At 34.5% G+C, this 243,793-nt stretch overlaps 7 protein-coding genes across 9 annotated transcripts; 5 read left to right on the top strand and 2 right to left on the bottom strand.

The window, feature by feature from the left end:
- The first annotated feature begins 2,977 nt into the window (after window positions 1–2,977).
- LOC111044330 (tubulin alpha-1 chain) lies at window positions 2,978–10,260 on the top strand. Its single transcript, XM_022329443.2, has 5 exons — window positions 2,978–3,367; window positions 5,470–5,692; window positions 6,525–6,826; window positions 8,052–8,743; window positions 9,939–10,260. The coding sequence occupies exons 1-5, from the start codon at window positions 3,365–3,367 to the stop codon at window positions 10,069–10,071; spliced, it is 1,353 nt and encodes a 450-aa protein (XP_022185135.1). The 5' UTR covers window positions 2,978–3,364; the 3' UTR covers window positions 10,072–10,260.
- Window positions 10,261–11,723: 1,463 nt separating this feature from the next.
- LOC111044331 (transcriptional repressor CTCF) lies at window positions 11,724–56,609 on the top strand. The gene is made up of 17 exons (XM_039431367.1): window positions 11,724–11,975; window positions 12,994–13,056; window positions 14,277–14,405; window positions 15,779–15,895; window positions 19,492–19,571; window positions 20,914–21,231; window positions 23,965–24,077; window positions 27,183–27,352; window positions 28,766–28,902; window positions 40,685–40,928; window positions 41,803–41,852; window positions 42,154–42,294; window positions 43,346–43,585; window positions 45,714–45,851; window positions 48,485–48,623; window positions 51,149–51,346; window positions 54,855–56,609. The coding sequence occupies exons 2-16, from the start codon at window positions 13,032–13,034 to the stop codon at window positions 51,334–51,336; spliced, it is 2,229 nt and encodes a 742-aa protein (XP_039287301.1). The 5' UTR covers window positions 11,724–11,975; window positions 12,994–13,031; the 3' UTR covers window positions 51,337–51,346; window positions 54,855–56,609.
- Window positions 56,610–58,336: 1,727 nt separating this feature from the next.
- On the top strand, window positions 58,337–80,663 carry LOC111044333 (adiponectin receptor protein). Of its 2 annotated transcripts, none has more exons than XM_022329446.2 (8): window positions 58,337–58,559; window positions 66,345–66,480; window positions 69,624–69,728; window positions 70,992–71,262; window positions 72,544–72,724; window positions 74,002–74,189; window positions 74,930–75,123; window positions 78,140–80,663. In XM_022329446.2, the coding sequence occupies exons 2-8, from the start codon at window positions 66,346–66,348 to the stop codon at window positions 78,269–78,271; spliced, it is 1,206 nt and encodes a 401-aa protein (XP_022185138.2). In that variant the 5' UTR covers window positions 58,337–58,559; window position 66,345; the 3' UTR covers window positions 78,272–80,663. The 2 variants fall into 2 exon arrangements, with proteins under 2 accessions (XP_022185138.2, XP_022185137.2); XM_022329445.2 differs by lacking the exon at window positions 58,337–58,559 and adding an exon at window positions 64,497–64,622.
- A 32,416-nt stretch (window positions 80,664–113,079) lies between these two features.
- On the top strand, window positions 113,080–199,342 carry LOC111051386. The gene is made up of 8 exons (XM_022337897.2): window positions 113,080–113,265; window positions 162,871–162,984; window positions 181,730–181,840; window positions 183,927–184,028; window positions 184,570–184,793; window positions 188,339–188,510; window positions 190,321–190,442; window positions 191,007–199,342. Exons 1-8 carry the CDS (start codon window positions 113,217–113,219, stop codon window positions 192,771–192,773), a joined length of 2,661 nt encoding a protein of 886 aa, XP_022193589.2. The 5' UTR covers window positions 113,080–113,216; the 3' UTR covers window positions 192,774–199,342.
- Window positions 199,343–199,680: 338 nt separating this feature from the next.
- LOC111044334 (iron-sulfur cluster assembly 1 homolog, mitochondrial) lies at window positions 199,681–210,219 on the bottom strand. The gene is given in 5 exon segments (XM_039430259.1): window positions 199,681–200,079; window positions 203,180–203,285; window positions 204,521–204,552; window positions 209,022–209,040; window positions 209,635–210,219. Coding segments are annotated over 5 exon segments (390 nt in total). The 5' UTR covers window positions 209,719–210,219; the 3' UTR covers window positions 199,681–199,930.
- A 17-nt stretch (window positions 210,220–210,236) lies between these two features.
- Window positions 210,237–222,838, top strand: LOC111044335 (mediator of RNA polymerase II transcription subunit 26). Of its 2 annotated transcripts, none has more exons than XM_022329449.2 (3): window positions 210,237–210,522; window positions 212,113–212,187; window positions 215,661–222,838. In XM_022329449.2, the coding sequence occupies exons 1-3, from the start codon at window positions 210,388–210,390 to the stop codon at window positions 216,945–216,947; spliced, it is 1,497 nt and encodes a 498-aa protein (XP_022185141.2). In that variant the 5' UTR covers window positions 210,237–210,387; the 3' UTR covers window positions 216,948–222,838. The 2 variants fall into 2 exon arrangements, with proteins under 2 accessions (XP_022185141.2, XP_039286192.1); XM_039430258.1 differs by lacking the exon at window positions 210,237–210,522 and adding an exon at window positions 210,574–211,037.
- A 4,951-nt stretch (window positions 222,839–227,789) lies between these two features.
- On the bottom strand, window positions 227,790–242,780 carry LOC111044336 (cyclin-dependent kinase 9-like). The gene is made up of 8 exons (XM_022329450.2): window positions 242,392–242,780; window positions 241,184–241,268; window positions 239,340–239,430; window positions 238,778–238,944; window positions 237,926–238,044; window positions 233,147–233,417; window positions 230,738–230,823; window positions 227,790–228,912 (listed from the first exon to the last, which is right to left on the bottom strand). Exons 1-8 carry the CDS (start codon window positions 242,538–242,540, stop codon window positions 228,651–228,653), a joined length of 1,230 nt encoding a protein of 409 aa, XP_022185142.1. The 5' UTR covers window positions 242,541–242,780; the 3' UTR covers window positions 227,790–228,650.
- Window positions 242,781–243,793: the final 1,013 nt, after the last annotated feature.

A 243,793-nucleotide genomic window follows, 5' to 3' on the forward strand; every position in this document is an offset into this window, starting at 1 on the left:
TTCTCGTGAAATTAATCACAGTTAAAATTTAACCGGCTTTTGTGCCACCTGGCCATAGGCCTATAAATTGATACTTTAATTTTGCAATAGTAGGCTACTAGATATTTCCAATTAAAATAATTAAATTTATATGAGCGTTGATCATTGCAGCATTATTCTTCGATTTATTATCATTTATAAACTATCATGCTACAAAGTTTAATGTTACAAGTCACAAATTTGCTATCCTTGATTTCTCAAATTCTTGATGTACATTTTTTTAATTATAATTGTACATCATTATTAATGAAAAATTCATTTCAGAAACACAAATAATAATATATCATTCAAACAATTAGTTTACTGTACATCACTTTTTATTGATAGAAATTAATGATTTCACAAAATACACACTGTTTTTATTGATCAATTTATATATTTGCTCTATTTCTCAAATCTTATACTAATTAAATTTCGATAACCTTTTTAAGCACTAATTTGCGATAACTTTAACTTCTGAACAATCATCCTCATATGCAGGTTTGTGATAATTTTCTTGTGCATCACTTCCTTTATTGCAAATATGTCCATGAATTTTATTACCATTATTGTTTTCACTCTTATTAGCAGGTGATAAATCTTTCTCAACCAATTCTAAATTCACTTGACTAAAACAGTCTATTCTACAGCTGCAGTAAGAATCTTGACCATTGCGTTCTTCATATTTGACAACAGTTGATGAATAATTGTTACAATTTCTCTTGACTTGATTTTTCGACTCAGGTTTTGATATTGGAAAATTGATATGATACTTTGAGAAAAATCTGATATACATTTCATACAAACTTTCGGTAAGTCTAGTCAGAGAGAGACAGTATCCTATCATACATAATGCACAGTACAAGTTCCATAAAATTTCAAGCATAACATAGAAAACTATCCAGAAATCGGTTTGGAATAGGAAATTCAACATATTTCAGCTCTGGATGTTTTCTAATTTGAAAAGATACAATTTTTCAAAACATAACTCAAACTATAGAGAGTTGTGAATGATACATTAAAAACACTTATTTTGAGAGTAATAAGAAGAAATTGTAGGAAGAAGATATAATTTTTTCTGAAAGTGGGGTGACGATTTTATTATATTTACACTTCTATAGATTTGATCATCTTTGAACTTTTCTCAAACCACAATAACTTAAAATGACTTGGACATGATTATATAAAATAGCCTATTGTACTGTTTTTTTTTTTTGTTTTTTTTTTTAATAACATTGTAGTACAATGATGTTATTTTTAAAATAAAAATAAGTAGCCCTGAATACATGCATTTTAAGAATATATTGTACTGTTAATTTCATATGTTGTGTTGAATAAAATAAAAGTTTGCCTCATTATTTCTACAGCTTTTGTGCATCATAGCTTCAGCATATGATTGACACAGGATCCAAGCACTCATAACTTTTGACACAATGATCGAATCTCGTCATACTTACATCTCATTCTTCTCATTTGATCAAATTTCGATTAAGATTTTGATCAAAAATTGAAATCGCCACTTTTATTCAATCGGCTGTAATTTTTAAAGGTATTGAAATAGTTGAAAGTATTATTTATGGGAGTGGAAAGATAGAGGAGAACATTTTCTACAACCTCCACTCAATTTTAAATTATTAAACTGAAGTGTTTCGCAAGAAACGCAGCCTTGAATATGAAATTTAGTCATTTTTGAGTAGGCCTACCATGTTAATTAATATAAGTATAAGAATGAATTTTCCATTTATTGATCAAATTTCACTAATTATACATCATTTTGAACTGCTCTGACGATATGAGATGAATAAGCTATAGTACGAAAATGATCAATCATTGAGTAAAAAATTTGAGTGTTTGAAATCTTGATCCTTATGAGGTGTTCTTACAAGTGCCTACCCTCTGGGAGACTCTGGGAATTCAAATACGTTACATTTAACGGGTGATTCTGATAGAACATATGTATAAATCTTGCATAAATATATGACCCACCCAAAATATTGATTTTATTGGTTTAGGAAAGCCTTATTGAGAAGTTATTACAAAAAATGTATTCTGGCTGTATATAGGACATGAATTTCTATTTTTGCTAAGTATTACAGCTTCCCAAAAATACTTAATTTAAAAATTTCTACGGAATCTTGTTCAGAATATTGTACTTTCACATGATTCTTCATCATTACGTCTAATACTCTAATAAGTGCCGGTTATTGCACAAAAGCCGGTTAAATTTTAATCGTGATTAATCCTACGAGAACCAATCAGAGAAACCATCTTATCAAAAAGACTTACCCTGATTGGTTCACGTGAAATCAATCACGGTTAAAATTTAACTGGCTGTTTGAATAGAGTAGAGGTAGTGATTTTTCAGAATTGAAAGAAAACCTTGTAAAATACCCTTTTTTTAAATCTGTTGTTCCAAAACAAAAAATCGTAGAATCCTGCGCGACTACTTAATTTATTGGAAATTTTATACTGTCATTAATTTTGTAGAGAATGCTCTTTCTCAAGACCCGAGGTGTGATGTGACAGAAAATTCCAGACTAGAATTCAGCACCCCAAAATACATATAAAACCGTTGTGAAAAATTTTTTCGGGACTGTTATTAGACTATTATTTTGATTGTATGTATTATAGTATTAGTACTGACAAGTTACCTGTCAAATGGGATTATTCCCAAAATTGATGTAATATAATCATTATTAATAAATATAAACAACTTTCTCATTTTAGTTTCTTCCAAAATATTAGTTTTCAGTTTACAGTCGGGAAATAGTTCTATCATGTTTTCTATCTTGGAATGTGTTGTAAATACAGTATACAATTTTCTTAATAAAAAATTTCTCACTACATGAATCTAAATAAAATATGAATAATGAATCTAATTCCATAAAATATGTGTTTCGAATTGAAAGTAACACTGAAATGTTCCAATTTGAATTTGAATATTTTACCGCCAAACGGCTAGCAGCCTAAAACTTTACCGCCATTATTAGGTAGACGAAGCTTGAAGAGAAAAAAATCACTTCTTGGAACAAATTAATTGAAATTTTCTGTTTTTTAATATTTTTAAACTATTGAACAACTAAACGATAGAATATCAGTATAAAATTTCAAGTTGAAGAATTATGTTCAAGTTTCGCCCAATAGTGTAGCAGCTTTCATATTGATCGGTATAAAGTGACCAATAGCAGATCAGGAACTATAGCCCAGTTCGTCATAGCGCGGTTGACTCAGCAACTCAGCAAGTTCACACCTTCCCTCCTTCACTCACATCGAAGGACCAGTTGAAGTCGCATCTCCAACTTCTTTGGCTTTCTTGTTGACTGAAATCTATTAACTTTTACTCAATATGGTGAGTAGTTTGTCTTAGTTATGCTTTTCTCCTACCTTTATTGATATTAGAATCACAAATTCATCGTTTGAACTTGCTAAATATTCATTTATATTGAGTTTTAGAACTATCTTTCATACCTACTACCGTAACTGAAACTACCTGCATGCCACAAAGGCATTTTTATTGTTCTCAATTTTTAATCATACAATCAGTTTTCTTAATTTGTTCACTTTGATGCTCCACTTTTTATATTGAAAATTTCATTTTTTCAAATCCTTTATTCACGAAATACGATATTTTTCATTTTTATTAATCTATTGTAGGGTGTGGTTTGTGGGGTTCCGGTTTCAATCATTGATTGCATGCCATGATTAATTATCTATTAGGTATAAGAACTAGGATAATCGTTTGAATTGATCATTAATATCTACTGATAATGTATTTTGTTGGATTCAAAGATTCTATAACTTAGGTAGTTGATCTTGTGGAATACTATTCAGCAGTTCTTTGTTCATTTTTCAACGGTCAGATTCAAAATGGCGTCTCGTGGAAGTAGAACAGAGAATAGTTTTTTGAGTCTACTTTTTCATGTTCGTACAATTCAAGATTACAAGGCAACTTCTTTTAAATGAGGTGACAATAATGAAGAAATAATGGTAAAATGTACTTTTCAAGTTTGTTTTTGAGATCAAAGCAGGCTACATACTCAGCCTACTGCAAGGTAATATCGTAACGGTTTTTGCCTTTTGAAGTTGGTAGTTTTTTTCTCACCAGCAAGATTCAGGTCATCGATTGTGTACTTCTTTCCTACTTTTGATTAGTCACCAGTGACCTGTGTCGATGGTCACGACACAATTCAACCACCTTGAAATTATTGATTGCTGCGTCAACTGTACGGTATCTGTATGCTGTTATAGCCTACATCATGTTACAACCTGAAGCATTATGCGTCATGGAATTCTTATTAAATATTAACCTTTTTTACTTATTGCATATATGCTAGATTATCTGTCCCAATTAATTATTCATAGAATGGTTGTCACATATTCGTCTAAAATAAAATTAAATAAAAACTAGATCGCTAACAGATCGACAACTACCTACTATTGTCGCACTGTGCACACCCTAGCATGTTGAAAAAGGGATGCACCCGCATGAGAGTTGAGTTAGAAAATTCATTCAACTTTTTATTAGTCTGGATCTGTTCAACCTTCTCCAAGTCGATCAGTAGTCAAATTATTGAATATAAATTGTAGGGATGATATTAATAGTAGGTAATATAATAGTTACCGTAGGGATGTTCTACTGAGTGATAGAGCATCATTTTTGGGTAATAAACCGTGATTAGAATAAAGTTGTCCAATTATATGTAACGTGATGCGTCTCTGGAGAATTTAGTTGAACTAAATTGAGGAGATTGAGGATTGTCCTGAAATTCGAACCCATTACATTATTCGGTAAATAATTTAATCGGTAAATTAGCAATGAATCTTTCCGGATCCGAACAATGAAGGATATTACTGTATCACAATTTGTGAATCTCATTTGTTCATTTCAAGCAAGCTAAACTTTGAAATATATTCGAGGCAATTAATCATATTAGCCTAATATTTAATATATCATATAATTTAAAATCACCAATTCATAAGCAATAATCATCTCACATGTTATTATTATAGGTTTATTACAAACAATACATTCCATTCTACATTATTATTAACTTTATATCCATTTTCATGTGTAATAAGAATGTGTCATTGTCTTATCAAGAAAAATGGCACCTTGTTCTATCTACAGTAACTATATCACCCATTATCATAATATTACTATATTATTGGGTTAGATAGTTCTATCTTTGTGTATTTTTTCGAGGAAACTTCTTACCAGAGTATGAAGTGCAGAGTATTTCTGCCTCCACATAAATCCTTTATCCTCTGTCAAAGGCAAATGTTTTTCATTATTAATTTATCTCAAACAATACGTTTCACTTCTTTGCCAACTAATCATTTGAGGTCGTGAATAAATTGGATTGATTCACTTTGCTTTACTAATAACGATCCATGAGTTGAAAGAAAATTGAAATTTAGAGCATCACTAATAAGGTTTGTGTTTGTTTGCAGCGTGAGTGTATCTCAATCCACGTTGGCCAGGCCGGAGTCCAGATCGGTAATGCCTGCTGGGAGCTGTACTGTCTGGAGCATGGCATCCAGCCTGACGGACAGATGCCGTCAGACAAGACGGTGGGAGGCGGTGACGACAGTTTCAACACCTTCTTCAGTGAGACCGGTGCCGGAAAGCACGTGCCACGTGCCGTCTTCGTCGATCTCGAGCCTACTGTTGTCGGTCAGCTATTTATCCATTCGATAATTGAATAGTTTCTTTCATAAAGTTGCTATGTAGTAGATCTTGAATAAAATTATGTCTCTACCACTCAATTATAAATACATTCTTAAGAAAATTGTTCTGGTTGTTACACAATTATCAATCTTTAGTAAACTCTGTTTTACTCTAGTATACTGCAGGTTTATAAACTTACATTTGGTTTCTTTCAAAAATCTTTCTGTATATTGTAGTGAAGGCTATGTGGTAGATATCTATGTTGGATTTATAAAATGATTTATTTGTTGATTTCTCAATCATTCAATTATAAAACCATTATGAAAGTAGCTTCGATTGTTACACAATTATCAATCTTCAGTAAACTCAGTTTTACTCTAGTAGGCCTTTACTGGAGATTGGTGATAGTGTATAACAACCGAAACTATATTCTCAGAAATGTTCTAGTAAATAAGTGGGAGTCTTTTTAATAAACTATCACTTCACTCCAGAAACAGAATGCAAAATATATTATGTTAGTTTGAATAAATGAGTAATGAAGAAAATATTAGTGACTCAGATCGTCAAGTGAGACATTGGTATCAAATGTATAAATTTATTGAATTCATATGAACAGTGAACTTGATTGCAATACATTTTTCCTTTGCATCTTTTTCCAATTATTAAACTAATTTTTTTAACACCTTCCAACTTGAACACACTCATTTCATTTCCTGTTTTAATTTCCAATGGTTTGTTGCTCAGATGAGGTTGAATGTGAAACATCAAAAGATGTTCATTCTTAACCCAACCTAACAACCTCACAATATAATTTGGAACCGTTTCATTTGTTGTGCAGACGAGGTTCGAACCGGCACCTACCGCCAACTGTTCCACCCGGAACAGCTGATCACAGGCAAGGAGGACGCGGCCAACAACTATGCCAGGGGCCACTACACCATCGGCAAGGAGATCGTCGACATCGTACTAGACCGCATCAGGAAGCTGAGCGACCAGTGCACGGGCCTGCAGGGCTTCCTCATCTTCCACTCGTTCGGAGGAGGCACCGGCTCTGGGTTCACTTCGCTCCTCATGGAGCGTCTATCGGTCGACTATGGAAAGAAGTCCAAGCTCGAGTTCGCTATCTACCCCGCTCCTCAGGTACTAATAACACTTGTCATTAACTGGCCAATTTATAATGACATACCGTAACCTACATTTTGATTCGTACAGTATAGTATAAATTGGAAATAGGACAGTTTTTGGGCTTGAGCATGTTGTACCTTTCCTCATGTCAAGTATTTGTACAAAATATGATGGATATTGAATAATGAAGCGTAATCTGTTTGACAGTCACAATCCTTTGTAGACTATGTTATATGATTAATATAATGCCGGCCGGGTTTGTCTTGTAAGTGAGTTACAAACTTCGGTCTGCCAGCACCGCCTGCGAATCCCGCCTATGGCATGGACATCTTATCAAATCATCATCTCACTTTCCATTACCCACACACAAGCAACAAGCTTATGTGGGCATCATCCCCAATTATTATAAATAAAATTAAATAAATATAATGATTGTTTAAAAAAATAATAATAATTTATAACCTGTTCCACAGGTAGGTCTACATACATGGAGTTATTCATTTTGAAAAAAGTGTATTTGTATACACATAGGAGAGGTTGACACAAATTTAGCTTAAAGCAGGATTGTCACATATCAGTATCGGTGTACTGTCACTTTCTGGTATCTAAACTGAAAATATCATTCCGAAGAGTTTCGATGGGACTGTTAATTCTTGATAGGTCTGGCTGAGGGGAATAGCTCCATTATAACTTATGGGAGTAATATTTTCATTTTGTTGTTTGTGTTGGTCGTATTTTTGTTTTTGAGATGGGCGCTTGAAGTTGGAATTTCTGGAACTAATCATACCAAACTTGGTATCATGCAAAATGATGCCAATGTACATGCTTCAAAGTATTGTTTATCAATTGAAATACTAAATTTCTCAAATATCAACTGCTGGAAAATATGTACAACAATTGAATGTGGTTTTCAAAAAAAAATTTCATGACATTAATTTTCTGTAACCTGACGTCCACTCATCTCTACAATACCTTTATATAGATTTCCTCTTATGTACAGTATAGTTGATGAGATTATGACAGACTCTCGACTCTTATATTATGTTCCTCTTTCAATTTGAATGAAATAGAATTAGATAAATCCAATATAAAATTAATAGATTATATATTGGATTCTTCTGCATCCCTTGATATCATAACTGGATGATTGATCCACATCTAGTTCTCTTCCAATTTTTAAAATTGTATTATTGTAGTTGTAAATGCCTGGAAATCCTAATTTTATTCTTGTTTTTGACAGGTATCAACAGCCGTTGTGGAACCATACAACTCAATCCTGACCACCCACACCACCCTGGAACACTCTGACTGCGCCTTCATGGTTGACAACGAAGCCATCTACGACATCTGCCGTCGCAACCTGGACATTGAACGACCCACCTACACCAACCTCAACAGACTCATCGGCCAGATTGTGTCCTCGATCACTGCTTCGTTGAGATTCGATGGTGCTCTGAATGTCGATCTGACCGAGTTCCAGACTAACCTGGTGCCCTACCCCAGGATCCACTTCCCCTTGGTCACCTACGCACCGGTCATCTCGGCTGAGAAGGCCTACCACGAGCAGTTGTCTGTGATGGAGATCACCAACGCCTGCTTCGAGCCGGCCAACCAGATGGTCAAGTGTGACCCCCGTCACGGAAAGTACATGGCCTGCTGTATGTTGTACCGAGGTGACGTCGTGCCCAAGGATGTGAACGCAGCCATCGCCACCATCAAGACTAAGAGGACCATCCAGTTCGTCGACTGGTGTCCCACCGGATTCAAGGTTGGCATCAACTACCAGCCACCCACCGTGGTGCCCGGTGGTGACCTCGCCAAGGTGCAGCGAGCTGTGTGCATGTTGTCCAACACCACCGCCATTGCCGAGGCCTGGGCCAGGTTGGACCACAAGTTCGACCTCATGTACGCCAAGCGTGCTTTCGTGCACTGGTCAGTACATCAATTCAATTATTATACAAGTACTGTAACTATAATTATCGCTGCTCACAAAAGACCAATAGTAGAAATAATGTCTGCTCTTTTACGAATTAATTCAAACTCAGTTTATAATCTATAATGTTTTAATAACTCTATCTTAACCGGAGCTTGTGCTAGGGGGTTTCTTATTTTACTTGAAGGTATGTAAATTTAGGATAATCATTAACTATTCTCGGATTCTGGCTGATTCCGTACAGCGCAAAGGGCCGCTTGCTCTGTTTGTCACCGTTGTGGTGTTGGCTGCAAAGTTCTGTATAAATTAGTTATCAGAAAATCGAGAGATTGTCGTTGGTGAAATTTTTGTTGATAGACTGTTTTGCTAATAACTTACAGTATTTTTTCTAATGAATCTAAAACTTTTATAACTTTTTATACTTTTTAATGGGTATAAATAACCGCTAATATTATTTATTTTGCTAAAAACCGCTAGTAAGTCGGTTCAGTACAACGTTTACAGTTACTATCTTCTAGAGAATTTTATATCAGGATATATAAAAACTCAATAATGATTCATACTCAATATTTACATATTCACTTGAACTTTTTAAATATTACCTAACAACTTATTGCAATGTTATGGTCTTTGTCGGTGGAGATAACTAAGTATGATCGCCGTATTGTCGTAACCATATACCCTGATGATTTGGTACTTTTTTGAAATTACAATGAAACTATATTATTTGAACCTCTCTGTTTAAACATGTAATTAAATTGAAGATAATATAAATTTGAACATGGAAATAAATTGAACAGTTAAAGCTCTTCTCTACGTTTGTACTTCTTTAATTAGGTTGTATTCTTTAATCTTAATCTTTAAACTTATTCTTTTGTACTTCTTTAATCTTAACGCTGATCATAATGTATCATTCTAAATATTTTATTCTGTTACCCAAATTCCAATTAATAGTATATTGTATCGGAATTGCAAGATTTTGACTCTTATTTATAATAAAGTTTCTATTCAGCCTCTACAATATAAATTTTATTAATTAAGGCCTGTCTTGAAACTATTGTTTCCTTACAAACTTGAAATTGACCTAATAGCAATTAACAAACTTTAATTTCCTTTAAATTCTATTTAAAATAATAACAGCTTTTATTGTTTAATCTTTTATAAACTTTACTCATTGATTTTGTTTGGTTACAGGTATGTTGGAGAGGGTATGGAAGAAGGTGAATTCAGCGAGGCTCGTGAGGATTTGGCTGCCCTTGAAAAGGATTACGAAGAGGTCGGCATGGACTCAGTCGAAGGAGAAGGCGAAGGCGCAGAGGAATACTAAGCCAAAGAAAGCTTTTAAAAAATGAGACACGAATATAAATCGCGTTCTCAATTATTACAACAGTCATTCAAGCAGACGAGTCATTCATGGAATGTGTCGCCAGTATTTTGTATGCTATTTTTACTTTTTTTATTATTATATGTTTCATAATTTGAGCAAAGTATATAAATGAAAGTTGAGCAACCCTAACACTTGTTTCGGTTTATGAAAAATTCCCTTTCCAAAAAAAAACTAGAAGACTATGTTTTATTTTGAAAAATATATATTTCAATTCAAAGTAGGTTAGGCTTATAAATGATGAGCAAATTTTGGTAGAAATTTTAAGGGATGTGATGTAACTGTCACTGTTCATTGGACATGAACAGAAAGTTGAGTAATATTTTATCAATATTATGCATTTTAATCTCAACGAACAAGAAGCAGTTGATATTCCACGTGAATCACCCTGCTAGTTGCCTTACAATGCCTTAGTTTTTGTTCATCATCAATCGTTTAAAATCATTGATTAGAAATTGAACTAATTTCAAGTAAAGACAATTGAATTGTTTTGTTCGAACCGTAGTCAAAACTTGAATCATCAATAATAATGCATAAGGGCCAAGCCACAGACTCGTTTTTCAGACGAGTCTGCATGGCAGGAAGCTCTCCGATAGGCTGATTCCTGAACGCCGCCAATCCGGGAGCTTCCTACCTTGCCAGCTCGTCTGAACAACGCTTCGTGTTTTGTTTGGCCCTTAGACTTATAACAAATATTTACTTTAATCCAGATGTTGTATTGATCTATAGGCTTATTATTGTCAATAGATCGATTAGATTAATTTCCATCTATAACTTTACTACAGTACCGGTACCTATTGCCAATAGGAGGATTAGTTTAATTCTATCTAATTTCATTTCCAAAAATATTAATAAATTGAATTAGTTATTACTCATTTATAGTGAAAGTCCAAGATGCCAAAATTATACATAAAAGAATAAAACCATATTATTCAACTTACTTTTATGTCTTAAATTCTGTTTGCAACTGGTTACAATTTTTGAATGTCCCGCTTCTCCATTTTACAATTTTGAATTGTATTGCAATAACCATTTACATGAAACAATGTTTGTAGTTTTCAATCGTCAATCGACATATTTTTATGCAACAGTCGTCTATCGTAAAAAATGAAAAGCGCATGTAGACATTTTCGGTCGATTGGAGGTGAAAGTCTTTCTTTGGTGCGCAAACTCCGTTATTATTCAACGATATTCCTTGTTTGTGGCAGCCATTTTCTTTCTGTCGTCATCACTGCATTTCAAGTAGGCAGCCACCAACGCCCTCAAACGTCTTTTTCGGAGTTAAAGTAAGTAATTGTACTTATTTATGGTTATATTCTAAAATCCTTTTTGATCATTTCATAATTTTTTACTGTTTGAACAAGACTCATAGCCTTTTTGTAAGGTTTTGGGGGGCAAGCAGATGCTTGGCATCACATTTTACTCTTGGATTGAGCGATTTCCTTTGAAGGATTTGACGATGCGCCATCTTGCTGACAGCGCTAACTGTGCCTATCTCTAGAAATTTTCGCCTTTGATGCCCCCTGTATTCCAAAAGTGTAAGTTAAACATTGTATTTATTTCCGATAGATTGCGTATTATTTCTAGTATTTTGAATTTCTATTAGTTGGGGTCTGTGGTTGGATGAGGGTTGATGGTAGATATTAAACTTACTTATAGTGGACGAACTAGGTACTTATGTGTTTCACTTTCTGTAACAATGTTATTACCTTACCTAACATTCTCTTCAACCCAAAGTACGTCGATCAAAATCCAGCTATCATGTTACTATGTAATCCCCTAACATAATTTTTGCAATGATTATTTTTTGTTTGTTTACTGTTCAAATGCCTATCCCAGTTTCCTAGGTAAGTGTAATCTTATGACATAATTTCCTCCATTACATTTTGAGACACTTTATTTTTCAAGCTCTACCATTTTACGTACTACCTATTTAGTTCTAGAACAATATAATTTCTTTATTCTATGTAAAATCTTTTTCAATCTGCTTGACCAAAGCAGGTGAAGGTTAGTACGGTGTGAGGCCTATACAATATTGACTCAACACATTGCTTTTGGATACCGTGAAAAGTTCAAGAAGCTGGGAAATTTACTGTCTAGTGTCTAGCTCTAGGTAATTAGGCCTGTAGAAGACTTGGTTTTATGATATTGAATATGGTAATGAGAACTCCACGCTAAAAATATTAAGTTGATTTTGTTGGAAAACAGCTTCAGGCTAAACGTTATATTGTGTTTTTTCTTATAAGCTACCTGTGTAAGATCATCTTGTTACTTTAGCTTATGTAACCTACTCTTTCATCATATCAGAACATTATTACATTTGGATATAAGCGAGTCGTGGGCCAATAGTTCTTTTTTACCTCATTACACCAAGGACAATCATGGACCCCAGCCCGTACACTACTGTGTTACCATAGGTGTCTTACTACTAATCTTACGCTGACCATGGTTTCTTAATGTAGGTAAGGAATGTAAAAGGGGCTTCGTATTTGGTATTTTATTAATACATTATGTGATTATTAAAACCATACGGACAAGTAGAAATATAACCTTTACTTGAAGGGTGTTTTTTAAAGTGTCAATAATAATCAGTAGTGAGCGTCACTACAAAAGGTCATTATTCTTTATGGCCAACGTCAAGTCACGGCTTGGTTATAAAATATAACGCGTTTTGCGTTAGTTTTTTGCAAAGTAGATTTACGTTAATTTTGGATAGTAAGCTGTTATTCCCTTTAATAAATAGGCTTAATGGAAAATCCGATCAAATTACAGTATTTCACCATATTTGTATTGTTGAGTCATATCCCTAGAGATAATATATTATTGTTTTCATAAATATATTTAGTTGAAATATTGTTTTTCCAGGTGGTTGAGTAGCAGGTGGCCACCCAGGCTTCGTGAAAATGAGCCCTCCAGACAAGGTTCAAGGTAAATGTCTCAAATATATTACTTTTCTCAATTATTTTGCTTTCAACAAACTTGAAAAATACTTTAAGTACTTTAGGAATAACCTTAGTCAAGAATTATTATAATACTGCTATTACTGAACTTTATGTAGGATACTGTTTGTACCTCAATACCGCACCTTTTATAAGGTATAGGTATGTAGTCAATTGGTATCACGCTTGTTCAAGTTTACCAAAATATTGTCAAGGCAATTTTTCACAGATATCTTGACAAATACCCAGTCATCTTGTTCCAGATATTAACTATGAGACGTTCAATATGAATCTTATTGATTCCTTTGCGTGAATGGCTAACTTGAACTTTTGAGTCAACATTTGGAAATTCAAGTTTATAGTACGGTACTTTATTTTATATTATTTATAGTAAACGGTATCATATCTTCGAGTTACCGTACCTAATCCAACTCCCAGTTAAATGACAATGGGAAGGATATCACTGTATATTCATTGTTAAGAATGAATAATTGATGTGTCACTTGGCCGCTTTGTGGATGCACCACAATTTCAAATCTTCTCCACCATCAAATTGAGTCTTTTCAACTAGAAAGCTGGGTTATCTATAGAGAATGACTACCACGTACTTATACTCTCTATTTTTATTTTATTGTTCAACCCAGTAGAGGAACCAGAAATTCTTGGAAGTAGAGGCTCTATATGAAATTCTTAGAAGAAAAATTGCAAGACATCAAAATTAGTAATCAATAATTATATTATATTTTTTATTGATTCATTTATGTAATAAGTACATCATCAAAATGATAGGAAGAGAAAAAAATAAGGTAACCTTGAGCTATTCCTCCCCCAAATCTAGATAAGGTTACACATAGTCCGAAATAGGTTGTCTTGTAGTTGTACTTCATACAATGTCAGTCTTTAATTATTTTCAAAGAGTAGATTTTAATATATTTAAATAATTCTATTATATAAGTACAGAAGTGTATCTGACGAGAGTGACGCTCACTCAATCCGTCAATCTCAGAATATCAGTTAAAAAACATAGTAGTTTACTTGTTTAAAAGGTATATGCGCAGAAGTTTCAATGTACATTGGTCCACAAAAATGCTCTGTTACAAATAATAGTGTTCCATATTGAATGAATTGCTCATCTACTTGAACGAAAAGTAGTAGTGGACTTTTTTCAGCTTTCAATAATATTAATTATTGTCAAATTTTGTTTCGCAGTCCAAACGGAGATAAAGCTGGAAGATGGAGTAACAATAGTTCCGGAGAATGTTACTGACATACAAAACTACTTGGACACCTTCAATAAGGAGATCCAAGGCGGTGAACAGGTGGTTCAACAAGTTGGAGGTTAGTAAAAATATATATTGACGAGTAGTAAATAAGTTACATACAGAGTGTCCCATAAAAGGTGTAACGGCCAAAGATCATAGATTCTACATAAAATTCGCAACAAAAAATGTCCAGTAAAATTTTCCTATATCGACGTTAGATTTCGAGATTATAGATTTTTTGATATTTTAAAAAATCTCAATAACTAGAAAACTATCAGTCAAATTATAATTCTAAGGATAAGATTTGTCTATTTGGATAATTTGTATTAAAGCGTATTTTTTAATGAAAATGTATAGCCAAATACACCTTTCAAGCCTGGAGTACAAAATAATCTCCCCGCAGTTGAAATGGAATGGACCAGCTGTTGCTTTAAACTCTGATTGAGAACGCACTATAATAAATAAATATCGGGTACCGGCACCGAGCTTCGCTCTGGAGTACAAAAGCATAAAAAAATATTACGAAAGAAGAAATTATAATAATATTCATAGTTCATAAAGAAATATTCTATCTAATCATAGTGAATTGAGATCAATTCCCAGAGGAATGCAAAAATTTCCCTCAAAGGCCCGGTTGCCCAAAAGCCGGTTAAATTTTAATCCTGATTAATTTCATGTAAACCAAATCAGAGAAGACCATTTCAAAAAGATGATTCTACTGGAATTAATCAGGATTGAAAATAACCCGGATTTTTTGCAACCGGCATCAAGTACATGATTGAATGATTACAGAAGTTCAACAGCTGAGTCATAATTTTGACACAGTCCCACACACATGAACTCGCTCACTACCTTCCATCATCAATAGACGACGAAATAATTATTATCATCTGTTTTTCCAAGGATGAATTATAATTATCCTTTTAATGTCCTTCAGCGAGTTTTCCCAGGGATGAGACCTACTGCAATCGAATCTTCATATTATAAACCTACTATGTTCTGAATTTCGTGAGAATCGTTAGAGCCGTTTTCGAGATCCGGTGAAATACAAACATATAAACATCTAAGCATCTAAACATATAAACAGAAATTGCTCGTTTAATAGTATAGGATGTCTCTATTGATTTATTTATGGATTAGGTTGATATCTTTCAAATGGTACGGACCCTTATAGTCTTTAATTTTTTAGTAATAGGTATTAAAAGTGTTGAATTTTTAATATTGTTTGTTCTCGTTGTCAGTACATTGGATGGTTCAGTATTTGGGTGTTTACCCAAACTACACATTTACATTAATTCAACTATAACAGCTGTACTGTACAGTTATTCATTTTTCAACTACATTTCCACTATTATAACCACCATACTCTCATAAAATATTTCGATTTTCTGAACAGATTTCATTTCCATATTCTGCGTCAGTAAGCTAACTGTTGTTTGTGTTTTGCAGTAGTAGCAGCCGACGAAGGTGGATCCGAGGAAGGTACTTACTATGTGGACCAGGCCGGTCAGTACTATTACCAGTCGGCGTCCTGTGATGGCCAACAAGTTATGACTGTTGTCTCTGGTGAGTCACATTTCAGTCACTTTTAATTGCGTGATAGCAGTCAGCTATATTGAATCATGTCCCATAAGATCAATGTAATCTTTTGGAACACATAGCGCCCTAATTTGTCAATATAAATTCCCATATTTATTTATTGGATAGAGCAAACAATACGATAGTCAAAAATCTGGTGTGGTACACTCACACAACTTTCCTTGCTCATATTTGAAACTACGATCAGACTTCTGTATATGTGTATATATAATTGTTTTCAGAGTACTTTTTCCTTTGTGTAAATTGTGAAACTCGATGATTTGTTTAGTCCTCATTTTTTCAAAGTCGTCAAAACAGCTGTTCTACAGATGAAATATCTCGACTATGTATTCTTTTTATGAACTGCGCTACCTACCTCATGCACGAGAAGGAGGTTACTAAGTACATTAATCAAGGATGGGGTGGACCCCCCATTAGTTTCCCAGAAAGAAGACTCATGCCAGTTGATAGAGCTGATAGATGACTGACTATACAGGGTATGAATTTGAAAAAAATCGGTCAAGTTATTTTTGAGAAAATTGTGAAAAACATGGTTTTTTAGTAATTATCCGCCATTTTTCTCAAGAATATTACGGAGCTCCTGCAATTTTCTCAGAAATGAGACTCATGTCAGTTGATAGGGCTTATAAATAGCTATTCATGTTATAAATTTGAAGAAAATCGTTAGAGCCGTTTTCGAGAAAACCGTGAAAAACATGGTTTTTTAGTCATTATCCGCCATTTTTCTCAAGAATATTACGGAGCTCCTGGAATTTTCCCAGAAATAAGACTCATGTCAGTTTATAGGGCTTATAAATAGCTATCCATGGTATAAATTTGAAGAAAATCGTTAGAACCGTTTTCGAGAAAACCGTGAAAAACATGGTTTTTTAGTAATTATCCGCCATTTTTTCCGCCATCTTGAATTGAATTTTATTGAATTTCTTATTGTCGGATCCTTATGGTATAAGGAACTTGAGATTAAAATTTCAAGTCAATCGGTTAATTAGGAATGGAGTTATCGTGTTCACAGACATACACACTTACACACACACACACACCACACACACACACACACACACACACACACCACACACACACACACACACACACACACACACACACAGACCAACACCCAAAAATCATGTTTTTGGACTCAGGGGACCTTGAAACTTATAGAAAACTTGAAATTAGGGTACCTTAATTTTTTTTGGAAAGCAATACTTTCCTTACCTATGGTAATAGGGCAAGGAAAGTAAAAAAGGAAAAACAGGATATTGTCCAAAACCTCTTCTATTTTTTAATTTTATTTCAAATATATGTCATTGGAAAGGAAATTTAATTCTCAACGGCAATTTTTTTTTTTAATTTAAAAAGATGAATCATCAATAGAAACAAAAGTAAACTAATTCAAGGTTAAACATTTCAAAAGAATCCTTGGTTATCCGTATTGTTTATTGTTTTTGAAGGGACGGATTCAAGGATCCAAAGGTTCAAAAAAACCCCACACGTCAACCGAAGCTTATTGTATTCTCAAGTAGTATGTTAGTTAGGCAAACCAATACCTATGTCCTTGACAAGAACCAGGAGTTTTTCCCTATACTAACATTCCAGTCATCACCTGGTTGCAATCCTTGTCGCAATCCAGTGTGATATGCTTGGCATTCTCTTCAGACTGATTAGTCCTCGTGACCTACGTGAGTTCCACTCCTGGCCTTCTTTGTTGGTCCTTCCACTGAGGAAGGGGCGGCTAAGTTTCCTCTAGGTCGCCCGGCCACCCTTGAATCAGCCTCTTGACCCACATTTGTGCTTGGTTTTTCACCCATCACTGGTCACTTGGGTTTTTCTTTTTGCCCCTCCGAAACTTCGCAGGATCAAAAGCCTCACCTCTCCCAAGAAGTTTTGCCCAAATGGCCGCCCTTCTTTAAGCAGTGGTGAGTTTTGGCCTCTCCACCCACATACTCGTGACCTACGTGAGTTCCACTCCTGGCCTCTTTGTAGGTCCTTCCGCTGAGAGAGGGGACGCCAAACTGCCTCTAGGGCGCCCGGCCAGCCTCGATTCAGCCTCTTGACCTACATTTGTGCCTGGAGTTTCGCCCATCTCTGGTCTCTTGGGTTTTTCTTTTTGCCCCTCCGAAACTGCCCTGAAGGGGCAGATCCCGTGGGTTTGAAGGTAAGGCAACTTCTGGAGTTGCCTTGAGGTACATTTTAGTCGCCTCCTACGACAAGCATGTATACTAAGGGTGAATTCTGGTTTTGAACACATTCTTGAGTACGATGATCGACTCCAAGCTCCCCCAAGCCACAGGGGGCTTGGTTATCCTTGATTTGTTGTTTCAAAAAGAATGCAGGATTTGACGGTTTCTAATTGGATTTTATAGGACATCAATATTAATATGGCCAACTGCAACTGCGCGCTCTTGAAACTTCTTTTCATGACTCTATTATAAAATAGAATTATAATACCCTTTGAAATAAATAAAATAATAGAATAATACCAGGCGCACACCAACGCGAAAATTTTGTTGCGGTGCGAATTCAATTCGCAGAACTTGCCGTGCGGAAATTTAATACCATTGCGGTGTATGTGCTGGCGCAAACCAATGCGTTGCGAAATATCCCCTTGCGGATAATTCGCAGCTTTTGCTACATGTAGCATTTGCAGGGCTTTTTCGTGTTGCGAATTTTGTGGTGAGCTGGAACTACACTAGTTTCGTCTGCCTTGTAAACAACATAAGTCATCTCGAATTTTCCCGCGCTCCTCATTGCGATTATTTCGCTTCCTAGTGTGCGTGCCCCAATAATTAGCAACGAAAACTTCGTTTGGAAACCGCAGTCTGAATTCTTGAAAATTCAGCAACGAATTTGTACGCATCGGTGTGCGCATACCTTAAGAATACAATTTTTAACTCTATAATTTACTCTATTACTATTCACTTGATTTACATGACATTACAATTCTTGACTCTCTTATTCACATTATTTGATATATTATAATAATACTATGAGTTATTGATTCCCTATTGTCAATTATATTAAAAGTCCACCTTGAATAATCAGAAAATAGCTTATTCCAGAATCATAAAATTCTGGTGATTTCGATTAAAATTCGAGAAACATTAAAATGTAGCTTTCATCAAGTGATTATGAGTTTTTTCATTGCTTCGCCGCTTCTTTACTGGTGATATAATGATTGAGAAATAATTTGTACCATTCAGAGATTATCTTTTATTATCAATCAAATATGCATGTTATCTCTTAGGCTATGCTTATTATCACTGTATTTTTTCATTTATCTGTATAGGAACACTTGATGATAGTTCTTCTAATGGAATTAATATTAACCTTTATTCTTTTCTCAAACACACTAAAACCGTTAATACGTTAACCTTGATTATATTCAAACATTTTAAAGAATTAGAAATTTGTTTACTTCTCAGAAGTAGCTAATTCATTTTTTTACATTTGATGATGGTATAATTGGCTGAAACCGGTATTGATTCCGAAAAAATAATAAAGTTAACCTACTAATAATTTTATAAAAAAACAACTATCAATTATTAATGTTGGTAATATGCTTGCAGGTTTACCAGGAGCTAGTGGTGAGAGTGGGGAAAGCTTTGTAGCATTGCCAGCCAGTGCTGCCTCGTCTCAACGCGACAATGTAAGTGCCTTCTAGATCTCTTATCGAGACACAGTGAGATTCACTTGAAACTTGAGATAGTGAATAATCAAAAGTTGAAACTTGAATCTTGAAAGTGAGATACAGTAGTAAGATTCACTCGAAACTTGCAGCATTCCTTATAAACAACATTAATGCCTCTCATTTAGCAAATAATGCTGACAGTTTAAAGTAGATCTCACTATAGGCGTTGTTCAATATTAAGGTCTGCTTCCCAATGAACTTATTTTCTGATGTGTAGAAACAGAAATCATGAAAAAATGATTGGCTTTTACAATGGTATTCACACATTGGCTGTTTTGTGCTCTGGTTAGACAACTAATATTTGAACACTGCAATATAAAACAATGAGTTTATCTTGGTTTCTGTTCTGCTCAGTTGGTTCAAATTGGTTGGTTGGCAGATCTAATCAAAAAAATATTACAGTAGGTACTAGTTGTTTGAGTGTATTTGATACTAGGACTTGGAAAAAATTAGTTGATTGGCTCAAATTAAAGTAATTAATGATATTTGTATTCTACATAGTACAGTTCTTGTTGCTCTATTTGCTATCTCTTTGTAATTACTTTCGTAAATATTAATATTGTATGATTTTAAATCCAACTACTATAACATTGTAACTTCTCTATAAAATAATCAATCATAGCCAGGTTGTGTAACCAAGGTTTGGTTGTTTAGTAACCATTTAAAACGATTCCATTTGGTTATTGTTTGCTAGGCAACCAAGGCGTTAAAAGCTAAGTTTGTTCTAAAGCCTTCTAAACACAGGGGAAATAGTGGCGACTAAACTACACCTAGCTATTAGTGGCAGGTACTAAATTGTTGTCCATTGTAAGAGAGAGTTTACACGTTGCTAATGCCCCTGGTGTGATAGCGTTTTTCCACTAAAGTTAATTCAGGGCGCTGAATTGTTCATAAATAACGACCTTATCCCTGGTTTTCATGACTGGATAAAAAGTTTGTTCAATGATTATTCACAAATATCCATTTCGATTTTACTTCCAGTTTCTTTGTAGCTTATCAATATTTGGAATTTTGGAAATATGTAATGCAACAAAGAAGCCCTTACTATTTGCACCATTATTATCTCTAATCAGGAATGCAACAACAAAGTCTTTATTAATGTCAAAGCCCTATTCTACCCCATGTTACAAGCACAGTGCAAAACAAAGATATGTTTTTCAAAATTCCTATTCTTCCCTGTGTCAAAATCTTCCTTATTTCTTGAGCAAAAGTTCCGTCACGAGCGCTTCGGATGTTTTTGAAATTTCCCTTACCCGAGAGCTGACAGCGGATGGAGAATGATTATGGGTTGTTGTTTTAGGTTGGCGGCAGTGCGCCGCTGCTGATTCAGGCTGCGACGGGTGGCGGGGCGTCAGCTTCGGGGGGCGGGACCACAGTGGGCGGGGCAACGGTGGGAGGGGCATCGGCAGAGGGCGGGGGCGGAGCCACTTATCAGACAGTGACGATCGTGCCGTCCGAGACCAATCCGGGCGAACTGAGCTATCTGCTTATTGTGCAGCAGCCGGGCGATGAGGACGAAGGTGAAGATGGCCAGAAGGACAAGGATGAAGATGACGATCATGACCTCACTGTTTATGATTTCGATGATGCCGAGGATGTGGGCACTGTTAGTGGAATGGTATGTTCATTTGTCCTTGATATCAGTATCTGTTTTATATTGCTCTTCAACTTGTCTCCTTTATCCTTGGTTTACCGTGTTCCCTTTGCATTCTCTTATCTACGATGGTATTCTTCATTATGTTCCTCCTTGTCCTTTTCCTCTCTCCAACCCATACGATTTGTTTTTTTTTTGTTTCCGATTCAAAACCTCATTACTGATATATTTTCCTTGAAATCACTCCTGCATGGTTCCTGTTGTTTCATTCAGCATTATTCTCCTTCACCTACTGTTCAAAGTACTATTCCCTGAAACATAATACCAAAGTGTCACTTTTCCGCCCTCGGAACTAAAAAACTGAAAAACTCCCTAGGGAGTAACAGAAACTCCATTAACATGGGAAGCATCTCTATTTTAAAAACTTACATTGGAAATAGGTTGGAAGGACGAAGCTCAGATGAGTAAGCCGACGAAGACTCGGCTTCGCCTCGGACATCAAACTTTCCACTCAGGGAGAAAAAGCTGTATTTTTCACTCTAGATATACAAATAACTATTGCACATCCTGCATTATGTTTATATTTCTCCAGCTTGTTCCCTATTAATTGTATCCTTGTCATTAATTTATGTCTTCCATCTGTTTCCTTCATTTTCTCCTAGCTCTTTGTGCTCTAGTTATGAATCCTCTTATATATAGGATGATTATTTTCCCCTTGTTCTATTTCTTGAATCCATCATATTAGTATTTTTTCATAGTTATCATTTTTGTTTTATTTTGTCCTCAATTCAAATTCTCAAATTCCTAATAGCGCTATTTGTAAGTATTAATTTAATTTATTATTGTTTGTTCCCTATTGCCTCCCCTCATCCTTGTTTTCCTGTGCCCTTGCTTTGCATTCTCTTATCCAGTATGATATTCCTAATTTTGTTGTCTCTGATTTTCTTATATTCTTCTCCTTGTCTTCTTTCTTCAATCCATCCTATTTGTTTCCTTCCGTCCTTGGTGATTGGTAATTAACTTGCTTCCATATGTTATCGGTTACTTTTCCACCCTGTTTCCCTATTGAAAGTTTGAAGCTTTGAGCCCTCTTCCTTGATCTCTCCACAGTCCATTTTTATTATTTCACTCTTATAATTTGACTGGTTTTTATTTTATTTTTTGTATTTCAAATATATGCCTGATATCTTACATGGTTTGATTTTTGCTTTTTACAATTGAAAAAAAAACAATTACAAAATTGATGTCTATAGAGACATCTAAACTAATTTATCCAATATAACGTCTGATTTTACCATTGATTTTTAAAATAAGTTTCAAAACATTCAACTATACAGAATATAGTGAGCTTATTTATGAGTACCGGAGTAGTTGCCGCCATAAATGGGACCTCAAATAGTCTTAGCAAGATAGAAAAAGCAATGCAGTTGAGGATAGATGGAGGAAAGTTCCAAGTTACAGTTTATCGGCAATATTATTATCAATGAAAAAATTGAAGTATTATATAATATAATAAAGGAAAGAATTGGCTTTGGCCCAGTTGTACAAAAGCCGGTTAATTTTTAACCGTGAGTAATTCCATGAGAACCAATTAGAAAAGGCGGTTTTAAAAAGACGGCTTCTCTGATTGGTTCTCATGGAATTATTGATCACGGTTAAAATTCAATCGGCTTTTGTGCAACCGGCACTCAAACACGTACGGGATAGGATATTCACGAATGACGCATCATCACGTCTGAAGTACTGAACTGATTAACTTGAAGTTTTGCATAAAAACTCTTCATTTAACGAGAATGGTTTTAGGCCTATTTTAAATTCTTCAAGATTTCAGTAGGTCAAGTTTTTAATTAGACCCTTGCTGAGCACGGGTTACCTGCTAATCTATATAATAAGAGAGAGTAGGGTTGTGTTTGTTCGCATAAAAACATATCAACTTGTGGATTCATACATTACATTACATATTTTTTTCATACATTTTCAATAATATAACAATATTCAAGGTTTACAAAATGATACCTCACTATATAATATATGTATCGAGGTTATCATCAAATTAATACTAATTTATGCTACAACAGATAATACAAAAATTCCAAAAAATCTAAAACTATATCTATTACCCTAAGAAGCATCACCTAGTACAATCTGGATTGCATACCAGAAAAACGGGAATGATTCAGATCTCCAAATTTTGCACATAGATTCTAAAAATATTATCGTCGTGCACCTCGAAGCCCAAATTCCAATTTTCCTTCTAGATTCTTAGGAATCTTATTGTTCAATCTTATAATGTTCAAATTTCATTCATGGGACATGAATACATAGAACATGTTAATATAGAACTATAATCTAGAGAGACTACCTCTTTGAAGCAGATGGTTAAAATTGGCAACTAAATAACCAGTCCAATTTTGTCAGGTTGGCATTAAGTTGAGGAAGGTTTCTAAACAAGATTTGAGTTCTGTCACTTTATTAAATTTTACATAAATATTCTTAATTAACCGAGGATGGTTCTAGGCCCATTACAAACACTTCAAGATCCCACTAGGTCAAGTTTTCAGTTTGTCAAGCTTTAAAATAGACCCTTGCGGAGCACGGGTTACCTGCTAGTCTATAATAAAGTTGATGCTACTGTAGATCTTCGAAACTATATTTCGTCAAAATAGTATGATTTTCATTGTGTAGTTTACAATATTTAATTCTTTCTTCTCAATTGATTAAAATAGTACTTCAATTTGTATTTTTTTATTGAATTAGGAATCTGGCGATGAAGATGACAAATCGAAAATAGTGAAATTTATGCCAAAGAAGTCTCAGACTGTTACACAGGCGCACATGTGTAACTATTGCAACTACACAAGCCCCAAGCGGTAAGATCATTGTTTTACAATATTTTATTCAAAATTCTTTATTCAAAAAAAATAATTATACAATCAAATGCATTCCAAAAATCAAATACAATATTGTTTCCTAATTTCTAATATGTGTTCCCTATAGGCTACCCTGTGTGGGGACACTTGAATATATATAATAAAATATTTATATACAAATTTAAATATTATATCATGAAGAACATAATAATTGAATATGGTATTATATTGAAATAAATCAATATGTCAATATTTATAATCATTCTTGCACACATTCATACGCACACACATTCACATATGCGCACACATTCATACGCACACACATTCACACATGCGCACACACAAACACACACACACACACACACACACACACACACACACACACACACACTTACACAAAACTTGAAACTATGTACGGAGTGGTTGCTGTTTTTTTTTCATATTTAGTTCAATTTTATTCATAGTTAACGTTTCGTTTTTTTTCAAAGTGCTGATGTAATTATACCATAAATGAATGCGTTTTGAAGAAAGATACAGTGATTGAAATTTGATACTGTCTTACTGTTTACGCATACCGGACGGGATTTGTGAGTTCAATGATCTTTGATTGTTGCAGTGTTCATGTCGTGTAATGTGTAAATTATACTAAATTTAGACCTATATTAATTTAGTAAAAAAATCATTCGGGTTGTCTAGTTGTAAAATGAATTTCTTGATTTCTTTTCTAAATAACTGACGTGACCTTATTTTCCTTGTTGTTACTGGAAGTGAATTGAATATTTTTATAGCTATGTATTTGAAGTGTCGTCTGGAATGTTCTAATCTTGGTTTTGGGAGGTTATGTCCTGTGAATTCCTGAGGTTTATTCTTTCTCTCATCTGTTGAATATCGAAATTATTTTCAGCTAAATCCAGCAATGCTTTGAATAGAAAAGAATGTCTCACTGATAATATTGACAGTTCTCTGAAGAGCATCATTGAACTATATTGTTTAGGTTTATTACAAATTATTTTTAATATATGTTTCTGACCAGTAATCACAGGTTTAATATGAACATTGTATGCACTCCCATAGCATATTATTCCATAATTTATTCTAGAACCAATAATTGCATGGTATAATTGTAACAATACTTCTTTTGGACATAACTGTCTGAGGTAATAGAACTTCCTTATGTATACAAATAACTCATTTTTTATCTTCTGTACATGATCTGACCAAGTGAGCCTACTATCCAATATGAGGCCCAGATATTTAACTGTACGTGCTTGTTTTATAGTTTCACAGTTACACAATATATTATTCACCTGTTGCGCACAATCTAATTTATGGAAGTAAATACTAGTTAACTCCTGATCCGTGTTTTGAAGATTAAATTGTATTATATTAGATTTGTCTGTGTTGATAGTTAATTTATTTTCGCAAAACCACCACCTAAGGTGCTTAAGATCCATTTCTAATTTATTTTTAAGTTCTTGATTTGTTTTGGCCGAATAAAATATAACTGTATCGTCTGCAAAAGATGTAATCTTTCCCTGTAAGTCACCATCCGTCAAATCGTTAATAAAGACCAGGAATAAAGTACTTGATAACACTGATCCTTGAGGAATACCTATGGTAATGTCCCCGGGTTCACTCAACGTATCGTTAATTCTGACCCTTTGACTCCTATTAGATAGGTAGCATCTTAACCAATCATTGGCAATTCCTCTTACTCCTGATAAATCAAGTTTTTTTAGAAGCATGTTTTTATCAATTGCATCATATGCTTTAGATATATCAAGAAACAGAGCTGCACACTTATTATTAACACTAAAACTGTCATTTATTTTTGAAATGAGATTTTTAATTGCCGCTTCTGTACTTCTTCCTTCACGGAAACCATATTGGTTATCACTAAAAAAGTTATTATTTTTATAAAAGTTTTCAAGTCTAATCTTGAATATTTTTTCTAAAATCTTGGAAAAAACCGGTAAAAGTGAAATTGGGCGGAACTGATCTATGTTTTTACAATTTGGCTTTTTAGGAATAGGTATAACTACGCTGTGTTTGAACATGCTTGGGAATTTTCCTTTGGCAATACTTAGGTTAATTAGATCAGTTAATTTGTTCAAATAATTCATGTAAGTTTTTTTAATCATGCTTGTGCTTATCCCATCTACACCTGGCGAAGATTTATTTTTCAATTTTCTTATTGTACTTGCTACTTCCTCTTCCTACTTCCATTTTATAATGGAATCAATAAATACAATGTTCTAGATATCTAAATAATCTACTTTTTTAGAGAAAAAAATAGCTCCATAGTCTACAATGCATCCAATAATTCAAAATTTGGTTTTCAATTCATCCAAATACAACTTATTTATAAATTAAGTTACTTTGGTGTGCTATGACGAGTGATGGGGAATTCGGGCTTCACTTTTGATTGTTATCAGTTGATGTGAGAGAATACTGACCTAGATGATACTGAATGACTAATACTGGACTGATATTGATCATACTGAATACTAATCAACAGACTTGAGAGACAAAATCGTCAGCAATTGTAATCTACACTATATGGAAATTTTGTTTATTGTCATTAGCATGATAGTGTTGTATTCGAATAATTCCAAAAACAGGAGTGAAAGCAGCCGATGCATACAATGTATGCTTCACCTTAATCGTTTCAAATTTTATTTTACACTGTTATGTTTTTGCTGCAAGCATTATTGTACCCTGTTTAAAATATTACAATCATGTATAATGTTGACGAAATAAACTTAATTCAATTCAATTCGTTATGAAAATACTACAATGTCAGATTTATCACTCAATTCAATTATAAAGATTCACCTTCATAAAGATTCACTATACCTACTTGAAATTCCAACTCGAGTCTACGCACAAGCCACAGTGCCCATGAAGGCTCATTCCGTAATCTATAAAATGGAAACCTAATTAGAGAAATAATTATTTGTATGTTATATTTTATATTATTAATTATTTTTGACTTACTGTATTATGTAATAAAGAATATTCTTGATTGATATGTTTCTCTATGCTGTGTGTGCACTCAATTCATTGATTATTCGCTAATGTGTTGTGTTTGTATATGGTGCTCAGGTACCTGTTGTCGCGGCACATGAAGTCTCACTCGGAAGAGCGACCGCACAAATGCAGCGTGTGTGAACGCGGCTTCAAGACACTGGCCTCGCTACAGAACCATGTCAACACACACACCGGCACCAAGCCTCACCGCTGCAAGCACTGCGACAGTGCATTCACCACCTCTGGTAACTCACCCATCGAGCACCCTTCCATTATGTTTCAACTCATGACAGTCATTTTCTCACCCAAAACTGTAATTGATGTTATTTTTATTCTATTTCCCTTACTACATTCTATTAGTGCATTAAATGTTTCAACTCAAGTGAGTCATTTTCGAATGCAAAAGGGTGATTGATGTTATTTTATTTTATTTCAATATATTGGTAGCCCTATATAGAACAAATTTATAGGTACCCTTTCATAATAGTATCTTACATCAAATGGACGGGAAGGGGCCTTTTGCAGGGGAGAATGATTTATCTAGTCGAGGCGTTAGCCGAGACTAGAATTTCATTCGAGCACTGCAAACATTCACGTCCAAGTAACGTACACTATTTTTGTCATAATGATCTAAAGAAGAATAATTGAGAAATAGAAATCATTATCTGCTTGTGCTGAAGTTACTACATGCATTCCATAAACATAACCTAGTTTACAAATTCCGAATCAGGAATTTTGTGGAAGTTGACAAAACTTTTTCCTGGAGCGCTGAAGGTGGTTTTTTGTATCAGTTTTGCCGGTATCAGGTTTTTTGTATCAGGTTTCATTAAAGTAGAGTATGCTGTAATGAGAATCATATGTTTATTTGTTCTGCAAACAGCTGTTTACCGGCTTGATTTCATTCATGCATGGAAAACAGCTGAGATTGAATGACTATGACAAAAACACATTTACACTTGACGTATTCAAGACCCCATTTTAAAGTACAAGCAAACACGAAAAGCCAAAAAAAATTATCTAGTATTCATGAAGATCCTTCCGTGAAGTAAGAAAAAAGAGTATTGTGTGTTGGAAGTGTTGACGTTGGTAGATATGTTGACGACGTTAATGCAGTTGGAAATTACGCTGTTTCAACGCTAATGCAGTTGGGAAATGAGTAATTTACTAATTTTACTTGAATAAAGTTGATTTAATAGTGATGTCAATACATGATTCCTTGCAGATGTAAATGGCCTTTTACTTGTAATTCTAACATTGGTTGTTGAAAGTATAACAAAACCATTCTTTGTAGGGCTACAACTATAAGTATGACTAGAAGCTAAATTTGCAATCAAGCTAAAACATTGAAAGTCGTCGATATAATAGTGAGTGACTAAATGAGTGTGAGTATCTTTATGAGTGGCTTATTGTACGATACTTAAGAACCAGTTACTATTGAGTGATCATCTAAAATGCTATACTATAGAGTTACTATTAAACAATACTAATCTATAAATCTTCTTTACTATTCTGAAGAGGCATAACCTGTTTTTAAAGAATAATAATTTTATTAAGTGTCAATAAAAGCCACTTATTCCAGAAAATCCAATCGTGGAGTCGTAAAAATTGAGTTTTTTAAATTTGATAAGGTGATTTTGATTATGGACTTTTACTTGCAGGTGAATTGGTAAGACACGTGAGGTACAAGCACACACACGAGAAACCACACAAATGCACAATATGTGACTATGCCAGTGTCGAACTGAGTAAAATGAGGAATCATATGCGATGCCATACTGGAGAAAGGCCATATCAGGTAATTCACCATTTCTTTATCATTTTTCACATTATTTCTGTTTATTTCTTGATTTCATTTCACTATATTCATTTCATCCGGGATTGAATTATTTTTTGGAGTTTTTTAGTTTCTTTCTTAATCATCGTGGATTCATCATCCATAGATCTTTGTGATTTCGTTGTCAAGTTGTCCAGCTTCATAGCTTGATTGGAGTTATTTTTATTTTTTATAAAAAATCATCAAATGATTGTTGAAGCAATTCAAGGAACGATTAAAACTAGTCTGCTGAATATCGATGTTTGCATGACTCACTTTCTTCTGTTTTTCTTCGTTTTCGGCGTGTTGATGTGTGCATCTATTACCCAACTATGGTATGTTCACAGTTTAATCAGTAGCATGCAGTGTATTCTTATTGCATAGGTAGAGGTGCTTCTAGACTCGCTGGTAGGCTAAGATGGTTGGTTGGTTGTTGGTTTAAAAGATGAAACTACTCTGTGCCCAAATTCACAGCAGTCACATATAGATCCATCGATATATTGTTGTAGACCCTACTGAAATTGAGAAATTTAATAGCTGTAATGTGAGAAAAGGATATGTGTACTGTATTGTTTTAGGTTCAGCCTGATGAAATTCGGATCTACCAGAAGATAATTTTTGAAACGCTTGACTGGTGCCTGGTTTATAGTGTATGAGAAATCGGTATTTTGAATAAAATATGGAAAGAATGAAGTAATCTGAGGTGCTATTCGTATACCCTGAAATAGTTTCGGAAAACGAATGTCAGTCGCTGTAACCTAATCACTGGACCTAACCTGTCATCACTGGACCTAATTATATGCGGTTTGTAACGAAACAAATGCTGGTGGCTCTATAGACCTATGTGCAGCTATTTTTGTATAGGAAAAACCATTAATAGGGTCAATGTGTAAACATCCTCGTGGCTTTTTGTAACATAACTGCTTGGGCGTGAGTGATAGATAGAGTAGGTTAAGAAATTTGAACAGAGCAATCGGCGCTGAGCGCTGTGGGTTCTCGTTCGTTTAGATATAAAGTATAAACTCTAGAATTATGAGATAGTAATTCTAGGCGTATATTATTGTAGGTTGAGGTGGCGGCGGCGTCGTCAGCTAGAAGTAAGCGCTCGCTGGCCTGGGATTACTTCGCCGAAGTCGATGACAAGAGTGCCGTGTGCTTGCTGTGTAGTCGCGTCATTAGGCACCACAACGGCACCAGGAACTTGCTGGTGCATATCAGGCGGGTCCATGTTGCCGCCACCACTGGCAAACAAGCTGTAGACAGTGATTGTGACGACGATAGCACCCAACAAACATGTCATATTCCTGATCAAAATAGTGAAGAATTGCAACTTGATAGACAAGGAGTTGAAATTCCAGGACAACCTGAGTCGTCGGTTATCGAGTTAGAGGCTCCAAGTGTTGAACTAGGAATTAATGGTTCGGGAGTAGAATTTTTAGGAAATCCCGTTTCATCGATTGATGAATTTGCGCTTCAATCGAATACTGTAGGGTTGGTAGTTGGAAGTTCAGGAAACTCTTTGCCACCGGATATTGATTATGGAGTACAAACTATTTCTGAATTGTTGATTCCATCCCAATCTGAAGCTCCTGGTTATGAATCTGCAACTGGATTATCGAGTACAATTTCAAGAGGATCAGTTTCGCCGCACCCTGTTTCGTTACTTATCAATTATGACGTTCAAAACAATGTCGCATTAGAAATGAATGTTGCCATTTCTGAAGACATGTCTGGAGTTGAAATTTCGGAGCATTCTTTATCAAACGGCTGTGTAGTTCAAACAGCTGAGTTAGAAGATGGATCTGTAGATGAAAGTTTAGCGCACTCTGCTCCTTCCAATTATGAAACTGGAACCAGTGCTCACTTAGAAAGTGTTATTAATTCGTTCAATTCTGATAATCCAGGGTTCCCTTACGTAGCTACAACCAATCAACATCATATTGAATTAGAAGCTGTTTCAAAAGAGGTTGCTTCAGAACATGGTTTGAGAATAGATGGTGATCAGATTTCAACAAATCAAAACGGAAAGTGTGTTGTAAGAGAAACTATCTGTCAACCCAAGGGATCTTCAAACTTGCAGGCTAGCAATGAATTACAGTATGCTTCCAAGGCATCTTTTCCTCCACGCAGTAAATCAATGTTTCTTAATTGTGAATCTATAACTGATCAAACGAATTCTGATGTACAACCGATTGCACAAACATTATCTATTGCTGAATTGTTAGTTTCTGATCATGAAGTTCATAATACTCCTGAGATAGATACTGTTCCTGAAGCTACAATTACATCTGATCCTGGATCTAGTTATGGCATTATAAACCCTGAATTGGATACAGTTTCTACAGTGGCTGTGTCTCGAGAATTAGACATCGATGGTGGAGTTACTTGTACTGAATTACAAACCACTGATGTCGCAGCTCCGGCACATTCCGAGGAAGTTGCCGACCCCTTGAAACCCAGCACCAACGATTTGGCCAAAGAATTTCCTCTGCAAAAGCTGCAAATAGTTTTGTTGTTCTTCGAGAAAATAGATGCTGGTGGAGTGGTGTGTAGATTGTGTGGTGCAAGTGTCGCTCATGAAGGGTGCCTGAAGCCTGTGCTGCATCACTTGTTGCGAAGTCATCGCAGAGCCGCATCCGACGCCATGCTAGCTGGCAACCAGGCAAGCTGTGCTACCAAGTTGAATTCACTCTACGACAACTTACAGGAGGCTGTCACCGTTGTGCTCACAGTTTTCGAGAAAGATTCGGAGTTGTGGTCTTGTCAGTCCAAGTTCAAACAAGTTTGGAAGTACTTTTACAGGATAAATGAATTTGTGGCCATGTGTCTGTTGTGTTTTTGCGATTTCAAAGTTTCTAAAACGGTTGACAAGCTTGTGGAGCATTTGAAACGCTCTCATCCCAGTGCTTCGGTCGAGGATTTGGAAGATAGTAGTGGAGTGCAAGATGGCAATAAACGTAAATGTAAGGTGATTTGTGATGAGGTGGGTGGCGATGTTTGGGCTTATTTCGTTAAGAAGAATGATCTCATTGCGCTGTGTACGCTTTGTCCTACAAATTTGTTCTTTTTGAACAACAAAACTATATTATCAAACCATCTTAGAGTAAAACATGGAATAGTGTGTGATATTAGGTTAATTTTAGATGAGCATCCAAGTTCTAGATTGAGAAAAGATTCTGAGAACAATTGTGGAAAACTGTTAGTAAGTCCTAATAAAGTTTTAGTTGGAAGAAAATTTTTGAAAATATCTCGTAACATATGCAAGACGAAATTATTGAAGACTTCTAATAAACTTGCATTCGGAAAAAAATTAGTAGGAACTTCTGGTAAAGCTGAAGCTGGAAGAAGATGGTTAGAATCTTCTAATAAAAAAGCTGTTTGTAGAAATTTGGCAGAGCCTTCTGAGAAAGCTGCAGTTGGAGGAAAATCACTTGAAAATTCTTCTGGTATTTTTGAATCTTCTCCCAAAGTTATAATTGGGAAAAAATTTCTTGAAAGAACTTTAGAGGCAGGAGTAGAAGAAAATATTACCAATTCTTCTCAAGATGATGCAGTTGAAAAAATTTTGTCAGAAAACTCACCAGGGGTGATAGTTGAAAACTATGATTCAAGGAAATCGCTCAAAGTGACTCAGGTTTCAACTAATAAACGTCATTCCGTTGTTTGGCAATACTTCAAAAAAGTTGGTCCACGATTAGCTCAATGTTTTATGTGCGAGAAAGACGTAGAAAGTTTTGGAAGTACTGGTGCTCTTTTGAGACATCTTCGAAAGTTCCATGCAGATATGATCGGAGGTGTCTTGGATTTACACAAACCCAATCAAAAAACCCTGCGATCAGTCGTGTGGGATTTTTTTACAAAAATATGCAACAAATCATCGGTATGTGGTCTGTGTAAGCAGGTCGTTAGGGGTGAAAACACGGGAAATCTAATTGAACATCTGAAACGAAGACATAAGCAGGACTTGTCGGCTACCCCAAAAGGGTTGGGGCTGTTGAGTAGTGGTGGGGGTTGTAAGAAGAAGCAAAAATATGAGGAGGGAAAGGAGATGGAGAAAAAGAAAAAGAGACCTAAAAAACAGTCGATTGTTTGGTTGTACTTTATCGAGAAAGATGGTGTAACGGCTACTTGTTCAATGTGTAAACGTGATATAAAGCACTATAAGACGACTAAAAACCTGTTAGAGCATCTGAGGCGCATACATCCTCAGATATTGAAGAAAGATGGCGGCGATGATGATTATGTGATAGCCGGTTCGGAAATTGGCGAAGAACTGCCGTTCATTGAAACGGTGACTGACGCCGACTTTCAGCCGACTTCATGTGACGTGGCTCCTCAAAGGAATAGTGCTAACGTTGTCAGCCAGACTAGACGATCTTCAGCCACCAAGTGCTCAACGTTAGTCTCCAAGCATTTCATCAAGTTTCAGGACAACATTTACATGTGTAAAAGCTGCCAAAATACTATTGAGAACGTGAAAAACTTGAAAAAATTGTCGGATCATTTGAGAAGTTCTCACAAAGGAATGCTGGATGAGGGATGTGTTGCGGCCGCCATCGACAATTTGGACGATATTTCAAACTCTACTTGTGCGTCGTCAGCTGTTCTCAATTCCGAGTTGAATACTATTTTGGAAACACTGGAAAAAAGCGGAGATAAAGGCGAGGAGATAATGAGTGCTTTCCCTGATGTGAGAAAAGATTTCAATCAGTCGATTATTTTAAAGCTGTTCTCGCGCAAAGATGAAACGACTGTTACTTGTTTGTTTTGTAATGAGGATTTTGCTCGCTTTTGTGGCTTTGATAATTTGCTGAATCATTTAGAAAATAAGCATCCCGATTATCAGTTGGTTGACAGTTTGACAGTTCCGTTCGCTACCACTTCTGATACAACTGGTCATCTAGGTGAAATTGATGATGCCTTGTTGAAGAAATTCAATTCATTCGATAATTGCACAGAAGAAAATGATCAACAAATGGTATTATGTAAGGAAGATGAAATTTTCGTCAACAAAAATTTGAACTTACTTAATTGTAGCTCTGAGGCTACTGATCAGCAATTAAGTTTCGCTGAAAATGATGAAATGTTGGAGAAGAATTTGGGTTCTTTTAATTTCAATACAGATGCGAATGATGAACAGCTAGTTTTGAATAAAAATGTTGAAATGTTGCTGAAGAACAATTTGAATTCGTTGAATTGCAATACTGAGGGAAGTGACCAACAGTTGGTTTTGACTAAAGATGATGACATTTTTGTAGAGAAGAACTTGAAGTCGTTTAATTGTAGCACGGAGGTAACTGAACAAAATTTTCGTTTAAATAATGAAAATGAGAGTTTTATTGAGAAGGAAACTGGATATAGTGTTGCAATGGATAAAGTGATGAGTGGTAAACAAATGAATGCCAATACAGAAAGTTGTGCGTTTATTGAAAATCCCGATAATACTTTCGATACAAGTGGTAAACAAATAGGATTTAATGAAAGTAGTGAGTTGTTTATTAAGAAGAATGCCAATGCTTTTGGTAATGATGATTTAGTTTCTTGTGGTAAACAATTAGGAATAAATGAGAACGGTGAAATATTTATTGGTAAAAATCACAATTTTCTCATTCAAAATGGCGTAATCTCTTGTGGTAAAACAATTGATGGAAACGGTGAGCTAGTTTTGGGACAACATATTTTGAGTGAGAAGAATATTGCCTTTACTGGTAAACAGCTCGGAGTAAATGATAGAGCTGATGCATTTTTGGAGAAGTCAGGTAACACTTTCAATAGAAGTGATTTAGCTATTAGTGGTAAGCAGCTTAGTATCAATATAAATGGTGAAATTGTTTTTGAAAGCTCAAGTAATACTTTGAACTCAAACGGCGAGGTATTCAGTGGCAAACAATTGAGAGTTGATAAGATTGGCGAGTTTTCCATTGATAACCCCGTTAATCCTTTTGAAGCAAATCAGGTAGTAACAGCCAATAAGCAATTTGCGTTCAATGAAAGTAATACTGAGGAAAACAATCCATTTATTGGGGCTGATATGGGTATAGGCGGGAAACAGTTGAGAATCGATGACACTGCTGATGAGCGATTTGAAACAACTAGTGCAATAGGAATGCAAAAGTCGGATTTCAGTGAGTCCATTAATGAGCAACGAACCAATTCTTTTAGTGCAAACGATGTTAGTGGTAAACGTTTTGTGATAGATGAAAATGGTGAAATATATGTTGAAAAACTAGCTAGTTCTTTTGAACCGCATGATTTAAGTATCACAGGACAACATATAGAGTTCAATGAAAACAATGTGACTTATCTTGAAAATGAAACTGATTCTTACAATAAGAGTAACACCGGAATTACTGATGCTCTGCACACAAATGATATAATGGTTAGTGGGGAAAAAATTGTTAACGAGAATCGTGAACTATTCAATGAGGAACGGAGCAGTTCTTATAATGCAGGTGTCTCTGTTGCTGCATACAATATTGATGATGTGGTGATAGTGGGAGACGAACAATTGAATCTGAATGAAGGAAGTAGAATTTTTGTGGAGAAAGAAGCCAACTCTTTTAATGAAGGTAGTACTTTTGCTAATATTTCTCGTGATAGTAATGATGATCGGAAATTGCTCTTCAATGAAAATGGTGAGGCATTTACTGCAGACGAAACACATTCTTTTATGAATGTTGATGAAACATGTGATGTGATGGGTGTCGAAAATGAAGTCAACCAGTCTCTGATTTCGGATCAGCAATTGAATGTCAATGAAAAAGACGCGGCAATGTATGTAGGAGAGCGAAATATCGGTAATTTTAATACGGGTGTTAATGTTGGGATGGGTGAGTATTTGGTTAATGATTCACTTTCTGCTATTGACCCAGTACCTAATTTAGATGAAAACCAGTCGAATTTCAACGAGAATCTAGTTGATGGAGATGATTCTGAGCCTGATTTGGTTTCGGATCAGTTAGATTCTAATGTGAATCTAGTTAGCGAAGGTGATAATGAGCCTGATTCGGTTCAAAACCAGTTGAATTCCAACGAGAATTTTAATAATAAAGGTGATAATGATTTGAGTAGCATGTCCAATATGGATGTTGATGTGGATAGTGTCAATCAGATGGATTTGGAGGGAATAGATGATGATGATGATGATGATGATGATGATGATTTTTTAACGAATCCAGTAGTGCCAGGTCAAATTGAAATGTCTTTAGTAAGACATGAAACTGAAGAGGAGAACTCGAGTATGGTTGATGCTGCTGCAACATCGTTAACGTTCGATTATCAAACTAAAGATGATATTATATATGTGTGCAATTTGATTTGTAACTGTGACGTATGGAGCTGCAACAGTAGAGATATTGTCAGACATATGAGGGTGACGCATGGTGTGGTATTGAAACGTTTGTCTGAGAAGGTGACTGAATCGACCCAAAATGTAGTGGAGGAGGAAGTAACTGTGACTGAATCCACCCAAAAGCTAGTGGAGGAAGAAGTAACTGTGACTGAATCGATCCAAAAGGTAGTGGAGGAAGAAGTAATTGTAAAAAAGGAAAAAATAGTGAAAAAGGGGAAGAATGAATCGACGGAAAAGAAGAAAACTTACAAGAAGCGATCGGTGATTTGGGATCATTTTGTTGTGAAAGACGAGAAGACGGCTACTTGCTTGCGGTGTGGTTTTGACTTTTCTTCGTCGAGCTCCAGAAATTTGTTGGCGCATTTGAGGATAAAACATGCTGTCGTGAGTGAAAAGAACTCTACTAGCTCAAATATTTCTAGAAATTCAAAAGTTGGTGATGCTAATAATACAGTTGAAGGTAGTGGAAATTCTAGGGCTGTGAAAAGAGGTAGGGTGATAAAAAAATCATCAGTTGTTTGGAAATATTTTAAAAAGATTATCGGGGAAAGCAATGATAGTAGTTATGCGTGTGTATTATGTAACGAGGGTAACAATAATTGTACCACATTTTCAACAGTTTTAAGTATGCGTAACCATCTTAGGCAGGTGCATGGTATTGTTTTCAAGAAACGACCGAAACGTTTCTCCTATGTTTGGAAATATTTTCGTGTTAATAATGAGGATGATCAGATCGGTTCGTGTGTACTGTGTGGAAAAGAGGTGAAGAACTGCAGCGAAGTGAGGGGTTTGAAGAATCATTTGAAAAACAGTCATGAGGATGTGTTTAGTAGCATGACAGCTGAGAATAAAGAAGAGGGTATGGAAATAGTTGTGCTTGAAGAGGTTGTTCGTGAGTCATCAATGGCTGTCATTGTGGATTCAAATATCGAAGATGTTGTAGATCCTACGCTGGAGTTAGATTTTAAAAGGCACAAGCGTAAACGATCGAAAGTGTGGGACTATTTTACGGATTTGAACGAAAATTTATGTGTGTGCGCACTGTGCTTTGCGCACATCAAACACGCCAACGCGACTCCGAATCTGATCGAGCACATGCGCCGAATACATCCGGGTGTCTTGAGCGAGGATCAGTTGCAGAGACGCAGTAGAGATGCGTCGAAAAAATCGCCGATTTGGGACTTTTTTAGAAGTGATGATGAAAATCCCACCACAGAAGTCGTTTGTAGGTTCTGTGATGTGAAGATAAAACATAATCGTACCACTAAGAAGCTGGTCTGTCATATGCGGAAACTGCACTCTGAGATTTTTGTCGAAGAAGGTAGTGAGTATCAAACTGCGTCACCAGAGGATTCAAATAATTTAGAATCGCACTCTACATTGCTACCAAAAGAGAAAAGCAAGACTGTGACTAAGAAAGCTGTACAAACTAGAATATTAAAACGGAAAAAAGTTGAAGAATCACTGGCTACAATAAGTCTTGTAGGAGAAGATTGTGTGAAAGATATACAATCACATTTAACTACACCACCCACAAAGAAAGGGTTAATTATTGTCAAATTGAATAATAATTCCCCAAGTGACCGAAGAAAACTTGGAACTGGTGGAAATTTGACATATAGAAATTTGAGGAAAAGTAATGTGGTTAATAAGGTATCCAAGAGGATTGAAAGTAATTCTCTAAATAATATTGGGTCAGTAGACAATACTGAATGTGTGCAAATTGATGTTGATGATGGTATTCAAGTAGAATTGCCTGAAAAGCACGGGTTTGATCCGCAGTTGCTCAGGTATCCGTTGAAACGATGTTATGTTAGGTTGGAGAGATGCGATACGTAATTTTTGAAGTAGAAATATGCTCTTCAGAGTTGTAAATTACAATTCTCACCAATCGAAAGCAAATTTATCAGTAAACCAAATTGCTAGGTTGATTATACTGTCTCAGATATTAGTGAATAAAGGAATTTGTGCACCAATGAATTTTATTTGTATTCATCGATTCAGCAACGAATTCCTAGATTTCAAATAATTGACTCTAAAAAGTTAATTTTGGAATTGTGACTGTTTGAATAATTTATGAACTCATATTCTGTATTATCAACCAATGTACAGTATTATGAATCAATGTTTATTGTGAACGACTGAAGTAAATGTCTCCTTGATGACTTGTCATTTGTATTGAAAATCTATTGTACTTGTATAGATTGAATTTTGTCAAGCAATTTCTAGATAAACCTAATATTGTTATTCCCATTCAACTGTCTGTGATATAACAAAGAAAATGTCAGTAGGAATTTTATAAAATAATAACTAACATATTTTGATATTTTAACTTATTCATTTTCTAGTTAAAATGTTTACATTCCTTTTGTAACATTCCAATATCGGTCAATAAATTGACCAACACAAATAATGTTTATGTTATTTATGTTTCTTTTGTGTATATCTACAAACTTTGTGTACATCTGAATTTTATTTCAAATTTGATGAATAACTAACCAATTTAATAAGTTGTTGAATAGTCAATTTTTCTGTAAAACGCATTCATTACAAATATTTCAATATTCCTATGACATGATTAATGTTTTTGAATAAATATTATTCTATTTCCGTATAATCAATGATTCTTTCAATTCAGCCCTGTGTTCTCCTCAATGTTTTGAGCCAGTCTGTATTTTCGCCCTATCCAAACACAATTCCATTCCTGTTGGCAGTTTTTCATAAGGATGGTTTAGAACTTTGGAAACAGCGAGTTCATTGAAGAGCTTTATATCCTTTCATTATTCGTTGATGAAGCCAAAGAGGTTGTTTGATGTTTAGAATATGAAATTCAATTTATAAGAGTAAATGACTTCTGACATGTCGAAAAGGAGGTTCACTAATTATTTTTTCTCAAGATACATATGACACATGTCGTGACTTGAAAATTTTTTCGGATAACTTATGTATTTGGAAGTTCATCTACTAATGAAAAAGAGCCATTTTATTATTGAAGTACCTAGCAATCGTATTATTGAATTATTACATTTGAGAAATGAAAAACTGATGGAAGAGCAGATTTTTCAGAATTGGGCAAGGTTGTAACAGAAGACTGTGTCGATACTCCTCTTCTCACCCCTAACTAGTATTCATTTTTAACGTCGAACTCCTGACACTTAACGGAATATAATAACAGGTGTAAGCTGTTAAATTTTTTTCGTGGCAAACATCTACTGTATGTATTCTTTACATTATTATAGAGCACGCCTTCAATAATTTCTTGTATGGGCCTACAGCTATTTTATACTGGTATTTTATATTCGGAAAGGGGGTTGTGCTGTCTGATATCTCGAAATTCTAGAGAGAAATTTGATTGATGGGCGTTTATAGGCACGGGCTCTTTATTATAATATTATATCGACTTTGATGGTTCTTTTGTGGTTCCTGCCACTAGCAGGAGCTGTCGTGATCATTCATCAAAGAGCTTTGGCTGAACTACGAATTCACTGTTATTGCCTTCAAGTAGTTGCAATAAATCTAATTAATTACAAACTATTGTCATTACTGTATTTCTATACTGCTGCAATTCATTCGCATTGAAAAATAACTATTTGAAGGTAATTTTTCAAGCTTTGTAAAATCATTAGATTCATATTAAAAATCTGTTGCTGGCGCTGGTACAGCCATGTATTCTTTCGTTGCAAAACAATTACAAACGTAAGTTACTAAACGTACGGTATATCGCAGCAAGTTTGCATTGACACTGGAACTATGCATTGGAACTGAAGTTTGTTTACAGTCTATTCTGCCATGCTCCACTCAAATTTGAACTACCGGTTTGAATTTCACTTGTTCACCGGTTGGGAAATTTAAATAAAACTCGCTCAAAAGCTTGTTTAATTTTTATAAAGACTCGAAAACCTATCATAGATTTATTGAAAAGAAGGCTTCCTCTGATAGGTTCTCATGGCATTCAATCATGGTTGAAATTTAACAGGCTTTTGTGCAACCAAGCCACAAACACAAAGAACAAAATAAAAAACAAAATTACAAAGCAATACAAATAGCATAATGACAATAATAAATGTAGTGGCAAAAAGAGGATATTGTCATAAACCATAGATAATGTGTCAAAATGTTTTATTCCAGTTCTATTTCGATGATGTAGCTTATAGGCCTATAGTTCTTATATTTATAGTAGCTTATATAGCTGATATTGTTCAAATTTTGTATTTAATGGCATTTAGAATATCCTACACTTTTCTATTCTATTTAATTGATTTCGAAATTGTCACGGTTGAAGTTCACACCCACGGCTTCATTGAATTCATTAGCATTAATGTTTACTTTGATGTAAATGTCTGCTATGATGTCTTCGACCAAGTTTACTTTGTCTACTATGACTTGCTATTGAATGTGTCCTGATTGTTGCAGTGCCCGCATTGTACGTACGCCAGCCCGGACACGTTCAAGCTGAAGCGCCACCTGCGGATACACACGGGCGAGAAGCCCTACGAGTGCGACATCTGCCACGCCCGTTTCACACAGTCCAACAGCCTCAAGGCGCACAAACTCATTCACAGCGGTCAGTTACACACTTCTATTTCGCCTCCGTCATTGCTAGGTGTACTTACTGAAAATTCATTCAATGATTTTGAGGATTGGAATGATTTCCATTGCAAGTAGGAGATACATTGTCTAGGAGATACATTTTTAAAGGGGTGACAATCACCTCATCAATATTTAAGATCAATAATGACCATATCACACCCGTAGTATTATGCACATTTTATTTTTGCCTCCATCATTGCTAGGTGTACTCACTGAAAATTCATTCAATGATTTTGAGGATTGGAATGATTTCCATTGCAAGTAGGTTGTCTAGGAGATTGTACATAGATAGTACATAGTATATTAACAAATATTGTAGCAAACATAGTATATCATTCTAAATAGAATTCATAAATCTATTTGTAATTGATGATGCGTTTGTTTTTTGAAGTGTGAATAAATTGTTATTTTGATGAGTGATAGTAGCTTAACCTAGATTTTGATCTGGACTGTAGTATAAATTTGAAAAAGGACAGTTTTGGGCATAAGCCTGTTGTGCCTCCTCATATAACTGTAAAAATAATTGTACGACTGAGAAAATGAATAAATAAATATAAACTATAAATTCAATCTTTCGTTACAAATTTTCTATGCTTTTACACTCCAGAGCATAGCTCGGTCCCCCGATATTAATATAAATTACATATGGTCAATCACTGATCACGTATGATCAGTACGACAGATGACATAATAAATAGTGTCCATCTATGTTACTGTGGGAGCTATCATTGTTCCAGACTAGAATAATAGCGCATTGAAGTACATGGAGCTTTAGATCAAACCATCCAAATTCCAAATAAGGGAACTCGCATTACGACATGAATCATGCAAGAATACCTTCCAACTCTCACTGTGGGATCGACCAACTTATCTCCACTAGGAGATAACTTTTTAAAGGGGTAGAATTCACCTTATCAAGATCTCAATTGATTAAGAATCAGTCCGGGTAGACAACTTCAGTATGTCAGCTTTACAGTTCGCCAAGTTTTCAGTTAGTCAAGTTTTTAATCAGACCCTTGCGGAGCACGGGTTGTCTGCTAATTTCAAATGTTTGCAAGAGTAAACAAGGGAACCCTGACTATTTCTCTCCCGAATTCGAATAGATTACAAAGTCCGAAGTATTGTTTTACATCAAAAGGTTTTTAATACTCAAGGTTTTTGTAGTGTAATAAAATACAATGAAAAAGAGTATAGTCTATATCGTTTAAGTGTACTTATAGTATTAATTTAGATGGTACCAAGTTGAATGAATGAATTGTAGAATTGTGTGATTAATGTTTGTATGATTTCAGGTGCACAGTAAATCGCACGAGGGCGAAAAGTGCTGGCGCTGCGAATTGTGTCCGTACGCGTCGGTGTCGCAACGCCATCTTGAGTCGCACATGCTCATCCACACCGACCAGAAGCCCTATCAGTGTGACCAGTGTGATCAGGTACTACTGCAAATTATCAAGCAAGGCTGTGCTACAACAACTACTCAACTTATAAAATATAATATATATTCAATTATGAACTAAAGCAATGATATTTTTTCTTTTCTACTTGTATAGATTTACAAAAACTCCAATTTCAAGTATTCATAATTTTCAACTTGGATAAAAATACAAAAACTTGGATTTCAATGTTTATTGCATCATCACTTCTAACCCTTTCTATAAGTGAGGATGCTGCCTAAACATTTACATTTTATCTCGAGTTTTATTAGCTAAATAAAACTATCTAAGAAGAGAATACAACAAATTATTATTGTGTTTTACATTACAAGACAATTCTAAAACACCTCTGATAGATTTTTCAATTTGTAACAATAGCATTCTTAATTTTTCTCATCCATACGTGTATCTTTATAAGAATAATCCAAATATTTGACTTCATATTTGTGAATGAACCTTTCCAATGATACATGGTTAATCATTGTTGGAAAACCTAACAGTCCTCCCCTATTGGATCAGAATGTAATGAAAGCTTTCTACACAATTAAGGAATTTATAGATTCAGATATAAGTGAACTGAAATTTGCATTAATCTTTTAATGGGGCATAAATGTAGAGGGTATGAATTGTATTAGTTCTGACTGGATAGTAGTGAGTAGCAAGTGGTTCTTACTGTGGATTTGTCAGGTGATTAGGGTTCTATTATTCCACTCTCATTTTGTGTCGGCTGGGTGCTCGTTCTCAGATTCCATTTCATCATCTTCACGAACGGAAGCGTTTGTGTGGCATTGCCATTCATCCCCTCATCATTATCACCTGGGCTTAAACGTGAAGAGTTGCCCTTGAAAAATAAATAAATAAACGCGTGTTAAAATACACAATAGAAAACTAACATATAGAGTACTCTAGTTCATTTCAACACTTCTAGTTTCAACTATTCAAGAGCAATTTTCAACTACGTAAAATAAATAAACATAATTGAATTAATGCTAGTTTAAAGTAAGAGCCCAAAAAAGAAGAGTGTGAAACGTGTGTTGTGTTTGTTGTGCAGTCATTCAGACAGAAGCAGCTGCTGAGGCGGCACCAGAACCTGTACCACAACCCGAACTACGTGCCGCCGCCGCCGCGCGAAAAGACGCACGAGTGCCCCGAGTGCCAGCGCGCCTTCCGCCACAAGGGCAACCTCATCCGCCACCTCAGCGTCCACGATCCGGAAAGCTTGGCCCAAGAGAGGCAGATGCTGCTCAAGCAGGGCCGGCAGCGTAAGCTGCAGAACATTAACGGCCAACGGGTAAGTATGCTCTAATCAATACACCACAATACAACGAGTAGAGCTTTGTACAGAATCAGCTGACTGATACCGACTTGGCAGTGCCGTTGGGTAGTGGTTCGCGTGTCACACCTCATGGGATATGCACATAGCAGGTGCCCACTTGGAGGTGTGGCGTTAACGTGTGGTTCGCGGCCAGATCTATTCTAAAATGATGGAATGTGCGGCCAGATCAAATACTATAATGATGCATTGCTTAGGGCCGGTTTCCGAGCTCGGGATTTAGCTAAGTTATAGACTTTAAACAGCTGGAGTCAGAAAACTGGCTTTCCGAAACGGGGTGTAGTCGCAGTTTTTGTGATAATCTTTTATTTTCTCATTTCTCTAAGGCTAGCTCCACACGCGTTCGGTTCGATTCGTTTTCGGCTCGGTTCGTTACCGAAAACGAATGAGGCTTTCATACATGTCAGGTTTTAATTCGTACGGTTCTAATTAGGTATTTTCTTCTCAAACACAGATGTGTTTGGATTTTCACAGTTCATGCTGGTATATTTAAATATAACAACTGATGTTAAATTGTAAGATGTTATTTCTTGAACAACAAAATTTTAAAGTTAATTAAAAATTGTGAATTATTTGAATGGTTTCTTTTTGATTAGGTTAATTTTGGATGTTCAGAGAAATTATTTTTTAAATTGAAAATTTGTTCCAATTTTGACACAAGATAAATAACGTTCAACTTTTCTCTCCAGTAATGAAAACAAATTCCTTCAAAAAATAATTGATAATAATACGTTTCGAGGGAAAAATTAAGAACAAAAAATGGGAAGCATCGGGGGATTTGAACCGAGGTACCATCGCTCCGTAAGCAAGCTTCTTACCGCTGCGCTACTTAGACGTTGGTAAATGATAGTCTTATAACCTGCTGATAAAAATACACACTTTGGGCTATGGAACTTCAATTAGCCTACGGTAGCATAGATGAATTTGAACATTAATATTCTGAAAAATCTAGAAGGAAAATAGAAATTTGGGCTTCCAGGTGCACGAGATTGATATTTTTAGAATCTATGTTCAAAATTTGGAGATCTAAATCATTCCCGTTTTTCCGGTATGCAATCCACAAGTTGACATGTTTTGATGCGAACAAACACAACCCCACTCTCTCTTATTATATAGAAGAAGAAGATATCTTACCTCTATTTCATTCATCCAAATAAAATGATAGTATATTACTGCAGAATACTTTATTCAATTCTAGAAGCATAAACTGATTCTGTTTCATAAACTATTTGTTAAAACGTTCAGCACCATGGATATTGCCCAAGTAGTTCCAAAACTATCCACCAGGTTTTGCGATAAACGCAGTACTATGAGGTTTGAGGTTAGATTCTATTATACTCTGAAAATTGAATTTGAGTAGTTTATAATATCTTATTTGTATTTCATTCATCCAAATGAAATGATAGTATCTTATTGCAAAATACTTTATTCAATTCTAGAAGCATAAACTGATTCTGTTTCAAAAACTATTTTGTAAACCCGTTCATATCAAATCAGAATCAGCTGTTATTCAAGGTCATTTTACAGCCCTAGGGCCGTAAAGTTTTACCGGCCTGGTCGGAAAACAATCACTTTCGGCCACCATATGACGCACGTAAACCAGCTCATTACATCCAAGTGTGGCGAAAAAGACTTTGTTTTTATTTCCGGTTTCTTAGCAACGAATTCAAATATGATAAAACCTATTCGTGTCGAGGGGGCGTTCGGTGCTATGCGGTTGCTATTCGAAACCGAATTTAAACCGAATCACCGTTCCATACTTATCGGAATTTGCCGAAAACGAAACGAACCGAACCGGAAGTGTGTGAAAGTAGCCCTTTGCTAGAAACGAACCTGATGGAATTTATTAGTCAAGTGGCGTTCGGTTCTATGCGGTTTCTATTGGGTACCGAATTCAAACCGAATTACCGTTTCACAATCATCGAAATTTGCCGAAAACGAAACGAAACGCACCGAAACGAATGTGTGTAACTAGCCTTAGGATTTAAAACAGTTATGGGAGAATGCCTGTTGTTTCCCCCTGAATAATGTATATATTGTTAATGAATAGATGAATGAAGTGTTGTGTTTGGTGTTTTGGTGGCAGGTGGAGGTGATACCAGGCGACGAAGACGACGAGGATGAGGATGATGAGCTGAACGGGCAGGTGATGGCAGTGGAGGGGTCGGACGGCCAGCAGTACGTCGTGCTCGAAGTCATTCAGCTGCAGGACGACAATGGACAGGTGAGAGAGAACATCAATCGGTGTCGGTTTCCTCATCAACAAACATTTAAAAAAAACTTTTTATTATCCAAAAACACCTTATTAAAACTATTTTAGGTAAACCTCGTCTTTATCCAACTAAATATTTATTCAACGAGTTTAAAGTGTTAACTGTCCGTCAATTATATATTGAAAACCTCATAATTTTCATTAGAAATAATGAAGATATGTTTCTATTCCGTGAATCAAACCTTAATTTATGTCCTTCCAGAAATAGGTTTGAAATTGAGAGTGGATCTTAATGTTTGCCGGAGACAATACTTTTACTTAGCTTATAAATTGATCAATAAAATTCCATATTACCTCAAGGACCATATTAATCGAAATTCTGTTACATTGCTTAAAAAAAGAACTATTGAATGGATAATTACCAGTAAAATCGAGGACATACCTTTTGAGTGACTTTTATCTTTGTTTCAATAGTATGTTTGCCATCTCTCTTTCTTTCACCCTTATTCCACTTATTCCATCATCTTCTTTTATTAATATTATATTATATAATTTCTTATTCCATCTTTTGTAAAATGACTCATATTGAAATTGTATTAGCAACTCTCACCTGCGCACAGGATTTTCCTTGCAGGTGATTGGTTTCTTATACTTTTGGTGAAAGTTTTTTTTGTCATGAAGAACCAATTAGGAATTTTTAATTTGATTGATTTGATTATGTTCATTTAAAGTTTAGCTAGCATTCTTCTATCAAGTTTTCTTTATCATGCAACATTCATCCACTAATCTACTTACTTATCTTATATCAACTGCATTAATATTTTCCTTTTATTTAAGTTATATATAAAGTTTTTATATATTTTTTTCAAAATACTATAGTTTTCATAAAGTTATTGTGTATCAACTACTTGAATATGTATTTTATAATGCTGTTTTTGTGCAATAGGTCTATAGACAGAGACCTAGCACAATAAATAATAAAATAAATCATATTTAAGCTTTGAGGTTGTTTCCGTTGGCAACTATTGAATAGCACAAATCTTACCTACTAGTATCGTAATCACACATTATTAGGGTGTGTGCACACAGAAAGCGGTCAGACGCTCCGATTCCCGTGTTCTTGGATACTGAATACATGGAAAAGTAAAGTTAATTATTGAATTAGTACGAGAGATAGACACAACGGTATCTATTTTTGCTCTGCCAGAAATTAAGTGTTGTTGGCGGAGTGAGGCAATAGGAGCCCGCTCTTCCACTTGACCCGCAAGACGAGAGGCTCATCATATTATTAATTAAAGTTATACTGAAGCTACATATCAATGTAGTAGCTACTAGCTCTTTGAAGCTACCATAGTGAGGTCCATGTTATAATGGCAGTGGAGTAAGATAGGAAAACAGCGTTGCCGATTCTCTGCCTTGCCACTGCCTTCCATGGAAGATAACTGATACCGGTATATTTTATGTAATATTGACTGTATATTCTTGTTCAATGTAATCAATTAATATATTTAATTCGTCAAGAAAAAATATTGTTCAATTATTGAATAATACATTTTCATGGTTGAGATGACATATTTTGTTGATTAATTATATTTGTACATTGTTGAAACATTATCTGGCAACGTTGAAGAGCTAGAAAACGGTAGCGCTATCTCATTTCTCGAGTGATAGGAAGGATAGCAACACCACTATTAATCAGATACTGTTATTATAACAGTAACCTGCACTTCGCTATCTGATAGTTATATCTCGTTTTTCTGTAATTTATCTCCAATTATACCGGGTGATTCAAAATGGACTTTACAACTTTGAAAATTCATATAAATCTTATTAAATAAGGTCAGAGCTGATTTTGGTGTTGTTCTATGTGACTTCCGTTGGTTATCCTGCAGACATCCCATCGATAGTCGATTTCTTTCCAGACTCGCATTTGCAAAATGCAAACTAGCATTTCAGGTGTAACTTGCTCAACAGCAGCGCAAATCCTTGCTCTAAGTTCAGGTAGAGTGGCTGGCAAAGGAGGTACATACACCATATCTTTTATGAAACCACACAAGAAAAAATCCAGTGGTGTTAGGTCTGAGGAACGAGGTGGCCATTACGGTCAATCCACTGATTTGGAAAGCGGTCATTAAGAAAATCCCGGATGTCAGTCAGATAGTGTGGTGGTGCGCCATCTTGCATAAAGAAAACATTTCGTTCTCGGTCATCCTCATCGATCTGTGGTATCAAACATTTTTGAAACATATCAAGGCACACTATGCCGTTTTTCAAACCAAAACACACAGCTAGCACGCTCGGGTCCAGTGAAGGCAGCCATCTTCGACGTAACTGCCGCTAGCGCTTGTGCGGCGCGACCAGGCACTAGCGGACTATGCGAGTCAAAACTTGGAGTGTTTACCTTTAAAACAACACCAAAACCAGCTCTGTACCTTGTTTAATAAGATCTATATGAATTTTCAAAGTTGTAAAGCTCTTTTTGAATCACCCGGTATTATGATTCTAGTGTTCTGAACAATAAATAAATTGAAAACAAAAAAGAGAAATGCAACTAAAATGCTTGTGTTTGACGACCGCTATTTCTTATTATTTATAAAAGTGGGTTTTCAATTGATGCATTATTGATTTGTGTGTGGTCTGGTCAGGAGCAAGCGGTTGCGGTGATGGCGGCTGACGGCGGCTTGGAACAGGCGGTGGCCGCCCTCCACGGAGCAGGTGCCGAAGACGACGAGGAGGAATTGGACGAAGAAGATGAGGAGGAAGACGATGTCCACATAACACCTGGTTAGTACTCATTACCCTAACTAGTAATTATCGTTATTATCGTAACTCATTGTAGTAACTCGTTGCTATCGTAACTAGTTAGGCTCAACTCACACCTTCGCGACTCAGGTCGAGAAGAGACTCGACTCTAGTCGAGAGCATGTGTTTTCAAATAGAGACGTCGCGGGGAGACTCGAATCGACTTTATCTGACGATGTCAATGTATTTCTTGTAAATATTGATGACTAATAAAATTCTTATTCTATCGACTGGTCTGAGTGTCACCATTTGAAAACATGCTCTCGACTAGAGTCCAGTCTCTTCTCGACCTGAGTCGCGAAGGTGTGAGTTGGGCCTTACTCGTTATTATCGTAACTTGTTATTATCTTAACTATTATCATCGTACCTCGTAACTATGCAATAACACGGACTTTATAGGCCGGTTTTCGAGCTCGGGATTTAGCTAAGCTCTAGATTTTAAACAGCTGGAATCAGAAAATTGGCTTTCCGAAACGGGGCGTAGTCGCAGTTTTTATGATAATATTTATTCTCTCATTTCTATAATTGGAAACGTTTTTCCTTGACGAAATTAAACATTCCTAAATAATTCGAACTATTTTCAAGTTACTATCACACTATTTTCTCTTTATTTTATTTTGTGTTCAATTTTCTAGTTTTTTGAAAATTAATTTAAACGTGGACTACGACTACGCCCCGTAAACAAAGCCGTAGCGCATTCGTGTGACGTCAGCACAGGTAGGGCTCCTACACCAATACAAATTATTTGATTTCAGCTGATCTATATCAGCTAGTGTTTTCATTGGTGTAGGTGCCCTACCTGTGCTGACATCACACGAATGCACTACGGCTTTGTTTACGGATGTAGTGCTACGCCACATTTCGGAAAACCAATTTTCTAACTCCAGCTGTTTAAAGTCCAGAACTCTAAATTCCTAGCTCGGGATTTCTGACTACGACTACGCCCCGTTTCCAAAAGCAATTTTCTAACTCCAGCTGTTTAAAGCCTAGAACTTAGCCAAATCCCGAGCTCGGAAACCGGCCCTTAGTGTTTTTGTGAAGGTGATGTTGTGGTAGATATCATAATTGAATAAAATTGTCGATTGAATTCACTCAATCTGGCAACGCCGTTGTTAGTCGACTAGAAGCTCAAATCTAACTTGATTTATTCAGAGAAGGATCCTGTGCTTTCATTTTTCAACTGACTATAATTTATGAAATCACCACAATTATTGGGCATTCGTGAGCTGTATTTTGACGATTGAATTCACTCAATCTGCAATGCCGTTGTTAGTTGACTAGAAGCTCAAATCTTAACTAAATTTATTAAGAGAAGGATCCTTTGCTTTCATTTTTCAACTGAATATAGTTGTATGAAATCATCACAATATTTATCAAAAATTATTACCCCTAAATTTTTATACTACTGAAATATCATAAAAAATAAGCATTCGTAATAGACGATTGAATTCACTAACGCCGATGTTAGTCGACTAGAAGCTCAAATCTAACGAGAACCAATCAGAGAAACTATCTTTTCATAGAAATTTTCTCTGATTGGTTATCTTGGAAGTTGATCATGATTGAAATGTTAACAGGCTTCTTTGATACTGGGGTACCTTAGATTTAATTTATTCAGAGAAGGATCATGTGCTTTCATTTTTTTAACTGACTATAATTTTATGAAATCACCACAATTATTAAACATTGTAAACAATTATTAAGCATTCGTAACCCCTACAGTACTGTACTACTGAAAGTAGTCTTTCTTCTAAAGATTAGAAGAAAGGGAATTTTACAGGATACGTCATGGCAGACGGCTCGTTTAAGGCTTTTTGGTACACTTTTTTTATTTAAATTGGATATTTTTTTTCAATATAATTGTTAAGATCATTATAAGATTGAGAAAAAGTGTAAACTGAAATTTTTAAGTGGTCTAATGAAGCGAGTTATGGGTCGTTAAAGTGCTAACTCCGTTTTCTTTCCAGATCATAAACGGTTTCGACTATATTAACAGAACTTCTCTTAAAAATTCAAATAATGTATCTTTCCAAACTGAAACATTTTATTCTCCATATCGTTCATAAATAAAAAAGTAACATCCTTTGTGAATTCGATAACTTGTTTATTTTGGCATAAGTCGCGAAAAAACGCATATCAGAACAAAGCGAATTATATACCGAATGTAATAAAAAACTCCAATGGAAAATTCGAAACCGTTTATGATCTTGAAAGAAAACGGAGTTCAACACTTCAACAACCCATAACTCGCGTATTAGACCACTTAAAATTTTAGTTGACACTTTTTCTCACTCTTATAATGATCTTAACAATTATTATTGAAAAAGATTATCAAATTAATATAAAAAAAGTGTACCGAACAGTCTTAAAAAACATCAGTCATGTACAATCTAGTCTACAAATGATGTGAATCGTTGTTGAGAATGTATTCATTCAGAAAACATAAGACTTCCGTGTACAATGTGTTGAGTGGATAATTGTTGATAATGTATTGTGTTTTGTTGAAGATATGGTGGAGGATCATGAGATGATGAGCAGCCTGCGGCATCAGACGCGGCAGAAGACACAACATGACATGGCCAACTGCTTCGGGTTCGATGACGATGAGGAGGAAGAGGAAGAGGACGACATCGGCATCTCACTCAAGCAGTCCAACACCAAATCCATTCATCTCTTGCGTAGTGGCTTACAATGAACCAATTAAGGTGAATACAATTAATAGTAATTTGATTGTATGGTATGATATGTTGTGGTATTTCTCCATAATTGAAAGAATAAGACGTTGATGTTGTCAATACCACTTTAATTTATTCGAAAATTAATTCATAATACAGAACCAGGTTTCATGGTAATACCTACCACATCATCAGCTGAACTAATATGTTTGTTGTTGTTGAAGGAACTAGAAATTCAATTTTAGGTTATGTGTTGTAAAAGGGAAGGAGAATGAAAATTGTTAGTGGGAATAGATGGAATTAAACTATGCTAGTACTTGTAGAATGGAAAATTACATTGTAAATGAAATTCTAGTCATCTTAAAAAAATATATATATACATCAAATTTGGTTGGTAGCTTACTGGTGATTGTATAATCATTTATGGTTTTGAAATTTTGACTCAATATAAATGTTATAATAATTTATAAAATTATAAAAACAAGGGACATTATTATGAAAATAAACCATAATAATTATGATTAAAACATACTAGTTCAGAAAACATATTAGTTCAGCTGAAGATGGGGTAGGTATTACCATGAAACCTGGTTCTGTATTATGAATTAATTTTTGAATAAATAAAAGTTGTATTGACAATATCAACGTCTTATTCTTCCAACAATTGATAGTAGTTTATAGAACACTTTTATAATAAGGGTGGTAGCACGAGTTGGATGTAGATTCAAGACACAAGTGAACTAGCGTAGGGAGCGAACGCGTGTTTAAACATCTCATGAGTGCTTTAAAGATCTTATAAAACTGTTGTATACACTATTTTATTTAAAACCATTCAAGCAAAGTATTGCTGTACATGTTGTAAGGTTGGAAATCAACCAACTTGCCTATATAGTAGAAAGATTGTAATAACAATAGATGAAAAGCTACTCAGAGAGAGTAAACAGTAATCTTGAAATACTGAAACCCTGACTGATTCAAAAATTGACGGAATGAGAACTTGGCACAATGAGAAATTGGCATATTAAAAACCTGATAAACTTAGATCTTGACGAATTGAAAATTCAGTTTGAAAAAAGTTAAACTGATGTGAAAACTTAGTAACCTGCTGCCAGCATTAGAAACCGTGTATTAACGGTCAACTCGTTGCATTAAGTCCTCATTATAGTATAGTTTTGAAAATCCATCGCGAAAAGACCGTAAAAGAGCGTAATGCGTGACTATCGCTCCCGCAAAACAGTTATCACGCGACGCTAAGCGGAGCGTGATAATTTTGCAAGAGCGATAAAGAAGCTGTAAGCAATGGTATACCTTTTCCAAATATGTAAAGGTGGGAAAATGAAAAAACAGGAAAAATAGATCGTACAGGTTTTTGATATTTAAAATAAATTATTTATTACAAAATTAGAATTATAATTAGAAATTACGAAATAATAATAATCAGATTAATATTTCAGGGGCTACTCGCTTTGCTGATCTGTGGTCATTCAATTGATGATAATAATAACAATAAGAAACTAAAAAATTACTATTTAGAATTATAGATCTTACTTTACCTTAACAAAAGTCCCTTGGCCTGCTCTTTCAAAGGTCCAGTTAAAACACTCCCGAATTTAAAATTTAAAAAAATATATAAAAAAACTGCCAGTTGATGAATCAAAACACCAGCTTTCCCTACAAGATTCAAATCCTGAAAACACAATTATGTAGGTTTAAACTGCCCGGACTGTGACAGCCTATAATTGAATTCTCAAGACAGAATCCTTCAGGTAACCAATTTTTTCTACAACTGCACAAACCTGTTAAATTACTTTATCTGGCGGATTTAATAATAATTCGTCTTCACTGATATCCATTATGGGTGCAGAGCCGGTACACCGTACAATTAACGACTTTTTAGGTTAAGATCTGACCTTAGACCAGTTATAGAATAGACACGGCCCGTTGTATATTCATACTGAAAGTCGATGAAGCCAACATCTACTGCCATATCGCCCAATCATGACGTCAGCATCGGATAGAAAACTTCTGTAGAGTTTGTTTACATTGTTTTCTATTTCTATTTCAGCGAAAGTTCACCATTTTCATAAATAATAATTTACTTCCATCTGAAATTGACACAATCAGCTATGGAAAACAATGTAAACAAACTCTGCAGAAAAGTTTTCTATCCGATGCTGACGTCACGATAGAGCAATATGGCAGTAGATGTTGGCTTCAGAGGCTAGACTTCCCAGCGTGTCTATTCTATAACTGGTCTAAGGATCTGACCTACTTTTGGCGAGCTGCTTATCATCAGCTGATTAGCGAGTGTAAAGAAACTCTTCTGCGCATGCGCGAATGATTAGCGAGCGTAAAGTAAATCTACTGCGCATGCACAGATAGTTAGCGTGCGAAAAAGTAGATTCTCCTCAGAAATAAGCTGTTTTACGAGGAGAATTGAGTATGTAAATTCTTTATTCTACAACTGCGCGTAAAAAACCGCCAGATATGAGTAATTTAACAGGTTTGGGCAGTTGTAGAAAAAAATGTGTATGTAATTCGCGCGTAATGCTTCTTTATCGCTCTTGCAAAATTATCACGCTCCGCTTCGCGTCGCGTGATAACTGTTTTGCGCGAGCGATAAAGTCGCGCATTACGCTCTTAATACATAAATAGCTATTTTTACGCGCAGTTGTAGAAAAAACCATTTGAGCTATAAACCCTTTTTTATCTATTCTAAGTTCCAAGTTATAATGGCAGTAGAGAAAGATAGGAGATAGGAGACCAGCGTTGCCGATTTACTCCCTTCTTTAGAAGATAACCGTTATGAAATATCAACTTTTCATTATCGTTAAAAAAGATCTATTGTATCTTATTTGTCAAGAAAATATTTTTTTATGATTCAGTAATAAATTTTCTTAATCGAGATTGAATATTTTGTTTATTAATTACTGTATATTTCAATTGCTGATAGGGATGAGTGGAGGAGAGTGATAGAGAATGCCAAAGCCCACCCCGGGCTGTAGAGCAGACATCTCACATCTCAACTTATTTTATCCCGAGTATTGTCATATTCACGCCAAGTAGTGCAGTGTTGTGACAAATTTGTATGTATACATTGGTGTTTTGAAGCTCAAGCTTCTTGCTTTATGTTGAATGATTAGTCAATTCTATCTTCATCAAAAAAGATTTGATTTCATTTGTTGAGAATTTGGAAAACAAAATTTCTTCAGCTTGGAGTATTGGAACAACACATAATTTTATCTATATATTTTCTAAAAAATTACAGAGGTTTTGTACTCATTGTACATTGATCGAGAAAATATGCCGTCATGAATTGAAATATCAACTTCACATTAGTAATACTTGATTTTAAAGTTATACAGGTTTGCATATTATTGGAATCACACAATATCAATATCCATTTATTTGATGAAAGAGGTATTCAGGATCTTTTAATATACTACTCTAGTAATTTTATACAAATATTCATTGAGTTGATAATTTCTCATTTCTATAAAAATGAATGACTTGTTTTAATCAATTTATGTTTTTCCAGATTTCGCATTAATCACCATTGTAATCCTATCCACGCTGGAAGTGTACTCGATAAAAGCTGTTTAAACTTTATTGTTGGAGCACTTTCTTGTGATAGTCTCAGCGTAACGTCTTGTAACGTCTCAGCGTGAACGTTATTTGCAATCATTTTGAAAGCTGTTGCCAGTTATGTTTTGTGAACATAACATGAATCCTGAGTAAATTGAATTTGCCATTATTTGAAAGCAATTCTTTATCACAATGAGCATTATTGTATGCTTAATGGAGATATTAAATGCGTGTATTGTTACGTCACCACCTAACAACATTGAAGTTTATTAGTCATAGATCATACATGTCTTGTAACATGACTAACAAAACATTATGCGCGATTATAGTTGTGGAAAAATTCTTGTTGAACGAGTTGAATGTAAATAGTCAGTAAAATTAGTAAATTATTAAAAAATTGATATTTTCCTATTTATGAATGACAAGTTTTACGTTGTTGTATTCAGTGACTGCTTATGAACGTATGTGAATGTTGATTCCGTAGACTTAATACAGGGATTTTTTAATGTCAGATTGAACCTCGGGTATTCATTCCAAAATGGTTTCATGGTTTCTAGAGGGGACTGTCATACACATTTACCGTACTTCCAAATAAATAAAGTATTTATCTATTTATTCACTTGGGTATTGATTAAATTGAATTAGTCACTATTGTGACTACTACTATCGACTTGTTTTTTTATAATAGGTACTATAAATATTTCTCACTGTATTTATGAAATATTAAATTTATTATTGTTCAGTTATCACAGTAAATTGAAGTATCGTTAAGTTTTCAGAGAACAACGTTGATATATCTACTTGTATTCTGATGCAAATTTACCTGATACTATGTTTCTATCAGAATGAAAATGCATCCTATTTCTGTTACTATTTTAATGTTGGAAATATATATCTCTAAAATTCCTTCCTGGAAATAAGATTTACTATTGTAAAAATGCATGTTAGTCACAATTTGTAAAAATTGATAACTTGTTTAATAAAAAAAAAAACAAAGTATGGTACCAATTTTTTTACAAATTTTTCTACATAATAGGTGTAAAGTTTACTCACCGCCCCTATGGAAATTTTATAATTTTTCAACTTGAAATCTATATTGACTTCACGTTATAAGTTAAATCTATAGTGACTTGGCGTTACAATTTATTCACTCAGTTCACAACACCTGTTTTGAACATGAACAATTTCTTACTTTGTTTGTGTGTTGATCTTCTTCCTACGTTGCCACTTTCTAATAATTGAAAAGTAGTATACGATTTCTTCTGAACAATATAGAATGTGAATAAGTGCGTTATCAGTGAGCAGTGATAGTTGTCAAATAACGATAAATTAGTATTCAATAATAACTGGAATGCAGCGCCTTGTTATGATTTGTGAGCCACATTTTATTTCGATCAAAGTTACACAAGTAGCTATTTTATCAGGTAATATTGGGAATTGAACAAGTCAATATCGATAAACAGTAACAGCACTTCTGAACTTCCAAAATCATTCCAATGATATTGCAATACTTGAAAACATTTTTCATTGTACATAAAACTAAGGAGAATTGCTAACGTAAATGCAGATTCAATTTCTTGTTGTGGGATAGCTAGTGAAACAATTTAAGGTAAATTGATATTAGTTTCATGTTTGTATAATATTGTGTAAAATTTATATTTATTGGTAGTTTTCATTCTATTGAATAAAAATTAAATTTTGATAGTAAGAAAGATGTAAATTATTTTCTCCTGATAGCGGCTGGTTTATTTGTTGTTTACATTTTTTATAATGTAAATTGTTTCTCAAAAATCAATCTACTCCATCTTCCTATAAAATCTTGGTCTGCAACATCAGTCTACAAATAGGCTGTACCAAGGCTCCTAGAATACATGTATTCTAGGTACATTGGGCTGTACGTTATATATGAACAAATTTGTTGTCTGGTTTTACTCAGATCTTGCTGTACTTGGCTTCTTCATGAAATTTTTATGTACATTGAGGTTATAGCTACATGAAAGGATGAAACTATACAAAGTTCCTTGTTATAATGGCAGTATTTGATTAAAAGTCTTTGTTAAAAAGCGCTCTACTCCTTGTCCGAAGCGAATAGCGCTATACTTCTCTAGCTCTACAACGTTGCCAGTTGTAGAAATATAATCAATTTGCAAAATATATATTTTGACAGAAAGTTGATTATTTTTAACAAGAATGAAAAATTAATTATACCGGTATCAGCTACCTTCTATAGAAGGCACTGGCAAGGTGGAGAATCGGCAACGCTGTTCTCCTATCTTTCTCCGCCGTTATAACAACGACCTCAAGTATGAGCAAATACTGAACTTAATGCAGAATTATTGTACAATTTTCCTTTGCTTAATTTTGCAGATAGTGAGTTCTTTTTTTCTATCTACAAAATTCCACAAAATTGAAGTTACTCGTCACTCACCAAGCAAAGGATAAACCGTGTCAGTAGTGTGCTCATTTCATACTCCTGTTTGCCAGTTACATCTGGATTGCTCACTTTAATTGAACGAGCTTTAGCGAGTTCCACTTTTGACTCAAGCCCAAAATTTTTGATCGTCTGTTTGTACGTTCTACAATAATTTTCGAATGTTTTGATAAGTCAAATTAAAGTTTTCCACACATACATATTATTGGTACCATCATTATACGGTATACAGATCGAGTTCGCTGGCCAATGAAATTCACACACTCGATCCCTTTTTCTTTTTGAAGATGTGGCAGGATAACATTGAAAGTGCATAAGAAAAAATATTCATTACCAATCAGAAACCAGATGTCAGCTAGTTTATTTCTCTGCTTTCAATAGAACAGCCGAAAGGATATCAGCGGCATTTTGATCGTGCTCTCTAGCCAGAGGGACTCACCAGCTCAGTATTATTAAAAAATGACGTTAATCTAAATGGTGGGGTTAAAAGCTTATATGAGCTATATACCTAGTTAAAGCTAGGTATATTGTTGTATACCTCATAGTGCAGAATGGAGACTCCTTCAACCAGCAGTGCTTTTGATTCTTGTCCAGAAACGAAACTTATTGTATTCTCACTGTCAGCACAGAAAAGTGAACAGTTTTTTACTCCATGCTGTTAGGTACCGTTTTGTTGGAGTGTTTCCCTCAACTGAAGGAAATGAAGCACCCACCTAAGGTTACAGTTAAACACAGTACCTAGGCTAAAATCCATATTTTTGATAACTTTTAAACAGTAGCATGCACAACAAACCTCCCTTACTGAAATTTCAAATTTAGCTTTTCCTTGATTATTGGTTGCTTAATTATTTTAAAATAAGATGTAATGAGATTCAGTTTTCTTTTATAATAATTATTAAATTTTTGATTGTTATTCGATTTTGAATTATTGCCGCCAAACAATTAGTTATCTCAATAGAATGCGCTAGTGTACCAAGAATCAGACAGCAAAACAGCTGAATTTTAGTGCATGCGCACATTGGTCCAAGGATTTTGCCATCTTCCATATCCGTTCTGCTTTACTGCTTTTATGATCAGCTGTTATTCGTATTATAAATCGTTGATTTTGCGAGTTCTGTTTCTGACGTTTTTCATTTCTAATGTCCAGTGAAAACTAATTTATGTCTTAGTTTATTTATGAATAATCTTCCAAATTGCCTGTGGTAGTTTCGGCTGCTGAGTTGACAGGTAAGATAAGACCTCCTTCATTAACTTTTTTCTGACATTGCTAGAACAGCGTACAGGTTAGTGAGATTATTTTTTTGTTTGTTGAAAATTTTGTTGCATAATTTACTGCCACTCATAAATTTTTTCTACTAATTTCACGCACTACTGTGCTTCAGTTCTTGATCCGGCTTCATTTTCTGCATTATCTTGTTGAACTTTAAATCATAACATGCTTTGTTTGAAACGAATGGTCTGCAAGTTGTTGCAATGGTGATGTTGGTCCATTGTCTATGCATTTACCTTGAATTTGAAGATCAACCAAAAAACGTGTATTATTCTACCATAATAAATATAATTACATAATTTTAGTGATCTATGAAAACATAGTTACAATACCAATTTCTCGGTTAGTGCATACACTGTGGACTGTAGAGATTTTTACAGGTCTTATTATTGAATGGTGAGTATCTAAAGGTTAAAGTATTTCTATTATCGTTTAGAAGAGCTTCAAGTTTTATAAATTATAGAGTTTAAGCTGAGCTTTACTACAGTTTCATCATTTAAAAAAATTTATTCTACCTGTAGAACCTTTGTGAGAGCCTTTTGCTGCTGATATAACTTTGACTATCATGAATAGAAAAGTCTTGACATTTTCCTTTCAATAACAAGTTTAATTTTAGTATTGCTTTCAAATGTCAGCTAAGCTATTTTGCTTATTGGTCCAGATTCAAAAAAAAAACTATAATTTTTGTAAAATACGTCATTTATAAAAAGAATTCAAAAAGTTGCACATCTGTAACCTGTGAATTTAGGTACAAATCAGCGGCAAAAACTTGACTAAGTTATGATCAAATTGGATGCACGTTTGCAAAAGCCCGAAAGTCATACGTGCAGATGAGAAACAAAATCTAGAAAAATTCATAGAAACACGTTGTCTCTTGTCTGTTCCTGTCGCCGCATACAATGGATGCAAGTGTGCAAGAAAGCGTGCACACTTGTAATCAGTTTTTGCAACGACAGTAGTGTGCGTGGTCACGCGTGCACTTGTGCAAACGTACATCCAATGTACATCATCCCTACATGTACAGTATTGCACGTTGATTGTCTTTTATCCTTATTAGCATTTACTCATTAAGTTCAGTAATGAGTAGTTCAATCTTCGGAGTTGCTTAATTTGAATTACTTTAAGAAGAATACAACATATTTATTGTTCTTTTGATAGGCGGATTCCCACATATCAGTATTACAGATATTTTGATAATTGTTGAAATTTATGTATTTATTGTTGATGTAATCAATTGTGCTTCTGTGATAATTATTTTTTTCCAATGCTCTGTTTTGATAATAAATTGTTGAAATTTATGTATTTATTGTTGATGTTCGTGTGCAACTCTTTGTATAGGGCATGGCCCTCATGACAAATAAAGATTTGTATTCTAAATAAAATATCAGTATTACTGAACGTGTCCGGCACAATCAGTACATTATTCCCTTAAGCTCTAATGAGACTGTTCATACTTGCTCGGCGTGCTTAGTGGGAATAGTTCTAGTAAAACTCATGGAATTTATATATTTGCTGTGTCGGTCACTGACTCTGATACTGATATGTGGGAACCAGTCTTAATATTGTATCAAGCTCTCATACTCCATGAATGGCTAGCTCGTTATTTAGGCTACACTATATTTAATTGAAAACTTTATTATCTTCATATTTTTTGTGTATTAGCTTAATAATGTTTAATAGCTTTCAGTGTATAAATGCAGCTGTTTATAACTATTTATGATATATTGCAATAAAGCTATTCTATTCAATTTAATAGAAATATTTTGTTTTAAAAATTCTTAATCCTCTTATATGAAAAAATCAATGATTTCTGTTGTCATTCAACTCAAGGTGGGAGCTTTTTTGTTGGCACTATTTGTATAGAACGTATTGTAGCCGATAGAGCTTTAGTGTCGTTTCTAACAAAAAAATCCATTCAAGAGAAAATCAATCGAGAAGCACAATAAAATGATTCAAGGATTCTATGTTGGGGTTTCAGAATTATCAGTGTTGTAAGGTTTACATCTTTTATTCAGTATGTACATATGGCTAGAAATTATTATAGTCTAATCATCCAATAATAAGGGTTAAATAAATAATTTAAACCCAATCCAGTTATTAAATATTTATCTGGAGAGAACTCTTTTGAAATGAAAATTTAGTTAAATTGTTAGGAATGGGCTCTTGATCTTGAATAGAAATAATGTTTAAAAATGAAAATAGTACAGGTTGAGTATTTCAACATCTTTAAAAATACTTAAATGTCCTGTAAGTACTGTACTTCCGTTTCTTTCCAATTCAGAAAGAAAGGGAAGTATTGTGATGAGAAATTTACAGGACATTCAAGAACTCATAAAAATGTAATGTGAAGTGATAAGCTGTTCTTTCCATGTTTCCATACAAAATAGTTCTTCCTCCTACTATAACTCCTCCCTTTGTTCAAGTAATTAATTTTTTATTCTTAGTTGTAGATAACCATAGAAAAAAAGAGTGCTAAATCCATATTAGAAGTTAGAATTCAACCCAAGACAGGCGATTTAGGTAATTATTAAAAATGCGGTTTCATCAAAAATTGATAATTTAGTATATAATACATTCCACATTTTTCTTAGATTGAGGAAAATAAAGCCTAACATTTATTTGAACCAGGCTATGTGTTTGCTATATAAATTAAGATATTAGAAGATAATAGTTGGGACTGAATACCTATTGTGCCTTTTCGATCATTACATTTTTGTTTGGATTGATAAATAGTTGCATTTGACATCAATCTATATTGGAAAGTCGCAGCATTAGGCTTTCTAGGTTGAGAATTACGATTCTCTAGTGCGGCTACTGAATTGTAAATAGTGGGCATTTTCTGTTTACCGGGCTAATTGCCAATTTGCTTTCGTGCAAAATACAGTCCAACTTGTCAACCTTGACAAAAATAATTTCTTGTACCATGCAAAAGTTGATATTCAATATAAAATTTGTAAATTTCCAGCTTGGAAAAGTGCAGAGTTTTTAATTGAGTTTGCCCTCACATTAGCGGCGTATAAGAGTATTGTCTAATTTTTTAATCGTTAGTCTCTTATTTTTGACCCATAACTTAACTGTTACGTTTTGCTTTGGCCAATCATATTTTTATTCGATCTTATTAGCTTTGGGTGATGATCTTTGATTATTTAAAACTTAGTAATGGAATCTCGAAACTTTAACTAGTCATTAATTAAATAATGCACCTACATTACTTGTACATAACTGCATAACATAATGTTTTTAAATTTTAAGTTTTATTATCGTATTACCATCTCATACAGGTTTAGTACCTCGAAATTGACTCAGACTTTTTCTACAATATTGTAAAATACTGAAAGTTATAACAGATGCTCTTCTCGTAAACTTTTGTTATCTAAACATTTATCTCAGGGTCACGGGACACATAGATCACACTCAAATGTAGTTCCGTGCTTATTCTAGAGAAATGGAAGCTAATTGATAACAGAAATTGGATGATGAGCTAAAAGAGTCTTTACAAACAAGTTTTAGAAAAAAATAAAATCAATTTGACAATGTAATGACTACAGCCTTTATTTTTTATAACCATACTTTGAAGCCATATTTTTTTAAACAACATTTAAAAAATTAAAAAAAAAAATCAACAACGTAAGCTCGTCATGTAGATTTAGATCTACTGTAGGTATTAAACAGTTCCGTATATATTAATAATAAAATTTGACTAGTTCTTTGAGAAAAACATTGCTGTCATTAAAACAATACAAACGATAAACATCAACATCTACGGTATTACCAAATAAGTCCATGCTTCTTGTCGTTAAGATTGAAAGAGAAAAGTTCTTTGTTTTTGGAGACTTCCCAAACTTAGGAACTCACTGCCAGCCTATGTAGTGATTAGGCTGAACAATGTTTGATAACTTGTGACGTAGGTACTATTTAGCTGACCTGTCGTAAGACTTTTCGAACCAGAAGGAAACAGGTTTAACGAAACAGGATTTCGTTTTTAATCCTGCGAGGAGGATACGCGGAACTTTAATTATTTATTTGCGGTCTGGCAAACTCACAGATAAGTAGGCCTACATATACATTCATTCGCCGTATTTAGAGATGAATGTTGTGTAATATATATGTTGTAGACAGAAAAAATAAAAAGCAAAGTGGTGATAGGGTTTGGCCTTATTCATTTCATTTGACTAATAACTTTATTTTTGACAATTAAATGTCTACAGCCTTTATTGTTCATAACCATAATTTGAAGCCATATTTTTTCAAACAACATTTGTAAAAGATTAAAAAAAAATACAACAACGTAAGTTCGTCATGTCGATTCTGATCTACTGTAGGTATTGAACAGTTCTGCATACAGTCTCTTATTCTTATGTTTGCAAAAACTTAATTTTTTATATCTTGGTTTTATTGCAACTTTTGGCTATTTTGTTTTGAAATTCTCACTCTTTTTCAATGTTTCTTTATCATTAAAAAATACATTAGGTCATAACTATTTTTATGGTTATTTCACTGTAAATTCTGTCTAATTCTTTATAGTTTATAAATCTGTTCATATGTAAATTCGATTATTCTTTTATTATAGATTAATGCATTCTTGTATCTGTACTATGTGTGTACTAATCGATTCGCTACACTTTATAATTAACTTATGCTCTCTTGTCTGTTCTGCACTCTTTTAGTTCGATTCTCAGGTAGTGTGTTGGTATGTATGATAAAATAATTTACAAAATTATTAAACCCATTATGTAGGGTACCGTAATCAATTTGATGTGAGTGCATTCCATGGAAGTATACACTTTAATGAACCATGTTGATTGGACCTAAAATACCTTGAATATAAATAATAATTGTAGGTGCAAGATCGCTATTGCTCTTACAATTTATATCTACCATGAAAAAGTTATCACTATACAATGCTTCGTTGTAGGTGGCTCGTTTATACCATAATGTTGAAATCCCATTAAACATGAGTTATCAAAGTAATGCTGAACTCAATTAAAGTTTAATACTATTTATTAAAACAATTGAACTGTAGTAAACTATGCCAATTTGGTTCAGCTCTGATGAAGACTGTTATCAACATGATATTAGAATACTTTCATCTTTGAATGTTATTTCTTGACCTTTCAACAAAAAACTGTACTGTTTAACTTGTTTAAATTTTCTACTATTGATTTCGCGAAGGAAGATTTATCATGCTATACGTTTATAGTACAGAGTACCAAAGCGATATGTAGCCTGGTATAGCGTACTACTTTGAAGGTCATCCATTAAGGGGAATAATAATCAAATCTCAAACCAATCTCAAACCTCTTTATTTAAACCAAAGCATCACTGCTTTATTTGAGCAGTGAAACTGTATAAGAAACTGAAACTGAATAATATCTTATTCCAGTAACCACCTGATCCCCATGAATATGTGAAAAAACTATTTCTCATGAATATGGTATGTTTTTCTTCTGACACAAGGATTTTTTTATTTATATTACTGAATGGAGCTGTGAGATTGATGAATGGGTTAACGATTTCCTCTGATGGCGGACCCTCAATTTGATATACTGTACAGTATAGCCTGTAATAATCTGCCAAAATATGTTATGCCTCGCTCCGCCACTCTGTGGTTGCTAGCAAATTGAACACAGTATTTCAATAATAAATTATTATTCTCTTTCTCAGTCACACTTAATCAATGACTATCTTGAACTCTTCACGCTCTCTATCTTGAACGGTTGTCTTGATTGATGATAAATCTACAATTGATCTCATTAAAACGTTTGTTTTATTGATTTTTTCAACTATCGATCAACGTCATTAACTCTGTCAGTGTCTCTTTATACTTTGACCCTAGATTGTTGAATTATTGTACTGTTGGTAACATGAATTAATTTGAGTGATTTTTGTATGTTTGGAAAACAAAAGGTTAGTCTACATAATTCTGTCTCTATCTTGCACACGAAGAACATCTTTCTTCGTCTTCTCCTATAAGAGACTGAGTATCAAGTGAATTTACTTGAACTATACATGGATGAGAGGTGAGATTTATTGAAATTTGATGATTTCCGTGTAAATGGTGGATGCTTGTCAGTGGTGATTTTTTAATCCAAAAATTTTCGGGTGTTTGTGAATCATTTATGTTTAATTTCAGTGTTATTATTTGAAAATTCCAAGGAAAATTTTTCTCTTTCAAACTGAGATTCTTGTATATTATGCGTATCAATAACTAGTTAAATTTCATCATTCATATCAGAAATGAAAAATAGCAGTAATATTTTGTATTTGAAGTAAAATATGAACCCCTTTTTGAATATAATTATTTTAAAAATTATAAAAAATGAGGCTTAATTACTTTTCAGGTGTGTGTGGTTTTAATTTTTTGCTAGATCACTCTTTAATTTGATATACGTATATAAAAATCTTATAAAATAGTCAATTATGATGTCATTATATTTGAAAGAATATTATTCAAAACAGGCGCCCTAACTCCGCCTAATAAAGATTTTTTCATTATTCCAGTATAATTATTCTCAAGCAGTTTAAGCCAACTTACAGAATATTATTTTAGTGAAGCATTTTTACTGTTACATTCCAATTGTCTCAAGTCGTCTATCAGTGTCTCAAATACATGAAAATAAGTCTATATTTCAGTATGTTACACTTCTAGATCAATAATTGATTTTTATATAATAAATACTTTCTTCAAAGAGTGATTATGAGGATATTTTCTTATATTGAATGAGATGCCCACCTGAGCTTATTCTTGTGTGTGGGTAATGGGATAAGATGCCAAACGTTCATGCCTACCGGCGGGATTCGAACCCAAGACCAGGTAGCGCCAGCAGGCTGAAGGGTGCAATGTCATTCTCGTCTTGGCTAACCTGGCCGACAATCATATCCCGACCGGATATTATATCTATTTATCTCAATTAAACTTTAACTCCCTATAATAATCTACCGCCAATATTAATAGTTCAATTGATAAATTATTGCCATCATTGGCAATACTCATTGATAAACATTATAATATATTATTTCTCACTCCTATGAATGGCAAACTGAAGCGATAAATCTAGATAGTAAAGTTACTGTACGATATACGATTTTAATTTTCGGACTGTTTTGTTACTCGTCGCCAGCACACAAACCAATAAGGTTTTACTGGTAACGCAGATCAATTTTAAGAAATTTAATCATTATTTTTCATATTCTTTCAAGTGATTTTTTAAAAATATATTGTGTATAATTTTGAGGCAATAAAATGAATTTGAATTTGAGTTCACTTATATTGAGTCCCTCATTGAACCTTTTTAGGTAATTTAGAGAAAACATAGGTAAAATACTTTCTCTATTAATATTCTATGATATTAGTTACTTGATGATATCTTGATTAATTTCTATGTTATTTTTGAAGAAGTGTAGAAGGATATTATATCAATTAATCTTACATTTCTCTATCACTCAATAATATTAGTTAGATTGCGATTAATTATTGTTATGTTGTTGACTGTTTTGCAGAATCATTATGAGGATATTAAATATCCAAACAGATTATCTCAATAAGTTTTTCGTAACCTTCAGTAGGTTTGACGTCTAGTGAGACCGGACTCCCCAATATCTTTTAACAACTTTACAGTTGGAGAATAATAACTTTGTAAACCTGTAAAATATACCTCATATTGAGAGGCTTTTGTCCGAATTCAAATGTAGATAAAGCTTTATTATTATAGCATTGAATGATATAAGTTGTTTGTTTGCAGGATGAGTGACTATGAGGATGCGATCGAGGTGTACGACGACTCTGGCTCGGTTGGACTGCGCAGGCGCAAAGAGCCACTGTGGGATGCTGACCGGTCGTCGCTCGGGTCCGATGTGCCCGGATTGCATGAAGTCAAGGTAACCTATACTCACATTCACATTATTTATTTATTTGAAAGCATACATACAGGTTTGGAAACAACAGGTTTTAACAGCCCAAAACCGTTTCCGATTCAGAAACGCTGACTTCAATAAAGAAAAAATCATGTTTTTGGACTCAGGGGATCTTGAAACGTATTGAAAACTTGAAATTAGGGTACCTTAATTTTTTTGGAAAGAAATACTTTCCTTACCTATTATAATGAGGGAAAGGAAAGTAAAAATAGAACTACAATACATTGTAAGAATGAAATACAGTAGAATAGAATATGACATTTTAATATGAATTATTCTAAATTGTTATAAAAACAGCGCCTGACTTATTTCAATATGAATAATTTTAAATTGTTCGTTCGTTCGTGCGTGTCAGGTGATAGGTGATTAAATGCCTAAATTAAAATAAAAATCCACTGTTTTAACAGCTTCGTCATTAAATTCAAAGAGGTCTTGTCGAGTGCATGCTGGTGCAAGACAACATTTCAGGAGGTGGTCATCTGACTGGATATCGCCACAGTCGCAGTACGGGACCTCTATCTGCCTCCAAGTTGTGCGATTTTCTTTTGTGCAGGTACACTCTGCTCTGAGGCGTTTCAGAGTTTTCCATTTGCCATATGACAGCTCTGCTCCTGTTGGAAGTTGCTCCCTCAACACCAAGTCGAGGAGCCCAGCTCCTGTGTCTCTGTCAGAAAGCTGCGTCGGGACTTGCAGGTGATTTGCAGAGGTGTGGCCGAACATTGGGTGTCTGTTGTCGTTAACCTGTCGAGTACGCTCAGTCCTACCAACTATTCCACTTCGGATTGATGGAGGGGCTATCCCACTGAGTTGATACAGGTAGTGAGTTCTCGTTGGTTTCAGACAACCTGTCACAATTCTGCAGCTTTCATTGAGGGCTACATCTACCTTCTTAGAGTGGGCTGATCGGCTCCACACAGGACAGGCATATTCCGCAGTGGAGAAACTCCAATCCAGTCATTGTACAGTTGCTGGAGTTCGTTGGAGAATCCTGGAATATATTGTTGTCTACAGCCCCGTGGTATGCTGCTATAAGATGTAGTTTTTAGCAGATTCAAAAACTCTCCGTAGTCTGCTGGATGTGGCTGAAGATTTACTACTCCGGTTTCCATCTGGGTTGTAAAGGAGTTCCAATTTGCTTTTTAAAGTTGAATCTCCTTTTCAGAGGGATCTTTCTCACCCTGATTGATGGAACCACCTCCAGTATAAGAGGCCTGTGTTGGGAATAGTATCCAGGATATGCTTGTCACATGAAACTCTAAATTTCTCTGTAATGAAAATATTGTCTGGGTTAGTACCTGACTTCCACCTTTTGCTATTGAAGGATGCGCTCTGCTTAGGGTCAAACAGAAGGGAGAGACCATTATTCATTGCCCATTGTTCCACTCTTTCTCCATCTGGGTTTGTCGTAGGGTAACCCCATTTCTCACTGTGACTATTGAAATCGCCCACTACAATTTTGCACTCCTTCTTGTTGAAGTTTGGGGTGCTGCAGAAATCAAAGTCAACTCCTGGAGGTTTATAAACTGATGTGACTGTGCAGTTAGATAACTCAACCGTAATTATTTCAATGTTATTATTATTCATTGTATAAGAGGACATTACCTTCAGGTTATCTCTGACGAAGATGCAGCTGCCGTATTGCCTGTGGGGGATCTCCGAAACCAGTTCCATCCCATGTATTTTGGGTCTGCTTTGAGCATCAGTTCTATGTGTCTCTTGAATGCACAGCACATCACATCGACGTGTCTTGCAAATATTACCAAGTATTTCTTCCTTTATACTAGATAAGCCCTCAATATTAATTGAGATTGTCACGAGAGGAGGCCCTGAAAAGGGCCGTTTTGAGGCATTTCTATTTATATCACCTGTATTGGCTGCAATCTGTTCTCCAACTGCCAAGTTAAATCTTTGGTGAAACTCTTTGAGAGCGCAAAGAGTATTATCCATTTTCGAAATCGTTTGTATCGTTTGCAGTTGGTCCAGGGGCACCATATGGAGGAACAGCCTTACCCCCAAATTGTAATTGTTGTAAAGACAGCATCTGATCAAAAATCATTATTTTAGGAAAGCACCTTTTCTATAAAGAAAAGAAGATTGGTTTACTATGCTTGTATGTCATTGGACAAAGCAGATAGCTCTATATTTTTATCCTTCTCCAATTCTGCACCTTTGCCAAATTGTTATTGACAATTATGAAAACTTATAAAAATTGAGAAATTAATATTTAAAGTATATTGAAAAATACATCAATGACAAATGATTGGAGATGAAAAAACAGACTCAACCTATAATACTGTATTTCATTCCCAGAGTTTTGAATAAAAATTAGTCTAATGAAGGTTTATGTTTTGTCAGCACTTTCAAATACTTTTGATCATTATTAGCAAGAATCAACAATTAATACTAGATCAGATTCACCGGGATATTTTAAATCACAGCCATCTACTATCGAAGGTAATGGAAAAGGATAAGTGATAACAATGCCTTTCTATCACCTCCACTGGCTTCAACACGTGAATCTCAGTATAGGATTATCATTTTTGTTCGGCACCGTAACATTCAACCTTACCTTGTTAAGCCCAACGTTCACTTTTCTTACAAATACTTGATGTTAGGAGGCGTGCTTTGGAGATCATTTTTCTATTCTATTGTATTTCCAATCTTTCCATTCTATTTAATCCAGTATATGTTAAGAGTGACTCCAATGGATGAATCTCCAATCATTATCAAACTCTACATTGAAACATTTTAATTATTATAGAACATTCTTGTAATTTATCTTGAAAGAGTTATGATCATAGAAGTATTGCCAAATGCCTTTGTAGATCACACGCTAACAAGGCAAAACGGTTGTCTCTCATATTGTGAGTTTGAATATTTCCACTGCTAAGTTACAATTTGTGTTTGAACCAATTAGTAGAAATATGAGTGGCTCTTCAACACCATAGATTGTGAGTGTTTTCTACCCCATAATGTGAATTATCAACGACTTTTCAAAATAACTTTATTCTCACATTGAAGTTGAATGATATTAGTGCTCATTTTCAATTTCAGTTATCTGTTGAGTGATGATATTTGTGCTTAATTTCTACTTAATTTGTTTGAAGGAACTGCTGGAGAGAGATGACACAAGCGAAGTGGCCGAGGAGGAGACGAACACGGGAAGACCACTGCCCAGCACACCTGTCGATCCCAGTCTCATTGAAACTGAGGTTCGTTTTATTGTTCCTTCAGAAATAAATCTTCAGCTATTCTGTCTTCAAAATAAATCTTGTTATTTTGTCTTGATTTTTACTGAGAATGTTGCCTACATAAGCCTTGAGTGGGTAAGCCTTGAGATGGTACCCAATCATCGCTCTCATTGCCCACCGTAATGATGAGTGGACATACTGGTTTATGGTGTTTCCGAATCATCGGGAAGATGACATAACACTGTATGTTAGTAGAACTTGCCTCATGCAGACGGTTCCAACATGAGAACCAATAACGTGGAGTATATAAATCCGTGCGTTGACAATTTCTCAAGTTGAATAATTTATTCCATTAATCACTGTGGACCATGATATACTATCGATGTCAGCTTTGTGTTGATACGAGAAATTGAAGAAAATCACTATAATTGTTTTTCTGATACTGATCTACCGATGAATCTATTGAACACTTTAATCTTTGTTTTCATGACAACAGTAGAGAAAACAAATTATTCCAGGTATATTAACATTATTTGACTGTGTTTTTGTTTTGACAAGTTCTTTGTATCATGGCAGATTTATTGTAATTCACAATTGATCAGTTAAACAAGAACACTTCACCACCATGGTATCAAATCATATCAAAGCTATTTACCAAAAGGAACATTTTTTTAAATTCAATAAATGGATAATATAAAAAAGAGCATACAAGCTAATTCAATTACGCTCTTAATCCATTCATATTAAATGGTAAATAATGTTGTTTATAACAAATGGTAATCATTGCTCAATGATTCAATAATTGATTCTAACCAGAAAATATATAAAATACATTAGGCTGTGTCAGAAATGCTATTAGATAACAAATACAATCACTAATAGCAAAATAAATATAAAATGTTAATACGAAACATGCAATGCAACATCAAATTGAAGCAGACATAAATTCAAAACTTTTCTGGAAATAATGATAATACTGATTGTATGGCTAATGGGTACATGGCTAAACTGGTTGGTATTGATGTTGATACAGCATTACAACACCTTGCTCTGAAATAGCTACTTAGGACCCATTAGGCTATCAAATTTTCTATAAAAGATTTTTACCAGTTTTATAAAAGATTTCATTCACAATAAATTAAGACTATCAAATATTTTATAAAAGATAAAAATCTATTACACCATCAAATATAATTGATCAATGACATAATTTGATGATGTAATGGATGAATGTTGATCAATATTGGCATATAATAGATTGTCATTTGATAATGTAATGTGTAGGTAGCAGACGCGATCAAGTCGGGCGTGCTCGAGAACGAGTTGGACCTGGGCCACCTGGCGCACTCAGCGGCCGAACAGGCGGAGGAGTTTGTGCGCCGGGTGTGGGAGGCCTCGTGGAGCGTGTGCCACTTCCGCAACCTGCCACGCTGGCTGCAGGACAACGACTACCTGCACCAGGGCCATCGACCGCCGCTGCCCTCCTTCAGCGCCTGCTTCCGCAGCATTTTCCGCATACACTCAGAGACCGGCAACATATGGACGCATCTATTGGGTCAGCATCCATTCTTATTCAATTTTCAACTCTCAATTACTATGGGAGAAAAATATCATCACACACATCATGACAACACCAGATAACGAAGCCTTGTTATCATAGAGGTTGCTAAGAAGACACACCTTCTCACATTACACACATCTAAAAAACATAATTTCACTAACAATATCGGCGGACCGAGCTCCGCTCAGGAGTTGATAGGTATAGGAATGGAACATTTAAAAGGAAAAAAATTGAAAAATTTTCCTTAACAATTTAGTATTTGCTTGAGAATTACCGGTATGTACTATCCAATAACAACTGTCATATACAGATTGAATGCGAATGGATAGAGAATGGAGGAATAGATGATGAAGATGAATGTAATGAGGGAATATAGAAGTTCTTATGTTCAGTTTTGTCCTATTCCCTCATTACATTCATTTTCGCAATTGCGAATGAATAGATGATGAAGATGAATGTAATGATAATGGAGTGATCCGTGGTCTAGTGGATAGAGTGCTTGCGTAGCAGCATATAGATCCCGGGTTCGAACCCACTCACAACCAAAAGTTTTTTAACCAGTTTCACTCCCGTGTTATCGGATGGGCACGTTAAACTGTCGGTCCCGGCTGAAGTATGACAGTCGTAAGGCCCTTGACGGTTCAAATTATATTTTCAGGCGGTGGGACCTTCCCGCAAGGGACTCCCCACCAACAAAAGCCATACGAATTTATGAATGTAATGAGGTTTCTTCTTCTTCATCCTTTTCTTCTTTCTCTTCTTCTTTTTCTTCTTTATCCTTTTCTTCTTCTTGCTCTTCTCCTTCTCCTTCTTCTACTTCTTCTCCCTCTTCTCCTTCTCATTCTAAGCTGAGAATATTGTAACGTTTTACATGTGATCAGCTGATTGAAATAGATTGTATTTGCCGGGCCATACAGCTGAAATAATAACATCTCACTTTTATTAGTAGTTTTGCATCAGCTGTTCCTGGAAGGGTAGATTTCTCCTTTTCATGTCCTTCAGCGAGTTTTCCCAGGAATGAGACCTTGTGCAATCGAATTTTTATATCAAAAACCTCCTATATTGCAAATTTCTTCAAAATCGTTAGATCCGTTTCGTTTGGGCCTAACTATCGGATTGAGTTATCATTGAAAATTGGAAAACAAACACCCTATACCATGGTATATCTTATTATGCTATGTTTACTCGATGGTTATTGTTATTGATATTGATATTCAAACTATTTATCATCACTCTGTGTCGGTAAATATGTTTTGTTTGGTGTGTGATTGGCAGGGTGTGTGGCGTTCATCGGCGTGGCCATTTACTTCCTGTCGCGGCCTTCAGAGGAGGTGAAGCTGCAGGAGAAGCTGGTGTTTGCGGCCTACTTTGCCGGTGCCATTGTCTGCCTCGGCCTCTCCTTCGCCTTCCACACCGTGCACTGTCACTCCGAGAACGTCGGCAAAATATTCAGCAAGTTAGTGCTTCTCCATTCATTCCTCTATTGGCAACACGCATCTTATTGCCCATAACTGCTCTCAATTTAGTCGGCAAAATATTCATAAAGTCAGTGATTCTTCATTCATTGACAACATGCATCATATGGATTCAATCCATTTAAAAATGAAATTCCGTTCAAACTGGCATTGTGCAAAATGGCACTAAATGAATGAAACTTACTATTGATTTAATCCAGTTCAAGCTGAGATTCCGTTAAAACTGGCATTGTTCTAACGACCCTAAGAGTGGTAAATGCCAGTGTCTCTACGACAAATAGTTTTTGTATTGTTTCTTCTACTTTGTTTGGGCAAAAGAAAGGAGACGGGGCCGCGCTACCTGTGCATTGGGCTATTGTTCCAAAAAGGTGCATCCTCTAACTCTCGACTAGCATACTTTATTGTCCTCTGATTCCGCTTCATTACTCTCATTAGTGGCCCCGTGTGCTTTCTTGAAGGCAATTCTAGCTGGTAGCTGGTAGCACCAACTTAATTATTACTTTGCACCTTACATCTGTTACTTGTATTTTCTGCAATTATTGAATGTAAATCAGTGATCAAGTACTTGTAATTATTGTATTATTCCCAATTGTTCATTTGATGATATTCAACTTTCTCACAAGCTGTATATAGACTAACTTGTGTTTCATACAATTCAATACTCATTGAACGTACGATTTTTTGGCGTCCTTTCAAATTCTATTAGATTGAACACAACTTGGCAAACATAATATGATGTGTATCATGTGTTTGTCAAGTCCCATTCAATCTCGTAGAATTTATAAAGACGACTAACAAATGTACGTCCAAAAATCGATGTGGGCTTTACACAGCACGTACGTTCGACTAAATTTGTACTTGTTATCGATAGTAATGCGTGTATTAATCCAATCACTGTATGCTACCACTGGTTTACAGCTGAAAGTGACTTTAAGTAACCGCACTGGTCCTCCAATTTATTGCTCGGAGTGGACCTTAACAATAGACGACGAAAATGTCGAAATTCAATAACAGTAGGTGACCACTGAAGGGTCTGTAGAACTTCTACCTGTCCATCCATTGTTTTCGGCGGCCCCGTCTCATTTCTTTAACCCCTTTGTTTATTCACACAAAACTCAAGCGTAAATGCTCATGGCATCATAGTCAGTTGCAGGTTGAGTTAGAACTGTGTTGAGTTAGAACGTATTGTGGTTTTATTTATTATAAATATTAATTTTGCATTATTAGTGTATAAATTGAGCTTTTTTGTTGCCTGCAGATTGGACTACTGTGGCATAGCCCTGCTGATCACAGGTTCGTTTGTGCCGTGGCTGTACTACGGCTTCTACTGCCACTTCCAATCGAAGGTCATCTACCTGTCAGCTGTCATCACGCTAGGCATCTCGGCCATGGTTGTCTCGCTGTGGGACCGCTTTGCCGAACCCAGTCTTAGGCCTTTGAGGGCGGGTCAGTGTGCTCTCTTACAATATTTGAAAATATGAAATAATTAGCCTAAATATGTTTTAAATTTGTTTTATGTTTTCGAGTATCAACCTAACCAAATTTGAAATTGATATTTTTTCCGATTTGCAGATTTGAAATTTCCACCCACAGTGTAATGGCAAGGTGGAACAAATGATATGGTGTAAATATAAATGTGGACTATTCATGACCTAATTTAGAAAATGAGAGAAGTTTTGGGCGATTGCCTGTTTCTTTTCAAATATTGTATTTGTTTGCTTCACCCAATAAGTCAATTTGAACAAATATTCACATCTTGATGTAGATTCGTCCTCAATTTATTGACACCATGAAAGTGAAAACAGCACACAAGGACTGCCCTTTTTCAAAGGTGATCCACTCCAGTTTGTGAGAAATTAGGTTTCTCCAAGTAAAACTGCTAGATATGATCCAGTTTGTTTTTTAAACTATTTCATCAAGTTCACCTCTTCAAATTCTCATGTGGAGTTTGAAGTTTAGGGAAGTATAAGAGAGGGCCGGCTGCGCCCTAACTTCACTCAATTAAATTCCTGAATACCTAAATTCAATTCAATTCACAATTACCCCTAACTTGATTCTATTAATTCAATTCTATTTTTGAATCCTCTTGTAACCATTTCAATCTGACTTGATTCTGTTTACGTGTAGCTTTAATTTGATTGTATGCGACACATTTAGTGAGTGTTATGTTTGCGTTTGGGTTGCAGCGGTGTTTGCGGTGTTTGGACTGAGCGGGGTGGTGCCGGCGGTGCACTATGCGCTGACCGAAGGCTGGCTGAACGCCGTGACGCAGGCCTCACTCGGCTGGCTGGTGCTCATGGGCTGCCTCTACATCATTGGCGCCATCTTCTATGCACTCCGGGTGCCCGAGCGATTCTTTCCCGGAAAATGTGATATTTGGGTCAGTTACTATAGTACTAGATATTTTGTCATATATTTGGGTCAGTTTACTACTCTACTCTCTACTACTACTTACTCTTCTACATTTGTCTTGAATTTTCATTGATCCTATCTCCTATGTATGCATGTTCAATATATTATTAATGGTCGCTTTCTCCAAAAAGGTTAAAATAAAAAAATCTGGTGTGGCGCACTCACACAACTTTCCTTGCCGTTATGAAAATTGATCACCTGACGCTAGTGTTCCCGCGCATCTCAAGTCTACTATTCAAATATTTGAGCCAGCTGGTGACAGGGCAATAACGCTGGAGACACACATAAGGTCTGCTATCATCATAGTGAATGATTTAATAGAATCAACAATAATTTGCAATTGAATAATCACATTTTCTCGAATTTAAAGCTTATTTTCAATTTTAGGTGAAAATGTTACTGAACATTAATTGTAGAGATTTTCATGCTCAATCTACTCCACTTGATTTTTTTTTGTTTCAATTGTATCTGAAGCCTGATAATTGGGAATCTATCTGCATTGATGGGGCGGAGCTCCTGAAATTTTTACAGATATGAGACTTGTGGCAGTTGTGGCAGTTTTAGGTATGAATTTGATCAAAATCGTTGAAGCCGTTTCCTAGAAAATCACGAAAAACCCTGTTTTTGACAACATTTTCGCCATTTTAGCCGCCATCTTGAATTGCATTTGATCGAAATTGTTCGTGTCGGATCCTTATAGTGAAAGGACCTTAAGCTCCAAATTTCAAGTCATTCCGTTAATTGGGAGATGAGATATCGTGTACACAAACGCACATACACACACACACATACAGACCAATACCCAAAAACCAGTTTTTTGGACTCAGGGGACCTTGAAATGTATAGAAATTAAGAAGTTGGGGTACCTTAATTTTTTTCGGAAAGCAATACTTTCCTTACCTATGGTAATAGGGCAAGGAAAGTAACTAGTTTGAACGATCAGCTGACTCAATTGAAGCCGCATTATAGTAAATGCAACCATACATTGATTAAACGGGTTCAAGGCCGGTTGCAGACGAACCACTATCGCATGTGAGATGTGGCACCGACATACCACAGAACAATACGACTAACGCAGAGAGACTTTCATACTACATTTGAGAAAACGCATATTAGTGCAACAGTTTACAGATGTTTGTATCATACTCGGCTTTTTTATCAGATGTTTTTATCATACAGCTGTTTTCAAAGTCACAGCGACTGCGATTGTGGTACAAAAGCTAGGGGAAGCGTCGTGCTCAAACCAGTGGTACCACAATCGCAACGAAAATAATCGCATACTACAACGCGCAATGCCATTTGGAAGTATCTGTGCCACTGCCATGCCAGCCAATGTATTCCATATGAAAAATAATCACTCCCACATCGCACATGCGATAGTGGTTCGTCTGCAACCAACCGGCCTAATACTTGATCCAACTTTGGAAAAAAACGAGACTTAGGCCCAAATTAATTAAAAACGAAAACTAGGTTTGAGCGGCAATTGGTTCTAAGTAAGATGATTTTGAATTGGTTTTGTAATATAATTTTTTGTTTATTTATAATCAACTGGCGCTCAAACCTAGTTTTCGTTTTTGGTGAATTTGTGCCTAAATTTAATTACTAAGAATATTTAGTACCCTCACATTATTTTGTTTCAGACATGTCTAGTTTCGGGTATCTATCCCATTATGAAGCGTCAAAAGTACTTGAACGAAATATATTATTAAATATACAATCAAAACTGTTCCAACATTTTCCTTATTTAATATTCTTTCATTTGTTTCTAATGTTATTTATTTATTCAATAGATTCCCTAAATTCGTCCTGAACTAACGTACTTATCAACTAGAAATTTCGAACAAAGAATCTGATACACCATTTTATTATTATATAGTTATCATTCTTCTTCTTTTGGTTCCTTCTCCTATTGGATGTTGGAAATCATGACAGCGATTCTCACTTCATTAATATTGCAGCCCGGAAAAGTTCTATGAGTTGCAGCCATACCAATCCTTCAAATTACATAGCAGCCAGGACAGTCTTCTACGTCCTACACTTCTCTTTCCCATGATCTTCCCCGCATGATAAGCCTCAACAGTTCTTACTTCTCACCCCTCATGTCCTAAATATTCTAATAATTAGAATAAATTGAATTATATCTTTTTCTTGTTGAAATGACTTCACATTTCTTTTGTTATCAGTGAGAGTACATTTCTATTATTGTCACCTTTGCCGTCCATGTATTCTGCTTATCCTTCTGTAACACCACATTTCAAATGCCTCGATGCTTTTGAGGATTGACTTTTTGAAGTCTATGCTTCCTTGCCATAGAGTAACGTGGAGAAGACATAACACCGCAACATGCGTATTCTAAGTTAGTCAAGCAAGTCTATAATATAGACCGGTGTTATCTCGGCTACACAAAAAAATTATCATTTTAATGAACACCTGTCTTGCTATGTCCACTCGTCCTTTAATCTCTCTAGTTTGATCGTTCATTTCATCAATCCATGCTCAATTATTATTTATTAATTTACTCCAATCTGAATTGGAACTATATTCTTGATCATAAACAAGATCCTAGAACCTAGACTATGATAGAAGTGTCGTTTTCCTCAACAACTCATGTTAGCTGATAAAACACTGACTCCTGAATTGGAGGTTCTGGGTTTGGCAAGAGTTTTTCTTGTGAATATTCAAATTTAAAGAGGATTATTCATGTTATTTTTACAAAATAGTCTTTTTTCAATATGAATTGACAATTTGTAGATTTTAAACTAATTTTCAGCTACTTTATAATTTCTCGCCCACTAATCCTAAATATCTCAATGTAAATAGTTAATTTAAATAATCCTAAATATTTCAATGTAAATAGTTAATGTAATTCAGAATCACCCATCATGATGCTATCTACGTTTGTTTCTGGCAGACCGTTGCGGAGGATCGTATCTCACCTGCTCGATCATAGCAATTTAATTGAATTTGTTGTTGTTGTGTTGCAGTTCCAGAGCCACCAGATCTTCCACGTGCTGGTGATAGCGGCGGCGTTTGTGCACTATCACGGCATCACCGAAATGGCCATGTACCGCATGTCGGTCGGCGAGTGTCCGCCCCCCCAGGAGATTGTCCTCTGACATTCGCACATTGCGCATGCGCAGACCCACAACCGGCAGCAACTCGTCGATCAACTCGTTCTCTAGTTGGCTGTCGAGGGGGCACTCTAACCGCCCTCATTCATTTACTTTCCAACAGCCTCCAACATCTTGAGGACTCGAAACTTATTCTGTTGAGCAGCTAAAAATAAATTTAACCAGTTTTCAACCGGTAAATATCATTTTTGACCCAAATATTGTTGCCACTTTCGAAAAGTTTCCAACAACTGTCAACAATTTATTATTGAAATTGAGATCTTGTCGAATTATTCTGTAAGATTAATTCTCAAAACTAATATATCATTGATTTCTAGTGAATAATGTAAATGTAAATTTTAAACTTTATGAATTCGTTTATTTATTTGGATATTTTCAAGAGTATATTTTTTAAAAGTATCGTGGTTATTATTTTTTATAATTAAGTATCAATTATCTTACTAATCAAGTGTTACGGTAGGAATTTCGTTCATGTCCTGCGTTTAATATTACCGGTTTGTATTAATTATCTCTCAATATCCCAATCCACTGAATCACAGTAATTTGAAATTTCTCATTTATTCTAGAAAAATATATTTTTGAAAATGTAAATTAATACGATTATTGCTTCCATCTGGTGAAGTCTTCACTATAAACTATCAGAGTTATTTACATGAAAGCCCTATGTTTTTCCCTTTTATGCTCAAACTTTCGTATAAGTTTAGTTTACAGAACCGATGATTGGTGTTATTTCGTTTGAATACTTACTTAATTTCTAAGATGAAAATTCTGATTGCTTAAAAATCTCTAGTGTAGCTATTTTTAATTAGATATGCTTATATGAAAATTAATGAATAAAATTCAATTTGGTTATCAAACATATTTGATCAAGTTTTGTTGATTCAGTACTGTATAAAGTATGCTGAAATTTACTGAGTCATTAATTAGGAGTTTATGGGAATGCTTTATAAATATTTTGCAGTAGCAACATTTGTTTTATCATGTTATTAAATTATTTCGTTGTACCTTATTTAAGTTTACAATTTTAAAATAATAAACATATTTGTGATATCTATTTGAGTAATAAACGATCTGAAAATTGATGATCATCACATATTTCGTAAGAAATCAGGGTTAATCGTCATTATTTTAGAAATATATTGATCCTTAGGGAAAGTTTGATTTATACCATTCAAAAACACACAACTTTGAACTATTCATTAACATTTTTATAACTTTGAACTGTTAACTATAGAAGCTAATTTCCAGAATTAATATTCCTGATGTTAATTTTTGTGCAATAATTTCTTTCTTGAAAATATTCTTAACCTACCATCCCATACTTATCAGCTAGTTAATTTAAGCTTATATACCGTAATTGCTTTGTTATACGTTTCCTACATAGAGAAGTCCTTTGAAATATAATTAATTCAGATTGAAGCTATCAATCTATTCATTTCCAAAATATAAATATGCTTGCTAGTTTATACCCCAATTAGCTTTAATCACTTGATGATTTTTTTCATAACTTCGATTTAATGAAATGTGCACTATTAATCAATATAATTCTTTTTTGAAATTATAATATGTAATATATCACATGAATTCAATTTCATTTTAAATACTTCTTTGAGTTGAGATTTTTTATAATATCAATAATTGATTTGTTATGCATTTTTCATCTGGTTGTATTATTGGGAATTGAGTAGCGTTGCCTGCGATATTATTAAGGATAATTTGAAAATTATAGATTATATTAATGAATAATCAATTTTCTTTTTTCAATTACGGTCAACCAGTTGAAATTTGTATTTAAAAGACTTGAGAAGGACAGAAGCACACGACTGTCAATTTTGATTTTTACAAAAGGTTTTAGGATAGTGTATTATGTTTGCATTTTTTATAAGTAAGCGCTGATATTTGGATTGAGAATGTGAAGCAATAGAAATTGTTGAAAATAATTATTTCTTAGATAAAATGAGTTGATTCAATCAACCTAAAATTTGCAAATGTATAAGCTATGAAATTGTAAGTACTTTTCTATTCATCTATTTAATTATTTAGCATTACAGAACTTCCAGAAAAGAACAGTGGACAAAATTAATCTTTTACTGCCATTTGTTGGGTTAAAATTGCTGTGTTTTTAGTTGAAGCTTAAAAAATCATTCTGACCAGAGAAAAAACAGTTTACTAGTTCTTGCCTCTTTCTAATTCTACTTTGATATTCTATATAATCTTTGAGGAATGTTATTCAAATGGAAATCATGCCAAAGCTCTACTCTCATATCAGCTTTATCTGTTATTTCATTTTATAATTTTTAATTATGAATATAGCACATTATGATTACGGTTGCTCATTCTGTTTAATTACTTGAAGAGCATAAAAATTACTGTAAAATATATGCACTGTATTATAATATATTGTCTTGGATGAAAGTTTATGCATGGTTAAATGCATTAATTATTATCTAATGAGATATAACTCTTGAAGATGAAGATTAAGATTATAACCGTTATTATAACTCATCGCTGTCCTGTATATTAGTAATATGATATATGATATTGCGATTTTGTCATCATTAGCTTAAATCAGAATATTTACCTTTGAATTTTTCATCTCTTCTTTTATTGTTGCGAACGTACAAACGACCAGTCTTGTGCTTTTGTTTTACCCATTATAATTGTGATATTTAGATAGAAATTCCAAAGATGTTCACATCCTTATTTGTAAATTATCAAGTATCCCAGTATCCGTAATCTACTGTAAGGACCTGTGTACATTTAAATGGAAATAAATATGTATTAGTTTTTATGTAAGTGTTTTGCCCTGTGTCCCTCCCTCATATAGACCTTTTGAATATAGCTGAAATTGTTATCGATTTTGATGAAATATGGAACTTTTATTATGATTTAGCCTTGAAAGAATATCTGTTAACTTCGATCTGTTAGACTGCTGAAAAAAATATGAAAAAGTTTGATGAGATTTATTTAAAAAAAGAACTAGAAAATCTAGTTCTTTGGTGAGAATAAAGTATATTTTGAAACTTGCCGAAAGAAAGAGAGAGAGAGAATGAGTGAGAGAGGGGGGGGGTAATATCTGCAAATGCTGAGACAATCGGTAAGAATATTGTTATAATACACGAACTTATGTTGAAAATTATTTAAATGGCTTGTTGGATCTGGTCTACTTGTAACAAACGTGAACTTTAGTCTCAAAAATCTAAATTATTATATTTTTGGATCAAAATTCAATTTTTAAAAACTATTTCAAGTTCACCTCTCTCTATCTAAGACCTGAGTCTCCACAGTTCTCATCCAGTAAACAGCTAGTAGACAAAAATAAAGACAGATACTATAAAACTAAAACGAGAACTTAACGACAAAGAATTTACAACTACTACTGTATGTCTTGGAACGCAGTGTCTTCCCGTTTCCATTGACATAACTGCGTCTCAGACGCCTCTTGTCTCAAGATCTCTAGTTTATTCATTTTGAAAAATAGTTGGATTAATATTTATCTCACATTTTGCCAAAATGACGCTTAAGTTTTGCTGAAAAAATCTATTAGGTCCATTGTTAGAATCGTAATATGAAATATTTATTGTTTGATGCAAAAACTATACTATATTCAGTAGTCTACTGTTAAGTAAAACTATGATAGTTTAGATAGATGTAACATAACTACCGTATCTGAAACTATAATTGATTTATCTTGAAACCCCTCATTTATAAGGAAAACCTGAAAGTATGAGAGTTTGGAATATAATCAATTGAGTAAATCAGTACGGTAATTTTTTCCCCACCAATTCATGTAATAACAATTATGAAAATTAACTTTTCTAGAATATTTGGAACCAATAATCCAGACCCTTATCATTAAATGTGAACACATTGGCTACTTAAACCTTTCTTCCATAATGTTCACGTGTCACATAGTTTTGTGGTTTAATTCGAGTGATTTAACTTGTTCACCATTCCTCTAAAAAATTAAAACAGTTCATAGATCTTGGTTGAAGGCGAAGAGAGGTGAACTCATCATGTGCAACATGGGTAGGCTATATGGCGGGATAAAGCTACATGCTATCAACCACTCCCTCCCCAACCATAAAACCAAAAAATATTTCATAAAGGCTCTATTGGGAATTTCAACTTGAGGTTATAATTCTTCGACAACAAATTAGAACACTTTTTCTACATTTTGTTTCTTTATTTTACTCTCCAAGTCACACATTGTCAAACATATTTGTTTACAGAGCCCTCTTCCTCTACATGAGCATGATTAGACATACGTCTAGCTGTGAATAGACATCTTGTTAACTAATATTCGTTTTCTACTTTCTTTCTTTTCCTGTCTACCAGTTGGACTCTTCATTCCACTCTCATTTTCCTTACTTCCCTTCTCCACCTCCTCCTTGTTGATGATCTTTCTACTCTGTTCACCTCCTCCCCCCTTCTTCTCTTTCTCTTCCTACTCTTTCTCGAACCCTCTCCCTCTTCATCGTCTTTCTTCTCTCTGCTATCTTCTTCTTCTCATTATTCCTTGTCTTCTTCTTCTTCCTCCTCCTCCTGCACCTCCACCTCCTCTTCCTACTACTCCTCCTCCTCCACCTCCTCCCTCCTCACTCAATTCTCACGTGCTCTTTTTTCCGTCTTCTTCTTCGAATGTCCTCGTCTGCCGATATTCTACCCATCACTCATTATTCATTTTTTCAACTTTTTTCCGATGCCCAGGTTCTATTCTCAACATTTATCTGTCTTTCTTTATCTACATCTGTCTTGAAAAAATGAGCAAGATGACTAGTAGCAGCCATCTTCAACTGCTAACAGCTAGGCTGAGATCTAAATTAGTTAAGAAGCTCAAGAGAGATGGATGATGGATGATGTCCGTAAGAAAGAGAGAGATGGACGATGGATGAAACCCTTAAGAAAGAGAGAGATGGATGATGGATGTGAGCGATGTGTGTGAGTGGAGTTTGATGGACAGGAGAGCAGCATCAGTCTCATAGAACAAGAGGCACCTGTAGACAAAAATACACAACTGGAATAATAAAGGATGGTAGATTAGAAGATAAATGAGTGCGATGAAGATGAAAGTGGAGAAATAACCGCATCCAGACAGTGGTCTACTGTCTCTCCTACGCACACATGTGCTTGTCAAATGCCTCCTAGAAAAAATGCCATCTTTCAGCTTCTATTCTTCGCCTTTATTCCCTGATAGTTGATGTTGTAGACTCATATTAATTTGAAACCAATAGCCTAACCCTTTTCAACTTCACACTATTGACGTAGCGAAGGCCCTACGTAGTCACATAGCAATATTATATTAGGATGTATTCAGTAACCACCTCCCCGAAATGAGAAAAACATACGGTAGTTAATAGCAGTTGATACGTTAAGAATATTATATAAATGACAATTACTAATAATGGTAATTTAATTTCTATTCTTTTGTACAATATACAAAAAATATCTCTTCGAAAAATCGAGGTAGAATACAACTGCAAAGGGATAATCTGCGCAGCAGAATCATAAAAATGAGAGCTGTGTACTGTTATTGATATCAAATTAAATATGGAAATTCACTGAGTATGATAAGTTAAGGGTATAATATTGTATCATTAAATAATAATAATCAATTAATGGAAAAAGCTACTAGAAAAATGTATTTTACAAATAGTTTGGGCTGTTTACTCTGTTTTAGCAAAATGCCACATGCAAATAAAACAGTCTTCCACTATTCATTCTATTAATAAACTTTTACACTTTCACTGAGTAGACGAATTATTCGAATGCATCTTGGAACCTTGCGCCGAATTCTGAATAAAATTAGCTGTGAACAAGAGTTCACCGCGTTTTATCCTTTTTTCCCTTTCCGCCTCTGCCTTGTGACATGCTACATTGAACATCTCACTGTATAGGCTACTACATAATTATTAGACTTATCAAGTTCAACCGATGTACATTTCACTCCATCAACACCAACACCCTGCCATTTGACTGGTGTTTTTAGTCGTACACTTGAATTCCTATTTTATTTATAGATCTCTTCAACTTATTTATATAGTAGGAATATCATTCAATTTGTTCACAATAATCTAATAAGCAGGAGCCAAGAGATAACATCTAATCTGTTTCTCTTGAAAATTAAAACGAGCTGTCAAATTGTTAATATTATCAATTTCTCAAGTTATGGAGCTGATTAAAAAAACATATTGTTTAATTTAAAATGATATGCAATATAATTGTATTGAATTTCAATTGAATGTTCTTTATAAATGTTCATGATTAATTTTGTTAATTATAAATAGTATTAAAAAATTATCTTTTCATAACAGCTTGATGTTCTAGTCCCCAACATCGAGAAGAGAAGCCATTTGAGATCTTCTCGTGTTCAACAGATTTGATTGGATAGATAAAGCTCATACTTTCCTCTCAATAATGTTTTACCCATCATTTTTCATATAATTTATTAATTACCTCATTTATTCATTTACCTGATTTTATTCAAGTCTTCTTCATACATCCTAACATTCTCTCCAAATATGATTTTCTTCCAACTTCAGCTAAATCTTCAAAATCTTTATTTTTAGTTCATTCATTATATTCTTGATACAGTTTCATAGCTTTCTGGAGACATTCTAGATGTAGCTCTGTGAATCATAGTGACTGTCTCAGCCAGTGAGAACTTCAACTACAGTAGTAGTATCAAGTTATAAAACACGGCTCCAAGGAAGCGAAGACGAAAATAATACCCTAACACATTTTTATTTTAGTCAGACATTTTATAGCATTGTAAATATCAGCTTAATCTGCATGGGTATACTAAGCGGTTCCACATAAAATTTATTGATGTTTCCCTCTCGATAATGATATTATAGTTAGTGAGTTTTAGAACAGTTCTCTCTCTCTCTTTCTTCTACTAGGTAATTTCCTAAGATGTGGAATAATGTCCTCCTATTGTCAATCTCCTTCTCGTCTTCTCTCATTCATTTCCCCCTTTTGTATTTTTCTTCTGTTATCATACTCCTTACTAACATCACACGCATCTTCCTTAACCTCTCACTCTCTCTCTCTCACACACACACACTCTCTCTCTCTTGAATCAACGTTTTTCTTGAAAAATTGTCTCCATTTCAACCTCTAATTTAATTTCACTTCAATTACATTTTCATTCCACTATAACGTATACTCTCGTTTAATTTCCATTTTTCAATTTTAGTCTTTGTTTTTCTCATTCATAATGTACCACTTATTTTATTTCTCATATTTCTCTCTATCTTCTTCTAATTCTTACAATTTCCCTTTCTCACCTCTCTTGTTGAATTCATCAATATTCATTTTTTCTTCTCTGTTATTGTTACTTTTTCTCTTTCCCTTTTCTAATCCTCTTTTGTCTCTTTCCCACCTACTTCTTCTTTCCAATTCTGCTTGCTTTGCTTTCTCCCTTCCGGTCTGGTTACGGTACCAACTTATATCATATTTTGATTCATTCTCTTTTCAATTATCCGCAATACAATTATCAATCCCTTTTCCTACAATTATCTGTCCTCCTATCCCAGGAGTCAAGAGACTCATACCATGGATAAGTAAGCATAGCTTGGTTTATGCCATCTTTTCTCAATATTTCTTCTTTCCTCTTCTCTTTTTCTCATTTTCTCTTTTCCCTCTATCTTTTCTCATTTACAGAGATTGATCGTCTCTCATCGTTATTAATCATTCTTCTCATTTCACATTTTTCTTTACATTGACATTCGTAATTTTCTCTCATTTCATGCCATCATCCTATGGACCTAATCCTATCCGGTTCTTTTTCGCACTATTTTCTCTCTGCTCTCTATTATTCACAATCCCCAACCGCCATATTTTTCCATTCCTCTGTCACCGGGTGTGAAATGTTGCACATGCGATGCTAGGGGATGAACCTTTACTACACAAAAACATCATATTCGTGAGACTTGACATCTCCTAAAAATAGACCCCTGCACACTGTGCTGATTTTCTTGAATTGCCCACCGCACACTGTACAGCCGTTGTCCTATGATCAGGTTCAAGGTTTCTTTTAAAAGTGAAAGGTCAGTGTCCACTCGTGCGGGCACGCGGTCCTGTGACTGCGGGAGCTACACGTTCTATAACAGCTGTGTTGAACTGACGGAAATAATAAATTGAGGCTGAGATGAATTCAAAATTATCCCCCACAAATCACACCTATTTGACAAGAGCTGTGATCGTAAGAATAACATTATATTCGTGTCCACATTTATTGTTGAGAATTCATAATATTCAGAGACCTACAATGTAAAAAGAGTCCGAAAAGTGAATTGTCAAACTCAAGAAAGTTTTGTATTATTGGATGCTGCATAATATAAGAAACGAATTATGATGAAACAAATTTTTCGAGCCACGTTTGCATGTAGAGATTGCTTTGCAAACTTGAAATAAAAATTGTTATGTCATCATTCCAGGAGAAAATCATAATAATTCTTCTAAGATTAATATGAATATAGGATGACATTAGGAATTGTTTTTATAAAAAAAATGGTACCTATTCTAATAATTGGTTTAGATTATAATATTGATGCTACCCCAGTCAAGTAGCCTTAGTGGACCTCAAATTGATCGAATCCTCAATATTTTTCTATTGTTTAAAAATAAATTGATTTCCCAAGGTTGATATACGGTAAGTTAAGAAATACGCACTGCTGCAGCAAATATTCCAAGGCAAAATTAACAGCAAGCGAGGCCGAGGAAGAAGAAGAACCTCATGGCTGGCAAACCTGAGGCAGTGGTATGACAAATCATCTGCTGAGCTTTTTCGCATCGCTACCAACAGGGTCAAAATTGCATTGATGGTCGCCAACATCCGAACCGGATAGGCACCCTAAGAAGAAGAAGAAGTTAAGAAAAATGCACCTGCATTTCCCGTTGGACGGGTACGACTACTTGATGTGCTGACTCTGCTAATTAATATCATTTATGGGTTTAAAAATCAATACTATATCCCCTTACTTTTTATCCTCCTTCTTTTTATCTTCCCTGTACTGCCTCCTCACTAATGTTGTACTCCATAAACTATTACCACAGAATCTATCGATCCTCTTTGTACTAGCCCTCTCTCAAAACTAAATGAATCTGATTTATTTATTATTTTAATAAGAAAGCACTGATCGAGAGAGAAAAACTAAGGATAATCCTTGTACTATTTCTCTCCAAAATTAAGATAACATTTAAAATGTCGGAAGTAGGGTTATGATTTCTCTCTTCTAAAATTTAGTCCATTTTTACTCAAAAACTGAAAATTTTGAATTTTGACGGTTGAAAAACTGGATAAAAATACACAAACATTTCACACAATTAATAAGGAAATCTGAATATTACAATACCCGCAGAAGTATTGATTGATTTGAGAATCACATCTCTCACATCTCTTTTGAAGAGACTGAAAGCTACAGCTGCGAACATGAATGAGACCTCCTCAAAGTAGACAAAAAATTAGTGAACTCGATACTGCTGTCCTCCCCAGGCGAACGGACGTTGATATTATTATTTGTAGCATGTTTTAAAAAAACCATCGGATCTGTCACCATGCATTCATCTATCAACTTTTTTTGCGAGACTGGCATCATCATGACATCTCATTCATGGATTCCTTCCTCGTGTCACTACTGAAAAATATATCTCCATAATATTGGTTGCTCTAAACCACAAAAAAGAAAAACTACTTTCTTTACACCGTGCTCTAAACAAACTATAACTATATGAGGCTAAAATCTGCTACTATATGCTTAGTTTCTTATCCCTCTTAGATGTAGCAGAAAGAGGGAAGCCACTACACTTATTAGGCATGTATTTATCAGGAAGGTATGACCTACAGCAGTTTGAAGTTAACTTCAATTCTCGTATTCTGTTATCCTCCCTTATGTTAATGTTTCCCCTAGAAACATTAAATTATTATTGGTTCAATCTCTCATCTTCCCACATTTAATGTATTGTAATTCTGTTCTTAACGATATGCAAGTCACTCTGAATGATAAACTACAGCGTTGCCAAAATTATTGTCTACGTTTCGTCTACTCTCTCCAACGCCATGATCATATCACCCCAGCCCACATTGCTAGTTCAACATTAAAGCTTCCCTATCAAAGGCTTTTTCGAATAGTCAAGCTTGTTAGAGATATCTTGAAATACGGTAATCCGAACTATTTTAAAGATGATTTCAAATTTGTCTCTGAAGGTAGGAGGATAGATGCTTCACATACTAGAACCGGAGAAAGTACTTTAAGGATACCCAATCATCGAACTACTATTTTCACAGAATCCTTCTTAGTCAGTGCCTGTCGTGCATGGAATGTACTTCCTGTTTCTATCAGGTCCATCGAGAGCCGAGCGAGCTTTATCCTGACTTTAAAAAAACATCTTTTGGAACAAATGACTGAAACTGTCCGGCCCTAGAACGATCACATGACAACCATCCCCCACCCATCCCACAAATACAAACATTTAAACCTGTTATAGAATGAATTGTATATATATAAGCATATATATTATATAAAATCATGTTTTTTTAATTATCCACTGCATACTGCTGTATATTACTGAAAGTTGATTACCCTGATCTACTTTCAGCCTACTTCATTTTATTAATCAATAATTTGATCTTATCTACCTATATAATTATTTACTCTATCAATTTTCTGTTTTTTTCTCTTAAATATTTATATTAATTAAAACTTTTACAAAGTTTCCATTAATAAATAAATCCTTAGTTTAATTAATTAAATTAACGTTTTGGTAGAGAGTTAGTGGGGAGGATATTTTTAATATTCTTTCCGAAGAATGGACATTGATATGTCCAAAGCTCCGCCAATTTATGTAGATGCATAACAATATGCATAACAATATGTATCTAATCTACATATTGACTTATTGACATAACTATTCTACATTTGTATCTACAGTTATTATAGTAGAGATGAATTTACAGTAAAATGAGACTTGAATCAGTTTCATTGGGATGTATACTTTTAAATTTTAAATTTTCATGTTATAACATTTGAAACTCCGAATTTTCATTCAAATCCTTCCTTTCGCCTTTCCACTGCTCTCCCCAACTTCAAAATAAGTGGAGGAAGGAAAGTAATGAGTTGATTGTTGAATCGTAAGGAGACGACTTTAACCCTCAGACTAGGAGAGTTCATTCAATATAAACGTCTCTTTCGTCTAACTTGATGCTCAGTTGAGATGATTTCCCGTAGTTACTGTATCTTATTGTTCAACTACTTCAATTTCCCAGGTGTTGGGGAGAGAGAGTGGAAAATTATTGGAAGAGGTAGGGAATAAAGGAATAGAAGAAATTGAAGGAGAAGAAGAATAAGAAAAAAAGGAGAAGAAATTATTGGGAATCTCACTTTCTCAAGTCTACTGATACTACACAAAGGAGGATAATAGATTGACTACCGTATTGGACGTTGTTCAGAAAATTTATGTGCTAGCTATCCTGCACTCACATTCCATGGAAATACATCCTGAATTTATATTATCCACAAAGCCAAGTTGGAAGGAAGTGGAACTCATCGATGAATAATAAAGAAGAAAGATCGAAAGATAACATTCAAGATGATTGAATTCCAAGATGGAAAAATATAAAAAAATGTCATGATTTTTCAATAATTTTTTCTGAGAAAATCACAGTCTGAATATTGAATGAATTGAGTTCAGTCATGTCGGGAAAATCTTATTTAACTTTTCGATTTACCCCCGTTACTTGCCCCATTACTCCCCCATCAACCCTCCATTAAGCTCTCGACAATGCTGTCTAGCATGTCCATGACATAAATCAAATTAGCTGTAGCACTGCAGGAGCAAGAGCTACTTGAAGAAGACGGGAGAAGAAGAGAAAAAAGACGAAGAAGAAGACGACTCTCAAGTTACTTTGCTGAATGCGTGATAAGTGTTGTTTACATTGGTTGCCTAGCAACCAGTGTTGGCAAGTTGTTGACGGTTTCCGGTCTTCCTTTCCCCTTGGCACTAAATCTTAGGGGGATTCCTGCTTGCCATCCTGAGTACTGGAAATGGATACACGGAAGTCAATTGGGGGAAATATGAAGGGGAAAATTATATCTGAACAGCTTGCTCTGATCATAAAGTTAATGTGCTTAACTAGAAGGTTTACGAGCTTTCTGCCGGTACTAGTTTTTTCAAGAAACAAATTCACTGATCTAATAATGCTTGTTAGCTAAAATCCTTATCATGTAAACTCACTAATTCATAAGAGATCAGATGTAAGAATTTTGCTAAAAACTAACTGAATAGGTAATTCTGATCTCCGATTAAAATTGAATACTACCATAGAGAAACGATAGCATAAGTAGATATCCCATGGTATAGGGCGTTTATGTCGCAACTTTTACTGTTATCCCAAGCCGATAGTTCACGTAGTTCTTTCCTATGCAGCTGTGTGACGCTGGTAGTCTCTCAAATTTTGCCGTTCATACACTCTCACCCCAACAAAACAGTAAAAATTGACAATAATCGACAGTAATCAGCTTGAGATAACAGTAAAAGTTGCGACATAAATTCCCTATACCATGAGATATCTATTTACGCTATTGTTTCTCTTACCACTTCAATTATTACAGTATTCAAAACTGTAATTTCAAGCTTGAAAACTTTGGGCACCAAAACATTTTTTTATGTGTAGGCCTGTTCATGTATTGAAAGTGTCACAAGAGTAATTATAATAGTTTTATGAATGTCTCAATGATGTGTCAATATCTATATGACACATAATCTTCATTCTAATTTATTTGTATTGCAAAATAATTGTAAGTTCTACATTCTCTCAGGAGTCTAATCTTTGTCCATGAAATTAACTGAACAACTGAAAATCTGATACTAGGCCACTGGAGAATCCTGAATACATTCATTATTGATGTTTTATTGTTAGGAGTTATATTATCATTCTGAATGTGATATACTAGTTAACCTTAATAAAATTTCAGATTTTATTGGATTTTAGAATCTCAGTTACGGTCAATTGTCTAACCAATGGTCGCCAAACTTATGAGCATGTGAGCTAGAATAGCATTTATAAAACTTCTAGTGAGCTACCAAGGAATATTAGACTGAAGAAAGTATCTTTTATTGCCTAAAAAGATACATTTCTAGTATTGAAATCCACTTAACTCATAGTGTATAACAGAAGTTGAAATGTACATTTCAATGAGAGCAGTGGAACTCTTTCTGATCATCAAGTATTTTCTTGATGTTTGGAGTGTACTTTGTAGCCGCCATTCTGATGCAGTTGTCCAAATGTTCATCAGTCATTTTTCAAGTGTTCATCGATTTTTCATAAATTTCATACTTGAAAAAGATGCTTCACTCAAGTAAGTAAAGCTCAACATAGCTTTCACCCTCAATGCAACTTGAATAATATTTGGATATTTTTTTTGGAGGACTTGACGCCAAATATTTCCAGTTTTAGAAAGTGATCTGAGAGACAGATCAGTTTGAAAATCCACAAATTCCATTTCAACTGAAGCCTGATCTCCACCAAAATGTTGTACAACACAAGCTGCCAAATCTTCTGCATGGATCTCTACAAAAGAGAGTTGATGAATTGTACCATATTTGATATGCTTTTAAATTCTTGAAATCGTTGATCAAACTGTTGTCTCAAGTCTGAAAGAATTGTAACGTATTCTTGGTTATTGCTGCGGTGCTGTGGAGGATTTTTCTCGTCATTGATTTTCTTCAGACTGGGAAAGTGTTTATATTCAAACTGGATGACATTCTTTTGCACGAGCATTTCTGTGAGCTACCAAAAACTACCCCACGAGCTACCGGTAGCTCGCGATCGACTGTTTGGCGATCGTTAGACTCTAACGTTTACTTCTATTGAATTAGATATCCTTCTCCACCTTAAACAACAGGAAAGGAGAAATGGAGTTCATTAAAAGAAAAATAGTGGATCACTTCATTTGAATAAATAACTCTCTCAAGGGAGACTTTTCACAAATAGGATTCTGGCAAAGGCTCTTCTACATCATCATTATTGCAAAAGAATTGCGTTTTTCTACTTTCTCTCTGGAATCGTATCTTTGTTCTTGGAATTGAGGCTGCTACTGCTGGAGAATCTAGAATGTATTCATAAAAAGATTTCATGAGACTATATTCCTGCTGTAATTAATTTCTCCGTCTTTGAATTTTGTTTCTTGGAAGCAAACTTTAATAAAATGAACTTTCTGAATATCTCCTTCTGTCTGGATTGTAATAGTTCTAGTAGACGCAACGTGATATAAAAGTGTAAAAGATTTAAATTACTGTATCATTGTATTGTTAAGAGAAAAAGTCAATAGAAAGAAGGAAACATCAACACACTTATAGGAATTATTGACAAAAGAAGGGTGGAGTTTCAAAAAGGAATTGCGAACGCAAACCACCATCGATTGATAAAACGAGATTGTCAGGTCAGGTACGTAATAAATCTATTCTCCACCTCAATTTCCTCTCCAGCACCACTTCAACCTCTCACCTTGCTCTTGAATGTTGAGTTGGATTCCTTAAACTTTAGCCATATTTCTTCTTTCTTTTCATTGACAAAATGAGTCCGAGGATTGGAATTTGAAAGTCTTTTTAGCTATTCTTCCTCCTTCTCGGGATATTTCCTCATTCTTCTCCTTCCCATTTCTCTAATTATTCCTTAAACACAATACCATCTGACCTATTTCTTATCAGCTACTACTCCTTTTGCCTCCCTTTTAGCTTCCTTTCTTCTTCTTCTTCTCCTCCTTAGTTCATTCTCTCCTCTCTCTTTTTCATTACATTATCTTTATTATCTACTTATAATTATCTTAATTTATAATATCTAATTTAATTCTATTTAACTTTCAATAGTCAACTGTTTTTATTTGTAATACTTATACTGTATTTTGTTTATTTGAATACTATTGTATATTGTTTAAATTCTATCAATTATAAGAATTTAAACAATAGAAATTCTAAGCCGTATCATAGACAAAGAAATGTTAAAAACTGTATACTTAACATTAGTTGAATCTCTTTTAAGGTACGGTCTGTTAGTTTGGGGTGCAACTAACTTCAGTTTTATAGATCCATTATTTAAAACTCAAGAAAGCATTTTGAAAATAATGGGAATTAGGGTATATGAAAAAACATCAAAATAGGAACCATATCATAAATCATAGTCATAATACTAGAATAAGAGAACGTTACAACCAAGAAGACCAAGAATGAATACAGCATTTGGTCAAAGATCACTAAGGATATTTAGGGCCTACAATATCTAATAGAATACCATTAGAAATCAAAGGAGACGAAAATTTCAATAGCTTCAAAAGAAAAATTAGACATTGGTTATTCAGTATTGGGATACAAAGTAGTGAGGAACTAATAGTAAGTAGGATTTAGATTTAAGTAATATTCTTTTTAAATAAGGTAATTTATAGGTAGAAAATAGTACTTCGGTTTAGTATCATTGTACTAGATGATGCTTAAGGTAATAGATATCGTTTTAGATTTTTTGGAATTTTTGTATTATCTGTTGTAGCATAAATTTGTATTAATTTGATAATAACCCCGACACATATATTATATAGTGAGGAATCATTTTGTAAACTTGAATATTGTTGTTTATTTGTTTTTGTATTGTACCGTTGTTAGTGCAACGGGTCTATCGAGACCTAGCACGTCATAATAAAATCAATCAATCAATCAATCAATCAATCAATCTTCTTCTTCTTCTTCTTCTTTTCTTATTTTCCCCCACGTTCTCCTTTTGCCTATTTTGCTCCACCTTTTACATCTACCCTCTACTTTCTGCTCTTTCCCTCCTTCCTCTTTTTCTTCTTCTTCTTTCAATTTTTCTTGCTTCTAAGACTTATTTCCACCTCCTGCTATAATATTATTAATTGCAATTATTCTACATTCACTGCATCTTCCTACTTAATTTTCTGCTACCGGTATATGTATTTTCTTCCTCAATAATCTCCACCATTTTTCTCGTATTATTACTTCTGTCTATTTCCTCCCGAGAACATCTCTTTTCATTTTTGCCAGTAATCATCGCTATAAAAAATATTTCATTCTCTCTTCCCTTATCTATCCGTTACTCAGCCTTTGCTCTCTCTTCTATTCTCCATTACCCCATCTCCATTCTCTTTCGATCTCTACTTCTCATTCTTTGAACAGTTGAGTTTATTTTGGTGTGTGGACCATGCAATACTTTTCGATCAGTTCAACGGCCGACAATAGAATTTTTTCAGCAGTTCGGCCGGCTTTTTTCCAACAGCTTCTTATCACTCTCTGATTTCGGCCGATCGAAAATAGAAAAGCTCGTCAGCCGGTGCAGAATTGCAACATTGCAGCATTGCAGGAGTGTTGGCACTGGTCGAAGCCCATCTACTGTTACACTGGAATGCAAGTCTCCCGGATCGCATAGCTCAAAGTTGCAACCATGTTGCACTAACAGTGCATTATTCTTCCATTCCATTCTATGAGTACAGACAGCCTACTATTAAATGAACTAGACAGGGTTGTATCATAAATCAAATTGGTCAGTATTGATTGGGATTGGAAAGATAGATAGGTGTAGTAAATAGACAATTATTAAACATGGTTGTATCATTGATCAAATTGGCCAGTGGTTATTAGGATTGTATTGTATAAAAATATGAATTAATGGAAATGAAGTTGTACTAAAGATACATGGTTAATATTACAGCATTTTATTTGAATTTTCGTTCAATAATTTCGCCATAGGTTATTAGGATTGTAGTGTATAAAAATATGAATTAATGGAAATTAAGTTGTACTAAAGATAGATGGTCAATATTACAGCATTTTATTTGAATTTTCGTTCAATAATTTCGTTCATTAGCATTTAAATAAATGCAATATCTCAGTAATTTCCATCTAAAGATTCATCAAATCTTTAATGACATTTAATATAAATGAGCCTAACAATATACTCCATATTTGAATAATAAACACTTGAAATTCTCTTTAACACTACACAACTTTTTTATCCCAGAAAATCCTGTGTTTGAATTATGGTTGAAGCATGCAAACAAATAAATGAAAATGAAAATGAACTTTATTCTGCCTTTGAGTAATACGGTACAACATTTAAAAACAATAATAGTTTCAGAATTATACTAGCAGCAATTTTTTATAGACGCTGCCAGTTTACATTCATTCTATAATATAAATTTCATAATATAGAGGTAAGAGTTGCTAAATAAAATAAATAACAATTATTATCTGCGGCCATTGCGGTACAATGATAATAATTTTATAAGAAAAATACTGTTTACAGAGAACGAAACTTAGAGTCAAAATTTAGAGTTGAAAATTTAATGTCGAATAACAAAACTAAAAAATTCAGAAACACAGAAACAGTTCAAAATACAATTCAGAAAATTTATAAAGCACTAATATATTCATGAAGAGATTACAATGGGGTTAGAACTACAATCTGACATGTTAAGTAAACAGTCTAAATCATGTTGTTGAAACAACCAAGGTTTTATAATTTTCGTGAACTTTGTAAGAGAGGTTTTCCTCCTGCCATCATTAGGTAATCTTGAATTGAAAAGATTTGAAGTGGATCTATATAGAAAATTGCTGAGGGTGATGCCAATGAGACAGATTGTGATGAAATATGAAGCGTTAGCTAGGTACGGACCGATACAGACCACTGAAAAGCAATTTTTAGACTTATAGAAATTATATTCAGAAGAGTCGGCTCTACACGTGGTTACCCTTCCAAGGGAGTGGCAGGCTCATGAATCTTAACTTATCCAATCAATAGCTTATCAGCGCAACCAAAGAGACAAACTGTTTCCCTAAATTCCCAGATCTCCCAAGATTCCCAAGATTTCTTTTCTACATGATTCAATCCTAAAACAAAATTCTGATACAGGATTGTATAGAATAAATCAAGTTGTGAAGTGTTGAAGAGGATAGAAAAAAATTGTTAGCTCAATGATAAATATTATCTTATATTTTCCAGATTTATTTCTACAAGTTTCAACATATCTTTGATCTAAAATTCATTTCAACTTTTCAAGTAATTTCAAATGACTTGATGTTGGATTTCAAGTGATATTATAGGCTAAGTATATTATAGGCTGATTCACAATTAATATTATAGGTAATATACGGTATTTAATGTTTCTTCCAGTACAAAATATTTGAAAAATACATATTTTTTGAAATAAACTTATTTGAATGAAATATTTGAAAATTGTAATTGATACATCAATCAATATCAATCAAACAACAATACGTAATGAATATGTTATTACAGAGAAGAAAGAAATTGATAGTGCCGGTTGCACAAAAGCCAGTTAAATTTTAATCATGATTGATTCCACGAAACCCAATCAGAGACGCCATCTTATCAAAAAGGCCTTCTCTGATTGGTTCTCGTGAAATTAATCACGGTTAAAATTTAACCGGCTTTTGTGCAACCGGGCCTATGACAGAATAATGAGAAACTTTCCACCATTTATTTTAATTGGCAAAACACTTGAACATACAGTACTGTACTTTGTTGTTACATTGTAGGTGTGACATTAATAATTGACTCTCACAGACATTGAGTAATTAGTAGAGTACACTGCACACACCAATTTCTTATGTAACATCTCAAGATCCAACTACTACTAATGTCTCTAATTCAAATTAATTAGGAGTATGACCTGCCTCACTACTTGCGATAATAGTGTGCTTACACCCTAAATTGCCTATTAGTGAATACTTGTGGTTACCAGTCATCTGCTATATCTATTTATAGGAGCTTTATAATATTGGATGAAATTACTTTATATCTATGTATATTCACATTGTCCTGCAGACGAGATAGCTAAGCTCAAGTGTGCAGCTGTTGGTTGATGAGAGTTTTTGAAGGTATATATATTTTTAAATACACATAAATATAATTGGTGATACCTTGTGGTGGATGAAAGCATCAGCATTGGCTTAGTGCCCGGCAGATTGACGTATGAAGGTGCGTGTGAGAGAGAGAGAGAGAGAGTTGATTCAGTGGGAGAGGGTGATGAATGAGAGGAATAAAGAGAAAACAATGAGTTCTTTTTCTAACTAACCAGCGCGGCAAAAAGGTTTGGTGAAAAATTTCGCATTTTCACGAAACAGAGTAACGAAATTATTGTCACATTCCCTACATTCTTTGTCTAGCTTGAATGCTTGGAACCAACCCTCATCTCACTCAGGATTTTTTTTAGATAAGAGAACACTTACTTGCACTCGTCTCCATGATTTATTTTATTGGTTTTGAAAATTTGATAATACAAATTAGTATTAATAATTAATTATTAAATAGTTGTTACTAATAGTCAACAATTATTATAGAGGGAAATGTTTGGTACACAATTTTTGAGCCCGCAGCTCTTTTAGGGATATTAAGGGGGTAAACATATCAAAAGTTCTCACTCCTACCCGCTGTGTTAAGGGGGTGGGGGTGGTTTGAAAGTACCATATTTTGTTTTTTTTTTGCGTATATCTCGAACAATATGAGTCTTTCGGAAATTTTTGTGGAATACAAAATTAAAGCTTACAAATTAGCCTACAAGTTTTATCTGTAACATTTTTCCATTTCTCTCATAGTTTTCTAGGTATGAGCTCTCGAAGGTGTCATATTTTGAAGAAAAACCCTTCCAGCTCCGATTTTTTAATCTTTTCAGCATTATAATTTTTCAACGGTTGATATATTATTTTACCATTTTATGCTTTCCATCACTTGTTATAGCAACTTCAGTCTTCAGTGAAAACCACCAACAGCTTTAATGATGTTTCATGACGTAAAAGAAAATAATTATTTAATAGCCTGAATGGAACATTGGCAATATATGATCGCCGACTTTAGTTTATCGATTTTAAATTCAGCGAATTACGCCAGGCCCTCACAAACACAGGCTTAAGCCTACATGTGAGTCTCTCATAACGTAAGGGTATATATAAATGTACTGTAACTGTACTGTATTATTGTAAATTGTGAGAATAAAATTTGATTTGACTACAGAATTTACCCATTTGCGTTCTAAGGATATTTTATCAAATGATTTCATAAAACTGGAGCTGAAACATTCTACTAATCATGATTATCAAGTTAAAAATATTTTTGCGTTGTAGTTTAAACTGCTATTACTAAATTTATTGCGCGAATTTCTTATATCCAAAGAGGTTCTATGATCAACGACAAAACAAAAATAAAAATAATGAAATAAATTAAATTTTACAAAAAATATTAAACAGGAACGTGTGACCATTACAAAAAGCAGATGCTAGCCGAAAGACAAATTTAGTTTGGATGTTTTCAATTTTTTTCTCGTGTGGAACGGGTTGGGTTGTAGAGACATCAGTGGCAGACCCGACGCGACTTTTTAGTTTGAGTCAAAGGTTTTGTTTATATTTATGTGGAGGCGAGTTGTAAATCAAACGCCGCTTGGACACGGTACTCGGTCTTCACTATGAATAGTCTACTATAATAACTCATCTTTCCTATTTTTCAATGTTTTATTTGAAAAAGTGAGTAATTTTCTGTTGAATTTTGCATTTGAATAAAACATCATGTTCGATAAACGACTCACATCTATTCAAACAGTCAGACATGTCTGGTACTCTATTTTTCAGTTTTAATCCTTGCCTGATAATTTTGAAGCCTCTTTTGAACTTTTTGATCTGAGGGATTCTTCTCCACAGGTTCGTCACAGCCATCATCATCATAGTCAGTTCAAAGAATTGAAATGTGTGACAAAAGCAAGAATGGGAAAGTCCAGTCGTTCACCTGCCTGGTCCACAATAATGACATGCTCTTGGAATTAAATTTCCAGTAACTTGCATTCAATTTCCGACATGTGTTTCACCCTCTAATGACTGTCTTACACCCTATCTTCTTCCTATCTGAATTGCCATTATTTTTAGTCTATTGACCTTTCTGCTGAAACTAAATAATTACTTGAAAATAACCGTCTGCTTCCTATACACACTACACTTTGCATGTTGAAGTCAAGAGAAAACTTTGTTGTTGAGAGGTCCAAAATTCGTTAAATAGGGGTAAATAAGCAGCCAAAACTCTAAAATGTCATGGGACCAGGTAAAAATTCGTTGTGTAGAGAATTTCGTTAAGTGGAGGTTCGTTATAGAGAGGTTCGACTGTAATATCCATTTGAGCGATTTGTTGATTCTATTGTGAGATTCATTTGAAACCGTTAGCATTCCTCATATACATCATTGTTTCTCATTCAACATATGATAACAGTATGAAGTGAACCTCACTATGGTAAATGGTAAAGCAAATCTGTTTATCTTTGATAGGATTAATACAGTCCCAGATTACTTCAACATGTATCTCAAACATAGTGCAATTTGATAGGATTTTTCATTAATGGACATAATTAAAAAATAACATACAGGAGTAGGCCTACTTATCACTACCAACATAATTATAATCAAGCTACCAGGTTATTTAGAGCGTGATAATTTCATAGAATTCCTCAACTTGTTAATTTACTAGATATTAAAATAATAATAAATCATTATCACTTTGAATAACTGATATAGATGAAAACTCAACCACAGCTTGGAATCAGAGGGCAAGGACATTTTGGAATCTTGAAGTGATAACACTTTTTAAAAAGTAGATTAGCAATCGATTTCGCTCATTAATGAGACAAACTGACCTTTCTCACTGACGTATTTCTTGAACTAGATCACAATTCATGTTGTAAAAATTAATATCTATCCCTATGACTTAATATCCATTATACAGTTACCATTATAGTGAGAATTATAGTTTTACTATAGTTGCCACTACCAGAGTAAAAGCTCTTGGACTGTATTTACTAACAATTTTTTCTGATTCCTCGATAAAATTTAATACCGAGTTCAACAAACTACTTTTATTACTCCATAAATTATTTTTTACGTAGTTTACTGGATATTTTGGTTTGGGGCAAATTTAGTTCCTCATTAAGGATGAAATATAAGGAATCTGGGTAGAAAAAATGTTTCCTGGAAGATGAGGGTGGATACATTCTATACTTTCAAATGGATGGAAAGGCATTGAATGGAGACCTTCATGAATAATCGAACGTAATGCAAGACATTTCTATCAATAGGACACTTACGAGTCCATTTCCTGGGAAAATTCTATCAACATAACTACCATAACGGATACAGACTTCATTCCGATACGTCAATTTGTCTACATATTATCTGTTTTGTCTTCCTATACATTTCTATAGTGGATTGTGTAATAAGAAAATGAATTTCTTATAATACATTCCTTGATTGACAATGAGTTTTGAAAAGAAAGCTCTTTTCTGATGATACAGTTCTATTCATTTTCACATTCCATATTAAAAGTTTCCGACTTTTTCATAATTCGGATTCACAATTTTCATATCTTTGTTCGAGGCATTGTTTATATGCCTTTATTAATCTGTCATTATAAACATCAAATATTTATTTAGAGAAAAATCATAAAAAAATACAGATACTTGTCGTATTCACATTGAAATCACGAATAAGGTATATTGACTGCCAATAAGAAATCACGGGACACTGTGTACTAGAGATTTGGCAAAGCAAAGTTGTTTGAGTTGTTATATGAGTTGAAAAAGCGCTTAAAAATAAAAAATCACACTGGAAACAAATACAAGCACGGTATCTATACAAGCAACAACTACATCAACGCTTTTGCTGGCACTTGCTTGTTGAAAATTGAAGAAAGAGGAAAGAAGTAAAGAAAAAAGAGGACAGAAATGAAGAAAAAAGTGGAGAGAAAGTACCAAGTGATATGGTGTGCCAAGTCGAAATATCTTTCGGTCACTTTGCTCAACTTCAGAACGCATGAAAAAACGAATCAATTGGAAATGCAAAATTGAGGCCAAAACATTTAATCAAGGTCAAATAATAAAATTTTTGCAAGACGCAAGAGTGCAATAATTTAGGGCTGAAGTGAAGTAGGATAAGCTAGAGCCGATTGGTATTTGGATTATTGAAAATGTATTTGAATAATGAAATTCTGGTGATAATTTGTCGGTTACACTCACCTTATTGTGTCATTCAACCATGTGAAATTTTCTTGAAGTCCTCCCACCTGAGTTACATAATTTCAGTAACTCTGCCATTATAACAATGGACACTTTATTGCTTGTTTTGATTGAATTCAATCAAAAGTTTGAAAAATGTTCATGTTTTTTGAAATTAGATTAATAGTTCATCAGTTTCTGTTCCTAAGATCCTCATCAAATCATTACGACGAGTATCTACAAGAAAGCAAATTAGCTGGGAAAAGGAATAGCAAGCTTTGAGAATCTTGATGGATTGAAATGATATTCTATGGACAATCGAGCTCATGCACCATTGTGGAACACGGTCATTACACCATTGTGGAACACGGTCATTACACCATTGTGGAACACGGTCATTAGACAATTGTGGAACACGGTCATTACACCATTGTGGAACACGGTCATTACACCATTGTGGAACACGGTCATTACACCATTGTGGAACACGGTCATTACACCATTGTGGAACACGGTCATTACACCATTGTGGAACACGGTCATTACACCATTGTGGAACACGGTCATTACACCATTGTGGAACACGGTCATTACACCATTGTGGAACACGGTCATTACACCATTGTGGAACACGGTCATTACACCATTGTGGAACACGGTCATTACACATGAGAGTGACATTTTCATTCCAAATCTACATCGTAACAGAACATTAAATTTGTTGCGTTATGAAAATTCTGATGAATGAGCTGAATAATAACCGCTCCATCATTTTTTAGGTTTCTAAGTTGATGGATGCTGCATATTCATCACACAGTTGATATTCCTCTCCTAATTTCTGTTTTCTCAAGGAAGAAGTTGGTTCTTCACTGTTAGAGACGTTGAGACGGGAGCTCAACAGAAGAATGATGTGAGTATTTCTGTTAATGATGAAAACGTTTATAATTATGATAACTTGTCTCCACTAGTCAAAGTCTAAATTCATCATCATTTTCAAAAACGTGATGAGAGAAAATCCGCTTGTGAGCTTTAAAATTCGGGTTGAAACTATACATACATTCATTCATATCTTTTCATAAACTTATGTTCTTCTGATCAAACTCTAAACAACATTTCGTAGATTTTGGAAATATACAGTGTATGTATTCTGTTTATGTATTATGTAGGCCTTTGAGACTTAAATAATTAAATCTCATCATATCCTTTCTATAATAAGCCTTGGGTGTTAGGGTATCATGATCAGAAAGAAGGGAAGAAGAACGGATGATTCCCACTATGTTAGTGTTTCTACAAATTCACACAGATCATCTCAAGAGATAAAGAACACTTGAAGAGACTATTATCAAAACTTATAATGAAAATTGATGAATATAATTGACTTTTGATAAAACACTTGTGAGCTCTGATACATTCTGAGATACGGAACCTCCACTATCACTATTTTAGGTTATGTGTTGAACATTTTTTAATCGTTAACTAACGATAACTTAAAAAACTCTACATATCTCTCAATTCATGAATGGCCGAGAACTCAGAAATTCTTCTAGACTCATTGAGTAGTTTAGCTAAATTCCTCTGTAGACTTCAATCTAGAAAGATAAACAATCAGCCTATTTATCAATGATGATCATTGGCTTGCTTCCACGATGCGTTTTATTTTTTGACTGTGTAGGCTAGTAGCCTTATAGTGGCCATACATGAGATTTCTAGCAAGTGAGGCTAGCCAGCTATGGTGGGTATTTTCGTTCAAGCGCTGAGGCCCACAAAAAATAGAATGATGCTCAATGCGCGTTGTCCTTTTGTCAAAATACACACCAATCAGTACGGTAAACCTTTGGCATTTGTTCAAAACACGTCTTACTAGTGTTACTGCTTGCTAGTGTAGAAAAAGGTGGAGATACTGCTTTGAATTCATACTGAAAATAGTAATATTCAGAAGTATAAAGTCATAAAGTTTTATTTGTTATCAGTGGTTTGGGGCAAGATTTTATAATGGGGAGGCCAGATCAATTTTCAATTTATTGAATTCTTGGTTTGGTTCTTGTAATTAAATTAGCATTATCACATCATTTGTACTTCTCTCATCTCATTGGGATAAAAGGAATAAAAAAATCACCCCTTGCAACAATATTTTCTTTCAGGACTCCCCTCCCACAAAAATCAGAGAAATATTATTTACCTGTCATGGTATTAGCATTTTTTTTGCAAACTTATATAAGGGGTACATAAGGCATTACAGTATTATGTAAGCGGACAGCAGTTAATGAAGTTCCCAGCCAGAGTTTAAATCGCCTAGTTTCGCCCATTGGTGGATTGAGACGAGACCAAGAAATATCCAAGACATGAAAAATAGCCAAAGATATTGGAAATTATTGCAACAGTAATTATTTTATTTTCATCATCAGATCAAGAGAAGGTAGCATAGCCTGACAGTGACATGGCAATGGGAACCTCAGTAGTGACTTCGACTCCCAATCAAACTAGATCTGAAGAAGATGATTGGATGAATTCGAGTGATTTACCTATTCCTATAGGAAAAGCTGGATTCTCAATAAATTTGATTTATTATTCCTCCGTTTTGGAATTAGAGGAAAAGGAGAGAAAGAGTAGCCGTTTGTAATCCTGTAAGTTGCTTAACGTGTTCAACAAGCATGAAAATTGATCTTGTATGAACGGAAATTGAATTAGGCTACTGGTTTAGTCTTAATAATAATTGTATAAAAATACAGATTTTCCAATACGAATAAAACTTTGATAATCTACAGTTTGTTAAATATATGCTGTTAAGATAGCAGAATAATAATAATAAGGTGAAGGAACGATTGAAAATGATGACAAGAAAAAAGTAGGAAAAAATCGTTTAGAATATTTTAAAAAGAAAAGAGTTTATTCTAGTTGGAAAAAGACTTGTAGTATTTATTTGGCATAGTGTTACTGAATGGCTCGCTAAGTATTTGGCCGTCTTTAGCTTGTAGCGAGTGGACTCAGATGAAAATACGATCTCAGATCAGAGTAAACCAATGCGGCTGACATTTTGAAGGTTAGGAGAGGCGAAATTCTTTCATCAGGACGCCATCTGAGAGAGAAGTGACAGATTAAACGGGTCCAGGTCTGAAGAGAGCTCCGAAAATTGTAGTTCAATGTACCTGTACTGCAAATGAAAACGTTTTAAAAATGTTGGCTAGACAGAAAATGGAGATTATACATAAAATGGAGATTATACATAAAATGAAAGAAAAAATATAGATACTGTAGTAAGAAACTGTATAAAAATCATAAATGATAAAAGTCGTTAATCGTATTATTGAATTGTTTTTTTTTCTCCAATAATAAACAGCATTTTTGAATATTTCAAGTAGCTCGGCGCTTGATTTGCGATTCACAGCTCCCATTTCCCAACATAATGAGCTTCCAGCTGTAATTTAATTTTCTCCGCTGAATTGGCTCACATTTCCCCACTTGATCCTTCATTTCGTATTCCATTTTCCTTTTCTTCAATTCCAAGCACATTCCAACCAATTATCTTAGTTCTCACGTTCATTAACAACTTACTTATCCGTGAATCATATAATTTTGTGAATTTACTATTACAATTTACAAATTACCCACTTATTCAAAACATTCCATTCAATTAGCTGAGTATTTAAATCCACACATCGTTCGTGAATGAAATTAAATTATGATGTTCGTTGCAGCAGCAAACTTTCTACATTTCAAGTGAAATTCATTCCACTTATATTTCATTAACTCATTATGGATTACAATCCATAAAATGAATTACACAGTAATTCATTTTTATAGTAAAAGTAACTAACTAATCAGACTAGGCCCCTACAACATTGTAACTGGAATGATAATAATTCTCAAAACATCTTATTTTATTTCTGAGATTTATTTCGCAGCCAAGTCGAAAAGGTATGGGTATATAAAGGTTTAAAGGGATAGTCGAAAGCTAGTATGAGAAACTCTCAACTTGTTCATGACTCAAAATTAATTATAGTCATTATAGGAATTTTGTTGCATATTCTCTATAATGCAAAATACATTATGCATATACAAATGCATTGGACTAGATGTATAAGTTGACTTTAATGAAATGATGTCATCATCCATGATAATTATTTGCCAAATAGACTACACCTTATAACTGTACAACTAATGAGCTTAAATATCTTTTCTATTTCTAGTTGATCAAAGCAAACTGCATTCAAACAGATTTCACGATTTGAACCAAGCTGAATGTTTCCGGATTCCCTCAAAGACCGCAGCTGAAAATCAATCTGGAAACATAAATATTTTTATAATCTGGTTGCAAATTTTGCTGTCAAAATCCTGTATATTTAACTCAAAATGTAAATATCTCCGTTATCGTTTAGTGAGATTCACTATTTACTGTCACCATTGATTGAATGGGAAGCATTGATGTCATTAATAGGGAATGCTGACGAAAGTGAATCCAACTAAAGGAGAGTAAAAATAATTCCACTATAGACATTTTTGACAACATGTTGCTCGAGACCCCTTTTATAAGCTTAAAAGTAGATAGGTTATCCTCAGTTTTGACAATTTTCCGTAGAGTTTTGATACGATGGAAACGGGTCGATTCCCGCCACTAGAAATTCGCGAAACTTGGAAGACGGCCCGTGCGGTCACAAGGCAACAGCGAAAACACTCTCTTTTATTTCGATAGCAATAAAATTCGGTTTCCGAAATAATCCGCGAGCGCAAAAGTCACGAGAAATGTGGTGGCACGTGATCAGCGAGTGACGTCACACACTTCACGTGATGTAATTACACTCGGCGGAGCAGACAAACTGAAACTGTGCGCGACTTTTTGCGGTGCGCCGCCGATATTTTGGCTCCAACAATTTGCTCGTCCAGGTTAAAAATATTCGGCTCTAGCTGAGATAGATCACATTCTCACCTGTCGGCTTCAGAATCGCTTCTACTTCAGTCTCTTTAGTGAAGCTTCAAAACTAATGTTAGCATTCCTTATCAATGCTTTTTATTCAACCATTGCTGACAGTCAGAATTTTAATTTGTTAGCATTCGTTACATGAAAAATCGATGCTTACCATTTAAACAATGCTGACAGTGAAAAATGAAACTCACTAAGCAAGAACGGAAATATTTATGTTTTGAGTCAAATATATAGGATTTTGACAGCGAAATTTGCAACCCTTCACTCTGTAATATCGGGGCACCGAGCTTCGCTCGTTATTTTTATTTATTGATAAACAGAACACAATTCTCTAAAATGATCATGTTTATATTTTACAGCTGGCTATACGTCAGCTTATGAATTTCGGGGATGCGATATTTTGATTTTCCACAGAATCACTTGCTCACTTTTTACTATCCACAGACGACGAAAAAAGAACACAATTCTCTAAAATGATCGTGTTTATATTTCACAGCTGGCTATACGTCAGCTTATGAATTTCGGGGATGCGATATTTTCATTTTCCACAGAATCACTCGCTCACTTTTTACTATCCACAGACGACGATAAAATATAATAATTTTAATAATAATTTACATTAATCAATTTTCAGGTAAATTTTCTCGTGGTTTTTGATCGAGGGAAGCATTTTCAGAAAACAGTTATTCAATGTGCGGTGATAATTAAGTTTAATATTTGACTACAATTTGGTGTTTAAAATAAAAATTTCTAGCTCATATATATTTTTTTGATAAAAATTGAATTTGAACTTTTGAGCATAACCTCTTTTATTGGACATTTTATTCATTATTAAAATTTGGGAATAGAATAGTTTTGGGCCAAGCCTGTAGTTCGTTCCCGATCATATTTATATGATTTGTAATAATTGTATCCACAAATAAATAAATAATAATTATGGGCAATTCTTCTACATCGATGTTTCAGCCATGCTATTTCAAGATTGGTCGAATTCAAATTATTCAAGTATTTTTGATTCATGTACATAAAGTCATAAACATGTAGTACATGTTATACAAATCAATGCTACATATGAAGCAGAAATATTTTCATGCACACATATCATGGTATACCTGTATACAAACAGTCTAATCCATGTAGGATGTACAACAGTTAGCTTTGACATTAGTCATCATTGAAAAAAAATCATGTGGTGAAATCTTATTCAATCAAGAAAAACATCGATAAATTAAATTGAGGTACACTCAAATTTAAAAATAAAGAAATCGAATAGGTAATATTCTATGTGAACACTGATCCAACAGAGATGGAAGATATGACGAGAGCAATCTGATTGGTGAAGTTGAAATTTGTAAACGATTATCATCCAAATCTAAAAGCTAGGAACTGTAAGTAATGATCAAGAATAGTTATGATGGTAATAGATGATTGTAATAAACTGCAAGTTAAGGCAGTTGTGTTGTCGGTTAACCACCTGATTGCAAAATTTTCGGTCGGACCACCTCTTGACCCTTCCTGTCCCCGCCCCAAACGAAGGGGAACACAGACTTCTACCCCCTCCCACCCGTCCCCGTGGGGCCGTCCATGGGGCTTTATTCCATCCACGCTTGGCACTGGCACAGGCCAACCAAAACAGGGCTACATATTCTCCTCCTACATATACCATCCTTGAGTAATGATAGGCTTTGAAATTTCGAAATTGAAGTTTTGTCAGCTTTTTAAGATTCACTTTTTTATTATTTGGCCATTGTTCCAAAAATACTCACCTGACGAAAAATATACTGGAGTTATCTTGTTCAATCTGTCACCTACCAACTCCTAACAAGTCCTGTGCTCATGCAGTTAAATAAACAAGCAAGTATGAAATATGTGATAATTAGCATTCAGCGTTCTCTCTAATTAACATCCTACAGCTACAAGCACTCCTCATCCTATTAAGCTGTTGATTTTACTATTTAGTAATGAGAAAAACTTTGTATAATTATACAGGTTCCAAATATGACCTCTTTTGTATCCGCATAGAACCGATTTCCTGATATCCACAATAGATAAAATAGAATAAAATATCCTCTATAAAAAGAACCTTACTAGAAAAAAATATGACTTGTGGAGAACTATATGACTCTGTAATTTATCTCAATTGATTCATACTGATGGATTACTTTGTGACTTGGAGCCAAAATGCACATGATTATTGCTTCATGGATTATGAATTTGGGGTTTGGGTCTCTATTAGCAGTTAGAAAATTAATAATCAGTAAGCAGAAGCAGAACATTATTTTTTAAATTTATATTCAGGTATTGATTCCTACTCATTCTTCCTCCTCATCAGTTTCTCTCCATCGCTCATGTTTTTCATTACTCCTCTTTCACCCCTCTCTTTCCACCTTCTCCTTATTCACCACGTACATCCTTCACTTGAATGCAACTATATTACATTTATTAGATTTTTTTCATATTTAGATACTTTCTACTCATTTCTCATCTGATCAACTAGTTTATATTCCCTTTAACCACGAATATAGTATGTTCTTAATCAAGGTCAAGAACAAAAACTAAGTGTCTGTCGCGACTCCATGAGCAAAAGTCAGGTAACCGTCCATAAAATCCAATTACAGTTACAGAATCATAAATTTATAATTAATCAGTATTACTGCAAATTTGACTTTGCTTCTAGAATAATCAAATTCCTAATCAATCCCACTGACAAATGTCACGGTTGAAGTAACTTAATATGATGAAATCCCGATTGAATTGAAAGGCTTAGCTCATTCACTCCGCAAAGTATGGAATTTCTACTACTCAAACTCTATTCAGTTTCATCCAACAATAGAAACTTTCCTCTCACTCAGACTCTGTTCTATTCTCCCATTCTCTCTCTATACCCTCCTTTTCGACCGTATTCCTCTTCCTTCTCTAATTCAATCTCTCTTTTCTCTCTCGTCTCTTTGACGGATGCTGGCGCTGTGCAGTATTCGTCAGATGGGACAAATGTTGCATCAGCCGCTACTAGAAATTCGCGCAGATTTTCGAAGGGAAGAAATTTTAGTTCCGCTAGATTGGTGCCACTGATTGGTGAATTCCTTAGTGAGTTTAAATAGGGACGCAGCCGCATGCAGACTGCGGCTAATAACACGTGACGTGACGCGTACGAACTTCTGCGTTCTGACAGGGACAAATGATACAAGTAAACGATAATTTTACTCTACGGTTCTGACTTGACGCAGAAGTGACGTGACGTGACATAGGTCACTTCACATTGATATTGTTAACAATAATAGTAATGCAAAATTAACAAAATGTCATTATTCAATTCCCAACATTGATATTGAAACATGATAATCACATTGATCTACGGGTTGAATATCTTATTTTTATAGTTTCAATAAGATTGGGATTAACTATTATATCATGTTTTTGAAACTTTTATTGATCGAAATTCGGGAGAGAACAGCTTTGGGCTTAGCCTGGTGTCTTCTCCCACCCATTATGAATGATTTCTGCTTCTTTTATAGAAAAATGGAATAAAATAAATATGAAGTTTATTTGTTAATTTGAGAGATTTGACCTCCTCAAAAGATTCATTCAGCTTTTGTCATTGATGAGCAATTAGTTGTCTTCTGTATATCATATTACACTTGAGAGAAACATTTTCTCTGCAATTTAATGACCTCAGCTTCCTTTGGAGCTCAAAGCACGTTTCTCACGTTCAAATATTTTCGAACCTGAGAAAAATGTATTGAATTCAAGAGCAATTATTATTGTGAAGTAATAATTTGTTAGTAGAGTATTTACTGCTTACTTCAGTAGATCACTGCTGGTTTCCCGTACACAGACAATATATTTTGCGGATTCTGTCATTCATTGTATGGATTGTAATTGTATTGATTTTGAATGATACTCGATTAAGATTGTTTTGAATACTTCATGGGACGACTCTTGATTGTTTCGGCTTGTAAAACACGGTAGATGTAGTCGTTTCTATTTTCCATAAACTACTGTATAATACAAGATTTATTAGATAAAAATTCAGTTAAGTTTGTCCAAAACAGCGTTTAGAGTAGTTTCAAATCGATAGAGTAGGTAGTTTTACTTATGGAACGCATGTAGACACGAATGCAAACATCATGTCCAATTCATAGTTTTAAGGTTGTTGGTCAAGGCAGATAAATGTTTTCAAATACAAACCACCTCACAAATTAATCTCGATTTGAAAAATATTCCTGCAATCTAATTCATCCATGTGTTCCACAGCGCTTCAATTATAACGCCTCGAGTTCTTCTTTGAAGAAGCTACAACGTTGTTACATAACCGACAGCTACTATTTACAAAACACGCAATTCTGGCGGTGGAATTTTTGAACTGCGAATTTTTTGCAGCAATTATTTTCATAATACTAGCCAAAAGAATGCATGGTTGAGGAGAGGAACAGAGAGTTGCACCATGTTATGAGCCTGTAGATCCCTCAAAACGTAATAATATGCTGGCATTGACGTTGGAGAGTATGAGTCAATGTCAACTTGAACTTATATAACTGAAAAACTTGCTACGGTATTTTTCTATTCCAGGTTGTCACATATTATTGCTGTTTATGATGATTACAATCAAAAGTATGTACGGAAGCTTTGCATTGTTTTCCCATGAATTTATTTATTATTCATTGAGAGCAGTTTGTAATCTCACCAGCTTGACAGAATTGTGTTTTCAAATAAAAATTTTCATACAATTGATACAAAGTAATAAAAACCATACAATGTTTGATCATTAATATATGAATTCATATAAAAAAAATAATACATAGTAATGTAGAATAGTGGAAAAATTGTTGGTTCATCGAAGCTATCAGACAATCAACTCGCAGGAAGAAGCTTTATTGCACTGATTAGTAATTTGTTATACTCCTAATAATAGAAAGGTCATTAATTACATTTCTTTATCATTTTCGGATCATGGCCAAATTTTTCTAACAATTACCGTTCATCTCATATTGTGGGATATTACACATAAATTCAAATCTCCTAATAAATTGATCATATTTTATTGTGATATGAAATCAAAGAGTGAAATTATTTAAAAATCTGTTTTACAAGACATATTTGTTGAAACTTTTTCAAAAAGTCGTCTAAAGTGGATGAGATGGAGATATTCTTGGTTACAGAGACATGTAATTAGTTGGAAGTTCCTTAATGTCTTGATGTGAATTTTTTATTTTACCAAATTCTGTATACAGCTAATGTAAAATCAATACTTCCGATTGAAAAACATGGATGATTAGTATTACTGCCGTTGTATGATTGAATGAACTATCTATTGTCACATGCTTGTCTACAGGCAGGAAATGTATGATTCTGAATTGACGAGCGAGCACAGTACTCTACAATATTCACTAAACATTATTTTTGGCCACTGCGCTTAGTTAAACGGAAGAAGAAGAAGAAGAATATGTTTATAAGTTCAAGTCGTATATTGGATAATTTTGAATTTGTTTGTCGTATATTGGTAATAGTAATTGTTTAATATGATCGTATGATTCGTAGTTTTATCAGTCAAATAGAACCATCGATCACCTTATTGTGGAACAAAATTCAATTCAGATCTTGAAGTAGAAAATTGCACGAAATTTATAGCTGTATTGTTTCAAAATATAGGTGATAAATGACAGGATAATAATATTGCTGAATAGGGCTTTGAAGAATAACATGTTTGAATACGTCTACAGTATAAACTCCACAAAGCACTTGATTTTCGCTCATAAAATATTAATGGCTTTCCACTGATTATTCTACGAATATAGAACGGTTTATTCCCGACTCAAATTCCGGCCGATAGTGATGATTTTCCTTCAAGTTACATAAATGCGGTCGGACTTGGCCAGTTCACTATACAGTAGGTAGCTCGATACAGGTATTCTTGGGAATTATTATTTTTAGCACAGGCAATAATAATACAAGCTAGCACAGTACTCTACAATATTCACTAAACTTTATTTTTGGCCACGGCGCTTAGTTGAACGGAAGAAGGAGAGAAAGAATTATCATTTTCGAGGAGGGTGAGCGAGAAAGCAGGAGAGGATGGAGAAGAGAAAGGAAGAATTTAAAATGAACAGAAAGAGAGGTAGGCTAGTTATATAATAGGAAGATATAGGAATAGGAAGGAGAAAATAATTGATGATGAAGCAGAAGAACAACAGCTAGAAGAAATAGAATGTAATAGAAGGAAGCATGATGTTGGAGAAGAGAGAGAAGAATAAGGAGAAGAAATATCAAAAAGAGCTGGAAGAGAAGGAGGAGGAAGAGAGGAGAAGAAGGAGAAACAGAGGAGAAGGAAGAGAAGATTAAGGAAGAGGATAAGAAGAAAGAGAAAATCAATATAAATAGGAACATAGCAGGAGTTGGTGGAGGATCAGGGGAAAGGGTAATACAAACACGAGGAGGAGAACGTGAGCCGAAAGGAGAAGAAGAATAATGAAAAAAGAAGAAAAACTTTGAAAACGAACGATAAGCGAGGAGGAAAGCAGAAAATGTGGAAACCCCACACTGAATTTCCAAAAAGAAGAAAAATAGAAGAAGGAAGAAAATATTTGTAACGTGAGGGTTGAACAGAAAATGCCTAAGTTTCCCCTAAATTTCAAAGAAGAGGAAGTAGAAAATGCAGAAACCACCGAAATTTCCCCCTTGCACTGGGGGAAGTGGAGTGGTGATATTGGCGTTGGTCGCATCAGTAGCCGATGGGGGAAATCAGTGCTGCCACTGCAGCTGAGTGGGGGAAACCAGTGCTACCATCAGAAGAGGCCGAAATGTTCCCGGCCGCCGCTGAGGGCTGAGACAGCCTCAGTTGCGCGCATGGCCTCTTGTCGTTTGCAAGTGTGTTCGTTACCCTCTTACCTAGATACCAACCATTTCAATTTGGATGATGTGTGCTTGTTTTTGAGAAAAAAATCAGCGGGTTTTGGTGAAAATGGGCAAAAAGGGCCGGAAAACGCGATGGCGCCGGTTACCCATGACTGGTGAGTACTCACAAAAATTGACACTTTTTGACCCCCTGGGTGGTGGTGACGGTGCTTTAGTGCTCATGGGTTAGGACTAGCAATGAGTGTGTCATTTGTGCATTGTGTTTTATCCGTTAATTTTTCACCATCATCTATCATTTTCTCCACTTATTTAATCCATTAAAACAATAAAATAAAATTTGTATATATATATATTTTTTTAATATTGTAGGAATTCTGATTGATCACATTGGTCGTCATGTGGGTACTTCAAATAGTTGGTCATATTATACATTAGCCACTTTCACGAATATTATTTGTAACAGTTTCTATCTTGGGAATCTGTATTATGTATTATAGACAAACATTCTCTTCTTCATATTACTAGAACAAGTTAAAAATTGCTGTATTTCAATTTCTTCTAATCCAGTATATCCACAAAATACTGGAATATTCAGTTTGAAAGTTGGAAAATGTTTAGTGTTGAAATATTGGAAGTCCTTCTAGACTTGTATTTTCGGGCCATGTTCTCATGCCACCAGAGGTTTCAATATATTGGTATCAAAATACTAGCAATACTTATTCGGCTTATTCCCCTACACATTCATTTGAAAGAATGAGTAGCCAGCCTATTCCATTAAATAAAATGGTCCTTTGTGATCTATTCACTTGGCATCCTATTACCGGTATTTACTATACAATAGTAGTTATTTTTCTCGATTTTGAGTCATTACCAATTTTTCAAAATTCAATAATTATACACTAATACCGGGAAAACTAACAAAAACTTATCTGAATTACAAGAAATGAAAAGTAGATAACCGTTATATCTCTCTACCTGTAAACTCCTGACTGGTGATAACGAAAACGCCATAATATTATTAATGAAACTAGTTAGCTCAAGGTTTTCTTTCAGCTTATTCCTGGGTTTCTCATTTTTTAAATTGTGAAATTCTAAATCGTTCCTGATTTTTCAATATTAATCAATTTTTTTCGGATGCGAGTAAAAAATAACTTCAAAAGGTTCAAAAATATCATTATGATAAAATATCATTTCAACCTTTTAAAAGTTGATTCCTTACTGTGAAAAATACTGAAAATTAAGTACTGAGAAAAAATGAAGGTTTACTATTATTAGGATGCCTATGAATTTTGGATAGCATTAGAATGTATAGAATTTGGAAAGCACATTAATCTATATTTTTATTCATTTTTCATAAATTAATTGAACAAGTATGAACTATACAAAATTTTTGTTATTAACCTGTTTGGTCAAAACACATAAGTTGTAGAAATCATCAAGTTCACTGTTAGAAACAAACATCAAAGACATGAAACTTCACTTCTGTTTCTTATTCACTTTCAAATTCACTTCTCAGAGAGTTAAAGTTTCACTCTTAAGTTCAAATCTATGAATATTTATAGATCAGAAGATCGAAAATGATCATTATTGAATTCCAATCGGTAAATTAGTAACCCTCGGGTTGGAATTATTCAAAATTCGGTATATTGCAATGTTAATAAATATAGCTCCATATTAATCAAGCTAATTTCCATTTGAAATAAGCCTCGTGATTTTGACAGGATATAATGCAATCCAGCTATAATCCGTGCAAATCTCGCTTACCTTCACTATCATGAATCAATACAACATGCACTGTAAAATAGGGTAGTAATACATTATCCCTAAGGATTTGAGGGTTTGGGTTGTGGGCTCCTCGATCAATAAGCGCCCAATCATGAAACGATTTGTAGAAGCCTTGACATTTACGGTGAAGCTGCAGTTCCATGTCACACGCTTGTCATGACCAGACAGACCATCATATTTTTTCACCAGACCATCATAGCTACATTTTATTCTAATACTAACTAGATTATTATCATAACTGCAGACTCGATAATCTTTCAAATATTGAGTTCATCTAAGTTTTCTGAATTTGGATGCTAATATAGATTATGTTCACTAATTATGACGATCTACCTGACTGGAAATTTAGTGAGATATTTTCACATTAGTCCTTATTAGTATATTCAAATGGGGGGGGGGGTTAGTGGGCACTCTGGTAGGGGGGAGCGGATTCAGATATACACGCTACCTATGTTAAGAGACCACTCAGATTATGCGATGAAAGACTCCTTGTTTTTACTTTTCTTGCCCTATTACCATAGGTAAGGAAAGTATTTCTTTCCAAAAAAATTAAAGGTACCCTAATTTCATGTTTTCTATACGTTTCATTAGGCTACTTTCCTTGCCCTATTACCGTAGGTAAGGAAAGTATTGCTTTCCAAAAAATTTTAAGGTACCCTAATTTCATGTTTTCTATACGTTTCAAGGTCCCCTGAGTCCGAAAAAGTGGTTTTTGGGTATTGGTGTGTGTGTGTGTGTGTGTGTGTGTGTGTGTGTATGAGTGTATGTGCGTCTGTGTACACGATATCTCATCTCCCAGTTAACGGAATGACTTGAAATTTGGAACGTAAGGTCCTTACACTATAAGGATCCGACACGAACAATTTCGATCAAATGCAATCCAAGATGGCAGCTAAAATGGCGAAAATGTTGTCAAAAACAGGGTTTTTCGCGTTTTCTCGAAAACGTCTCCAACGATTTTGATCAAATTCATACCTGAAATAGTCATTGACAAGCTCTATCAACAAGTCCTATATCTGTAAAAATTTCAGGAACTCCGCCCCATCTATGCAAAGTTTGATTTGAGATTCTCAATTATCAGCCTTCATATACAATTTAAACAAGAAATTTCAAGTGGAAAAGATTGAGCATGAAAATCTCTGCATTTAATGTCCAGTAACATTTCCACCCAAAATTAAAAATAAGCTTGAAATTCGAGAAAATGTGATTATCAAATTGCAAACTGTTTGCAACTGTTGGTTCTATTAAATCATTCACTACGAAGAGATAGCAGATATCGTGTGTCTCCAGCGTTATTGACCTATTACCAGCTGTCTCATATCTTTGAATAGTAGACTTGAGATGCGCGAGAACACTAGCGTCAGGTGATCAATTTTCATAACGGCAAGGAAAGTTGTGTGAGTGCGCTACACCAGATTTTTGGTTGTTGGTGATTGAATTTGAAATAATTTTCTATTCCAAATAATGTTTGATTTTCCCTATGTTGGAATAAACTACTTGCTTCCCCATTAACATTACATACTGTATTATTATTTAAATTGATTGAACTTCAAATCTAACTTTTTCTCTCATCATATTCGTCTGATTCAATAAATTAACATTCGTCCACTATACTTCTTAAATATTCTCCGATTAAGTTTATTATTCGAGAATAGTTTATTATTGAAAGAGTAATTTACTATTTATTGGCTGTATATAGTTTGCTATTCATTTAGTCTAGACTTTCCTGTTTTCTGATTATCTGTCAATTCGGGTTACATGATGATTTATGTGATACGGACCGCTTCCATAGCATACTAGGCTTCTTCGCATACTTGATTCAAATGAATTCGATGGTTCATTTACTGGGTGCATGATATACAACTAATTTCTATCAGCCATTTCAGAAGTTGAATTCAAAGTTTCACCTAAAGCAGGAGGCTGCTTCAAAATTGAATATTGAAAGTGAAGTTAACTCTGTTGTCAGAATGGCAAACTTTGTTATTAGCATTGATTTTGGGGTCACTTTCCTGTCTATTATGATAATTCTGGGAAGAAGTAGATTGTTTACAAACCGACCTAATTGATGGTAGTGGAGTCTATGAAAATTGATGGAAGGGATAAATTTGTTATTCCTGCTGGTGCAGTTTGTAATAAACCTGAAGTAATAAACTTCTATGAATACTTGACAGCCTACTCCCTGAATTCGAATTCGCTACTTTCATGCTACTTATCTACTTATCTACTCTGATAAATTCAAACTTATTTCGGCAAGTCGGCCTGCTACTTCACTTTTCCTTGTGTCTACTCAATTTGTCTTCGTTCCTTCCAGATAAGTTGCGATAACAGCACTGTTTTAGTTTGGAGCCTAGCTCAGAAGGAAGTTGAATGAGTTCTAATTACCAATGCAAGTCTCTACAACTCAGCCGTTTGAAGCTAATAACTATTTTAATCAAACGTACTCATAGTTGCTTCTTCAGCCTTTCATCCATTTGTATCCGACATTAGTTTAAATGAAGATATGAGATTGGTTTCAAACTTGTTGACGATATTTGGTTTTGTTTGTACATTTCTATCAATTCACGGTTCAAAGTTGAACAATATTCTTCTTTTCAGTGTTAAACTTCTTCAATTAGTTAAAGTATTGAAGTATTAGTTAAAGTAATTAAAGAATTGATTAATTTCTTCAATTAGTTAGTCTTCTTCAACTAGTTAAACTCTGTCTTTCCAATATTTCAATGGGAAACTCTGTTTAGTTCTTCTATCGATAGAATCACGGAGCAAATTTTACTTACAGGCCAATTCCAAGTGAAAATTATTCCCAATTGGAGGGATTATGTGACTCAACTTTAGATTTGAACTGAAAATGTTCATGTGGATTACTTAAAACAACTCCCATAAATAATTATTCCCAAAACTTGAAAGCTTAGCCTAATTTTTCAATATAAGATGGCTATTGAGAACAAAACTTCTAACTTGCTAGCAAACTCTGAGCACTTGAAAAGAGAATATTGCACTTGAAAAAACAACCAAATTCTATTCAGATAACATAATGCAATCTAAAATATTAAGAACACCTTATCATTTTTGCAAAAATTGTTGTAGTAACATTGTATTAGAGTATAACAATACTACTTTTTCAACCACTTCAAAAGTTGAGTAGTCGAGTTATTCTGTTATGATAATAATTCATTCAGACTGAATTGTAATTGCGTGTTTTTATGGTGGGTTTGAACTGATTTCCTATAATCTTTCAGAAATTATGATTTGAATTGGATTAGAGTCAAATGTGGAGGTTTTATTGCTAGTTTCATAAAACCTGAGAATTTATGAGTTATTATTATCATCTATAGATTTTAGTTGGTGATGTGTGACAGTAGAGGTATATTGATTCTTTTGAAAGTGAAGTGTTGATGGTAATTTAGGCTACCTTTCATTCAATTCGTTTAAATCGTCTGTAAAACACTAAAAATTGTTCCCATTGAACTTCCATCTTTCAATGTTCTTTCGTTACATTTCAATCTGTTACTCAATTGGAAAAATGCTTTGAATTGGACTTTTGGGAAAGTCGATTATGGGTTACAAGGTGGCTGTCTCTTTCTTCACTATTGTGCATTGTGAGCTACATTATTACTGAGTAAAATACATTAATGAATCTATTAATGAGTGAATGAGTTTGATAGGAAATAATACGATGAGAGAGAGTTTTGTTTGGATGGAGTTTATCACTGAATAATATTCCAATACTGTTTATAATAATGAAATTGCTGTAATTAACCACTTGAATTTCATTCCATTCAATAGAGAATCCTAATCTAACAATTAGGTTGAAATTACTAGATTTTAGAATAATTGCTAACTTTTTATATTGGTTGGTTTATCTCCTAGTTGACTCGGAGGCGTAAAAACTTCTACGACCCATGTCGATCAAAATTTTATCAGTAATGATAATACCATCAATAATATCCGTAATTATTACAAAACTGTGTCCTATAATTACACACTAAATAATTAGGCCATACCACGTCGTTTCAAATTCACATAATTCATATCACTATTGTAGCAATATAACCGTATTCAATGGTTTTTCAGATTTTATAACTGTCACAGGAAACATTACAGTAATGTGTAAAATTATGTAAAAGGAATCTTGGCAGTTCAATTTTATTAACGGAAGCTATGTACTGGGACATGACATTTGAAAATACGAAACATAGATTCGTTGCTTTATCGATGTAGGTCACATAAAGTTTATCAATTAATAATGTTGATGATAATGATAGTGATAAATTATCATTATATAAAATGATAACGCTAATGTTGATATAATTATAATATATTGGGTGATAATAATTTTTTATAAAATAATGATATGATTCTGTCTGAAGCATTTATTGACGTTTTTGGAGCTATATCAAGTTATTGACGACGTGGTTTGAGAAAGAGGAGGAAATATCACATGGTACACGGTACCGTTCGAGAATTGAAAAAAGAGTTGTTGCTCCGAAAACTCTATTACTATTTCCTGGTACATAGAAACATAAATTGAAAGAATCAACTCAAATCAAAACAGAGTATAAATCCAGAATAATCTCAAGTTGATTAATTTGTCTTTGGTTGAAGTTGAATATCTAGTGAATCCAATAAAATCAGAACCTTAAAATATGGGTTTGATAGAATCACACAAATGAAAAAACAATTGAACAATGAAGCTACGTCAAATAGAAGAAAACCCTATCTTTTGTGGATACTATCCACAAAATATGGAATTCTCCTCCAAGATACGAAATGGATACAATAGAGACTATAACCTCTTGAGAGAAAGGTTATTGAGAGCAGGTGTATTTTTATTTGACGGTACGAAAGAACGACTGTCTTTTTGGTTTTGTCGATTCTCAACTTCACTCAACTAATGTCAAAAAGTAACATATAAGTCAAATATGTTAAAATTTAATTGTCTATAATGACAATATGATATGGCAAAATATGACTAGTATGACTATTAAATTTGACAAGATATGACTAATATGACAAAAAAGCCTATAATGTCAAAAAGTCAAATATGTCAAAAGTTACATTTTTTGATTACTCTTATAATCGGAGCAATAGATTTCCACGCACAATCCTACGTTATCTGCTTGAATTATTGAACGTTTTATCAAATGCTTTAAGATTGAAGCTCCAGGTTCCAGGTTTTAAACGGAGATCGAACTATGAATGACTACTCGTGAATACTGTGATGAAACATATGTTGCGTTACCGGTACTCGACTAGACTAAATGTTCACTCGTAGAACTAGTTTCAGAAACTTCTATTCTCCAGAATAGACAAGGAAGAATATTGTGGTGATTGCCTACTTCTTGACGATAGAAAAACTAGCCCAACTGCATAATAATTTGATGGGCTAATGAACTCCAAAATGAACATAGATGTTCGGTTACAGCAACCGGAATGTAATGCTACAGTTGCCACTACTGCAGACTTATTGAAGCTATGAGAAACTAGTTTTGGTTATCAATATGAATTGAGAAACAGTATGTTTGATAGATTTTATGAACATTAGTAGAGACAAAAGTCCTTCCTCATCCACCAGCGACCTGCGACAACATATTATATCACTTTTGTCACGAAGCTGTATTTCATAATAATTACAGCTACCAATACTAAGACAAGCTGGGCAATTTTGATTTTGGATATTGAGAAGAAATAACACTTTCTTATCCTGTAGATGCATTTTTTATTTCAGAAACTAATCTAGGAATATATTCACTTGAATGAATAGAATGTTCATATTTTGATCCATTCATTTATTGAATCATTGAATTTAATTAAAGCCTTAAGAGTATGTTAGCCTACAAACTCTCTGGTTATCTCTAACAAGCTTCTCCTAATATATTTTCATTAATTTATGTTACTGTTAGTTTCAGTCTGTAGAAAGTGATTCCTACTTTACTTGAAACATATCCCAAGTGAGTGGCTCTTCTAATTTCTTCTCCCACTTTATTACTTGTGGAAGTGCCTCAACATTTAAAGTCCACTTGAAATCATTTCGGTATAAATAAATCTATTTTAGTGAACTCGCTATTTTACTGCCAATTCTCTAGCTAATGATCTGAAGAATATGATTTTGAACTATGAAAATTTTAAATAGGAATATTAAATATTTTATGTACTGGACCATTATCTGTCACAAAAGGTACCTGACTGATGTAAAATAAATCAGGTTTATTCTGAGACTCAGCCAGATTCCCTTGCCTTGTTTTCATTTTATTCTCTACTCATTGGTTTCAACCCATCTTCCTTTGCTCACCTTCTCTAAAATATTCTCTCTGTTCGGTAGTTTGCACGATATTCGCGATGGCTGCAAGCCAAAAGCAGAGACAAGATGATGAATATGCGAGAGAATTCAAGAATAAGAGACTATCAGAAGGTGTGTGTGGAAATGGAGTGAGAATTATATGACTCACATGTGACACTTTAGGTTCCAACATTGACAGTGCTCCAATTGAAATGCTAAGCACATTATTAAAGACAATAATCACTTAAAAGTGAAATGCATGAAAATGGAAGTTTATAATGCTGGCCAAAAAGTGATCACCCATCAAACGAAGGCGTACCACTCATTTTATCCACGTGATGTTATTCGAAGATCTATTGTATTTCATACCTATTGTATTGATACCTGTATTTCATATATTTAGGTCGTTTTAATTTATATCTAGTACAAAATTGGTTGATTAGCAATACTTCTCTGTTCATAAATATTAAGAATAATGTAGGCTTAGACACCTTTAACAAGAGAATAATAATTATTAGTTATTCGTTTTCACTGATTGTTGTTGTTCCATATAATATTGTTATTCGACAGATAATGATTATTAAGATCGACTTGTAATGTAAATTTTTCTTCAATGTTTGACAATCTATATTTATGAGTTCCAATGCCTAAAAATATGACAAATTGCAAATACCGTACTCAATGAAAATGTAGAAACTAATAAAAAGAAATGCTGAAGCTGAAGGTTAATGCATAATCACAATGATTGCTTACATTGTGATAATCATAAATAATTGCAATTTGAAAACACAAGAATACCCCAGAAACAGTTTTTGTAATGGAGAAGGTAACTTAAGATGATTAGAAACAAGGCGTTTCTCCAGTATAGGGTGCCCACTACACAAAGTTCTAGTAGTAGCAGTCCCATACCTAGTAATGACCTGTTAGCAGCGTAATAAATGGCCAGACTTGGACAGTTTACAGCTCGCAGGCTAGGAGAAGAACGAAAGGGAGGTGTAGGGTGGAAGAAGGTGGGGTATTGTGAAGAAGAGGAAAGAGTAAAGGGCTTCAAAGCTTAGAGGAGGGGTTGTGGGAAACGAGGATTCTCACAAATGAGAAAGTCAATATCTTGCAACCAACATCCATAATAGTTCTATTATAATCTTTCCACCTAAAATGGTTCTTCCGAGGTTTTCTCTGATTAGCTTGAATCACTTTAGAATCTCTAGAATACTCTCAAATCGCTTGAATGACACATTTTAGATTTTATTGATTCAGTGATTCAGCTATACATTAAATCCGAAGTGTTTTCTCCTATCATTTCTGGAATTGAAGAACATTTCCACGCTTCCATCAATACTGGAAGAAAGATTTTAATTAAATCATAATTCACTGGGAGAATTACTATTATTAGTAATAAAATTATATACTGAAATTACTATTCATTAGCTTGAATCACTTTAGAATCTCTAGAATACTCTCAAATCACTTGAATGACAAATTTGAGATTTTATTGACTCAGTGATTCACTTATGAATTAAATCCGAAATGCAGCATTTTCTTCTATCATTTTTGGAATTGAAGAACATTTCCAAGTTTCCATCAACACTGGAAGAAAGATTTTAATTAAATCATAACTCACTGTGAGCTACAAAACAATAACGTTTTCAACTTACAAGAATCATTGCAATCATTCAATCTTTTGAACAAGGCACTTGAAGCCTCTGAGTAAACTAGTAAAAACCTCATTGTTCAAAATGATGCCTCATTAAAACGTTGGTTTCTTGAAGCCATTCAACTTCAATAGGAGCTGCTTTAAAATTTACTTTCGTAATCAATATTCAATGAGGTTGCAGGTAGACTAGCAATTTTAATAATTACCTCAATAGCAAGAACTCAGCAAAGGTTGCTGCTTTTCATATTGTATTAAAAGTGAAACCTCACTGTGGTGTTTTCAACTTTTTCCCATTCCAACACTTCTCGAGACTTAGCTGAGCCGAGGAAAAGTTTCATAAAGTTTGAACAAGAAAAGTGTGTGCTTAATAGAGCCAGGTGAGAAAAGAAGCCAACTCAAATAACACCGAAAGCTCACCTTCTGTTGGAATTATTTGCTTTTTAGCTGGGATGGGAGTGTTGCGTTACTTTTGCTAGAATTATAGAGCAGACGCACATATTCATGAGAAGAATTAACCCTCTTAAGTAAAACTGGTACGGAGATAACCTCAGTTATTTTAGAAATGAATTAATTTTTGAATAATACTTCTTCATAAGTACAAATTTCATACTTCAACAATGCGAATTAGTGATAAGTGGGGTTGTACCGTTCATAGACTTGTTAATACATTAAAAAGTCCGTTGCTATCTAATCTTGGTTTCACATTCCTTGTCAAAAGTATCACAAAGACTACACATGATAAAAAGGACAAACCAGTAATAATTGAAAACATTTTCCGGAAATTCTCAGTTGGAAGTAAGAACAATGTGATATGTAAACTCATACGGGCATTTCTTGTTTCAAAAACAAAAACCCAGAGAATAATACATTTTTATCAGTGTTTTTTCACTATAATGCACCATAAAAATTGAAGCTATTCATGAAAGAACTCATATAAACTCAATCATTGTCTCGATTCAATAGAATCGCTACATTTAGGCCTCTGTAATAACTTTAAAATTTACCTGTCAATAAGCATCAAAGGCGAGCATAACAACTTTCAGAAGCTTCCTTTCTTCTTCCACTTCTCAGTCATTCCGTGTTCTACAATGTATTGCCTGTCAAATTAGTGTTGACTGTCAAAGGAAAAATGCTAATAACCACTATATTCTTCTTCTTCATTTTTCACATTTCCCACCTGCCCGCTGCTCCTATTTCAATTACTCTTCTTTCCCTCTTCCGTGTTCTCTTAATCGCTCTTTCTCCATCTACTCTCCACTCGTTTCTGTACTTGTCTCTCTCTCTCCACCCATTTTCTTTTCTCTCCTACTCACGATTCATTCAGTCTTTCTCTAGTTAGCATTCTACTTTGTACTTCATGAAGGTCTACTAATTTTGTTGTGAACGTGTAAATTGGACTAGACGCAGTAGGCCTAACTAACTGCAAGTCGTCTACTCTTCTCATTATGTAACGCTTCTTCCTTCAACCTTTTTTTGCGGCAAGTTGATTCAACTGAAATTTTCATCATTAAAAAATTCATTCCAATTCTCTCTCAGTTGTCGATAATTTTAAGAATGATTGAAATTATTAGCAACCTGATTGGATTGTCCGATTGTATATGATCAGGAGCTTTGTGAAGAATTTGAACTGTGTTTCAAGAATCTTATCATACAAAGATATCATGAAACATAGTTCTTATGAAATACAATTATCAATTTTTCTATAAAATCTGATTGATGAGATTGTAATGATTTATACTCTTTTCAAAATAGCTCTTAAAAAATGTTTTTATAATTCTCATTGTATTAATCTATCCTTATTTTTCCTCCTGAAGTCTTGATGGAATAAAAACTAGAAATTAATAAGACATTCTTCCAACGAATGGACAAAGCTGTTTAATCAGTTAGTTGATCAAATTCTATAATTTTTCCTTCTACTTCTACTTCTATTTATTCTTCCTTCTTCGGCAATATCACTTTCTACGTATTTATGTTGACTACGTATTTACATGTGACTAGCAAACTAATAAATCTACCGAAAATGAGCCGTCATCATCACTAATATACTCTTCTTTCTTCACCTGTTCACATTACTGTTGATTGCTCAGCTTACATTCAAGAAGACCATATATTACTGTAAAAATAGTAAAATATATAGTATATTCTACCCTAGATAGGAGACACCATAGGCTAACGGTACGGATTTTCTCAGGTTTGTCAAAGTCACACGAGCTAGAAATAGACACACTTTGAAGCTTCTACAGAGCACTTAGGGCAAGTAACTATTCAATTCATTTAGTTTGGAATTGCTCAACAGACTCTAACTAGAAAAGAGGAGAATTGTGTGGCTCTCCTTCGTTGAATAAAGCGTTCCGAATTGTTAAGTGAAGTATGAAGTAATGTAGTAAAGTATGGCAAGCCTTATCAATGCTTTGAAAAAGTATCCATAACTAATGAACTTAGGGGGGCTTGGAAAGTATGAATTACATGCTTGATACTTGACGTGAGAAGCGTGAATAAATAACGATGTACTCGTGACTTGTAACAGAATGGATTAGGCCTACACTCGTGATGTTACCTACATCAATCCTATCACTCCCGTTACTACCACACTTCATTTACCTTATCATGATTCTTATTTCAATTTTTTACGACACATAAGAATGGACTGATTCAGAAGAGGCTTCTCCTCTCTAATCGAGGGTGCACCAAGTAAATATTATTGTGGTAGAAGTTTTGGATTCTCGTGAATCAGTTGTATGTTTTGAGCGTAAAAGTAGGAGATTCTGAATCGGCCATCTGCCAGAAAATTAAGTCCGGTGACTTGGACGGACTTAATAGCGCTTATTTGATAAATGGCAATTGTCCAGACTAAGTTTTCATTCCTTGCTTATCGGCTATTAAAATGCTATTCACGCAGGTATGCCATCAAACAAGGTGCTGTACTCAGGTCACTATTTACTCAGGGTCCTGTCTATCATCGTTCAACTTGAATACTGAAATTGAGCGAGATTTTCTCACTAAATGAATCTTGGAATCTTGAAATAGCTTTTATGGTGGAATTCTGAATGTTTTATTCAACCAATAACTTCTAAACTTATTTGGATATTGGGACTTTCATCTTCCAATCTGCATCAACAAAATAAAATATTCCTCTATAGATTCTACTGTATAATTACAATACTGTATTACAAATACTCAATTGATTGGAAGAATCTCTTGATTGGACCCACATCCCTTGTAATAATTCACTGTGCAGTTGATAGGAGTAAACAGTAATATTCATTTGCAGTAAAACGTATGAGATTCTAGAGTGTCACATTATTTCTTTCAGTCCTAAATACGTTGAGGTATTACAATGTCTCATAAAAAATATCGATATTCAATACAAGAAAAAACTATAGATTTCTCTTATAGTACTATCCCACTGAACTTTTAATTTTCTAAAACGTCTCAGAGACAAAGTTTGTATGTCAATGGGGCTCTTTTTCTCATACTCTTTTTGCTAACTATCACATACAGTGATAATTTATGAGTATGATTGTTATGAGTTTTTTCAAATAGAATGATTGTTTTGAGTTATAAATTATGGAATTAGTGAAAGATTCTTTTTGAGACTAGAATCTTCTCAATTTCGGGTTGATTTTTCTTATATTATCGCGTTCTATTAAAATTTCAGAGGTCGTGACTTCTTCAACAATCTGTAGATTCCATTAATTAATTGAAGAGAACATTGATTCTGATATTGGTTCATTAGAGAGATGCCATTGAATAGATGACAAAATTTATCGGTTTTTTATCTTTGTAATTTTTTCAAATGTTCCGATTCCAAAGACGTCAATATTATAATGCAGATTATTTCTTCCGAATAATATTTGAAGCGGTTCTTGAGAACATTCGTCTTTGCTCGGAACATTAACATTCAAAACTCAAGAGTTTCAAGTATGATTCGTTACTAGAAGGTTATCTACTGCATAGTCTTGACAATTCCCTCTCCTAATCTACTGATTGAAAACTTTCAATCATTCTCTAAATTTCGAAGTGAGAATGGAATCGGTTTTCATGAGAGTGGGCTAATCGCTGATTTTCTTATTAGTGAGAAGTTGATTGGCCGATAAACCTCTTCAAATTACAATGAATTGGGTTATCTTTCGTTATCACTTCTACTTCATGAGAAGAGAATGGAGACACTAATGTTGACAGTAGGATTTGAAAGTTGGTGATTATCAAACTCAATTGGGCCCACTTTGAAAAACTCAATTCTAGTAGAATTTTGACAGTATCAGCCCCTCAATACAAGCAATTGCTACTTGTTCAACAATTTGGCAGCCATGTTAGCCGTGACAACTTTGGCGTTGCTCCCAGTGAGTCAGAGTGTAACATTCATAATATAATAGCAACAGTATAGAATTTTACATTCTATACCTACTCACTGGTTGCACCCTTATAATTCAGTCTGCTATAACGCTACCTGGTCGTGGGTTCGAATCCCACCGATAGGTCATCTAATCAAATCACCCACGCACAAGATAAAAGCACAAGTGGGCATAATTCGCAAAAAAATGAAAAAATTAAATTAATCTAATTGAATAATTTAATCTATCGATAGATTGCTTGTTTGATTACATTTAAATAGAAATTAACTTCCATGAATCCTTTATATCTAATAAGCTTATATTATTTGTTTCCATTACAACAACAATCCAACATTACTCATTAACATCATTCCAGATTTTCTGTTCAATCAAAGTGTATACTATTTCTCGGAGAATAATCACACAAAATCGGGCGAATAGTCCAGTCAAGGAAAAGTTATAGAGGGAAAAGTTGAGAAGACAATTTTTGACCCCGCAGTACTGTTTGGGGTAGTAAAGAGGTAAACATATCAAAAGTCCCCTCCCCTACCCCATGTGCTAAGGGGATGGGGGTGGTCTAAAGGTACAATTCTTTGGTTACTCGCATAAAAACTCAAAAACTTTGTATCTTAAGGACTTGACTGTCATATAACAGATTGGAGCTTCCATAATTTCCTACAATATTCGTTTTACATTTTTTTTTATAATTATCCCCTCTAGTTTTCGAAATATCCACCCTTGAAAGTGTGACATTTTTGAAAAAAAACACGTTTGCTATCAATTTTTTTATATTTTTGCTCTTATAACTTTTAAAAATCGATGGGAAAAATCCATATTGATTATGAGTTTATAGAGCATTAAATTCTCTTCAATTTGATGTATGATTTCACACTTTTACAAATTTCCCTACACCTTTTGCAGCAGCTTTAGTGTTGAGTGTGAAATCTCCATTTTTGCAACAATAAACCAATTGACGAAGGAATTTGAAGGGAATGTTTTAAACAAAATTTTTGACTGCAGTTTTGTTGAGACTAGTTAGGGGAAGAACATAATTATCAAAAGTCCCCATTCCTAACTCATGTGCTAAGGGAATGAGGGTGGTTTAAAAGTTGCATTTTTCAGCGTTTTGCTTCCACACTTATATCTTAAGAACAATGTGTTTAACCGACATAACTAACAGATGAAAAATAAAGCTTGATAAATTCTCTACACTTTTTGTAAAGTGGAATGTTGTAATACTCCTAACAGTTCCCGAGATATTCGCTCTTGAAGGTGTGTAATTCTTAAAATATCAGGTTTTTATCCAATGTTTTGCTCTTTCAGGGCTTATAAATCTCCAACAATGCATCATAAAAACTGATGATCATCGTGGGTTTGTAGAGAATTGAATTCTCTTTGAAATGATGTATTACTTCACTATTCAAAGTTTTTCTTTCATTGTTATAGCAGCTTCAATGTAGGGTGTGAAATTTTCATTGCTGCAACAATTATTGCTCTCTCAATCAATAGTTTCTCGATTTTTAAAGAGTTATAAGAGCAAAAATAGAAAAAAATTGGTGGCAAACGGGTTTCTTCCAAAAATATTACACCCTCAATGGTGGATATCTCGAAAACTAGAGGAGATATAGAAAAAGTTGTAAAAAGAATATTGTAGGGAATTATGTAAGCTTTAATTTGTTAAATGACAGTCAAGTCCTTAGGATACATAGTTTTTGAGTTTTATGCGAAAAACCAAAAAATGGTCCCTTCAAACCACCCCCATCCCCTTAGCACAGGGGGTAGGGGTGGGGGCTTTTGATATGTTTACCTCCTCACTACCATTAACAGAACTGCGGGGTCAAAATTGTCTTCCCAACTTTTCCCTCTAAACCCTTTTTTGAGCATTCATTGCCTGGACTAGAAGCATTATCTGTTTTGTTAGCTCTAAAACGTTTTATTTTTATTTTTTAAATTGAACTTTCCTATTTCCCTGTCACCTCTTCATACACATCAGCTGTTCTAGGTGCACTGTGTTTAGTATTGTCAATTATTGCGATGTGACTGAAATGCGTCAAGGTCGTTGGAGCAGCCTTCTAGAAACGTCTGTGTTCTATTGCTTTAATAAATTCATTATAGAGCAGCGGCGGCCGACCGACTATAGCTCTCGGTGCATCCATTAAATTGTCCAATTTGTGCTCTCATTGAAAATTACTGCCTTCTCTGTCTCTGTCGTGGCTTCATCGCACACAAAACACCCGCCAACCAGTTTTGTTTACTTTATTTTCCGTTTGCAATGATCTGTTACTCTGTATAAATCACCCTCCGTGATTTTCACATTGTTTCTCGCCCTTCTTCCATTTTTCTCACACAATGAGAGAGAGAGAGAGATTTTAGATAAATGTTTATCTTATTTATGCAGATTAAAATATGAACTGGCTTATATACTTATAGAATACAGCAGAGTTTCCGTTGAATTTACAGAGTATAAACTGAAGAATAATTGTGATATGAATAAAAAAATCTAATTTCAATGTACCTAAATTGGTGAAGGTTTGAACAGATAACTGTCCATTCTTGAAAAAGGATACTCTTGAGTATCCTACACAGGATACCAAGGAGAGAGAAAGAGAGATATTGAAAAATGAGGTTATAATCAAGCATAGAACAAATAGGATAAACTGATTAGATAGGAGGATATGAAAGGAATATCAGGAATAGATAGTAGAACGGATAAAAGAATAGAACAAAAGGAATTAGAGAATACGCAAGCAGTAAAAATAAAGTTTTTGGAGAAGCAAGCAGAGGAGTAGCGACTGGGGCGCCGCTCTTCAATTATTGACAGCCATTCAGCCAACTCTTTTTATTGGTGTTCTCTGTTTTGGAGAAGACAAAGTCGATAGAAACAACTGGCTCTCTCTCTCTCACTCCTCCATCCTTACCGCTATAAAAAATGCGTCTCGATTCTAGCACCGTATGTGTAATGTATATTCATTCCGAAAGGTCCTTCGGCTTCTGAACGCAAAATCAATGCTACAATCGTGCTGCTCCGACATAATGCGGCCTACAGAAAATGTCACATTTCCACCATCTATTATCTGTTGACGATTGACTCGTGAGTCAGAGGACTAGAGATCGTTAGATAGCAGCACAATATTCAGTTTATTTTTTCTGAATAATGCTTCTATAGTCTCGTAATCAGGACTTAGATGTGAAATATTGAGTTGGAACACCCCCACAATAGTCTACTGTCTACTGCCAAACTCTTTTCTTCTGAGTGGTGAGTGCATGTAGCTAGCAACTGGCTAAACATTTCCTAGATTTTAAATAAACATTGAAAATTAATAAATAAAAATAAATATTCTAAATAAGCATTTCAAGGCAAGAATGAAAGGTGCGACGAAAATATGTAATTATAGCACAACTACATTCATTCTTGCAAGAATTAGTTACTCATATGTACTCTTACGATTTTTTAGTATACCCGTAACATTCCTGTGCGCGTATTTTAGTCCATTTTGTAGTGGTACGGATGTGCGTTCATAGAATAGCTCTTTATATCAAGCTTCTTAACTGAGGTATGTCAGTAACCTTATCCCTAAGTGTTAACGGAAACAAGATTGTTTATCGAAAGTACACGTTTTCTCCTATGAAAAATGGGAGTTGTTGGACTCCTTATCTCTCAAATAGAAGCTAGTCTATCGAGTAACCGTCTTCTTTTTTGAAAAATGGGAAGTGTTGGCTTGAATTCGGTTATCAAGTGATACAATTACTATCTACAAGTTGAAGCAGGGTATTAGAGTGAGTTGGGCCAGTTTACCGTGCGACTTGACTTATTCGAGTAGGTGTTTCCTTGTTATCTCTCAACCCGCAAGATAACTTCCTCGCTCGCATGTTGACTTAACACCAGTAAAATTATTCCAATAATGTAGTGTGCGTAAGGTTTTAGAACGAGGCATAGAGTTCACTGTGAATTTCTTCCTGAACAGAGTATAAAATAATCACCTGATAGGAACTACTGATCCTATTGAATTCCAACTGACTCTAAATTTGAAATAACAGATGTGTAATTGGTTATGTGAATTTGTTGCAATAGATACCGTAATTGTTTCAAACAAATTTTTGTTGCCAATTTTCCAAATCCAAGCAAAGCTTCCGTAGAAAGGCAGAGCAATTTCTGGTTCTAAAGTGAAATGATTCTTCAAACAAATGTTATCCATTCAACAAAATCTGGGATCAACCTATATCATTGAGAATTTTTTCTGTAAAATTGAAACTCCTGAAAAACACAAGGATCTCTTGACGTTTGACTAGTACTGGCCCTCATTTCCTTCCTTGAATTTCTTTGTGAAACGCTACTTACAAAAGCATCAAGATAAGGGCTTCTTGACCTTTGACTTGACACAAATATGTCTGAAAAGCAGGTGAAGCCTGGTTTAATATTTATATTATTCAACTCGGTGGGAACCAAAGCTCATCAAAAATAATATGGACAACCTGAGAACATTCAAAACAGCTGCCATAGAGGAAAAAACGTCTTTGTCCAATATTCTCATTTTTGTTTCATGAATAGCTTTACTGTTAGATTCATCTGGTTTGTTTTTACTTATTCACATCACTACTCATCCAGAGAGTCTATTTTCCATAACAACGGGTTGCTCAAACAAGTTCTTCAACAAATAGATAATTCCTATTCTAAAGCTTATGCGGATAACTCTTGGTGTTCTACCTTCTACTACATGTTGAATACGAATTCGAGGCAGGCTTATGGAGATAGCTCATATTCATATGCTATTTTATTAAAAATGATTCAAGAATATCCTATTTGAAAATATTGTTCCACTTAAACAATGACACACTTACACATGATGGTTTAGTGATTCTTTCTTCTAAACTTCTTTTAGAAAAGAATATATTTAAAATCAAATCTTGAAATTTGTCTTGTCATCAATATTTGTCTTGAAATCAAGTCTTGAAATTTTGAATAGGATAAAAGACTGAGGTCAGATTTTGAGGCTTGATAGAAATTCTCACCTTGTTTATCTTCAATTTAGAACCTCCCCCAAAATTCTAACTACAATCTTACCCTCAGAAACTTCAAATTAAGGAATTTATGTAGTTCTTTTTCATTGTTTTTTGGGGAGGTGTGAATGACTTTGGGCTTGGTCCTGCACCTTCGACGTGTTGTAGTGTTGGGCTAGGCTCTCACACGTAGATATGTAAGCTGTATGGTGTCCGGTGAGCCTAAGTGAGTGCAAATAAAACAGCAGAAATGGATGTCAACAAACCGAGAGTGGACTTGACTAAGCGCCACATTGCATCAGTATTCACATCAGCACATTGGCGAAGCATGAGCGCAAAATTCCAAAGTGCTGTGCCAGAGTAGTGCAAATAATACTGTATTGTTTGGTGTCAACGGCATCATCAAGCCTAGAGCACTATTACTATAACACAATGAAAAAATAGAAAAACTACAACATGAATACTATCCCATAAGAGTGAGGAACGTGTAGTGAGTTCAGATTTGTTTGGTTAGTATGTACTGACGAGGCTCTCCTTTCATCATAAACTATCAACCCATAAATGTTAGCAGTGTGCCAAAAATGTCAGCCTACTTGTGGTTCCTTACCACAATTTACTCCTTGTCTTTATCTTCTTCTTGTCTCTACTCTTCTCCTTCTCTCTATTCTTCTTCTTAACTACAATCTTTTCCTCTTTGTCAATTTTTCCTTTTCCATAAGCTCCTTACCTCTCCTCCTCTTTGTCATCTCATGCTTCTCTCCACTTCTTCTTCCTCTTGCTTGCTCTTCCTTATTTGATCCTTCTACTTACGTCTGACATTCTCCTCCTCGCTTGCTCTTCTTCTTGAAAAAAAACATTTTAATTCTCTTCCTAATGATTCTTAGCCTACTTGTTCTTATTCTCTGTCTCTTTTTATTCCTCCTCCTCTTTCCATCATTCTCCCTTCTACTACTCTTCTCTCTCTTACTCTTCCCTCTTGTTTTATATTTTTCAATTACTTTTAACTGAGTTTACTTATTATTTCTTCTTTTTTATTTTTAGAATAATATTTCTAATTTATTATTATTTTGTTATTTCGCAATGTATAATTGTTATGTTTTAAATGCAATAGGTTTTTCAAGACCTGGCATGTCATAAATAAATATAAATCAATAAATCAATCAATCTTATTCCCTATCTAATTTTTATTCTCTACCTACTCCTGCTCTTCATCCAATCCATCGCAATTCTTCCATTCCCTTTTTTCTCATGGCCAGTTCTATGATTCCCCATTTCCCATTTATGGCTGGGGAGCACCCCAATCCAGCAGTCAATTTCTGTTGGAAAGTGAGGGGAGGATTTAGAAATCACGCAACATCTCCATTCTGCTTTCGAAACTTCTTCCTTTTTCTCTCTCCCCACCCCCTTCTCACCAAAAAACTCCGACAAACAAGGGAATAAAATGGGAAAGGACAGTAAAGAGGAGGAGGAGAAGTGGGAGGAGGAGAAGAGGGAATCGAATCAAGCTCGTCTCGCGTCTGGAAATCACAAATTTATTGCCTTGTTCTGTGGATTCCCCTCAAAATACAAGACAGTGGCGTTCTCGACATTGTAAGAAATTTCTGTAGTAAGCTAGACGGTTTTGAAGATCTTATTCCATAGTATGCCATAGTATGACCTTACAAGGGCTGACCTCAGGCTTTACAAGTTGAGTAGAGCTCTCGATATGGTCAAGTGTGATTGAAGTATGGGATGTATATAATATGTATGATGAAGGGATGCTTTATTACAGAGTGAAAGAGAACAATTTCAATACAACAACTAGCAAAAAGGCTACTTTAGAGAAGAAGTTGAACAGATACAGTACTGTAGTGTTATGTGAAGAAAGATGAAAGCCCTATATGAATGGAAGTCTCTGCATGAAATTAAAGATTGTTTAAAATTGAAGAACATAACAATTTTTGATAAAAATTTAAAAACTGAACACTAGAGTTCTAGTATATACTAGCATGATAACAGTTTTGTGAATTTACATGTAATACGTGTTGCATGAGTTATGCATCATAATATACAAGGATACTCTATTAGAATAAACTTGTAAGTTGTCAAAGAGTTGTTGTCTTAATACTCTGTAAGATTGAATCTAATGAAGATAAGATATCTAACAAGTACGGTAAGGAAAAATGAAAGCCCTATGAAAATGATTCAATGATATAAGCACTTTACAGTCCATTCAAATAATAAACTTACAATAAATCTTTATCGAATAACACTCATTTTTGAAGAAAATATTAATCAACTTTCTTGCAATTATTGGAGTGTTGGTCTACTCCTGAAATGCTTCATGGAAATGAATGCAAAACGAAATGATAAACAAGTATGAAATGAGTTCTCAGTGTGACAAATATGTGGTCGAACAAATTTCAACTGCCCGACAGCTTTAAACTCTATTTACCACTGCATTACTGGTGCATTCATGTGATAGGGGTTCATACGACCCCAAAGATCTGGTTAATGGCTGAATTAGGGGGAATCAACGGTCATTCACCCCCAATTTTGCTCATAAATACCTACCGATTACAAATATGCGAGGATTCAACATCCACTGAATATGTCATAAAATTAATGTAGGAAACCTGTAGATACACTCAGAGAGAATATAACTTAACTTTTTTCAGAACTAATTGCCCCTTCTCTCTCTGGGTACACTAAAAATATCAAGAAACACAATTTACATGAGTCTCAAATACCGCTTTGGTGGTTTTGTATTACTATAAATACATTTGACAAATTATAACGTAACTCAAGAGAAATTTGTTTTCAAATGTGCCGGTCATCCCCCTACTCTCTAAAATGTTATGATATGAATAGCTAATGTACAATTCATTCTCATGATACTATTCCATCACAATAACACTATTTAATTCACTCTCACAATAGAGTATGTTAAAAAAAAATCCTTAATAAAAATGGCATCATACAAACCAACACAGGTTATTGTCGATTACATCATACAGCATGGAAATGTACCATAATTACGTGCTATGGGAATTGAGCAATGCTTTTCATTCTGCAATAAGGGGCTTGTGCCTATTACCATTGCATGCCTCCTCCATGCCTATCTACTGACAAAAATGAACAAATGATCACTGGACTCTGTTGCTTTCCAAATAACAGGATATGTTTTTTTTTTTGTATAGCTGGCAATTATCTGCACAACATCCACTCTATTGATTGATGCATTCTATCCTTCACCGAGGAAGGTTCATTTAGGGATAGGAGTTATAAAGTTGATATTTTATAATTTTCTGGATACCTAGCTAGATGCATTGAATATTTCTAGATGAATTGTTTTGAAATATTGAATCAAATCTTTTGAAACTCTTCTCAATTCTATTCAAAATATTCTTTCAAATTAGTTTCTACATTTTTATGTGAGTGAGCACAAGAAAAAGTAATACGATAAAATTCAAATTCGAAATTTAATTCTAAGTTCATTCATTGCTTGAATAAACTACACAACATAATAATTGTAGAATAAAATATACAACACAATTAGTACAATTTCGAATGAATCTTAATGAACACTAATATGTTGTAGTCAATGGAACTTGATTAAAAAATATATATACCGTATATTGTACAATGTTAATATAATAATCCTTATGATACCACATCGTGAAGATAATTATTATGCATCTCATCTACGAAGGCAAGCCTGTGTGTGGAGAGAAGTCTGGTCATCTCATTTTAGAACTTCAAAAATGTATACATTCTTGAATATTATAATTATTGTCTTTATCATTCCATTGGAACTTTGTGTTTGTTAAAAGAAGGAAATCAATTTATCTCATTCAATTTGCCATCTTGGCATTTCAATAGAAGCGTAAATTATTTTGGCTCTCCCAAAAACTCTTTGAATTACTGAATAAGTATCTACAAACTTGGAGCCAATAATTTTCAATCGAATTGACCTTGTTCCACTAAAGAATAATCTTCACACAGAACAATTCGAGAGAAGACATCCATATAGATTTTTCCAATCAATTCTCAATACATTCTCAAAAAACAAAATTATTGTTTGGAATTATTCCAAACCATAATTTCGAGTCATATATCAATCAAACTTTCCAAAATTTCACCCTGAACAGTAATCGTAGTGTAACATTGTAACTGTACTTTTGAACACTTTCCGTTACTGAGTTTTTAGTTCTTCAAGATTTGTTGATGCCCGACCAGTGAAGGGCATGGAAAAGATACTTCTACTTCTCCTCGAGATAAGATCAGACAATACTCCCAGACAATTCTCAACCAATATTCACTATAATTATGTATTATTACCTACACCAATTTCCTTCACTCTATCTTTTCCAATATTCTCTTCGAATATTGCCATTAATTGTGTTCGCATTTCTTCATTATTATTTATTGGTTTTCCATGCCACTCACTTCTCTGCACCACTCACTTTTATGCAGTGAAATATGTCGTCGCCTTGAATTTATTGCACCAATTCTTCATCCACTTATTGATCAATTATTAAAAGCATCTTTTCTATTCACCTATAATGAAAAATTTTCGAATCGGCTTCATGTTGCGTTTTCAGAGTTACGAATTAAGTTGATTAGTCAAGTTGTGGAGATATTCTTGTTTAATACTGTCTTATCTACAGTATTCTTATTCATTCTCCAATACGTGGAAACAATACCTATTGATTGATGATAGAAGAGTCTTCAGTGATTCTATTTTCAAAGATTTAAAGATATCAATATTGATCCAAAGACCTTAAAGAGATATAGACCCACAATGCCTATGCCTTCCCAATGATAGCTCTTACTTGAAATTGAAGGCCGCCATTGGGGTATTTTAGTACGAGATGTTATATAAATATATTTGTAATACTATAGATCACAAAGGCATTGGTGGCATTGGTATGTAATAATCTTATGGGTTGCCCCCTCAATGGCGGATTTCAATTCCAAGTACGACACTAGCGCTGCATGTGAGTCTTTAAGGTCTTTGAATTGATCCATAATGATCCACTGTTCATATGACTTCACGGTTCACAGCTGATGACTCTGTATGTTTCACATCGTTGTTCAATGTTCTAGTTTTGTTCCCCTGACACAGTACATATGAACATCATTTTACAGAAAAATAACATTGATTTCAATAGTACATTAGTTAATTTTAATAGTACATCAATTTCAACATTAATTAATAGTACATAATATGGTATTAACTACATTCGTTAACTCGCTTAGAGGGTGCTCCAAGCCTTGCGATAGGTTTGCAATGAATCATCTAGTAATCAATATTCTATGTATAATGGTAGTACCTTATATTCAAAGCCTAATATGGATATTAATGCTTTTTACATAGATCTCTCAACAAAAGTGTCCTGTAAGGATCTTTATCAATTATTCAGAAAAATGAATTACAACGTTTTGGAAATTGATAGCTTGGTAATTAAGAGGCTCAGATGGTCGTAAAGTAGTGGGAAACTTCATATTGGTTCTCTTTATCTCTGTTAAAATACAGTTTGGGGTTGACTTCATCAATCAGGCTTTGTGATAACTTGCTGATAAGAAGAGGCAAAATCTGTTCAACTGCATTTATCAACTTTGGTTTAGTCGGTCAGATATCTCTCCCTTTCAAAACCTTCTCAGCTCTCTTCCTGAAGGTTACACTTCAAAGGCAAAGGAATTCTGTCCCTTTGACCTTTAGTTTGTTCGATTTTCCCTACTAGAGCTAGAGGGTGCAACTCACCCCTGAACTGCTAACGATTCGTCACTGGGGATGGGAGATTCTCAAACTTTGCTCAATCTAAATTTAAACCAACCCAAAAGCGGTAAATTCTTCACGCTTCGGTACTCAACCCGAAAATCCATTAGAGCTGGATCTCGCGAAATGAGAGTGAATGCATAGCGAACCGCAGAATACGGAATAATGATTGAATCCATTCTATTTCATTCATTTGTTAGAATGCGTCACCATAACAATATGAGAGAGAAAACAAATTTCCGGTCCTTCAACATAGATTACTCAATATATCTCAGCAATAATTTCTTGAGCTAATATTGAACAATTTTTTATTATATCAATCATTCAAGTCATACTTTTAAAGTATAATCATAATATTTTCTTACTTTTAAAAAGTGATTTATTCATATTTACCACTAAATATTTTTTATAGGATTTATCATAAATATTTCCAATTGAAATTAATAATATTTATAGGATACTACAAAGAATGATTTGGTAATATATACAGTACAAATTTGATTAACTTAAATTTGGAACAATTAGTAGTAGAAACCTGAGCAATGAGTTGAACCACAGGGAAAAGATACCTTAAGCTTTATTTGTCTCTGGTAAAACCTTGAAGTAGAATGAACGAATAAAAACGGTAATTTGTAGTCGTTTCATGACAAATGATCGAATTATGTCTTCAGTAGACTAAAAACAAAAAAATGAATCAAAACTCAAATTATTTCTTTGACAAATTATACAATTAGGCTCAGTTTGATGCAGAAATGAAAAGAGTATCGTTAGTGCCATATTGCTGGCTCATCAAAAATGAGTCGCTGAAAAGTTAATAATGTGTGTGAGAGCCCATTCCCCCTTCCACTCACGAACAGGGCTGCATGAGTGTGAGTGTTCCATGCTTATTGATGCTTATCAGTTGCTGGCTTCAGTTCAATGTTCCGAGCTATGATGACGAGACCATGTGCAATAATAATTTGGTTTTATTTTTCGAAAATAGTTCGGTAAGGTAGAGAGGGGGTGCAGACTGTCTCAGGGAGATGTTTTTAAAAATAAAAGTTAGAGGACCCTGTCGACCCCAAAATCTCACTCGTCTTTGTTCGATCGTTAGTGCGGGTTCAAACGAGTAGGCGAAGTTAGGAGATGATGTCCTCCACCTTGAGACGTTGCACACGTGTGCTGTCACTCACATAGTAGTCAAAACTTTTATCGTTTTTTGTTTTCACTTTCAGCCTAATGTACATCCGAAACGGTGATGGAGAAGGAGACTGGGTGAAGGAGTGAGTAGAACAGCAGAGAAGGAGAAGGAGGAGAAGGAGAAGGATGAGGAGACGGAGAAGGAGGAGTAGGGGGAGGAGAAGTAGGAGGAGTGAAGAAGGAGGAGAAGAATAGGATGAAGAAGAAGAGAAAGAAGAGAAGGCGATGAAGAAATAGGAAACAGTAAGGTGAGATAAATTGAGAGAAATAAAGAGCTGAAACAATAAAAAAAGCTGTGAAGAAGAGAGTGAATTGTAATAAATTGTGGAATTTGGATAAGTTTTGGATGATGATGAAAAATATCCGTCGCCATTGCTATGACGTCTGAATGAACAGGTAATTGTGAGAGTGGCTTGTCTAGGCCAATGGCAGACGTTCACTTTGATCTACCAATCATAGCGCTTGATCATTATTAAATATATTCTGCTGCTCTTTACTTGGTTCAAGTTTGACTGTGATTGGGTAACAAAGTAAACCACTAATACAATGAATGTTATTTTAATGAATTTGTGGTTGTGAGCTTGCGACGTATTAATTTTTTTATTCAATGAGAAAAATATAAGTGGGAGAAGCAAGGGGAAGGATGAAAAGAGGCATGAGGGAGAGTCACATGGGAAAGGAGAACCTATGAAAGAAGGGTGTAGAGGATAAGATAAAGCGGGTTAAGGCAGAATAAATCGAGATGATGGAACAGAAAATAATATCATGGGTAGAATTAGAAGAGGGAAGAAGTAAGAAGAATTAAAAATTAAAGAAGTTTTGAAAATTAGAAAACGCAAAATGGCACGAAGAAGTGTGAATGGCAGAGAAATGTCATTAAAAGTATTAGTAGCTTTGTTTTTCAGCTTCACACTAATTTAATTTCTGTTGTTGTTTTCTGAACAGTTTGTTTTTTCTTATCGATATGGTTGTTTTTGGTTACTTCAGAATACAGTTTTAACTACTGTCCCACATATCATATATTTTGTAAACATTTCAACCCGTCAATCTCAACATGCAGATAGATGTTCAATTTAAACATGCATATTATGCACCTTTTCCACTGTGCAATGCCATACAATAATAACACAGGCACCAATCTCAGAACTGAACAGAAATGTTTATTGAAGGCCAAAAAGTTATCACAGTTTTGGATTAGACTTGGACTCTGCTTTCCGATGTGGTGTTTTAAGTTGCCGTTGCTCTTGTTTGTGTATGTCTTTCTTTAGCGAAAAAAAATCCTACAAGACAACAAAAAACTTGCAAGTTCGTCGTTGTCTAGAGCAAATCGATAGTAGCAAGTTGCTACTAACACTATACGGGCTTACAACTTGCCTAGAACTTCAGGGTACAAGTGAAGATCTTTCTTCATCATTCTAACTCGGCACACACTCACACTATCCAGTGTATTATTAATATTATAATCTACTACTTTCAAAGAACATTTGAAGTTCAAACTTCAGATCAATTCCATGACTAGAATGTTAAACTTCTCTTGAAAGTTTTAAATTAATTTGAAACAAGAGCTGCTAGACTGTACAAAATAAAAATTATTACGTATTCGAATTCAAACAAACATGATAGAAGGAGAAAAGATTGAAACCGTGAAGATTGAGCTCAACTTTAGAGCAGGGAATTATTGTAATTGATTCTAGCTTATTTTCATTTTTGTTTGTAATCCCTCTAACCACCTTAATCAAAATTAATAATCATTCTGAAAAAAGGCTCCCACCCACAATAAATGTCAAAGCAATCTCATTTGTCTCAGAAAAATAATCTATACAAATTATGGGTTATGAGGAACGGGTTGATCGAATGGTGGTGATTATTTTCGCATACTAGTTCAAATTTTTCCACAAGCTTTGCGTGTGCAAATGCTTCGCAAGATTTTCTCATGCTTTGTGCAAGCTTAGCTTGAGCAATGGAAGCTTTGCTTGTGGAAAAATTTGCGCAATTTGGAAAACATTAATCCTATCCTAACAAAGTTTATGGTCTGAATAAGTAGCTTCATTGATGTCAATACCTATGAAGGAAGGGCGACTATCTATCTTTTTCATACTCAACGTTCAGTTTTCAGTTTTGGTTTATCCAAGTCTAGCCTGGCTTAACGGTTATTGTGAGATTCACTTCATACTGTCAGTATTCTCCATAAATGACAGCAATGCTTCCCATTCAACCAATGCTGACAGTTTGGAATAGTACTCGCGATAGCAGTGTGTGGCCTAAAAACGTGAGCATTCTGGAGGCGGCAGTAGTTTGTGCCTAGAACGTACGGCCTCCGGGGGTGGCTGCTGAGGCGGCCAGATCGATACTGGGGGCCGTCTGCTCTGCCCCCCTGGGGGTGGGGGGTCAGAACAACCACCACCCCTCCACCCTGAAAAGTGTGACGTAGTCACTATTCCTGCTACTCCTTCCTTTCATTCCTTCCTGGTGTCCTCGCAGTGCAAAGTGAGCTGTCCTTTTCTATCTCCAAACTGAGAAAAAAGGCGCTCCTGACTGGGATCCTTTTCTATCGCACACAATAGGATGGAAAGGAATGGATTGAACTATATTGAGAGGGAAGAATTCCGTAAGATTATGTTGGGGAACTAGGGTACGGTAACCCTTGAACCCTTTAGAGGTCGTCTGAGATTCGATTATGTTATTTCAAGAGTGAATTATGTGAGTAAATCTGGTCATCTAGAAATCACTATCATGATACTCCAATCTCAAATCTCGAAGCTTTTTACGAGCAATGGGCACAGTGTATGCTTTTAAAATAGTATATTTTGGAAGAGTCGCATTGAGACTGTCAAAATAAAATACATTCTTCGTTTCTAATATCAATCTAAGCATCTTTAGTTCTTCAGTTAGAAGAAACCAGAGCGTTTCCCTCTTATTATTTGTCAAAAAAAACTTCGCATTTCCTCAAAAGAAAAATCAAACCAAGTTTCAATTTTTTCCGAGTATATATATATACATACCACTACTACCGGATGATACTGGTTTTTTCGTACTCATTCAAATTAGATCTATTAGCAGAGACTGCATTCACTGGTCCATTCGCAGCTTTTAGTTCACTTCTATTGTGAATGAATGAATCAATGAATGGGCGGACGGATAGCAAATAAGAGCATGAAACAGAGATAACAGATACTTTACAAATAACGTACAAGCTAGTGATAGTATACTAGTCGACCTTGAAACAAAATGCATACAATTTAATCTTCACTTGACCATCAAATAAAATTTCTGATGAAATCAAACCAGTTCTTTCTACACTCTTTTACAATAATTTCATACATTTTTCCGTATTATTCCCAGTTTCCAACTATTTTCTTCTTTGTGCAACTCGGAGTTTAATTTATTATTTCAGTCATTGCATTTATTCTACACGATAAGAATCAATAAATTCATCATCTACAATAACTGATGGGATGAATGTAATTTGAAATTTACACATTATTTCAATGTAATATCAAATCTATCAATTACAATATTATTTTAGTTGAATATTCATTGAACAAATCTTTAACGTGAATTTATCATATACTATCATATAACTCGTACTTCGCAAGGGTCTAATTACAAACTTGACCTGCTGAAATCTTGAAGAATTCAAAATGAGTCTACAACCATCCTCGGTAAATTGAGAATCTATATGCAAAATTTCAAGATAATCAGTCCAGTACTTCGGACGTGATGATGCTCACTTGTGAATTTTCTATCCCGTACGTGTATAAGCCGACTCTTTCCTATCTTATATTATAGATTACCAAATTGTACAATCAAATTGGGCCCTGAAAAGATCTGGAATAATTTTCATGTCGATGGTGTTATATTATGTAGAATTAATGTATTCATTGATGTTGAATTTCCACATCCGATATGTGAACCACCAACTGATTGGAAACTCTCTTCTGAACTCTATCTTCCTCAGAACAACCACCACCCCTCCACCCTGAAAAGTGTGACGTAGTCACTATTCCTGCTACTCCTTCCTTTCATTCCTTCCTGGTGTCCTCGCAGTGCAAAGTGAGCTGTCCTTTTCTATCTCCAAACTGAGAAAAAAGGCGCTCCTGACTGGGATCCTTTTCTATCGCACACAAAAGGATGGAAAGGAATGGATTGAACTATATTGAGAGGGAAGAATTCCGTAAGATTATGTTGGGAACTAGGGTACGGTAACCCTTGAACCCTTTAGAGGTCGTCTGAGATTCGATTATGTTATTTCAAGAGTGAATTATGTGAGTAAATCTGGTCATCTAGAAATCACTATCATGATACTCCAATCTCAAATCTCGAAGCTTTTTACGAGCAATGGGCACAGTGTATGCTTTTAAAATAGTATATTTTGGAAGAGTCGCATTGAGACTGTCAAAATAAAATACTTTCTTCGTTTCTAATATCAATCTAAGCATCTTTAGTTCTTCAGTTAGAAGAAACCAGAGCGTTTCCCTCTTATTATTTGTCAAAAAAAACTTCGCATTTCCTCAAAAGAAAAACCAAACCAAGTTTCAATTTTTTTCGAGTATATATATACATATCACTACTACCGGATGATACTGGCTTTTTCGTACTTATTCAAATTAGATCTATTAGCAGAGACTGCATTCACTGGTCCATTCGCAGCTTTTAGTTCACTTCTATTGTGAATGAACGAATCAATGAATGGGCGGACGGATAGCAAATAAAAGCATGAAACAGAGATAACAGATACTTTACAAATAACGTACAAGCTAGAGTGATAGTATACTAGTCGACCTTGAAACAAAATGCATACAATATAATCTTCACTTGACCATCAAATAAAATTGCTGATGAAATCAAACCAGTTCTTTCTACACTCTTTTACAATAATTTCATACATTTTTCCGTATTATTCCCAGTTTCCAACTATTTTCTTCTTTGTGCAACTCGGAGTTTAATTTATTATTTCAGTCATTGCATTTATTCTACACGATAAGAATCAATAAATTCATCATCTACAATAACTGATGGGATGAATGTAATTTGAAATTTACACATTATTTCAATGTAATATCAAATCTATCAATTACAATATTATTTTAGTTGAATATGCATTGAACAAATCTTTAACGTGAATTTATCATATACTATCATATAACTCGTACTTCGCAAGGGTCTAATTACAAACTTGACCTGCTGAAATCTTGAAGAATTCAAAATGAGTCTACAACCATCCTCGGTAAATTGAGAATCTATATGCAAAATTTCAAGATAATCAGTCCAGTAGTTCGGACGTGATGATGCTCACTTGTGAATTTTCTATCCCGTACGTGTATAAGCCGACTCTTTCCTATCTTATATTATAGATTACCAAATTGTACAATCAAATTGGGCGCTGAAAAGATCTGGAATAATTTTCATGTCAGTGGTGTTATATTATGTAGAATTAATGTATTCATTGGTGTTGAATTTCCACATCCGATATGTGAACCACCAACTGATTGGAAACTCTCTTCTGAACTGTATCTTCCGTAGATCACCATATCCACTCAAAACCTTTCTCTCACTCGCTCTCCACTCTCTCTTCCTTACTCTCTTTCCCAGTTGACCATATTCAGTCCAATCACCATTCGTCATGTCATATTGATGAGCTACATTCTCCCGAAACACCGAGCCATGTTATCAGTGGATATCTCTTCGGGTCATGGGGTCAGTCACTATTAATCCACGGTTTAAAGGCGGGAGGGTAGGTGTTTAGGGTTGACGGGTCAGCGGCCTAATAAATGTGTCGCCTAAGGGAGAGTTTCGATGGAATAGGGAACTGGATTTGTCCCTATTCTCCCAGCAGGGCAGCACTGAGGGACAGATTGGATGTTGCCCACTTCCACTTTGTTATCTCACTTTTACCACTCTTATATTTTATCTCGCACTTTTATATGGCTTTGTGAGGCCGCTACCTAATAGAACACTAGCACTTTGTGCTTTCAATTTTTCCTCCTCATAGAATATTCCTTCTATTATCCCCTTTTCCTCTTCGTTAACTCAATTTTCTCTCTACGGTCCCTACCTACCATTTTTCTGTTTCCTAATCCTACTCGTTCTATCTCTTTTTCAGTTCATCATGTCTTTCTTCCATGATTTAGTTAACTCATCTTCATCTTCGTCTTTATTGCATTCTGCACCATGCTTTTCTCCCTAAGCCATCATTTCTTATCTTCCACTTCTTCCCCTACCTTCTCACATTGTTATGTATTCAAATGCCTTCGCTGGATTGCATCTATCTCCAAGTTACAGCAGGCCTACTTACTTTTTTGAAGTTAGTCTCTTTTTAAATTCCCAAACGTTTCTTTTCTACTTTCCAAACTTTCCTCCACTTAAGTTTGTGTATTTTTCTTTCAAAAGTCTTCGTTGAATTATCGCAATTCTCTTCAAGTTTCCTATAGCTTGTAGTGAATCTCTTATCCCTCTCTCCTTTATGATTAAATTGATTTTTTTTTGACTTAATTTCTCTATCGATTGCCCTCTCATCCACTCCGTTATCTGTCTTCCCACGTTATTTTGATTCCTACATTCCTTTCATCTCTCCTTCCCATTGCTTAGCTTCAATTTTGACCCTGTTTCCCATCATATTATCACTTGATCATCTCTCATCATTCTGTTTGGAACCCACTTGGTCTTCACAATCAACATGAAAAAGGTTACTGAAAGAAGGTATACTGTTCACAAAAATATAACCAGGTTTTTTCATACTTCTCCAGTACCTCAATACTACACAACAATAATCATATAATAATAACGTATCAGAACAAGACATTCACATATTACTGTAATTTATCACTACTTCTTGTAGGTTGAGCTTACGCTCTTGATATATATTTTTAAATACTAACTTCTATTTGAATCTATGCTTGTTTTAAAATCACAGGCCACCAAGATCCTACCGGTTACATTACGATGCAATCTGACTTCGTAACTGGTTGAGAACCAGTTGCTCTATGACTATTACCTATCTTTAACTGTAATTTGAACCTCCACTGTCTTTTTTACACAATTTTTTCCAACTCAAAACTTGCATAGGTATCCAAAGCACTCATAAAGGGGTCTGGCGGAACAAAACTCTTTCATCTATCAATAGTTTTTTCCCGTTTTAGCTCATTGCATTTTTGAAGTTCTTCTTTAAAACTTGTTTTTGAAACAATTAATTCATGTATAGCTTGAGTTGAAGAATCGTTGCACAACCAGTCAAATCATTTGAAAAACTTTTCTCAAGCAATAATCATTACTTTGAGATTTACTAAGATTGTTGAAGATCTTATTATAACTAGCTCTACTGTCATTATACATGTAACCAATTTTCCAGTACTATATTCTCAAATACGATTTCTGCACTGGACTCAAGGTTCTATTTTAATAATTCTTTGAATGTTGCATTGACTATGTGCTAGAAATGGACTCAAAGTACAATTTTCATTTTGATCCAAGATGCCTTGAATCATTTCAGCGGTTCAGACTATTGCTCTTTCAATGAATAGTAAAAAACTATTAGTATAATACCATAAATAGGTCAAATGGAGGTTTGAATATTTCCTGAATGGAACTCCAAACTCACGTTTACTACTCACTGCAGTGTTGTGAAAATGAAAGTTTAATGAAATATAACGGAACACGGTTGGAAAGATCCAAATCCTATTGAATTATCTCCACTTTCAGTTAGTCAGTTATACAGGTGCATCAAGATGAGAATATATTTTTACCTCAAAAAAGCGACAGCAATGAATGTAATCTGATACTAGCTTTGCTCGAATCCAACTTTGAAGGCTTCACCTGTTAACTCACCAACACTACTGACTGACTTTTTCAATTACTTTACTTTTCCGATTGGCACAAGAATTTTCAACAGAAAATGCGTTACAGTTTTCGAAAATGTTTTTGAGAACGGTAAAAACTGAAGGGATTCACAAAATTAGCTGAAAGAAGACAGAAAGTGAGAAATAGCAAGACAAGCCAGCTGAAAACTAGGAATATTGCAGTCAGAAATTAACTGTGAAATATTTGCATTGTGAAGTGCATGAAGACAGTTATGGCTCCATATTGCACTGCTGAGTTTTTAGCTGAAAATAGAAAGTGCAGGATGGTCTAGCCAGATGTCTGAGTGTGTTTTGAAGATGATTTTAGAATCCCCAGAGTCTAGAGAACTGTTGATAAAATATGCATTTCAGCTATGAACAACATACTTAAAACAACAAACTTTGCATCTTTCTCTTCAGATTTAGATTTGGATTGTAAAATAACAACATTTCAAGTATATCTAGATTAAAATCACATTGCATCATCAAGATTTGCATCAACGTGCAGAAGAGTTTATCTGACAGAGTCAAAGTAAAAATAAATTCAAGCTCTCCATTTGACAATATCATCCGCAAAATATCAAATTATGTATCGAGCTCCTACAATTATTCTATCAATTCCCATGGAAGTGAAACACAAACGAGGAGAGAATTGATATTAAAAAAAGTAGAGGAAGACATTTGATTCGTTGTCTGAATTTTTGAACAAGAAGAAAGGAAGCATATCGCATTAATTGGCTCATTTCAGATGCGTTCACTTCTGAAATTGATTTGTTGGTACAATATAAAGCATATGGCACAATAATCCACGGGATATAGTAGTAATACAAACCAACAGCAATCATAACATACCGCGAAATGGCACTGCATGCATAATAAAACTTTTACAAAGCTGTAAAAGCATCCATTACGCACTAACAGAGATCAAAGTGCTCGTAAATTATTGTCTCGTCTTGAGCAAAAATGTTTAGTACAGGAGCATCCTCTCTACTAGAGTAATAGCCCAATAATGAGTATTATAGGCCCCTAAATTACTTCTATAAACTTCTAAGTTTTACTAGACAAGAATCAGTGACAGTTCTGACAGATGCCCCTGTACCGGAATCGAGGTACCGAGTTTAACCTAAATACTGTATTTTGGTCCACAAAATGCGGGATCAAGATTTCATGGAACAGTCATGCTGATGCACGCTGCTTATCATTGTCATATGTTTCGAATGGGAGTGTTTCACATATTTGATTCAAAGCTATTCATTCTTGTTGATTATTCGCTTTGGCTGGGAAACTACAAGCGAAGATTTTAACAATATGCTTCTCTTTGCACTCTTACACATTTTCTTGGATAACACAGGTCTACTTTGCTCATAATGGTTTAGTGTTTGCCATAGGTTTTATCAGACCTGGCGACGTAAGATGTATTCAAATAAATATCAAATATACCGGTGGTTTAACATCTTATCAGTGTACACGTAAAACCCGGATAAAGTCGAAGGAAGAAGAAGAAGAAGAAGAAGAAGAAGAAGAAGAAGAAGAAGAAGAAGAAGAAGAAGAAGAAGAAGAAGAAGAAGAAGAAGAGGTGGAGAAGAAGTAGTGGAAGAAGAGGAATAGTAGAGGAGGATAATGAAAATAGACAGGTGTAGAATATAGCTGAAGAATGGTAGGCGGTCCCAAGTCACTTACCGAAAATTCATGTCTTGGCAGACTTTCATGACAAGCAGAGCTATAGCTATGGAAAGAGAGTGTCCCTTCATAATTCACTCTCTGACTTCTGTTTCACTTCAGGGTTCATTCTACTCAATCGCCTCTTCTTTCTCTCCCCATTGTCTCTGTTTCTAGTAGTAGAAGATAATAGCAATTATTGTTATTATCTCGAGTCAATTAGCGGCTTTTATCGGCCAGAGATTGAATCAGCTGTCATTGTGACTAAATTCAACAGGACTCCTATTAGTATTGTTCGCTCTTCATGCCAAAGACCGAATTCTAGTACCGGCTCAATCAATTTAATTGCATGCCATGCTAAAAGGTCGCTGGTGAATTATTTATAACGAGAATCATCAATGAAATTTGTGAGGGTATTTACTCTCTATAAATAATACAAGCAATCTGAGTTTATAAATGACCTGCAAGCAATCTGAAGAGTATAGTAGAGTAAAACTCTCATTCCAAGCCATAAAAGGTTTGTAGATCCCTTCTGTATGGTCTTAATCTCCTCAATTGATCGATAAAGTACATTTTTAATTTAATGAGATTCATTCATCAAGGCTACATTCTATGTTCCCAGCCTAATCTAGAATTTATGAATTCTCATTCATGGGTTTAGCTTATACTCTTGTAGCTTTTGAATCAATAGAGACTGAGTACTGATATTAGCGGAAGTTTTGCAAACTGCAATCTAGGGTAAATTCGTTATCGTAAACCCAAATATATTCTTTCCAGAATCAGAAAGTTCGCAAGATCTTCACATGATCACATAGTTCAGAGGAAATGAGAAATGAGAGATTAAATTGATAGTAAGAAGATAATATTATATAGCTAAAAATGGAAGTAGCTAGTTAGACCGAGCCAAAATCAGATCACATAAGAAAATAAAAATGGAATGATATATTTTTATCGATTCAGTTTTTTGTTTTGTTTTAGATAACTTTCATTAATTGCGAATAATGTATTTTCATTGATTCAGTTTTCTTTTAGATAGCTTTCACTCAATTACGACTTGTCAAAAAATTATCAGCCAAACTGATCAAGATCAATTTGAAATTCCCAGTTGCAGTAGATATTTTTCTAGACTCAGCTTAATCCAGTACTGTCCAACTTCCCATTCAACTCGAACTTTTCACAAAGCCATTTCAATTGAAAAAAAATAGTATTTGTTGGCATCGCTTGCAACTACCGGTATGAGTTGTATGCGACATCGACACCCACAATAATTAATGCCCATTGAAGGGCGTTGCAACCAACCAACTACATGCAACAATGTAGTGCAATTCATTCACGCACACGATCGCGCAGGGGCGGATTTCCACCTAAACGAATGCCCGACAATCCTTGCATCATGTTGCAGCCAAGTTCTCGTCTATTCTGAGAGCAGCAGCATCCCTTATTTAGGCCCGACACCGGATAGAATAGAGTGCATCACTCACTCTAGCATCTACAGATCGAACGGATTGTTATAAAGTTGAAAAGTGCACCCTGAAAGTCGCCGATAAGATCAGGTAGCCAGAGTGCATGGTTAATGAAATAGGATAAATAGGCAACTAAAATTAGGATGAATGCTCAATTATTATAGAGAATTACTAGTACCGTCTTTTAACTTTTCTTATAAAAACAAATTATAGTGCTTATATAAAAAATATAAAGAGGCTACTAGCAATTTTATATAATAATTTAACATTCAAACACTCGATACTAATAATGAACATTCCTATTAAATACTTGATTGAGAAATGTATTGATTACTGAACGAGTGGATAAGTTAGCTACGTGGCTAGAGGCATGTTTAAGTACAGTAGTTGAATTCAAGGAGAATGGTGGTTCATTGAAGTAGATAAATCGGATTTTGATTATGTTTAGGTTGACATTGCTGTAGGCTTGAAATAATAGAATCATTGGAGGCTATAATAATGGGGAAGATAATATGGATGATGGTTCAGAAATGGGAAACTCTATCCCAAAGCCCTAACTAAACTGTAGAAAATGGATTCCAAAAAAGTTTTCAATTCAATAAATCTCTTCTATGTTGTAGACCTATTCCATGGATCAGTTTAATTGTCCAGTGAGTATGTATGCTACCAAATGATTGAATTTTGCACATCACGCAGACGAGATTTGATAGTACTAATATTCTCTCTTCAGTGGGAGCAAGCAAACAAAAAATCAAATAACTCCTGCATCAATTCCATATTTCCTATACAAGTTTTTCCTAAAAATTTTCATGTTTAAAATCTTGACCACCTATTCATTATCTAGCTCTTTACTAACTGATGATTAAATTCATTATAATTATTTCGATACTGATTTATTATACAGAGAGAAATATATTTCTCATGCTTCGATTACCTCCCTTTTCTATGCCGTGTCAAGAGCGATTCAGTAGAGTAAAGTATGAAAAATGCACGTTGAAGAGTTGTTTATTTTCTCATATTAATTAGCCGAAGTAGTAGTCATGTATACATCACTTCAAATTAATGTTGATGAGCTTGTTCCACTCTGTTACAGCTATCAAAACTACTGCCAGTTTTATTGACAATGGGATGAGATGAGTCTTTCTCTTTCTCTCTCTCATGTTGTATCATTTCTCTCACTCCTTGTCTTCTTCTTCCTCACCTTTATCTCTTACATTCTCGTACTCTGTCCTTCGTTTAACGATTGACACCCTGGCAAACATTTACGTTTTCAGCGCGGTTTCTTGTTAGGATTTTGATTGATGTGGTAGTCTGACTTGTTATGTGACCACTAGAAAAAATTTTCTGGTGGAAGTATTATTTGAAACTGGCGTTTTTTTCAACCAATCAACATATTACAAGGCATTCAAATTGTACAATGTATAAAATATTCAGATAGTAAGATTTTTGGAAATGTTGAGAACATTCTGTAACGTTCAATACTTTTCAACAAATCGAATAGAGAACAGAACGTGTGTCATGCAATGGTCTAGTAGACAATGATTTAATGACTTTCATTCACACATGAATAATAGTTATTTTCATGCTCATTGGCTTATTGGTCAAGAGATTGACATATAATCTCGAATGATGAATAAGCGGAGACCAGAGATGAAGTCATTAAATGAACACAAATCAAGACATTATTGCCTATGCGATGATTGGTCGACTGTTGTACGTAGCAGTCGTAGGAAAGGGATTGACCAATGGAATGGCAAGATATACTTCGACGGGGTGAAGTCAACCATTGCTGCTTTGTGATTGGTTGGTGACCATTACGTTTTAGTAGAGCCTTAAATACTATTGCCCAATGAAAAATCGAGGTAAAATTGGAGGTGCAATGTCACTTCAATGCTTCTTTTTGATTGGTTGTTGAAGATTTTGTTAGTTGTGATGTTTTTAGAATACTCTATGAATAAGACGATTAGGACGAAAATTACATGAACGCACAGTAATGATTTCGTTCCACTTTTTTGCGTCCTTATAAATTCTATCAAATTCTATCATACTGATGATGTTCCGTTAAATCTGGTAGAATTCATAAGGACGGCAAAAAATCGAACGTCCAAGAATCTATGTGTGTGTAACTGGCTTTAGAGGTAGAAAACATTAAATACAATTTTTGTGAAAATTGCGTGCTTGATGTCATTGAAATCAGTATTTCTTGTACTTTCAAGGAAAATTCAATAATATGCTCTCTATTTCGAATAGAGAGAACTTAAAAACTCATCATGTACAAGTTTTCTTAGTTTGATTGCCAGCTAAAACTCATTTTGCATTTAATGAGTTCTTATTCAAACGCCCTCCAAAATTCTTATCCAAGAAAAAGTGACAGATGCACCTGATGAGTTTTGCCTATCGTGATGGCTGTGCATTTTGTCACCATGTGCGTAACTTAAAATAACAACCTAAACTAATCAAGCACACTTTAGGCGTGTTGTGTATTATTCCAATGCCTTGGTTGCATTTTGAGTGTGCTTAATGGATTTAAAAATATTAGCGGTATTATCATCATTATCATAAGAGCAATCTACTATATTTCAACTCTAGCCGAACGTATATATTGATTAACTTTTCAGCCTATTGATAACTTATCAATTCAAAACATCTTCAAGTCTATGGAAGCGAAAAACGGAACTGAGTTTCCCCAATACTGAGCAAACTTTCAAATTATAAATTCGATAAAGTGCTTGATGTTGAGAAAGTTTCCATTCAGTATTCGGTAGTACAAAATGCTTATCGAAATCTATAGTGCAGGCAGCTCTATTTCCGTCACTCAACGTCAAACTCAACTGGAAAGGTCAAAGTCAAACGGAAATTATACCTAATGCTATTCTATGACAATAGGGTCTGAGTGAATAAGGCACATATAGATAGAGAGAAAATTATAAGGGACAGAATGTGGAAGAGAGAGAAACTGAGCGATGCTATTGGAATTTTCGTTTAGGGCTGAGCTATTTTCTAAACATGAATAAAATGTTCATCATATCTAATCATAGTAAGTGCACATAATATTGTGAAAAGTTTTACTCAGATCAAATCAATAGTGATTAAAGTACCATTAATTTAATGTATACTGAATCCAAAAAATGAATGAAAAATAATAATCTGAGTAGCACTAGAGCATACTCCAGAGAAAATGCAGGTAATACAAGAAAACCGCTTTGTTCATGATTATGAGTATTGAGTATGACGCAGTTTGTTATATAAATATACCCTCACTTTGTATCATGTGGGAGAAAAACATTTCATCCGGCCTTTATCTACATGAATGCACTATTTTGCATGCAGCATACATTTTACAACCATATTGCGTGTAGACAATAGTTATTGCCCTCAACCTTGACATCTAAAGCAAACACCACTTCCTGGCTGGCTGGGACTACCTCCTTTTTCTTAGGTTATATTGAAATGAAAAACTTTAAGATATGTTTTTGGATCACACAAGGGAGTGATGCTTATTCTTGCCTCATTTTCATTGATGTTTTCGTTTCAAAGATCTACCATATTCCAACTTTTCAAAACTAACATTTAAAAGGCTGAAATTAGGCTTCTTCCATCATAAACCCATTCAATATTTGAACATGAATTACATAATATACGAGTACATAAAGTACATCTATGTACGAGATGTGCTTCGTTCTTTTCAATGCGTACCTTCTTGGTAAATAAGCCTGGAAAATTAGTTACACGTCAAGGTTTAGTCCAAGCAATAGTACCAATAATCAATAATTGACTTTAAAATTCCTATGTAATTAAGCTTTCCTGATTATATAAACCAGACTATATTCCCTAGATACAAGCCTCTAGGATATTATTAGACGTAAACATTTGGTCAGAAAAAACTTATACTGATTGCTTAATTCTTTAACTCAGAATAGTTGAGAAATCTCTATGTGGGAAACGTGCACTAGTTGAAGAATGTACCAAGGTTCAGGTGCTCTTATCTGAGGAATAATTTATTACAGACCAGGGCAACACACCCAAACCAATATGTCACAATTAAGTTTACAATTCCAACAATAATTGACAAACCCAGCTTCACTTTCTAACTTTTTCAAGTTGCAGCTCTTTATCTCTTTTTTTCAGTTGGGACTCTGTTTCTCGTTGTCACACACTGCTGTACTGTAAATGCCATTTGTCTCAATCACCAGCTACCTGTCAAATTTGCTATGCTAAGCAAGCAGAAGTTGATTATGTTCTTTCTTTTTTCCTGTCAGTTCTTTCTCTGTACTCTTCCTCTTCCCAAACATCTCGCCGCTTCCCATAAATTATCACTAGTCGCTTGTAATAATAAGTTGGTTATTATTATTTGGTGGCGTTTGTAAGTAGGCAAGTGGCCATTCCCACTCGGTGATTGACATAATGAATGGATTGTGTAATAGCTGCTGCGGTGCAGTGGGAACCGCTAACAATGGCATCTTTGCTCTTGGTCAATTTTGTCTTGTTTTCTAGCGGCTTCCTTTTCACTTTTATTTGAAACTGCATAAACAACGGTTTGTAAACATTGCAGTATCAGTGCTTGTTGTGCTAGTCGTAGTAGAAGTTAGGACTATAACATGTACAACTGAACATCAACACTCTCACTGAAGTTTCTGTCTAGTACCGAAACCGAACTTCCCACCACTACCAATATTATTACTACTCCTCTTATATGCCTTGTACCATGCTCTATGTAGTATATTGTACTATAATATGGTATATGAAACATGGTAAAAAATATGTTTTAACACTTTTTCCCTCTTTTATTTTAGCCCTCGATGTCTCTATTTGTAGCTTGTATCTCTGTACATCTTAAATTTCATTTTCTCATAATACTTCACTTCTTGTCAACAATCCACAAGGTTGCTCCTCTCAATTTAATACATTATTCTATACTAAAATTAACATAATATTGAAATAATTTACCCGTATTCCAACTCAAAACTTGTTGCAGAGAATTGACTCTTTTCAAAATTGAGAGTTTAGGCATAAAATAAGACAATCTTGTCTACGTATAAGTTTTCTCTGGTTTACGTTACATAAAAACGTAATTAATACGATACTTAACATAGACTCTTAAAACTTAATAATAGATTTTCTAATAATCAGAATTTGAGACAGTAATAATATTTTTCAAATAATCATATAACATATTGATTATGTTCAATTATGAAAATATGGAAGAGAAACAGTTCTGGGGTAATCCTGTTAATTCTCTACTCTACCCTCTACCAATCATTTTGTAAATGAAGCGATGAATGTTAGAAATTTTTGGCGAGAATTGTAATACTGTATCACCTCAACGCAACCTTTTGAGGTCATAATTGTCAAATGAAATTGAAACAAAAAAGTATTCACTTCTATTTTATGCACTCTCTGATTCCATTTAACTCGTCATTCAATTTACACCAAGTTGGGATGACCTCAATCTCACTGTATAATTCCCTTGAATTCTCAGTTACTCTCAAAGAAATCTTCTCTGTTGGATCATTCGGAAATATGTTTCTATTTCATGTTTATTACACAAGAGAAGTTATTCTTTTGTAACAGAAATCTTGTAATTTGATCTTCTTGTGTGGCTGAGACGCCCTTAGAAATATTTCTCAGCCGCCCGCTCTTGAACTCACAGAGAAACAGAATCTATCTTCTGACTTTTGAGAATCTCAATTTGTCTCTGACTTTCAGCATTACAATGACAAAGTATGGCAATTTTCACGGCGGCGAATAAATCCATAATTTGCAAGTTTTGTTGACTGCTTGTCTGTGTTTTAAACCTATGCTGTCAGACGTTTCTTTGCTCAAGATATAACAGATATTTCTCACACCGAGATTTAGAGAAAATAGAACAAGCTCTTTCAAGATTACCAGAGAACTTGAATGAAGGGATATTTAGTGTTAAGAAACTTACCAGCCAAAGTTGAAATAACAAAATTGTGTAGAAGCAGACTTGACATGAAGGATTTTTCATAAAATTTAATGATTTCTCTGTAAGCAATGATTGATGCTCTTGAGAACATAATTTACTCGTAATTGAATATAGACTACAAGTACATACCATACCAAGAACACACCACCCCCAAGTAAGTCTTTAATGAATCTTTTTTACAAAAATTAAGCATAGCGATGAATGAAAATTACTAGCCTTCCGAATGCCCTTTTCAAAACTGGGCAACCCAGAACACACAAAGCAATAAGGGCGTGTCTATGATTAAATGCTTACTGTCAATGTAGCTAATTGCCATAAGCGTTTATAATACCAAAGGTCACAAATAGTGTAGAGAAGTGTACGGAAGGGCAAATCGATTTATACAGTAGTTAAGCGGAGGCCCTACTGTGACCTTGAAAAGGGCGGCTAAGCCCTTCTCGGCCACCCACTCCCCCTACCAATGCCTGTTTTCGTCACCGTGGGGCGCATGCGCCAAGGCCTTCTAAATATTCTTCATCGTCGCATCTCGTATCTATTTGGCGCGCTAGTCTGGATTGCATGCGGTTTTCCGGGCTCTAAATACCTGGCGAAGTTTTGGACGATTTAACGCGAAATCTTCATTAAATTCTGTGTTCGTCTGGCTAGATCTGTGTGTTCAGTGCTCGGTCGAAAAGGGAAGTTTGTAGGATAGGTGTGAAGTTGGAATGATGCAATCTCTTGTGCTTGGTTCATAAGACGCCTTCAATAAACTTATTCAAGTATCAAATTGTTAATATGCTCTAATGATTAGTTTCTTTATTTAATTGTGATGAAAATCTTCTTGAATCGCGTGACTTTGGATTGAAGTTTTTTACATGCATCTACATGTTTTCAAGTGTTCCGGCTTATAACATAGGGTGATGTAATACAGTAGGCACATGTATGTAATGCAAGGATGTGAGGAGCAAGGAGAGTTACTTATGATCCAACTCTTTGTCATTTTTGTGAATAATTGACAATTGATGAGAATAAGCAAAATGTTGTATTTTTCGAATTCCTTGATCGTTTAAAAGTACTAATTTGTTGTTAATTGAAAATGAACTACAAATTCCTGCTCAATTCATGACTATAGGATGTAATTAGCATCCAAGTCCTTCATGACCTCTCGCATTCTTTGGTAGTATCTCATACTACCTTTTGGTAGTATCTTCCAATCAGTTCATCCCAACTTCTACAAAATACTCTTATGAATTTACAAGAGACTCATTCTCTCATCTTAGCTGGGTACTCATGACAGCTATTTCTGAATTCACCTTAACAGAATCAGTCTTAAAGCACCACTGGAAATTCGAATAGTGTCAACAAGACACACTTCTGCTCTAAGACCAAACAAGGCCTGTTCAAAATTAGTTGAGTGGTCTACACTTATCAAGAGATCATTCCTAGGAATACTTCATTTAACAACTTCCTGCTCAAATCCTTTGAATAATATTTCTTTCAGGCTACTGCTCTAATATTTTGATTTTCATACTGTAACAGCGAATCTGAAAACTCACATTTTTCCAAGATATGAAGTTTAAGTGAAATTGGAACATCAAATCGTAATTTTGTGAAATTATGCAGAACTTATCCAATTAATTGTAATTCGCGTTAAATATATTATTTCTTTTTTATTCTATTTTTTAACAGTCGAAATTTAAAATTCTTAGTTATTATTGTTTTTTAGTAAGAATGGACTAAATTTTATAAAAGTGAAATAATAACCCTATTTCGGACTTTTAAAATGTTATCTGAATTTGGGAGAGAAATAGTACAAGGAGTATCCTTAGTTTTTCCATTCCGAACAGTGCTTCTCTGTGAAAATTATGAATAAATACAAAAATGAAACATCACAGAATCAGTTCCATTAAAACTCTGATATCTTCTATCATACAAAATTTGTAGCATTCTGATAATCTCAAATAAGAAATCTTGAATTTAAAGTAAAAAATACAACTAGGTATATGAGGCCACAGAGTTCCCAAATCAACAGGATCAATTTTTTAATTCAATTGATGATAATTTTAGAAAATACAAACTAAGATAAATCTATTTTAGTGATCTATGAAGAACTCTGCCATTATATGATCTTAAACTGACACTGAAATTTGGCAAACGCTATAGAAATTCGCACAGTAATGCCTACAACTCGGTAGAGCCGTGTATTACTCACCAACTGAGACAACAAGGAAAAGAATAAACGAGGAGAGGAGGGAGATTAGAGCTGAAGAGTGAAAAGAAGAACAGATAGAGAGAATTGGAGGGAATATTTCAGTAGCATCTATTATTAGACGGCAGACACCGACTGTAGAGGAGAATAGACAACGAAATAGATCTATTTTTCGTCATAGTTTCTTTTTACCTTTTCATCTTTATCATTCTCACTCATTCTTCCTTTTTACTTCTCTTTCTCAGATGCCCTTTTAGCACCATCTCTCTCCTGCAGGGTGGCATTCAAAAATAAAAATACCTTGCGTGTTTAGTGTTGGTGAGAGACGACGCAGCCGTGTCAAAGCGTCAAGTCGTGGTCGTGGCCGGTTCTCTTTCTTCTTTTAGACAAGACGACACATGAGAGCAAAACTAACAAACACACACACAAAGTAAGCGTTGAATGATTTGAAAATTTATCCCGAAAAAACATACACAACAATACAATACTATGCTTTCATTCCTGTTCAAAAAAACATTGAGTGACATAATATTGTTGTCATCCCTAATTGATTATTTCATTCATTACAACCCATTTCATTAGTGCCAAAGAGTTGTCACACAAAAAATGAATAAATTCTTTTGATTCTGATGGTGTCTGTTTTTCAAAGCGTGCTGTCGCATTGGTGTAAATATTTGGACGCTCAGATTATCGTTGACGTCTGTGTTCACATTGCCTTAATTCTTTTCTAATTTAATTTGTTTCTGTTTTGAATTCTTCACTGGTATCAAGTTCTGTCTCATTAGTTTGATACCGCTGGGAATTTTTAGTTTTTTCTTTAGTGTAGAGTTTTATCTTCAGAATAAAAAGAACATTAACCTTGTGTTCTATATAACACAAGTGAGATATAGGCTCAAATTTTTGAGTAGGCCTTCAAAAATTATGTTGATTAGCTCTTTTCAACTGGACAATAATTCCATTGTTGATTGGAATTATTATTCTCCATATCAAATCTTATAGAGCAGGATGAAAATTGATGAAAAGTAGAGATGGACCTTAGATTTACCGGTGTAGGCCTAAGTTACGTTTTCCATGAAATCTTCTTATCCTTCAGTTCGTACAATCTGATGGCAGAGAATTAACATTTTTTTTATCAAATACATAATTATCTGTTCTTCTTGAATTTGAATTTGAATTTTATTAATTATCCAATTGAAGTTCACTTTTCACTCCAGAGTTGATTCCAAATTTCTGAAATTGTGCTCTTTAGTGGAATCATAGATCAACTCTTATTATTTTTGACTTATTTTGTTACTCTACGGTGGAATTTATTTCATGGTAGTCCATTAGGTGCAGAGGTTTCACCACAGAGGAGGGAATGAGGAACACCAAGTATTGCCTATAATTGTGATTCAATTTATATTTGCAATCAACGTCAATCTAGCTTTTGAGTTTGCGCCCAGAGCTAAGCTTTGTGTCACCTGGAAGGTTGTACGGCAAGTACAGAATCCCCTCAACTGTCTGATCCACTCAGCACATTAATTATTCTCGCTCTAGTAAATTGGCCAACTCTATGTCACGTGATATATCCTACCCCCTTTACTAAGTATCTCTTCCCCCAAATGCCCCCACCCTTCAGAGAAGTTCCAACCTTGAACAGTTCAATTTTTCATTCACAGTCCCTAATGATTATCAGAGCTGCCTCTGGGTTGGAGAAGTGGCAGTGCTAGTTATTGATGAGGACAATAGTTGCGTGCGGCTCAATCCTTTTTCCTGTCGATTCAGTAGATACAGTTGGTGATTGGGCAATTTGACAAATTACAAACTTCATATCCTCAATTGATTTGTATAATTTAACTTCTACTGTAATTATAAAGGTGTGATGTTTGTCAATGTAATGTGTAGCCTCTAGAATCTCTCTATCTCTGAAAAATCTCTAGAATCTCTTTAACTATTAATAGAAGCATATTGCACACTGGATGATTTAATTCATATGAACACTGATATAGTACAGTTTTATGACTCAACATACTAATTGTATTTTTAAAATTGATTCAATACCCAAACTCCCAAACACTAAACTTGTAATGCTCTTCATTTCGGCCAGAAGGAGGAAGAACTAACAAAGTTTTTGACACAGTTATGGGTGAAATACTATTCAATAACTCAATCATTATAATCTAAATATATAAAATTTTAATACACGTAGAACTTCTTTCGAAACGGATATTAGTTCAACGATTTCCTACTTGATTTCATCTCATCAATCACCATTAATATCCAACATCAAGGTTTCTCCAAAGCTTTATAATACATACATAATACAACCGTCATAATACGAAATAGTACATATTATTAAACGAAAATCCAAATTAAATGCTGTTTTCCCTGTTGTCAATATTTGCAGTAGCAGAAGTCTTCAGGGTGAATAAATTATTATAACATTCAATTTGGATTTGCGTTTAATAATAATCATTTATTCATTAGCATTTGAATAAAATTGCAACATCTCAGTAATTTCCATACATATTATTCTCACATTTCTCACTCTTGCACAAAATAAAAATCAATCAATCAATCAATCTTGCTGTATAGATTCAAAATGCAACCGTCATAATACAAAATGTTACATATTTTTCCAACATTCCACATTCCTGATGGAAAACATTCTCATCTCATGAGTGCCTGCGTATTTTTCTGGTTGTTTAGTAAACAAAAGGTAGTGTTAATTGGAAACTAAGGAGTAAAGACTAACTGAAATTCACTGAATGTTTGTGTGTTGCGAAAACCTATTGGACCACTGATCATCCTCCACTAACATCATTGTTTTATGTTTCTTTTCTGTTCGTAGATGTGTGTGAATGAAAGTGAAAGAGCTCACCGACCACCCTTCGCAAGCGCATGCGCCACTCATCCGGCGACTTAAGTGCTATTTGTGTGTGCTAGTGGGATACATTTTGCATTTTCAACTTTAATGTTTTGTCACGGACACTAATAACATACTTTTAAGCTTTTGGGATAAAATTATTTGTGGCAACTACCAATGCTTTTTGAAACTTTTGTAGAAACTTTTAAAAAATGTGCTTTTGCGATAAATTTTATAATAAATTTCAACGCTTACTTTGGGAACACTAGTTTTTTTACTTTTTAAGCTTTTCAAATGCACCTTAGCTATATTATTGATTGTTGTGAAGCTACAGTTCTCTTGCTCAGTTTGGATAAGATTGGTCAGGTCTGTCTGAGGAGAGAAATTTTCTTATCGCTACAGTTGCTTGGAATGACTAGAAAAAATTACTTGACATTTTGATAATACAATAATTATCACTTTGATATTAGAATTAAATTCTAATCTAATTATCTATTTGATTTTTATAGTAGAACATTTGAATTTTTCTTATCACCTTGAAAATTCAAATATGAGCGTCAGCTCAATTTGGAATTAGCGATTTTATATGAATCTTTTCTTTTTCAAGCTCTAACAAATTGATCTTTTCTAAAGCTTACTCAGTAGAGATAACTATATCCATCACTCAACATTCTTTCAAGTCAATAAGTAAGGCTACAAGAATTTGTGAATTCTCAATAAATTGATCGTTCTTAGACTAAGTCTTCCAATCTTGAAAGTTATTGAAGACATACATATGTCTATTAGAAGACATACACAACTTTCGAATGCTTCTTTATCTTGATTCCAATGTATTTAGTCTGAATCAATAGTCATTCAAACGCTCTCCTCTGCACTGACATTCTAAATACGAGTAAAACAGTAGACTAACGCTTTTCCAACTGAGCAATCAATGGTATTTTTCCTAAGTGATTGATTTAATAGTCATAGTAGGCAATAGTCATTCAATAATTATATTAAGGACTATCCCCCCTTAATTGACGGCCAATTCCTTTTCAACTCTGGTGCCTCAGGTCTAGTGATGTGAATAATGTAAGCAGTTGCAACATTTTAGTGCTTCAACATAAGATTTTAGAGTACTTCAGAATATCTTGAAAAATCAATACAGTATTTAAGAAAGAGAATCTTACAAGCTACACAAAACAGTATTTTGTATAGAAATAGACTGATCGATTGCATTTAAGGCATTTATTAGATAGATATCCATTTATGAATAGAAATTTATGAAAAGACTGATATTCCAGCGAGATCAACAGCTTTGTTGACATATCTATTGAATCTAAAGAAAACACATTTTTTCGAGCCGAAGAATAATTATTGGCTGTTTTTGAGAGACTACTTTTCCAGTTGCATAATAGTGAGCTAGACAATTTCATTAATAAAAACGACATAACGTATGTTACGACAATATGTCTTAAAGTATCATATCTTCACATTTTTTGAACCGATAAAAGAACTGTTAACAGATAACTGAACCGATATTGACTGTTCTTGAAAGTAGGACTACTCAAGTTGCATTCAAGTGATACATTTATGAACATATCGCAGATGATCTCTTAGCGTTATAATTATTTGGTGGAGTGTTTGTGATGACTAGTGGATTTTACTTTAACCAGAAGGGAATTGTGGATGTAGTGAGGGGATTGGTGATTGGAAATAGCAAGTGAGACAGAACAGAGACAGGATGCAGTGGCGTAAACGCAGCCGTGTCCAGTGTGTGATTGGCTCGTCTAAGCACGCCCTGCTTTTGCGCGAGTTTCGGCTCTTATCACCGCCATCTTCTTTCTATTGTGCAGGACCAGAGGCGGCGTCGGATGCTGTCTCCTCGTCGGCTCAGGGCTTCAGAGGCGGATCAGCTGATTCCGAGCAAGGCTCCAACGATGCGCCCTCAAGGCTCACCTTCAACGAAGGTCAGTGTCAAACTTTTTACTGTGAAAAATCATTAGAAGCATGAGAAAATTTATCAATAAATTAGGATTTGTCGTCATTAATACAACGCAATAGTATGAATTGTGCGTCTTATTCTTATTCTTTTATTAATTCAATGATACAAAATTATTTTTTTTATAATTTGGTGGAGGATCAACAGGCACAGTCCAAAAATGTTCCTCCCACGAATTTCGATTCATTAAAACAGTCCAGAAAATGGGCTATGTTTTCTCCACTTTATTGAATGTTGTCTAATTTTCTGACCAAACACTTGAAACAAGAAACTTTGAATTTAAGGAGATTGAAATCCAAATTAATAACACAATTCCTCTTACTTAGCACTGAAAACTGTAAAGTATTGATTAATTTGAAGAATTAATGACCTGTATGACCTTTTATGACCTGTTCTACCTGTTCTGGGGGTGATCCCAGAAATATCGGACAAGAGTCCGAAACGCTGCATGACAAGTGTATCCCCGGTTTTTCAATGAGCTACTATGTATTAAGAAGTACGGCAGTCAAATCCAAATTCTCAATTACAACCTTTTAGTGACAACCTTACTAAAGCTGGGCTTTCGTTTGTGCGTAAATGCCGTCGTCGACCACGACAGGGTGAGGGTCTCACATTGGCTAGATTTCAATTTGTCTAAATAACCTAAAAGATTATGTTCAATTATGTTTTAATGGGGGATCTTGAGTTCACACTTTTTTATACTTTCAAATGCCAATATGTTGATATTATTAGAAATGTTTTTATTCTTAAATAATATACACAAATAACAAAATTATTTGATCAGCTGTTTTAGCACACTTGAAATTTGGACAATATGAATGTCAACTATGCTTGCCGTCGTCGACTGCGGAAATTTACGCACAAACGAAAATGCACATTTACACCGAAATAGCCGTATTCGACTGTCGAGAATTTCAAGATACAGTAATACTGTATGACTTGATGTACTTCAAATGTAGATTTTCCCAGAAAATAGCCAGCAATGCTAATTTACCGAACATTAAACTATCACAAATTATTTGACATTCTCCAATCTACTCCACCACAAATTGTTGCTCCTCCTATCTTAGTGTTAAATTATCGTTAATATATTGTAACTGAAACAACGAGAAAATTACCGTTATCACAGGCCCACTAATCTACTGTCCACATTTCAAAAAGTTTTGAACAATTCCACACTATTTATATCCTCTTATCTAAGACTGTTATAATGATTATTGGAGTGTCCTATTCGTAGTAAAGGTTTTCCCTGTCTGGAATAGGACATATGAGTTACCCAAAATAGCATTTTTCATACTTCAACTTGAATTACAATACTTTGGGCTTCAATTTCTACAAAATCGTCCGACTAAGTACATAACAGTCTCACAACATTATAATTGAGTTACCTTCAGCTCGTACTCTGAAGCTAGAGTACCTTCTTTAGCTCTGAAGATAAGATTGTTATAACACTATTCTCTTTTCAGTGCAGTGTAGTTTTAATAAAACTGTAATTTAATAAAACAATAGTTTTCCAGGAGATTGAAATTTCTGTATTACGAGTATACTTTATAACTAGATACTGTAAATCCTTTGATTTGTATTACTTGTTTCGTATACTGAAGAAAACATTCATATTTATTGCCCTCTACACTGATATGTTTGGGCTATCAAATTCTGTTTCACCTCACTTTATTGATGATACATTCACTGGACAACCTTTATTTTTGTATAGCTACATGAACGAAAATAATTCAAATAAAATATGGATTTTGATTTGGAGATTATGAGGCGTTTCATTGGACTAACACAGATTTCTTTTGAAACAGAAATTGTTTGGGTGACGTGGTGGGGACCTCTACAATGAAAATGGACTATTCAGATTATCAATAGACCGACAAAGATTCAAGTGTAACTAAAATCGGTTGAAGTTTACTCTGTCTGTCTAATTAGAATGACGCATTCAATTATACTCAATCAGGAAATGAGAGGAGATTCCTTATAGAAGAACAGCAGAACACAACTCACTGTCTCTCCGAGAGTTGAACTCATTTTCGAAAATGTGATAATTGAAAAAGTCTCTCCTGAAAGCCAAGTTAGTTGCTCATCCCCTCTCCCCCACTCTTATGGCTCACGTAGCTTTCATTAGCTGGCTTTTGTCTGCTCTTCGAAAGTAGAATAATGTGACTGCAAGTACACTGTAAAGTCTGGTCAAACAAAGCGAGACTTATCTGCTTTTGTTTCTGGGTAGATTGTGCTTGCACTTAGTGTCTTACTTGTCTGCCCTCATTCAAGCATAATTTGCTCAAATCTATTAATAGTTTGAGATAATTGAAATTGAACCCTCTTTATAGTCTACTCTTGTTGTGAACTTCAAAGTCGATTGCATTTTACTTAAATCAAGACGGGAAAAAATCGCTATCTGAATTCATAAAAACTATCATCAATAAGAATCATGGTGGGTATAATAAGTTTTAAATAAATCTGACAGTGACGCATTATTTTTAACATGAGATGCACTATTTCCTCAAAAATATGGAAGATTTCCTAGGGAAAAAAGGGAAGGTTTATATTTTTAATGAAATCAAAGTGATTCTCCATCTTGTAGTTTTGCAATCTCATCAGATTTGTAATTCTTAGGGAAGAATGCATTTTAGGCTACCAATGGTCAGAAGATTTTTATAATTTTTGACAGATAAAACGCGGAACTATTCAAATTCAAAGTATTTATCCCGATACTCTCACCTAGATGTTTCTATTTCAAAAATATAGACTACACTGAGAATGAGAGTTCTACTTTAACATTTCAACAATCGAAAATAAGAAACAGCATTTGATTGAAATCAGATCTCCCTTCCCCGTGATTGGAAGTCCCATTTATAGAAAACGTATTGATAGAAAATGTATCAGTAAGCAGCTAGTATTCGATTGAACCATTGAGCCCACTTTACATAATTATAAGAATCTTTATACTTTCTAGCACTTTGCAGTATTTATATTATTCTGGTCATTCTGTGTGAGAATATGATATTTTTCCAATCAAAGTGCATGGATTCCTTTTTGAAGCTTATTTGAGATTACAGGCATTTCTTACCAGAAATTATCGTCAAAAACTGGAAAACCATTATTTTCCCACTGATCTATAATAAAATACAATACTACCAGAACAAGGTATGTTACAGTCACAAATAATGCTGATAAAAGAGGCTTTCGTAAAGAAGGATTCAAAACTCCAGAGATAAGATATGAAGAAAATCTATAACCAGCTACAACTGAGCGCTCGAAATCCTATTGAGTTGAAGGCAATCCAGCTCAGTTTCAGTATCACGTTCCTTCAAGAACGAATGGAACATCTGAAGCGAACGGTGAACCAAATGGGATTCACAGCAGTATTGAACGTTTGTATTGCAGAAGATATAGGTATTACAAGGAATATTTAGACATAATAATACCAGTAGTTCAGGCAACAAAATCACTGAGCTGGATAATAATGAAAATTCAATTCTAGCTGAATCTCTTTTTTCATGAAGTTCATGGAAAATGATGTCATAAGCAATTTCCAGACAGTTCTTGAGGGCTTCGTTATAACCATTATGGAATAGGGGTGTCTCCTTACCACTTTAATAAGCAAGGTGCCGCCAGATCGAGTTAAATCCTCAGGTATTACTGGGTTAAATCCTATGAGTTATGAGTTTGAGAAGCCTACCCTGATTACGTATCTATGTTACTCTGATTACTCTCCACTGTGATTAAACTGGGGAATATCATATAAGTTATAATCACATAGAATCCCTAGTGTTGTGATACAATGATATATATAAATATACTATCATGAATCATACCTCAATAAAGCTGAATGTTATGAATATAAAGATTATGATTAAAGATTATAAAACTGATTTTTAGAGTTAGGTTGAATTCAATCATGATAGAGCTACAAATGATGGAGAACTACAATTATATAATAAACTGTTGATTTCTACTTGAAGACGCCTTTAGGTTTATTGGTGGAATCAAAGACGCCTTTTGAGTTATCAGATCTTTAATAGATTCGTGTGAGATTAGAAATACCTACATTATATGAATGGGCAAACGTATTTCTTCTACAATACTCATCTGATCAAGAGTTATATCAATAGGGAAACATTTTCAATTTACTATTAGAAGAGTAATACTCTTGTTTCCGTGAAAGAAAATATTCTTCAAATCAATTTCAATGTATTCCTTTATCATTTCATACACCTCCATCGCCACATCAAGAAACTTTAGGAAAACTTTCATCATTGTTACAATAGTAGAGACGAAATTAGTCGGGAGATCTTTGAGCGCAGACATTTGCTATCTGGTACGATCCAGTTGATACGGAACAAAGTTATCATAGCAGTCACGATAAGCTAATAAATCATTGTAAACTGACTGCTCAGTGCTTCTTCTCTTGTATGAATTAGAGGGCTCTCTATACATATTATATCAGTGAATAACTTCATAAGAGTTCATTGCACATCTCTTGTTGTTTGTACATTTAATCCTAGAGTATAGTACATTCTATGAAAAAGGAATTGAAAAGGAACTATAATATTGCCATTTTTGGACAGTTAATAGATCTTGAGTGTTACTTCTTTATAATAATCCAATAATATTCTATAATTTCTATATAAATACTCTGACACCAGACATGAGCCAGCCAGGTCATTCGATATTATTATTATTTAGTATTATCATAATTTGAATAGTACAGTAGTACTGAACATTGTTATAATAGTATATATACTTGCATAATACTTTCGTCCAATCCAAATCCTCTGAATATATATACAGCAGAGATATTCAGTATTTCTACGAAGGTAGATCCATCTATAGATAGATGGTTAAGTATCTTGAGTAGTATATGATATTGAGTAGCTATATCCAATAAATATGAAGCTATATACACAGCGGTTGAAATCGAACTTTTGCATGATAATAAATTATTTGCAGCCCTGCAGCGTCAGTCCCCCAGCTGAGTGCGAGTATTCGAAGGCGGAAGACATAAATGAAACATTTACGAGGCCCTAAAAATTACGATCGGTCTTGTTTTTCGGCTCTGTGGGGAGGAGGGAGGGGAAAGGTACACCGCTAGTGCATAAATTCCAACCCGAAAACGGATCAAAAATAAAAGTAGGTGGAAGGGAGGGTGCAGCCTACAACATCACGGTCAAGAGTTCATTGGCGCTTTTTTCTCCAATGAGTTGATCTAATAACTTCGCTAGCTTACCTTCCATTATGGGGGATTGGTGGCTCTATATCTATTTATTTATTTGGATATAAAAGTTTTTAATAGGATTTAGTTCCTTCAACATTTTTATCATCATTTTTTCCTGGGCTTCATAACTAATACTGAAAGTAGGTGACCTGACCTATTCATCGGTTTGCACTCATGAAAAATGGAATAAGCTTTTACTTGATCATCCTTTTCTCAGCACTATTATACAGTAACTCCTGCTCATACAAAGAAATAATACTCATATAATTGCTTTAGTACAGTTAATTTTCATCTATAGGTAGCCTACTTCATTTATCTGTACAATAGCTTTAATACTCTTCTGTTGTAATAACAGGGCGTATTAGTTAATTAAAACTATGAATAATAGGGTATATTAGTCAGGGCATGTTCGTGAGTTTGTAAGAGAAGTTTAGCGGTCTTAACCTGATTGGATAAATAAACTCACTAAGATAAATCAATGCTAATACAGTGGAAGAAGCTCACATCCAAGAGCATGAGCTATAAAAACTGTTCCAATAATTATCAATTTATCATGAGCTCAAATGGTACGTGAATATACAGGTATTTGAGTTGTTGGTGCGTGTTATCTCAATTGCTTATCCAATTCGGGTTCCTTGTGAGCATTTTCATGAATTCAAAATTCGTATTATAAATTTTACTGAGAAAAGTGCACTAGGAAGTTGTTTGGAATTGTTAGTAGACTAGAGGCTACTGGATTTTGTTGGAATTGCACTTTTAGCCCAGTCAATGAAGGCAAAAAATAGGCATTTGTCGGAACTAATTAGTGAAAAGCTGAAACTTTGCCCAATGTTACATTAGTATAAGAGAAGTTCCCCTACAAAAGTCCCCGACCCTACCCCTCTTGCTTCCCCCCTCACCCCCTTTTCAAGTTAAAATGTCGATGTTTACTAGAATCTCGATATCTCAGTAACCAATCATCGAATAGAGTTGAATTTTTTTTAGAAAGGTTGCTAATATAATGGTCTACAATAATGGGTCTATGCTTTTTCACGATAAAAATGATAGTTATCCTGATATAAACAAAAACATCTAAAAAAATGAACTTTTTTCAACTAGACTCATTTTTGTTTCCCAATTTACTTATTTGTAAGCAATTTTATCGAAAAAAACTTTGAATGAAAGTTTAAGATCTATTCTTTCTCAATCCAACGATATAAATCTTGCTTACAAAAAATCGGAAATGTCGCTCTGGGAGGGGGAAATAGCAACGCGCTACACTTTTACGCTACGAGCTACGCGGTCCCCTCACATCAAGCTCGCACAAGCCATGCGTCTATTTGAAAAACGAGAGATTCTCAGTTATATTTTATTCTTCAATACTCATAGTTCAGATTGATAGAATAGTTTTTATGTTCAATAGAAAAGTAGCTTGTTTTTGTGGCTTTAAGTTCATAAAATTATATTGTTAGATCTTAAGAGAACCATTGTGACTAGATGTTGTATAGAATGCATAATATGGATATTTTTGAAGATACAAATGCAGAGTGAGGCTCATAGCATAACTATATAACATATAACTATATTATATACAAAAGACTAAGTATTTTGTATGCTACATTTTGACAATACAGTGGTGAGCCGGGCCCATAGAAATAGATGACATCTATTATTATGGCTGGGCTGGGCAGTAGGGGTGCGGCGCTAACGTTGCTCCTCTCAATATTGTTTTTGTTGCTAAATAAAGAAAAGAAACTCGTTCTTTGCATTCTCGTATGAGTGGCATTCTCATCCCTCATGTCAGTTTCAGAGGGAAGTTTGCTAAGTTCGGACGTGCGTGGTAGACTTTTCGTAGTGAAGCATGTGGTAGATTTTTCGTAATTTTTCGTTGTGAAGCACGTGGTAGATTTTTCGTAATTTTTCGTAGTGAAGCATGTGGTAGATTTTTCGTAATTTTTCGTAGTGAAACACGTGGTAGATTTTTTGTAATTTTTCATAGTGAAGCACATGGTAGATTTTTCGTAATTTTTCATAGTGAAACACGTGGTAGATTTTTCGTAGTTAGTGCATTGATGGTGACAATTTTTTCACACAGTTCGATTATGAATTTATTTATTTGTGATCCCTTCTGAGTGATTACACACAAAAATATAGTTTTGTAGAAATATCAGTTCGGCGTGATGTGCTCCTGTTACTCCAAACAAGTTTGAAACAATTAGTGATGGATGAATCGGACTTAAATTGTTTAATTTGTGGTAACAAACTAGATGACAATATTTTAGTTGTGAAGAATGGAATCAATGCTATTTCTGAAGCCAGCAAAAAAGAAGAGACAGTTTACATGAAAAACTACGAGGAAAGAGTACTATTAAATCACACAAGTTATGTAGGCAACAATACACAAGACCTTCGAGTATTCAAGCAGCTATAAAGACACTAGATGAACAAAATGAACCCAGTACATCAACCACTGGAGTTACTCGTAGAACCCTACAGGACAATTTTGATTTTAAGTTGTGTTGTTTTATTTGTGGAAAATCAGCAAATTACAGCTCTAAAATTCCAACTCAATATAGAAAACCATTTCACGAAATAACGACGATCGAGTTCAAAGAAAGTTTTTTACAAAAGTGCAACGTTAGGAGTGACATATGGGGTGAAAATGTAAAAGCCCGACTTCTAAGTGCAATAGACTTAGTAGCAGCAGAAGCGTGCTATCACAAACATTGCTACACAGAATTTACTAAATCTAAACCGATTGAAACACAAAAAGGTAGACCTCAAACCAAATTAGCTTCTACATTTACCTAACGTATGTAACTATATAGAAAACAATGATGAGTACCAATATACTATAAAAGAAGTTCAGGATATTTTTAAATCTTTACTGATGTCTTATATGGGAGCAGACAAGCAGGACAGCTAAGTTGTGGCTGCAGCTTTTTCACACTATAGATTTAGCTCTTAATTTTGTGTATGCTGAGAGGACAGGAGATTGGATTATGCATTTAAAATGCACAACAGATATGCTTCCATATTTCCATGCATCAGGCCACTTGCCTTATGCAAAGTCTGCACATAATTATGCCCAAGAAATGACCAAAATAACTGAAAAACTCTCTGAAAAAGAATTAGATCTTTTCATCAACAAGGGATATTTTACTGTGAAAAGAACAACAAGATACTGGTCAGGAACATGGACAGACATGTGCATAGAGCAATGTCTGATGAGCCAATGAAATCTGTAGGAGGACTCACTCATGGAAGGGGAATGAATGAAAGTACTGTGAATAAATGGATTCTTGGGACACCATACTTCATAAAGATTAATGAAGCATTAGAGGAGTTCTTAGACATTTCTATTACCTACAGTGAACAACATGTTGAGCTGAGAAAGTCAAGAAAACTCAGAGACCAAGCTGATATTGATAAGTTCACCACATGGTTCAGACAACACAATCCATTAAATAAGGAATCTGGAGAGCTAGTTTCATTATCATCTGGTTTCATCAGTGATGAGTCAGTCAACTGTGACCAAGCCTATGACATAGGTTGTGCTGCTATGAAGACAATTGTAGGAAAATCATTTGGGAAACTGACATTAAAAAGAAAGGACATGGTTAAGACCCAACTAGCATACAAATTAGTTAAAGTCAGATCCAAAGAAATACCAGTCAACTCTCAACAGCTCTTCAATAGAATACTCTGTGTGTGTGATAGCTCTCAAAAATTGAAATTGTATCTTGAATATGAACTGTCTTCACATCCACCATCTCTCTTCGACAATGTTTCACTAAGAAAAGGAACTAAATCATCTATCCTGAAAGTGTTTCAAGATGCTGTAATAGAGGAAGAAGAAATTGATCAAACAAATTTATGTGTGATTATTGATGGAGGATTTCTCCTTCATTATGTTCCCTGGCCACAAGACTCCACTTATGGAAATATCATACACATTTATCGAAAATATGTTGTAGAAAACTTTGGAGAAAATGTAACGGTTGTATTTGATGGCTATCCAGAAGACTGTACAACTAAACAAGAAGAGCAGAATAGAAGAGCAGCAAAAAAATCCTCAAATGACATAGATTTTGATAGGAACACAAAATGCTTAACATCAAAGGAAGAATTTTTAGGCAACAGAAGAAACAAGAAGAAGCTTATATTTTCAGTTTCTGAAGAGCTTATAAGTTCAAATATCAATACAATTGTTGCAAAAGACGATGCTGATATTTCCATTGTGACGACTGGAATAGAGGAGCTGAAGAGACACAAAACTGTTATGTTGTATGGTACAGACACTGATTTGTTGATACTGTTGATAGCTCTTGCCCCTGAGAATCAAGAAATCTACTTCTGCAAACAGATAACAGGAAGATTGCATGGAAAAGTGTTCTACAGCATTTCAAAGATAATAGATAAGGTGAAAAATACAAGGAAGCTTTTACTGTTTGCTTATGCAATAACAGGCTGTGATACAACTTCTTCTTTTTTCGGCCTTGGAAAAATAAAATCTTTAGAAATTGTTCAGAAGAAGCTCAAAGACAAGCATCAGTGTTCATTTGTGAAAATTCATCTAAAGAAGAACTGAAAAGAAATGGTGAAGATTTTATTCTGAATTGTATGGCCAGAAAAAGCACACAAGCCTCAATGAAGCACGTTACTTCATGTTTACAAAACTAGCAAGAAAATCAAAACTCAGATCTAATTTTGATCTTGCTAAGCTTCCTCCAACGTCTGAAGCTGCACATCAACATATATTTAGAGTGTATTTGCAAGTGCAGACATGGCTTGGAAATAGAATGGATGCTACAGATTGGGGTTGGAAGATGGAAATGGTGAAGAAAAGTGGTGATCACAAGAAAAGTTTAAAACCGGTACAAAGCACCAAACCCTTTGCACCTGATGACCTTCTGCACCTTGTGTCTTGTAGCTGTAAGACATCATGTCTTAAATATTGTGGGTGTCGGAAAGTGGGACTTGATTGCTCTGCCATGTGTGAGCACTGTGATGGTCTTTCTTGCGAAAATAGTCCTAATATTGATGAAATTATTGATCACGAGATTGAATTGGATTGTCAAGAACAGTAAAAGAAGGAAGAGAAGAAGAAGAAGAAGAAGAAGAAGAAGAAGAAGAAAAGGAAATGAGGAGGAGGAGGAAGAAGAGAAGAGGAAGAAGAGGAGGAGGGGAGGAGAAGAGAAAGAAGAGGAGGAGGGGAGGAGAAGGAAAAAGAGGGAGAGTGATTTTGAGAGAATGACTATTGTATATAGTGTGAATATTAATTTAAGTGGTGGGTGGGCGGTCCGTGATGGTGTTTGACACCTGCCGGTTTGAGCCAGTCCGGGACACGGCGGGTCCATAGGTGGTGGATGATGGAACAACCCTAAATGAGGGTTAGGAATAATCCCTCGAACCAAAACTGGCTCTCTTTATATGCTTTTGAAATGCTTCTACTGCCAAACACTGAGATCTAATTTTGGGGGTTGAGGGACCCCCTCTACCCCCCTTCTTCATGATTTAATGAGCTTGGTAGTATCAAATTTGAGCTAAGCGCCCAAAAATACATACAAAACAACTGAAGAAAGATTTTCCGTCCGAGTGAATGTGTTAATCATATAACATGCAATAATAATGATGATAATGAAGGGTCGAGTCAAAGCGAAGCGCGTTGCTATTCCCCCTCCTAACGCAATATTTCTTATCGTTGGTATGCTAAATTATACATCGTTGGATTGAGACAGGATAGATCTATAACCTTTGTTGGAGGCTTTTCTCGATAAAATGGCATACAAGAAAGTTAATTGAGAAATAATAAAAAATTTAGTTGTAAAAATACAATTTTTTTAGATATATTTATTTTTATCAGGATAACTGTTGGGTTTATCGTGAAAGTGAATAGAATCATTATTTTAGACTATTATATTACCAACCATTTGAAAAAAAAATCAACTCTATCCGATGATTGGTACCTGAGATATCGCGTTTGTAGTAACTACCTGTTTTTTCCAACTTCAAAGGTGGGTGGGGGGGGAAGCAAGAGGGGGAACTTTGGGGACTTTTGTGTACAAACTTCTCTTATACCAATATAACATTGGGTAAAGTTTCAGCTTTTCACTAATTAGTTCCGACACAAAACCTTTATTGACTGGGCTATTTGTATTAGACTGCTTTTTCCCTTCAAGGGTTCGATACCCTTTCTACCTGAAATTGAATGCCCTGAATCTGATTTCAAATATACAAAAATACGTTAGCTACACAACAAACTCTGCATGTAGAAATATGAATCATGTTTATTGATACATTAGCAAATAAGATGGAAAACTTTACGTGTAGAATAGCAATCACAAGTTTCAAACATTTTTTCAAGTAGAAACAATTTTCATTCACCAATAAGACCTGATTTAAATATTCCCCTGCAACCTAGAATACTACAAGAAAAAATCAATAATAAGATAAAGACAAAAAATGTATTTTGCTGCCAATGAACGATAAAATAGCATGTCGGGTGCAAGTTTCAAATCATTATGCGGTGAACTGAATTCTCGTGACCATATTCTACTTTATATCTGCTCTGCTTTGAGGTTGAACCACGCAAATGGAGCTACTGCACTCTGTGATTTGCCAAAAACACGAATATTACTAGCAACTTTAATATCGCGATAACATGTTTGAAGACAAAATGCTATCTCGTAAAATGCAGAAGTTGACGATTGCAGACGGATCCAAGGAGTGAGAGGAGGGAGTTTTGTTATCATCTGATGAGACTGCAGTGAATAAAAATGTAATAATTTCGTTTCAAGGAATCACGGAAAACTGTTCTCATCATAAGAAACTGGTGGAGTCAGAATGAAAATCTAGTTCTTGCGTCTAATATTATATGATATTCTTATATTAGTGGATGAGCTTCATTTGCCATAATTTCAAGTTACTATCGTCTATCAAGTTGATTAATTGATGATTGAAACATCATTGAGATTGTGATGAAAACAAAAAGAGAATTTATAAACTCTCCTCTTTCACTTGTAGAATAAGACAATGAATGAATCATCCCTATGCATGATATTCCCATCAAGTCCATTTTTCCCAAGTCAAAGATTCTCTTGTTTGAATCCAAGAAAAACAAATCAAGTCAGTTTATTCAGTCGATTTTCAAGGGATCGTAGGATATCAAGAAATAAGTGATCATTGAACAACAAGGGAAGATTCAAGAATCTGTTTGAACTCGTATCTTGTTTGTACAGAAAGATTTTGTTCTGCACAAACTTCAGAAAGATAAAAGATTTGTTTATTCAAGTTGAAGCAAAAAGAGTATGGACGGAAGTCTAGGAGGACAATGGTGAAGGAGAAGATGGAGAGAGGAGGATGAACATTGGAGAGAATGGAATGGAGATAAATGAAGAGGGAGCGTGGTAGAAGAAGAGAGAGAAACAAGAATATTGCTGAAAGCCTGTAGGAAGGATTGAGGAACGTAGAAGGATATAAAAAATAAGAAGAGATATAGAGAGGAAGAGGATAAAGTGAGGGAAGTCAAAGAGGGAGAAGAAGGAGTAGGAGGAGGAAGTGAAACATTGATAATGTAAACAAGTCCCTCTCTCTGCTCACCGCAGTCTATACTTTCACCTCTTCAAACCACTACAAAGCCTCTTGAAATGTGTTAACTCTGTTCCATCATGCCATTGGCAGACCAAGAGGGGTTGAAACAACTTCAGCATTATCATATTATCACAGCTATATTGAGGCACACAGTAATTATAATTGGCTCAATTAGGCGGGCTGTTTGATTACAAAATGTATGAGAAGAATAGAAAAGGATATAAAAATCGATGAGGACCACTGGTTATGAAAAATGGTTTCATGGACAAACACTGAGGTTAAAATATACGTAATTTTCGTCTATTACTGCTCCACCTTAATTGGAATTCAACTGCAACCAAACACTTTTTTATAGTATTATTCTTAATATTTAAGTTTTAAACATTTTTTTATGTCCACCTACTAATTTCCATCCATCATACCTCTATTAACTTATTCATCTATCTCTGATAGTAATAGATCAAAATTCATTTTTTCATAGTGAAATCCCTGATTAGGTAGTTAGTTATTTTAATACTGGGAGAATAATAATCTCAAAACAGCATTTTTGAAGCACAAATGAAGTAACCATCCATTTCTGAGTGGCGTCATATTCAATTTAACTTATTTTCTTTTCATTACTTTGGTATTGAAATTTTCCTAAGAAGTTTATACTCATTCGAAAGCTTATGAAATAGCAACATTTTTCTATACTTGAGAATAATATATTGTTACCCTAAAAAAAATCGGAAAAACTGGAACTTGGCTTTGAACTCGACGAATGTACTTTTTTCAACTTTGAGCTCTCATAAAAAGTTCAAAAACGTCGAACAAAGGAACAAAATATCAGAATTTTATTCGAAATTTTTTCCTCTTTCCAACCATATCCTTATAATTATATATTGACTGATAGTTTTCTAGTTATTGACGTTTCAATGACAATAAGTAGGTCTACTTCAAAAATACAGAAAAATCTATTTATCTCGAAAACTAAGGTCAAGAACATAAGAACATTCTGTTAGACATTTTTATTACAAATTGCATGTAGAATCTATAGTCGTCGGCTGTTACACCTTTCGTGGGATACTCTGTATGGTTAATGAAGTATGAAAATTCGTAGGGTGCTGTAGTTTCACAATGTTCTATGATAGTCCCAAATGAGACTACACAAACCAGAATTATGAGTTAACAAGGTGGGAAAATGATTGATTCGCCGATATATGGATGAAATACATTTTTTACTTTAACAGTGTGAGTTGCCTGCTAGGCATATATTAGTCGATCAAAGGGAAGATGTTGTGTTATGTATGTCTAGTGTTAATTCTGGTGTCTGCCTTGATCATTTTGGCACATTTATTTTTCTATTTTATTTCGGAACGCACGTGCGAGTCTAAATTAACGGAAATAACAACAACACTGGCACAGAATACAGAATGTGTTCCACGTGCGTGGAGTGATGGCGGTCAGCAGTCAACAGTAGCAGCAGCAGCAGCACCAGCAACAGATCTGCGGCGATATGCCCATCAAATTAATCGCTGTTTTAGACTAGATTAAGAAAAAGGAGGAGAAGAGGAAGAGGAAGAAGAAGAAGAAGAAGAAGAAGAAGAAGAAGAAGAAGAAGAAGAAGATGATGATGATGATGATGATGATGATGATGATGATGATGATGATGATGATGATGATGATGATGATGATGATGATGATGATGATGATGATAATGATGAGGATGATGATGATGATGATGATGATGATGATGATGATGATGATGATTATAATAATAATAATAATAATAATAATAATAATAATAATAATAATAATAATAATAATAATAATAATAATAATAATAATAATAATAATAATAATGAAGGAAAAGAAAGAGGAAGGAGGGAAAGAGCAAAAAGATTTAGAAAATAGATAGAAGACGAAGAAAGAGAAGAAGAACTACAACAAAAGAAGAGGATGAAGAAGGGAAAATAGTAAAAATAATATCTAGAAAGTGGATGAAATACGAAGAGGAGGAAGATTTAGAAGTTGGGAAAGAAAATGTAGTACAAGGAAAGACGGTGGAGGAGTTAGTCTGGACCTGAACGTAAAAGGTGAAGCAAGATGGGAGAAAGGAGAACGTTGTGGCGGGGGAGGAAAAATGGAAGGAGAATAAGAAGAAGAAGAAGAATGAGGAGGATGAGGAGAAAAAGAAGAAATGAAGATAGTGGGTAGTAGTAAGAAGGACTGGAAGTGAGAGTCTGCAGAAGACATAGAAAAAGAAGCTGAACGGAAAATTGAAGAATATCCTGTGGAAAGAAAAAGGTAGAAAAATAAGCTGAAAGGGAAAAATTGAAAAAGAAGCTGAAATGAAAGCAATGAGAAGAAAATAAAAGTTGAGGATAAGGAGGAGTTGCATGTGAAATACAAGGAGATGTACATTGAGAAATAGAAAGTCAAAGAAAAATGAATAAAAACGAAGAGACGAATCGAAGGAAAAATAGGAGAGAATTTTCAAAGGAAGTTCGGTGGAGGAAATTTAAATGGAGAAGTAAGAACAAAATAGAAAAGAGATAAAAATGATTAAACAAGGAAAACCTTCTACAGCACAATAACAAGATGAAAAGGGAAAAGAAGAGCAAGGAGAGAACAATGATAAAGATTGTAGAATAAGGGTAGTTGATGATGAAGATGATGAAAAGAACGTAGAAGATGAAAAAGAAGAAGAAGAAGAAGAAGAAGTGAGAAAGAAAAACGTGAAGAAGAAGAGGAAATAGAAGAAGTACAAGAAGTAGAACGAAGAGAAAAGCAAGAAGAAGAGGATGAGACATTTTTCACCGGCTAATATTGCACCTGAAGCCTGCTGCTACATTATCATCATCATTATGATGATCATTACACGTGTTGGCTGTTTAAGAGCCACGCTCGGCTAATCCTCAATCACTTCAAAATAAAAATGTTGTTTAGTCATCTCATTAGAGTAGCCTCTGCCCTCTCGCAGCACAAGCACAATGGAGCCCACAGCCCACAGCCCACAGCCCACCTTTGAAACCGAGCCAAATGTCTCACTAGGAAATGAGTTATGGGACAGTGGATGATGGTTTTAATGCCTATTAATGTTTGATCGCCGTTCATCAAGTTTAGCAAAGAATGTGACATTCAGAAACCGTTTAGTATGTTATATTATTTATTTAGAATAATTTTCAAAATTATTATTAAAAAGTAAATTCGTACGGCTTTTGCTGGTGGGGAGTCCCTTGCGGGAAGGTTCCACATTGCCTGAATAATATAATTTAAGCCGTCAATGAGCCTTACGACTGTCATACTTCAGCCCGGACCGATAGTCAACGTGCTCATTTGATAAAACGAGAGTGTTGGTCAAAAACTTTTGATAGTGAAAGGTTTGAATCGTATTGAAAAGTATTATTGTTGGAAACGAACAATTTCCAAGAATGTTTGAGAGGAAACTTTTCAATAATCAACTGTAAACTGATACAACAAGTGGTATGTGTCTTGAATTGGTTATCCTGCAGAAGTTTATCTGAAAACAAATCATGTCTGAGCAAGTATAATACGAGTATAAATGAATAAAGGTATCATTTATTCTTGTACAATGTGACTGCGAGTTTGAGAAGAGATTGTATAGATAGCATTTGGATATTATATTATTTGACGATTGAAAAGATGGTATCATGGAATCGTCACATTAAACATGTAAAAATGCCTTAATTTAAAATGGAAAACTTGATGTATGAGTGGGAACCTCTTGGAACTGAAATAAGATTATAATAAATCTAATATAACTCAAAATGGCTCTATCCACTCTATTAACACTATTTGAAATAACTGAAGTAACTGATTAACTGAAGTAAGATTATAATAAATCTAACATAACTCTAAATGGCTCTATCCACTCTATTGACACTATATGAAATGACTCAATTCTGTATTCTAACTCTTTTGAAATGTAACACAATGAGAGGAGAAGTCCAATTTCCTTATCCAACATTCCTTGAAGCAAACCTTCTTTCTTCTTGGCTCTTAACCTCAACTCTCCTTTTTCCAGTTCACTCACTCAACTTGCTAAGCGATATTTCTTTCCTCTTTCATAATATTCAGTGACACCTGAACATCACTCTGCTGCCTTCTCAATCTGTTCGCTGAACTTTCTTCTTATTCACATTCAGAAACGAGAAACATTCAAGTACTGCAACACTACTAAAAGATGCTAGAGTGTGAGGTGCCACTCCTCTACTCACCTGACAAGCAATCATTCATTTTTCAAATGTACATTACTTGGTAGTCAGTAAGGTGTGAGACCCCCCATTCACGATCAGAGAGGAGTCTGGTGATTATGAATGAAGGAATAGTAGCCTATTATAAATTACGGAAAATGTAGCAAGCGATGAAAGGAGTGGACAAAGGAGGAGCAGAGGATGCAAGAAGAAGGGGAGAAGGGTTATATATAAAGATCGAATGAAAAAGATAACAAGTAGTAGTAGAGAAGCAGCAGAATAGATGAAAGAGTCGAGGAAGGTTGAGTTGTAGAAAGGACTCTCAAATCCTTACTTCGTCTCAAAAAAAAATTATTCTATTTCATTAGATTTAGGAGGAAAAGTGTGCATAAAACGCTTTGAGATCAAAAGAGCATGGAATGGTGCAAAATGGAAACCTGAAGAAAAGATAAAAATGCGGAGAAGTTGATAAGTTGTAGGAGAAGAAAATAAATGAGATTCGAATGAGTTGAGTAGTAAGTATGCAAAAGTGGGAGTGGACTAGACGAAGTCGAAAAATGGGAAAATTATTCAAATTATAATGATTTGAGGAGACCAAGGATGATAGGATTATGAAGAAAGGAAGTACAGAAGGTTTGGAGAAGTTGAAAAATTAGAACAGGAAATCTTAAGGTTGATGAAGTTGAAAAAAGGCAGAAAAGAGCAAAGAACAGAGCAAAAGAAGGTATGAAGAAGACGGAATAAGTTGATGAAGGAGTATAAAAGCGAAAAGAATGAGAAGGGATGAGTGGGCAATGTGCCAGAATCAATACACGAGGTTTACGTACGTCTGAGGTAGTCTCAACCCTTCCTCAACACTCACATCAGTGCTCTCTTTCTATTCTCTTCCTTTCCACTTTCTACTCTTGATTCATGCCTTTTTCCATTTTCCTCCTGCTTCTTTCCACTTGCTTTTCCTTCCGTACCCCCTCCCCCCTACTCAAGGGCTAGCCGCCGTCACCCTAATGACGAATGTCTGTTCGCTCGCTAGCGTGCATGTTCGTGTGCGCGCAGTGCACTTTCATCTACACAACTACTACACTACGTCATCATCATCATCATTTTTCCTTTCTCGGCGGCAAGAAAATGACAGCAGCTACTTCCTCATGTCATCAGCGAACTGAAGAAAAAAGAGAAATGAGAGAGTAAATGAATGGACCTGGCGTGATAGTGTGGGGTTGGAGGGAGAGCGTACCCCCGAATACTTGACTGGGAGACGAAAAATGTTTTCGTGAAACGATTCTTGTGTAGGGTGTAGGCTACAAGCACTTGAATTGGGGTGGGTGGCTGCTACACAATAACAAATTATACAAGCATTATTTTAATGTTCTCAAGGCACTGCAATGCTATTGTTGCAGGCCATAATTACTTGTTTGAGATTATAATTGATGTGGTACAAGGCTTTATAATTTTCTCATTAAGTTTTATTTTTGGAACATTCTCTGATCCTACTAGTAGAAAATCAAATGTGTTGCTGATTATCTTTCAGTGTGTTGATTTAAATAGTTTTTCAGGGTATTAACTCTATATCACTGGGGTATAGAGGGAATATCATTGAGGAGGTATCTTATTGAAAAAAACACAATGTTTGGTAGTGAATAGTGAACTACCCCAGACTAAGAGAGCAAAATGAAGAAGATTATGATGAGAAATTGTATGGTGATTGTGAATTTTTATTTTTACAGACGAATACACCAAAATAACAACACCTCGACAAGATGTGCTGTTCAAAAAAGGGTATTTGGGCCGCAGGCGAACCCAAAACCCCACCGAAACACCTGAAGCTCAAAGTACAGGTAAGCTTTATAATTTTGAATCACTAACCTTCTTCTTACGGTATCAATCTTATTAATCGTTCCATTAATGTTATTTCCCCTACTTTTCATGATTTTATATTATTTTTATTCACCTTTTAATGTCAGCTTAATACCAAACATAAGATAACCCTAAATAACCAATCATATTAACCCCATCACAACCTCTTTGTCCAGTATTGAACTATTGAACTATTAAACTATATAGACAGCAGTATATTTTCTTCTCAACTCTTCCACGATCAGTTGAAGCCTATCGTGGATAGGTAGGGCCTATAATACTGTCTATTATTAGCATACAGTTTTGTACTATAACAACATAGTATGTAGGTATTACCTACTAATATGTTTGACTGGAATGGTGCTTTCAACATGAAAACGCATAGTACTTGCTTTAATCATTGAGCAAAAGACTTTGATGTGAAACATTTCAGTCAAAACGTTATGAAATTTAAGAATCTGAAAATATCAACGTCAAAAATGGCGGGAGATTATAATGACACTTTTCATTGATATATTTATTTAAATTGAGTTATCATTGTGAATCGCTTTTAATTATTGTAATAGTATAGTTAGTAATTTATCTGTTATCAGTTATCAGACGATGTGGTCATAGTCTAATAGCACAATGGCATTGAATAGCCTCAATTTAGTACATCAACATCAACATTGACTTGTCATATTCACTACTCTCAATTTGATGGATTGTTTGATAATATTGGAAGATTTATTGCTAATCCCAATATTGTTACTGGTATTGGAATATTTATGTTTCCTGAATTGACTTGAATGATAGGTGGTACCAAAAATATCACAACAAAAATAATACGTACGCCGTAATGTATTTATTTTTGTCTATAACCTGAGTGAGTATGTTTCCATCATTTTTTTTTTCTTATTTACAGTAAATAAAGATCAAATATTCGTGTATTATCATAGCCACCTTATTAGAGGTGGCTATGGTATTATTCAAAGTAAATTCAATGACATTACTGTTATTCTTCTGTCATTCTACATGAGTAATTCTACTCATTCAATGCATTACTCCATAGACCTTTCGTTGCGCGTTTCTTCTCGTTGCGCACAGTTTTATACTTAATGGGACTTGAATCTCACCTTAAGCCCCAGTGATAATATAATTGAAGAAACTTCACAGCTTTCTTTTCTAGAGCAGTAGCTATCAACCTTTTATGTTTGGCGATCATTGGATTTTTTATTTATTTTCGCAACTTATTTAAAACTTTACCGTATACAAAATCAAAAGAGTATATTAATAGAGGATATTCATGGCTAGAGCTTAAAATTAGAACAAAGATATACAAGTTTACGAAAAATATACAGATTGAGGCCTTGCCTTCAAGCTACTACTATTCTCTCGTGATTGGTAATTGTCTTGCAGCTCCGTCTCGTCTAACCTGATTGGTCAACAATTGATCGATAGTTTCAAATTGTGATACTGGATGGTGGTAGTGACCATGGATGGTATATAGCTCTGATCATTCCACGTCCAATGATTAAGCGACGCCCACTTTCTCCCGATTGGTCAATAATTATGTGAGACCCATTTCTGAAGTCTGCTTGCAGATGGCAGCACCTACATCATGATTGATGTACAACTTTTTGTACACGTTTCTTGGCTCCACCTATTCCACCTGATCCTGGTCAACGGATATTATTAATAATGGAGACTTAGTTCCGAAGTCTGCCGGAAGATGTCAGTAGTAGCTGGGTAATTAACAAATCTTAAGACAGCATTTCAAACGAATTACTGGAAACAGTCAATTTCGGAATATTATCAATACGATTATCAGCAGAATTAGATTTGAAATTTCCTGTCCTGATCAAAAAATGAAAGATTCACGAAATATGCCGCCTTTGGATATCGTTTTAGAGACTAGAGCATTGATACTATGTTCAAAACATGTGATGAAGAAAATTTAATGTAATGGAAAAGAGGCATTGAGTCGATTATCATGGGTTATTCTCATTATCCTTAGGTTATCATATAATCTTTCTCAACTGAAACTATTATTGGATTCGTTTGATTGAAATGTGTTTTGTATTTCAGCTGACTCAGTGGAAAGCAGTGAATATTTAGCCGAAGAACAGCCTCAGTATTTCGCGCCACCCGGGGGATTCATCGATCAGAATGGCGTGTTCTATGTTAATGGTTCGTACAACATTCAAATATCAGGTTACAATAGTTCATTAGATTCATCCTAAATCATATCGTCAATGATCCATCATGATCAATCATCAAATTAGTTGTTAGCAATGAATTAGCCTACAGAAATTTGACGTTTTTATTAACGATATTTTTCTCAATACTTTCCTTTAACAAAATTCATTTTTTTATTTAATTAGCAGGTAAGCCAATACATTAATAGGTAGTTCCACAACTATGTTATAGTATCATTCTGTAAGTCCAACTGATCAATAATATTAGGTATTGGTTTGGAAAAATATTATAATTTATAATGATTTATGATTTTCATCCAAACTGGAATTTCAATCATTGAGTCATATCATTAGTTGTTATCAGTGAATTTGAGTAATTTTAAATAATGATGGACAATATTTTTCACAATTCTTTCCTTCTAACAAATTCAATTTTAAAAAATTGTTCAATCATTGGTTAATCATTATCGATTTATCTTCGATTAAAATACTCGATATTTAATGTATAATATATTTTTTGAAATAATTTTCAGGTGGCACTTACGAATTTTACGACCCTTACACAGGCAACGTGACAGTGGTGGTGGGGCCAAGCGCCCCCTACCCTCCCCAGGCGCCACTGCTTTCCGCCATGCCCTGCCAGCCAGTGCCCCTCGCCCCCCTCGAATGGTACAACCCCCCACCAGGCTCATACATGTGTCCTTCTGCCTATCCCAACACTCCTAGTCGCAACAAACGCAACTCTACAGATTCACAGGTCAGTTCCGAAAACCTATTGCATTTGACAATGAAATGAAATTGTATTTTAATTCGTGTACAACAAATATACATGAGCAGTTTGAAGAAGGCTCCTGATATGAGCTAATGCCTTTGGTAGGACATTATAATAATTATATCCTCAAAAGATAAATTTCCCCTACTCATCCAAATCCTGTCTCACACTACTCTATTTGTAAGCTATTATTTATAGACTGAATGAAACGAGTTGAGTCATTAGCCAATAAAATATTGCCATTGCCAAATTTTGCGAAATTTCAAAAATGTTTTAAATCAATCACGGAATGCAAGCACATGTTATTCAATACTAGCTGGCCCGGCGAACTTCGTAGGGCTACCGCCAAAAAGTCAATGTATCTCATGTCACACTGAATCATGAAATTTATCTGACAATTAGTATTTTCATTTGCATCTCAATACGGACTTTCTATGTGCTTAGTCATGCAGCATTTATTATTCCAAAAACATATTCTTCTCAATCAATTGGTAGTCTAGTAGTAGGCCTATCTATCAGTAAATTGTTGAATTAAAAAAATAATAGATAGGTTAAATCAGTGTTTCAAAGATGAATTAAGTGCGTTTGTAGTTGTTGATTGTCAATAGATGGTCCATCAGGAAATATGCTATATACGATGAATCACTCCATATAATAATTCCATATTCTTTCCATCTTCTATTTTAGGATGGATAAAAGCTAAGCTTAATTCAAAAAATTGTAAATTATTCTGTCATTCTTCAGTAATTAATGAATGCAATATGAACAACTCTCTTTAATGAGGTAAATAATTTTTTTCCAACATTTTCCAGTTTCTCAATGATAGGGGAGTGATAATATTATTTGTATAGGTCTTCTAAGGAGTCATTATCTACAGCTGGTACCAATCAACTACACTTCAACTCCAAACTACCGTTTCAATACCAGTACACAACTTATCACAGGGTGACGTGTTTATTACAGCTGGTAACTTTAGATGCTAAATCATATTATCACAGCTTGAATCATGATCATCTTTCCGTTCTTCGGTAGCCGCTCGGCCGACAATTTCGAAAACATAGGTCTGTAAAATGGATTAATGAATAATAATTATTATTAGCCCCCCTATTAGAATTTCTGGTCAGAAACCATCCCCAGTATTCACACAACATATTCCAAAGTTTCATGCCGTTCTGTGAGGTAGTTTTCAAGTATATAGGGAACAAACACACAAACAGATATTCATTAATATTATAACTAGCTTGCCCGGCGAACTTCGTACCGCCAAAAAGTCAATGTATCTCATGTTACACTTTATTTGGTGAATCATGAATTTTATCCGACAATCAATATTTTTATTTACTAGTCATGCAGCATTTATTATTCCGAAAACATATTCATCTCAATCAATTGGTAGTAATATCTATCAGTAAAGTGTTGAGTTAAAAAAATAGATAGAATTTTATAATAGATTATTGAAGATATTGATTTTTTTTGCCAAAAAGTCAATGTATCTCATGTTACACTTTATTTGGTGAATCATGAATTTTATCCGACAATCAATATTTTTATTTACTAGTCATGCAGCATTTATTATTCCGAAAACATATTCATCTCAATCAATTGGTAGTAATATCTATCAGTAAAGTGTTGAGTTAAAAAAATAGATAGAATTTTATAATAGATTATTGAAGATATTGATTTTTTTGAAAGAGGAAAAAAATAAAGCGCGCTGGCCTATTTTGATAAAATTAAATTCAATTTGAATATTAGATATAGCTGTTTCCACATACCAACCTTGAATACCGTAACGGCGACTTTCAATAATATAAATTCCAATTCTATCACTTCATAAACTTTTAAATACTAATAACGCATCAGAACTGTAAAATTCATGCAATATTAAACACACATACATACATTCATTTTTATATAAATATATAGATTAAATTCTATACTTTCATGAACGAATTAATTTTCTCTGTTGATGTTGCATCGTTGATGCGATTTCTCTTCACACATTGAATGATCAAAAACTCACTTATGTTAATAAACTCAGTTCACGTTTGAATTTGTATCCCATATGATAATTTATCCAGTGTTCCGTGATAATCTTTCCAACTGATAAAAAATTTCTCAACTATTTTAAAATTAATTTTTTTCAATCAAGAATATTATAATTTCTTCAGCATTTTATAAAAATTATTTTTTTTCAATCAAGAATATTATAATTTCTTCAGCATTTTATAAAAATTATTTTTTATATTATTTTCAAACAACTATTAAATTTGTTTTCCAAATGTGAGAATATTGATACTGATGGGCACGCATCATAAGAAATATTGAAACCCTAACATATAGAAATAGACACGGCCATACATCTTATTGATTAATGTGTAATGCATTCAATGAATAATAATCCACTTGTAAACCGATTGATTATGAATAATATTCTATAGTCTGATTGATCCTATCTTCAAAGAAGATGATACATATAGTGATATCAGAGTAGGGAGGAATTCCTTTTCTTTTCATATTATCCTTAAAATGCAAAATTTCAAAAAACCTTGTTTATACATCGACGCGCAGTTGAGAAATAGTTATTTGTGCAAATAGTGCGCAAAGTGACGATAGTTTGCTGCACCGAAAGAAACGTTTACGCCCGAGCCGTAGGCGAGGGCGGAATGGTTTCTTGAGTGCAGCAGAGGAACTTTGCGCACATATTTCACATTAAATTTTTCCTACAGTTACCATTGAATATGAAAAGTGGGTAATTATGGGTAAAATTCGCTGAAATCCATCAAATGTTTTTCTGTGTAATTTTATTATTAATAAAAACCTTAATTTATTTAAAATTGAATAATGTAGTAGTAAATGAATGAAGGCGGCTGTCACTCATGTGGTGGCTGTCGCTGTCATCCACTGTTGTCCACTGCCTTCATATTATTATAACGTGCACCACAACACTATACCACACTAACCAACTTAATTTTGATTCTGCTGCACTATTGCTTCATATAACCTACTAACTATTTTGCGTTGCCATGTTGCAAATCTGGAGTGCAGAAAACATTTTTCCCGCACTAGAGCGGAAAAGTGATTCTTCGCGTTCTGTAATCAGTGCAGCAATGGCCACTTTTCAAGGTAACTGTAGGAAAAGAATATTTCTGCCAAATCTCATCGAATTCTTTCAACGCGTTTGGCCGTAATCGCGTTACATAAAGACAGACAAAAGAAAATCCGATTAAAAACATAGACCTCACTACGTTCGGTCAACAATTTAGTATTGGAATGCATATATCTCTATCGCAAATGTAATATATAGAAACCTAATAAAATTTATAACTTTTATTATAAATGAAAGTTGTAACTTTTATTATGTTTCAATTTTAGTAGCCCAATAGAGAAAAGTGTATATATACAGTAGAACTCCTATAGGATCACAGATCTCTCTCTACTGTATGCCCTGGCCCTAATAAATGCACTACTAAAATACATAATGTTCCTCGTATTTTGTTGTTTCTTATGACTTCAATTGTTGTGTTTTTCAGAATTGCAGTGCACAAAGTTCGGAGTCAACGGGACCGCCGGGCAGTCCTCAGGAGCCAACCGACATGATGGAAATGGGGGGAGCCGGTGGGGGACCCCCCATGTTCCCCCCTCAGCCCCCACACTATATGTACCCTGGATTCATGTTTGGCGCACCCATTTATCCAATGAATGGTAAGCAACAAAACTAATCAGGATAAGAATTCATTCCCTAACACGGATCAAGCTTCTACAAGTCAAGATAATTGTTTTCTTCAGGAAATAGAAGAATCGAATCGCATTGGAATGTGACAATCACAATAATTGCTAACAATCATTGCCACGGCAACAGACAGATTAAGGGACTGTTTCATGGGATACAAAATTGAATATTCAAGTCATCAAATGTTTCGCTAAAAAGATGTAAACTTATTGATCAATTTGCGTCGGCTACAATATAATTAGTTCAGTAGCCATTTTTATCACAGACTCACAATGTATAGGCTTCAAGGAAAAGATAAATAAGGGCTGCATTTATTTTTATTATTTGCATTTATTTTCCTGGTAACAAACATTTCGCCCGCAAAAATTCACTTCAACATTCTTCTAGTCGTGACCCTGGGTCTCAGGGACCACTTCTTTCATATTGAATATCTCAATATATTTCAAGATATATATAATATGTCCAAGGGTTATTGATGAACGCAACGATCACTTATTGAAAGCAGAAATCGATCTTTATTATAATTATAAAAATAAATTCATAAACCTTGCATTTTTAGGGTAGTGAAAGTACCCTACGTCTGGTTATTATTTTATATACTGTAAAGTGAACAAAAATTATAGTGATGAATACTATGATGGATCTTACATGCAACACTACTAGAAAGAAGGGAGAAAAATTGGAAGGCCATAGTTCACTCTTAGGGTAGTTTTTACCATACCCTCAATTTCATGTTGCACAATCTTTGCAAAACTTAAGAAATTATAGTGATGAATACTATTATAAATCCTAAAACCTACATGAAACACTACTAGAAACATGAAAAATATATAAGGTCATATAAAATTCACTTTTAGGGGAGGTTTAGTATCCCTACGATCACATGAAGTTCATTGGTTTCACTATCATCCTACTCAGGGTCAGTATTCTTATCTTGAACTTTGAATTCATTTTTATCATCACTAATGTCATTGAAGTAGAGATCTAGAAGTCAATTTGTACATTCTCTGAAGTCTCTGTTCAAAATGTACATGTTGACTGCTTGAATCCAATCATTATTGCATGAAAATGTGCATTTGGAAAAAATGAAAAAGTTACGATAGTCGTGACCCTTGAGTCCTAGGGACCCAAAAGCGTCATTTCACGAAAACAACAAGTCACAGGTGAAGCAAAATTATAACTAAAACAGAAATTGCCTGGGTCCTTAAGACCCAGGGTCACGACTAGAAGGTTAACGCAATACTCACTCTAATTTTTAGTACTACTGAAAGTATTAAAACACAATGGAGTAAATCAAGTACGGTACACTTCTATTTTATCACAACACAACTAGTTTCAACTTGATATATTTTATTGTGTTTCCATACTTTTGGTAAACCCAAATGTTGCACTTGAAAATGGCTCTCGAAGAGTTGAAAGTAGTTCTGTTATGATAAAATAAAAGAGTACCTACTTGATATATTATATTGTGTTTCAATACTCAACGCAGTCTATTAAGATTCATAATATATCAGATATGCCGTAATGACTTGCATCACAGCTATCTACCATAGAAGGCGATGGAGAAATAAACTTTTTCAACTATGCCGTCCTATTATCTTCATTGACTTTATTAGTCTGTGAATCTAACTGTTTGCCCAAGCCAGCTATTTCCACCTAATCTAACGTATACAATACTAGTTCCGTGCGCCGTAATAACCCATAATAATGCAATAACCAAGTACTGTATTTTAGAATTGAATCGTTAAGACTTACTTGATTGTATTTTGTTTGTGATTGCAGGAGTGAATGTACAGGGTGTGATGCCTCAGTGTTCGCCAGTGCCACCTCCACCCCCTGATGTCTGTCCCACAAGTGTTGTCGCCAAGCGACGGAAGAAACGCAGGCGAAAGAGGAGGGGAGGGGTTAGTATCCTCTTTTTCTCTGACTATTCATTTTTATCATCTGTTTCCACAGACTCTCTCCAAAAAATGTCTACTGAATTCTAAAAGCATAATTTTCTGTTTGTTTTTCTTGATATTCGATTTTATCGTTTCGCTGGTGTCATAACTCAAATATAATTTTCAAACATTTAATTGCAGCAAAGTATAAAAAAGTTTTAAATGAAGTTGAAAGCTCTTTAGGTCCAGAGACTAGCTAAAATGTTATTTTATCTCATCAGCAATATAATCCTGCTAAAGGTATTGAGGACGCGCTTCACGCTTCAGTTCATGAGGACAACCTCATTTCATGTATTAAAGAATAATCCGGGTTTAGTCAAAAACTGACATTTTAAATAGAATCATCTCATTAAAATAATATTGTAATAGAGGCTATACACTCCGATAATTAAACAAATTAGTTGTTTCTCCTGTTAAATATATAATTTTATGGTAGATAGAGATTGACTCAGGTATATGAATAGATTATGGCAATGAAAATAACATTTCTGTGGAGGACGATAGTAACATTATTGACTGAATTGACAGGCAACCGATGAAGGCTCAGAGTCCAGCTGCGAAGAGGTGATTAGCTGCGACAACGCGGCTTGCAGCCAATCAGGAGCGAGCAGTGATGCCGGCGGCCAGGGCTCCAGCTGTTCGAAAACCAATTCGGATTCTGGAATCAACACGGAGCCAACACCCGACAGCGGCTCCAACACGCCGCCACTGCCCTGTGAGGATGACCACCTGCATTCGCCATGCGAGTCACTGCCCGACCAACAGAACGACAAAGAGTCCAGTTGCACATCGACGCCCGAAGCTCAGAAGCGCACCTTCGAATCTCTTCCCGCGTCAGACGCCGAAGAAACGCTGCAAGAGCTCAGCTGCAGCTCCGAGCCGCCGCAGTTGGCCGGCTGTCCGCCAGAGCTCGCTGCGATCGACAATATGGCCGCCGCCGGGGAGCACGTCATCTCTGTGACGTCATCATCCAGTAGCGCCACTTTCGAAGCAAAAACTGTCTTTGACTCCACCACAGTCACGAGTCAAAGTTCAGTTGCTGATGATTGTCTTCCTCAAACTTTGGAACCTGAAATTGTCGCTGTAACTCAGATCACACTTGAAGAAACTGCTCTTGTTCACTTGCCAGCGGTACAAGAAAGTCAACAGGACGTTGTTCACTTACCAGGAGTAATGTGTCAACAGGAGAATGTCCTCATACCGAGAGTAGTACCATGTCAACCCGATAATGCTCATATGTCAGGAGAGGTGAGCGAAGAGGAGGTGATCGCTGATGTTACAGATTATGATGTTAATGATAATAATAAAGAGAGTAGGACTGATTTAGTACATAATGACAAAGAAATTGAGGATAGAATAGATGTTGAAATTGTTGTTGTTGAACAGGACCCAGAAACAAACGAAGAAAGTTTGGAAGTTGTTGAGGAGGTGGAACACATGGAGGAAACTACAACAAAAGTATTTGGGGAGGAGGAGGAGGTATCATATGAAGACAGGATAGAAGTTGTTGTTGAGGAGAGTTGTGATGTAAATGAGAAAGAAGGGTATGATGCAGAAGAAATATCAGAACCCATTTCTCTAATTGAGGACAATATTTTGATGAATTTTGACATGGTGTGCCCAATGGTGTCTGAAGAACAGCTGAAACAAATTGAAAGCGAATTCGACAGCTGTTTGTCCAGGTTCCTGAAAATACAAGAATCACTGCCTCCGAAACCACCGCCACGCCGCAAACGAGCGTTGAACAGAGTTGCTGAAAAAGTAGCTTCAAAGGTTGTGGACGCCGCAATCGAGGAGGCAGTTGCTGAAGCAGCTAACAAAAAGAGTGCGGCTACCGTTTGTAACCAGAGGTTGCCGATCACAGAGGCAGTAACTAAATGGCTGCAAAGTCAAGGAGGCACTGTGCTGTCTGTGTCGACAGCCTCTTCAACAGACGAGGATTCCGATGAGGTGGACGAAGGTATCGAGGACGGGGAGAGCTCAACGAACCAAAAAAACGTAGAAGGCAACCCTTTCCTTGCGCCATATCTTAGTGGCTCAAGGACAAGGGTTGCCGACGCGGATGATTGTGTGAGCCTGGTATCGAGTGCCGGAGAGTGGGACATGTACCAGGAGCACCAGGAGCGAACCAGGGCCATTTGCGACCCGGCGACGTCGGTCGACAAGTACTACCGACTGGGCGCTGATGACCCCGATGCATCGGCCAGCATTGCATCTCCCCCCATCATCAAGACTGCAGTGCATATCCGTCGAGCAGGCCCGTTTCCTTGCGGCGTCTGCTGCATCATACAGTAGCACACCCAACACACCAATGCCAATCTCCATCCTCATCATCTTACTACATACAACATGCTGGAAAAGACACTGATTAACAATCTGATTTCCAAACTCATAATAAAGCATTTCTTGAGTATTTAAAACCATCATCTAAAATACTCCACTATTCATTCATGAGTAGGCCTATCAAGAATTGTTTCTTGAATTTTGAAAATGGTTTATTCTCATTGAGGGTATTCAATTCTCATCCTATTTCAATATGAATAAATCAACTGAAACGCGTGTTACTGCCATACAGTTGATATGAAAAATGTTTTGAATGGAGTGAGGATTGAATTCTCTCAATCCCTTTGAATTGTATTACTGTGCTCTTCATCTTGTCTTCATCTCCTCAAAAATTGAGATACTGGAAATTGTTTGTGGGGGGAGGGGTGTTTTACTCCCAAGCACGGTATTAAATGAATCGCAATTGCTGGTTTCATTCTTATTTTATTAGAAAATTTAGAGAGGAAAACGTACTGGATTGGTTTGGGATTGATGCAATGATTCATTGCTGAAATTTATGTGAAGAAAAAATTGTGATTGTAAAAAATTGTTGGCTTGGCCTCATGTCATTCTAATCTCAAACCCGTTCACAAAAACACTGGCGAATATGAAAAACAATTTCTGAATAGAGAGGTTACGCATACTCAAGATCTCCATTAGCAACTAATCATTATGAGAAATCATTTTGTACATCGGTGTCCTTTACATCATCAATGCTTAACAAAATGACGCTCATAACGAGACTTCCTTATTGTTAAAATAAAAACTTTCAAGATTTCCTAAGTATAACTGTTGGTTGTGTTACTATTAAGGCGGGGTTATGAACAGGGCGCAAAAAGTGAATCTGTTTTAGAGAATGTGATGATAACTAGACTCGGTGATCAATGATTAATATTATGATGGTTGATTAATAATAATATGTTGATTATAATGTTGATGTTGATGCTCACAAGACTGAACCGTTGTGCCAATTTAAGTTCAAATCAAACTGCTGAGTGTGCAGAGAATAAAAATGTGATGCTGCAACTTCTGTTGAACAGAAAAAGCGAGATATTTTTTACACTTGGTGGTCGAAAGAATATTCACATTAAAATAACGGTTCCGAGACAAAATGATAATGTACGGTAATAGGCCACCAGCACAGGAGATATTTTGTTGCTCAACGCTGCTGAAAATCCAATAGAAATGCGTTGCTTTGTATGCACCGCCACATAGGATTGTACAGAAATTAGAAACGTTTTGCAACTTGATATCTCCAGGTGCTCGGCTTTTGATCCCTAAATAAGTTTCCTCTATCGTATGCTTGTGATGAACTTATAAATATGCGAAACAGTATGTATGAGCGTGTTGTTTTATTACTTAGTATTAGTTCATTTCAACCAACATAAAAATTATTATAATTAATATTCTCTATTATAAGAAAAGTCAACAGTTAGCCAAATGGATAAATTATTATCATTTTCTAGAACTATTTATGCGTGAGAATAATTGTTAAAAAAATGGGTTTTCCCACTTTCTAGTGCAGTTTTGTTTTTTCTTTCTACGCAAGTCGATACGTTTTTGTTTTGTTTTTTATTTCATCAAATACAGGAAGTATTATTATAATTGGAATATTAATGAAGATTGGAGAAAATTAATTGTAGTATAAAACACTGCTTGACGTTTCATGAACGCTTTGATAAAAAGGTATAGTAGGGAAGCATATGAGACGCCTTTTTAGATGTGTGTGACTACAGTTAGCCTATAAATTTGTTTAAAAATGGATTCCATAAGAATATTGCTTGGAAGCTTTTAAATCTTAATGAAAGATGTGTCAAGCCTACTCGACTAAAGTGACTCTACCTCACAAAAACTACATCATGTTATACGACTTGAAATTTATTTTATAATTTTATCTGATCTTCATCAGAATTTGATGTAGACGTTGATCTACAATCAAACTGAAAAACTTGAGACATCTCGAGTACGCTTCTTCAAATTTGACAATATCGCATGAGATGAAAATAAAATTCTGTAAGATGCAGAAGACCTAGGTCATACATTATTATCATTGAATAAGTAATGCCAAAGCTAAGGTATGCAAAGTAGGTGTTATGTTATCATTGATATAATTTTGTTTATCAAATAAGCCTCTATCATAAGATTTGTTTGTACTATGTATATAATATAGGAATTTTCGGAGATTATAATTTCAACAGTCATCATATACACCATAAACCTATGTGTTCATAATAATAATGAGTTATTTAGGGTGATAGGAAATTAAATTGGCTAGTGATGTCTATCAGGTATTGTCAGCCTATGTAAGCTTTTAATAAAATTGAATTTCTATCAAAAAATTATAGTTACTAGCAGTTAAATGATTAGTGAAGTTCATCGCAAAGATACTTATTCATTGAAATTGTTGAAAAAGATTAATATATTGTAAAAGTTGAACAAAAAGTGTAAGAAACTCATGTCAGCAAAAAAATTGACGAAATGTAGAAGTATTTAGGTACTTTTACAGAAGCATTTATATCCTGAGTTGAACATTTTAAGCTTTGTGTAGGTACATTATTGTTTTCGATTACGTAATCCAAAGAATAAAATAATTAATTACTAAAATTAGATTACATATTTAGAGGACTGTATATGGTTTCATGGGACGAGAGCAGGCTGAACGCTGTAAGAAGGCTATCCAGTGTTCTGCTACATAGTGTGTTCAGTTTGAAAACACAAAATATTTCTACACTAGTAGTGAATGATAATTTAGTGACTAATAATTTACAAACTACTATTAGATGAGTTACAGGCTTACGACAAAAACTACGGTTGACTGTACAATTATTAAATGTAATAAGTTATAATCTCAATACTGGTACATTATTATATAATCTAATAGATGGCCTACTGCACTGCCAGTTATTTGGTTCAATTATAGTACTATAAAGAAATATTATAATAATTACTGGAGACGCTATGTTTATTATTAATTATCAGTACAGATACAGTAGGGACTATACCGTATGAAAACTGAGCCGTATGTTTCAATAATGAACTTCATAATTGAGAAGGTTTTTGCTCTTTTTATTTGAATTCAGTCCCTAATTCTTCAGTGTTTTATCAATAAAGTATTTTGAGGCGCTGAAGCTGCTATTCTCATTTCGTATCAAATTCTCTGTTCTATTAAAGGGGTGATTTATTTCCAAATTCATGGTTTAGGGAAAGGTAATGCGGTAAAATCGAAACAGTTCATTAGCAGAAGGATATGAAAGAATTGAACAAGGCTTACATCGAATTTTTTTCAACAATGTTCAAACAATTATTAATCTAAACATCTAATATGAATGTTAAAAATACCGGTACCTCTATTATCAATAAAACTAATATTTCCTTTTAAATTATGTTATAAAAAAAGAAAGATCTCGTTTTCCTTAATACACGTTAATAGCTTGAGATAGAGAGGCCTGACTGAACGGTTGCAACACACACACTCAAGTCGAGTGAAGTTCCTTGCGTTTCTGAAGCAATGGTGAAGATGCTCTCAGGAAGTACTTTATTACAGTATCCGTTTGAAAGGCTATAAACTTGAGAAACAAAATTATAAAATAAATTAATTAAATCAACTTTGCCTTAATCGCATGTTTACAGAATATTGAAGTAATTAATAAGTTCACATAACACTGGTGTAATTATTTGTACTATTTCATAATAATGATAATAAATGCTATGCAATGTAATTTGTAGAAGATGTTATGGTTGTTAATTAATCAATAATCTTAACTGATTTATTGTTCTAAATATTAATAAGTTATTAATTAATAAAAGCGTAGATTGATAAAGCGTAAGAGAAACTGCACATCTGTTGCTTAGTTCTAAGATAATATTAAAATGTAAGTAGAAAGACAGAGACTAAGTCCGGTGCAATAATTTGTAAGCATTGTTAATGATAATAAGTTAATTATTTACGTAAATAATTGAATAAGTAAGGGTGTTTGGCAATGTAATCAGTTGGCTTAAAAGTGTTTATCATTTTTGTTTCACTTATTTAAAAAATCAAAAATTCACTTTCTCCCCGATATTATTTTTGAGAAATAAAATACATTAACTATTATTCCTCCAAGCCTGCCCAATAATTCTACAGCAACAATGAAATTTATATTTTGATATGCGTATACACTGCACATGTATGAGATCTTTTTATAAATAACAATGAATTCCAATTGTATTCAACTAATTCAGAGCACTGATGTGCTTCTTGATATAAATGTTATCGATTTATAAATTCATAAAAATCAATAGTTCATGGAAACTGCTTGAATGTGTATGGAAAGAGCGTGTCAACGAAAATGAAGATTTAAAAGATTTCTTTTGAAACTCTACTGAAACTTCATTAATAATTACTATAGTTCATGTTATATATCTGCTATCAATATTCGAATTGAATTGTTATTGTTGATCAAAAATCTGTAAAAAAATCAATGTCCCCATGAGAAATTGTTTGCCCAATATTTTATAAATGTTCTTCGTGTGAGGATTTTTACTCGTTGATTATAATATCTATATATTATATATTTGTATGAGGAAAGGGATTTTCAAGTTAGTAGATAATGTTGATTATAGAAATCAGATTTAAATAAAGTAATCTGATATTGTTGTCTGTACATTGAAATCAAATATCAAAATTGATGAAACTCGAAATAAGGGATTCGATGCGAGAATATTATATTATAAACTATTCGATTACACTAATATATACGAAAATATTCACTTACTCCAAGAAAAACAACTGAAAATATAATATCTAAATGTCCAGCCCAATAACCAACTAAACAAGTGCTTCTTTAATTTAATTTCAGTCTTTCATAAGTCGTTCCAATTACTTAAAGACATTAATTATTACACCTTAAAATAATTAATTCCTTGAATTTTGTAATTTGGAATGTTTAGCTAAGATGCTTCATGTGCCTTACACATCATGAAATTCTCCACACTGTAAGGGAGTGATACGGAACGGGTTCGATTGAGTGCTTAATTAAACAGGGCCAGGGTTCTATTGCTGAGACAATTTTCTTTAGTTGTCAATTATTCATTATAATTAACCGAAAACAAAAAATACATTTAACACTCAAGTTTTGTAATCGGAAAGATCAGGGATTGATTGTAATGCATTAAGTTGATAAAACATAATCATATGACTCCAATAAATAATGCAATATTATACATTTAAAAAATTTAATAAATCTCTTCCAATAGCAGTTATTGTACAGTACCGTACTGTAATAGTTCTTCAAAATTAGTGTAAACTCAAGAAACTTGTGTAAATAATTACAAATTCTTGCTCCATTTCTCACACCTTATGAATGACGAGGCATTGGAAAGAATGATAGTTCTACTATAATTTCAACGTTGGCATTAATGAATAGCTGATTACCTTAAGGGACTTCCCATATTTTAAAGGTTTGGTGTAGATATGTGCTGAATGTTAGTAAAATCTCAGTATCAAATAGAAGAATATTGGCCTACAATATGACTTCCATTCTTCACAAAGTTTTTCAGTATTTTTCCAATTGTTGAATCTTGTTGAAACTCGAATTATCTATTTTCAAAACAGAAAATTTGAAAACTTATCGCCCCTGTACAATCACGAGGTGTTCTTTTTCAAGACCCCACGTCTTTCATCATATTGATAAATACATTTGATTTATCTCGATACCAATGTATTTCATAATTGATACACATGAATCTACAACAAAAAGACTATTCAAAGCTCAGATTTCAATTGTATTGCTTATACAATACTGTCCATCTTCTACATCCTCAATTATATATTTTATAGAATGAAAGCAATGTCTTAAACACAGATTGAAGCAAAATAAAAACCTACATTTTATCTTGTATTCTTCGAATTGTTGAGTGAGGATTTGATTTGTATATATAAATACTCCATAAAAGTTGAATACCTTACTTCAAATAGAATGACTTATTGATTTGTAATAGAAATATGAAGTAATAATTAATTCAACTAGTCCAACTAAAAACGTTTCAAGTTTAAAAACAGAACATAGCTAATCAGTCACGAATAAATATAATAAAAATAAAATAATAGGGAGATTTTGCTCCACAACATTGTAAAATAGGCCAAGAATGTAGGTCTTAATGTTTATCTGTAGAAGCAATAAATGAATAGCTTTGAAATTGAGGAAAAATTATTGCTGTATAACTAATAACTGAATTCGAATAAGTTTATTATTACTAAGTTTAAGTTTCAAAGAGATATTGATGAATCTTCTGAAGTCCAATAAAGCAAAGGGACCACAGATGAACAAATAATGAATTAATAAATAAAATCAGTGTAAGAACTTAAACCCTGAATACATGAGTGTATTTTTTCAAGGCACTTTTTTGTTGCTATTTTATTTTGAACCAGTGATTATTGCTTTTTTAATTTGATGATGAACAATGTTATTACTTTTCATTATTATTTCATTTTAATAATTATAGTTATTCTTAACTTTGTTGATTAATATTTTTATTGTAATAAAATATTGAAATATTACAAATCTGTGATTGTTGAATTTTCTTGTCTTTTCTTGTGAATAAGTCTTATATCCCAAATTATGATAGGATTCCTATGAGATGAATTATATTTAATCCTCTGTCCATAGTATGAGGTAGAGAAATTTTATTAGGAAATGTGTTCGAAGTTCGAGGTGTTTGTAAGCAACAGAAGCGAGATTAGATCGATCTATCTTGAGACTCCTAACTCAGTAACATTAACCATAATCTATTCCCTTTTCGAAAGAGGTGATTTTTCAAATAATCTAATTTGATTTAACATCATTTTATTGATGAAAGCTGTGGGAAGAGGATGGATCTACTTCACGAGGAAACAAATCAATCACATTGAAAATTAATTTATTCCATGTAACAACAAAAATAAATAACTATCGACATTTACAACTATACAACAATAATTTACAACCTCCAATGTCCTCTAACTTCATTGAGACGAAAATTTAAAGATTGAAAACTCCAAAGGAGAAAATGAATTGAATCTTTCTAGTATAATACAATGGTAGCCCTAAATATTAACATCGTCTATATGAGTCTAAATATTATTATATCACGCATAAATCATCACAATTTGTCTAGACTGAAAAGCTTTCGCCGCAGCCGCAAGTACCTTTTATGTTGGGATTGTTGAAGACAAACTCCGATGATAATTTGTTTTCTACGTAGTCCATTTCGGTTCCCAACAGAGATAACTGAGCTTTTGCATCTATTATGACGCGCACTCCTGGAAAAAAATAGAAATATACTAATAAAATAGGGAACGAACACAAAAACCAAACATAATGATGCATATAATTGAATAACAGTACTACACAATGTAGTGAATAAGTGGTGTATTGATTTCAATGTGAATATTTATGGTGATTGATGCAGGTAAGATTTTTATTTTGCAAATGATGTATGTTGACGATAAATGGAATGAATGGCTGATTCTGTACAAGTCTGTTGATGTGAATTAGCTTTTACTTCACCAGCTGGCTGGTGAGTTTGGGTAGAGGTCAGGTCAAGCAGATGATTGCCCTGATAACTGGACATGGCCACTTCAGGAAACATCTCCACACAATTGGACTCAGAAATGAAAGTCAGATGTGTAGGCTTTGTAATCAGTCTGAAGAGACTGCCAAGCATATCATACTGGATTGCAAAAGACTAGGGGCTAGGAGAAGGGTTCTGTTTTCTGTAAGCAACCAGGTGATGAATGGGATGTTAGTATAGGGAAAAAACTCCTGGACCTTGTAAAGGAGACTGGCTTGCCCATCTAACACATACTTGGGACACACAATAAGCTTCGGTTGACGTGTGAGGTTCTTGAACCTTTGGATCCTTGAATCTCTCCCTTCAAAAACATAACATAACATAGCCTTCAATAAAGGCTTTTTATTGAATATGAATTACTACTATGTATAGGAATTACTAAAACAAAATAAGTGAAAAATTATAGAAGTTTGGGAAAAAGCTTCCTAAATTCAGAAAACTCCACATCTACATGAGCCTAATACTATAATAAATTGACATTACAAGATCTAAGGTAGCATTTTAACACCATTGGCGAGCTGGTAAAAAGGAAAGCAATGAAGTACCGTTACCAAAAAAGCTCTGTATCGAACTGCCTTATGCTCTAATGCACGCAAAACGAATTCAGCAAGGGCAAATTCGTGCACAGCGTTCTAGTCACTATTAGCATTCAAAAAATTGCTTTTTTTGCAATTGAACTTCTGATGCCGCACCTACATGTTGGCCCAGCCTGATAATTCAACGTAGGTAAATGAAGGCCAGCGTTGTCAAACCACCCATTTACACATTGGCGCTGGCCGACATTGGCTTTCGTTGGGTCAGCATGTAGATACGGCATCAATAAGATACAAAGGAATCTATCGATTAAAAAGATAAATCAATAAGAATGTAAAGATGCAATGCACTGGATACGAGTGAGATTTTTGCATTAGCTTGGTTTTTATCAGCTGATGCCAAGCTTTTTATATCTGTATCTTACCGTTTCTGTAAAAATACAGATATAGTCAGCTGATTAAAAGTGAATTGCTCATGTTCGCGGCGCGTATATCTGTACGCACCTTAATATTCCATTTTTACTTTCCTTGCCCTATTACCAAAGGAAAGGAAAGTATTGCTTTCCGAAAAAATTAAGGTACCCAAATTTCTAAATTTCTATACGTTTCAAGGTCCCCTGAGTCCAAAAAAGTGGTTTTTGGGTAATGGTCTGTATGTGTGGGTGTATGTGTGGGTGTATGTGTGTGTGTGTTTGTGTATATGAGTATATGTATGTCTGTGTACACGATATCTCATCTGCCAATTAATGGAATGATTTGAAATTTAGAACTTGAGGTCCTTGCACTATAAGGATCCGACACGAACAATTTCGATCAAATGCAATTCTAGATGGCGGCTAGAATGACAAGAAAGGGGGTTTTTCCGGTTTTCTCAAAAACGGCTCCAACGATTTTGATCAAATTTATACCAAAAATAGTCATTGAGAGGTTCTATCAACTGCCGCAAGTCCCATATCCGTAAAAATTTCAGGAGCATCGCCCCATCTATGCAAAGTTTGATTTTAGATTTCCAATTATCGCGCTTCAGATTCCATTTAGACGAAAAATTCCATGTGGAAAAGATTGAGCATGAAAATCTCTACAATTTATGTTAGAGATGTAATATGTTCACCTAATATTAAAAATAAACTCGAAATTCGAGAAAATGTGATTATTCAAATCAAATACAAACTTAATGAGAGAGGCAACTGTTGATTCCAATGTACCTAGAATGTATTCTAGGTACCTTGCATTGAACCATTCTGAAGATAGCAGAATATTGATCTATTCAGCTGATTGATTGAAATTATAATGGAAATTTTCATAACAGCATGGAATGTTGTGTGGGTGCACCACACCAGATTTTTATGACTTGATATAACCTGACCTGACACTAGTATGACCAGGACCTCATATCAATTGATAAGAAATTCAAAAGCAGTATCATGTATTGCAATAATGTAAAATTCATCTACAAATACGGCATCAATAAGATACAAAGAAATCTATCGATTGAAAAGATAAATCAATAAGAATGTAAAGATGCAATGAATTAGAATAAAGAACAATTATGATCAAATGCAATTCTAGATGGCGGCTAGAATGACAAGAAAGGGGGTTTTCCCGGTTTTCTCAAAAACGGCTCCAACGATTTTGATCAAATTTATACCAAAAATAGTCATTGAGAGGTTCTATCAACTGCCACAAGTCCCATATCTGTAAAAATTTCAGGAGCATCGCCCCATCTATGCAAAGTTTGATTTTAGATTTCCAATTATCGCGCTTCAGATTCCATTTAAACGAAAAATTCCAAGTGGAAAAGATTGAGCATGAAAATCTCTACAATTTATGTCTAGTAATATGTTCACCTAATATTAAAAATAAACTCGAAATTCGAGAAAATGTGATTATTCAAATCAAATACAAACTTAATGAGAGAGGCAACTGTTGATTCCAATGTACCTAGAATGTATTCTAGGTACCTTGCATTGAACCATTCTGAAGATAGCAGAATATTGATCTATTCAGCTGATTGATTGAAATTATAATATAAATTTTCATAACAGCATGGAATGTTGTGTGAGTGCACCACACCAGATTTTTATGACTTGATATAACCTGACCTGACACTAGTATGACCAGGACCTCATATCAATTGATAAGAAATTCAAGAGCAGTATCATGTATTGCAATAATGTAAAATTCATCTACAAATACAGCCTCAGTACAAGTTAAATAGAAATAAAATTATTGCGAATTGTTTTTAGACTTTCTTACCGTCTTGAACAACTTCTTCGTCAAACTTTCCTTTCTCGGTGGCATAATCCAGAGTATAACTAAGTCCATTACAGCCGCGCTGCCGAACCCCTACTTTCAAGCCGATCTGAAAAATTATTGCAAATTTAATAATAAATTGAAAAAATAATACTTAATTATATTCTATTATTCCTTTATAAACAAAGATTTATCATGCATACTATTTTTGACAGTAATATTTGTGAGATGTAGCAATTCCCAAGTTTAACTTTATGCAGGGTATGATATTATCTCAATTAGCAGTTCTAAGAAGATTGAAAGAGTTATTTCCTTTGATAAAAATCTCTTATTCTGGCTTAGTGACAATCTTAAAATGGCAATCATGAAATGAGTTATATCTTATAATTATGATAACATGAATATCCATGTTATTAAAACGTTTATTATCCATGTTATTAAAACGTTTCTAGTTTTGACTAAGGACAATCATGAACATGTTCGTACTGACTGTTTGAATAAAAGTGTTAGAGAACTGACTGAATACTATGATGGACATAAGAAAAATAGTGAAAAGGAAAGTTCTATTGTTAAAATTGATTTAGTTGATCAGGACAATAATAGTAATAGTAGTGACATAACCTATATGAATGATCAGGTGAATGATAAAAATAAAGCTGATGGTTCTGAATCACAACTTAACTTTGTAAATCATCGTGACAATTTGGTTGAAGATATTTCAGCCAATGATACTTTGGACAATAATAATCAATGGAAGCAAGTAGTCAGTAGAAAAAGACGTGACAAAAAATCACATCCTATTGCAGGTAGGACTCATCAGGTACAAGTATCGGTTAACAGGTTTCAAAATAAGGACTCACGTTTTTCAAATAAATCTGACCCTGCTAATAATGAGAAGAAAGTTTATCATCATGGACCTGGCAAGAATAATAGGACCAACTCTATTGATTCGCAGAAAGGAACAAATACTAACCTTGACAGCAATGTTACCTATAATAATGCTCAAGCCAATCCTGTAGCTGGAGACAAGGGTATTTGGGAAGGAAAGTCATCCATGGAGCTATGGAAACAGGTGATGGTGTAACTTTAAAAATAGCTAAAAAGATGTTCTGGTTGTTTCTCTCAGGACTTGACTCTTCAGTTAAGACGGAATATTTTGATGATTATTGATCATCTACAAAACTTGAAGCAGTCAACTAATTACATCTGTGAGAAAATTAGCTCCAAATACAACACCTACAGTTCATTCAAAATGGGAGTACCTTTTGAAATAGCAAATGAACTAATGCATCCAAATCTATGGCCCCAGGGATGTATTGTGGGTAAGTTTAGAGCTGCGAGGACAAAATCTAGTATAACTAGTAATTTTTTAAGGCCTACTCTGGAACAGAAATCTCTGACTTAGAGTCTTCTGTATCTAATGATACTATTACATTAGACAACAACTTTGATGTGATTAAATTGATTCATATGAACATGCAGTGCTTGCGAAATAAGAATACTGAACTTGAAGTGGTGTGTCAAACTGAAAACACTGACTTCATCTGTATGTGTGAGGATTGGTTACATGCTGATGAAATAGCCATGCATGCACCTGACGGTTATATGGTTGGTTCTTTTTTTTGCCGGTCTGCTTTTAAAAATGGAGGATCCTGTATAATAATAAAGAATTAACTCAAGTTTAAAGAGCTTCAGATTGAACAATACTGCTCTGAAAACTCTGTAAAGCAAGTTCTGTTTTGTTGTGCGACTTGAACTTTATCCTTGTGTCGGTGTACAGGACATCCAGTGGAAGTTTAAATATCTTTATTGATAGTATTGAGAAGATTCTTCACAATCTAAGTGGATATAATGTTCAAATTTTCATTTCCACTGATCTCAATATTGACCTAGGAATGAATGATTCAAAATTACAATATATTCTAACTCTGCTTAGGTCTTACAATTTATATTTATCTATACTTTCTCCTACCAGAGGAACATATGATTATATTTTACACATCTTTTATACATCTTGATTATATTTTTACGGGTTACAACCAGTCATTCTACAATATTGATGTTAAGGATCTCTGCATTGCTGATCATCAATCACTTGTAATGGAAATTATGGTGCTTAAGAAGGATAAAGTATGTGAGGATCAAAGTACTGCTGCTGTGAGACAATATAGTCAAAATAACTACAATTCTTTCTACAGAGATTTTTATAACTGATTGGACATCTATTGTAGCTGGTTCTGGGTCATCTGTAGAATTTCATCTCTTCACCCACTACATCAAGAATAAAATTGAATTGTTTTCCTCTACAAAATAGACATAGAACTCCAGGTGAAAGAATTCAGTGGTTTACTGAGGAACTAAGGTCAATCAAGGATCGTGTCCTGCTTCATTACAATCTTTATAGAGTTACTGGTTCTCCACATGCAAAGCAAGCATATCCCTTAATAAGATATATAAGTCAAAAATTATTGAGGCTAAAAAATCTTCATTTGGGCAACTTATTGCTAAATCCTCTAATAAATTTAGAACAGTATGGTAACTTGTCAGACAGGAAACAAGAACAAACAAGAGTAATAAAGTAGATATTGATCCAAATGATCTGAATAACTTTTTTACAGACTCAGAGGCAGCAATAGCTGGAAATGCATTACATCCTAATGATGTTCCAGACGCTGGTGTTCAGGTTGCGTGTCAATTTGAATGGTGCAATGTAAGTGAGAATGACGTTATAAGGGGTGTGACTGCATTATCAAATTCTAAAAGTACTGATGTTTATGGTGTCTCCAATTTTTTTTTCTCAAAAAAGTCATTCAGTCTATTGTTGAACCACTTACAACATTATTTAACCAATGTATAAATGAAGGTCAATGCCCAGATTGTCTGAAAATATCAAAAATAATTCCAGTACACAAAAAAGGTGATAAATTCTCAGTTGAGAACTTAAGACCTATCAGTATAGTTCCTATATTTCCGAAACTTTTCGAGTACATTTTGTTTCTTCAGCTGGTTGTCTATTTTGAATCTAATAACTTGTTGTCTAATAGTCAATATGGATTTCGAAGAGGAAGAACAACAACTATGGCTATTGAAGATATTGTAAAATGTATATTGTCATCTTTTGAGAATAAGGAATACATCCAGTTAACACTGTGTGATCTTACAAAGGCGTTTGACTGTGTATCACATTGTGTCTTGCTAGCCAAACTCAAGAGATATGGAATTAAGGATGAATCACTGAAGCTGCTGGAATCTTATCTTAGGGGGAGACAACAGTATGTAAGCTGCAACAACAAAACATCCAGCACCAGAGCGGTTGAGTTTGATGTATCCCAAGGATCTGTCTTAGGACCATTTCTGTTTCTCTGCATGATAAATGACCTGTCTGCAAATGTTCCTTGTCGAACTGTACTCTACGCAGATGACAAAACTCTTGTCTCAAGCCATGCGGATCTTCACATGCTGCAACAGATTGAGGCTGAAGCTTTCAGTATGGAGGCTGATTGGTTTGCTGCAAATGGGCTGCTGATAAATGCTGAAAAAACTCAAAGGATTGTCTGTGGTCTTAGAGGTGGTATTAGAAATGATGCATCTGCAGTGAAGCTTCTTGGCATTAATTTGGACTCCAAATTGGATTCGCAGGTACATGTGAGTAGCGTCTGTACTAAGCTGTCTAGAGTGATTTATTCTCTAAGAAGATTAAGAAATACAATGTCATTGGATAAACTGAGAACTGTTTACTTGGCCTTGTTCCAATGTCATATAGAATATGGTTTAAAATTATGGGACATGCTCCCTCAGTAAATGACATACTCTAGTGCCAAAAGCGAGCCATAAGAGCTATGCTGGTTAAGCCTCCCAGGAAAACATGTCGTCCTTTATTTGTTGAGTTGAAACTGTTAACTGTGCATAGTCTTTATATTTTATCAGTTTTAATAAATGTCAAGAGAAGTCTGTTACAACATAATGAAAGAGGTTCACTTCACAGGTTTAATGTTAGCACCAGTCATGATATTAATGTTCCTAGATGCAGACTTAGAAAGACTCAGGACCACTGGCTTTCTTGTGGTATAAAATTTTTCAACAAACTACCTCTTGATTTACGAGATGCTCCATTAAATGTGTTCAAGATCAAATTGCATCAATGGTTTTGAAAGAAACCATTTTATTAAATAAATGAATTTTTGACCGAGCGAAGTGAGGTCTAAGATTCAAGTCGACGGTTTGGCATTTCTCTTAATGTTTAAATGTTTATATGTTGCGTATTTACGGCGAAACGCGGTAATAGATTTTCATGAAATTTGACAGGTATGTTCCTTTTTAAATTGCGCGTCGACGTATATACAAGGTTTTTTGAAATTTTGCATTTCAAGGTTATTATATAAGGAAAAAGGAGCCTCCTTCATACGCTAATATTAGAGTAGAAACAGACTATAGAATTATTCATCATAAATCAGCTGTCTAGTGGACTATAATACTACCCGTTCAAAAACATCGAACATCTTGAAAATGTATCTTTCCAAGAACGTTAGTAGACAGTTGACTATATACTACCCATTCAAAAATATCGAACATCTTGAAAATGTATCTTTCCATCAACGTTGTAGACAGTTGCAGCCAGACCTGATAACAGCGCTCACACTCACATTCCGTGACGACAAGTCACTGCACGATAGGACAGAAAGCTCTATGTTTCTTTAGGATTTTTTCTAGACATTTTAAATTGATAAATTATTTATTAATTTTTGAGAAAACATAACAACAGGTCAATGTAACTTACTGAGTGCGAGGTTTACTGTTCACAGAACTACTAGTTATCTGGAGGCTGTGATATTGATGTATAGATTATTTATGTTTTATGCTATGTTTCTGTGATTTGACCTACCTGACTGTGATTGATTCTTGTTTAATCTCCATTTGACCTGACTGTGATATAAATGTTGTCATTTGGTATTGTTTTGATCATTATTAGATATGTTGTTGTTTTTTTCTGTTATAATTAATTTAATTATGATCTGGATTGACTCAGCAGTGGAACAAATAAGCTGTGATAGGATTTTTATATTGAATGGACTATTTTGACATGGAACTTATATTGATATTGGATTGACTATAAATTACTGTATGACGAAACTCTATGTTTGTAAAAGCTCTTGAGTTAATAAAACATTATTATTATTATTATTATATTCATGTCATATGATAACATGTAGGTTAACATATCTTATCTTATATGATAACATGAATTTTGTATTCTTGTAATCTTATCACTTATCTTATACCATCTTCTTATTGTTAACCATTGAAATCAAATGTTTGATTGTAAATGATAATTTAATGAGAATAGAATAGAAAATAGTCTCTATTAGAAACAAATTTTGTAAGAACTAGGACCACAATTATTAACAATGGCCGTTTATACACACACCAATTTCTTGTCGACACGACATTCAGAATTTCTCCGATTGTTTGATTGGAGTCAAGGTTAGTACCTTCAATACCTTCTGCTTCATCCATTACCAAACTTGTGGAACCGATGGTGTCATAAAATTGAATTTCAATACACGTAATTACACATACAACTATTCGGATGATGATGATAATAATAATTATTATTATTATTAACTATTCAGATGATAGATCTAAACAATGACCACTTTTAATAAAAATTCAAATCATCACTCATAAATTCATTCAAATGTTAATATGCATTGCACAACGCAGCTTCCTAACGGTTCTCTTGAAGGCAGCATCTTCCAATGCTACACACCAGGAGGCAGTTTGTTAAAGAATTTTAGGGTAGAAATTCTATAATCTCCTGCGATCGGTGGAGGCGTCTCCTGGGGACAACCAACAGCTCACGGTGCCTGGTGTTGCGGTAGTCAATGTCACTATCGGCAGCCAAAGTATTCTTTATCCTCTTGACAGACACCAAGCACAGGATGTAATTGCTGATGACCGTCAGTACATCAAGGCGAGCAAAGATGCGCTTGCAGTGGGCAACATACCTGTGGGAAAGGCTGCCTGTTATGGTCCTCACAACCCCCTTTTGCAGCCTCAGGACATCCTCTGTCTTGTCAATGTCTTTTATATACAGGTTTATTGATGTAATTTTAACTGTTTGTATTTCAATTGTATTTTATTAAGCAAGTAGATTTAGGGTACTATGTAGCCTATTTCCAGTGATTGCATCATAGTGTTGACATAATTTTATCAATAAATTGTGCAATTTAGCAATTTAAATTTTTCAACAATTATTATCAACTAACTTTTGACTAAGACATAAGACATGCAATATGTTTCAAAAATGCAAAAAATCATAATGTAAATTATTATTGCTATGACCTCTGGCTCTGTACAATCATTACCCATACGCCATAAATCAAATTCGAACTTGGCAGCGAAGAAGCAATGGGTAGAAAGATAAAAAAATGTTTATAGAAGCTTTTAATGTTACTTACCAAAACCAGTGCTGCTCTTGAAGGTATTAAACGTCTGTTTTTTACTGCACGAACTGTTGCAGAAGCTAAAACTCGTCCAGCCATAATATACCTTACCTAACCTAAAAATACCTACAATAATCAATCAAAATTTGTTTTTTCCATTAAAACAAAAATTTTTGGCGAATAGAAACTTGAAATAACAGGTGTATCATATTTTTTGTATTACTAATTGCAATTGGCAATATTTAAAATTATCACTGTTATCTAGGTTAGGGTTCACGTTACGAAATTTATGACCAGACCAGACACAAAACAAAAACAGATCCAAAGAGATTTCAATTTTTACAAGAGTGTGATCAATCACTGCAAAATTTTGGTTGAAAAACTCATTTTCACAAGGAAATTTGTAAAAAAGTATAATTATCAGAGTATCGGAATTGATAATTTCCGTTATATATCAAATAATGCCATTGTATGAATATTATAATTTTCTTATAATGCAAATATTCGGAGATGGAAAACAGAATAGAATCAGAAAAAAATCAAATTTCAAAATTAAAATTATTCATTAGATGAAAAATTATTGTAATTCATGAAATAATTATCCAAAGGCTTGAGTAATGACAATCAGCTGTTATCTCAAAAATCAATGTCTTTGTACGAAGATTGCCGAATGGCTTCGGGTTCGCGTGACGTCAGTCTCGTGACGTCTCGTAACAGGTCTGTGTGTCTATAATATCATTCTCCCAGAATTCCTTGCCTCAATAGTACATGTCCGCCATAAGTGCAGTGTGGCTGTATGTTGGTTGGGGAGCTGTTCACTTCGAGACCAATTACGGCCTCATGCAGCATTCTCCTTTCGAGATCAAGGAAAAGTTACTGAAGGCTCTCGACAAGGAATACAATGTAAGGTGTTAATACCATCTAACTTCATTTTGGGGGATAATTTATGAAATATACCAGTGTCAAAGGCGTAGAAATGCACTGCAAGTGGCGTGTTTGTGTGTTCCTACGGAGCATTTTGAGTCGTAATATTAGCCAAAGTATGCACCAGAATAAACGAATTTCCTTGGAAATATCACCTACCCCATGTAATTAGTCACTGTGTTTCTAGGAATCTGTTGAATCCATGTGCTAACGCGATATTTTACTTGTGAAAATTGTGGTTACAGAGCTGTAGAAAGTGCTGTCTTTACTCGTTGCCCACCTCACAGGCTATACGCGACAGTGCGCTTGCGCGTTGGCCCTATGAATAGTTCCGGTCGACTGTCGACTTGTGAAATAGCCCTAGGCTGATATAACCTTAAAACATATTTTGACGTAATAATGCATATTTTACTCTTATATCCAATTAATTGATGTTGACATGTTTTTCTCTATTTTGAAAGTACTGTACTACAGTCTAGAAAAAAATATAAAAGGTTAAGTATGAATATTATAGGTGGGGTCACCACGTTACGCGTAACGTCCAAGCTTATTGCAATTACTGGGCAATTTTAAACTGCAATAGTTTACACACGTTTTGTAACATATTTAAACATGTCAAATTTTAATTTTATTTTTTCCAATATAAGATATCCAATTTGACACCTTAGGCCAACTAGCCTACTAAAACAAATTTTTGTATAGATTGTTAACTTGATACTAATTGAATTACAATCAATTCATTACATCATTAAAGTTTTTAAACTCATTTGATTGCTTTTATTGTAATGCAAGCCCAATAATATTGAATATTGATAATAAAAACTCTCAATATTACCCTAAGACTAGTAGGAATTCGTATAAGATAGGTACCGTACCTAGCCTACCAATATTGCAATAATAAAAAAATCAAAAACACTGTAGCCTACGGTAATTAAGAGAGTTTCTAAAATGTTCATTATTTACTTTTTATTCTTTCAGGCTACTGAATTTTACTAGCCAACCTAACTTTTCCTAAGTTTATTTTAATGTTATCAAGAATGGTGTTGCATATTAACGATTTTATTGTAAAAGACCGCGATTTGCTTGAACTCTTGGCGATTCACTGTTGGTCTAATGTAATACGAGTCTAAGTTGAACTTAGACTTGCATTATAAAATAAATATTCTAGCATAGACGAATTCCTGGCTGCCCTCTATGCGGAGGTGCATAGATTCAGGATCTTGTGAATAATTATCAGTACCTGAAAGTATCATGATCTCAATAATATGCTATCTCCTATGCAGTTTATAAATTGCTTTATAATTATGTCATTTATTTTAGCATTGTATAATCATTAATAGAAATGAAAAAATCAATACTCGGCAGGACAGATTATCTACCATGGATTCTCAATTATTGTTGAGCTAACCAATTCTGGTAGTAGATAATCCAAAGTTGCAGTTATTTTGTGCAAAATATAATTAGCATGATTTTTAAAAGAAATTCAAGCTAATATAATAAGGATGATTTGCATATCTTTATCAAGGATAATTTTGACCTGATTTGACAACACATTGATTGATTTTGAAGGTTGTGGACATGGCCGCCGTTGTTGAAATCGTGTCCATTCTGGAGAGAACGGCAATCACAAAGGAGGCTCTTGAGGTGAATAATATCAACTTTCTAAGTTATCTTACCATATGGTACTGAAGTTGCCTAATACAGAAAATCTATTATTATCCTTATAACAGGGCTAAAACAAAAGTATGAAATAGGCTACTTCTTGAAAAAAGAAAACAAAATATTTTTGAACGTTTGAAAAGTTCTAGTCTATATTTGTAAGAAATAATATCTTAAACAGTTTAGCCTTATGTATTATTTGAAAAGTTGTTTTGACATTAAGAGTTAGGCCTACTCTTGTGTTGATTGATAATCATGAAGAAGAGATAGCTGTTAAAATCAACCATCAGCGCAATATAAATTGTGAAGCTCCAGAGTTTCTTCAGCTGAAATCCACTCATATCTTCCACAATCTAGCTTTCAGTCATTCAAAGGAGACGATAAACCTACTTTCGGATAGGCTGTTACAACCCATTCAGATCTTACCTCAATGTGAAAAACATTTGGTATTGAGTTGCTGATATGATTGTCATGAATGATACGGTGTTTGCAACACTTCAAATCCTCTGCATACTTCTGGGCTATAAAAACTGAGATTTTCGCAACCAATCTTCTCAACCAAGCCTTTTTGCGAAACTCAAATCACTTTATGCTTACCAACAAGTGAGATAGAACGGGTTCAAAAAGGGGATCATTTTCGAAATTTAGGTAATTTTTATGTCTTCTCCTTTGAAATTTGAATAACGGCCATATTTTTTAAATTTTAAGTCTTCTATGTTTAATATCTGACTAATAGGCCTTATTGTAATTAGCCTATTATGAATTGTTCCATTAATAAATTTCACTTCATGGCTGCATTTCGATTTAAAGTAAATACTTGTACAGTCATTTGTTTGGATAACGAATTTCTCGGGTGTATTTCCCAGGTGCTCGATTAGCACAGGTGTTCGATTATCCCAGGTCGGGCTTTCCCGATTACTTAAACCAGGACCTGTTATAATCGAATTACTTGGTTAATCGAAGCATTCCGTCTCAATTAACCCAATAGTTCGATTATACCATGTCTTCTAAGCGATACCTGGTCTAATCGAGACACAGGACCTGTTATAATCGAGACAGGACCTGGTATAATCGAGACAGGACATGGTATAATCAAGACAGGACCTGGTATAATCGAGACAGGACCTGGTATGATCGAGACGTGGGCTAAACGAGACGGAATGTTTCGATTAGCCCAGTAGTTCGATTATACCAGGTGTCATATATACTGTAATGGAAGAAGCACGAGCTGTTATAAATAAAGTACAGTCGGTAGCTTCGCTACCATAAAAACTCCTCGACTAATCGGAATATAAGTCGGGAGTCCATGTCTCGATTAGACCAGATCCTGTGCCTCGATTAGACCAGGTTTCGTTTATACCACCTGGTACAATCGAACTACTGTGTTAATCGAAGCATTCCATCTCGATAAACCCAGTAGTTCGATTGTACCAGGTTTTCAGCTTCATTGTAGAATAGGACCTGGTATAATCGAACTTGGTCTAATCGAGACACTCCCAATCGCTTCAATAATTGGAATTAGCTTGGCTTGCTGCTAATACTACAACATGAATAATGACTCATTCAATGTCCTCTTTATAGACAACTGAGTCATCTGATAAGCATTCGATTGTATCAGTTGTTTCAAAACATTTGCTATGTTGCTAGAATTCACGGAATGCAATAAGTCAGACAGATAATGCGTTATCAATACATGATAAACTGGGTTCGAAGCCATCCTAGCTTATGGACGTTTCTTATCTGATATCATTCTTATCATTTCCTTATCTGATATCATTACCCAACTACAAGTGAGTACTTATGTAGGCCTACGTATTATTCAGCCAAAAACGATTATAATTATGATTCTGATTTATTATTCGGCAAGAGTGATCTTCACTCACAAAATTGAACGCAACCCATAAAATCAAAGCACCCCTTCTTTGTAAGTGTGATATTATTTCACTACCCCTACATCACATATTACAAAGCAGACAACAAACAACAGAATAACGTATAGTTATTCAGTTTGAACATCAAACAATTATTGTTGAACTTTCTTACATGCCACCAACATTGATTCAGTTAGAAATGTACACTGATGAAATATCAAACATACTGTGTGCCACTTTGCTAGGTTTATAAATACAAGGACCGGCATATAATTCGGACGATTTTTTAGTAATTTTTATTTATTTATTTGTTTGAACTACTGTCATTAAAAAGGCGGGAATGTTGTACATCGACAGGTCTATTCTTGCCATTTAAGTAGCCAGTATGTCGTGGTTAAGTGAACATCAAGCGATTGTGATTGAAGCTTATTTTAAAATAAATGACTCAGCTATTCTAACACAGCGTTTATGACTCACACATTTCAATACTTTAAATCGATACGCGCCTTTTCCCAGTAGGGACGAGGACAGTATACGATCTTGTTGTGGGTAAAGAATTCCAGAAACACGTTGTTCGCTTTAAAAACCAAACCAACAGGATGAAAACGAACCGTGAGGACGCCTGAAAAAAGCCTGAGTAGCTGTTACACGGTCTCCACGACGTTCAGCAGCGAAACATGCTGTTGCACTAGCCATTTCTGATCGAAGTGTACGATGTACTTCATTTTTACCTAAAATTCCATCCGTATAAGATATGTTAGTGCAACAAATAATTGCAAATTATTGGGCACATTGCAAAGCCGCTTGCGAGATCAATCTCGAAAATGTCCACCAGGATGTCGTAATTATTTCAAGTGACGAGGAACATTTTCATTTTACGGGATTTGTGAATAAACAAAATTACCATTATTGAGCAGCCACAGAACTAGAGGAAGTCATTCAACGAGCAAATTTTAGAATTAGGTTAAGTGAGTGTGTAAAGTAACGGAAATCATTTGGATGACATAATCTTCAAATAAAAAACTTTGTGATTAATCTATGTAATTCACTATAAATTGCAAAATTTGATCTTTAATTTTATATATTATATGATTTAATTGTACGAAACACAATTTAGTTATCATCCCTCAAAAATTGTCAGGTTTTTATGCTAGGCCCTGTATTTACTGTTAATCCTTTGTGGAAAAATACTACCTCTCGGCTCAACGTATGTCTTTACGTTTAATCACTGTTTAATTTAGGGGTGTGATCATATTGAATGCGGATACTGTATGTTAAAGTGCACGTCGAATAATGCATGAGCCGGAAAATAAAATCTGGAATGTGTCATGAAACACTTAGTGACTTGCATTTAGCTGCTCACACTGAACGCAACTAGCAAGTACACGGGATCAGTGTGAGTGTTCCTATTGCTCTTTCAGGATTTTGTTTCTCATCTGCATGCTTGCTCATGCATAACCAAGCTTGCACTTGCTAATATATCCAATGTGATCACACACTGATAAATAGTAGGTCTATTTACCTCATTATGTCATTCATTTTGAAGAGAATTGAATTATTATTGAAGTGATGTTCCTTTGTCGGCAGACCACAAGACTGGGAAGATACATTAACGAGCTTAGACGAAAAACCAGCAATGATTCGCTGGCCAGGCGCGCAAAGGACCTGGTTCGCCGCTGGCGTGACATGATCCTGCCTGCCAGCACAGAGCCACCTCCACCGCCACCTGTGGCCCAGAACGGCGCCTCGGCCACCAGTCGCCAGCCACCGACACCGGTGGCCAGCCACCTGTCGCCAGCCAGCAGTAACACCAGTCCCGTGCTGCTGCAGCAGGTGACCACCGAGACAGCTGTGCCGCGCACTCACGCCTCCAACAAGCGGCTGCGGAAAGAGGATACCGCACCCCCCACGCCCGCCAAAAAGCCCAAACTCAATGGCGCCTCCCTCCCTGTGCCTACCGTGCCCCCACCACAGCCCTCACCTCACGACCAGTGCACTGAAATTGTAACAATCGATGATGACGATGTTCAGCCCCCTCCACAATCAACAGACCCTGACTCAAAACTATCTTCATCCAAAACAAAGAAATCCCGCCAAAAGGATAAAAAGTCGTCAAATCTTACTTCTTCCTCATCATCGTCGTCGGAACGACGGCGTAGTAAAAGTGATAAAAAACGGTTAGGTGGAGATGATATTTTAAAAGAGAAAATCGCGTCAATAGCAAGAACGCCGCGTGTGAAAACGACTCAGGAACTGGTAGCAGACCTGCGGTCGCGTCGCAACAGTGAGACTGCGCTTGTAGATAGTGACAACGTTAAAGTGGCTGCAGCCAGTGTGTGTGATGAGCTAGTGTTGTCGCGCAACAAAACCGAACATTTAGAGAAGTTTTTGCGCTCCTCGCAGAAGCACGAGTCGGACGAAGACTGTGTGGTAGTTGTGGATCTAGTGGATGAAAGTGAGGGCACCAAGAAGAAGGGCGCAGATGTGAAGGAGCGATCAACCAAAGATCATAAACGATCGAAACAGTCGTCGACGGCCGTGCTGGAAAGCGAATCGACGAATCCCGAACGAACATTGCAGGATATCCTGAGTAGGCTGCCACCTCTCGATGTGGACAGCATAGTCTGGGACGAGAGTCCGCCTGTGTCGCCCCCTCCCCCGCGCCAAATCACCATCGAGGATGTCGATCGTCTGCACAACGAGAATGTGGAGAATCTGAATGGCAACTACGACCATGCACCTGTCGACATCGAGCCCAACTCAATGCCAACCCCTGCTAGCAATGCCAATTTTCGTCAATGGCACGAAACTGTGTCTAGGACTTCTTACAATGATGAATTATTGCACATACTGCCTTACGTTGTCATTGACTGATTACAGTGACAGCGTTATCGATGGCTTGTTTTCAATTCCAATATCACATTTGTAATCACTATCAACAGAATTCTTTTTTAGTTTGTCTGCTGTGTACAGTCCACACAAATCCCGGGAATCGTGTTTCAAAGCTGTTCCTTTCTCAGTGAAAAGATGCTTGATGTTTGTCTTGATTCCAAGACTTTATGCTCTTTCATACTCAAAAATAATGACAGATGATCAAATTTGTAACTTTCCGCGTGGATTTGTGGTAATGACTACAAGGTCACAAAAGTTATTCAGTAAACGATGTGATGTATAATTGATATCACTAGAGATAACCTGAAACTGCTTCTTTCGAAGGCGATTACAAATTTGGTGCTTGAATTCAGAACAAATGTCTCGACAACAGAAAATGTCGGGTTTTGTTATGTTTATGTTTGTTTGCTGCCAAAAAAATGTTGTTTACAGCTGGGGGAGATTGAGTTGAATTTGAATTCTAGAATAAACGGCAACACTTGAGTAGCGTCATAGCCACCTCTAATACAAGGCCCCGGCCTTAATGTATAATGTATTAGAGGTGGCTATGGTAGCGTTCATTATATTAATCGGGTGGATTATACAGTGGAAAATGATAGGCTACATAGGATTATAATGTAGTAACTGTCTCGCAAACGTTTTCTGTGTTATAATTTAGTAGCCAGGACAAGTTTGCTGTCTTGCGTGGCAAATTAGACAATTTTGCATCGCTTGGAGGCTGATTGCATTAGAGTATTTTCTAGCGAAGCTTTGTTCAAAATTTAAGAGTGATAATTTCTCTTACTTACTCCAATCTGAGCATAAAAGCAGTGACACATGCAGTGTTTAATGTACATCATTTTCTGTTGCGTTTTAATGAACTTTTTTTTACGCTCACATGCTGTGTAACATCAACCTCAATATCAGAATGTGCTCTAAAGCTGTGTAACCATTCTAAAAAAATCGTCTGTATGAACCAACTGGGCTATACTAATCACCCGATCTCTATAGTGGTCGCTACTGGGTACATTATCAACTAGTTCTTTGCTGCTAACGAGAATAAATAATGTTCCAGTGACATTTCCTGCATTAACAAAAATTAAACATTGTAATGTTCTAGTTCAAATTTAATTGTTGTCCTTAGTAATGAAAATTGTGCTAGAATGTCTAAAAGCTAGTGGAGAACAAGTCAATTCAAGTGCTACTATAATGTAATTAATTTTTATTATTATTTTTCGGGAATTGTATGATTTGTGTTTGATTATGTTTGTAGGGTGATTTATTTGGCAGATAATTATATTACTCTGGTGTCTTAGCTGCTTGAGACATTTTAGGTGCTGTAGGGGATTTACTTGGTTCATTTATTGTTAGAAACTTTTCCATTGGTTTTCTTTTTTATAAAGTGTTGTAATTTTGTTTTTAGTTGTATCAGAATATAATTTATAATAATTGTAATTTTAATCAGATCTCCCCTTTGGGAGGTTCACTATGTTTTCACGATATGGCTATACGACAACTTTAATTTAACGTCTCCTCACCACGAAAAGACCAGAAAATATTTTTATTTTACTATGATCAACTGTCAATTTCCATTTACGAACTCATATTAAGAGGGCCTTTATTATGGAATTATATTCTATTTTTAACCAAACATTGTCAAATTTTTAATGAAACGTTTTTATTTTTAATATTATTTTCATCTTCATTAGTTTCTTTATGTCTTGAGTTTGTAACTCGATTATTAACTTAATTGAAGATTTAAATTGAACTTGTTACTAGTAGGTTAACCTTGTTGATGTAATTTGTGTAAGTCAAGGATGATTTATATCATGCGAAATTGTAACTGAATTGTAATATGCACAATTGGATTTGATAAGACAACTATTTGAAAAAAAAAATTGTTGATACGTTTTTAATCGAACTCAAGCAGCTAAGAGCTACCAAATTTTTGAAAAAGTCTTAACTACAGCTTTTTCTCCCATGTTGATTGAGTTACCTAAGATGTAGTAATTGAGCAAACTAATTTCTTGTACGATTTATTTCGTCTGCTTGGATTATTGTGATCAGTATAATGGTCAATGCGTTGTAAATAATAAAAAATAGATTAAAACGGTATAGATACAATAAAATAAATTTGGAGAAAAAATAATGATGAAAATTTGATAATGAGCGTAGTTTGTGAATGGTGAGAATTAAACTGAGTGCCTTATGATGAGTAAATTCTTATTTTAATTGTTATTTATTTGAAACTTCCATCGGCGTTAAAAGTTTGAACTTGAATGTGCATGTGGAAATGTAAGTTTTTAGTAGTTCCTTTTCAAAATGTTTCTTTCTATTACAACTTTCCAATTTATTGTTTTCATTTCAATCGATCAAAAGCACTTCATTTCAATAAGGTAATGTTCATCATATTTTCAGATATTTGATATCTGATTTTTTATCTGGCCTACCGTTTGTAATAATGGGACTATAAACTTGAAAAATAGTGGCGATCTATACGGTAACTAATAAGATACTGTACATTCAAAATTCTTGTAATAACCGAACCTTTCCTCTCTCAAAACCATCTTTGATAATAATCAATAATAATATCATGTAAGCTACTAAGTTTCTTGAATAGAGAATTATAATGAATTCTTTCATTCAAGAGCCCCCATCTAACGTAAATGTTTAATGGATTTGGTTCAAACCTATGATAATCTATTAATGCAGCCCTACTTTGTGTCGACAGTTAAAGTAACTACATTAATGAAGCTGTTGAGTGATTGAATTTCTAAACGCGATTACATTTTTAAGATGGTCCTCAACTTGAGAAATGTTACTGATATAATTGAGAAATCCTTTATCACAAGTATCAGTGGATGATTTGATAATATTCTGCGACTTGTTTAATTTATTAATTTACTTTTGTGTATTTCCAAAATATTGCTTTAGTGTCAAGACTGAAAATTCGTCTTCCTAGACTCTTTGAATCAGTTGTCTGATTTTCATTCCAAAACTAATTTATTTTGTAGAAATTTATAAATAATCTAATGACACTGTAAAATAACTTAATTTCTGATGAGATCATTTCAATTCCTCTTGCAAATTTATGTTCCAAGTTACCACTCTCGGCTCATTATTAGTTTTTGGAAGAATGATGGTTCAATCTGAGTTAACCAAATTTATAGTTACTACAAAATTACTATAATTCCTATATTATCTTCCCAGTAATTGTGCGAAAATTTCTACCCAGAAGTTCCTATTGATTCATTTCGAATATCAAAACAATTTGAGTCACCTGTCCATTCAATTCTGGGCCTTGGCCGTTTTTTTAATCTAAAATGTTTCATAAATAGTAAAGTTCGAAATTCTAGAATTGGACAAAAATCTTGCCCAAATTAATCTTAAATTGAATTAACGGGAATTTTTTCCCGTTACTTACAATATATCACATTGATTTATCTTCAACATATCTTCAAAATTTCTCCATTATTAAATCCAACAGTTAAATTAATATGATGTATTTATGAATTGGCAAAGAAGACTTAGAATTTTTTCGATTATTCATGAAGTTTCTTTTAAAAATGTCAATTACATTTTTTCAATCTCTTTGATTGCCAATATTTTATTATTTTGATCACTAAATAAGTTGAATAATATATCATTTTCCATTTGATTTGTATAATACAAATAATTATAAAGCTGAGGATTACTCGTTCTCATTCTAGTAATTACCATTAACTTCTGTACTAACTTATTTGGCAAAGATTTTGGAACTTCTTTGTTTTATTTAATTAAAACTATGTGTTACAAATACGTTTTGTCTATTGATGGTACTACAGAATAATTTCAACTCTGTATTTTGTTTTATGTTAAGATATATTTTTATAAGGTGAATTTGATGTAACACTCTATTCTGTTTATTGCTTCATAATTTTATTATAGACATGAAATTTTTTGAAAAATTTAGTGTAAATGAAATTTGGAAGGATTTTTCATTTACAAGTGGTACTGTTATGTTAGTGAAATACAAGAATGAGTCTAGAAATGATTACCAAGACTGATTTCTAATAAATCTAGACGATTTGTTAATTTTCTAATGCAAACTAACGCGTGTTTTCTACTCGAAATTGAAAATTGTGCAGTTTTTGTGTGTATATACTCCATGAGAGGTACCTACCTTATTAGAGCTGTTTGATTTCCAAGGTGTTTTACAAAACATGACTCTTGAAAAATTACTATGGTTTTGGTAAGCTATAAATTTTCATATAGGTCTCAAATTGTTATAATCTTGATTATAGAAAGTTGAATGTCATTTGCTGGTAATTAAATTACGTGAAATCCACTTGAATATGTGCATTCCGAGATACTAACAATTATATTATTTATATTGTTGCTGTTGAAAAACATTTCAATCGACTTGATTGTAACAAAATGTATTCAAGATTTTGAACATCTTCTATTTCGAATTAGACACTATTATAAGCCACTAAGTTACAACATGATATTTTCAAGAACAAATCTTTTTGAAATTGAAACATACTCACCTGCCTATAATTATCTTCTGTAGTCTTTCTTCTCTTTACAGTACAATTGATGGGGGTTTAGAGCAAATAATTAATTTTTATCTTTTAAATCTTTTGGTTCAAAATTATTTAGAAATTTGAGCATTATCTAGTCAATAAGTTTCAAATTGTAGTTTTATGTGTAATATGAAATTAATGTCTTCAATTTTCTCAAACTATTTTCATCATATTTGAGTTGATATTAGAAAACATGGAATTATTCAATTGAAACTATAATGTAAAACACCTTGAATTTCAACTCGCAATAATTATTGGTCTTTAATCTTGTCAATTGAGTTCGGTTTCCTGTGTAACCTTGATCAGAACAAATTAAAATTCTCACTTGTATTATGATAAATTATCGTGCCTTCTTTGTTTTGGACTTGTCCAGATTGAGTTACTTTATTACCGTATCTTAGAGCATTTCTCAACCAGTGGTTCTTGGAGCATCTCTTGACATGAACTGAAATTTACTTATTTTACAGAATCAATTTTGATTTTAAAGGAATTTAGTTTTTATTGATGGGTTTTAAAAAAAATATTCTTTTCCATATTCCATTTTATGTGATTGGACAAATCTGCTTGATATACGAGTATCATTTCCAGGAGAGATATGGGTCACAAAAATTAAACCCCTTCAAAGTTGGGTCTCCAAAAAACGTAGATTGAGACTTATATATGTCTAGCTCCATATTTGTCCACCTCTAGTAGGTTACTTGTGACTGTGAAAGCACTCTAACAGTGTATCTTCGTTTGAATAACAAGCATTCACATCATAACTGCTGAAGTAGGCTACGGGAATTGACATAAAAGATGATTTGATAATTAAAAATACTAGATTTTTAATAATTATTTTTAACAGTTTCATATGTTTCTTACAGTCAAGTTTCACCCTTCTAATTTCAGGTTGAATCTGTTGTGTACTTTTATGCCGAAGTAAGCTTATTCAGGTATAGGCTAATTAAAACTAATAAGACCAGTTCCATGTGTAATAATTTATTTTCTGTTGAATTATTTTATTAGTTGCTCTTTTATTCCTTTCAATTATTAGTCTGTTCAAAATAATTAGTTTTGAAGAAGAGAAAACGAGAGGCCATGTTTTTATTAGTGCACTAAGTTGGTATTGATTAACCGTTGATATCACTATACGTTATTCACGTTTGTAATTGTATTATATTAAAGCATGATAAAATATGCTCACTATAGATTGTAAATACTGATGAAAATAATTGATGAGTTAATATATTTTATGATTTTGTTTCATTTTGTAATTTGTACATTTTGGAAAAGTCTCGTATTTACGTGACTGTAAAAGTGATATTGAAATATAGAGAAATTCTATAAGTAGAATGTGTTTTTCATTACAGTACTTGAAAATTATGAGGCTTAAATACTCAACCTTGAAAATTCCAACAGTCGAAATGGATAAGCACGTTTGAAGTTTGAATTGCTTCTTTCATCAAAAGGAGGAGCATTTTGTTTGTTGCTTTAAGGTGAAAACATAGTGTAGCTGAGAAAGGGATAAAAAATGAATGTAGGTAAAAGCGCCAGAACATTGTGATGCCTGGAGAGTCGCTGGCCTTTTTCAAGAGCCTGGTCAACCAGAGATCTGCTATCAGAATTCATTAGGAGGATATATAGATAATGGTATGGATCACATTGGATGCGTATATGACCAAGTGCACAGATGAGAAACAACATCTGGAAAGAGCGATTGGAACACGCGTCGTGTACGTTTGCGTTCAGTGTAAGCAGCCACAAAGTCATAACGTGTTTCAATGGCTCTTTTTGAGATATTTTTTCTCGGCTCCTGCATGATTTGACGTGCACATATTATTTAAATATGTGGTAATTCAAGAGGAAATTAACAAGCCAAAGTGTGATCAACTGTTTAGTTATGAAAAGCATTTATGGTGGAGAAACCTTTTAGGTTGATCCAACTATCTTTGAAAAGCATTCAAGGTGGAGAAACCTTTTAGGTTGATCCAACTATCTTTTATGCTGCAATTACATTAGGCTCCTACGAGCGAGTCACAGGGAATTTGTTCTTGTTGCTCTCATTCCACTATCTCACACTGGTCGCTAGACCGGCCACCACTCTGTGGCCCGGTTGCACAACAGCCGGTAAAATTTTAACCGTGATTAATTTCACGAGAACCAATCGGAGAGCGTCTTTGAAAAGACAGCTTCTCTGATTGGTTCTCGTGGAATTAATCACGGTTAAAATTTAACCGGCATTTATTGTCCCAGCTTGCTTTACACACTTCCACCACAGGGGCGTGTGAAAAATGCACTTTTTTCTTTCTCTCAATGACAAACATGAGACAATTTTATCAATTACCTACGATGTAATGTCTGTGTTGGGAGACATTTTGTTTGGTACGGTATCAACCAGATCAGGTGTTCTTAAACCCTCATTGCTACCTAGATTAGACATACTTGGACCTTGAAGGTGGGTTTTCATTTGTGCGGATTCGCGTTCGGCTGCGTATGCGTAGGCTATAGTCAAAATAGCAACTCTCCCAAACAACAAATTGTATCAACTCAATTGATATCGTACGTCTTCCCATTTAATACAAAGTGCGCCAGAGAAACTTACTTATTTGAAAAAATTCCTGCGCGGTGAATTGGTCGCGTAGGAGGGGGCGCATCTGGAGGGGGAAGCTCTCAAACTTATCCTCCCTAAAGTAAGTAGCCATCAAGCTCTGGTCCAGAGCTGCGGGCCTTCGCAGTTTAGAGCTTTTTTTTAATGGTCGGTCACTTGTTGCTACGCAACGTGCCTTCTACGCTCGATTTTACATTCCTCCTCACAGATTCGTTCCTGGCCGTAATTCGATTCTGTCGTGGGTTAACTAATTTCGGGAGTGTGGAAGTGTCGCTAAACCCAGAAATGGACTTCAACAAGACATCAGAACTCCAGAAGATATGGAAGGAGTGAGGCAGTCAGTTATGCGTTCGGCTCGCAAACACGCAGCTGCTATGGCAATTCCTGATTCCACTGTTCGACGAATTTTCCATGAAGACCTTCAATTTCATCCCTATAAACTGGCTGTTGTTAAAGAATTGACTGAACGCGATTTTGTTGCCCGTCAAAATGCATATGCTGATTGACAACCTACCTTTCATCAGTGACGAGGCTCATTTCCACATGCGTTTCCTCAATCTGATTTTTTATAGGGTTATTTGAAATCCCAATGTCGATCGACCACGGACCTTAGCACACCTCAAGAACAACATTCGCGAGGCCATTGCCAACATACCGATTGATATACTGCAATGAGGGTATACACATATCAAAAATCGAGGTCATCAGCAATGGGGGTCGCCATTGATCTGATGTCAATTTTCAAGACGGCATAAAAAGAATTGAGAAATTTTATTCTCATATAAAAAAAGATTTGAACAATAACTAAAGTACTTTTGATTTTATTGACTTTCAAATAAGTAAGTTTCTCTGGCGCACTTTGTATAACAGTAATTTTAATACTGAATACGATACCTATCAAAATGGATATGATACAAATAAATACGATTTATTGTTTGGGAAACTTGCTATTTTGCAAACGCAACCGAACGCGGATCCGCACAAACAAAAATCCACATTATGTGCTGTTTATACTGAATTTGGTGATCTTAAAAGCTTATCATTTACTTATTAAACAATCATAGTTGATCACAATCAGAATAATCATATATCTTGATTTACTAAACATAATAATTATGCTTTCCAATGCTTACAATAATATTGTTGATTCAACTTGAAAAAATGTTCGTGAAGTTCCATCTTTTCATTGCTTATCCAAACAATATTTATTCTTTAATCTGAAATTTTAAAATCGTTTTTATAGACAAAGACTGAGGACTATGACTCTTAAATTCAGTCATATAAATTGGGTTTCAGAACATTCTAAAGACCTGGTCATAATAATTGTGGGGGCTAAAAGCAAAAGCTGCAAAATCCACTTTTTTCCGGAATTGAGTTATTGGTACCACTGTGAGCTGTTCTGTGTCTAGTTTCAGAATATGTAACTCTTGAAGGCAAAAACTGCTCGGAAATATTTTATTTTAATATATGAAATATAGCCTTGTTTGCAAAGCCTGCAATATCCAAGTTCAAAGTTTGACGTCTGAGAAGCATAACCAACAAAATCCAATTCCACCAATCAGAGTTCTTGATTTGGTCATGTGACCAACATGGCCGCTTTTAGTTGTGATGGGCTGTATGTTGTTGACTTCCAATGAGGATTGGTTTGTAGTGAATACGATAACTGCTCACAAATTTATTAATATTCATATTATTAAGTTATTTCAATAAACTTAAAGTGTAATGGAACCTGATGAAGAAAAAGGTTGGCTTGGTGAAAAAAGTGAAACTAACCGACGTTCAAAGACTTCTTGAAATTCACTACGGACCCAACTGGATTCAAAACATGAGTTTGAATTTCTACAAAAATCTTCTCGAAAAGTATGGTGACCAAGAAGATGATGGGCCTACTTAGCAAGAAGCAGAACCGGAGTGTGAGGAGACCGTAGAATCACTTGAGACTATTGTTTAGAAGAAAATCAACTGTAGAAGAACTCAACTACCTACTCACTTTTCAATGACTTTTTCCATTTTCAATAAAAAAGTTACCTTTTTATTCCTGCGTACATCATTATTTCCTCAAATTCTAAGTAGTATTATGGTAAAGGCAACGCTAACATGATGGTTAAACAATGGCTTGATATTAATACATTGAGTATAAATACATCAAAAACTAAATATATTACATTTTCTCCTACAATAGTTGGTCAACCAAATGATGCTATGAATTTAAAAATACATACAAATTGTGATTTTGAAAAATGGAAGGATTGTGCATGCCCTAAACTAAAAAATGAAAAATCTATAAAGTATCTGGGCATCATGGTTGATTGTAACCTTAAGTGGGAGCCTCATATAGAATATATTTGTAAACGCTTAAAATTTATTTCCTTTATCTTTTATAAAGTCCGTAAAATATTAGACATTAAATTACTTAGGGTCCTTTACTTTGCCTATGTTCAATCGGTGCTGCAATATGGGTTAGTGGTATGGGGAGGAGCGTATGATGTTTTCATGAATAAAATTTTTACATTTCAAAAAATGATAATAAAAGCAATTCTTAATAAGCCAAGGGCTTTTTCTAGTAGTGAAACATTTGCCGAATTTAAAGTGATGACAGTACGTCAAATTTATATAAAGAAACTTCTCTATTATGCATGGATGAGGAAGGAGGAATTTACAGTGAATAATAACGTTTCTATGTATAACCTGAGAGTTACATCTCATAACATTTATAATATTAACTATTCAGATTTGACAATAGTGAGAAGACAATTGGGGTATCTTAGCTCAAAAATAATAAATATAATGCCAAATGCATTGTCAGAATATCTTTCTAATAGGGGTAGACAGAGGATGGAACAGATAAATAAGTGGGTGATACAAAATTTTTTCTTCGACATCAGTCAAATATTATAATTACAAGACTAGTAATTTATTGTTAACTTCGATTTTTTGTAGCTTTGATTATTAGTAAATAAATTTTTTATATTGTCTAACAGCTGATACTCTCACTCAGCGGTCAGGGTTTTGCCCTTGCTGGGTGGTGCCATGTAATTTTAATTTATATGTAAAATAGCATAATATATTAATATAATCTAGAATATTTCTTTTGTAAGTTTTTTATTTTGTATTTTGTTTTTATGGGCAATAAAGATGTTTAAAAAAAAAAAAAAAAAAAAACTATCTATTTACAGATATATGGGTAGGCCTACTAATCTATTTTGTGACTATAGCCTTCAAAAATCTTGACAGACCAAGGAAGCAATGAAGACCGTAACACACTTCACAAGCTAAGACATAATACTGAATGATGATGATCTGAGATTTTTAATAATATACTAGAAGAGTAGAGCTAATTTCACACTGTCGCCAGGTAAGTTGCACGTTAAGCTTCCATCGTTTGCAAAGACATCAGTGAGGGCTGCACGCTGCACGGCAGACCTACCGCATCCACATTCGTTACAGATCTGTTTTGTTGTGTGAATGAATCCATTCTAAAACCGTGAACTATCGGCTCAAGCGGACAGTTGACGACGGTGCGAAATAAACTTTGTGTTTGTCTTAAGACAATAATATGGCTAGTTTTCTAGACAGAGCGAGTTATCAGTGTTATCTAGCGATAATAAACCATTGAAAAAGTACATGCGGAAGTATTGAATTATATTCAGGATGTTTCAAAAATAACCTACAAGTTGAAAGAAATTGAGCGAATATGAGTAAAAATTAATAACTTTATTCTATTCAAAGCTAAACTTAACATAAATCACAAAATACAAATATACACAATTAAATACATGAATGATATTCGAAATGACAAAAAAGGTAAAACTATAATCATTGGAGATTGAATTATTTGATTTGAAAAATCTTATTTTTATTTTAATGGAATTTTTTTTTTGAACAGTCTTAAGCTTTAAGAACACATTTTATAGAAAAAAGCAATTAACTTCAGTTCACATAGCATCATGAAGAAGAAATAATGAAGAATAATTTGATTTAAACAGTTGGGCTCCATTTCATGAAAATTAAATAATTATTAGCCTGCAAGCTGGGCGATAGAAATTATAAAAATACTTTCAAGTTCAAATTATTCCTTGATCATTGATTCTACAGGCAAATGCAATTACATATATATATTCAGTTCACACGCGACATTTATTAACGATATACATTTAATTGGGTTCAACAATCACATCAAAAATATAAACACCTTCAAATGATTCAAGAATTGTGTGCGATGATACTTCACTGCAAAAATTTCAAAGTACTGTAAAATAATAATCATTTTCTCGATCATTCTTAGGAATTGGACTGCAAGCAGAGTATTAATTTATAAAACAACCATGATAAAACTTGAACTCTAATAGAATAATTCTCACGAACATGTCTTTTTACATTTACAGATTTTACAGTTTCCTAACTTCACCGAGTAGAAAAAAGAATATAGATTCAGCAGGGCTGAACTCTTACATCAAATATACACTCACAAAATAATTAAAAATATTTATGATGAACCAAGATCGTACTTCTCAGCTTGGCGTAACGGTTAACGATTTCAAGGATACAATGTGCTTAGAAAACACGATCCTGATAGGTGGTGTCACTAGCCGTGCTGGAGACGCGTGTGGCATGCGCGGCGCTGGAGTGCGCATGCGCGTGTGCGTGCGACGCATGGTGCGCGTGTGTGTGATGGGCGCGCATGTTGGCCGGGCGTCGCGGAGGCGCCAGGTACTCGAACATGCTCTGCGTGTGCTGAGCCAGCATTTTGCTCAGGTCGCACGGCATCGGATCGGTCCAGAAGAAGTCGTGGTTCAGAGCCGAATCCGAGTCACACCTATATTACGCAACATTAATTTCTATCAAAACATTGAATTACACTACAAGTGAAAAACATCAACTATGATCGACATTCGTTTTATTAAGCATCAGGTTACAAGAGCAATAGCAATGTCATACAAATGTTCATTGACAGGGAGATTAACTCCACTATACAAAAATTATTTGCTCGTGTGGAGAACTAGGTACATTCAGACTATTAGCATAGAGGAAAGACAGCATAAGAAGATATCACATGGTATAGGTCGTTTATGTTCCAAATTTCAAGCCGATTTTGGTTAACTCAAGCCAATTACTGTCGACTACTGCCAACTATTACTGTTTTGGTCGAGTTAGTGTAAGAACGGCGCTGTATCAGAGACCTGCGTCATATAGCTTTACTAAAAAGAACTACTAGGACTATCGGCATGAGTTCAGTGAAATTTGGAACATGAACGTCCTATACCATAAACTATATTTTTATGCTATTTTTCTGTATGCTATTAGGCCCATAAGTACCAGCTACATTTAAACAGAGATATATCCGCTGTTCGTTCAAACCCGGAATGAAACCACTCAAACCACAATTGGTGATATTTTTTGTTTTCTATCCTTGGGCAAAAATATGTTTGAAACATCTATTTAGGAGGCCCATTAAACAGTCAGTAGTTTTTTTATAGAGTCGCTATGTACATCAGAGATTGTTAATAGTTTGGAAATGAAAATATTTCGCAGTCGATATACTGTAGTACATCAAAGTAGTGATCAAAGATTTTTATTATTTTATTATTATTAAAAACACACAAAACAAGACAAAACAAAATTACAAAGATTTACGAAACAAATAAAACACAATAAAATGTTACAAATATAAAAAACCATGGGCTTAGTGTTTGGGTGTGTTGGAGAAGAGAAAAAAGAGGAAGATTCCTAGCCAACTATAGTTTCCCATGTAATAGGCAGGCAAAAAAGAGAAGTAATGAGGAAAAAAGGAAGGGAGAAATGGGGGGAAGGAAGAAAACAGAGGAATAGGTACTCAAAATAAAGGTAAACGAGTCCACTGAAAAATGAAAAAACTAATGAAAAAAAAAATGCTGGAGCAGAAATCTCGAGTCATATATCTAAATGGAAGAAGAAATTACTGTATGTCCAGTTTTTTATATCCAGTTTAATTTTTCCGCTGATCTTATTGTCCATGAGAAAGTGATTTGGAATGAGGTTTATTATTTTAGTACCTATGTAAATTAATTTGATAATGAATTTTCGGTTATCATTTTAATTTGAGGTTAATGTTTTGTTCAAGTTGTTAACTAGTTATTATATGTTAATTGATGTCATTGCTGTGAAATTTACGTGAACTGTACAAAAAAAAAACAAAAAATCAAATTTTGTACCAGGTTTTCCTCCGACATAAGATATATGATACTACATAATATAAATGTGTGAAACCTGTCCAAACAAATAATGCGACCTTCCTTCCACAGGGTTTCATAAATCCTAACCTGTAAGAAAATGCCACAAAAATCAAAATCTCTTCACAAAACAAATTACTCACCGTGCGAAATTTATTGATTTCTAGAATATATTACTTATTTATAATTTTAATTTTCAAAACTCTAAATTAGATTTTCTCTAACATTATAGTAGTATAATATGTAGTTGCATAATTATCTAGTATCAGAGATTGATACAAATCAATCAAAGATTTAGCATACTGCAATTAATACTACATTTATGATTGTATAATGGGGTCCTTGGATAGATATTATAAACAGTAATTCTAGTTATGATAGTATTGCCAGTAGGAATAGAAATGAATACAAAATATTGTATTATAGACTTACCTCTTGCTTGGGTCGAGCACCAGAAGTTTGTCGATGAGGTCGCACGCATAGGGATCTTTTACATATGGCCGCAGGCGGTCTTTCACCTGAAAAAAGTTAATCGAAGATAAGTAACAGGAACTTCACTAACTGAAAACTTGAATTAATTAAGCTGTTTACCCGGGCTGATTATTCATCAACTGACCTCTTGATGAAGTTACATCCGGGTTTTGTAGCTTTGCCTATCAGCGGAGGGCCACTAGACTGTAATACTACCCAAACAAAAACATCCAACATTTTTAAAAATGTATCTTTCCATAAGCAACAGATGCTCTTTTGTATCTTTCCAAAAGCAAAATGTTGCATCCGAAAAGATACACAAGGAGCTTTTTGGAATTACGTCCTTTGATCACAACACAGCCTATCAACTGACATTCGTTCAACATGCTATTTCTATTGTTGGTGATACGTTGTAACTCTCTCATTCATGAATAATCTCTGTGTGCTCTCTGTAGCTTCCTTCATCTAGGGATCTAGGGTCTATGAAGCCTGCAGATGTTTTAGGAAAGCCGTGAATATTACCCCGCGAACCATAACTTGCCTACACGCCGATTCAAAGTCACGGAGGCAGAGCTACTGGACGCGTACTGTACCCCATTTAGTCCAGCCAAATGGTCGTTTTTCAGGAAACAGCCCCGAAAGAATTTTTCTCGACGGTTCTATATTTATTTTGGGGCGCTGAATCCGAATCCGAAATTTGCTGACACGCCAGAGGGCGGGCGGCTTCACCCCCAAAACCCCCAAAATTTCGGACTTTTTTCGAATTTCTCATTCAATCTCGAAAACCTTGAGTTTCTCAAGAAAAATCATTCTTGACAAAATTAAAGAAAATAGAATTTCCAATAAATTGAGTGGTCACGCAGGACTCTGCCGTTCTTTGTTCCGGAGCTACGAATTTTCAAAAAAGGGGTATTTTTAAAGGGTTTTTCAAAATTATGCAAACTCACCACTTTCACCCTATACAACTTGTATATTTCACTAGTAATGATGAAAAACCACACATCATGTGAAATAGCAATTAATTCTGAAAAGGATTACTTGGGAATATTCAAATTTAGTAGAGGGGGAGGGGGGACACCCAAAAATAGAAAACAAATCATTCAGTAAAAATACAAATTTTTCATTATAATACCTTTTCAAGGCCTTCCTAACAAAAAACACCATATTTCGGCTGGAATCACCCTTAATTCTACTATTTCCGGGTGGGGGGGGGGGACCCATAATGATACCTGAAGGATCAAAACTTTAAACACTTATAACTTTTGACAGAATAGTCAGATCTCCTTGTTCTACATCTCATTCTTCTCAGCTCGTCAAGGCGGTTCAAAATCATGTATCATAACTTAAATTTGATAAAAAATAAAAAAATCCTCTTTTAGTGTATTTTTATTGTATTTATTTAAATACACAGAAAAATGCCCAATTTCAAAACTGTGTATCTCGGTAACCCGAAAAGATAAAAAATGTTACTTGGTCTTGATTTGAAGAACAGAATCTCCTCTTTCATGTGAGGTGAATGAATTTTGTAAAAATATAATCGTGAAGTAAGATACGTTTGTTTCAAAAAATCAAGAAATTTGCGATATTTTCCTCATTTTCACAGTCTCGACAGTTTTTTCGATAATAAACAATCATGCAAGATGGATTTGAGGCAACGTAGCTTATAGAGCATATAATTTTCTTTCATTTGAGACCAATCGCAAGTTTCTATCATGTATCTTACTCGTTTTAGAGACACTTGAATAACAGTAAAATCGCAGAAAAAATGAGAAAATGAAAATAATCATTTTTTCAATCGGTTGTAACTTTTGAAGGGTATTAGAATCAGAAAAACGATTTATGATAGCGAAAAGAGGAGAAATTTCTCTACAACCTTGACTACTTTTTGGATTTTTTATCTGAAGTATTCTACAAGATACGCAACTTTGAATATGCGAGACTGTGAAAATGATTAACGTATCACTAATTTTTCGCATATTCAAAGTGGCGTGTCTTGTAGAATACTTCAGATAAAAAATCCAAAAAGTACCTAGTCAAGGTTGTTGAGAATTTACTCCTCTTTTCGCTATCATAAATCGTTTTTATGATTCTAATACCGTTCAAAAGTTACAACCGATTGAAAAAATGATTATTTTCATTTTCCCATTTTTTCTGCGATTTTACTGTTATTCAAGTGTCTCTAAAACGAGTAAGATACATGATAGAAACTTGCGATTGGTCTCAAATGAAAGAGAATTATATGCTCAAAATACATATAGAACCGTCGAGAAAAATTCTTTCGGGCTGTTTCCTGAAAAACGACCATTTGACTGGACTAATTTGAATAAATTTAATTTTAGGTCTAGTGTTTGATGTTGACTGAAGACTGACCTTGCGTTTCTGTCCGCGCAACAACTCCATCTTGTTGTAGAGGTCGAGCTGGTCGACCTGTGGCCAGACCTCGGGTGTGATGGAGCCGCATAGCTGCGAAATGAACGTCAGCTGCTGCTGCTCGGTGTTGCCCTGCATGATGGGGCTGCGGGTCCACATCTCGGCCATGATGCAGCCGGCACCCCACAGGTCCACCGGCGGTCCGTAGTTGCGGTCTCCCAGCAGCAGCTCTGGCGGCCGGTACCACAGTGTCACCACGCGGTTCGTGTACCTGAAAACAACCACATATATTAGCAACACTCTTAATACATTACAAACTACCAAATAATATCTTACTAGACCGGTGTTTATCTAGTAGACTAGAGTATCTACAACCACATCCATTAGCTGGAATACTATACTGTAATACTAGTACTGTGTTTACTACTACCATAGAGAAAAGATAGCATAAGACTCGATGCACATTTACGACGCTAGCCAGTCGCGTTTTTACGAGTGGAGCGACTCTCTGCCGGCAGCCAATTTCAGTTCAGTGCACACTTGTGCGTATCGACAGCGTCTCACTGTCGACTGACGTCATTTTGTGCTTGGGCAACTTGGCCATTAATCGTGATAGGAAAGTTCTGATTTCTAATTTTCAAAGTTTTTTGTAATACCGGATTTCAGCAATTATTATAAAAATCACAATAAATTATTGAAGGGATTATTTATCAGCAGTAATAAATAGATTAATCGGTTAATAACTATTATAGAGATAATAGAAATGAAGAGGAAATAGTACAACATTTTGAAAAAGACCTTCTACTTCTTTTTAAAATGCAATAAACCTCTAAATTATAAAACCATTAAAATCAATTTATTGAAAGCACTATAAATTCCAGGACTTACTCCCATCTCCAGGCGAAAACTCAAAATAAATAAACATTAGTGTTGGCTTATTCAAAATTATAATATGAACATTATAACATTAAAAACCTTAGGTATATTATGTTTTTATAATCAACAAATTGTTGAACATTGTTTTAATAATCTTGAATTAGTCAATACTGATGTTTATTTATTTCGAATTTGTACCCGAAGACGGGATAGAAAAAAAAGTCCCGCAATGTAGCCTATAATGCTTTGAACGAATAAAAAAGTATAAACTCAAAAAAAAATCAATTTTTAATTGTTCTATAATCATTCAAAGAACATTTTGTTGTTTGAAAAATACTACTATTTCAATTCTATATTTATTAATTAGCAGTATATATGCACAATACATTAACAGTATATACACAGCATATACAGTGTATAGAATAAGTATAGTATTTGCCTCCAGAATATAACATGAGATGAAAGAACACCAACAATTCTAAGAATCGGCAAAACAATCATAAAAATTACTTTGAATACTGTGTTGCATATCCATTCATTTCCGATATATTTAGATGTCGAATATCGCTACTTCTGACAACAAAAACCTAAAAACTGAAAAAAATGAACTGACAAAATAGCAAATTAGCAATCATAGCAATCCATACTTATTGAATAAATAATATGTGTAGGCTATTTGTCTTATTATATATTATACTCACTGTCCTGACACATAGCTGTTTAGTTTCTCATCAGTGAGTATAGAATTTAATTATATTTTATACTCACTGCTTCTTATTTCGTATTCAATCTCTTCTGAGCATTCAAACAGGATGGATGAGCATCGGAAACGAGTGGCTCTTGCGTGCAGTGTCTACAAATAATTATTTATATATAGTAATGAGGGAGGAGAATGAAACATATACCAAGAAGTGTTGGATTTCAATCAATCTAGTCTAGCCGACATTTGTAGTTATTTATCGTATATAGTTTATTATTTCAAAAGATCTATTGTTCCAATTAGCCTTTTGATCGAAACAGAAACACAAAGTATGAATGGAGTTAACAAACAATGAAAACATAAAAAATCATGGGAAACTACTCAGAACTCAGCTATGATTTGAAGCCAATACGGTAATAGTTCTTAGAATTCTATTCAGAGCAAGATGTTATTAATCAAGTACTGTAATAATAGTACAATTATTACTTTTACCTCAATGCAATAACAGAGTACGTTATTGTATAAAGATTAACTCCAAAACAATATAGCTCTTATTATGGATTTTCATCAATCATATTATATTTATAGTAAAAAGTCTAGAACAGTTTCTAAATGAAACTTCGAAAATACATTTGAAAATATTGAGTACAGTACATATAGAATGGCTTAACATCCAATACAACCAAAACTTCTTCAATTTTGATTATTTTCGATAACCGCGAGGCCATTTGACTAATTTGGAGGCGCTGAATCCGAATCTGAAATCACAATTTCTCTATCCTCATTTTTACGGGTTTTAGGTTTTTGTAGTGGATAATAAAACGCGACTTGCCCGCCGTGACGTAAAGAAAGTGGCGGCTGGCATGCGTCAGCAGAGCGTCGGCAAAGCGTAAGCGGGCGTGCGACGCTGTAATGTGCACTGCTACGTCTGGAACCCATATACTTCTAACAACTTTTAGAACGCCAATGACTTGTTGTCGCTCTAGTCGTAAAAACGCGACTAGAAATGACGCAAGTGTGCACCGGGCCTAAGAAGATATCCCATGGGTGTTTATGATCCAAATTTCACTGTTAACTCAAACCAATAGTCCTAGTAGGTCTTCTTCATGAAGCTATGTGACGCTGGTAGTCTCTCATACTGTGCCTTTCTTATGCCGCATCTACATGTTGGCCCAATGAATGCCAATGTCGAACAGTGCCTGTGTGTGGATGGGTGGTTTGCCAGCGCTGGCCTTCATCGACCTTCGTAAGGAATTGCACCGTTAACAGGCGGGCCAGCACGGAATGTCACTCTCACCCGGCCAAAACAGTATTAATAAACATAATTCGACAGTAGTCCGCTGGAGTTGAGAGAAACTTGGCTTCAAATTAGTATATAAACACCTCACCTACTGTACTTATGCATATGAACATAAATTAAATCTTCATTTTATAACTATTATTTATAATATAAAGGATATCATTTCGTTATTATATCTAATTAAATAAATGTATGTATCTTGGTTTAAGTGCAGTAGCATATACTTATATTTATTTTTTGTAAAGCTTTTTTGTATTTTGTTTTTGGCAAATAAAATTCATTCATTCATTCATTATACCAGGTGATAACTTCTTATGCTATCTTTTCACTATGCTACTACTGTAATAAACTACGAAATTGGAGTATCATGCAGGGTGTAATACCGAACTTATAATTGGTGTAAACAGAGTAGCGCAGGGAAACGGAAAATTTTGAATGTAAGGCTGACCACTAGCGACAAAACAAGTATGATAAACATGTGTGACATCGTGCATGTTTTGTCATCAGGGAGAGGCTTCTAACCTAAAATGAACAACCAATAACAATAAATACTCCATTGGAAAACTACAAATTATAATAATGCAAGAATAATAGAGTAGCGATAAGAAATAAAAAACAAAAAATCGAAGATAAAAAACCGAAACTTGAAAAATTTTATTCGAAACCTTTCGCTGTGATGGCACAACAATATATGACGTCATGTGTGCATACACATGTTCTACATGGAACATGTAGAAACATAGGTTTCTACATATAGTAGAGTCGTCCTAAACTGATCCACCTTTATTTTTAAATTTCATGTTATTCAAGTTTTTTTCTCAATAAGTTCTGTTTTAAATAAAGGGCTGTCACTCACCTATTCACTTGGCCATTCTTGGTGGCGCTGAATGCTCGTGCCAACCCAAAATCAGCCAGTTTCAGAACACCTGTTTTGGTAATTAGAACATTGGCTGCTTTCATATCACGATGTAAAATCTGTCAAAACAATACAAAGCATCAAAATCGATCCAAACAGAAAATAAAATTCTTTCAGTAAATGTAAAATTCAAGTAGCATGTATAAGAAACCTGGAAATGTATAGTTTTTCAGCCCACAGGCACATTATTCGAACACTAAAACCATTTCATTTTTCCTCCAAAAAAATATAATTAAAACTGGTAGCATTGTTTGAAAACAACCATCAAATAGAATACAAACTATTTGAACTATTCATTTAATTGAAACCATCTATTTTAACATATTATTAGAACTATTCGACTTAGCATTCACCAGTTCTATATAAACGATTAATTGCAGAAGTGGGCATTGAGGGGAGAATCAATTCGAACAAGCTGTCGGCCCCATTTCAAAAATCTGAAAATTCTGCCTCTCCCAAGCCTCTACATTCATAGAACACTCTGCTTCATAAAAAAAACTTATATAGGTGTAATACCGAACTTATAATTGGTGTAAACAGAGTAGCGCAGGGAAACGGAAAATTTTGAATGTAAGGCTGACCACTAGCGACAAAACAAGTATGATAAACATGTGTGACATCGTGCATGTTTTGTCATCAGGGAGAGGCTTCTAACCTAAAATGAACAACCAATAACAATAAATACTCCATTGGAAAACTACAAATTATAATAATGCAAGAATAATAGAGTAGCGATAAGAAATAAAAAACAAAAAATCGAAGATAAAAAACCGAAACTTGAAAAATTTTATTCGAAGCCTTTCGCTGTGATGGCACAACAATATATGACGTCATGTGTGCATACACATGTTCTACATGGAACATGTAGAAACATAGGTTTCTACATATAGTAGAGTCGTCCTAAACTGATCCACCTTTATTTTTAAATTTCATGTTATTCAAGTTTTTCTCAATAAGTTCTGTTTTAAATAAAGGGCTGTCACTCACCTATTCACTTGGCCATTCTTGGTGGCGCTGAATGCTCGTGCCAACCCAAAATCAGCCAGTTTCAGAACACCTGTTTTGGTAATTAGAACATTGGCTGCTTTCATATCACGATGTAAAATCTGTCAAAACAATACAAAGCATCAAAATCAATCCAAACAGAAAATAAAATTCTTTCAGTAAATGTAAAATTCAAGTAGCATGTATAAGAAACCTGGAAATGTATAGTTTTTCAGCCCACAGGCACATTATTCGAACACTAAAACCATTTCATTTTTCCTCCAAAAAAAATATAATTAAAACTGGTAGCATTGTTTGAAAACAACCATCAAATAGAATACAAACTATTTGAACTATTCATTTAATTGAAACCATCTATTTTAACATATTATTAGAACTATTCGACTTAGCATTCATCAGTTCTATATAAACGATTAATTGCAGAAGTGGGCATTGAGGGGAGAATCAATTCGAACAAGCTGTCGGCCCCATTTCAAAAATCTGAAAATTCTGCCTCTCCCAAGCCTCTACATTCATAGAACACTCTGCTTCATAGAAAAAACTTATATAGGTTTAATACCGACGAAACATTTCATCACTACGCAACTAGAAACAGGAGTAACCTGAGAGATGAGGCACACCAAACAACCATGTATGAACGAGGGGTGAGGAGTTCAGGTATTCGTCTCTATAATTTACTGCCAGCTCGCTTAAAAGAAATAGCCCGTAAGAATGTTGGTATTCAATTAAAAAAAGTTTCTGTGAATATTTGCTTACTCTGTTCAGGAGTTCAAAGAGCACTAAATAAAAAAAATTAATGCAAGCTGAAACTTGTGATTGTCTACTTGAACTCACCTTGTTGCTATGGATGTAGTACAACCCGTTCAAGAGTTGTTGCATAACTTTCTTTATTTCTCCCAGATTGAATTTCACCTGCACATTTGAAAGCAGTCCGGCCAGATCATGTTCACAAAAGTCAAAGACTAGATAAAAGGTAGAGCGGTACCTGTTGAATTCAGTCGCTGAAAAGTAAACAAATGAATTGATAAAGTAAGTTAGACTCAGGCAGTGGAAATGCAATCATATTCACAATTTACAGTTTAAAATTGTTGAGAAAAAATAATGTGAAAAATATGTATTACTTTTGATGAATGTAACATTGCTTGGCTTCCAACTCCAACCATAAGCATTAACTAATTTAATTGACTATAGTTCTACACTCTTGCATGATTTGGAAGTTATAGCAAAAAGGATTTTTTTTCATTCTCTAGAATACATTTCAGTAGCCTGCAGAGGTTCCAATAGGTTCCTATATACTTTGTTACTACATATAAAGATGGATGAGCATGGAAAAACTTTCTATTCATTTACATCAAATTTATATTATTTACAAGTTTAATATTTATCATGAATTTACCTTTTGTTCTGCAAATTTCTATCAAATTCACGACGTTTTCTTGTTTCAATAGTTGTAATATCCTTATCTCTCTCAGTGCAGTGATGGGGAACTGAAAAGAAAGATACAATGAAATGAATGGTTTATCAATCATTGGCAGATGTTAGAATACCTTCAAATTAAATAAATGAATGATTAAATAAATAAATACTATTTGAAGAATTAAGTTATTAACAGGATAACTAGATTACATTCTAGGTACATTGGGTATTAATATTCCGCAGCTCGTTGGTTAATGGAACCAATCAGCTGAGAAGTACACAATATTGGAATGACGCAGCTTGTTAACATGGTCATTTATAGGCCAACAAAGCAAGTCTGTCAATTATCATCATAGTTACGTGGACCCAACGTCCATGTCGATCAACAGAAGGTTGATCACTCACAGGTGTAAGATTCAAAGTGGTGGGGGGAACGCCAGCGTGACGTCACGTGTAGTAAAAAAGTGATAGTTTATTCACTGTATCTTCAAATACATGATCGTTTATTCTCCTCAAGATTGACCTAGAACTTGAAAATTCTCCGTACTTATAGCAGATGAATCACTGATTCTAATAATGTTGTCAAATATTTTAAGTTCATTCAACTTGTATGAATAAAATGAAGTTGAAAGTTTTTCAAGAATCTAAAAACGTGACATGAAAGAGTTGATACGCTAGAAAAGCGTTGGTAGACAACGTTATACTATTATAATTTCAGATTAACCCATAAAACAATCTTGATAAACCACTGCATTGCAATAAACCGATCCCGATAAATCGGATACATTGCATTCATATAAATGCACTGAACACATGCTGGTACCGATCACATGTTCTACGAGAATCAAAATATCTTATACCCGAAATTCACAAACTGAAGTATAGCCAAACTACAAAAATAAACAAGACCTAGAAGATAAAGAAACCTTAAGGGTTTGAAAGGGTAGGTTAAGAGGTAGGGTTTTTGCTTTTAAATGGCAAAATGCTTGTATTATTCAATTGTTTTGATAATTAATGTAAAGCAGAAACAGAAAGCTTGCATGTCAGAACATGTCTGTGTTAAATAATTTGACTATACGTCACCGTATGGTTTTCAAGAATGCGATATTCTACCTACTTTGTACTACAGCCTACGTCACGGCTGCAGTTCACCTACTCCAATTGCATGTCAACTAAAATCCCATAGATGAGTGACCAACCTTCTGTCCACTAACTTTGACATGGACCAGCAAAGTGAGACAGAAAATCTTGGGTCTGGTTGCACATAAGCCTGTTCAATTTTCATCATTATGCATGTTTAATGTACATCATTATACATGTTTAATACATTGTATTCTGGGTTGGGTTAGGTTAGATCTTAGATCACATTTGGTTGATGTGAGTGTACATGAAATGCTGTAGAATATCTTTGTCATTTAAAAAAGCTTCATAAAATATATTATAAATTTTATTCTTCAAGAATAGTTTTTACAAATAAATATTATTAGAGATCATCCAGTCACATAGTAACAATCTTCAATCAAGAAATATAAGGCCCGGTCGCACAACAGCCGGTTAAATTTTAACCGTGAATAATTTCACGAGGACCAATCACCAATCAGAGGAGTTTTTGAAAAGATGGCTTCTCTGATTGTTTCTTGTAGAATTAATTACGGTTAAAATTTAACCGGCTGTTGTGCAACCGGGCCTTATACTTCTTGATTGAAGATTGATACTTTGTGACACTAAGTGACGCAAGATATCAATTTAATTTCATAGAGTTGATATTTTATTTGATCATAGTAATTCCAACGTTTGATGGATGATTCATTCAAATTTACTTACACCTTCTTTCTCATTCTCCATTAGAACTTTCTTCATGGCAACTATCTTTTTAGGATTGGCCTTTTCTCTTGCTTTGAAAACTTCCCTGCAATAAAAAACATGTTGACAATGTAAAACAGAGAACCCTCCTCTAATATGTGTAATATTGTAGCTCATTTACATCTGAAACACCTTAACACACCAACAATAATTGAATCTCCAAGAACCAAAGAGTAGGCTAATAAACAGTTTCAATTAAGGTTTATAAAAAGAATAACAAAATTAGTCGGAACACACTACTATCAAATTTGGGAAACAGTTTTATCCCTTTAATATCGTTTCTTGTAGAAAGTAGACTATACTTTACATTTTTAGATTTGTCTACAAGACAAGAAGACAGGACTATTTTCAATTAAATATATTTATTGGCTCATTTTATTGGCCCCAATTATAGTTAGGTCTCTACATTAAAAGGCAAGGTTAGTTTGGGTCCTTTTCAATCACAAAAATATACAGCCTACTTTGATCTAAATACAGAACACTGTACAATTATGAAATACAAAAGAAAAGATTCCGACAAAAATATAGTTTAGAAACTGTTTAATGACTCATAAAAGAAGTTTTGAAATTGACAGCAGGCTTATTAACATCTTACGCCATAAGAATAATATAAGTAACTAATTATTTTTATTTTGAGAAAAACAGAACCAAATATTTAATTGTTGTCTTAGCTTATTGCTAGGATCTGTAATTCAATATGATAAAATGTATTGAAACCATTACAGAGTATAACCTGAACATAACTATTGATTAATACAGACAGATAGATATGAAAAAATTAGGGCAATTTCTTATAATATAGGACATTGTATCACTGTCAATAAATATCATGTAAATTTCCTCATATTGGATTGAAAACACAATAGTTTTTTTAACTTACAAATTAAATGTTATTTATACAAAACTCAAGGTTTAATGCTCATGGCAACATCATAAAACATTGAATTGCAATGCCATACGCATTGGAACATGAGTATTTCTTAAACAACTAGAATCTAGGAAAGACAAAATGTTATGTTTTTATTGTATGTAATTTATTAATTCAAGTAAATCACAAGTTCTCTGCCGTTAGTGCCATATTGTAACTATTGATAGTCTAATATTAATTTTATTAATTTGTATGTTATCACTTTTATTGCAAATAAATGAATTTGAATTAGAAAGCTTACCCGAATGTTCCTTGTCCGATTTTTGCAATTTTCTCGTACTTAGAAGCTTCATCACAAAATGGAAAATCAAATTCTTCAATGTATTTCTCCTTGTCCTTTATGTTCATTATACTACTAGTCTCATTAGTATTTACTCGATTAGGCATCATAATTGCTGTTTTTTAAAATTGACAAGCCACTTATAAGAAGAAGCAACTTAAGTTCAAAAACTATGATTTGCTAAATATAAGAATATTTTGAGTTTATAAACAGTAGTTTTTAGTGTACAATAAACAACCAAAACAAAAGCACACCAAGCCTTGGCTAGCCTAGCTCTACACTTGACTGTTGTCTGTCTGTCTGTATGTTGTCTGTAAATAGACGAGACGTCGGTCAAAATGGTTCTTGGAAAAGGCGAGGCTCGCTGTAGAACTGCTCCTTTCTACTGCGCAAGCTAGTATCTGTGAGTAACACATTCATTGGAGCAGTTTGTTACCAGCTACTTGGAAAAATAACTGTTAATTTGTTTTCGTGAACAAGTGAACGAATGAGCACGTACAGTCGGCAGCCATTGTGAATGAGTGGAAACATGTAGCCATCATGTCTGAGAAATCATCTCATTTTAATTGTGGTTTATGAGAAAAAAACAATTGTTCACTAATTATAATTTACAGCGTCATCTTCAAAATGTTTATAAGGTTAATAGGCCTGCAAAAGAAGGAGCAATATGTCCGTTTGAAGACTGCAGAGAAACATTCAGCAGTAAACATTTAAAGTTAGTCGGACACTTGACAGAGAAGCATGAATTTCAGCTATCAATTGATGAAATCACGTTTGCTTCTGAATTGAGCAACATAAACTGGAATCAAATATTCAGCACCACACATCCAGAACTGACATTTGATATATTGATTACTGCTGGGTACATAAGCGCCTTCAACTCTGTGTACCCTTAAGTAATGAGGAAATCTACAAGACTCAATAGAGGTCCACAGTCCCACACTTCAAACGAGAGAACATGGTTCATAGGGGATCTCTGTAGGCAGAAGAACCTAGTGTTGCTGCTAAACCATCAATACAAGACAGCCAAGACACAAGAAAAGAGACAAAACAGCTACAGGCTCTACCTGAGAGTAAACAATGAGTACCGAAGGAATGTCAGACAGGAAAAGAGAGAGCACACAACCAACATCATCATGAATGCAGACAACAAGTGCAAAGCGGCCTGGGATGTGATCAACGAACATCGTCCAAAGAAGCCCCAGGTAGACTCTCCACTCAGCCCTGACGATTTCAACAATTATTTTGTTGAGACTGCTGGTAATGTGTTGAAGGACCTAGACGAAACAGGCGACCACGATCCAGTTGTTGGCATAAACACCAGAGATGGTGTAAGTATGTGTATGTGTGGAAGGAGGTTAAC

The sequence above is a fragment of the Nilaparvata lugens genome, chromosome 6 (assembly GCF_014356525.2).
Source record: "Nilaparvata lugens isolate BPH chromosome 6, ASM1435652v1, whole genome shotgun sequence".
Classification (NCBI taxonomy): Eukaryota; Metazoa; Arthropoda; class Insecta; order Hemiptera; family Delphacidae; genus Nilaparvata; species Nilaparvata lugens.

What these genes read in the sequence shown, in the direction of transcription:
- LOC111044331 (XM_039431367.1), top strand. Translation starts at nt 13,032, where the DNA reads ATGAGCCCTCCAGACAAGGTTCAAG. An exon ending in TGGGCACTGTTAGTGGAATG is followed by an intron (nt 21,232 to 23,964) that starts GTATGTTCATTT and finishes TTATTGAATTAG; the next exon opens with GAATCTGGCGATGAAGATGA. An exon ending in AACTACACAAGCCCCAAGCG is followed by an intron (nt 24,078 to 27,182) that starts GTAAGATCATTG and finishes TATGGTGCTCAG; the next exon opens with GTACCTGTTGTCGCGGCACA.
- LOC111044333 (XM_022329445.2), top strand. An exon ending in GTCGGCAAAATATTCAGCAA is followed by an intron (nt 72,725 to 74,001) that starts GTTAGTGCTTCT and finishes TGTTGCCTGCAG; the next exon opens with ATTGGACTACTGTGGCATAG. An exon ending in TCTTAGGCCTTTGAGGGCGG is followed by an intron (nt 74,190 to 74,929) that starts GTCAGTGTGCTC and finishes TTTGGGTTGCAG; the next exon opens with CGGTGTTTGCGGTGTTTGGA.
- LOC111044336 (XM_022329450.2), bottom strand. Translation starts at nt 242,540, where the DNA reads ATGATGCCTAATCGAGTAAATACTAATGAGACTAGTAGTATAATGAAC. An exon ending in ACTACATCCATAGCAACAAG is followed by an intron (nt 238,045 to 238,777) that starts GTGAGTTCAAGT and finishes TTGTTTTGACAG; the next exon opens with ATTTTACATCGTGATATGAA. An exon ending in TGCGCGGACAGAAACGCAAG is followed by an intron (nt 230,824 to 233,146) that starts GTCAGTCTTCAG and finishes AACTTTTTTCAG; the next exon opens with GTGAAAGACCGCCTGCGGCC.
- LOC111044330 (XM_022329443.2), top strand. An exon ending in CTATCTACCCCGCTCCTCAG is followed by an intron (nt 6,827 to 8,051) that starts GTACTAATAACA and finishes TGTTTTTGACAG; the next exon opens with GTATCAACAGCCGTTGTGGA. An exon ending in AAGCGTGCTTTCGTGCACTG is followed by an intron (nt 8,744 to 9,938) that starts GTCAGTACATCA and finishes GTTTGGTTACAG; the next exon opens with GTATGTTGGAGAGGGTATGG.
- LOC111051386 (XM_022337897.2), top strand. Translation starts at nt 113,217, where the DNA reads ATGGGCAAAAAGGGCCGGAAAACGCGATGGCGCCGGTTACCCATGACT. An exon ending in GCGCCGGTTACCCATGACTG is followed by an intron (nt 113,266 to 162,870) that starts GTGAGTACTCAC and finishes TCTATTGTGCAG; the next exon opens with GACCAGAGGCGGCGTCGGAT. An exon ending in GGCGAAAGAGGAGGGGAGGG is followed by an intron (nt 190,443 to 191,006) that starts GTTAGTATCCTC and finishes CTGAATTGACAG; the next exon opens with GCAACCGATGAAGGCTCAGA.
- LOC111044335 (XM_022329449.2), top strand. Translation starts at nt 210,388, where the DNA reads ATGTCCGCCATAAGTGCAGTGTGGCTGTATGTTGGTTGGGGAGCTGTT. An exon ending in CTCTCGACAAGGAATACAAT is followed by an intron (nt 210,523 to 212,112) that starts GTAAGGTGTTAA and finishes TTGATTTTGAAG; the next exon opens with GTTGTGGACATGGCCGCCGT. An exon ending in TCACAAAGGAGGCTCTTGAG is followed by an intron (nt 212,188 to 215,660) that starts GTGAATAATATC and finishes CTTTGTCGGCAG; the next exon opens with ACCACAAGACTGGGAAGATA.